The sequence below is a fragment of the Eptesicus fuscus genome, chromosome 6 (assembly GCF_027574615.1).
Source record: "Eptesicus fuscus isolate TK198812 chromosome 6, DD_ASM_mEF_20220401, whole genome shotgun sequence".
Classification (NCBI taxonomy): domain Eukaryota; kingdom Metazoa; phylum Chordata; class Mammalia; order Chiroptera; family Vespertilionidae; genus Eptesicus; species Eptesicus fuscus.
The window spans coordinates 42472154-42741106 of record NC_072478.1 but is presented as its reverse complement, the minus strand read 5'-3'; the positions used below and the strand labels follow the sequence as shown (position 1 = coordinate 42741106).

Genomic DNA, 268953 nt, shown 5'->3' with positions numbered 1-268953 from the left:
AGTGAATAAGAAAGAGAGTTTGAAAACAAAATACTAATTGATGGAGTCAAAGGCTATAGTCTGTCCTGTTCTATGAGTAAGATGGGGTTCATTGGAAAATGGGGTGTGGATGAGATAAAGGACCAAGAACAAGTATTGTTACCGGACAGAAGCTGGCCAGAAGCAGGTCTGCCTGGGACTGCCTGTGGTATGTGGGTCCCTGATTTTGTGTAGGAAACATTTCCCAACATGAGTCCTGATGGGTTGGAGAGTTTGTTTATTAAAGCTGGGGACAATGAAACAAAGGAAGAAATTAGAGTAGAAGAAACAACAGGAGGCAGCCTAGGCGGTGCTCTACTTTGGCTCTAGGAAAGTTAGGGCTGCTGTTAGCTCACTGGGAAGTGAAGGTCACAGTGGTAGCAGTGAGCCTAGGCTGGGCTGCTTTAAGCTCACTGGAAATTCAGAGAAAAAGGGGGCCTTGGAGACAGGGTCAGAGAGTGAGCCTGGGTTCAGCTGCTGCTGCCCATTGCTCCCCTGACTGCAAGTCTCCTGGGGACCCTTAGAAATAAAAAGTGTACCCAGGAAGGGGCCTGGGAGCCCTCTAGACTAGAGCAAGCTTCATTGAGTATTTGTCCTGTGGGCTTTTTATCTTTTTACTAGAGACCTGGTGCACAAAATTTGTGCACGGGAGGGGGGGTCCCCCTCAGCCCAGCCTGCACCCTCTCCAATCTGGGACCCCTTGGGGGATGTCTGACTGCCGGTTTAGGCCTGATCCTGGAGATCAGGCCTAAACCAGCAGTTGGGCATCCCTCTCACAATCCTGGACCACTGGCTCCTAATCACTCACCTGCCTGCCTGCCTGGTTGCCCCTAACTGACCCCCCTGCCAGCCTGATGCCCCCTCACTGCCTCTGCATGCCGGCCTGGTCACCCCTAATTGCCCCCACTGCTGGCCTGGTTGCCTACAACTGCCCTCTCTGCCAACCTGGTTGCTCTTCATGGCCCCTCCCTGCTGGCCTGGTTGCCCCACGCAGCCTACTTGTTCAGTCATTTGGTCATCCCTCACTAACTCTCCTGCTGGCCTGATCACCCCACACAGCCTGCTTGTTCAGTCGTTTGGTCGTCCCTCACTAACCCCCCTGCTGGCCTGGTCATAGGCAGCCATCTTGTGAGGGCGTGACAGTAATTTGCATATTGCCTCTTTATTATATAAGATTTTCCTGCAGGCAAGAATCTTAAGGGAAGGTTTCATTAGAATATTCACCAGCTTTGCAGGTGCATTTTAAATATGCTGATGCATTAAAATGAGTATTCAGGGGAGTTTTGGATTATAAACTCCCCTATATACTGGCACCTTGATCTTAGATTTCTAGCTTCCAGAAGTATGAGATAAAATATGACCAGATGTACAGTTAAGAAGTGTGATTAGCAAAAGACCATGTTGATTTTGAATTGTTCCACATACTAAAAATGTCATTAAAACAGATTAAGCAAACAACGCAGTGAATTTGTCTTGAAAATAGGTTGCTTTCAAACTAACTTATTGTGATTCCCAAATAACACACCATTGTTATTTCAATTTTGTGCTATATTGATTTCATTTTGGTGTTTTTTATTCAATATAATTGATTTAAATGGTCATTTATAATCTGTTAGAATTTTAAATTGCCCCATTAATGAATTCTGTATAAAACGTTAGTGCCAATCAATCTAAATAATTTTATACCTAAAACTTAAAAATGGTACTGGCAAGAATGGCTGCTCTAACACAAATCAATGTTTTTCAAGCAACTTCCTCTACTGCTGTGGCAGTAACCTCGGATTGCTAAGCCACAGGAAGTTTGATACAAGAACAGTATCAAAGGCAAGTGTACAAAAGGAAGGAGTTTACATATTTGCATGCAGCAGGCAGGCTTGTCCTGAGAATATTTAAAAGGAGGAAGAGAGTCATTTATACCTGAGGCTGGAGATTTGAAGCATCCTTAGGGAATCTTTTCCACTGAATTTATGAATTCAAGATTTCATCTACCTAAATTTTGATGAAATCTATAACAAAATAAGGTCAGAATTACTAACTATCTTACCTTATAATAGACAAATATGCAAATTGACCGCACCTTCGCTACGCCAAGCCACACCCACCGACCAAGCCATGCCCACCAACCACGCCCACCAGGAAACCATTGCAGGGACGTTGGGGTGTGGCGGAGCCCAAGGCCAGGAAAGCTTCGGGTACCAGTGGGGAGCCTGCACGGATTGCAGGAAACCACTGGGGGTCGGCTCCTGCGATCCTTAGCAGGGATGCTGGGTGCGGACGAGCCCAAGGCCACCGCCCTGGGCCAAGCCTCGACCCTGATAGAAGGCAGAAGGCGGTGGCCACAGCCAAGGCCTGGGTCCCCGGTGCAGGCAGCCAGGTGAATGAAGGTCTATTGCACGAATCTTCCTGCAAACGGGCTACTAGTTTAATATAAATCTCTGTCCATGGATTCTGGAAAATTTCCAGATGAATCCCATATTTGAATTTTTTAAGGATAAAAAAAATATTATTTACTTTTTTTTTCTAATATAGAATAGAATGATATATATTTAGGAAGATAAACATACAAAGAGAAGTAAATATGATCCATGAGTCTATGCCTCTTAGAAAATTATGGGTTTTTCTTTGTGTTTTAGTGTGTTGTCAAAATAAATATATAAATTTCCAGAAATAATCCTTTATTGCCATCCTACTTTGGTTAGTGTAATTCCTAGGGAAACTATGCACAATTGATTGAGTTAATTGTTTCCATTTGAAAACCAAGACACTAGATGTCTCAACCAGATGCCAAATTGGTTAGGGTTATTGATGGACTAGCTAAAAGCAACAGTGGTTTTATTAGGCTAGTGAAAGAATGTATTTTAAAATTTACAATATATGGCACTTAGTGCAGTTTCACTGAATTCATTATGAACACTTAAATTCTGCTTTTAACAAATTTATAGATCCAAATGGGAATTGATCTGGAAGAAGATGAAAAAAGCCAAGAAGGATGAAGCATGCCAAAATTTAAGAAAGTCAAAAGAAACTGGAATGTTAACATGTGAATAAAGCCTAGTAAATTTAATATTATTTCCATTGTTCTTGAGGCAATGTGTTTTATTATCTCCACATTGACAAGTAGACAAAAAATACACTTCAGGAAATAGGCCTCTCCATTTCCACAATTTATCAGGATAAATTATTTTGTGGAAAATAGGGCATTATTGATTTGAGTGCTTTAGCTTGGGCAGACACAAAATAGTAATTGAATAGTTTTTCTAACACACACATATACATGTATTTCTTTAGCTAATTCAAATGTTAGGATCTCTTTTACTTATAAAAGACAAAACATTAAAATTTTTCGACCTTCTTTAGGCATGTTGTTGTTGTTGTTAATTCTCACCCAAGGATAATTTTCCATTTATTTTTAGAAAGAGTGGAAGGGAGGGGGAGAGACACAGAGAGAAAAAAACATTGATGTGAGAGAGACACATTGATTGGTTGCTCCCACACGCACCCTGACCACGGTTAGAGCCTGCAACCCAGGTATGTACCCTTGACCGGAGTCAAATCTGGGACCCTTCGGTCCTCGGGCTGATGCTATATCCACTGAGCCAAACTGGCTAGGGCTAATTTTTGTTATTTGAAAATATGGAAAAAGTTAATAACCAACAGGAGATTTTATAAAGATGGCTTCCTATGTTACTAATGAATCCTCTTTTTTAAAAATTACCTTTTTGGTAGTGTGTGTGCATGTGTGCGTGTGTGCATGTGTGGTGTGGTGTGTGTGTGTGTGTGTGTGTGTGTGTGTGTGTGTGTGTGTGTGTGTGTGTTGAGCACTTAGGCTGAGGGGTTGGGGCCAAGAGATACAGCTTAGGGAGAAGTAGGAAACTGAACAATCTTGTAAAAGGGACTCTCTTACAAGGGCTCTGCAGGGAGCAGCTTTTCTCTTGCAAGACAATGCACTGTGAAAGGGGAAATTGAAGTGATAACACCCTATTCCATGGCTTTCCTGGTGGAACTGTCCCTAAGGGCTTTGTGATTATAATATGGGAAAAGGCATACTGTAACTTACCTCTGTGTCCCATAAGGAGAAGAGGAAAGACAGAAGAAGAATACAAGTTGTACTAGCTCCATAAGAGCTTACTAGCCTGGAGGCTTCCAAACAAAGCCACTCAATCTATGGGTCACAGCTTGCCAGCCTTTTGTCATTTGGCCAACCAACCTCTCATTACCTGGATAAGGCATTCCCCAGATAGGAATAAGGAAATAAAAATGAATTCTTAAGATGATACAAGGAGCTATTTCAAAGAAATTAACAAAAAAAAGGTTTAAATTTTATAAAAAAGCTAATAAAGGAAATTAAAAAATAAACTATTAAACCAATCAACAAATAGGAAAATCAAAGGTCAGAATCCTTACTAACTTGCATGCATCACATGTTGGAGCTAAGACATCTATAGCAACATTTTTATTAATGAAAAGAGAGGTACACACTTCTGTAATCTTGGTAGGAGATTTTTAACATGCCTTTTTCAAAAATTGTCAGATCAAGTGGGGAAAAAAGATAAAGAATTAGTTTGTTTGTTTATTTTTCTTTCATTAACAAGACACATGATTCTCTTTGCTCCTAGGGGGAGTTTATGGTGACTGAAATATAGAGTAACTAAAACTATCTCAATTTTATCTCCCTGCTGTCTCTCTCCCATCCCCGTTCCCATCTCTGTCTGGTTTGGGAACTAATCACGCTGAGGATAGAATTTAAATGACACAATTAACATGACTGATAATTTTATAATTAATGAAAGAAAGAAACATTAAAATCCAGAGGTGATCTTATTCAAAACTCCAATTCTTTTTTTCCTGCAGTAGTAGATAATGGCTATTTATAAGGCTGCAATGAATAATTTAATTAATTCTAGGAAAATGAATCTATAGAGGCTTCATTTTTAAGCTACAATTAAATAAACTAAAAATTAGCTAAAATGACTGGAAACATACATATACATAAAGCCCTCCATTTCCAAAATTAAGAACACATTCCTAAATAATACTTGGGTTAAAAAGGAAATCACAACTAAAAATATGAGCTTTAGAAATTAATTATGAATCTCTATATTTTAAAAGTAATGGATTTAAACTAAGTCAGTATTGAGAAGAAAATTGATAACTATAAATGCATTTAAAGAACATAGAAATACTTTAAATAAATAGATTAAACATTAAGTCCAAGAAGTTACATAAAAACAAGAACATTATTGCATTTTAAATATAGAATGAAACAATAAAATCAAAGCAAAATTAAGTTATATAACAAATAAATTATACCAATTAAGCAAAATAACTTCTGGCAAAGTCTTATTTTGTTTCAAAACAAAATATATTAGAAACATTACATACTAGAGGCCTGATGCATGAAATTCATGCAAGGGGCTTGGCTGTTGCAGCCCCGGCTTTGTCCATAAGGTGGTCCAGAAGGGCGTCGAGAAGGTAGTTCAGCTGTCTGGTCTAATTAGCATATTACGCTTTTATTATTATTGATTATTAGTAAAGAGAAAAAAGACATAAATTATAAAAGGTAAGGAGTAAATTTAGATGCAATTGATGACATTCAAGGAAAATATATAAGTGACCACAATTAACTCGAGAAGACAGAAAACAGACCCAGCCAGTGGTTGAGTGTCAACCTATGAACCAGAAGGTCATGGTTTGAGTCGAGGTTCAATTCCAGGTCAGGGCACATGGCCAGGCTTCAGGCTTATTGTCCAGAAGGGGGCGTGCAGGAAGCAGTCTATGGATGATTCTCCTCATTGATGTTTTTGTCTCTCTCCCTTTCTCTCTGAAATTAATACAAACATATTTCTAAAAAACACCAAAAACAAACGAAGATAGAGAACAGAAGACCAATACTCACAGACTATACTGAAAACCATACTAAGTTTTCTAGTGCAGGGGTTGACAAACTTTTTCCTATAAAGGACCAGATAATGAATGTTGGAGACTTTGCCAACAATACAATCTCTGTTGCAAATACTCACTTCTGCCAATGCAGCATGAAAGCAGTTATAGGCAATTCCTGGGTGTGGCTACATTAGAAAACAAAACAAAACAGGTGACAGTATGAAATTGGCCCTACAGCCTCTGTTTAATATTGATTCAAATCATTGTCACTATTTTCTAAGTTCCCCCCCTGTATTTCAGAGGAGAAGCCTGGAATTGCATTTTCCAGAACTCACTTACTATAGTTCTGGGTTAGAGTCTACCACAAGAGAAACTCACTTGAGACGTACTATAGTGGAAGCCTAGGAGAAAGCCATTATTGTTCAGAGGAAATTGCTGGCAGTCTATCAGTACCCATGACTGGGTGGGTTGTTTGTCAAATTCTGGGATTTAGGTAGAATTTGGTTGTCTAGTTACATCCTTAAGTTTAGACATTTTCATTTTGGCCCCCATTTTTAATTCCTTTATTTTCTTTATTTGTTTAAAACTCAGGAAAAGAATGAAAGTGGCATTTCAGGGGAAAAACCTTAATATATCAACAAGTGGCCTGCTAAAAGGTGGCTGACTGTTATGTTACTGAGTACAAAAGTCATAGCAGTGTTCCCTAATGTGCCACTTGGTACCTCCATAACACAAACGGGCGTACCTACCTGGTATCATTGTCCTTCCTTCTTAGTGGTACAAATGTAATCATCTTTCCTTTAGTTTGAAGAGTAAAGGACCACTGGACCCCAATGTTGAGATCGATCCCTACATCTTTGTGGGTTTTATCTTTCACCCTCTGAAACATGTGGATCTTATCAAGGCCTCCAATCTACCAGCCACTTCTGGCTCATCCAGTCTAATTAAAGTAATGACATCAATCTAGTGGAGCAATGTGATGGTCTGTGGGACATCCAGAGGGTACAAATCTCTTTGGTCCATTTCATGGCATAGCACAAGAGAGTTACCTAGGCCTAGGACAAAACACTAAATGTCTATGAATGTCTTATTTATTCCAAGTAAATCTGAACTCCTTATGATCCTCATTTCTGATAAAAATAGGGGGAAAAAGCATTTATTAAATCAGTGGCCATACACTATGCACCTGTTATTCTAGTCTAGAAAAGATAATCACATGTGGCCCAGCAGCTGCAACTTGGACTACTTCTTGGTTGACTCTGCAGTCATCTGCTGTCATCCTCCCGTCAGGCAGATGATCCAACTCTGAAATTGCATATGAGCATCTGCTTTTTTGAACATTACTGGCACGAACTGCTGCAATTTGGCTTCCCTATGAAGCCGACTCTAAGTTAAAGACTAGCTTGTCAGACATTTGTGGAGTGCTCTTGGGAACCCACAACTGTGGAAGAGAGAGAAAGGAAACAGGATTGGACAGAGAGAGAAGTTGATCTGTAGTGCTGTCCCAACAAAAGCTTCTGTGGGTTCTATGGGAGGTCTGGGGCTGGGGTGGCCTTTCAGACTTGTCCTGAGTTAGGGAGAGAAGGCTGTGCCTTATTGTCCCTGTGCCAATCAAACTGGATACAGACTAAACCCAAAAATAAGTGCGGCCTTGAGTGAGCCACTGTTCCTCAGTCAAGGCCAATTCCCATAAAATGCTGAGAGTTGAGAATCAACCATTCCCAGCAGCTGAAAAAGTTTATTTCATTTATTAAGGTTAATAGGAGCTGCATATCAGCGCATCCACCACCATTAGATGACAGTATATGGAGACCATTTCTGGGCTGTCTAGTCTGTTCTGTTATTCAACTTCTCTATCCTTGCACAATATCACATGGTTTTAATTACTGTAGCTTTAATATAGGTCTAGATATTTGGTGTCTAGCATTGCTTTTGTCTTCACTATTGGTATTGTTGGTCCTTTCAGTATACATTTTAGAATAAGCCTATCGTTTTCATTTTTAAAAATCTGCTTAGAGTTTGGTTGTGATTGCATTAAGTCCATAACTTGAGGAATATTAATATCTTTACAATACTGTGCCTTCCAATACTGTACTTCCCAATGTATATAGTTATCATTTAATTCGCTTAGTCTTCTTTAATCTTAAAAAGAATTTTAATTTCTAGTGTAAGAACTTCGAACATTTTTTTGATAAATGCATTTCTAGATATTTGATATTTATTGAAGTTATTATAATGATACTATTATTTCTGTTTCATTGTTGTTTTGTTGCTGGAATGCATATACATTTTCTAAATTGGATGCATATCTAATAAGCTTGCCAAATTCACTTATTAATTCTAATTGTTTGTAAGCTTTTTATAATTTCTAGGCACATAATTATCTTGAATCTATGAATAATGATCATAATGATCATTTTTTCTTCTTTTCTAATTAGTATGTCTTTTTTTTTTTAATCCTCACCCACAGATATTTTTCCATTGATCTTTTAGAGAGAGTGGAAGAGAGAGGAAAAGACAGAGAAACACATCGATTGGTTGCCTCCTGCACGTGCCCTTACCAGGGCCCGGGCAGGGGAGAAGCCTGCAACCAAGGTCTGCGCCCTTGACCAGAATCAAACCCGGGACCCTTTGGTCTTTGGCCCACAGGCAAACACTCTATCCACTGAGCCAAGCTGGCTACGGCAGTGTGTCTTTTTTTTTTTTTTTCTTATCCTACTTACTGGATAAATTTTCATCACAATGTTGAATGAAATGTTGATAGTGAAATCTGTTTTATTCCTAATTTCAAAAAAAAAATTTTTTTTGAAAAGCTTTTAAGTATTTCACCATTGTGTAAGATATTTCTGTGAGGTTTTAAAAATATTCTTATAGATTACTTATAGATTAACATATTTCTCTTCTATTTCTAGTATCCTTTGAGTTTTTATCATGAGTTAAGTGTTGAATTTTGTCAAATGACTTTTCTAAATCTATAAAAATAATTATGTGTTTTTTTCCTCCCCTCCCTCCACTTTATTTTTTTAGTGTGCCAAATTGCACTGATGTGTTTTTTTTTTAATGTTAAACTAACTTTACATATGGAAAAACCCCACCTGATATTTGTGTATATGTCTATATCTACATATAAATATATATCAACATACTGAATTTTAATTGCTGGTATTTTATTAAGGATTTTTGCACCAGTGTTCATGATTGGTCTGTAATGTTTATTTCTTGTAATTTCATTGACAGTGTTTTGAATCAAGGATTGGATTTTATTCTTATAGACATAGGGATGATTCCCTTGTTTCTATTTTCTGGAATAATTTATATCTGACCTGTGTCATATCTTGTTTACATTTCTTCTTAAAATGTTTGGAAAGATACCAGCTTTCTGGGCCTGGGATTTTTACAAAAAGATTTTTATTGATTTCAGAGAGAGGGAGTGAGACAGAGAGAGAAACATCAATGATGAGAATTATTGATTGGCTGCCTCCTGCATGCCCCCCACTGGGGCTGAGCCTGCAACCTAGGCACATGACCTTGACCAGAATCGAACCCGGGACCCTTCAGTTCACGGGCCGACTCTCTATCCAGTAAGCCAAACCTGCTAGGGCTGGGCCTGGGATTTTTACTGTGAGGAGGGTTTTTGTAATAATGTATTCACTTTTTGCTTTTAGACTATTAAAGAATGATATTCAATCTTGATTTATGGAGTATATGTTATCTATCAGGTTATGTACTGAATCTATGCTATGTACCATTATGATGGAGGTTGATGATACAGTGGTGATCCTGTGAGGCTAAAGGTGAGATGGTGAGCCTGCTCTTGTAGAAGGAGATATAAAATTTTGGTAATAATATAGCAATAAATATAAAATTTCAATTTTGATTATTTCTAAGTAGTGGTTGATGGTGCATTAAGAGTTGGTTATGGGAAGATTTGATCTCATCTTAGCATATTGGGAACAACTTTCATGAGGAAATAATATTTGTAAATAAATGCTTTCAACTTACCTTTATACCTTTGCATTATTCCTTTCATCTTTAAAAATATAATGTTAATAATAGCTCCTCCTCTACATAGCTACTTCTCCAAGGTGGGCTGTATACACAGACTTCTCTATTACTTCCTGAAATACCCATATCAGAAGGAAAGCTCAATTCTCCTTAGTGGGGTTCCACCTACCCGAACTTTGGAGGGAAAGCTGGGTTTCACAGATTATTCTCCTCCTGCCATTGCTTCTCCCTGCCACATGGTGTCTCTGTTGATAACTGGTGGAGTCCATGAATTCGCAAGGAAGGATTCTACTATGAGAATTACATGGAGCAAGGATCTTCCCTGCTTTGATTGGCATAACCCAGCCTCTGTGCTCACCTCTCTCAACCATATTCAACCATTACCTCTGGGAGTACTGTTTCAAAATGTTTGCAGTACCTATCTGTGCAGTTCTGAACATGCCCAGAACCTTCCCTTAATTACTTTTCAAAACTCGAAGGGCCCCTTTCTTTCTAGTTCACCCAATTACCCTCATAAGGATGGTCAGACTATACATCTTGGGCCAACATTATCCAAAACACAGAAGATGCCTATGTATAGCCCCCTTCCTAGACCAACGAAGCTACTCTGTTTTCTCAGAAAGGGAGCTCTATTTTCAGATCTCAAAGGAAATTGATCTCGCTAAGGATTACTGAGGTAGCTTTCCAGCTCCTCTCTCACTACATCAAAGGAATGGAAAAATAAACACAAGTTTAATTGGGGGATTATATATACAATAAAATGCTCTTTAATTACACACCTTTCTTTTGTTCTAGCTAACAGTCGTATGGAGAAAAAATAATAATCAGTTATAATCTTGTGGAAATACCTCACGTATCTAATTACAACAATCAGAGTGCCCTGTGGGCTTTCCTCTTCTATTACTAGTATAAGCAGCACAATTGTTCAAGCATTTCCTCAGTTACTATTTTCTATCCCTTTATACATTTTCCTCATTCTTTCCTGATCTTTCCCAGTTTGTCCACATCTTTTAAAAAGTGTAGTGACCGAAAGTAGCCACAATATCCTAATAAGGAGCTCATGAATGCATAATATAACAGAAAGATTACTTCCAAATGTCCCATGAATTATTCCTTTTAATAAATTCCAGAACCATAATGGCTTGGGTTCAGCATCAAGACTCCAGGTTTTTCTTTTATATTTTTGTCTAGTTGGCTCAATTATTACTAGTAAATGTTATCTTACTTTAGAAACCAATATTTGTGTTAATGTCACTTTATTCTTCTTTTAACATTTCAGGAAAATGGCAAGATTTCCAAATGCTAAGTTATTCTACATCTCAATCCCTTTATATACCCTAAATTGATTATTTAGTAGTTTCTGTTTATTGACTTTACAAATTACTAAGGGGTATTCCTCGCAATATCATAATACCAAGAAAGCACAACTTATTTTACTTTAGATTTTTATGTATTATTTACTTATTTTATCAATTTTATGAGTGTATTGGGGTTACAATGGTTAATAAAATTATATAGGTTTCAGGTGTACATCATCTGTATATTGTATTATGTGTTCACCACCCCAAGTCAAATCTCCTTCCATCATCATTTATCCTCCCTATACCTTCTATCCACCCCCACCCCCTTCCTCTCTGGTAGTAAACTTCATGCTGTTGTCTGTATCTCTGAGGTTTTGTTTGTTTGTTTGTTTGTTTGTTGCTTAATCCCTTCAATTTGTTCACTCAGAACCGAAACTACCCTCCTCTCTGATGGTTGACAGTCTGTTCTCTATCTTTGAGTCTGTTTCTATTTGTTTGTCAGTTTATTTTGTTCATTAAATTCCACATCTAAGTGAAATCTTGTGGTATTTGTCTTTCTCTGACTGGCTTATTTTATTTAGCATAATGCTCTCCAGGTTCATTTATGCTGTCACAAAGGGTAAGATTTCCTTCTTTTTTACCACCAAGTAGTAGTCCGTTGTTTAAATGCACCACAGCCTTTTTATCCACTCATCTATGGATGGACACTTGGGCTGCTTCCAAAACTTGGCTATTGTAAATAACACTGCAATGAACATAGGGGTGCATTATTCTTTCAAATTAGCGTTTCAGATTTCTTTGGATATATTCCCAGAATTGGAATTGCTGGGTCATAAGGAAGTTTCATTTTTAATTTTTGAGACCACACAAGTCAGTCTGTCCCAGATTCTGCCAGGAGGAGCCTGAGCTCAGCAGGGAGGGCTCCAAGAGTTGGGAGGATGGGGCTAGTGGATCTCTAGTGAGGGGCAGATAGTGTGACCACTGCCCCAGAGCCACACAACTGGGTCTTCGATTTTGCCCAGCCCTTAGCAGGGTGAAGCACCAGCATTTGGAAGGGTAGGGCCACTGGGAGACTGGAGGGAGAGGCTAATTGTTCTACCATGAGGCACAGTCAGACATCCCTCTTGCAGTCTGGGACCCCTCACGCTCCTTACCACTCAGCTCACTGCTCCTTAGAGCTGCCATGGAGGTGGGAGAGGCTCCCACCACCACCACTGCACTCGCCAGCCATGAGCCCGGCTTCTGGATGAGCAGTGCTCCACCTGTGGGAGCTCACTAACCACCAGGGGGCAGCTCCTGCATTGAGTGTCTGTCCCCTGGTGGTCACTGCACATCATAGCGAGCGGCTGGTCATTCCGCTGGTGTTCCCCTGTTCAGTCGATTTGCATATTAGGCTTTTATTATATAGGATATAAATGGCTAAGTGTCCATCTGCCCAACTGTAAGAAGTAATGTCGAAATTTCTACTTTCCTTGGAATACATTTTGCTATAAATAACTAATCATGAGAGAAAACATATTTTATGTCAGAATTATATTCTAAAGTAGTGTGCAAAGCAGATAAGGGCCAATCAAATTATCCTTGAAAAGCTCTTGATAGTTCATTATTATATAACATGAAGTTTTGTGTAATGTATCTAAAATATGTATACAAAATGTGTATAAAATGCACATTATATTTTAATAGGACCCATGCAAAATATAATTTAAATGATTTTTTTTTTGTTTTCTAACATTAAAGTATTTATACAATTTTGAGAATATATAAAGATTAAACTATCTTTATGTTCCCTAGGAAATAGTTTTTAAATATATTTTATTGATTTCAGAGAGGAAGGGAGAGGGAGAGATAGAAACATCAATAATGAGAGATAATCATTGATTGGCTGCCTCCTGCACACCCCCTACTGGGGATCAAGCCTGCAATCCGGGCATGTGTCCTGACAGAATCAAATCCTGACCTATTGGTTCTTAGGTCGATGCTCAACCAGAAAGCCACACTGGCTGGGCCCAAGTAAATAGTTTTAGAATCCAAGAAATATAATGCTAACTTGCCAAGTTTTAGTTATCTATATACATGACACTTTTAAAATGCTTATATAAGCTATATAAGTTTTTGTGCTAACTAGAAATGACCAATGTAGTTTCTACAGCATATGTATTTTGTAAGAATTCCCAGGAGAGTTTAATAACTACAGTGAATATAATAAATGCTTATAATTTTCTATGAATTTACAAAGAGTATGCAATAATACTCTGGTACTACTTATAAAAACAGTTCTATTTTCAAAGCTGTGGTTAATAACTTTTTGCAGAAAGTAGTTATCATATTGACACATATGTCATAAACATACAGAAAGAGAGTTGGGATTTTTAAGTGCAAGGTCTTATAGACAAGAATCTCTCTAGCCTTAAATATACTGATATAGCCCTAGCTGGTTTGGTTCAGTGGATAGAGTGTCAACCTGCAGAATGAAGGGTCCCGGGTTCGATTCCCATCAAGGGCACATGCCCAGGTTGTGGGCTTGATTCCCAGTAGGGGGTGTGCAGGAGGCAACTGATCAATGATTCTCTCTCATCATTGATGTTTCTATCTCTCTCTCCCTCTCCCTTCCTCTCTGAAAATCAATAAAAATAAAAAATAACAAATATATATATATACACACACTGATATATGCAATAGTTAGGTAGATAGATAGAATTATATATTATGCAGGTGAAGTTTTGTGATTCCTATAAATGTAATTTTATTAATCATTTTATAGATGTTTTTCTCTTAGAATTTATATCACTATCAGTTCTGCTTTCCATATGTTTATTCAATCATGTTATTCTTTGTGCATTAATTTTTGCATGGTATTCTCTAGGATTTTTGAAAAACTATTTTTCTAAACTAATAAGATAAGCAATTATGGCAAATGGTTGTTCATTTACATAAAACAACTTGGAAAATTATTAGCATATCAGAACAGCATAAGTTTATAATTTTCAGTTACTAAAATATATTCCTTGCCTTGATTTACTTTTTTGAATTAAAGTGGCTTACTGTGATATTTTCACTAGTGAAACTGCAATGATTATACTATTATGTCCCAGAGGTATGTGAATTATATATAACCCAACTACTACTGTGGGCCATGGGTTGGTTAGAGTGAACTGGATATTTGAGAGAATTAGCAGATAATTCACACCAAAAAAATTCTTTTCTCACAAATATCAAAAGTAGAAAAATAAATAGTGATTATTTGAATTATTTGTATTGGAATATAAAAAGTCTCTGTTGCTTTGTGTACTTCACTTGGCACAACTTTTGAATTAAAAGGCCATGTGCTTAATTAATAAGCTTAGCATGGAAAGGAGTGTGGAATCTCGGAGGGAAGATGGGGGTGGGTGGGTGGATGGGAAGTAAAAAAAAAAAAACACACACACACAAAAAAAACTCACTAAGCTTCAGACTTTAAATACAGGGTCCTTGATTGAATTGGAAAGCTCTAGCACAACTAAAAGTCTCCCAGTATCATAGTACTGGGCAAAATGAGACAGATAAAATTTGAGCCCATTCCCTCGCCTTCTCTCTATATTACTTTGCTCTCCATCAGGGCATCCGAGCACCAGGAAGCTCAGGCTATTTTCTTAGTTCATAACCACACCTGTCATCCATAGGTAGTGCTTGAGGCTCTAGCATTATCCTTCTGCCCCATTTATTCCAAGTCACATTCTTTAAAACTCAAGCAGCCCATCATAGCTGGAGGTAAGTAATCTGATAAAAGAATTTATACAGTAGAATGCAAATGAAAACTACCCCAGGACTTTGCAACATAAAAACTGATATTTGGAGATGATGTGATTTGGGATAGAGTAATAAATTCCTAATAGTGAATTTTTAGTTAATGCAGTATGCCAGTTGGGAATCAATTGGCAAGGGGAAAGGGGCACATTGAGTTTTTATCATATATACATATGCTTTTTAATATCCTGCCTTTCAGCTTTGAAAAATATTATCAGATATAGCACGAGGGGAAAGTCTTGTGAGAGAGGAAAGATTAGTGAGGGTCTATGAGCTTAGAGTTTGAAATTTTTTTATTTCACTTTGAACAATTTCTTCAATAATTCAGGTATACAAAATGCCATCTTTTAACTGAGGGAGCTGAGCCAGAAAAAAAAAAATTAATCTCACTTCAAAGGAAGACATGGATGATAGTCTTTACCATAAAATAATGTGATTATTTTTTGTTTGGCCACCACAAACTACGTATATTGTATTTTTAACCAGTTAAAGATGGAATTTTGGCATGATTTTATAAAACTTGAGCCAGATTAGCTTATTTTATTTGGATCCCTGGTTATCTCAAGAGTTGGAATTCAGGGCCAGCCCATTTGTGAAACTTTCTAATTATCTTCAGAGCCTGAAGTAAGCCCTATATATCTTTACGAGAATTACTTATCTTAGGATCTTGGCTTTTTGTAAAGAAATGGATATTCCTCTTCAAGAACAAATATGTAGAACATAATTATATTCAATAATCTACCTAAGAAGACTCACAGTAATAATTCTGACATTGGACATGTTAAGAATTTTTATTGTCATAAAACAATGTACTATTAATGTAAAAAGGGATGAGATATACAATACACATGAAGCAAGGTTTTCTCATTTTAAAGGAGGCCACAGTGAGTGGTTCTGCAGCTTTGAAAACCAAATTGTGTTTTTAGGATTTCATAAACATATTAAATATCTTTGGGTTTGCATATGTAATGGTGGATACAGGATAATGCTTTATCTTTGTTTTTAAAATTGGGTTAATCCCAATTTTACTGATACAGGTGTGGATATCTGGTTCCTCTCCCAGGCAGCTGCCTTTGTTAGGTGTTGACCAAAGTATTTTTATGATTCAAAAAATCGATCCATCACAATAAGGAGCACTTTGCCTGTGTTTTCCTTTTGCTGCATTCCTTTTCTTTTCTGAGGGTCCCAATAAAATAATCATAGTTTCCATGTTTATTTTTTTTAAATATATTTTAAATTTATTTCAGAGAGAAAGGAAGAGAGAGAGAGAGAGAGAGAGAGAGAGAGAGAGAGAGAGAGAGAGAGAGAGAAATGGAAACATCAATGATGAAGGAGAATCATTGATTGGCTGCCTCTTGCATGTACCCCACTGGGGAGTAAGCCTGCAACCCAGGCATAGGCCCTGACCAGGAATCGAACCCATGACCTCCTGGTTCACAGATCGATGCTCAGCCACTGAGCCATGCTGGTGGGGCCATAGTTTCCATGTTTAAAAGACACGTGTGTTCAAACAATTACAGCAAATAATTAAGTTGTTTAATTAAACAAGGCAACTCAGAAAATCATAAACATATTATCATTGTCCCGCCTTTAAAATTGTTCTGCCATTGAATAAAAAGTAAAAGCTAGAGTGATTACCTCTGCATCTCAAAGTTAGGCATATTGCAACCAATGTCTCCGTGGTACATTTAATAATTTTTTAAAAAGTTAGGCACACTTTAATACGATGTATCTGCAAGGATGTTAATATTGAAAGGCAGACTCAAAAATTGCTTCTTTGCAGCCCTAATGTGTCTTCATGTGAAAGCCCAGCTACCTTGTGTAAAGGGCAAATCATGACTCAACTAGAGGCCTGGTGCACGGATTTATGCACATTGAAAGGAAATTAATTAGAAGGTGGTCAGTGGGGCGGGACTGGGTGAGACGGGCCGGACCCTCCCTGGTCTCTCCTTGGCTGGCCGCACCTGAGGCAGCACCAAGGCTCACAGGGTGTCTGCGGCAATATCTAAAAAAGATTGAGAATGAAATCTAAAGAAAGAATTATGGTAAATCATACCTTTATTTGAATCAATTAATTCATTTCATACGTCTTCAAATCACTTACCAAGTAATCTCACTCTCTGTCGCTGAGAGGAAGCTAGTTATTCTAAGTGGGATATGATTTCTTTAATAAAACTTCCAGAGAGTTTCTCACTTTCCCTTTAAAGAAACAGAAGATAAGGGGACAGGAAGAATATTCAATTAGTATATAGACTTATGGAAAATGTCATAAAAGACATTAATAATAATATGAAAAGTCAGTTGCAATTTTTTGACACTTAAATATACTTGAGAATCAATAAGGTCAGTACTATGATACTCACCTCCTTGTTGAAACTTGACTTTGTGTAATTGTTAGGAGACCCACATGCTCTGCCTGTGCAAGCAAAAGCACACATTAAGATTCTCATGTGGAAGAAACCTAAAGCTGAAATATCAATGAACTAGAATTTGAAGTCGGTGCAGTGCTGTGACAAGGAGTGTAAGCTCTCATGCATCATGAAAAGGAATATGGAAATATCCATCCCCTCACTGTAGTTGGATAACCTATTGAATGGTATTTTCCTAACGATGGCCCTAAGGAAAAATAATTTCTGGAGTAGGTGAGGATGTGACTTCTTCTACAAAGATCATTGTCATCATGTTCTTATGGACATCTGATAAAAATGCTGGCCGAGTTAATGGTGTGCTAGTAAATATTTAACAACCAGCTTTCTAAGGGGAAATGTGCCTGATTTACACCATTTACTGGTTTACATAAAATAGCGCCACTATCTGTCTGACATTACACTTTGATTATGGAATTGGGAAGAGAGGTATGATATCACCAAATTCTATTTTATTTCCACCAGGCAGATACAATGACATAGATTTCCTCAAAAGAATAAGTAATGGTGCCATGCAGTGATGCGTTATAATTATTTGTTGCATTTGATTTTAATACAATTTATTTAATTGCAAGTTTACATAAGTTAGATTTTTCTAATGGCTCTGTTTATCAATGGGCTCATAAAGTATCTCACAATGTTGAGTAATGGGCTCTCACAAGTATGGGTTTCAGGACACCACTTCCTGTGACAATAATGAGAGGCAATGAGTGGGGATAGATGGACCCTGAGATGTCTGTAGGATTGATGCATCTCTATGACCTTGTTCTCCTCATGGAAAAGGCCACCTCTGAGATTCACAGATCAGTGGCTTTCCCAACTAATACATTTATTAGGTTGGCTTTATGACCATGACCCAGTTCCCTTAGTATATTATTTATTCCAGCCGAAGAAAAATGTGCTGTTACATTTGTTTATCATATACCTTATTTATATTCTATATTTCTTTTGTTCTCAAAAATTTTTTATGAAAAGTGACTCCAATTGTTCTCTATATCATCAAATCTATTTTTTTAAAATATAGTTTATTGCTTTTTTACAGAGAGGAAGGGAGAGGGAGAGAGAGTTAGAAACATCAATCACCTGCCTCCTGCACACCCCCTACTGGGGATGTGCCCGCAACCAAGGTACATGCCCTTGACCGGAATCGAACCTGGGACCCTTCAGTCTACAGGCTGATGCTCTATCCACTGAGCCAAACCGGTCAGGGCCAAATCTATTATTAGAAAGAGTTATATCCAAAGTCAAAGATTTTGTTTGCATAACATAAAATATGCATAAATCAAAATAATAAATGGGTTTTACATTACATTTTATGATTTACAAAGTGTATAATTCACTGGTATACTATAGATGTTCATTCAGGTAAATTTTAATTTAAACAGAAATCTCATATCCAGTTTTAGTATTTCTGTCTCATAGTGTGAAATTAATTCCAGGGCATATTTATTCAACAGTTATCATGTATCATATAAAATTAAAAAGCAGGAACACCAATTATTTTGTAATTTCATACCAGTAGGAAAACAAGGAGCATATTTCAATTTGGTGTATGTGTAAGAGTTTTGAGAGCTAGAAATCTTAGGCCAGGAAATTTTTACTTATATATTAAGATAAAAAATAAAGTGCAATCTGTCTTTCTGCTCCCTCCACACCAACCACCACTACTATTTTCATCCCGTAACAATGATTTTTTACTTGTACCTTCTGATTGCTAGGAGTAATGGTGGTAATCTAAAGGGAAAAGTCTTGGGAAGATGATCTTGATTCACATAATAAAGAAATTACTAGAGTTGAGAGGTGAAAAATGTATAGAAAAAAATAAAACAACAGAAAGGTTTAGAAGATTAGAAGGGAGTGTTGTGGGTCTCTGGAGAGAGAAAAAAAAAGAAAGATGAAGATTTGAATAAACTTAGGAAATTTCTCTAAGTCTTGGTATTTTTCAATAAAACTTCTTATTACTCTGCATTTTTATTTTTACAATTAGATATGGTGTTGTGTTTTTTTGGGGGGTGGGGGTTTGCATGTCTTACCTCCCATTCATGTTTTGGTAGGAAAGCCAGGAAAGACAGATAGCTACAATATGAGCATGTTCCTTCTATCCTATCTAATTCTTTATCATTCATATCCATCAAAATCTAGAATTGAGTCTCTATTTGGATATTTTTAATCTGTGAACATTTTGATTAAAGTATCATGAAAAAAGATAAGCACTTTATTGCACTGAATTATAAAATAAAATACTTTAAGATCTATTCTTATGAATCTTGCATTCTTAATACTTTTTAAGCCCTCAAATAGCCCAATCTTCTGACCTCCGTCCTTTTATTCTCCAAATAGCAAAGGGCTCAATGTCAGCCGGGAAAATAGTAGCTAAGCTGCTGACTGGATCACACTGCACTTTAAAGCACACTTCAGCAGTTTTACTTTGTCTTTTGACCTAGAAATTTCTTTATAACTTTCCTATTCTGATAATCTACTCCAAACTTCCTGCCTACCTGCGAAAGATTTCTGCAACATATTTTGCAGCCCTTTCCATTCATGTGTGAACTCACAAAATCCTTGCTTAAAATATGACATTGGTGAAAGCTATGAAGAAAACAGCTATTGTTCAGACTGGAAATGTCTGTGGCCAAGAATAGCAATGATTTCTCAGGTGCCATTTCCATCATCGGTATTCTTATTCTGGGCAATTCAACATCAGAATTTGGGGATTTTATTGAACAAAGGAACATTGAATTAATGAGCCAACAAAAACGATCACCCTCAAAGACTATATGTAGTTTGGGAAAAATACGCAAAAGAATGAATGTGTTCAATGCTGTTAGTGCATTACAGGACTATTCTAAAGGATGTCACCCATCAACCTTTTGAATACACAAAACATAGGTTAAGAGTTGGTAGGACAAACCCTCTTCTGAAGAGTGATTTGGACCTGATCCCAGCGAATATATTACCAAGCCGGAATGGAGGATTTCCTTTAATCTCTAACACTTTAAACTCAAAACCATTCCGTGGACTCTTCATAGCCTTTTGATACCTATTTAACTCATTTAAACTAGTTGTGATTCTGCATACATGATAGTTCTAAGTAACATTAGCCAAAAGGAAAATGTTGTCACCTGGTTTATCTGATTGGATTGTAATTCTAATGCTGGTTAATACTGATTATGCTCTGTAGGTGGTTAAGGAGAGAAATACATAGGTATTTCTCAGAAAGATAAAGTAGAAGTTAACACTAGGAAACAGGGATTCTCAACCAGGACAAACAGCAAAGCAAAAATCAGACCTGTGAGAAAGTTCTAACTGATTTACATACTTGCATAACCTACCCAAAACGGGTATAATAAAGTATACTTTTGATTATTTCGTTTCATGTTACAATTGAGTTGAGATACTCCACAATGTGGTTCTGGGTGACTATTCACATTTTGTTGACATTTTACAGCTGGGTTAGTTGTGACAGTCATATTAAATAGAGCACTGAGACACTTTGCGGTGGAATACATTGGTCTCATAAATACTTGCCCCAATTCTGTGCCTCATTGTGGAAGCTTGACATAATGGTGTTGTGAAAAAAAGAAGCTTAAGCAAACTAAATAGGAATTATATGGTCAGACAACTAAAATTTTAGGAGCATTGTATTCTAATCTTAATCTTAGGGCTCCTCCTATTTGAAACAATTTCCATTTGCCATGGTTTCTTCTCTGTTGATTGAGGAGAATGCTGTCATCCTAAATGTAGCATATGAGATGATGCATTAAAATGTAACAATTGCAGCTGGACCAGTGTGACTCAGGGGTTAAGTATCGACCTATGAACCAGAAAGTCACAGTTCGACTACTGGTCAAGGCACTTGTCTGGGTTGTGGGCTTGATCCCCAGTAGGGGGACATGCAGGAGGCAACTGATCAATGATTCTCTCTCATCATTGATGTCTCTCTCTCTCTCTCTCTCCTCTCTCTCTCTCTCTCTCTCTCTCTCTCCTCTCCCTTCCTCTCTGAAATCAATAAAAACATATTGGTAAAAAGTGTAGCAATTGCAACCTGCAATTTGAATGTGCAAAATGCTTTGCATCATATTTAACTCTTTTCATTTTAAGAGTTAAGTTTTTTGCGAAAAGAAATTTACATTTTACCCTCACATTTTGACTAGTGAGCTTTAGCACCCTCCAGAGAGTGAATATTAACAATAAAAATCTCTGAGCTTCATGCCTTAACTATTTTGACTTAGTAGGTCTGAGATATGCAGTCTGAGTGATTCAGTTGTTAATGGTGCATAGACCACTCTGCAAATACTGCACATTAGCCAGCTCTGTTGCAGAATTCATGTAACTCATTTTCGACGCAGCTGTTGCTCTCCATAATGTCAAAAATTACTCTGTAATGAGTGTATGTGCTAAAGGAACCACATCAGGATTTAACTAATCTGGTTTGATATTTGATAAGTATATGAAGCATTATGAGAAAAAAAATTTGCATATTGTTCTCACCATTGAAATAATTCTTTTTATCCCCATTATCAAGTTCCACTGTCTAGCACATGAAGCAAAAATGAGTTAAGTTTGATGAATGGTGAAATATTATTTTTCATTTATAACAGTTTTCCACTTGAGACACTTTTCTTATGTCTTTTTAAAAATGTTAGAAAAATATAGAACCATTATGTACTTAAATCAATTAACATCTGCTAACATGTTTCCCTTATTGTCAGATGTGTGAGTGTGTGTGTGTTAGAGAGTTAGAGACAGAGAAGAAAAAGAGTATCCTTGGTTGCACCTACTGAATACACAGAGAATCATGCTTGAAGACAACGTAGCTAGGAACAGTTTCACATTTTAACATGGGTCTACATCACAAAATTTAGGAAGACCATCAGCAAATGATGGGTGCCACAAAATGTGGCAAATGTGCACTACACAAGTCTCTATAAATCAGTAATAGTAGTTAGTCTGCCTCTTGAAGTCCTCTCAAGAGTAAGTTTTTCCAGAAGGGCACTGATATCTCAATACATATGATATTACAAGAGTCAGTGCCTAAAAAATGCAGTACCATGGATATGAAAAAGGAAGTAACATAGAGGGAGAAGAGCCTCATAATTATTTAAAATTTTTTCTGGCTTTGCCTGGCCTGTGTGGCTTAGTGGTTGAGTGTCTCCCTAAAAACCAAGAGGTCACCAGTTCGATTCCCCATCAGGGCACATGCCTGGGTTGTGGGCTCCATCCCCAGTAGGGGACATGCAGGAAGCAGCCGATCCATGATTCTCTCTCATCATTGATGCTTCTCTCTCTCTCTCTCTCTCCCTCTCCCTTCCTCTATGAAATAAATAAATCTTTGGCCTTTTTGGTTCACCTTTTGGCTAGGTAGTATTGTCCCATTCTATTTATTATTTAACTTTAGCTAACTGTATTCAGACTCCAGATTTATTTTTCTGAAATTAAAAAATAGGAACGAGCAAGACAATATCCTAATCAGTGGCCAATTTCTAAATCTTGTTTTCGAAATCTAGTTGTACAATATTAACTTTATAAAACTTTTAAGAAGATATACCTAAGAATGTACAATACTTTATAAATTTACTATTTACTATTGTGGAAATTATGTAATTGTCTGGATTTATTCATTTAACTGTATACTGCTTTCCTTTTAAAATTTTAGAAACCAAGGGACATTATGGTATCCTTTCCTATCACTACAAAGTTCATATTAGATATATACAAGAATGTCATCTGCAATAAACACTTTAATAATATAAATGCATTAGACACCAGAAGCTGCCTACAGGCTTTGGGGGAAAACCATAGAATTATTCCTATATATCTCCCTCGCACCATTATTATTCTTACACGTACAGATGTCCATACACCACAGGGCCTTCTACAGTCTTACATAATTTCCCTTCCTGTGCCTTCTTTCCATTGCTCTTTCTTGGCATGGTGATACAAGTCAGTCATTATTTTCATTAAATATTTATTAATTGTTACATGTGATTTACTCTTTCCCAAATTAAAAACACTTGAAGGCAGTTATCAACTTTACACTCAGACCTTTTAAGACACATTTAAATATAATATATTTACAGTTTTAGAAATTGGTATTTTATAAAGTTAGATGTGATTTTCTATTTTTTTTTTATTTTCTAATCTGATAGCTTCCAGCGAAAAAATACTTTAATTCATTAATTACTTAAACTTACTGGCAGAAAATCTTATTTTTACTAGAAATTCTCCCCATCCTCTCTCTGCTCTCTCTTTGTTAAAATAGAAATTTCAATTAAGATTGTATTTTAATTTTGAAAGTATTTTTACTGAGTCATTCAAAAAGAATATTGAACTCCTTTGAATTCTAACAAATCTAAATATCTCAAATATTACATAAGTAAATAGTTAATTTCCTTGTAAATTAGGAAGATTTGACCTATATATTTTAAATATAAATGGAATTATATAAGTAAGTACACAAAATGGGATAAGTTCTTTAATAATAAATTACAATCAGAAAAATAGTAGAAAAAATAGTTAATTTTTCACATAGGCTCAGGGGAAAATATCATTTAAAAATAGTAAAACAAAATGATACATGTAAAGCCAAGGAATTTTATAATAAAATCCATGAATAACAATGAAAGGAATATTGAGCTGTGTTGAAAAGACATTTTTAGTCTTATAACAAGTATTTTTAAAATTTTTCATTTTAAATTTAAAACAATGTTTTTATCTCTATATATATTTTTTATATGCTCATTTCTAACAGACTTTCTCTTCTGGATAGAATTCTTTCTTTAAAAATATACTTTTTTAATTTTCACCCAAGGACATGCATTTATTTGTTTTAGAGAAAGAGGAAGGGAGAGGAGAAGGAAGCATCAATGGGATCAGAATCAAATCTGGTCTTTTAGTATATGGGATGACACTCTAAACCAACTGAGCCATCCTAGCCAGGGCACTTCTGGATAGAATTCTAAATACTACTTTGGATTTTAACATCTTCAGACTCTTGCATGAGACTACATTTAGAATGTAGCATCAAAGTAAAATATGCAATTAATACCAAGGGAAGGAATTTCTAAAATGACTGGAATTTAGTGTAGAAGCTGAAGTTCTTTCTGCTCATTCTATAGCTGCTTCTATCATGGTGACAGGAGCCGCAGGGGGAGAGACAAGTTCAGTTTCCTTTAGTTCTGTTACACATTACCAGACTCAAGCTCCATTTGATTTTCATGAATATGTAGACACAATATTGGCAATTCTATTTCACATCCCCTGAGTTTTAAACTGATACAAACTCAGAAGAATAAGTTTTAAACTGATACAAACTCAGAAGAATAAGTAAACTTGGGGGGGGGGTAGAATTCCTAAACTCTTAATAACTATAATCGTAATAACTTTTCTCAAGAATTTTCTTAAGAGATCTCCTCCTGTACTTCGGGCTGCACAACAAAAAAAATTTTTAGTAGACCAACTTTGTTTTAAGGCATTTTTCCGAAGTGTTGAAATGTTTGGTACTTTCTCCCCTTTGACAGAAACACTACTGACTCAAGTCAATATCTCTTTTGGCCAAAAGAGTGTATGAAAACTGAGAGATAAGCCTGGAGCTTCCAACTATTTTCTTCACTGAGTTGTAATTGAAAGTCTTTTACCCACATGACAAAAAGTACTTATGCATTTACATTTTACATTAATTGGGTAAACTTTTAAGTATGATTTTTATATAGGATATATATGTCTCTTTAATTTGTTCAAAATTAAATTTATTGAACATCTAAAATCTAGGCACTGAAGAGGACCTTGGTAAATATCCGAAGATGTATACATGTTATTCATCAATTTATTCAGCAGTTACTACTGACAATACACAATAGGCCAAATCTCAGAGACACTGGCACAGATACCCAATTATGATAAGGCAGAGCTGCTGCTTGCAAGAAGTTTAATATGTAAGTAAATTTTAATGTGGTGTTAATTGATGTGGGTTAGTGAAAGTCTGTGTTATAAAGGGGAGAGGGTGTATGATGGGTTAAAGATGGCTGCAAATAAAAATTATTTTCCAATCTTTTGTTTGAGAAATAGTCTCTACCATTGACTACATATCCGTTTAGACTTATACCATTAGTAATACAACTCTTTCAGAAAGTTTTTTGATTAATGTTTTATTCTAGGGCTGTAGCCATGTCAAAATCCCTTTTGAGCCATCTTTCTCCCTAGACTTGGTTGCAAATACTTTATGCTTATCAGCTCTCCCTGGGACAAAGTCCTTTGTCACTGTTCCTTGACCATTTTAGCCAACAGAAAGGTACAGGAGGCCAATCAGAAATCTTTAGAAAATCTGTAATTTGTGTTTGCCTTGAGCTGTGTCATGAGCACTAATCAGCATTTGTGGCTCAGGGATTTCTCAATTTTTTCTTTGACTAACTAGAAATGAGAAACCATTTCATTTTCCAATCTTCCCAGTGTCCTTAGACTCTCTATGTATAGATCTTTTCTGAGCTTGTTTTTTCTTACAGTATCTTCATATGTATATATCAAATGACAACCAATCTCAAACACCAAATACATTATGTATATTCTCAGTCTCTCAAGTATTTTCATTCAAAAGTTCAGCCATCCCAGCCAGCGTGGCCCAGTGGTTGAGTATCGACCTATGAACCAGGAGGTCATTGTTCAATTCCTGGTCAAAGCAAATGCCCGGGTTGTGGGCTTGATCCCCAATGTTGGGTGTACAGGAGGCAGCTGATCAATGATTCTCTGTCATCATTGATATTTCTATCTCTCTCTCCCACTCCCTTACTCTCTGAAATCAATAAAAATATATCTTAAAAAAAAGTTCAGCCAAATATTTCCTTATTGCATAACATGGGCTGCCATTTTTTCTGACTCTTACAAGTTTCTTTGCCACACACCAACCAGCCCCAAGCCATTGCCAGAACTATCCATTTCTTTGTTGTTGTGAAAAACATTGCACTTCTATGCATCAGTATTTGTCAGCATGAAGTACATTATGCTTCATTACAAAAAAAAAAATAATAATAACTTCAAAATCTTAATGACTTTCATTACAGATACTTACATCTTATTCACAGGGCTCAATGTTGGCAGTAATTGTGCTGCAGCTGAGCTTCAGGCTGTGAATTAGATGTGTCCCCCACAAGTTGGCAGAAAACTGCAGTGTCTCTTAAAGTTCAGAGTTGTCAAAATGTTGCTTCTGCCACATCTCATTAGCTAAAGCAAGTTACATGATCAAGCCCAACATTGATGCAACATGGAAAAATGCACTTATCTTGGTGGCAAGAGAGAAGAACATTAAATATTTGTCTAAAAATAGTACAATTGCCCTGGCCAGTTGTTCAGTGGTTAGAGCATCAACCCTCTGATCAAAGGGTCCTGGGTTCAATTCCCGGTCAAGGGCATGTGCCTTGGTTGCAGGTTCCCCAGTCCTGGAAGGGGCAATAGTGAGAGGCAGCCAATAGGTGCGTCTCTCTCATGTACACGTGTGTCTCTCCCCTGCCCCCGCCACCTCCCTCCTCTCCACTCTCTCTAGAAATCAACAGAAAAAAATATCCTCAGGTGAGGATTTAAAAAAAAAAAAAGTAGTACAATTTATCATAGTTACTGAACTTTATTGTCTTTACTAAGATGTGAATCAATGAAAGGGAAGGGTGATAATGTATAAGCATCCATACTACGTAACTAATAGTTAGATGCTAAAATATCTTGTTTCTGTTTTTTGCAGAATAGTTTAAATAGACTCGTTATTATTCTGAAATCAAGCTGAAACATTTCTAGTCTCCTTAAGTGTCTTTATTAAAACAGTGTACTAACGTTTCTACTGTACAGATCCTGAAATAAATGAGCACGCAATCATGACATTTATATCTGGTACAGCACGTGTTACTCATGATTAAGATATCAGTGAGAAGAGACAGTACTTTCTTGCTGTAAAATGTCAAAACATATAAAAGTGAATTTATCACCCTTTTGAACAAATTTCAATATCATTAAATCACCAGAGTGCTGCACTGAAATATATTTAGCAAATAAGTTGGCTTTTACCCACCATAATATTATCAGGCTGCCTGTCAACCAGGTTTACCCTGGCGTTCCACTTGAAAACTAAGAAAAACAAGTTTTTCTGTAACATGACCACTACCCACCCTCCATCTTCTCCTCCCAGCATCAGTAGTGGGGAGTTTGGAATTCTTTTGAGTTATACAAATTTTTAGCTTCTATCTTTCAAATAATATTTATATACAAGGGTCAAACTTAGAACAGTCATCCTGAAGCTCACTGCCAAAAGGGAAGTGTGAATCACGGCAGAATGTGCTTCTCTGACGAGAGGAATTTAGCTTATCCATTCTCGGCACCTTTAAAAGTCTCACTCAGCACCTGATAGTCATTTCAGAATGTTAACAGATCTCTGGCGCGCAGCAGTAAGCAACTGTATCTGTGCCATTAGCCTTGTACTTGTGTCCTAGTATTCAGCCATCGTATGACCATTATGTTATCCATCTGTCAGATCTCATAACGGCAGGGGTGAAGGGAAAAGATTCAGTGCTTCTAAAGGAATTCTATACCAGCTGCTGATGTCAGTTTTCCACCTGCTCACTTTATAACAAGCTCAAATGTACAAGGAGAGGTATGTGTAACTACTTTCAAAGCAAACAGTGGGGCCATTAGTTCCAGAGTTAGGATTGTCCCCTCGGTTCTTTGGGGATACAGTGCCATTTCATTCACTCATCACAGCGGTTTGACCAGCCTTTGGATGGGAGCCAGAAAATACTGGAGTGAAGAGAAATAAACTGCACAGAATTTTAATTATTGGAGGCATGTCCTTCACCTGAAGTCTTCTCTTGTTCATAAATCAAAGTTGAGTCTGAGACCCAAAGGTGATGTAAGACCCCGATAAATTAAGCCTGGATTGTCAGAAGTAAAACCCAATTCTCTACTATTTTCTTCCACTTTTCATTGTAAGAAGGAGAGGTTTTGTCTAAAGACAAATGACAGAAGTAAGTACCATGAAATAAATAAAAAACATTTAAGAACAACTGCATACCTATTAGAATAGCTAAAGTCCAAAACACTGGACAGTACCAAATGTCAACAAAGATGTGGAACAGTGGTCGGCAAACTCATTAGTCAACAGAGCCAAATATCAACAGTATGACGATTGAAATTTCTTTTGAGAGCCAAAATTTTTAAACTTAAACTTCTTCTAATGCCACTTCTTCAAAATAGACTCACCCAGGCCGTGGTATTTTGTGGAAGAGCTACATTCAAGGGGCCAAAGAGCCGCATGTGGCTTGCGAGCCACCATTTGCCGACCACTGATGTAGAACAACAGGAACCCTCATTCATTCTGATGGGCATGCAAAACGATACAGCCACTTTGAAAGACAGTTTGGCAGGATCTTACAAAACTAAACCCATACACATGATCCTGCAATCTTGTGCCTTATATTTACCTAAAGGAGTTGATAACTTATGTACACACAAAAATCTGCATATGAGTATTTAAAGCAGCTTTATTTGTAATTGACAGCGTGGGGAAGCAACCAAGATCTTTTAATAAGTGAATGGATAAACTGTGGTACATTCATTCAATGGAATATTATTCAATAATAATAAGAATTTAGTTATTAAGCCATTAGAAAACATGGAAGAACCTAAAATACATATTGCTAAGTGAAAAAAATCAATCTGGAAGGCTACATTCTGTATGATTCCAACTATATGACAAAGAGCAAAGGCAAAACTATGGAGTCAGTGAAAGGATCAGTGGCTGTCAGGGTTTCGGATGGAAGCAGAGAGGGAGGGATAAATATGCAGAGCAGGTAGAATTTTTAGGGCAGTGAAATTATTTTATATAATACTGTAATAGTGGACATATTTACAATGCAACAAAAGGAGTGAACCCTACTGTATAACACAGTGAACTCTAATGTAATCTATGAAGCTTAGCTAGTGATAATGTATCAATATTGGCTCATCAATTATAAGAAACAGTTATACACTTGCACACGATAACATTTTGCACAATAATGTTGTTATTAAAATAGGGGAAACAGTGGGAAAAGAAGAGGAATATGAAAACTATATATTCATTTTTTTCTGTAAACTTCAAATTGCTAAAAATTAATGTTCATTCATTTAAGAAAAACTAATTTAAGAAGATACAGCTGTGCAGAAAATTAATTAGGTTACAACATATGGCATTACAAGTTAAAATTAATTGAACTGATCCCCATTATAAATGATAATAAATTTCATTACATATTACTTTTTATTTCATATCAATCCCAGATATATTCAGAAAAAAACATTTAAAAGTATGAATACTGATACAATATTTGCAATGTATATAAAAGCTGTATATTTATAAAATAGTATGTTCTCTAAAGAACCATACATTTTAAAAAGTAAATGTGCTTTTTAAAAATAATTTATATTGAAGATATTTTTAGTCACTCATACTGTGTTTTGCCATTGCCTTAGTTAAAGGTACCTATTATCTCTTGCCTATACATACTCACTTATTTGTTCAACATATAGTGAGTACTTACTCTATGCTAGTCTTTGCCCCAGAAATTTTAGTAGAACAAGAGATGGAGATAAATGAAGCAAGACCTCTGAGCTCAGGGAGCGAACACAGTCTAATGAGACAAAGTGAGTTTAATTCTATAATAAACAATGTCAAAATCTCAGCAGCTGAACACAGCAAAAGTTAATTGCCAGTTTATATCATAGCTAATGTGGATTTATGTGTGTGTGGTAGGGAGAAGTTCTTAAGGGGAATAATTTTCCATGCAGTGACTCAGAAATTCAGGCTTTTACCATCTAGTGGCTCCATCAACTTCAACAGGTGGTCTTAAGAATTCCTATAAATGACCTTAGCTGGTTTGGCTCATTGGCTGCAGACTGAAGGGTCCTGGGTTCGATTCCAGAAGGTCAGGGGCACCTATATGGGTTGTAGAGTCAATCCCCATCCCTGGTCAGGACTCGTGTAAGAGGCAACCAATTGATGTGTCTCTCACACATCACTGTTTCTCTCTCTCTGTCTCTCCCTCTCCCTTGCACTTTTTCTAAAAATCAATGGAAAAATATCCTAAGGTGAGGATTAACAACAACAAAAATTGCCATAAATGGGAAAAATAGAGACAGAATATAGAAGATTGCGTAAGGGTTTTATAGCCAGGCCTACTACTGATGTACATCATATGGTCCTAATCTAACTGTAAATATTTGGCCAGGAAGAGATTATATGGGTTGATAAAGAACACAGTGTTTTCTCTGTCATATGGACCTATAAGAAAACATATAATACAGTGTGGTAAGTGATGTGGCAGAGATATGTGTGAGCAATTATATTTTATTCAATAGGGGAGTTTTCAAGGACTTTAAATTAAAGCTGGCATAATTCAACTAATTTTTCCATACAAATCCATGTAAATTAGAGGAAGTATGTTCTGGATATTGTAACTCTCCCAACTATCCTAGCACTTCTTGCTTGAAACTTCCCTTTCATTTTCTCAACCTAGGTCCAATATTTTAAAGCCTCCCCTTTTAAATGAATTAGCAAGATATTTCATATTGTGTTTAACCTTCTTGGTTTTCTTCACATTTAACTTTCATTCCAAAGTTGGGGGGATGTGTTATTCAGCAAATGCAACAATGTCACCATGCCACATGACCTCTAGAAGACACAATTAAAAAACATGAAAATGTCCTACTTAATAATAGAATTAAGTGATAAAATAAAATGTGATAAAAAGAAAGCCTCATGTCTCCAAATCACCTGTAGGCCATAAAAAACTCCTACTGTTATGCCCAGATTTCGTGATCCCCAAAGACCACCAGGGAGCCGAGTCTGATGCAAAAGCAAAGAGCCTTTAATCAAGCTAGCTTGAGCTCAGTCCCACAAGCACACACACCAGTGCAGCGGCGAGGTGGGGAGAGAGAGCAAGCTTTAACAAGACAAAGGTCTTAAGGGGGTCTGGGGCAGGGGGAAGGAGTGGGGTCCTTAGTGGGCTGACCTCGATTGGTCAGCTCCAGGTCAGGGTTTTATTTCAGGGTTTTTCAGCAGGGACTTATAGCAGGTCCTGCACGCGCAAAGGATAGGGAATGATTAACCCATTCCTGGGTCTGAGCTATGCCTTGCTACTTCCTGATGGGGAAAATTAGGGGATAGCCTAATTTGGGCCCAACTGCTTTCCCGAGGTCTTTCCCGGAAGGGAGGTTATTCTGGGGACAGGATGAAAGGCCTTGCACAAATATGGAGTCTCTGCCCTTTCCCTATGATCCTGACTAAATGTGGATGGAAGGCATGTCTATTTACCAGCCAAACTGGTACTGCCATGTTGCAATAATGGTAACACAGTTTACAATTTCTACTGCCGGATGGCTTTAGAAGTATGTGATCTTGATAGCTATATTTAATGTTTTTCAGATTCTCAATATCTCAAAGTGTGACTTTATTAACATTTGAACTATTTAAAATCACATAATAGGCTTTGCACAAAATGTGAACAATTTTATGAACCAGTGTTCAATAGCCTCATAAACTACAGACTGATCAGTGACAACTTTTCTAGGCTTAGCCACTGCCAACTCCTTCCCTACCTTATCCTTAGAGAATTATCTCATCATTTTATTCCTTTAAGCAAAAGTCTTCAATACCACTAGCTTCACTACCTATAAGACAAAGACCACACTCTAAAGATATTAAATATAAATTCACACAACCAACATTTAAAGAAAATCTACTAGATGGACAAATATTTGGGAAAAACAAAACTTAAAATCTCTTCACAATCTTTGTAAAACTTACTTTTACACCTGTATTTTCTATCACTGTCATCTTTGGCTCCAACCAAGCTAGCTATTCCTTGACCATGAAAATTTTTCCCCCTATCTCTTTGCCTTTTGAACAGGCTTTATCAGCTAGAGTTTAGTGTAGTACACAGATATTTTAAGCAGAAAGGGATTTAACACATGGAATGAAAAGCTTACAAAATGATGGAAAGGCTGGAGGAGGAGAAGGAGACAATGGAATTGCTACTGAGCTGTTGAGTGCAAAGACACACTGGATGCTGATAACTAGACCCAAGTATGCCGACCTGGGTCTTAAAGTCACTCTGACTGCCTTTTGATCCATGAGGCACTGGAATATTAAGTCTAGCTGCTCCAACTATCTTTACACTCTCACATCTCTGTGGCTTTCAAGAAAGTTAACATAGCAGCAAGAACATGGCTTCTATCACAGAGCCACATCCCAAATTTCACATGAATGTATCCCCAAGGGGGGGGGGGGGGCAGCTGGAGGCCATCAGCACCCTGTTGAACTTGCAGTGGGGAGGTCTGAGTGGTGCACCATCGTGGACGCCACAGGCATCTTAATTCTTTTTATCTAGGAGGCAAGATGATGAGAGTGGAGCTAGAATTGTTTTTCTAAAGAAACGGCCATCTCCCATGTTAGTGAGGAGAGGGGATGTGGAGTCCCTTTTATGGCTGCAGAGTCAACTTTTCTTGTCTGAGCATTGTTTATGTGAGTCTGGAACATCACGGACTGGCTTCCAGCAGAGCCATGCTTCACTTGCTCATAATCTGAACAGTGCATTATATTATCTTATGCTGTCTTTGTGCTCTACTAACAGGTCTTTAATTACTTAACTTCCAGGCAATGCAGTCTGTTCGTAATGACTTACCAGCACTTGGTACTATGTTCTACCTTCTTACTTGGCTCCAACACATTTTTCTAATCAAATCCCTTAATGATGCTAGTCTATACTTAATGATGCCAGTCTGACTGGGTGCCTTACTATTGCCAGACCAATACCTTTGTTTGCACACTTCCCTTGACCTGAAATGAGCTTACCCATGTCATAACTAATCAGAATCTTATTATTTTGCCCGTTGAACATGAAACACTAACAACAATAAAATATATACACATACACAATTCACAGAATGCCACTACAATGAGGGCATTGGCACTGTCAGAAATGACATTGACATTCTGGATAAGATTAGGTATGGTACCAGAAAACTTGAAATGTCCTAAAAATCAAATAGCTCACATTTGAAATAAACTGGATGGAGGTTTTCTGAAATACGACTACGATCCTAAAACTTTGCATTATTTCCAAAAACAAGAGGAAAATCTATAATGAACATTTCTACAATGTTATTTTCTTAAAAATATAAGGAATAAATTTTGACCCACCAGGATACAGGAAAAAATAAACAATTTTTCTATTCTCTCTATACAGGTGTAATTAAAAAATCACAATCATGTCCAAATGGTCCCAAATGGCCACTGGAGCCCTAGTTATCACACTTGCATTTCACATAGCAGGATGGAGGAAAATCCAGGAAGGGTATATCCAGATCCTTTAAAGTAGATTTTATATACATATATAAAGCCCAACTCTTTTGCTACAGCTCAATGGCCAAAATATAATCACTTGGCTATAACTAGTTGCAAGGAAGGATGGAGAATGGCCAGACTTTCCTGGGCTGCACTGTGTCATTAAACATCAAGGTTGTTATTACTAAGAAAGGGAGGGAGAATAGATACTAGATACTGCTAGCAATCTCTGCAACAGCACGTCCGCCTTATCTTCTAAGAAGTTATTGCTATTTTACCCTTCATTTCCAAGAATTGTTTGGTTCCTGGCCCTCCGTGTTCTTCTTGCTTTCTACTTCATTGCCTAAACCTGATTTTTTTTTTTTTTAATGTTTGTTTGTTTCAATAAAGCACTCTGGTGATTCTTTTGGACATCTGCCTTACTTCTGATCTGGCTTCTTCATAAGACTGCCACTCAAATTGTTGCCTCATCTTGGCTCAGCCCCTGAAGCCTACAGTCACGTGATCCTAACTCAGTCAGTTCCTCCTCAAGCCTGAATCTAACACTTTGGCTCCCTTCTTTTTTCTAAGAGGAGAGATTATCCACTGATAGCCTAAGCTTTACAATGTAAACTGGAACCTTAATTTTTCAAGCCTTTTAAAATTTTTATACAAAGTAAGTTTTCATTTTTAAAAACAATTACTCAGCCTGGCTGGTGTGCTCAGTGGTTAATGTTGACCTATGAACCAAGAGGTCACAGTTTCAATTCCCGGTCAGTGCACATGCCCAGGTTTTGGGCTCGATCCCCTGTGTGGGATGTGCAGGAGGCAGCTGATCAATGATTCTCTCTCATCATTCATGTTTCTATCTCTCCCTCTTCCTTCCTCTCTGAAATCAATAAAAATATATTATTAAAAAAATTGCCCAGTGGCTAAATTAATTTATTCTTCAGTCACTTTACTACCAAAAATGTATTGAGTACCTACCATGTGCCAGGCATTGAATAGCACAGAGAATGTTTTCTTATATGGCCATAAATTTATAAAACGTACTCTCAGGATGGAGCAGCAGAAGTGGGTTAATACTAGGTAACGTTTTTCCCACCAGAACACTTTGCCACATAAAACAAGGGATCACTGTGTACTTTCACAATGCTTCCCAGTCTAATATTTCAATATTTCAAGACAGTTATAGCACATTTCCTTATTTATCTCCCTAACTCTTTCAACTCCTGGGTTTCAGTTGTTGGCAGGTATATTTTGGCACTTTCCAGTGGATAGTCTTCTACACCTTCCAGCAGGAATAGCTTCAAAGAATTAGCCTATTTACTATTGCTGATTACGCAACACATCATTTTTGACAGCCATAGCACTACTTCCTGGAATTATGAGAACACATTGTACTCAACTGGCAATTGGTGGAAGAAGCATAAAAACAATCTCCCAAGAAAATAGTGTATGATAAATATGAAATAATATAAAGCATTTTTATATCAAATGCCATCTAAATATATTTCAGTAATCTAAAGGATACAGTGGCAGAGAATATTTTTGGAGAAAATAAAGTCACTTGATGTAGGCTTTTGTTTCAATGAAGTTAAATTCTTGACACACCACCAAAATATGTGAATTCTGACAGGCTTTTCCAAACAAATCAGAAGTAAAAAGTGACATTACCTGCTAAAAGGGTGTTAATTTTATGACTTAAAAAATCTAAAAAGTTAATTTGGAATTTTTTAAGCCTGCTCTATTATCCAAATCTTAGAAAATGAAATATAACATCACAAATGTACTTTTTCTTTTAGGACCTTGAAAACTCCCCTCTTTCTCTCCATTTCTTCATCATCAAAGTTACTCAAACAATAATCTATACTTTTTTCACTCATGTTATTAAGACATTAATGTTTGTCATTTACAAGTTGGCATAGATTATCACCACAAGTATTATCTAGAGTAGGGTAAGCTTCCTTTCAGGAATAAATCAATTCCTACACTGTAGTGGATTTTCTGTGTGTGTGTGTGTGTGTGTGTGTGTGTGTGTGTGTGTGTGTGTGTGTCTGTCTCTGTGTGTTTGCATCTCTCTGTCTCTCTCTGTCTCTGTCTCTCTCTGTCACACACACATACACACACACACACACACACACACACACACATGCATATACACAAACATATAAACAGTCACACATACACTGTATTGTTTTGCCTGCTGAAGGTCTGCTGTATGTCTAGAGGCTCTCTAGAGTAACTCCATTCAGGTGAGTCAGGGACCTAACCAGGTTCCATATAGAATCTCTGTACACAGCCACCACTATCACAATGGTTGGGAAGGAGCAAGCTGGAAGACCGTTCCTCAGCCCAGAAGCGACACATGGAAGTCATTTCTGCTCAGAGTTCATTGGTCATAACTAATTACATGCCTTTGCCTCTCTGCGAGAGATTTGGTAAGTATAGTGTTCCACAAATTCAGAGAGAAAAGAATCAGATATTGGAAGGCTTTGGTAATGTTTACCATACCACTTCATTGAAACCAATCTGATTGTTTTTCAATATGACACTACTTTGCTAATGCCTTATATTTATTAATTTTATTACCATTTTCTTCCTGCATTATTTCTGTTTCAAAATTTGGATACACTCAGGCCTAGCTGGTTTGGCTCAGTAGATAGAGTGCAGGCCTGCAGATCGAAGGGTCCCAGGCTCAATTCTAGTCAAGGGCACGTACTTCGGTTGCAGGCTCCTCCTCGGCCTGGGCTCATCCAGGAAGCAACTAATTGATGTATTTCTCTCTGGCTTTCCCTCTCTCCCCCACTCTCTGTAAAACTCAATGGAAAAATATCCGTGGATAAGGATTTTTAAAAAAATAAAAATTTGGATGCACCCAGAACTCCTTTGTAACCCTTGGCCAAGGTTGCAGGCATCTTAAAAAACAACAGCAAAAACAAACAAACAAACAAAAAAGAACTAAAACAGAAAGTTGTCATGGCGTCTATGGTTCCCATCTCATAGAATTCATCTAGTTTCATTTTCTGACTCCTTAGTTCTAAAACTACTGGCTATGATTTGGTTGCTGTGAAGAATTGAAACTATCTACCCGCATATTCAGAAAGGACACAGAAAATATAAAGCACACTCTACATTAACAGCAATTTGCTAGTTTAATGTCTTTATTAGCTTTACTTTATTTTCCCTTGAAACTCTGACCCAGGCATATAATCTGCTGTTCATTACAAGAACTTTCTGAAAGACCCATCATCAGCTTTTCAATGGAAATTATCAATAGTTTGAGCTCAAAAATCTGCACTCTGGGACTGTAGCATGTGATTCTTACCCAATTCTCATCAAGACCCTGAATTGAAAGCTACACCTTAAACAAACTTCTCATCTATAGTAATAAAAGCGTAATATGCTAATTAGACCAGATGTCCTTCCAGACGACCTTCTGGACAAAGTCGGGTTGTGAGGGAAGCCTGGGTCCTGGGTGCCAGAGGGAAGCCAGTGCTGGCAGCTGGGGAAGGAAGGCCTACTCTTGCATGAATTTCATGCATCTGGCCTCTCGTTGTCAATAAACTCTGATATTACCTTCTCCTGCTTCTAGACTCCCAAAGCTCTGTGAAGGTGTGACTCTTCCTTACACAGTAAGCAAAGAGCAGAGTCTTGCCTCACCAATAGATCATGTTGATAATATTTGGGCAGCCAGGAAACTGTTAGTTCTTATCTGACTTCTGTTTCTTTGGCTAACTAATTTAAAATGAATCTTTGTTTTAAAATGTTTTCCTTTTTTCTTAATTTTAATTTCACTGCTGTTTCCACCTATTTTATTTTTATCATCATCATCTTTGGGTCTACAGTTTGTAGTCAAGAGTCAGTCTACTCCAGCCTCTGCCATTTACAAAGCTGGCTCTCAGAACTTTAACTTGAATCCATTTTCCCAGATAATTGCTTTTCCAAGAGGGTAGGGCAGAACATTTATTTGCATTTATGATTCCATACTTCTCCAAGTTACCTGAAGTGGGTTGAATCGTGCCCCTCCCCCAAATTCTTATCCACTTGGAACCTCAGAATGTTACCTTATTTAACAATTAGATTTTTGCAGATACTCAAAGATCAAGAGGAGATCAAACTAGATAAATATGGGTTCTAAAATCCAACATCCAAAGAAGGTAATGTGAAGACAGAGGCACATATTGGAGTGATGCATCTATAAGCCATGGCACACCAAGGATTGTCAAGAGCGACTTGAAGTTAAGAAGAAACTCATACTGTTCCCTACAGCCTTCAGAGGGAGCACGGACCTGCTGACAGCTTGATATGGGACTTCTGATCTCTAGAACAGTGGCAGAATAAATTTCTGTTGTTTTAGTCCAACAACTTTGTGGTCATTTGTTAGAGTAACACTGGAAAAATCATACAGATTTTGACATAAACTAGAAAACTTAGAATCATCTTTCTTTTCCTCCCTTGTCCATTCCCATCCCCATTTTCTTCCATGGCAAAAAAAAAAAAAAAAAAATCACTACCAAATTGCATACATTTTACATCTTAGTGGTACCCTTTTCTCAGTCTCTGCCTTTTGCAACATTTTTCATAGCTTTGTTAGATTTAATCATAACATGACTCTTATGGTGTAAGTAAAAATTTCAAAACTTCTCATGGTTCTTTGCTTGTGAATTATATAAAAATTCTTCATCTTGATATTCAAGATCTTTGAATGACCCAGCAATATTCCTAACTATTCTAATCTAAGATTTATTCTTTTTGTTTTCTTTTCCATGAGTATTCTATACTATGTTACAGATTGTGGAAATGTAATGTTCCTATTAATTTACATCTGATTCTTCTAATCTAAAATATTAGCTAATTTAAAAAATCCAATATCTTACTTACCTTTAAATTATTTATGTTTTATCTTATACTAGAGGCCCGGTGCACGAGATTCATGCACTGGACGGGGATCCCCTCAACCCGGCTTGCACCCTATCACAGTCCGGGAGCCCTCAGGGGATGTCCAACTGATGGCTTAGGAGGAGCGGGCCTAAGCAGGCAGTCAGACATCCTTAGCCCTGCTGTGCCACTGCTGCTGTGCTCGCCAGATGCCTGGCTTCTGGGCTTCTGGCTGAGTGGCACCCCCCCTGTGGGAGCTCACTGACCACCAGGGGGCAGCTCCTGCATTGAGCGTCTGCCCCTAGTGGTCAGTGTCTGTCATAGCAACCGGTTGTTCCACTATTTGGTCAATTTGCTTATTACCCTTTTATTATATAGCATCTATACATGTGTTCCCCCTGCTCTTTTCAATGAGACTATAATTTCTCTGTAAACAAGTCTATACCTTTACTTCCTTTTTTTCATGCATTTATCAGGTTTGTGAATTAAGTTGGCTTTTGTTGAATTAACTTGAATTTATTATTTTATCCAAATTAACTGATTTGGAACTAATGATTCAAACACTATGTAAGGTTGAAAATGTGGCAGTGGTAGGGGTGAGGGCGGTGGAAAGGTTAGCAAACCACTGATGTCAATCTCATTTAAGTTACACCCACAGAAGGTCAAACATACTTTCAATGCTTACGTTTTCTTTCTCTTAAGTAAGTTAAGGTAACCTCAGTGTTTCCTGAGATAGCCTATTAATCCTTGCAAATATGAAGAAACTTTTTAAAATGTTAAATGGCAGTTTTATGACTGGACCAGGGTTTGGTTCAGTATTTATCATTATTTTGCTGAATCCAAAGAAAAATAGTAGGTAGAGCAACAGAAGTGTAAGAAAAATATCTGTGCTTCCATGAAAAATTGTGAAGACTTGAGGACACCCTCTAGATTATATGATACAGATTCAACGAAAATTATGAAAGTTATTTTACAACTCCAAATATTGTAGATGCAAATTCTGTCCTGTCCAGTAGAGGTTCAATTGACAATCCCCCACATTGTGGAAAAACAAAAACAAGTTTGCCTCCATTTGCACAATCATTTCAGTTTTCCTGATCTAATAAATGTGTCCATTCTTTGAATTTTCTTTTGAACCAGTTACAATATCTGCCTGCTTCCCTCATTGTTTATGAGGTTAATGAAATCTTTAACATATATTCATTTTTATTTGTCTTTGAGAGTCATGATTTTATCCTTGTTTGAAAATTAACTCTACTAGAAATGTATGCCTGTTTTTATTCTTCCTGGTTTTATTATAAATTCTGGTTATAATACTGTTAGTAGACATTAGAAAAAGTGACAAATAATAAGAGCAGAGGCACCTAAATAGTAAGAAAACAGTAAAACCTGCCATACAATGATTAGGTAAAAAATTAGGAAAATTTGAGAGAAGAATAATCTTATAAGAGAAGAATAATCTAAAAATGAAATGATCGCCCAGCCAGTTTGGCTCAGTGTTTGAGCATCAACCTATGGACCAGAAGGTCATGGTTCAATTCCCGGTCAGAGCACATGCCCAGATGGGGGCTTGATCCCCAATGTGGGGTGTGCAGGAGGCAGCCGATCAATGATTATCTCTCATCATTGATGTTTCTATCTCTCTCTCCCTCTTCCTTCCTCTCTGATATCAATAAAAATATATATTAAAAAATAAAAAGAAAAGAAATGATCATTGTTCTTACAAAACCTAAAAGGCTACTGTGTAGGAAAGGGACTGGTCAAATTTTGTGAGTTTTCAGCAGGTAAATTTTAAAAAAATGGGTAAAATTTACAGAGAGGTTAATTTGGACTCATTGTAAATTCAAACTTGCCAACAATTAGAACAATATAGAAATGTTTTTGTCAGCTTTGAGATTTAGGGATTTCTTTGTCTTCAGGGATATTCAAGTAGAGTTTGGACAAAATTTCATAAGGACCTTCTACTGTTGATTAAATGATTGGCTGTGCAATTGGACTAGATGCCTGTGGAAGAATTCAATGCAGAGTTACTAATTTCATAATTCAATTCAATTCTGGATGTGTATGTGGATAGGAGCTCCTGAAACACTAGCACCATCACAAATGTGCTCTTCTCAAGTTACTGTAAGTCTTCTTTTTGTAGCCAGATGTTAAGATGAGGCTTTTTTGTATTGTCTGGGAGTTTTGGCTCAGGCCCCAAAGCTAAGGACAAAGTATAAGAAGCCTTGATATGGGGGATTTAAGATAGTCACTTGTAGAGAATGGAGTGCTTGTCAGCTTGCCAGAAACATAGAAATACATCACTGTACCCGACTGAATGCTCACAAAGCTACAGAAACTCAGGTCCTCTCTCCAAACACAGTGGCAAAGCACTTGGGAGTTTGTGATCCCTGGGGCTTTGGGGATGAGTGGTTGGTTGTGATAGTGGTGTTTGATTCTTCCCTGGGAGAGTCAAAGTCCACAGTTGGAGTTACTTGAAAATCAGAGCAAAGATTGTGGCAGCCAGGGGAGTGGCCAATCCTTGAGAATTTGGTGGGTAAAAGAAGTGTAATATTTCCCAATGCCAGAGGCAACGGCCTGGAAGGTAGCCAGGTATGAGTCATGGGGAAAGAACATTACAACAGCGACTGCTCCTCTGGGGCAACCTACTCACCCCCATGCTAAATTGCAGAATTCATGGGCGGGGTCTAAACTGGGACAGGGAGAAGCTTTGAGAGATTAACATTATGACATTAAACCTGGAGCAACATTATAACAACTAAAAATGAGGTTGTAGTAATATCTAAAAGGCCTGGGAAGCTGGGGCATCTGCCCAATATGTTGTGCAGAAGCAGGAGAGAGAAGTCCAAAAGGCAAGTCTCTAGAGCTGAGGTGAGAAGAAAAAAAATTAAATATATATTTCAAAGAGGCAGAGAGAGATAGAAACATCAATGATCATAGAGAATCATTGATTGGCTTCCTTCTGCATGCTCCCTACTGGAGATGGAGCCCACAACCTGGGCATGTACCTTGATAGGGAATCGTGACCTCCTGGTTCATAGGTAGATGCTCAACCACTGAGCCATACTCAGCCAAGCTGGGAGGGAAAAAAATTGCTTTCAGCTTGCATCACACCAAATGCAGCTCATTTTATGAACCTTTTTCAGTTGTCACAGTCAACTTTTCTTCCAAACATAAGCTACTTATTTCTGGTCACTCTGCATAGTTTGTATAGATCGGGTAATAAAATGGCCTGTTCTGTGATTTGAATTTTGTATCATTCACTTAATACAGAACTCATAGTTTTTTAAACTGTCAAAGAAATTTTTTTTTTTCATGGCCTAGTAATATATGCAAGTTTTCTCTCTTTTCTGTCTTTGTCTTTTGAAATAGAAAGTATAATAAATGTTGGACATTAGTTATTCAAGAACATTACTTCATGTAATGTGTTGATACATGGCTAGAGAATATTTGTTTTCTCCTCAACCACATCTTTCACCAATGATACCCACTCTCTCTACTTTCAGTCTGGGACACAAATAAGGAATTAGGAAGAAAAACATAAAATATTACCCTAGTAGGTTTGGCTCAGTGGATAGAGCATCGGCCTGCAGACCCAGGGTCAATTCAGGTCAAGGGCATGTACCTTGGTTGCAGGCTCCTCCCTGGTCCTGACCCTGTCAGGGCTCGTGCAGGAAGCAACCAATTTATTTGTTTCTCTCACATCGACGTTTCTCTCTGTCTTTCCCTCTCTCTTCCACTTTCCCTAAAAATCAATGGAAAAATATCTTTGGGTGAGGATTAACAAAAAGAAAAAGAAAAGAAAAGAAAAGAAAAGAAAAGAAAAGAAAAGAAAAGAAAAGAAAAGAAAAGAAAAGAAAAGAAACAAAAAGAAAAGGAAAGACAAAGAAGAAAGAAAATATCATTAAAAGGATATTTTTTAAAATAAATTGAAGGTGGAAGAATACACACACTTGTTTAGCATGACACTGGAACCACACATTGTAGAAGGTGTTCTCACCAGAGGTTAAATTTTACTTCTAAATCTCATTTTCTTTGAAATAGTCCACATAGAGGCTAGATGATTTTGAAATTCTCAGTTTTAACTCCTCCTCTCCCTCCTTCCCCTCCTCCTTCACCAAGCTGGGAGGTTGGGGGTAGGAAGAGGGTAAGACGTAGCTGAAGGCCAGGAGTGCTGCTCCTGAAGGAATTGGGAGACTTGGGGAATGGGTGGGAAAAGAGATTAAAAGGGAGATTTAGAGAAGTACTTGCTATAAGTTGCACCCTAGAACCAGGGCTCCAAGTCTGGACACTGAACTAGGATCCATGGGGACAGAAACTGGAGCACTCAAGCAACCTCTGCCTCTTTTGGACGTTGTATGGATGGAAATAGCTATCTGTCCTAGCTGACCCTTCTCTAATTCAGTCTTCACACTGCACCTGGCATATTTTCCTAAATACCATTCAAATCAAGTCATTCTTTCTACTCCTTCCCAATGCTAAATTAGGCATTACCTTCTCACGTTTAGTGTTGACCCCATCGCTTCTTCAAGAAGCAATAAAACTGCATATAAGGACACATATGTAATACCTTAATCAATAAAGAAAAAAAGAAAAATAAATAAAAAACAAAGAACTTCATATCTTTGTCTCAGTACCCTCAATAAGCCATGCTGTCTCTTGCCTCCAGGTCCTAACACATCATTTGTTTTTCTAATGAGAATTTTTTTTTATCACCCATATTTATTTAATTATCTCCTATTAATTCTCTACTTAGAGGTACCTCCCTCTAGGAAAGCCATCCCTGTCCCCCCCTCTCCCCCTTACCTCCATCCCCATCTAGGTTAAGTTTCCGTTCTATGTTCTACAGAAACACACTTCTCTAACAGAAGTTGGTATATTATGATAAAGTGTCCAAGTCTTCCACCTGCCCCCAGGCTCTGTAAAAATAAGAAATTAGGAAAAATCTTTGGCAAGTGGAATGGGGAAACTGAGACAGGTAGCTGAACAAACTGGCCAACCAACTTAACAGACAGATACAGAAAGTCACCAGGGCAAAAAGCCCTGGGTGTCTAGCAACAAGCAAAACCGGTTTTGGACCTCACCCTCAGGGTAGCCTTTTCTCCTCTGGTATATCACTGGTCATGGGGTTTAGACCTTTCCTTGATCTTCTCTTCCTTGATATAACATCTAGGCCTCAGTTGTATTTCAGCTGTAGACCCAGAAAACCAGCAAAACCAGGTGGGGGTGGCAGGACCAGTTGCAATGACTAATGATCCCTGGCGCTGACCGATCAGTGGAGACCATGACCCTGATAGGGCACACCTGCAAAATTGATGATTATTCTATTGAGATCCTCCCTAAAACCTCTCCTAAACTCCCAGCCTTTAAAATCCTCAAGCTGAAGGACCCAGAGCAGCTCTCCCTCCCAGGAGTATGCCCATACCCTTCCCTTCTCCCTCATCTTCCCCCACAGGCACGCATCTCCTAAACGCTAAGGCACCCCACAAGACTTGCAACCAGGGGAACAATGGGCAGAGGCAGCTCATCTTGGCTAATCCCTGAACCTGTCTCCAAGGCCCCCTTTTTTTCTGACTTTCCGGTGAGCCAAAACAATCCCACCTAGGCTAATTTCTTTCCTATAACATTTCTAGAGAACAAAATCAACCCCACCTAAGCTATCCTATTGCTTCTTCTATGCTAAGCCCTTTTTTGTTTCACTTGTCAGCTATACTAAATGTACACTCAAATCACCTGGACCCGTGATCTGAAATCTTTCCTGCAATAAATCAATAAGCCATACATACAGGCTGGCACTGAGGCAGATCCACTCCAGCCCATTCCCTTTTCCAGTAACAAGAGCAGAAAGCTTCATGTCACTGGTTGTTCTGTAGGGAAGGAACAAACTTTCTTCCACTTTCAAGGTTCTTCTGGCTGGTCTAATAATCAAATAGATATGAAACAAATTAGCAAGAGAAAATAACTAACTATAATACATGCATATGTATGGGAACCCCAAATACATGAGAGTCAGAGACCCCACATGCAGGAGAGGTCAGAGCTAGAAAGGGAACATGGGTATATATGATATTCTGAGCTAGAGATGAGGTAAGATGCCTTAGGCTTCATTATAGGATGATAAGAAGAGCAAATGCTTAGTACACAGAAGCTTGTCCTGCCCTATGGGTAGGTCAAAAGAGATTATCTCTGATAATTGCTTACTATGAGCAAGACAACTAATTCAAGTTCTTATAGGTAGTTAAGGGAGAGGCAGGGTTTCTCTTCAGCCTGGAGCTAAGGTTGCCTTTAGCTCAAAACAATCTGCATACCACAGAGGCACATGTTGGGGTGATGTATTCTAAACTACCACAGTACACAGCACAAGCCTGGCACTTACTAGATACTCCAAATACTACCAGTGAATGATTGGATTTTAAGGTTTACTAAAAGGCACAATATTTGTCAGTTGGGTTTCTGGACCCCAATTTCAACTGGGGGAGGGCTTCTCCCCCAAACCAACAATGAATTCTCAGACACAAATGGTGCCAGAAAATTAAAACTCAATTCTGACACTATTTGCCTGGAGAGAAAGTCAAATTCCACAGGCTAAGGGTTCAATCCTTCAAGACTGCACCCCACTTTCCCCCCCCCCCTCCCCACACCCTTTAGATGACAATCTCAATCCCAGTCTATTAACTGTGCTTCTGACTAAACAGATACAGATTTGCGGTTCTAAGGACCCTGCCCTTGGACTTCAGACTGCAGTTGAAAATCCAGATTCTGACTGAGAGGCTATAAACCAGAGGTTCTCCCAACCCCCTCCGTGGGTTCAATTAATTTGCTAGAGTGGCTCACAGAACTCAGAGAAACATATTACTTACTAGATTACTGATTTGTTGCAAAAGGGTAGAACTCAGATGAAAGAGAAGCATAGGGCAAAGTATGTGGGCAGTGCCCAATGCAGGTGTGCCACTCTCCCTGCATCTCCATGTGTTAACTAACCAGGAAGCTCTTCAAACCCTGTCTTTTTTTTTTTTTTTTTTTTGGTCTTTTTTCTTTTTTTAATGGAGTCTGCACTACATAGGCACAATTGATAAAAAATATTGGCCATTGGTCACTGACTCAAACCTCCAACTCCTCTCCCTTCCCAGGAGGCCAAGGAGTGGGACTGTTCAATCTCCTAATTACTGGTTGGCTGTTATGGAAACTACCCTCCTGTCCTTAGGTGCTTCCCAAAAGTCATCTCATTAAAAATAACAGAAGACACATTTATTTCTCTCAACACTTAAGAAATTCCAAGGGTGTTGTTTTTTTTGTTGTTTATTTGTTTTGTTGTTGTTGTTTGTTTTGTTTTTTATCACTGTGAGCCAATAACTGTGGAATGAGACCGGACATCATAAATCACAATATTGCTATTAGATTGTTGAAACTAAAGTCAACATTTGTGGCTATTGTCTTCTGAAAAGAATAAGTGTCAGATTTCCAACAATTTTTCTACAATTCTAGAATTTGACCTCAGTATTCATTTGATCAGACACAAGGACCTGTATCTGTATTCCTGCAGCTGCAGACTTCCAAATTTTATCATGAAAACTTAGTTATAAATGTGTTCCATTACAAGACTGTCAACATATAAGACTCCACATATTTTCTTTATCTTGCTTTTGGGTTATTCACATAGTAGGTATTTAGTGAGTGCTTGCTAAGGTTTAGGAAACCTTTAACATGAAATAATCCTCTCAGAAAAGTGATCCCTCTAGTGGTTAATTGATATCAGTACATGTTTTTATTTTGAGAAAACCTGAAGTTATGGACCACCAGCTCAGCAAAATATATAAAGTGAGAATTAAATTTTGGTCTATCAATCTTATTATATGACTAAAGGCCCGATGCACAAAATTTGTGCAAGGGCTTGGCCCTCGCAGCCCCAGCTTTGTCTGGAAGGTCGTTCGGCTGTCCAGTCTAATTAGCATATTACACTTTTATTATTATAGATAATAATGATATTTCTTGTACATTTTATTAATGAGAAAGAAAGATGTGGAAAATAATTTATTAATATACTTTAAAATGTTTTTGATCTACTATGTGAGCAAAAATAATTTTTGATTAGTATTTTAAATGAGCGAAATAATTCTTTAATTAGTATTTTAAAAGAAAATCATTTAAAAATATTGTGGGCAGATTAATGTACATTTTAAAATAAAATAAGCTTACCATAAAATTTTTAAATAATTTTATTGTTTTTCCTACAATACCATGCATCTGGTAACAGGGAGCATGATGGCTCAATGACATACACTTCCTCTTTGGAATCTATTAGATTTTGGATGTATTTATAGGATTTGGCCTGTTAACATTTGACTTGATGCCATGAGTTAAAAAAAAAATTAAATCCTTTCCTGTTCATGTGAGTGGAGCTACCAGTTGTTGAAAAATTGTTATTTGATCAAAAACATTTGTGGCAATTTTTGCACTATTTACATGGGGATGAAGGAGGTAATAAAACTTGAGAAATTCCTATTTGCATACTTGTTATTAATGTACTTTCAAGGAATGCTATTCTAGTAGTTTCATAATATAATAGTAGTTTACTCTTTAATTTATACTTCTAATACATAAATTAATATGGCTAATTTTGTTTTTAATGAACATCTATCCAAAAGTACTTTTTATACTCAGAAGAGTTTTTTGGGTGTTAGTCAAGTATGCCAATAGGGCTGACAATTGCTCAAAGTATATTATGTAAAGCATATTATATTTATATTCAAACATGTCATATTTGTATATTAGTTCACATCTATATGCATTTATTCATTTAGCAAAAATTCAATGAACATTTGCAATGTGCGCCTGACTTTGTGAGGCAACTTCTGTTTCAAAAATCTGGGGATGAGGGTGGGTGGAAAAGACATATAAATAGATAAACTACACTAATAAAAGAGAAATATGCAAATTGACTGTCTTCCATGACTCCCACCAGCCAATCAGGAGTGAGTATGCAAAGTAACCCAACAAAGATGGTGGGTTAATTTGCATACACAGGCACAGAGTGGCCTGGTGGGGCGGGGCACCTGCTATGAGGCAGGCAGGCAGGGGTGGAGGAGGGAGCTACAGGAGTGGCACTCTGGCCCGAGCGAACACTGAAGGCTCAGGCCCGAGCAAAGACTCTGGCCAGAACAAAGATGGAAGGAGGCAGCCAGAGCGAAGGCCTGCGTCCCGGGTGCCAGAGGAAAACCGGTGCCGGCAGCCAGGGGAAGGAAGGCCTATTGCACGAATCTTCATGCAACGGGCCTCTAGTAATAACATAATGTGGCAACTGAAGTGATGGAAATATTCACAAAATCTTATGGGATCACAAAGGAAAATCATCTAACTCAACATGAGGGTTTATAGACATGAGCCAAGGAGAGAAAAAGAGAAAATTATAAGTACAAAAATGAAGACAAGAAAGAACCTTATGTGTGGGAGAAAAATACTTGCAGATTGAATTACTGAAACCTATTGCCAAAGCAGCAGTGTTGAGAGATGAAGGAAAAGAGGTAGACAATCAGGCCTGGCCTGTGTGGCTCAGTGGACTGAACATTGTCCCATGCACCCAAGAAGTCACTGGTTAGATTCCCCATCAGGGCACTGGGCACAATCCGAAGTAGGGGGCCTTCAGGTAGCTGATGGATGTTTCTCTTTCATATCCATATTTCCCTCTCTCTCTCCCTCTCCATTCCTCTCTCTCTCAAATTAATAAAAACATTAAGAAAAAAGATAGACAACCTGATCATGAAGATGATGCCACATTATTTTGTAGTGATGGGGAACAATTGAAGAATTTTAAGAAGTAAGGACATGGTCATATTTGGAAAGAAGTGTGAATTTGAGCAAGATAAGACCAGAAACAGTAAGACCAATCAAGTGGCAACTAAAGTAGCTGAGACAAAGATAATGAAGACCTTAAATAGAACAACAATAATAATAGGACTAGAAGGGAGAGGATGGATTGAAGAAATATTTAAAAAATCAAATCAACAGTACCTCAGCTATGAAAGAGAAAGGAGAAATTGAGGATCATTACTTAGACTCCAGCTTGGGTGATAAACCAGTTACAATAAATTACTTTACAAAAGACAGAAAACCTATTTTAAACTGGCTTAAAAAGAAATGATATCACTAAGAAATTAGAATTAGCAAGTTAATTTAACAAGATCAATAACAAAAATTATATTATTTAATTTACTAGGAACACACAGTTGGAAAAATAAATAAAAATATATAATTCCATTTATAATAGTATTTAAAAACAAGAAATATTTAGTAGCAAATTTTATAAAATACGTGTAAAACCTGTAGGTGGAAAACTATCAAACTTTGCTGAGAGTAGCTGAAGACCTAGATAGACATAATATGTTCATGGAGTGGAAAAGTTAATATTATTAAGGTGTCAATTTCTCCAAATTTATGTCATTAAGATAAAATGTAAAAAAAAAAAATCCCACAAACCCTGTCTGATTGGTTGCGCATCAACCTATGAACCAGAAGGTCACGGTTCAATTCCTGATCAGGACACATGCCTAGATTGCAGGCTAGACCCCTGTCCTGCAGGAGGCAGCTAATCAATGATTCTCATCATTGATGTTTCTCTCTCTCTCTTCCTCTTCCTCTCTGAAATCTATAACAAATACCCCACAAACCCTGAAAAAAATTATAAATCAGACTTTATCAAAATTCAAATCATTTTCTTTTTGAAAGACATCACTGAGCAACTAAAAAGGCAAAACACACAGTGAAAGAAACTGTTTCTGATATTTCTAACAGAAATATAAATTATAATTCAATGAATTTTTTAAATTAAAAAGCAATCTGCAATTAATCCTTTGACTCATTCTATTCTAGCCTCTGCCATTACCTAAGACTGCTAAATTACTGCTAAAACTGTTTTTGTTAATGTCACCCAGTTTCCATTGTACTCTGTCCTTTAACTACATTCCATATCTCTGGTCACTGAAAATATCTTTTTTTTTTCTCAGCTGTCACGACAACATCTGCTATTTTTATTTTACCTCATAAGGCTGCTCTTAGTCTCCAAATCTTCTTTTCTATCCAAAGTCTACATATTAGAGATTCTTAGGGCTTCATCTCGGCTTCTTTTCTTTTCTGGACCTATTATTGTTTCCCAAGTCGTAGCACAGTGCCTGATTCTCATAGTTATTATTTGTTAGGGAAAAAAAGGTGTAAATAAAGGATTGAAAATCTTAGAACACATCTGTATTGATACAGTATTATGATTCATGACCTGGAAAGGAATAGCTTTCTAATATACTAATAATGACACTTTAAATCAAATAAATACTACAGAATACATTTACTTTTCTATCCCCTCATTCTAAAAGTGATTTTGGTCAGCATGCTCAAATCACATATATTCATTACCTATTGCAATTCCTCTTTATGATTCTTTTTATGCTGAGATGAAAACAAATATCAAATAAGTGGCAGAGCTATATTTGAGCCAGATCAGGCTGTCTTGGAGCCTATGAACTTAATAATGACTTCATAATAATGCCTTCAGTATTTTGAGAAAATCAACAATTATGGTTTATTATCCATAGAAACTCAAGCTTATTTGTCTGTATTGTTGAAACTAGCTATATTTTCCTTGAGAAGAAAAATAGGAGGCATATGACTTTAAATTTAATATCTAATTCTCAACAACAATTATAAAAAAGGTATACAGTTATATTTTAAATTTATGCAATATGGTGGGTGCTGTCCTTTTAAGATGTCTAATAGTTACCATAGTAACAGATTCAGGGTCTCCTCTATGTGCCTACTGGTATTATCAATGTGAATAACAACACATTAGAGTCAGAAAGGCAAACAACAAATCCACAGCAGAACATCATAAGTTTTAATTGTAGTGTTTTTAATTTATATTTAAACCTAGAAATATTAATATTCATTATCATATTCATGTAATGATAAAGGAAATATTTCCTTTTGTGTCTGGAAAATTATTATTAATATTTGCATATGAAGAGAAGAATAGACAGCACCATCAATCACTATCCTTTTACAGTGTTCGGTGGAGTTTTAACTGCTTAGTCTTGCTATTATAGAGTGACCAGCACGGGCCAAAACCAAAATTGGCCATTGTCATTTTGTAACTCATATTTACCAAAAAAGGTAATGACTAAAGGCAACATAAATAGCCTAAATTGTTAAACATTTGAAAAATAATTTGGATAACAGATTTTTTCTAAACAAATTGAAATTTTGATTATAAGATCATTGTCTTCCTCCCTAGGGAGCTTCCTTCTTTTCTCTTAGATTCCACATTTTTTTCCTCCCTCCTAAGTTTGTTTATCATCTCTTCTTGGTTTCTTAAGAAATAATGACTGCTTTGAGGGTATATGCAGCTAAATGGAAGCTCTCTGGACTAAAATTATTTTCCTCTAAAGCAAAAAGATTATTTAAGAAATTATTTTGTCCCCTCAAGAAAAAATAGAAAAAAATATATAAACTTTCTATTAGAAAATAAAATAATTGGATATTGAACCAGAAAATGTTCAAATTGGAAAAATCTTGAAATAAACCAGACAAACTTTGATTTATTTTGTTATGAAAACTGAGGATGAGAAAAGTTCACGGTTAAAGTCACATATCTAATTGTGGCAGAACTTAGAATATCTGCTTGTGAGCTCTTATCATTTGTACTAGGATGTCCTTCAATAAATTTAATCCTGGAGCAACAATTGGTATATTTGAAAACATTTTTAAAACCTTCAAAATATATTAGTAATGGAGACTTACTTCTAGTTTCAGAACTATGTGCTACCTTTCTTCTATGTAACTTTGTGCTTGATCAGTTTGATGAGGGTCATTTAAATGGAGCAGTGGTTGAAAACTTCATACCATGTGAGCAGCAAATGCATTTCAGTATATATGTATCTGATGAAACCTACTAAGGGATAAAGAAAAATATCATCATAAACAGCATTTTCATATTAGAATACCTAAAAGCAATTTTTATGAACTTGAAGTTATTAAAGTAGTGATACTTTATTTGAGATCATTAAAGAAGTTTATTATTGCTATGCTACTAGTCAATTAATTTATTTCTTAGAATAAAGTCTCAGTATATATCCTGTTTTTAAAGTAATGAATTGGTGCTAGATAGGAGAAAAAAAAATAATGTGGCATGTTTGGTTCACTCCATGGTAGTCTTCATTTTTAAGATAGTAACTGAAAGCTAACATCTAAGATTTCGTAGTAAAATTAATTGCACAAAGCACATGAGTTGCAAAATGAATTGTCATTTCACTAATTTACTTTACATATAAATATTCATAAAACAGCAGCATTTCATATCCCATTTTTGCTGGTGGTTCTTAAAGGCTCTTCTACCCAGGCAGCAGCAGTAGGCAATTATTGTTTCAAAACCATATGCTTTCACACACATACATATTTTAAACTGTAACATAAAAACATTAGAATTAAAAAAAAGATTTGTATTTGACATCATATTTTCAAAATATGAAGAAGATATTTTTGTAGAAATTATTTTCCAAGATGATGACAGCTTGGGTATAACAGCCTGACTATTAAATGGACAAAGACTTGTGAACCATCTGCTATGTAAGATTTCTCTATCAAAAAAATTAACTCTATTTAATCCAGTGAGGCAATATGAGTATGGGCTGTTTGCCAGGCCTTAGCAATATCCTTGTGATATTGGAGTAAATGTTGTCTCGGTATTTTTGAAAAGACAGATTCTGCATTTCTGCCATTTTGGAAAGTGCCTATCTGGCCTTTTTTTCAGCTCATCTAATAAAAAAAATTGTATGAATAATTGTCGCTTAGGTGTGAGCTTAGAGATTAGTATAGCTTGACTGATGTTTTTCATAATTTAGTGCTTCCTTTTACAAGATCCCAACTTTGAGTGAGAGCCAAGCAAGCAAATGAACTCCACATGGCTCCAGTCATCCTAATTATGTCAGAAGTAGCTGTTCTTCCTTCTATTTTTCTTCCATGAAGCATTATCATGGATGTATCTGCATTTAGCTACTTCACCTTTTATTAATTTCATTGAGAATCTATTAAAAGATGTGTTAAACATGGAACTCTACACATACATTGTTGGCTACTGTCATGGGGAAGCAGGACAGGGATGGTTAGCAGATTATAAAAATAAGAAAGCAAAATTTCTGCCATAACTCAATTGCATGGAGGATATATCAACAAAACTAGAAACCGTAACCATTGATGTTGTCAGTGAGATTTAGGATTTGTCCTAGAAAGTTTTTAGAAGGGTGACAGCCTTATTCTGGTATTGTAGTTAGTGATGGTGAAAAAAGGAGAAAAGTTAGGGGAAGTCTTCTATATTTAATCAAAAAGTTATTTAGTGTTATCTTCATTTTCAGACACCATTAATTATAAAATTCCTCCCATTGAAATAATAACAATGGGCCGAAACCGGTTTGGCTCAGTGGATAGAGCGTTGGTCTGCGGACTGGAGGGTCCCGGGTTCGATTCCGGTCAAGGGCATGTACATTGGTTGCAGGCACATCCCCGGTAGGGGGTGTGCAGGAGGCAGCTGGTCGATGTTTCTCTCTCATCGATGTTTCTGGCTCTCTACCCCTCTCCCTTCCTCTCTGTAAAAAATCAATAAAATATATTTTAAAAAAAAAGAAATAATAACAATGTTTTGGAGAGAAAAGTAATAATTGCTAGGTTACTTTTGAGATTGAATGTAAGACATGTTGGAAATGTTCAATATAAAAGCAAAGTTTATTTCATAATTCAGAAAATGCAGCTACACATATTGATTACATATACTGCATATTAATATCATGCAGGGCATTATGCCAAAGGCTGTACCACTTTGTCTCACTTAATTACCACAGATTTCTGCAATAGATTCAATTATTATCTGTTTGTAGTGATGGGGAATCTAATTCTATGACTATCAGGTAGTTGTCATACAGAGTAAGGCAAAAGTTGTTCATATGAAAATAATAACAATAATTAATAAGTAATAATACAAGAATAAACTCTATGTTTTGTGTACTCACAACTGTAAGCCAATTTTCACCTCACCCAGTAAGTTTCTTCAACTGGTAAGTGACTGAGATGTTAGCTTATATTCTGACTTCAGTGCTTAAGTCATGACTGAGAGCCTACGCTGTCTTAAAATATTGGTAGAACACCCTCTATCAGAGGCAGAGTGATGGTCAAGGGACTGGACTCCAGAGATAGACTACTTGAGTTTAAAATCCAGCTCTGTCACTTACCATCTGTATGGCCTTAAGCAAATTGCTTAGCCTCTCCGTATCTTACTTTGATCCTCTGCAAAATCTACTCAATATAGTTACTATCGCATATGTTTTTTTCAATAATGAAGGAATGAATATGCATAAATTCTTTAAAATAGTTACCTATTATTATTTGTTAAGTACAATATGTTAAGTGCTATGCAAAAGATGAAAAGTAGAGTTGAATAGAATAAATTCTATATTGAATTATGTGTCATAGAAGTAGCATAGAGAAAGAAAGAAAGGCACTAAGTATGCATACAGAAATTGTGGTGTGTCAGGAAACTCAGAGCATGAGACCTGGGCATGTAAGAAAGAACAGATCATGCCTACAGCCATTTAGGTTGTATCCTGCAGGCAGGGGTGGGTGAGTTGAAACTTTTAGAATAGGCCATGGGATCATGATCAGATTTGTGTCTTAAATAGATCAAGTTGACAATCTGAGGACTGTTTGGAGGAACATAAGAGTAGAGTAGGCAGAGGGCAGTCAGAAGGCCTTCGTGTAAAGAGTAGATAATGTAACAAGACAGGGTTATATTTGAAGTGGAAACAAATGTGAATGAAGATTGATTGGATGTGCAAAAGAAGGGGGAACACCTTGAGGGCAGCAATCATGTATTTTTACTTACCTCATAACTTCTTGGGCCCAACGCAACGCATTAATGTTCCCAACAGATTGCTACTTTGGTAAAATCCATGATCATCTCAAAGTTAGTGGTAACAGAAACTCTGTCTCTTACTTCAAACTTTCTCCTTAATCAAAAGGATAATAAATCATCTCACTGACTTTGTTGTTTTCTACTATTGTCTTTCAGAAACTTATTTGAATACACATTACAATTTGTGTTAAACATGGAACTCTACACATACATTATGTAGGTTGTCAGAACCAGCAACATGATAATGGTGATTTTTATGGCAAGGTTTTGTTGCTAAAAATAAGAGCAACAGATCCTTTTTCCTTTATATGGTTTCAGAAGATTCAATTCTCATTTCTGTAGCCACTGAATAGGGTATTCAATGTAAGACACAGTGACGTTTTCATTGACTAAACGCCCAATTCCTGTATGCTTGGGGCACCGTCCTTTTGATGTCAGACAAAATCAGAATGATTTACTGTTAGTTGTTGGCAGTAGAATTTTAGGTTACATATTTATGACTAGAATTCCATGGAGTTATAAAATAAACACCAAATGCTTAATATAAATGTATGTTTTAAAAGGTTGAAATGTTATTTCTTGAGTCACTACATACTTAACCCTGTGCTAGATGATGTGGGGAAAAGAAAACATAATGGTTAAAAGTGCCAGCTCTGGAACCAACTACCTGCATTCAAATTCTGGCTTTAATACTTATACCAGTAAATGGTGTGACCTTGAGCAAGTTACAAAACTTTCCTGGGGTTCAGTGTCTCATCTTTAAAACGAGGCTTCTGCTAATATTTACTAAAAGAGTTGCAGTTAATTAATTTAACGATGGCTTAATAGCAGTAGAGGAACTGCTGTTGTAGAATACTTCATTGTAAATATTTCAGTTAAGAATTTAGTAATGACACCAGCTCCATAGATATAAAATGAAAGCAGGAAGACTACTAGAGTTCTCAGACTAGGTGACAGTTGACCATATACCCGACTAAATAGATTCTGAGGAATGAGAATTTTCTCTCCCTAAGGAGGGCTTGCAATGCTGACTATGGGTGTATACAGTGAAAATAATCTTCAGAAAAATCTATATATGCATACATCAAAACGGCCTTTGTCCAATCCCTTCCCCCATCAATTAGCAGGGAACAGACTTGGAGAGTGTTCAATTAGTAAAGCAGTATAAATGGCATGCCTTCAGTATTTAGTCTTTGCTTTACTTCTTTGCTGTTAAATAATAACGAGGTTATTAAAAGGTATCATTCCCACCTGCAACATGAAGGCAAAGGTGTTTGATTGCTCACTACCGCCACCCAGGAATGTCCTACAGTGGTCAAACTTTGATCAACTGCTCATGCGGAACAGTGGTTTTGACATCTGCAAGGAGGTTAGCCATTGGGAGGGAGATAAGAATAACTACTTTTACATTTTTTTATAGGGAGTGGAGTGGTGGTCAGCTCACGTGGTGTTCTTCTGGCCATCTGGCATTCCTTCGCCACAGGACCAAATCCCTATGCTGTCTCATAATTGTTTGCCTCAATAAATATGAATGATAGTAGCTATAATGATTAGTTGCTTCATATTTTTCTATTTAGTTGTATGTGTGTTTAAAAAGTCATGCATGAAAAAAAAAAAAAAGAAAGTAAAGAATTTTTTCCACTTACTGTCCAGTGGGACAAAAATGATACCACCAGAGTCTTTTCATTTGGTAGATCTCCTTCAGACACAAATGAAATTTATTTAAGGAATTAGAATTTCAGATGAAGGCTTTTGCTTGCCTGAGGGTTTAACAAGTCACTAGTTCGTTCGTGTAGAAGTCTGTGTTTTGAATAACTCCAACCATTCTAAAAATACCTTTGTAAAATTATCAATGAAGATGCAAATTTAAACCCATAGGCCAGAAATGTTAAATGAAAAACATGTGGAATTGATACGTTCTGGAATCAGATAAATAACAGAAGCCTAGACTCTGACATCTATAGGTAATCATACATTGATTCTTCAAATGGAGCAACTGGGAAAACAGTCTATTTATTCCCATCCCTGATGCTTTAATTCAGTAGCAATCATGAAGAGGAAAGGAGGAATGCTAATTCATTCCCTTTGTCCTCAGAGAAAAGAAGACAGAATCTCTGAAATAACTGCCTACAGATGGTCTAGTGACTAGACTCTAGTCCAAGGCATCAGCTGGATGACTAAGTTTGGCCGGCATAAACAGAAGAGTCATGATAGCCCACGCTTTGGGTGGGCTGTAACCTCATGGCCAGCTTTCCAATGCCTTAGTCACTACCACTGTCTCAAGTAACCCATATCACCATGGCTTAAATATTTTATTTAAGGTGTTCCAGGAAGATTGCTGTCTAGTGTTGTGTTCTAGAACATATGGAAAAGTCATCTGCATATCCCATAGCACACCTCAAATAAAGCATAGGGGAAGGCAGTCATTGTGAAGAAAACTTAGAGGAGAAACATAAGAAAGCTTCAAGTAAGAATGTTTTTGTCCAAAATCTAGGGGCCTAAAAGTGTCAAATTAAAAGCACAGGAGTAGAAGGGGAAGTCGTGGAGTCCAACATTAACTGTGCCTGTCATTAATAGTGTCACTCTTGGGAAAACCCTTTCTCCTCTTTGAGCTTCAGTTTCTTCGATAAAAATGGGGGGAATTCTGACCTTTCTCAAAGGGCTGGTGGGGAGATTAATTAAGAAAATATATCTCAAGGTATCTAACACTTCCTGCAACATGACAGGTGCTTCAAAAAGTAAATTTGAACATGAATAATTCTCCCTTCATTTTAACTTTCCTTGGTTACCTTTTGTTTAACTATAAACCCTTTTGAGCTGCCTGCAAGAGGAAAACAAGGGTTTTTAATCTTCCTAGTTTCATGGAGGACCATGAAAGAAGATTCAGATGATCAGAAAGGAGAGACTATAGCTCAGGGAAATGAGGAAAACATCAGAACAAATTGAGGTGATAAAATTTGGCAAAACAAAACAATGCCTAAAAATGTTGCAAGGCTGTTTTAGGATAAAAGAGAGCAAGCGCCTTTCTTACTATAAAAACGATAAAGACAGCAAATAGTAATATTAATAATTATAGAAAGGGGTATGAAAATGTGTTGAACTATCTGGAACTTTAAAAGAAATTGGGGGTGCTTTTAATGTTAGATTAGTTAAGCCATATTTTTTCTTTTGCTAACCAACAATGCTTTTTAAATGTTTGTTAAATAGTGTACTGAGGCTATCTACCTCTTCTACAAAGGCTAGTGCCAAGGGAAGGACTGCATTTGAAACAATGATCACAAAGTGAAAGGGTCCTTCTCCCATGACCTTCGAAATAAGAGGGTCACTATCTGAGAAAGGCAGGTCTGTAGCTGTGTCTTGACCCCTTTGCTGTGATTTGTCACAATGCAGACCACAGCTTTCATATCCTAGACATGATTTCAAGGGAGAGGAAAAATGACATCTTATTGACCAGGATATGACCAAGCATAGGGTCTGATTGCTGTCTACAATCTTAGGGATGCCCCTTGCTCTTAAAATTGTTTCACATTCCTCCTGTGTGATTCTATAGAACAGTAGGAGATTGGCCATCTGTTCTTGGCTAATAACAATATTATGTGCTTATTCATTACAGCTCACTTAGAGCTATTCTTCCTTACATAGGGGCCATATTTTGCCTCTTTTGATGTTGTTATCACGATACCAAACAAATATTAAAAATTAAAATGTGGAGCCTGGCTGGTGTGGCTCAGTGGATTGAGCGTTGTCCCATGGACCAAGAGGTTCTGGGTTCAATTCCTGGTCAGGGCACATGCCCGGGTGTCGGCTCAATCCCCAGTGGGGGGCATGCAGGAGGCAACTGATTGATGTATCTCTCTCATTGATGTTTCTATCTCTCTCTCCCTTTCCTTTCCTCTCTACCTAAAAATCAAAACAAAATATTTTAAAAAATTAAAATGTGGATACCCACACATAATGTATTTAGTTTTCTTGAATTCAATAAAGTTCTTGATAGTTGCCCTAATCAGCGATGTTTGAACTTGTTTTTCTCCCCTTCTTTTTTGGCTATCAGTAGAACTTGTCTTTCCAAGCCATAATAATAACAGATAAAAGACTACCTGATTGGACAAGTTTAGGTAGAAGCACCTGTTCATCATTTTTTGACAGCCTTTGTACTGAGGCTGGAAATCATCGTTCTAGTCATGTATTATCATAGAAACATCATCACCTTGAAACAACTATTGCCATCACTATCTGTAATAGCTCAGAGAATCAAAGGATTCCATAATAGTAAGAGGATTGAGACCGAATCCAGTGTACATTTCTCATGTAAAGAAAAAGGAGCAGAGAGGATTTCTAGATCAAGGTTGTACTCTTTGTTAGTGGTAAAGCCAGACCAAATCCCTGGCCTCCCGTCTCCCAGTGAAATGAGCTTTTGTTGTGGTGATAGTTCAAAGGTTACTAGGGCTTCCCTTTCTTTGAGGCTCTTTCTGATTACTTACTCCCTGTGAATTCTGAGTCAGACAAGCACTTTTGAAAAACAAATTGCATACTCAACCATGATTTCAAAACAGAAGCGGCAGCTTTGCTTCAACGAGAAAATCCTAAGGGCCACACCAAGGCCAGTCCTTGTCACCCATTTCTCCTGGCCCCACACCTCTAGCTTCCCACCTCTCGACTCCCCCAAAAGTCAAAAATTAAAAAGCATGTCTGCTCCTTCGAGAGCAGGGGCTTAGCAGAGCCCTCTGTCTTTTGCCACAGCAATGAGCCTTTTTTTCAGATTAGGAGCTGTTCCTCTGGGAGATAGTGATGACTGATCAACAAGCATAAAACATAAGAAAAAGAGTGTTAATTATTTTAGCTAGGAAAAACAGAGTATTCATATGGCCCAGACATAGAGATAGCAAGGTCATATGTTTCTCCGGATGGGGCAACTGGAAAAGTGGGGAGAGAAAGGGGTAACTCTAAGAGAGACTACTTACTTCACTTTTTTTTTTTTTTTTCCTAGAACCGTCTTTATTCCTGCTGGGACCCTCGGGCACTTAATTTGTTTACTAATGACATCTCCAGCCCCAGCCTCATGTAAATGTATGCATAAGTGTTGCTTATTGGCCATTCTGGAACTATAGTGGACACTTAATAGATCAGAGCTGCCTGAACTTCAGAAACTCATGCTTAATTATCTGCCACAAAAAGACTGAAAGGTCTTAAAATAATTTTGCAGGTATACTTGTGTGTGTGTGCGCGTTGGGATTGAATCCAGAAAAAGAGAGAGCCAGGAAACTTGTACTATCTGATTTTCTGCAGCAAAATATATCTTGGTGGTTCCTGTCCTCCTGGATGTTAAATGACTGGCTAAATGGATAGTTTGCTTTAAATTTTATTCCACTTAAAAAATTTTAGCAGTGACGCCTCCCCAAGCTTATATTGTTAAGAACTAAGCACATTCTACCATGTTCTTCAACAGAAATTTGTAGCAACACTCTTCAGGCATTCAGCCCAAGCGGGCACTCCTTGCTAAGGTTTAAGAAAACATGAAAACCACAAAGAATGTTCGCAATTATTTTCTCTAGGTTGGCAAAACAGATGCCTTTCTTTAAGGAAAGTGCTTTAGGCCAACGCAAAGCTATATTCTTAAAAAATATATATTATTTAGCAATTGTGCAGACTCCAGATTATATAAAATTTATTTTCACTTCAAGGATCTTACTTTCCTAGGAAACGTTTATAATTAAAATAGAGCAGGAAGACAGGCAGAGGATAAAGTGTTAAAAGAAATCCACTATGCCAAAGGCAAGAGCAGTTTAAGAAACAACAATGCAAGTCCATTGAAAGGAAACCAGGCAATGTGGACGTGACTTTGTCTGGGGGTCGTGGCTGGCTATATTTGTAAGGGGGCTGTCAAATCCATCTGTAGAATGTGGATGAGGTAAAATGCAGAGATAGAGTATTATTCTAGATCATCTGTAGCTTTTCAAATGCAACCTTCCTGCTGAAATTCCAGGGAGCATGTAAGGGACTCCAATAAAAAAACCCAGTCAAGAGTGTTTACTTATTATCCACCCTGGGCCAGGCACTGTTCTAGCCAATACGAAATGATAGAAAATAAAGAGTAGAGATCATTCTTATAATCTTGTGAGAGCAAATGGATTTAACCTGCAAACTCTCTCTCTCTCTCTCTCTCTCTCTCTCTCTCTCTCTCTCTCTGTGGGTGGCCAAGAAACTCAAGTATATGGGCATTCAACAGACTCAATTTAGGAAATCCTGATTAAAAAAAAAAATTAAACTTACAAAATTAGAAAATCTGGGAAGTAAATAGTTATATTATAAATAGACTCATGCATTCCATGAAGATATTTGGGTCAACAATGAACTGAATATACACCAGTGGTTCCATACGATTATAATGGAGCTAAAATATTCCCCTCACCTATTGACATGGTTGCTATTGTAACGTCGTAACATGTTTGTAGTGATGTTGGAGTAAACAAACCTACTGCACTGCCAGTAGTATAAAACCATAGCATATACAATTATGTTCAGCATGTAATACTTGATGTTGATAATAAATAACTATGTTACTGGTTTATGTATTTAGCATACTGCACTTTAATCAGTCTTTTTGAGCGGACTGTTTTTACTTATAAAAACAAAGTTTGCTGTAACATAGTATGCTGTGCTATGAGGGCAGCAGCCTCAGAAGTCTCCTGTTTTACTGCATCTCTTGATTGCATCATTTCTCCTTGTGTTTGGCTTAATCTTGGCTTTGTACAGTAACACGCCACCCATGCTTGCAGGCCCTACCAATAGGTTATACCATATAGCCTAGGTGTGCAGTAGGCTCTACTGTCTAGGTGTGCCTCTGTTCACTCCATGATGTTCACACAATGATGAAGTCACCTAGTGACTCATTTCTCAGAATGTATCCCGGTTGTTAAGCTGCACAAGACTGTAGATGAAAATGCATTCATGAAGCATGTCTTTTATATAACAAGTCGAATTATGCTGTTAAAATTGGAAACATTTCCGCTCTCGCTCACAAATCTACAAAACGTTTTTGGAACATATTTCTTGTGCAAATATGGATTCACAATTCGTATCGTGGAGCTGCAAAAGTGGATAAAATAGTTGTGTCCTCTAAACTGAAGTTCTTTTTAAAGTCAACGACTGGGCCTTACTTATTTGCCTTGGTATCCTGTGCTCTGTCAAGACAGACGTGGTAAAAAAAAAAAAAAAATCAGAATGAGTGAATGCAATAGTTGAATAAAGGTTTCACACTGGAGCTGTGCTGAGCAGAGTTTTAAGAAGAGAACGAGAGAAGAGGTCTAGGCTATTACAAGCAGAGAGGTCAGGTTGGTTGGTCTCAGTGGGTGTCCACATACAGGGAGCAGGTTTGGCATTTTCAGCAAGACCCTAGGAAGCTCCTGGTTTGGTGCAGTAGGAGTAGGTCCTTGCCCAAGCATCCCTGGATCCTTGTTCAGGTTAACTCTCCGCAATACTTAGTACATGACCTTGCAAGGTCAGGAAGGGCAACTCCTTAAAAAAGAGTCATTGAAGACTCCACTCCTACTGTGCATCAGCATATACCTTAAGGCTACATGCTCCTTCTGATCCCTTCTGGAGCTTGGTTCCTGGTAGAATTGTTTGCTTTGACTTAACCAGAGATTGGGTGATATTTCTGATTTGCTAGATGTCAATTTAATGCAGCCCAACTAGAATGCAAGCTTTAGAGGACAGAGACTTTCTGTTTTCCTCACCACAGTCCCAGCTCCTAGAAGAGTGATACAGTAGGCATTCAATAAATACAGTATCTGTTAAATGGATGAATGTTGTTGTTATTTTGGCTGTCTGTCTTTACTTTTTTTGCTTTATCCACCTTACTTCAGAGAGCTGGACACTAGAGGGAAATCTTTGAATTCCAATTACCGTTCTTCCTTTGGCCCAGAAACTCTGGCCAAGCCCTTTGGGAATGGGGATCCCCTTGGAATTTAATGACGAATCCTGGCCACAGGGGGCGGGGGCGGGGAGAGAGCGCTGCAGAAAGTTCTTCCTCAGTTCTGTTTGCTTTTGGAGCACCCTTCGCCACCCATCTTGCTCTTTATTTGGGGTTCAGGGCGCCCCGGGGAAAGGAAGCCAGGAGACTGCCCGCATTCCTTTCCCGGCCCTTCGGGTCCCGTCTGGGGGAGCCCTGCAGTACCCCCTGACTGTGCCAGCACCTGTTGGACGGCCACTTGGCGGCCCTAGCCAGTGCGAGAGGACGCGTCCCGGGGGTGCCCCTCCGGTAGGCGGCGACCCCCGTCCTTCCTCTCGGGCAGCCAGCCGGTGAGCGACTCAGCCTCCCCGCGCCGGCTGCGCACTCCGCCCGGGCTTGGCCCACGGCCCCCTCCTCCCGTCTCCGCCGGCAGGGGGAAGGTAGAGAAGGGGAGGGGACAAACTGGAGCCTCGGCCCGCCCGGCCTTCTCTCTCTACCCCGTGCTGAGACGCCGCTCCGAGCCCCGAGGTTTGCAGGGAGCCCGAAGCGTGGGGGGAAGCGCACCAGGAACGACCGGAGCCCCGCGGTGACCCCGAGCTGCCGACTTTTCCTCGGGCTTGGAGGAGCGGGGGACGCACCCCAAACAAGGTGAACTTTGATCGCGGAAAACTCCAGCCAGGTGCCGGGATCCGTGCTGCGGCGGTCGGGACCCGGCGCAGGCTGCGCGCCGGGCTGGGGAGCGGGCGCCCCGCGGCCTCCCTCCGCCCGCTCCCAGGGCGGCCTCGGCCCCGAGCCCCTCTGTGGCTGCCCGGCCCCGGGGACCCGCCGCGGCGCCCTCGCCTAGTTTCTTCCCCCTCCCCCTTCGGGGGTGGGGGTGGGGCGGGGGAGAGGGGCGCCCGGAGAGCCGCATCTATTGGCAGCTTTGTGATTGATCAGAAAGTGCTCGCCGCCAACTTGGCTTCGAGGCCGGCTCCGCGCGACCCTTGAGTGTTCGCCACTGCCCTGTCCCCCCGCACTGACAGGTGCTCCCAGCCACTCGCTGGTGACTTCTCGGCGCTCCCCCGGCTCCCCCGCGTCCCCACCCCCCTCTTTCCTCCCTCGCCTTCACCCCCGCCCCCACCACTTCGGCACAGCTCAGGATTTGTTTAAACCTTGGGAAACTGGTTCAGGTCCAGGTTTTGCTTTGATCCTTTTCAAAAAAAAAAAAAAAAAAAAAACTGGAGACACAGAAGAGGGCTCTAGGAAAAAGTTTTGGATGGGATTATGTGGAAACTACCCTGCGATTCTCTGCTGCCAGAGCAGGCTCGGAGCGTCCACCCCAGCGCAGCCTTCCCCTGGCGGCGGTGAGAGAGACTCTGGAGTCGCTGCTTCCCAAGTGCCCGCCGGGAGTGAGCTCTCGCCCCAGTCAGCCAAATGCTCCTCTTCGGGCTTCTCCTGCTGACATCTGCCCTGGCCGGCCAGCTCGGGACGCAGGCTGAGTCCAACCTGAGTAGTAAATTCCAGTTGTCCAGCAACAAGGAACAGAACGGTGAGTCTCGCCCCCCCACGCTCCCCCTCCTCGCGTCTCGCTGTGTGTGTGTGTGTGTGTGTGTGTGTGTGTGTGTGTGTGTGTGTTACGTTGGCATTGCGCGTCGGTGTGTGATGCACACCGGACTCGGAGGGTGTCTGCGGGCTGCACCCGGGCGGATGCGCGCCGCGTTCCGGGGCGCGGGCTTTTGGAGGGGACGTGCAGTTTGCAACTTCGGGAGCTGCCACCAGGCTCGCACAGGGCAGCCGGAGTGCCACTGTCGCCCCAGCGAGAGAGAGAGGACCTGCGAGCGAACTTGAACGTCAGTGCAAACGCACATTGCAGGACCTCTCATTGCCAGTTCTAAGTTCAAGAACTGCCTCTAACAACGCATGTAAAATGAATGAGTCTTGGCATGTTTGACTTTATTCCGATTTTTTTTTTTAAATTCGGGAGGGGCTGTTTCAGGAAATGTATCAGCTGCATTAATTGAAGCACTTTTAAGTGGAAAGGCATCCATTAATCAGTAAGTGGACAGGAAATACAGAGGTCAAGAGGCCGAGTGGACACTTTTAGGGTGAATTAAAGAAGTGCATTTCTCTTGTGCTCTATTTTTTTTTTTATAATGTGCCTTTGTGTATACATTTTCTAGCGGTGTGTATTTATATGTGTTGGTGAATGACTGCTATTTTGTGTGTGCGGGAAACGACTTAATCCTGCATAGGAAATGAGAATTACTTTCAGCTTTCAAGTGTACCTGAAATGTTTAGAAAACTCTCAGATGCAAGTTCCCTTGGGCTGGGATTGCACAGAGCTGGAGAAAGGCTCCTTTCATAAAGCCAAGGGCAGCTTCAGGGTGTGTAATTTGCTTAGCCTCTGAACCCCATATGATTTACATCATTCAATTTCTAAACTCCTTTTCTCTTGATCTGCCATTATGAAGTCATTTTTGAGAACGCTTTGTAAATAGAAATTCTATACCTCACATGAAACCGCAATGTTAATGTAGGCTGTCTAAAATTAGAATATTAAACACCCTTGTTTACAAGCGGTGGCTCTTCATGCTATTTGAACAGAAATGTACATGTGTTGAAGGCTTTGTATGTCATTCATTCCGAATGCAAGAAGGCTGTCACTTCATTAACCCGGCGAAATGAACACCAACAGCCTACCTAGAAAACCAGAGTGGTGTGTACTGTCTGTTTAAGTCACAGCAACTTTTTCTTCATGTGTTGGGGTGTTTCCAAGTTTCAAGTCTGCATTTAAACTCTGTAAAGTGTTCATCTTTGAGAAGTCACGGGAAGTCCTGGAGTACACAGGTAAATCCAGTAAGGATTCCTGGGACCTGTGTACACATTATTGGTGTTGGTTGTACGCGCGGCAATCTGTGGTATCACATTTGTCAGCCGTTGTTCATGTGGTTGCTTCTTACAACTTGCTCATATGATGGCACATGGCACCTGCAGGCTGCTTGAGTTGCTGATCAAAGGGCAGCCAAGGGATCTATCTCTAATCACGGGAGCTGCAGAGGACTGGGAGAAAGTGATCAAAGGAGCCCCCGCACCAGCTGTACCCTGGCAGGAAACAGATCAGACCAACCTTTGTTCTTTCTCATGCAAAATGAATGTCCAGTTCAACATGCTGCTTCTTACTAGACAAGCGTCTCCAGAATGACAATGCCCAACATTCCTGTCTTCTGACTTCTATTTTTTATTGTTCCTTTCCCATATCATTTCTCCTACGGCTCGGCCTTATCAAGCCTGGCTGGCATCTGGCATCTTCCTGAGTCCCTTGGCGACTTGTGCCTCTCATTGTCCTTTCCATGTCATCATTTCTTGTGATCCGCATTCCACGATCACTTTGTAATAGGCCCCAGAGTTCTCAAGGGGTCATTGGCCACTTTATGGAGTAGGCTCACACCCTTGGGAGAGGTGAGTTCATTAAGCCAGGCCACACACATTCTGTTGCCATCAGAGGCTGGGCCATTGCCATTCCTAAGATGCATGGCGCTAAAAATAGCCTGGTTGTTTCCTAATCTGTGGGCACAGGATTGGGCTATGTTTAGCTCTTAGGAGGCTGGCAGCAGGAAGTAACTAGAAGTAGAGGAACTACTCACCTTGTAGTTTTTAAGCCTAAAGAGAAGTGGGACAGCCAAGCACTAGGGGGCAATATAGAGCTATTTTCCTGCACATGCTCAGGTTGATTTTTATCCCTCAAGGTTCCAAGATTTGAAGATAACAGGTTGGTGCTAAAGAAGATCCCCCTTGGAATGTGAACACATTGGCTAGAACCTCTTCTTTGTGTGTGTGTGGCTTTCAAATTTTTCATTCCCTCATGTGTGTATTATTTTTTACCCTCAGATTGAATTACGATTGATTTTTTAATTGAAGTATTATTGCTCTTCTCAATTCAGATTGTTGTCTAAATCTAAATACAAACCCACCTGAGGGTGTCACATAGAAAAATGATATTAGCCCTGTCTGTGCATGGCACCATTTTGTGAAAGGTCTTCTAATGCTAAATAAGAAATGTCCATATTGACCTGTTGTGATTGTAGTTCATTTCTGCTTTCAAGGACTCCGCCCCAATGATATTCTCTTCTCTGGAGCATTCCAAAGTCTTAAATGATGTTGACTCAATCAAATCCCCAAGCCTGCTCTGTTTCAATATTAACTTGGTATCTCAAGAGGTGTTATACAATATAAACGAACACAGAAAACAGAAAGAAACTCATAGATACAGAGAACAGACTGATGGTTGTCAGAAGGGAGGAAGGGTTGGGGCACTGGGTGACAAAGGTGAAGAGACTGAGAAGTACAGGCTGGTAGTTACAAAATGGTCATGGGGCTGTAAAGTACAACATAGGAAATGTAATCAGTAATATTGTAATAACTATGCATGGTGCCAGGTGGGTACTGGAAATATCAGGAGGAACACTGTGTGAAGTTTATGATTGTCTAACCACTGCGCTGTACACCTGGAACTAATAATAAAAAAAAAGGAGAACAAAAGACGTGTTATAAATGTAAATTGATTGCTATAGCCAGTGTTAGGTATTTGGAATTAGACAGGAACATGTGGAGGGGCTTCCAAATTAGTTTTGAGGGATCAGTGTTGTTTACTGTTATTACTTTCCTGGGTTTTAATGTAATACTGTATTTCGGTTCCTGCCACTTTATCCTCTAATATTATGCATTGTCTTTGTGTCATTCATTCTTAACCTGACTTCCAATCCTGAAGTCTCACATATAAGCCAACGGTCTCCAGATTTAGCTTAAAGAAGGAGATAAAAGATAAAAACATTGACTTATGTAGGGTTTCTGATCTATACATTCTGTATGACCATGGGAGAAATTACTATTATCTGCGTGCACTTATTTTAGAGGAGAATGCTTACCATGGAATGAGTAAGTTCTGGGATGGCATTCTGAGTGGTAGCTGACAGAAAGAACCACATACATCAAAAACCGAAATGAAACAAGGCTTACTCTATCGATTGCTTATAGTCCAAATAGCCTCCATCACAAAGTTCTTGATGGAGTAAGTAAGGCCTCATGTGCCTTGCACTATTGGTGAGTGATTTTAGTTCCATTGACCTGAAACATGCTTCTTGGTGCTCCCATTTTCTATAACCATTTTGAGTGACGATTTGGCATGTCCCTGTGTTAGTTAGGGTTGTCCTTATCTGCCTTACTTATTCTGTGTGCTCTTTTCCTTGAGGCCTTTGCGGCCTGCCTACAGGCCATTTACTTCAATGACAAATGTTCCCCTGGTAATGCATCCTAATGCCTTTCTGAGAACCTGTATGTTGTGTTTATGGCTTTTCTGTGTTCCCCCCCCCCCCATGCCAGCTCTCTCCTTCTCCTGCTACCTATGTCTCTGTATCTAACAAAATTGTGCCCACTCCCACCCCTTTTTTAGGTGGCAGCTCCAAAGCTCTATTTTACTGAAAAACAGATGATCATGATTCCTAGAATAGCATCTAAGAGCAAATAGGCTCTGACGAAGGCCTAAAGGGACTTTCCTGCCAGTTAGTCTATAAGTTGCAATGTGTGACCTTTGTGACATTTTATTTTGGTTGTTAGAGGTTTTTATTTTTGTTTTTCAAAAAAAAAAAGCAACTTCCTCCTGGTTCTCTGTTCGGTTTGAGATAGTTGAGGAAGTTGAAGAAATGAAGTGGCATTATGTAATGATGAACATTTCTTTTCACAACAGGTGACAAAAAAGTCCCGTTCTATTTTATGGTAACTTTTCTCCCCTAGCAACCGTTATCTTTTACATTGAACTTGATATACTCTGTATTTACCTCTAAAAGGTAATCAGAGAGTACCAGGGTCTGGAAGAAGCTTCAGGGACTAGAATGTGACTTGTTAAATAGTTGTAAACAGACTCTAGGGTTCCATACTAAACTTTCCCCAAAGGTGCTATTTTGTAGAGCTTTGTCTCAGGCACCCAAGTCTTAGCTTTGTCTGTTCTTTTCTTTTTTTTTTTTTTCAAATATATCTTTATTGATTTCAGAGAGGAGGGAGGGAAAGAGAGATAGAAACATCAATGATGAAAGAGAATCATTGATTGGTTGCCTCCTGCACGTCCCCTAACGGGGATCAAGCCCGCAACCCAGGCACATGCCCTTGACTGGAATCGAACCTGGGACCCTTCAGTCCGCAGGCTGACGCTCTATCCACTGAGCCAAACCAGCCAGGGCGTGCTTTGTCTGTTCTTATGTCATCCTTCATGAAACTTATTTCTTACACGTCTTCTTTATCTTCTCTTCGCTTCATGTTTTTTCTCCCTTTGTACTGCTCAAATTGTGCTTTATCTACAAACATGCACAGTTTTTGTAGAAACAGGATTCTAATGAGAATGTGCTATGTGTAAAAGAAATTATAATTGAACCAATTTATATATATATAAAAACCTAATATGCTAATTGTCCCTCTGACCGTTCAACCAGTCGCTATGATGTGCATTGACCACCAGGGGGCGGATGCTCCAACCGGTAGGTTAGCTTGCTGCTGGGGTCCGGCTGATCTGAACTGAGTGAGATGGGCTGGATCTGCCCTCGAGCCCCCCTACAGTCCCTCCCCAGCCCTGATCGTGCACAGGTAGGGTCCCTCAGCCTGGCCTGTGCCCTCTCCCAATCTGGACCCCTCAGGGGATGTTGGAGAGCTGGTTTCGGCCTGATCCCCTCAGGCCAGGCCAAGAGACCCCACCTGTGCAAGAATCTATGCACCAGGCCTCTAGTGGATTCATAAGACCCACATTCTCACACCCCGGCTCCCACAAATGTTTTTAAGACTGGTAAAAATTTCATCATAGGTTTCTATTTGTATCAACCCAAATGGTGACAGTCATAATAAAAGTCACTTCCTTTACTTAGTCTAATTTTGGTATTTCTGATTATTTTATTTGGAAGCAATATATGTAGCTAGAATATCTCTATAGAATGATATAATTTCTATGGAACTCATTTATTAAGCAATTTCTTTGTACCATTTTTTCACCACTGTCTCCAACTGTGATTTTTTTTCAAATTCCTCTTTCTTATTGCCAAAGGACACCTCTACCGGTTGATTTTCAGTTGGTATGCACCACTACTACTGTTAGGGTAGCTGAAGGAGTAATGCACGAGGCCAAAAGTGGTGAGGGATTATACATTTATTAGTCATCTGGAAACCCAGATGGGCTGAGCCCCAAAATGGCGCCAACCCCAGGGACAGGGAGTCAGATTTTAAAGGACTCTAGGCGGGCTTTTTTGGCGGGGAAGTATCTGGGCGGGTCTGGATTCTGGGAAAGTCCAGAGGGGAGAGATAATGGTCTTAGCAAGTGGAATGTGGTCTAAGCTAAAGGGAATGTCCGATGTGAAGTGGCCTAAAGGTCAGTTCCCAGGGGAGGGGTATCGATTGAATTATTTGATCAAACCTAACAACTACCCTACAGATTGTTAAAATAGTGAAATATTCCCAGTGGGCTAGGCAGGAGCCCCGGCTACTCTTTCAGGACACATGGACCATCTATGAATCAGAAACTACAGAGTCAATGCCTGGCACAGTTCAGAACCTCTAGGACACTACTCCAACCCTGCTGGCTTTCTTCCTGATCAATCAATATGCCTGCCATACTGATTGTTAAGCATTTTGACACTTTTAGCTCCAGATAATAGTTCAAACTCCTGTCTCTTCTCCCTGCTTGGCAGCTCAGGCCCAGCCCATGGCTGGAAGGGCATGGAGTAAGGAAGGGTATGGCCTGTTTCAAGTCTCTTTCTTGTAGCTGCTTTGGTTCTAGGTCCTCAAGGTTTGGGGCCTGGTATGTGAGATGGGGATGGGGGATATGGCACACATAGGATTGCAACCCTTAGTTGGTTGCTCCTGCTTCCCCGGGCAACTCAGATCAGCTGTGTTTGCGTGGGTAGCGCCTTCCTATCATCTAGATTCAATGAATCACCTTTCCAGAGAGGTGTTTTTTTTTTATTTTTTATTTTTCTGACCATTTGGTCTAAATTAGCCAGCCCTCACTATCACATCAAGGTTACTGAACTACATAGCACTTATCATTCCTTGATATTCTTCTTGTTAGTTAGTTAATTAATTATGAACCTACCTCAACCACCAACCTCACAGAATGTAAGTTCCCTGAGAGCGTGCACCTAGTTCAACTTTTGCTCTGAGAGCTCCAGAACCCAGAACAGGTGTGGATATAGTATGCACCCAATAAATATTTAATGAATGGTTCTGGATGTAGTTCCATATTAGAGCAAGACTATGATGTTGACTAGAATGGCAGGCCATCTTTGAAGATTTCTTTTTGGTCTTGGAACTTCTACATTGTTCTACTTTTTTCATAGGAAGATAAAATTGTTTATTTATTTCTTGTGTTAGATATGAAAATCAGAGTACTACTCTATCCCCTTATTAAATACAGCTGACTTTTAAACAACATGGGTTTAAGCTGCATGGGTCACTTTACAGGGGCTTTAAAAATAAGTACAATAGGTCCTTCATATCCCAGGTTTTGGCATCTGCAGATTCAACCAACCACGGATAGAAACTGTATTTTCACATTCTCAATATCAGATTGCCAACCATGGATTGAAAATACTGTTTTTTGAATTTGCAGATGCAAAGGGTCAACTGTAGTTAAGTTTTGGGGGAGTCAAAATTATGCTTGGATTTTTTACTGTGAGGGATCGGTACCCCTAACTACTCAGCATTGTTCAAGGGTCCACTATATACCATGTTTGTAGGTGAGTATATACCAAGTAAGTGGGTAGGTTTCCTACAACTGGGGCTAGTTATTCTCTTAAAAGTGCCATTGCTGAGTGTATCTCTATATTTTCTGAAAATAGGGTTATGATATGGGCCATTGACTATTAAGAATGGTGAATTTTGAATGACTCACATGCCTCCTAAATCAGTGTGTTTCCTTCCATCTTTTGCTTATGGCTCACTGAGAACTTGCATAGGCCAGAAATGTGCAGTGAACATGGTGAGTGGAATGTTAGGACTGGAAGGTCCTAAGGAACCTATCCTCACTGATGTGTAAAGTGAAGCTTAGAGGGCTGAAGTGACATTGTCAAGGTCACTGTTGAATACAACAGTGTTAAACTGCTAAAGTGGTGGTATAGTCTTCCTTATGTGAGAACCAGTTAGGCAAATAGAATTCTAGTTTTAAAATTCCAATGCTTCCTATGAAAGCATTTCTTGATTATTTTAGGGGGTTGCATGCTTTGCAGGTTGTGAAAGGAGGTAAGACTCCCTTGATTTGGAAACATTCTTTACAAGATCACTAAAGAATACAATCTCAAAATAATCATATTTATTAAATGGAACAGATAATCTAATGTATAGTATAATACTTCTTTTAGGGTGGGAATATGACAAATTTGGCAAATACTACCTTTGGAATTGTTACTATTACATGATAAGACATTATTTTAAGTAGGTATACCAGGTTCATGGATGAATGATGTTTATTTGAATATTTTGGTTTGTTAATTGGTGATGATACAGGAGGTGGTTGACATTGGAACACACGGCTCCATAAGGGAGGGTTTTTAAAAAGATAATTTTGAACATTTGATTTAGCAGGATGTCTCAGTGGTGAAAGTACCATAGGGATGAATAAGAAGCATCGCCTGGAAAGCACAGCCTGTTATTCTTTGGAATGGATTTCATGAGCGACCTTAATTTTTATTTACACTATATTGTATAGGATAATCGATACAGAGGTTCAGATTTCACTTTGAAGTCAAAAGCATCAGGAAAGAAATTCATAGCTGTGGCCTTGAATAGATTGCCTGAAACAGGATTCATTTACCTTTTTGAAATTTTTGTTTGTAAAGTTCCTAAAATTGAGGGCCAAGGAGCTAAACTGCTAAAGTGGTGGTATAGTGTTCCTTATGTGAGAACCAGTTAGGCAAATAGAATTCTAGTTTTAAAATTCCAATGCTTCCTATGAAAGCATTTCATAGGAAGAGGAGTTAAATTAATTACATCTTTCCTTATCGCCAATTTGTTAAGAGTGATATATTTTAGTCTCATTACCTCATTTTGTTTTTTTATTTCCTGAGCATACATTTTAAATTGAGTTTAGCCAATTTGATCAATGATCTGACTTCACATGAGATCTCATATGCCATCTTCAAGTGGTGATTTCCAGTGCCCTGGTGACCGAGCAGCTTCCTCCCTGGACATTTGCCTGGTTTCTAAACCGAACCATCTTTGCCGGGATGGCTTTGGTAATTCAGCTTTCTTGGTGCTAGACTTAGCTCCACTTTTATTTTCAAAGTATGATTTTTTTTAATGCTTTTCTTTCCCCCCATTGAATAGTGCCTGAGCCATTCCTCAATCAAATAAGGTGTATTGGGTTGATGCTGGGTTTTGGCGGGGGAAGGGGAGGCCCAGAGGCAAAGTGGACCTCTGTTTTCTTGCGGGGGCAACCAACACCCCCAAGCAGCACAAGGGCAATTAATGGTAAGTACAAGGATATAGATTTGCATTACTGTTATGTACACTGTGTACTGATAAGAAATCAGTAAGAACTCCCAGGAAGGACACGAAAGAGGCAGGCTTTGGATGCATTCTTTGGGGGGTGTTGAATGGGTCTAAAGAGTTCTTAATGAGCCTCTGTGTTGTGTGTGTGTGTGTGTGTGTGTGTGTGTGTGTGTGTGTGTTTGCCTCTGGTTTTATAATGCTTAAAATAGTGACTCCCCAGGAGTGACTGTCAGGTGCTCAGTGTTTGCAGACAGAATACAGTTTATCTTTATAACCTCACCATGAGGTATGAGGAGAAACAGCAAGGCTTTGCCGGCTCAGTAGCTTAGCCAAGGTCCCGCAGCTGGTAAACGTTTGGACTTAGGTCTGACTCCAAGCCAGGACTCGGAGCCACGTGCCTCTTCCTTCGTGAGTTAAATGGTCTAATGTTTTATTAGAACATTGTTTTTTTTTATTCAGCAAATATTTACGAGCATCTGCTCTTGGCTGAGCTCTGCCCCAGGTACTGGGGCCATGAAGAACGCAATTCTGTCCCTGCCCTTGAGAAGTTCTGTCCAAGAGGGATGGCAGAGCCTGTGTTTTTCATCTCATGGTCTGTTAGTTCTGTGCTCCAAGTGCTGTGGGAACACAGTTGCTTTAGCTCAATTCTAAAATCCTCTACTGATAGACTAAACCAGTGGTCGGCAAACTGCGGCTCGCGAGCCACGTGCGGCTCTTTGGCCCCTGGAGTTTTTAGCAAAGGCCAGCTTAGGAGTACCCTAATTAAGTTAATAACAATGTACCTACCTATATAGTTTAAGTTTAAAAAACTTGGCTCTCAAAAGAAATTTCAATCGTTGTACTGTTGATATTTGGTTGTTGACTAATGACTAACTTTGCCGACCACTGGACTAAACGGTTGATTCTACCTGGAAAAGAAGTGCAAGGAGTAAAGTTCCCACAGAGGAAGTGACTTATTTTGAAGTGGATCGGAGAGGGAAAAAGAGGGAAGCATTCTAGACAGAAGGAACAGCCTGCTAAAGGGCAGAGGCCGGCAAAGGTGTATCATGAGTGAGAGACCAGAAGAGCCTAGTGTTAAGCCTGAGTAGAGGCGGGAAAGAGTTAAAAGGTGTCCTGTGTGTCTATTCAAAGGCCCCAATGCTGTTTGCAGGGCATGCTTCCTGCAAAACTCGCTGTTCACTCACAGGATAAAAGGAGATGTTGCCTTCATGTTTCAGGTTTAGTAAAAATCCTTGATTTCTGGTGAGTTTCTAATCGGGCATGTAGCAGCAGACCTCTGCTTTGGTGTGTGTAGTGAACTGCTTATTGTTGGAATTTTCTCCCAGTCGTTAGGCATGTTTGGATGTTCTGAACTGGTGAGAAGGGCAGGCTGCAGAGCCTCAGTTACACTCAAATCAGCTCAGCCTGTGTCCACACTACTCTCTATTGCCTTCTTTATGTAAACAAAGAGCTATTTTCACACTTCATTCACAAAATGGATGGCATGCAGAATGAGCCTGGTGGAGGGATCAGGAGATTGTGATAAAAGGGAGGCAGTTTCCAGCGCACTGAATTAGTGTAATGAAGCTATTACATTGCAAGCAGCAAAGAGAAGAGCCTTAACACTTTTAAGGGAAAGAATTTAAAGTTTAGTGGAAAATTAATTCCTCTACATGGAGTAACTGCATCATTTTTCTAGTGAAGTTCATTCTGGTCCCTTGTATACAAAGGCTAGAAATATTTTGTGTTATTTGAGGATTGGAAAGAAATGGATTATCTTGGTGGCTGTGTTATCTAGCTGTCCTGCCTTTTTTTGTTGTTTTGTTTTTTTGGGTGTTTTTTTTTTTTTTTTTTTTGTTTTTTTAATCTATATGCTTTGCATTCTAGGAAAGCCCTCTTCATGAGAGGATACTATTTTAAGGTTTTCATTACTTGCAAGATGGAGATAGGCTTCTGTACTTAACCATGCCCAGCTGGCCCATGCACCTGCCTTTTGTGTCTCCACAGTGATCAGAAACCCTGAACAACAGAAGTTAGACTTCTGAGGTACTTATCTCACGTTGTTGCTGGCAGTTATTTTTGTTGGGTATTTATAAGGACATCTGTTTTTTAAAGAGTCATATTATTTATCTTTATTTTTTTTTCCACTGAGGAATACATCACAGTCTGTTTCCCATAGTGCTGCAGGCATTCATAGTTTGAGGTGATTAGAAGTGCAAATTGCAAGTCATTAAAGCATTATAATTTCTTTCCATGGCAGCAGGCAATGTTTAAAATCAATGTGCTAAGGAGGAACATTTGTTTAAAATGTGATTGAATTGTGAACGAACAGGAAGAAAGATTCAGTTGCCTACTAGAAACTTCTAACTGGGCTTGGCAAAAGGGGAACCTGCAGGGTTCGTTTCTGATTTATCATTCTTTCAACCCGAGGCATGGTGACAGGTAGGGTGCCCGTTGTTTAAGAACACAGGAAATAACTTCTAGAGTTTTCAGCGTGTTCTGTGGGAATGTACTAAAGACTTTTTGTTACTAGAGTGTGATTTGCTATCATACTGATACCGTTGTAATTAGCTAGTTATTAATAACAGGAAAGGAGCAAAGGGGAGGCCAGGCATGACAGGGATGTCATTTGGGCAGCTTCACCAGGAAGCTGCAGTTTCACACTCCCCAAGGAACCATGGGCCCATTCTCTGCAGACACTGGGGCAGAGCTCTAACCAAAGGTAAATAGATGCATGCACATGAAGTTGGGGTGACCAGGACAGGTGCCTGTTAGTCACAGCTGGGAACAGAGATCATTGGCCACGTACAATTCCCTGATGGACTGCAGCGGGGGACACAAGCTAAGCTAGCCCGATGCTGCATTGTATTGTCTCAACAAAGAACAAACACTCTGGACACTGACTCTGACTCTAGTCCTATGGAAGCTACAGCTACACTTCTTCCTTGGCAGGGCCACGGGGCAATGAGACCTTGGACACTCAAGGATTTAATTTCCCTCAAGTAAAAAATCACTCATTCTCCTGTGCGAGTCTCAGAAAATTATTTTTCTCGGGATATCGCATAAATCCACTCCCACTAGCAACAGGTGGCGACAAGGGCCTCTCCCCACCAGTAACAATTCCATCCATTCAAAGGACAAATACGTGAACCCTATAAAAACAACAAGAAGAGTTGAATGGTGCTAGTCTGGAAAGCATAGTTCTGCACCTCCAGAGCCAGAGATGGGTTGTACAAGAAACCGATCTCTTCCACTGGAGATATGTTTGTGGGGCAGATAATAAAAGTATTGGGGGAATGCGTCTTATTAAGTATGTATGTATGTTGTTATTGGCTTTGTTTTTATTTATAAACAAAAATACATTCCAGTTTTGGAGGCCTGTATGAAAATGAATTGTCTCAGGAATACAAGAGACTAGCTAGACCTCATGGCACACTGGTGTTTCTGTAGTTTCACATGCAGTGTTATATGTTATAGATATGTAGCATGCATGGGCAAAAGCATATCTTTACTTTGTATCACAAATTGTTCCTAGAAAAATCAATAATCTAAAAATAGCAGGTGGTTCTCAGGTCAAAATCTGGCGAAGATATGGGATGTTGAGAGAGTTGAGCTGTTTCATTGATAAATGCTAACCCTTAAAGAAGTGGTTGTAACCTTTGTTTTCTTGAGAATATTAGCAGGCTTGAGGTTTAAAGGCATGGTTAAGAATGTAAAATTAGAAATTAAATATTCCGTATGCTTATTTTTTTTTCAATGTAGAAAATTTATCTTTAATCTGTACCGATAACATTTAATAGGCATCAGTTGGGCACTCCATTAAACTAACTGCTTTCAAATGGTTTCCTCTTAGAACTAACATTTACGTCCTAGGAAATCAATTAGGATGTCTGGATTTCACATTTCCTTGCAATCTTTGTTTGCAGTCATTTCTGAATGGTCAACCTACCATAACAAAACACTCAGAGGTGCAAATCTTCTGGAAGAAGTGCAAAGGCCACACTTTCACTTGGAAAAAATGGAAAAAAAAAATAGAACTTATTTAACATATCTCCCCCAAATTTAAAACTGCATAAAGCACAGGAAATACTTTCGGTGTGTGGGAATGTGTGGTGGTTCCAAACTACAAACATTGTTTTGAAAATTTCCCCGGCAGTGGTGAATTATATGAGACCATGTCCATCTGAGGAGAGCTTGTTTAATGGGCTTGTGGTTCTGGGGTTCATTCAAACACTCTTAAACAAAATAAAGGGAATGGATGTAATAACTTCTTTATAGAAAGGCCATAAAAAGGTACAGAGCCATGTAAACAAATTGGGTCATTTACTAGATGTGTAAGTGATAGATCTGCAGTCCAAACTCAGGGGTGTGCATGAAGTTTTAAAGGACTGTGATCATGTTCTATCTTGACCATGAAGCTACTAGCCTGTTTTTTTGTTTGTTTGTTTGTGTTTGTTTAGTGCATGAAAGCCCATTATTGCTGTTTTATACTGCAGTTTGAAAACATAATTAAATGTTTGAGCATTTGCACTTAGGTTTGTTCAACTTTGGACCGTGGTCAGAAATGCACATGTGAAGAGTTGAATTGACCTGGTTTGGGGTAGCACTGGTTTCTGTTCAAGGGAAATGTAATGATTGAAATAGAAATATTCCTTCTGGGCTCAGACATGTCTAAACTAATTGTAAAATAATTGTTCTGGCTCACAAGGGTAGAATCATAACTACAACCATGTAAAGTAGAAATCCAACAACAGTTATAATTTGTAGTCACTGTAATTCTGCCAGTCTTGGAATAAAACTGCTATTTTAACCAATCTATTGTGACCTTCATTTGTCTTACTTGAGATGTGGTAAGAATTCTTGTTCTAGGTTGTCTTGCTTTAGAAAGCTATTTTATTGCATTAGGATATTAGTTTGCCTCCTCTGAAATTGGTATGATGGTGTATCAGAATGTTCCAAGGAAGGGGAGGAAGGTGAGTGGGACTATAAGAATGTGTGGCACTGAGTATTGGGGGTGATGACTGGTGGCAATGGAAGCCAAAAATAAATTTGGAAATTGAAGTGAGGAAAGGAAACGAAATAATTTCTATGTTGATACCATAACATTTATTCATTCTGTAATTTCTCTCAATCAGGGTTGGCTCACTTGGTCTTAAAGGAAGTGGATTGTGTAAGAAACCAGTAAAAATCAATGAGCCTTTCTAAGTTTTAAAAACTGATGGCATCATACCATACTGGCAACTTTTAAGTGTTACTGCTGGAAGTTTGGCAGCGGAAATAACTGCTCCAGCTCCACAGGCCTACAAAACAACGGACAATGGTGGATATTATAGTTTCTGTGTAATGTGTGACTTGCTATTTCCTTTTCTTTAATGAGCAACTTCAGGCTAGATGGCCTTATGTCTATGGAAAGCATAAGATTTGCCTTTAAATTGGATTCTATGTGATACTGAAAACAATTCACATCTTTTTGCTTAGTTGCCCACTCACCTCTTTCATAGAGCACAGAGCTCTGCATAGTTGTGTGCTATCTAATAAAAATATACACTGAAGGTTTATACCACTAAATGATACTAGACCTGCCTGAAACTATGATGCATGTAGAAGGCGCAAAGTTGATTTAGACTTAGTGGCTGCTTTCCAGTATGTAGTTTATAGCGAAAGGGGGACATAAGACATGAATCTAGCTATAATATGGAATAAAATACATTGTTTGGTGAGAATTCAAAGAAAGGCAAGATTAGTTGCAGCAGAGCCATTAGAAAAGTTGTTAGAAAAGAGGGCCCTGGAAAGATGACCAACATGTGTGCTTTCAGAATCCAGGGCAGGGTAGAGTAGATTTTAGGAGATGGGGAATAGCCACTTTAACGTCCCTTTATCTTTCTTGTGCTGATGCCCTTAAAAGTCATAAGAGGTGGGGGAAAACCACTGCAAGGCTCTGAGTTCTCTGTTGTGGAGCTCTAGCATCTGTTGCAAGCATGACACAGTGTTTGTTTTGTTTTTGTTTTGTTGTTTTTTTCCCTTAGCATCCATTAAAGCCACATAGAAATGTGTTGGGGATGGGTTCAGGTTATAGCAATTGTTTGTTCAAGAAGAGAATACATCTTGTTATGCATTTTACACATTCTCCAAAGAGGGCTGTGTCCCGCGTAGGTTTGCAGAGTAGGTGTTATGTGTACTCCCATCATGGGAAATCCTTCCTATCATTATTGGCAACCTGTACATGGAACTGGTATGTTGAAAAACCATGACTATTGGGCCTTCATCAAAATACTACTTATACTTTTGTTGCTCCTGAATTTTACAGAGCAGTGGGAAGTGCAAAGGCCACACTTTTACTTGGAAAAATGGAAAAAAAATAGAACTTATTTAACATATCTCCCCCAAATTTAAAACTGCATAAAGCACAGGAAATACTTTTGGTGTGTGGAAATGTGTGGGGGGCAATGAGACCTTGGACACTCAAGGATTTAATTTCCCTCAAGTAAAAAAATCACTCATTCAAAAATATTCCAGGATGAATATTTTTGCCAGAACATGGTTTTTCAACTCAGTAAAGAGATACAGAGTTTGGTGTTGGGGGTGGGGGTGAGGAGGGTAAGAGATCAACCAAAGGACTTGTAGGCATGCACATAAGCATAACCGATGGACACTGACAGTAGGGGGGTGAGGACATGTGCTGGAGGGTGGGAGTGGCTGGGGAGAGGTCAATGGGGGGAAAAATTAGACATATGTAATACTTTAAACAACAAAGAATTAAAAAATAAAGAATTGACATCATTAAAATGTCCATACTACCCAAAGCAATCTATAGATTCAACACAATCCCTATTAAAATATCAATGGCATATTCCACAGATCTAGAACAAATAATCCAAAAAAAATTTATATGGAACCAAAAGATCCCTAGTAGCTTCAGCAATTTGAGAAAGAAGGACAAAGTTAGAGGTATCACAATACCGGATATCAAATTATACTACAAGGTGATAGTAATCTAAATGACATGATACTTTCATAAGAACAGGCATATAGATCAATGGAACAGAACAGAGAACCCAGAAATCAACCTAAGCCATTACACTCAATCAATATTTGACAAAGGAGGCAAGAGCATAATGGAGTAAAGACAGTCTCCTCAAAAAAAGGTGCTGGCAAAATTGGACACATACAGGCAAAAAAATGAAACTAGATCATCAACTTATACTATACACAAGAAAAAACTCAAAATGGATAAAAGACTTAATTGTAAGTTGTGAAACTGTAAAAACATTAGAAGAAAATATAGGCAGAAAAACCTTAGACATCTCACATAGCAGAATTTTCACAGATACATCTTCTAGAGCAAGATAAAAAAAAAAATGGGACTACATCAAACAACAAAAGAAACCATTCTCAAAATGCACTGTATGGGCCCTGGCCAGTTTGGCTCAGTGGATAGAGTGTTGGCCTGTGGACCGAAGGGTCCCGGGTTTGATTCTGGTCAAGGGCACATGCCTGGGTTGTGGGCTCAGTCCTCGGTGGGGAGTGTGCGGGAGGCAGCCGATCAATGATTCTATCTCATCATTGATGTTTCTATCTCTCTCCCTCTTCCTTTCTCTCTGAAATCAATAAAAATATATTTAAAAAATGCACTGTATAGGAGAACATATTTGCCAATGATATATCAGCTACAGAGTTAATTTCCAAAATATGTAAAGAGCTCAGACAACTCAACAAAAGGAAGACAAATTATCCAATTTAAAAAAATGGGCAAAGGATCTAAATAGACACTTCTCTAAAGAGGACATACAGATGGCCAAGAGACATATGAAAAAGATGTCAAAGTCACTAATCAGAGAAATGCAAATTTAAACAATAATGAGGTATCACCTCACACCTGCCAGAATGGCTACCATCAATAAATCAACAAATGAGTGCTAGCAAAGATGTGGAGAAAAGGGATTCCTAGTACAGTGCAGGTGGGAATGCAATCTGATGCAGCCACTATAGAAAACAATATAGAGTTTCCTAAAAAAATTTATAATTGAATTGCTATTGGACCCAGTGATCCTACTTCTAGGAATATATCCTAAGAAGTCTGAAACACCAGTCAGAAAGAATATCTGCACCCCTATGTTCATGGCAGTGCTATTTGCAATAGCCAAGATTTGGAAACAGCCTAAGTGCCCAGCAGTAGATGAATGAATAAAAAAGAGGTGGTACATTTACACAATGGAATATGCAGCTGTAAAAAAGAAGGATCTATTACCTTTTGAGACAGCATAGAGGGACCTAGAAAGTATTATGCTAAGTGAAATAAGCCAGTCAGAGAAAGACAAGTATCATATGATCTCACTTATATATGGAATCTAATGAACAAGATAAACTGACTAACAAAATAGGTCCAGAGGCATGGAAGCATGGCACAGACTGGTGGATCTCAGAGGGAAGGAATGATGGGGTGCAGGAAGAGATTAACCAAAGAATTTCACAGACAATGGTGTGGGGGAAACCTGGGGTGTGGTAGGGTAGGCACAGGGTGGAGGGGGTAATGGAGAACATCTGTAATACTCTCAGCAATAAGGATAAATTAAACAAACAAACAAACTAAAAAACACCCTTGTGATTTAGAAGTAATTGCACAGCATTTTGGAATAACTAAAACTACAACTGTGACAGCCGGGGATATCTTCCCTCTCTCCCCAAACCTGCTTCTGGGTGGGAGCCTGTTTGGGAAAGGAGGTGGGGTATAGGGGGCAGGATGTATCTGAGAGATTCAGCATTCATGGAGCAGCCTTTTACTCCCTGCTTTGCTGTCCTGGTACCTGTCTTTTATTTATTTTTTAATCCTCACCGATAATATGTTTCTTTTTAATCGATTTTTAGAGAGAGAGAGAGAGAGAGAGAGAGAGAGAGAGAGAGAGAGAGAGAGAGAGAGAAACATCAGTGTGAGAAACATTGATAGGCTGCCTCCCTATGTGCCCCTACTGGGGATTGAACCTGCAACCTAGATATGTACCCTTACCTGGAATTGAACCTTTTGGTGTATAAGACAGTGCTCCAACAACTGAGCCATGCTGCCAGGGCCCGGTACCTATCTTGTTTGTACCTCAGCCCCATTCTAGCATCCAACTACATCTATGTTTAGAGGACTAGGACTCCCTATTTCTCAGAGTCAGGCTTAGTTTCAGACCTCCAAGTCTGAGTACGCAACTTAAAACTAATAGTTTTTGTCCTGTTTAAATATCATTCCCTACCAAAAAATTTAGGATGTGTAATAAAATGATTAAAGAAGCACATAATTATGGGCAAACTAATGAATGAATATCACATTTCTATTTTTAAGTAAGTATAATTATATTTGTAATTACTGCAGGCTCACTGTCATTACCCTAACCCAGGTACGGTTACCTACACTGAGGCAAAAGTGTTCTTACTCTTTTTTCTACATTAGACTTTTGTCATGTCCTCCCACCACCACAATCTATCATACTAGTATATAGGAGATGAATGCCAGATAATCTTCCTGGAATAGAGTTTTGGTCCTGTTGACGTCCTTCAAGCTTGGATGACTGTTTCTCAAGCTTCAATATGCATACAGGCCACTTGGGGATCTTATTAAAATGCAGATTCAGATTTTGTAGGTCCTTGGTGGTACCAGAGAATTTGCATTATAGCAGTTTCTCAGGTGCTGCTGCTGCTGCTGCTGGATTGAGGACCACACTTTCCGTAAAAAGGGGCTGCCCTCGTGTCCTCCAGGTCTGCTGTGATCTCACCTTAGTCTTTCTAATAAAAAGATTGCACAAAGCTGATCTCTGTTCACCACAGCGATGACTTCATACTTTTGCTCTTGCAACTCTTTTAACCAAGAAGTCACTTTAAGCCAATAAACACCCAGCACCTTCTGTTTTAAATGCCATGTCACATCCTGAAATGAGATCATCAAAATGCAATTCTTCGAGTACTTGATGTTGACAATGGCTTGTGATACACTAGAGATCTACTTAGAAAACCAACGGAACACAAAGATGTTCCATTTCCAGGTCATGGCGGGCTTCTCATCTGGCCAGTATTTAAGTTATATCTTGAAGGATAAGGAGAATTCACTAAAAAGGAAGAGTGTTCTAAGCAGAAGGCATAGACTTGTGAGAGAGCACAAAGTCTTTGAAAAAAAATCAGCTCTGTTTGGTGAGAAATAAGATTGAAAAAATATGCATTCATTAGGAAGGACACTGACATACTAAGGAGTGTGTTTAGACATTATCACATAGGTCTGAGGGAGAAGGCTGTATGTCTTCTATAATGGTAATGACCACTGGTTAGGGGATTTTCCTCCATTTTCATATTTTTGTGCCTGTAATAGATCAGTAACTATCCATTGAATGATCCAATTTGGATTTTTTTTATTGTTTTGGGTTTTTGTTTTTTTTGCATTCCAAAAACTAAGGTACATGAGGATGATTATAAAGGATGGAGAAGCCAAACCAAGGCAGGGGTGCCAGTTTGAAGGCATTTGCAACAGTTCAGGTACCAGATGATGAATACATGGACCAGTTACTGCCTGTAGAGAAAAAGGAAGGGTAACCATTATCTCTCCTTCACTCTGCATTTTCAAAGCTATGTATTTAAGGCCCAATCCGATTGGTGCCCCCTCCATAAAGCCTTCCTGTTCCTCTCAGTCTGGGATGTCTACCTTGTGTAAACTCCCCAAATAGTGTGGTATTTAGTCCTTTCTACCTTAAATTTTAATTATACATGTGTCTTACTTCTCATAATTTTCAAGTGTCAGAGAGTAAAATGTTGAATAGGCTTTAGCTTAGTGTCCCAAGGGATGGTAGATTTTTTTAAGTGAAGTGAAAACAGCCCACTTAGACCTACCACAGCCAGTTCTGTTGTGGTGTCGGCATTTGTCCTCATAGGTCATCATAGATGGGCTGTAAAGAAGTCATATGCCTTATTTCACAACTGAGGGGTGCAACTAGTGTCTGGCTTCATTTTGAGGAACTAAAAGGGGATACACGGGAGGGCCTCTTAATCTTTCTGCTTAGACTGAGTAAAATGAAATGTACAAAGAACCTTATTGGCAAAATTATAATGATGACTGCTTAGAATGCTATTTCCTCACCAAGAAAAGAAAGCTATCATTTCCAGGAAAATTATTCTTAAGCAGGGAACTTTGTGATAACATTTATTGAAATCAATGTATTATAAGAAGAACATGGCTATCAAAAGGCCATTTTCAATTGTTTTTCATTATTTCCAACCCTTCTCTTCTTTCTGGTTAACATAAGACATGTTCTTATTTTAGGTTGCTTTTTCTCTTTCTTTTTTGCTTTGAGATTTTAAGACTGACAACTGTGATTTATCCACTAGAAGACAAAAACCCTGAAAAAGTTATTGTTTCAAAAATCACTCAAATAATTTTTTTTTTCCTCTTGGAAATAAAGTTGATTTGCTCAGCCCTGATCATATGAAATTATGGGCAAGTAGTCCTCAGCTCTGGCATGTGGACAACACAGAAGCAGACCCTGGAGACAGAGAGTTCAACATTCATGGCAGTAAGTGCATGTTCAATATGCCAGTATTTATGGTGTCACAACCAAATTAAAACCATACCCTCTGCTATTTACATAAGTACAATGCCCAGACTACACACGTTTATGCCCAAGTTTCTCAGTAGTTTTAAGACAATACAAATGTTGCATTTGTTTTATTCCTCTCTATGAGGGAGAGTGAATTGTCTTCACTTATATTCATTTTGAAGTTAGAATTAGAAGGCATGGTGTTTAGCAGGGGTGAAGAATGCCTGTGCAATGTATTCAGGCAGTTGCATCTTAGTACTCTTAGTGCCTATGCTGGGGAGAGTTAAACGTATTGGCTGATGAGAGTGAACATGAACTGCTTCTTAGATAGGTGGGTACTTCTCAATCTCTCATATCTAGTGTTTTACTCATGCTATGAGAGAACCTGTTTAGAAAAAAAAACAAAAAACTTACTTTGGGTGAGAAAACATATTTTATGTCTTTTTGTGGCAACTTTTAAAGTATTTCCACCTGGTAAATTTTTAAGAACCAAAAAAATTTCAGAAGGTTTGTTGGAAGTACACCTTATTTTCTTACTTTTACAAGACAAAGAAATCTAGTGACTTAAACTATAATAAATAACATTACTGTGCATTTGTATAGCCATGTAAGTGGCAAAGATAATATAAAAACAACACAGGTATTATTAGAAATATGTTTTGGCGAAAATAGCATATCATGTTTGCTTGTGGATATGGCATCTGAGTGTGAATGCATTTTTAGTGATCCTTTTGAGAGTACTAGATTCTCCCTAGATTCCTTCTGATTCTGCATTACCTGAGACTGTCATCTAGAAAACAACCTGGACAGGAGGAAGATTGCTCTACATCTTTAGTAGGTGGACAATTTGGATCTTTGAGAGAGAGCCTTATAACTTAGTATCAGCTGCAAGGTTTTCACAGTTGGTGATGCAATCTTTTGTGCAAGGGGGGTGGGCGGAGATTTTCTCATTTACAGGATAAAAGAAACATTTGAGGAGTAACCCCCATGTGAGCAAATGAAGCTTGACAATGTAAATCTTTCCTTTATGATGGGATAGAATCCAAGGTACTTAAGAAGTTATTTTATTTCTTTAGTTCAGTAATTTAAACATTGTGCTTAGGCTCATTTTGGGTACTGCAAACATTTATTTTTAAGATTTCCTTTGGTGTCTCCTTAAAAAGACAAAATTCAGTATGTTTTCTTTATAAATACTTTTCTTAAACATAGCTGAAATAGAAAACTAACTTTTCTTTACCTTTTTTTTTTCAGACTAATTATTCGATTGTTTTATGCCCCAGAATTTAAAAATGATCACAGATTCTACTGGTATTCTTATGTCTTATTTTGGTGCTAAAAAAGAAAAATTATGCTAATGACTCCAGGTGTTTAAATCTTGTACAGAATAATAAAAAAATGCCAAGGAAATTTTCTTGGTCATACAGAGGTGGGAACCTTTTTTCTGTCAAGGGCTATTTGGATATTTATAACATCATTCATGGGCCATACAAAATTATCAACTTAAAAATTAGCCTGCTATATTTGGTCAAACACTTAATTAACTCACCCTAATGCCTTGGCAGGGCCAGAGCAAATGATTTTGAGGGCCTTACCTGGCCAGTGGGCCAGAAGTTCTCCTCCCCTGCAGGCTGAGGAAGATGACTGGCTCTTGAGTTCATTAGCAGGTTAATTTACTGAATGCTTCGTGTTAGAATATCTCATCAGCAATGTCTGAGGAATTGGAGAGAATTGGCCCATACTATTTACATTCTAGTCTAGCTGCCAAAATTGATTTTCCCATTTGTATGTGACTTAGGTCTTTGTACTGGAATAAATGCCAGATTAAAGAATAGTTTATATTTTCAAACATTAATAGAGGAAGTTCTAGTACTGTCAGTAATTTTAATGAGTAACCAAAAATACACTTATTTAAATGTCCTTGAATATTTCTATTTCATTTTCTACATAGTAATAAATAAATATTGATATCTACCTCAGTGATATTTGACAAATAAATGTTATGTTTCTTAAGAAACTAGGCAGTATGCTATACATCTGTTTGTAACAACTAGTTTATAGTTTAGCTTAGCTTTATCATTATTTTGTGACTTGAAATTATTTATTTCTGACTTTCATGACACCTCTTATATTTTATAGACAATGCCATATTTATTTAAGTGTATAGATGTTGATAAAATCTGGTATATTTCAAAAAAACTCTAGAAAAAAACGTTTTGCTTATTTGAAATACCCAGTATTTAAAAAGTCTAGCAGAATTATCCTTTGCCTAAATATATTGTGTCTTATGTTATAAGTGGGGTGTATTTTGTTTTGTTTTTTAATTTCAATGTACATATTAAAAGAGGTTATGCTGTAATTAAAATGATGTGATCAATGCTTGTCATTTCAATAATTTGTGGGGAGGAAGTCTAAAGCAGAATAATAACTTCTGGGAAGGATTTGGGTTTTTCTCTTCCAGTTCGACATTTCACTGGCAGTCTTTTTGCTCCTCAAACTTACGCTAGAAATGGCCCAAAATATTTAAATGTGGAGCATTTTAGGGGCCTGAGTACATTTGAGGATTTAGGAATGACTTACTTTGACTCCCTGTGCAATGAGTTTGCAGTAAAAACGTTTTTTTTTACTGCAAGGATTTTGTATCTTTACAACTAGATGGAGTGTGGATATCCAGGCTAAGATTTTGTCTAAATTGTGAAAGACCTGTCTCTGGCTAGATTAATATCATAAAACTAAGACAGGCTCAGGAATAGAGGCAGGAGTTGCCTTCTTTTCATTGTCATGTACCATTTGAATTGTATTTGATAGATTAGAATCATGACTTTGAATATGAAACCACTCAGCAATCCTGATTAACTTCTGCCCTATGAGGCAATCTCAGAAGAAAACTGCCTTTTCAAAAGATTGTTCAGTGAAATAAGCCAGTCAGAGAGACAAGTGTCACATGATCTCACTCATATGTGGAACTAATGAACAAAATAAACTCAGGAACAAAATAGATCCAGAGACATAGAAGCATGGAACAGACTGCAGAATCTCAGAGGGAAGGTGGGGCGGGGGGTGGGGGGTGGAGGGAGGGAAGAGGTGGAGGGGTGTGGAAAGAGATCAACCAAATAACTTGTACGCATATGTATGCATATATGCATGACTCATGGACACAGACAATAGTGTGGTGAAGGCCTGGGGTAGGCTACAAGGGGTCAATGGGGAAAAAAGAGGACATATGTAATATTTTCAACAATAAAGACTTAAAAATACACACACACACAAAACCAAAAGATTGTTCAGTAAGAAACGAAAACATTAAGAACCCCACATCCGCTAATCACAACTTGCATGGTTAATAGTGACTTCAAAATTAAAATAATAATAATAAGATGTTGGCATATTCACAAGCAACCATATATAAATACAGAAACATGTATATTGCACATTTCTTTTAAACTATTTGCCTATATTGATTGTGGCAGGCACTCAAAATTTGAGAGAGCTAATAAATGACTTTTTAAAATTACAAACATGTGAACTGCTGATTTTATTTGTTATAATGACATTAATTGGCATTTTCACTTTGACGTTTTTGCCAGTTTTTGTCAATTTTACATTTTATTTTTAGTTACTTAGCAATTATAAACATTTTAGAGATATATGATTTTTGAGTGTGAATAGGATTTTCCAACTCAACACTGGTTTGCAAACTTGCTATCGAACTGTAGGGGAGGAGAAACAAAACCCTTTTCTCTAACTTTTTAGGTTCATTTACTATTGTGTGTGAATTAAACTGACAAAAATGGATAAACAGGATAAAAGAAATGCACATTTTGTTAATATTTTAAATTTTATGTGCACAGGGGCTTCACAGAAACTAATGAATAACCCAAAGGATCAATTAGACTCTGCAGCTTACCAGTATATACCATTTTAACAAAGGGCTATAAACTAGCAACTATAGGGGAAACTAATGGAAGGTAAGGGTTATTTCAGTAACGTCTGTTTATACATACTCATCTTGGTGTCTGCTGTTCATCTCCGGTGATAAGGGTAGCTCTCCTCATCCTGATACTGCAAAAGGGGAGATATTTATGCCACCTTCACAGATGAAAATTTATGCTCTGCTTTGAGGCAGACAAAGGGAAGGGCAGAGAACTTTTCCTGCATCTGTTGATTCTCAGTTGCCTCCAGCTCAAAATATTCCCTATGCCAAAGTGGCATATTCAGGACCCCTCCATAACATTGGTTACAAGGTTGGGCTTTTTCTAACAGTATATGTCGCCTATGAAAAGCGGTCACAGGTGATGTTTGTGGTGGTTGGGGATGCTGGTGCTTGTGTACCTCTAAGTAGTGCCACTCTTATTTTCTGGGCCACTCCTCCTGCTGTAGGTAAAGTTGAAAGTTACAAATAATGTGTCACCCAGTTTTTAATTGCTTTCAGCAGGACTGAATTTATGCCAACATATGTATTTCCTCAAACGTGGTCCTGGGGAAGGGCAGGGGGAGGAGCAGTTGCACACCTCATTTGTGTCCTTCTTAATTTCAGTAGAAAATCAGATGCCATTCTAGAAATCCACAGTTGGAAAATGTGAAGTATTCTGACTCGCATTTTGGCTTTGCACAATGTAGAACATTTCTAGGCTGGGAAGGAATTCCTTTTCAAACTGCCAGTCCTCCCCAGCACTCCTCCTCCCTTGAATAGGTAGTTTTCTCTTTGCACAGACATTCTTCTGGGCTTAGCTGCTGTGTAACCTCCTAACCCCTCATTAATAATTTCCTGAGGTTGGTTTGTTATAAAGAAACATTGCTGCACAGAGTGTGTGTGTGTGTGTGTGTGTGTGTGTGTGTGTGTGTGTGTGTGTGATTACTTCTTAATGACCAACTCAAATGTTATTAAATGCTCTGAAGGAAAAACACACACACACAAGTGAGCATTAGATCCCTTCCCCATTAATTTGCATGTTTAAGCAAGGAGATAACACCCTTAGGCAGAAGGTAATGAGTGTCTTTTAACTTCTCTCCATTATTCAAATGAAATAGTTCATTTTCTGTATTGTACACACATTTAAATGGCTTGAGTATGTAAAGGAATAATCGTGAATTTTTTAAAAGCTTCTTAATATTAGGATACGAGGGACTATATTTGTGTCTTTTAGGTTCGAAACAAAAAAGATTTTCTCTCTCTGGTCTTGAAGAAGTCACCAAGGGACTGAATGTGTTTGGAGATGGGCATTTGGGTTTCCACTCTTCCATACTGTAATTCGTTTCCATCTTTCTCATATTTCAGCTACACATGCCATCAGTGAGTTTAACACTGGTCCATGGTGGCCAGTAGAGCAATAAACCTCCTATGAGAAATGCTGTCAATTACAAAAAGTTGTCATTACTTGTGGGATATGGAATAGTGATCAAAATGCTGTACCCCCACGGGAAAATGCTCACACTGCCATGATAACTGAAAAGGTTCAGCAAAAAGAGGGTTGTAAATATTTTTATGTATGCCCGGACACATTTTACTTGTATGTAGAGGGATCAGGATGAAATATACTAAAATGTTATTAGTATTTTATCTACAAGGCCTAGAGGGAAGCAGTGAGGCTGTTGATATTTTACTTGCTAAAATACATTTTTGTATTTTCTATATGTTCTATTACTACTGTAGCAGACACAAAGCTTGCTAATTTTTTAAACATAATTTAAACAGGGGGAAAGGAGAGGAGGCAGACACAAACAATAGCATTTTCTTCTCTTCTCAAGGAAAGCACCTAAAATGCAAGACTTGTTTTCAGAATCCTAGGAGATGGCATTCCTAAAGGTGGCCCTTTGGGGTTAAGATTTAAAGTTGGCTCAGTTTTATCCCGGAGGGTAGATGTGGATACAGTCAAAGCAGTAAAGCTGTTGGGGCAGTCGGCAAGGGAGAGTCATCACAACAATTATCTCTGTTGTTTTTGGCACTTTCCAAGAAACGTTGTTTTCACAAGACCTACGAGTTTTGTCTGGGAAGAAAGAAGATAGCTGCCAACATTTGGCACCATATGGGGTTTTCTTCTTTTTCCTCTTTTTAAAAAACTTAGTGTGTAGTCTGCTCTTAAGCCTTAAAGATCAAGAAACGATTATGTTTTTTTGTACACTTGTTGGGAACATCTGGGCCATGCCATTAGGTTGCACACCATGGGCTCTGTTTACAGACAAGTGTGTGATATAAACCACGGGGGGAAAAACAACTGCCTTTCTTTGCAGCTGCATTTTATAGCACATGGTGAACCAAGGTCTTGTATTGACCATATAGACTCCTGCTTGTCACACCTATTGAGGTGATTAGATTGAGAAACCGTATATTACTAGCACAGGGAATACAGTCAATAATATTGTAATAGCTATGTATGGTGGTCCTGGAAATACCGGGGGAGGAACACCTTGTACAGTATATGATTGTCTTAACCACTACAATGTACACCTGAAACTAATACAAAATAATATTGAATGTAAAAAAAAATAGATAAGCTTTAGATAAAAAAACAAAACAAAACTGTACCTCACTGCCTAAGTACAGAACATCCTTCAGACGTCCCAGCTGCTGGCCATTATTGAGATCAGGCGGCCTCTGCGGGTGCTGCCTTGACCCAGAGGCTGGGTGCTTCCTCACTGCAGTACATAAGCTCATCTGTTCTTGAGCTGTCTTTTATTAAATCAAGAACAACAGTCATTTCAAACTCCAGGTGTAAAGCGTGCAGAAATTATTCCCCAAGGGATATTATTTTGTTTTTGAAAGAAACACTACAGTGTGTATTTATGACACTAAAGTTCCAATTCAGGGAACGGAGGAAGAAGACGAATAGTGATGACTGTCTTTATGCCTGTGATTGAGATTATCCCTCGAGTAGGCACCTATTTTGCGATATCACCCCTCATTTATCTAACACTTAAGTAATGAAATAAGTAACACATTGAAAAAAAAAACCACCCACACACCCACAAGTGTTTTGCTTCCTGCATCTCATTTTCTCGTGCTTTCTCTATCCCTCATTGTCATGCCATTATTTTGGTTAATTATTATGGTTCCACGTTTCAAACGTAAACTTTCTGCAGTCTTGTGCTGAAGCTACCCTGTATGCAAGCTGTGGAGGGTGACCGGGCCACAGCGGAGGGTTGGGGATCATAGCTGTGTATATACACAGATTCTTAAAAAGAGACCCCTCGTCAGTGGATTGTGTGCCACTCTGGTCTCCTATCCTGTTTACTGCCTAGTGGCAAGAATTAGAAGAGACCAGAGGGCGATTCTTCTTGTCCTTTCTGCTGACCTCCTTTCCTGATAAGGTTTAAGATCGGTAATGGTGACTCATTACCACAGTGCTTCTAGGGTGTCTGAGCAGCGGGATGATGCACATTCTGCTTCCACCCTTCTCAGCATTGAAGGCAAGATTATTCTGGTCCTAAAAATCTGGGAACATGCCTCGGAAGTGATGTGGGTATGATCCTGTCATTTTTTTTTTCTAGAGGTGAAGTCATTTTCTTAGTCATGGAAGTCTGGGTAGCAGGACTTGAACACAAGTCCAGCCCTGGTGTCTGGGCTCTGTCGGCCTCATGATGACATCCTTTTTGGTTCACGTTGTCTTGATAGATAGTGAGCTCTTGAGAAAAGGCAGAAGCTTCTCCATCAGTGACCTTAATAAATTTGAGCTCACTGCCGCCTTAGCAAAGAAGTACCACACTCATTAAGTGAAGAAATAATACCAAGGCCATTTTCAAAACAGGAAAAAGCCTTGCTTTGACATCCTTGTTTATAAATTTTATTGATAAATAACTGAAAATCACCTTTGGTGAAATGTATGGCAGACTTTAAAACGGGTTGGTATCTTTTTCTGGTTTATACATTTTGTATTTCTGGTTAGCTTTTCCCCATAGACTGTGAAACCAGAATAATTACGGTTACCTGAATTGGAACGCACATATTCCATGTTCTAGGTGATAGATAAGGAAACATTTCAGCATTTCACCTGAAATTTTTTGATGTTTAAAATTATTTTCTCTATACCTTCCCTGTCGGATGTGAATAATTAGTAATACTTTCCGCCAGAATCACAGTACTTCTTGTTGCATATTCTGTAGGCTGTTATAATAGGGAGGGCATGACCTACTTTTACCCATTTTTTTTTCATGAATATAATTAATGCTGTGTAGTTTGCAAGAAGAAATATCAAGGCTAAATCATTCTGTTGAGATGATAAATACTGCACAACTAAAGATGAGAAGAAGACAGAATATGAACTCTAATTTCTTAGACCTTTCCAGTTGATACAGACAAGATGTGATTAGCTCGTAGCGGCAGAGGGCTGGGATCCTCCTAATAATGGGCCTGGGATTCAGGAGCCCAATTGAACTCATGAGGGGATCTCATCAAAGAGAGTGGTGCAGAATTGGGTACTTTTCAGATTAGAATTGAAACTAAACTGCTGAGTCTGTGTTGTCATTAAAACTCCCAAGGTGCTTTTTGCAAGATTATGTGTTGTCAGCCAGTGTGTTGGCCACATGAGTAATTGCTCTGTCAATCGGGCCCTGCATGCTCATTTATACAAGGTCATCACATCCACTCCCTGAGCTAAACTGTCACTTAAAGTGAGAGTGGCCTCTTTAACGGAAAGGGGTGAGCACTTTAATTTACAAACTCATACATTGATCAGTATTTTCCTCCCGCTTTGCAGAAGGAGACAGTTGTTTAGCTTCTATAAGTCGGAAGGTATTGGTCCCGTTTTTCTTTTAAATCTTTGGCTAATACTTAAGATTTTTGTTCAGAAGAAAGCATATCACTGTCTTAAATTTTCCCTACTGAGATGTGCTGCTGATGCTGCAGGCCTGTGGTTCATACTTACTAGCAAGGACTTAACAGACTAGACCTAGGAAACACCATGAGATGTTACAGTTACTAACATTCAGGTCAGTGTCAGTGAAATATTTTATCTGAGCTTCTCAAAGGTAAAGTGAGCTGCTTCATAGGTATTTATTCCCCTTGGAATAGGCTGTATTTCAGTCACTGCTGATCTCTGTACTACCATATATATGGTCCTCTGGAGGTTGAGCCAGACTTGCATTTTATCTTACCCATTAGTACCAGTTAACCTTGATTAGAAGTGGTAGAGTACTTAAGCATTATTGGTTGTGTAGGCTCCTGGGGAAAATAGTTTGAGTCTCTCTGGATTGTGAGACCACTAAGCACAGATGTTTTATAGGCACTGGAAAGATAGTTCTATTAGATGACTGTTAATGTTCATGTTAGCATTAGGATGGGTCTTTAAGTCAAATGCTAACTCTAGCTGAGAGAAATAATTTGAGATCTCCATGATGTCTCTTGGACACATTACCAAGCTGAAATCTTAGAATTTCTTGAGTTTTAAATGAAACTATTCATTGTATTCATAGCCGTATCCACTTGTTTGCTTTCTGATCACAGCATTGTACTTATTCACACATGCATACACACGCAAGCCAAATATTATGTACCTATATTATGCTGTTCCTTTCATTTATTGCTACTTTGGGGAGGGATCTGTTCTGTTTTAGGTCCCAGTAATTTGTGCACTTATTACTTTTCAGAAGTTTTCAAACTTTAGTCTTCGAAGTTACTAAGAACTATAAATAGACAGGGCATTGTTATTGACCACAAATAACATTCTTCTTTATTCCTCAGTTTTCACCCAGCTGCAATGTTACTAGAAAAAAGTGCCTATTTATGGGAAATGTGCTTTCTCTCCTCCTACTGAATCTTAAAGGCTTATTTTCAGATACTTCTGGAGCTGCCACCTGTTAAATTATAGCGACCGGATGCTTTGTAGATATTTTTACCGTGAAAGAAGATAAGCTAGAAAAAGAAAGTACATTTGATGTTGGAAAAATGTCGCAGACTTTTTGAATCCAGTTTGCATGGAGCCTTTGGACCCTCCTCTTCTGGCCAGCCTTCAGGAGTGCCTGTGAGCACAAAGGAATGGCATGTATTTATACTTCTGTAAATAAGATCCTGTATACTTTCCACTGAGAACATGCAGGCAGCCCTTTTATGGTCAACAAGGGGTTTTCCCTCTGCCCTTTAGGCAGACCACAGGGCTAGGTGCTCAAGAGTGTATTTTTTGGTACTGTTCATAGGAATCGTTTCACAAGCTGTTCCCTTTTATGAAATCTTAGAAGTGGTTTTGTTCTACTTAGCTTTCTTTGTTCACTAATAGGTAATCTAGGAACTTTTGAAGGGTTTTATGTAAGAAGTCAAAGTTTATTTGTTCAAAGTTACCTTTTGTTCAGGTTAAGTTGTCAGTTTTGTAATCAGTTCTGCTCGCAAACTAGACAATGTCATCTTATTTTTTTACTCCCATCTTATTATGTTCAGAATTGCTAGTGTTCCTTCAAGAAATATATGGCATCTCATTTTATCACTTAAGTAACTTCAAAATGTGTCTTTGATGAAAAGTCCCATGCATTCATATACCCAAAGAACTTATTAACCAAACTGAAAGTTGAAAGAGGATAATGGGTGCATAATTGTAGAAAACATCATTGAGCAAGGACATATTTGATGTTTTCTTCTGATTTGACATTTAATCAGATAATGTTAATGTTGATCATAATAACATTATTTTAAACCTGTGGCACTCAAGAAAATTATAAACCTAATGATAAACCACACTTTTTTTCATAACCCAATATTCCTGTGAAAGATGGTTGGATATCTAGCTCTGAATCCAGGATTTTCTCTAGAACTACAGAGTAGAGTCTGTTGAGAGGCATTAATTTTCCGTGGCTGTTGGACCTTCATTCTCTTCAGTTTCTCATTTTGGAGGGAGTACTTCATTTTTAATCATTTTTGACAAGTTGCTCAACTACTTGGAAACTATTTTAAATAGCACTATTTATAAACTGTGTACATTGTTAAAGAAAAGTTCTTCTCTCTCCCAGCCCTCCATCTTACACTCATCAAACCCATCCCTTGAGATCTCAGGTCAATAATCACTGCTTTAATTTGGCCTTCCTTATTAATTCATGACTCAATACTTACTGAGCACCAACTATGTGCTAGGCTTTTGGTCCTCAGTCTTCTTGGTCTCAAGATCCTTCTGCTCTTATGAAGAGTATTGACAATTTCAAATAGCTTGTGTTTGTATGGATGATATCCATTGATATCATATTAGAAATGAAAACTGAAAAAGTTTGAACATATTCATTATTTTATGTAGAAATAGCAGTGATAAACATAACATTAACATTTTATGAAAATAATTTTATATTTTCCAAAGCAAAAACAATTAGTAAGACGAGCAACATTGTTTTACATTTTTTAAAAAATCTCTTTAGTGTTTGGTTTACTGGAAGATAGATGAATTCTCATATCTGCTTCGATACTCAGTCTACTGTGATATCACACATCAGCGAACCTCAAGAAAACTTGACTGCACACTTGGGAAAAAATAGCGTTAATCTCACAGACTCCCAAAAGGTTCCCCAAACACACTTTGAGAACCCCTGTGCCAGGCCATAGATATAGACCAGTACTCAAGAAGACACTAGCCCTGGCCTTTCTGGACGTGGCATTTACTTATAGTACTGAGTAATTTTCTTTCTTAATTAACACTTTCAACTCTTCCACTACAGTAAAGTCTCCAAAAAGGCAGAGTTTCCTTGTTTTTGATTCTCATTCACTGGTTTATTTTCCTGGTTTACATTATTAAACATTTATTCAGTGAATAAGTACAATAAACCATTTATAGTGTTGAATATATATTTTCTAATTCTATATGTAGGGCATTCACTCTACTAGTATAGACTTCAAAATCTTAGAGGCTTTAATATCTCTGGATTAAGTGTTACACTTTTTGAACTTTTTCAGGATACTTGGAAATATGTACTAAAGTACTTAGACAGGAAATGATATCTTCAAATAGGAATATAATTAATTTGCTGTAATAAGATGGTTTCCCTTATAGTTTCTTGCAACTCAGTAGTTTGATTCTTTAAATATGTATTTTTAGTAACCCACACTGTTCATCATTATGAAGGCCTTTCATATGTGAGAAATCTATCTGGATGATTGTTAATTGTTTCAGACAACTTAAGGTAATGAGAAAACCAGTTTCTTTCTTTTTTTTTTCATGGGATTTTGAGTAGGGAACAGTGGTTTCAGAAAGTAATGTTGTAGACAATTTGCAATTGTTTACCAATTTCCTTGACTTTCTTTCCAATAAGCCACTAACAGCTTTATATGTCGTAAACCCTAGTTCTATCTTTATTCTGCTTTCTGTCAACTTGAAACTGGTATCAGTGCTGACCATTCTGTATCATGTGGGTAATATCTAAGATACAAAGTTTGTAGAAGTAGGGGCAGTTAGGAATCAAGACTATTATACAAGTGCTTAGAATTAATATTTCTTACAAGGATATGTTAATTTGATTTTTTCTAAAGAAACATTGATGTGATAACATCTTTTATAAGTATTTTATTTAAACAAACTAAGATATAAATATACATTATCTTCATATATTTTATTTGGCTCATAGTACAATTCTGAAGTGAATTCTTTATTGCCATTTAAATGAAAAATGTATGTTTTCTTACATATAAGATAGGTATAAATTCATCTTTTCAAGCCCTCTTTTATGAGTCTCATTTTATTTTTTAGGTTTATGAGAGAAAATTCAGTAAGTGAGAAGGCCTTGCTGATTATAGGATTTTCTTTCATGTAGGGTTGAACTTGCTTGTTATTTCTTGTTTCTATATCTGACTCATTGAGTTATTTTTCTAGTGAATTCATGCTGTTCATGATGTCAGCATTACAAGTTTACACACATGTTATTGTATAATATAATTTGAGGTCATATTTGGAACAAGAATAAAACTATCACTTTAAAGTGGTGATATAGTAACTACAGTAGAGGCTGGAGTAGATTGTGTGGCTTGGCATACTTTTGAGTTTAAGAATAATGATATGTAAATTACATATTAAAGGATCCTTGACTAATTAATAATGTAGGCCTAGACTTTATTCATCCAATGGCCGAGATAGAAGCCATTATATGGTTTGGGTATGTTCCTGGCATGTACTGAGTCACAAATCCCAGATCCTAAGGAGATGCATTCTGTATTGGTTCTGACATCTATTTAATAGTTGGGGGTAGGGTGGAGGTTGTGGGGAAGAAAGAAACTGAGAAAAGATTAACCAAAGAATTTATATGCTTACTAGGGGCCCAGTGCATGAATTCATGCACCTTGAAAGGAACTGTGGGCCGTGAGGCTGTGGTGGGCACAGGGGCGGGTCTCAGCCCATCCTCCGTGCCCCCCTACCAGTCCCTCCCACCATGGACCCCGGTCCCCTGTCTGCCGGCAACCCTACTCCTGCCACTGTCACTCCCACATGCTGACGACGCTGGCCCCGCTTGCACCTGCTGATGGCTCCAAGTGATCAGGGCCAGTGTCGGGTATGAGTGGGGCCACTGGGTGGGACCTGCTGATGGCTCCAAGTGATCAGGGCCGGCAGCAGGTATGAGTGGGGCCACTGGGTGGGACCATGGCGTGTGGAACAAAAAATTTTCAGTAACCACCAGAGGCTCGCCCTGATGACAGCACCGGCGCTCTACCTTGGTCTGGTGCTTCCGCTCACCTGCTCCACCATCCCTCCGCGGCTGATGCCCGCCATGTTCTGTGCTCACACCCTGGTGGTCAGCACACATCATAGTGACTGGTTGTTTGGTTGTTCCACCGTTCGATCTATTTGCATATTAGCCTTTTATTATATAGGATATGGCTAACCCAGGACACAGACAATAGGGTGGTGAAGGCCTGTTTCCCAGCCCCCACTACCCCTCCTGGAGCAGGGTGGAGGTAGTGTCAGTGGGATGAAAAGGAGGGACATCTGCAATACTTTCAATAATAAAGGTAAATTAAAAAATAAAATAAATTAAATTTAAAAAAAACAAGTGAGACCAGAAGTGTGGTGGAAATTGTCTTCTAAGGTTCTACTTCTCCACATTCTGAATTATTCTTGAGATGCAGTGAAATCTCAAAGTTTACTCTCAAGGAAAACAGTTCATATCCTGCACAAATAAAAGACGGATACCTTTTAAAATTCAACCTATGGAGATGGTGGACATATACGGATTTATAACTAATAGATTGACAGAAAGTCATAGAGCTAGCAAGTAAGTCAGGCATTTTTTTAGTATTATCTGACTCCAAAAAAGTGGTAATTAATATTTTAATATTACCCTCCAATGGCTTGATGTTTATGTATTTTACATAATTGGGAAAGGAAAGACACAAATTATCTCTTCACATGTTCATGTTTTACAAAGTGTGTACTTGACATTTTAATTTCCTTGAGAGTAAGGACCTGTGTTTTTTTAAATTGTGTATCCTGTTGTTTAACAAAATATATAACATATGCAGTCACTTTTGGTTATCTGTGGTAGTTATGGTCTATGAAGTCAATGCAGACACTGAATTAGAGAATACTGAACTATTGCTCTTAGGGGAAATACAGGATCAGGTTCCTGCAAGCCCCTGGTCACAACATTGTTGTCATTGTTGTCAAAGGATCAATGCTTCACCTGCTTTTATGTGTTTTTCTGTTTAGGAATAACATATTTAATTTATATTGTTGCTTCATTAACTAGAGCTCATGGGCACTGTAATTCATGCCTGAAGGAAGCTTATCTAACACACATATTTTATCCATAAGACACATCACAGATCTCTTGTGCTTAGGACACTAGACAGCGCCGCCACACCTGACTTAGGGTTATTTAAAACGAAATCACCAGCAAAAAGCACAAAAATGTGGAACACGTGTCACTAAATACACAGCAAAAAGGACAGTCGTTTACAGGTTGAGAGCTGAAACCAGAAGGCAGAATGTCACTCTATTCCACATTAGCTGGATGACTCGAAGGTTTTGCCACTCTGCACATGTACATGTCCCTGAATGGCCATGAAAGTGCTGCATATTGATTTTGGAGTTGCAACTACATCTTAGCCAATAGGCAAATTAGCAAATATGGAGTGCATCAATAATGAGAATCTACGGTAGTTGGTATGAGTATTTTATTAAATATGTGAGCCATGTCCTGACTTATGTGACTAACTTGTTAGAGCATTGGCCCATGAATCAGGTTCAATCCTTGGCCGATTTGGCATGTGCAGGATGCAATGATAGATCTCTCTCTCTCTCTCTCTCTCTCTCTCTCTCTCTCTCTTTCTCTTCCCTTCCTCCCTTCCACTCTCTCTAAAAGAAATATCCTCGGGTGAGGATTGAATACGTGAGCCACATTCCATTTTATGAGACGGGTGTGTAGCTAATTTCTAGTGACGTCTTCTTCAGGCCAGCATTTTAATAACTTTCTTTCATTAAGGTTTTATGTAAACCTATGAGTTAGACGACTTTCTTGTATAGGTGAGGCAACTCAGACTCACAGAAGTTATGAAACTTGTCCACGGTCTTACGGTTAGGTGTGAAGTGGCAGAGTTCAGATTCTCAACAGGCCTGTCTGACTCACCAGGTGATGATTATGATTAAATATTAACTCATTCCACACTTTTTTTCTTCACTCTTGAGCACAGATATAGTGTGACGTATCTGTGTTTACTTCCTTTAAGGAGAAAAGGTAAATATTATACTTGCCTGGGTATCTGAAAGCTAAACCTAAGTGCATTCATTTGTAACATTTTAAAAAATGTTGCTCTTCGAAATATGAATTATAGAAAACGTGGGGGAGAATTGAACACAGTCAGACTCCTGATCAAAACAGACTCTTTGGCAAATTAAAAGTTTCTAATAATAGATTAAGTTACAATTACATTAGTTAAGTAAATGCCGTCCCCCCTTTTATTTATACATTTTCAGTGCTGTTTTTAAGTCAGATCATATCCTATAAATGCACATCATAACCAGGTATTATAGTTACTTTTAAACATGTTGCTGTAATGTAATTTTAATGAAGAATGGATGGAACAATGTTCAAGGGAAAGATGATTCAAAAATAAAATTAAAGCACACTCTACTGTCTGAGAATTTCTGTTCTAGCAGATGTTGCTTAAAAAAAAAAAAAAAAACCTCCTATAAAACGTAATGTTTAAAATTCATACAAAGATATGTCCCACAGTAAGTATAAACCATAATTCTGAATAAATATCTCCTCTTTAGTTTAAGAGGATAGTTATCATAGCGAATGTCTGGGTGGTCCAAGGTTTCAGGGGACGCGAGCTTTCGAGACGTAAGGGTCAGCAGCTCCCTTTCCAATACTAACAGCCTTGCATTTGTCCATTGTCATGGCCTTGTCCTGTGCCAGCTGCAATAAACAGGTCAGGTGTGATGTGCTTCAAGATTACCTTGGGCTGTTTTTCCTGGACAGTAATAAAAGAATCCCTGCTGAACCTCCGCCCGCAAAGCCAGCCAGCCCTGTGATTGTCATGTGTCCTGAAGCGTAGGCACTAACCAAAGAGGTTAATGTGATCCCGGGCAACTTAAGCCTGCATGGATCTTTGTCTATAATTTAAGTGTTTTTCTCAGTGGTAATAGAATACTCTTTGCCCTATCGCTTCGAGGCACACTTAACAATCTTTTTATTGTCACTGTGCAGTTATCTTTTCAGAAGCTCTGCATTACTCTTGGGAAGGTAATCCAAAAATGTTTTAATAACAGGAAATGTTTGCCATTTCGCCCATAATACAAAAGAATTCATGTGTACTGGGCAGCTGAGTCATACATCTGGTTTCAAGTTCAAAAGGTCAGGCTTCTGAGGCTGTCACATCCTTTGCTTTCACAATTCTTGTCAATTTTTTTTCTATTCAGAATGGCTTTGCCGCATTCCACACTTTGCTGCCCACCGCCCGTCCATAGGTAGCAGGGTAGGAAAGTTAAAATGCATTATGCGGTTACTAAACAGGGAAATTAGAACCGTAATAAAGAGATAAGAAAAAAGAAGTGAGGCTGGGTTGCATATATAATAAAAGTATAAACCTAGATTCGTCATTGTGGTTATTACTACAAAGAGTCTCAGCTTTATAATGGGATTTCATTTTTGTTTACAGTTATATGACTATTGTGGTGATGCCTTATTTAAGGAAAATGTCTTTTAAGGTAATGTAAACAATTCATTCTATACATTCCCTCTCTCCCCAGAAAAACTAATACTAATATATTCTAGCCTACAGGTCCTTCACTGATCAAGCTTAAATGTCATGTTGCCTTCATCCATCCACCACAGATATCTTAAGTCCCTGCTGTTCTGAAACCCTCTCGGGTCTCCAAATTTGATGTTTTGTACAATTTTGCACATACTCTTTTCATTGCCAGAAATGACTTTTCCATGTTTCTACCCCGAAAAGTTGTCCAGCAATAAGGGTGAACTATCTAGAATGTTTTCAGTTTAAGCTGCTTTTGACCAAGGTTATTTCTTGAAATGCAATTCTCAGAAATGCTTTCTTACAAATTATGTAAGTATCCCAGTATTCACACAATGATATACAGGTGAGGGAGAAATGAAAATGTATGTTTGGGGGATTAGAAATGTGAGGCTAAGGACAAATGAATTCCATTCATACCCCGTTCATTTTGTTTAAACCCCAAATCCAATGACAACCATTTGATGTTGTAACATCTGGTGTACTACCGTCGGTGCACCGAGGATTTTTCATCATTTCTACTTGTGTGGGCCTCCTGAGCAAGCCTCTGTACTTCTCAGGACACGACAGGTTCTGGCCTGTCAACACAGAAATCTTGAAAGGGCCGTTTGAAAGTAAGAGAGGTAACTTGATGTGAAATCAAGTATTTAAAAATGTTATCCACTATTCCTAATATCCATAAGTAGATGAAGAATAAGTAACCAGGGACTATTTTCCATTCTGCTGTGCTCTGCTTAAAAGTTGAGACTAGCTCCTTTTTTAAAAAAGCTGACCCGAGTTAACCCTTATTGAACAGTAAATCATTCATGGGAGGAGGAGAAGGGGGAAGAGGAAAGACTTTGTCTCTTTGGATAATTCTTTTGTGTTTTGATGCTTTCCGGAAGGCTGGAAGAAGAGAAATTACAGGTTCAGATGCCATGGGGCAAAAAAATCAGTGTTGTTTTTCCAGCTGGAGAGTAGTTCTATAATATTGCTTTTCCCCCCGCTTTTTTTGTTTGCTATGAAAAAATTGATTGTATGAGCCATAAACATTTCTTTATAAGATGTGATGCTTTTTATTCATTTTCTTTTCTTTTTCTTCCTTTTCCTCTCCCAGGAAAGGTATGTCACCTAGAGAACTAAGGATGTAGAATGGATTATATTTTCAAAATTTCTAAATTTTGAACAGTGTTCAATTTTCTTTGGAAATACACAGGTAATTAGGTATTAGATTAACTAATCATGTCTGTAGTATTTTTATTCTTCAGTCATTTTCCAAAGGGTTAACTGATGTTGTATTTTCTTGCTGCTTGTAATTTTGTGCATTTTTTTAAACTAAGGGTTTCCAAGTTGTTGAGGGTCTATAATGCTTCTTCTACGAAGCATGTCACTACTTCCTTGTCTATTGTTTCCAGCTGACCCTCCTAAATGGCCTGTCATGGATTCATGTATTGCAATTATTTATATATTTTTATTTCTTTACATTTATCATTTCTTTGCCTGTTGTGTTTTCTTTGTGTTATTTTGCATGGCTTTCTTGTGTGAGCAATCCTGTATTGTTAACATGACAGTGCTCTTGAGAACCACTCTAGAGATAAACATTGGGTCCTTCAGTAATTATAAACTTTATTCTTATGATAAGCAATATGAGCAAAAGGGGAATCTCTGTACACACTGTTTTTCAAATATGGGTAAATTCTGTAGTTGTTTTTTTTTTTTTTTGGAGCTGTGTACTAAAACGTCTTTAAAGACCACCATAAAGGGATATTTCTCATAGACACTTAAAGAATGTCACAAAAGAACTGAACTGATGGATTTAAAATGAAAACTATCTAAATAAATGAGTGTAGACTGTAGAATGGGGTGAAATGTTTCTTTGCCTACGCCTTACTTTGGTCATTGGGCCTCAGCATATCCCCTGGTACTTGACTCTTCTCATCCTGTGTTTCATCTTCTTACCCAGCCCAGGTTTCATCCTTTTCATTTATACTGACCAGTGACTAATTCCCACCTGACACTTCTAACTGTAATGAATGAGTTTTTAGTCTTTAAAGGAAAAACAGGATTGATAGATGGGAAAGGTGCTATAAAAATGATCTACAATGTGGCAAAATATAACCCAAATGGACAAGATAAGTGAGAAGTGAATTTCTAAGTGCATAATAATTGCTCTTGTCATACAATGGGAAATAATATTCTATAAAATGGAAGTGAAAGGCAATTATGGCTTTTAAAATGTTTTTGTCAACCCAACCAAATATATATTTGGCACCATAGAAGGTGAATTATTTTCTTATGTGGAATACTTTCAAGATGTATTTAATGAATCTGGTATTCTAGAAATACTCGCCACCTATCCCATTCATATATTTTATCATTTAGCAAGTTGATCTTTTTAAATGAACACCATACTCCTTCCAGTGTCTCGTCTCGGTGGTTTTCTTCTTTAAGTCTCTCAGTCTTTAAATGCATCCATTACCTAAGTCTTTACAGGGTAAGCTCTACAAATTTGAACAGGCTTTTGAGCCCCAGCTTAATCGCTCTTTCCATTCAAAACCTTTTGTGATTTTGCCAGGTGGAAATAATCTCTTTCTTCTGAGTTACATGGTCCTTTTTCTGTATCTCTCTTATTCAGGACAACCAGCACAGTCAACCTTTAATCTTTAAGGGTTTGTAGATCCTTCATTCTTAAAAATGAGGATTACTGTATGATATATCTTGAAACTCCTATAATTCTCAGCATAATGCTGCTAGTCTATTCAATATTAAATAAATATTGAAAGACTGAATGAAAGAATGAGTTGACCATGATTACTGAGGTACATTTTACTGTGATACAATAAAACATTATTCATATACATTTATTATTTGCAATATGAAAGTCTGTCCTTGGATCCATTTCTTCTTTATATCTGATGTTGCCCTTAAGTCATGTCATCTACTCTCTTGTCTTCAGATGCTTCATATGTAGATGGCACCCTTATATCTAACTCTCTGATGTTCCTCTGCTTCCGAACTTGTATATTTACCAGTATCTATCTACAGATATCTGATAGGCATCTTAACTTTAACATGACAAAAACAAACTTGATTTTTTCCCCACTAATATACTTCTCTCTTCTTCTTCCTTCTTAGTAAAAGGTACTACTGCCATTACCATATACAGAGTTGCTAGTGAAGATAATATGAAGGATTCTTGATGCCACCTCTTCTCCACCCCTTTTTGCCTATTCAGCTCATCATCAGGTCAGCTTTCTCCATATCCATCACCACCACCAGCACTCCTCTGCAGCAGTATACTAGATTTATTGTTTACAATCATGACCTCACTATTCACTTGTTTCCAACAGACTCATTTTTTAAAGTATGCAAATATGATTGTGTTAAGCTTGTACGCCCCACCTATGTCATCTTAATACCATTAGAATAAGTTCCAGGCATTTTATTCTGGCTTCCAGAGCCCTTTGGGATCTGATTTTATACTAGTCTTCCCCTTTGCTCCATAGAGTCTGGCTAGGGGACCTTCAATATGCACATCAAACTTGATCCTGTTCTAGCAATTTCTCCTGATTGGACATTTTTACCCCAGATTCTTTTTTGCCCCCCCCCCCCCCCACTTAGATTCCAGCATAAATGTCTCCTCCACAAGACGCCCTGCAGGCCCACGCATATACTCTGCCCTGAATTCTTTACTTACAACTACAACACCTATGTTTCATTCCCCTGACACTGTCTTCTCCATTAGTGAGCCTCCTCTTGCTGCCCAGAAAAATGGACCTTTGTATCTGCAGTCCCTCATCAGCAGATTCAACCAATGACAGATCAAAGATGTTTGAACAAAAATGTTACATAGTTACTAACAAATGCAATGTAGTTAGGCTTGTGATGGTTGCATCTGTATTGAACAAGTACAGATATTTTTCTTATTATTACTCTCTAAGAAATACAGTATAACAACTATTTACATAGCCTTTACACTGTATTAGGTATTATAAGTAATCTAGAGGTGATTTCAAAGATATGTGTAGGTTATATACAAGTACCATACTATTTTGTGTAACAGACTAGAGCGTCTATGGATTTTGGTATCTGCCAGGTCCTGGAACTTATTCCCCATGAATACCAAGGGACAACTGTACTTGGGAATTGATTCTTTCTCCCCCATCAACTCTCAACCAATGCCTGATAGGATTTGATATATATGTTACCCAGATCCTCACCCCTCAGATGGGAAACTCAGAGGCATGTATGTGTTCACCGAGTCCCAGGTTTACCCACAGGGGCTACTTGATTTCCTTGTCTCAGTTCCCCACCCTCCTGATGTTCCTTCCACCTACCAAATAATCTTTTTGCCCCAAAATTCTTGTCCAAAACTCTGCTTCTGGAGGAATCAAAACCAAGACACTTTCTGTGAGCACTGAAGGACCCACCATGTCTCTATCACGTCACATCATTTCAATTCTCTGGCTGGCACATACCACTGGCTGATATTTTTCTTTCTAGATAAAAATGAGTAAACATTTTTTTCCCACAGTAATTTAAGAGCTGGGAAAGCAAGAGTATTTTTCTCATGTCAGTTTACCAGCAACTAAATGAATGTCTTATGTATCACAGGTACTGAATAAATGCTTAATGAAGAAGTGAGGAATGATTTTACACAGAAAAAAAGGGCTCCAATTTCAAGAATGCAAATTGCAGTTTAAAACTGTTCATCTGCTCATGAATAGACACTTGACTGCACACTAATGAAGTTTTGAACTCTTATATGGACGAGCTTTTCTGAGAGGAAAAAAAAAAGGCTATTCATTTGGCCAACATTCATTGGGTGGCTCTTCTGTGCATTTTAGGCTAGGCTGCTTGGCTGGGGTGGCATATTAAGCATTTCCTTAAAAGTAATATTTCAACTGATGTAGGTAGGCATGGGGGGTGTACGGCATTTTTTTTTAACAAATTAAGTGTCAAAAATTCCCAACTGTGTATCTTTTCTTTAATTTCCCCTCCTCACCACAAAGCTGTCTATGTTCCAATTGGTTGTCTGACTCATGCCCACCTCCACGTGTGCTGCTTTTCTGTCCTGTATCTTTCTCCAGACCATGAGCTGCAGGCTCGCAGGAACTGATTTTTTTGAACTTCTTTGTTCCCTGCTTCTTGCATGCATTAGTAAGTGATGAATAAATATTTGCTGACTGATTAGATGTTGTCTGGTGGAGTGTGGGTTTGTGCATGGGTCCTTTTTCAAGAATCATGTAGGTTATTAAAAACACACACACAACCACCTAGTAGCAATTGTTGGTCATTATAATGACATTGAATGGTATTTGGAAAAAGAATCTTTGTCTTTATATTTCCTTTAAAAAGATGGCTTGAAGAAAATGGCTTTTGAGTTTTCTTTGAAGTTACTTCTTCGTTTATTTACAAATTAATTGCTTTCTGCAGCGTTTCCCTTTAGTGCTAGTAATGAAAAGTCTTTAAAAATAATTAGTAACCACATCCAGTCCTGATTTTCTAAGTCTATTCAACGAATAAAAGTGAATAGTGTGGTTATTTTATCTTTATTGTTTTTGAACTAGTTTTCTTAGCTTTTTGTTTTGTTTTGTTTTGTTTTTTAAGATTCAGAGCATGGAGCTTGATTCATAGACTTAAAATAATCTTTATTTAGGTTTAGCTGGTATATAACTAGGTGTAGCCTTTTTAATAGTATACTATAATTGAAAGAGAATGTGAGATGTAGACATAATTAATTAGTAATTATATCTGTTTATGAATATATGTTAATTTTCCCCCAAAATTTAATTTTTATATAGGGAAGAAATAAATTAATCTATTTTCCTTTTGGCCACATGAAGTACTTAGAAAATCAACAAACTAAACATATTTTGGGATATTTTAAATGAAGATTTTACAAAGTCAAAACAGACAACAATGGCTTGGAATTTCATGTCTGATGTACAATATTACCCTTAGGGGCTTTTGTATGTAAAAAGCTAGAAAATTCAAATATTTTGACATTTGTCATTAGAAAAGTCATTCTTCGAGACTATTTTAACTGAAGTCATTATTAAGAAAAGTAAAATAGTATTCGTTGCAATGGGAGACATACAATTACCCTCTTATACATTTATTGTGTACATTATTTGTTACTTTTCTGGACATTATTGCCATGGGTAAAAAGGGTATTTCTGTACTTTTTTATTATAAAAGCACCATCTTATTAAGTTAATGGAAATAAAACTAATTGATGGCATGCTGATAATTTGTTATGCCTCTATTGAATATTTTTAGGCCCTTGACTCTAACATGCACATTTTTTACATTTCCTCATTGCCAAAATTGTATACCTTAGGGCTGGAATACTGTCTTCTTTTTTTTTCCTTCAAAGCTGTTATTAAGTCTATGATGTATCTTAAAGTCAAGGATATCTTGGGCATATTAATTATATATACTAGTAAAGTATAATTCTTTTTAAGTATGTAGTATAATGATTTAAATGATATTGTTTGAAATAGAAAAGACCTTACAATATCAAATGTCTGACTAGTGCACAATTATTTATTTTACTGACAAGACAGCTGAGGTCCAGAGAAATTAAAAGAATTATTGAAACAGCAAATACATTTATGAATAGAATAAGGGGGCTTTAGTAATGTTGATTATCTAATCCTTTCCTCTTTATCTTCTTCTTTGAATGTTCCCTCCACCTTCTTGCATTCCCACTTTATTGCAGCTCCTTCTCCCACATCGCTGCATGTAAAATAGTAATCAGTGCCCAAGGACACTTCCTACCTTATTGAAAACCACTAGTCCTTTGAAGTTCATACTATTTTATCATACTAGCCTCTGCCCTACTTCTTGCCATCATAGTAACACATCATATCATGTGTTAATTATATACTTTTTAGTATTTCAAGTATATGGACCTGGGTCCATTTTGTTCAATGTTGTATTCTCAATGTCTGTTTTATTATTTGGATATGTGAGGCACTGAATTAATAAATGAATGAATTATCCAGAACAGAGATGGTGAAACAAAGGATTCTGTTCTACAAAATTCAGTGCCTATGAACAATATTTAACTGAAAATATACTTTGTATGGGAACTGAACCAGGAACCAGAAATATAGACATGCACAAAAAAGCACAACACCCGACCCTCAGAAGGATGAATCCTTGTGAAATCCTATGGGTTTCTCTTCTTGGGGCCCCTTACACAGCCAATGATCTTTAATATTTTATGTTTAAAATATATTTTTATTGATTTCTGCAAGGAAGAGACAGGGAGAGAAAGAAACTTCAATGATGAGAGAGAATCATTAATCAGCTGCCTCCTGCATGCCCCCTACTGGGGATGGAGCTTGCAACCCAGGCATGTGCCCTGATGGGGAATTGAACCTTGACCTTCTGGTTCATAGGCTAATGCTCAACCACTGAGCCACACCAGCTGGCTGGCTATGGGGTTCTTGATCACCACTCCTCTCCTTGCCTTCCTGCATTCTGTAATTTTGTGCCACATATGGGGCAATTCCTTTCTTGTCTACTGGCAGAATGTTGTTAGATATTTACAGTCTTGGGCATAAATAAGAGAGGTGGACTCACCATGGCATGGAAAGGAAACAACTTAAAATTTCTTGGGAATCTAGAATTTCATGACTGCTTATCTCATATGGACTATCGTTGGTTGTCTTATAACTTAGGCCCAGCTTCCGGTCATGTTCTTACTGTTTCAGGGATCCTTTCTCTATTGTAATCCATCTTCCATCTCAACTTCTGTCTCTTGAAAGTTACACATTTTTGTTATTTTGTTATGCAGAGAAATTTAACTTTCAGTCTACAACCACTAAGCTCCAACATACCTTGGCATATATAACAGGGTTCATTATATTTTCTCAAACAAAAGATGCACTTAAGCAACTACCAGACCATACACTTTTAGAACTGGAAAAAAATGAAAAGGTTTACAATTACAGTTTTCATTTAAATTGGGCCAGACAAATTCTTAGGCAGAACTGTTCCCCACCCATGGGACAAACTGCAGGGGTGTGTGTATGTGTGTGTGTTCCCTTCCTAGTAAGCTTTTTTAAAGCAGAGTTTATGTACTCTCAAAATACAAACACTTTCTGAAATCATTGGATTTTTCTTTTAACTGGGGAAGTCTGCTGCTTCAAGCTAATTTTAAAATTATCTTGACACCAAAGACATTTTTCTTGAGGTAGTGCAGAGATTTGGAGAAACTATAGAATTTGGAGTCAGACTCTTCTGTATTCAAACCCCTGCCTACTACTTTTTAGTTACTTGACCTATAGCCACATGGATGTCTATGTTCAGAAGTGGTATAATATCCACCTCACCGAATTGTTAAAGGGACTAAATGAGACAAGAAAGAAAGGAAAGGCATGTTTGTAAAATTGTCATGGTAAACAGAAGCCTAAGGTAATATAGTGACTAAATATAAATGTTATATCCTGAAACAGAAAAAGGACTTTAGGTAAACACTAATGAAATCTGAACAAAATATTGGCATTAGTTAATAATAATGTATCTATATTGGTTCATTAATTATGACAAATGCACCATAGGAATGTTAAGATGTTACTAATAGGAGAAAAAAAGTTTAGGTTTTATTGGTACTCTGTACTATCTTCACAATTTTTCTGTAAATCTAAAACTTTTCTAAAATAAAAGGTTACTTAAAATTATATGTAATTGAGGAAACAAAATCCCAGTTACCAAATATAATTGAGCTATGAGTGAAGCTATTGTGTACTCCCCTTTCCTCACCTTGAGACTCCCTCAGAACAGCGCAGAAGGAGAGCCAGAAACCTGTCTGCAAAGAGGAAATTATAAGAGCATTATGAATCAGAAGTCTATTTCCACTTTAATTATATCCCCAAACTTCAAAGATAAACCTTTGTCCATGCTGAAAATATTTTAAAAGTACATCATAAATCTTTTTGTTCAATTGTCCCCCTAAGCTACCTTCCAAGAATCCTTAATTACAACTCAGTGAAAAACCAGGAAGTCAACTCCCATTACTCATCTGTCTACTCTTAAGATTATAGTTTTACATTCCATTGTATCACATGTTTTACAAGTGATTATAAAAAATACATTAAGTCAAAGGGAGAAAGTGATTAGTCCTACTTTACATTACACAAAAGAATGGGCCAAACCACCCCTCACAATGACCCATAAACATCCTAGAACTTTAAGCAAGGAAATTGAAATTCAATTATGATCTTTAATATAAATGGATATACTTACAATGAAAAGAAGAACATAAAAAGCTTACATTTACTATTTTCAAAATCTGGAATATTAAGCGATCTAAATAAGCAATATTCTGAAGTTTTTGTATTGTTTGGGTACAATGAGCATATGAAATACTCTTTTGTTTGTTTTAAATTTCCAACCTTATAACTCCAGAAGTGCCAGCTTGTAAAATGTATTTTATGTGTATATTACATGTATACATATAGGCATACATACATGTGTAGATTACAAGTGTATATCTTTATATATACTTATACACAAACACAAACACCTCTCCAGAAGCAGACAAAAGAGGGACCATCTTTCTCCCGGTAATGCTGAGTTTTCTGTATTAACTTTGGTCACTGACACAGTTGTATCATGGATATGTAAGATGAGCAAAGATGTGTTTGAGGTGATAGACCTGTAATAAATTAAATGTGAGCCCACATAGGACAATTATGTTCCTTTATTTTATTTCAGAGATAAAATGCATGATTTGAATTCCCCTGGGTTATATGGAAAGACTCTTCTAATGTAATTAAAGTAAGATTGAGCTCCTTAAAATGCTAAATAGATTTACTTTGATGTTTGGGCAAATAGTATTTTTGCAGTAGTGAATCAGAAGTTGGATGCAGATATTTCTAAATAGTTAATGGGAGGGCAGAATTAATATATATTTCCTACTTCAAGTTGAGCCACTTGATAATTTAGAAGATCTGTCTTTCTGTTTTATACAGATTTGGAGTGGAAGTATAGTATTTTAGACAAAATAAGAAGTTTTCTATCTCTTCCAATTTTTAAAAATTTTTCCATAAATGTTGGCATTCAATATTATTTTATGCTAGAATTAGAAGCTTTTGATGTCTTAAGCTCAGGTATGAATCCTGGCTCTGGTACCCGAACCTCTGTGTTATGTGGGTAAATTTTGCTAATCTCTTTGAGTCACATTTCAGTTACTCATTAGCAAATTATGGGTGACTATCTTATCTATGTGAAACAAAATAAACAAACGACTGTGTGAAATACCTTAGCAAGGTGTTTGGCACATAGCCAGAATTCAAGAATGATACTGGAGCCACTCAGGGGTTTAGTGAGGATTCAATGAAATCATCACTATAAAATACCTAAAACAATATCCGGCATATGGCAAACACTCAAAATAAGGTCTTTATTATTCAGCAGGGACTCTCAGATTGCTATGCTCTTATTCTCTAAGAAATTATGATGAATTCATTCAATAAGGCTTGAAGGTTACATTTGAAATCAGTGTTTATATCGGGTTCTAAGCCTGTTCCTAGACTTTGCATCTCGATCCTTTTGTATTTCACTTTGTGTAAAGGAAGCAGAGGATCTGGTACTGCCAGCACCACAAGGCCCCCCAGAGGCTGCTGCTAAGATGTGGAATTTCAAACCAGGACGATTTTCCTCTTCCAATGTTCAATTTGCTTTAAAAGAGCATTTTCTTTTTAAGAGATGGTCTCTAGGTAATTTTCTTTTTAACTTGTGCTTTTATTCAGCAAATATTTATTGGGCATCTATTATGCCTGCCATTCTGCAGTGAAAAGCACAGATAAAGGCTCTCATTGAGCTCATTCCAGTGGGGATAAGCAATGAAAAAGCATATACCTGCAGCTAAGTCAGGCCGTGAGGAGTGCTAAGAAGGGAAATAAAGCAAGAGTAACAGATTAGGGAGAAATATAAATATGACGGTTGGCTCGTGCTCTTATAGCATCCAAGAAAGTCCTCTCCAGGAGGGACATTTGAGCTTCAGGTTAGAGTAGCTAGTTGGAATTACTGTAAACATGTACACATAGATGGGATTTCCTCAAAGCTTGTTCATATCTTCTAAAGTTTATGCCACACAAAAATCTTAAGAAAGAATTCTTATTTGGATATAATAAATGAGGGAGCTAGTGCACTGAGAGGTGGCTAAATAGTCGCTATTTTTATTAAGTAAACTAGAGGCCCAATGCACGGAATTTATGCAAGAGTAGGCCTTCCTTCCCCCGGCTGCTGGCACTGGCTTCCCTCTGGCACCCAGGACCTGGGCTTCCCTCACAGCTCCGGCTTCGTCTGGAAGGACAGAAGGACGTCTGGTCTAATTAGCATATTATGCTTTGATTATTATAGATGGTGAGTTTTTATGGGGAAGGGAACTAGTAAGTGAAGGACACTTTCTGTGTGTGATTTTATTTAATAGTCACAGTGGTTTAAAGATTTAATTAGTCCTGTTTTAGTGGCAATAGCGGCTCAGTAAAATTAAGTAATTTGCCTAAAGTCGCTATTAATGGCTGATGAAAGAGGACTTCAATCATGATCTCTTTCCTCTAGATGAGCTTTCATCTATGACTTCACATGATAAACTAGGAGCACCATAGAGATGGCAGTTGTTAAGGATAATAAGTAAATGATATATTGTAATCTCATTGTAACCGTATGACAGTTAAGTTCATTTTCATTTACAATATTGATTATTGCATTTTCAGCAGTTATTTTGAGTTTATTGGATTACCTGGTTTTTGATTACTAGCAAGACAGATTGATTCAGAGTTCTTAAAGGTAGTTCTCACTTTGAACATTAGGTCACACTAGAGAGATTAATACTGCCTTCAAAAAAACACAACTTTCATCATCTTTGAGTCTAGTCTTACTTTCCCTTCTCTTCCTGCCAAACCTATTGTAATTGTTTATTTTCTCTATCTACACTTGGCTATATTTCTCTCTCTCTCTCTCTCTCTCTCTCTCTCTCTCTCTCTCTATATATATATATATATATATATATATGTTTATATATATATATATATATGTTTATATATATATATATATTTATATGTATATATATATATATATATATATATATATATACCGATCGAGAGGAAGGGAGAGAGAGAAACATTAATGAAGAGAGAGAATCATTGATTGGCTGCCTGCTTCACACCCTCTACGGGGGATCAAGCCTACAACCCCGGCATGTGCCCTTGATCAAAATTGAAAACCTGGGACCCTTCAGTCTGCAAGCTGACGCTCTATCCACTGAGCAAAACCGGCTATGGTTCTTTGCTACATTTTAAAATTAATCTTGAAATTATGTCAAGAGATCCTACTGAGTTTTTCTTCCAACAATGAATTTTCTAGTCTGGATTCGGTAAGGCATACTATTTTGCACACTTGGATTTATTTCTATTTCTGATAATTTTACAAGTGTATTGTCTTAACTTGCCATGTCTATCCAATTAATTTTATCAGTCAAAATTAATTTTTTAATTTTTGAGTCATTTTCATTCTCAATATATGTTTCTGAACTTGCAATGTGTTATTTTTAATTTTATATTTGGATGTATTATTCTACTGTTCACAGGCAAAAACTTCCATCATACTTACTTGCTAGTGTGTGTGTGTAGTAGTATAGATGTAGAAGAAGTACTTAATTTTATTATCTGGACACATGGCAAGTTTTAATAATAAGCTCTTTTATCACTTTTGCTTAGTTTGGTCTCCTCCTTCTCCTCCTTCTTCTCTGTTGTGGTGTGGTCTTCTAATTGTTGTTTTCACTGTTGTTGTGTCCCTCCTTTAAGACTTAAATATATGCACACATAGGACAGTAAGGGAATAGTGTACTTGGTTTTGTTTTGTTTGTAATTATTATAGGTGTAACTTGAGCATATATAAATACCAAAGAGATGAAATTCTTGGAAAATTAAACATTCCTTCAGAATCAAGAAGGATTGGATATTGAGCTCAAGAGCAAAGGGAGGGTAGACTATCCAGAGCATAAGTAGAGGAACTTCAACTTGAGTAGGGAGACAAAGGCCTCTTCCTCTAGAGTGAAAAGGAAAGAGGAAACACAGGCTGTAGTTGGAGATATTCTGGTGAAGAAATGGAAGAGAGAGAGCAAGGAATATAGAATCCAGGTTTGTCCATACCAAACTCATTTATCTTATCTTCAATTATAGGTTTTGATAACTTTTAATAGTGAAAGTTATTTGTTAAGATAATATCTCATCCATCTCATGCAGAATAATAGCTCTTTGATGTGAAGCTTATAATTTTATTTAATCATAAAGCCACAAGGCAACATTAATTACTGGAAGTCTCTATCACCGTGAGGGGTCAAAATCTTCAAAATGTAATTTTCATGGGTCTTATGAATTAGATACTCTTCTTTGGTTTGGTGATTGACTTTGCTCATAGAAATCTCTAAAACTGGAAATAATTTCAATTGTAAGTAATGTGTATCTACAAAAGTACTACTGCTTATTAATCTAATTATTGATTGTGAGCTTTCTGGAAATCTATTGTAGATCATTAAGCTATTACTGACTCATATTTTCAACTTGCATTTAATGTAGAAAAAAGGCTGTATAATTTTGCATTCTTACTAGGCTCTCTTCTGATTGTTAAGGTGGAACTCATTCAGTCAGTGTAATATAGGCAAATGATTTTATAATTTTAGGGCTAGAAAGGGTATGTATGTGCAGGGGAAGAGAGGGAAGAATGAAAACCTAAGGTGTGTTGAGTTTGAAAGAATGATTTTGACAATACTATAGTTATTGCAAACAATTCCTTTGGGTAATTGTAGCTTTGAAGTAACTAAAAAAAAAAAAAAATGAGACTTATTCACTTTCTTTTGTAATCAAATGCCTTTCTGTTTACTACAATAAAATATTAAATATTAACCTCACTGCCCCAAATGTCCAAATAAGTTTCTCTTATGCTTCCTCTTTGATGTAGAGATCTGTGCACTTAAAGATTTTTTTTATTATTACTGCAGAGGGGTATTGACTGGTTTTCTTTATTGTGGATATTAAATTATTCTTATAAAGTGAGTGAGATCATCTCTGCCAAAAGTGATGCCATCATTTTAGCAGCTGGTCGGTAGACACATGGTTAGTGTTTTCTTGGTTCACTTTCAATTCTTAATAGATTATCTCTGTTTCCCCCAAAATCCATTTTCAGATATGGTACACTATTGGGTGGTACTTAATGCTGGCACAGTTTTCTCATGAAGGGTCTTTCTGTGGCTATTCTTGTTTTCATGAGCTTCATGGACCTTGATGGTTGAATTATTTTCTGCCTTCTAACTTCTTCAGCTGCTATAGTTACTTGCTATTCCACAGTGCATAGTTTTCTTGGTATTTTCACCTCTTAATGCACATTTAAAATGCTATGTGTATCACTTTTCTAAATATGTAACTGACATTTTGATTTCTACCTATTCAATGTTATGTCAATCTATTAATTACAATTGCATGATTTAAAATGGTACTAATAGTTTGCCTGGTTATGTGGAAGGGGTAGCTGTGATACAGGGCTCGAGGAGTTCATGTCAGATGGTATTTCTCTTTACAGTCCAACCAAGGACCTTTGTCACCAGGAGCATGTAAAACTCCTCGATTCTTAGGTTTCTAAGGTGTAAAATGAAGATATCACTTACTTTTCAGGCTGTTTGGGGGAATAAATTAGAATATATGAAATCATCTATCACTCTTTCAGTCATAAACTTTGGTCGAGAGTTGTTGATTCTCAAAAACTTCTTTGAGACAACTATGATTTTTATATCTAATCTTTAGATACTCTAAGGTTATTAAGTACATTTGAATTATGCTAATAAAAATTAAATTATCTCCATATTTCCAATTGTGTATTTGGTAAAAAGATACCAGATGTTTGCTGTATTAGTTGCTTTGGTTAATATTTAATTAACTAGAATTTCTTAATCCTGGTATCAAGTTTTCATTATTATTCAATTCCTCTTTAATCTGTAATTGAAATACTATAGTCATTTCTAATCTTACGTAGTTGTTGTGGAGATTTACCTAAATTACCTTCTTTTGATTCACTCATTGAAAGTGGATTAATTATTATTATAGCAACTTTAATGTTTAATGTATTAGTCATGTTTTATTTCCTAGTAAGTCAACATTTTCAGCTTTTCTATTTCAGCATTTCATTCTTCCTTGTTTACTTTCTTTTGCCTTTCTGTGTGACTTGTTTTAGTCTATGGTTTTATTTAAAACTACTTAGGCATTTTACATATACTGTATATAGTACTGTATATACATATACATAGATTGGATATTTCTTTGAGGGATAAAGGTAGATTTTATCACTTTTATAACACTCATGTTTTTGAGTTTTTTCCCTATTGATTTGTTACCCCTAATTAGATGTAAGAGCATTCCTATTTTTATATTTAAAAACTAGGTGGATCCTACATGCTGGTTGGGTCTGTTGACTCACCTTATGAATAGTAGGGCCCCCACTTACTAGCAAAAGATCTCTCTTTGGACAATAACTAAAGTGACAATCCTGGGGAGAGTCCCCTATAGGGTGCACATAGTAGGGGGTTCTATGAGGGATACAGAAAAATATGTTATCTGAACTCAAATAACTTTCCCTTTCCTTGCAGATGCAAGAGTAACAAATATAAAGTGGACAATTCATAATTGGATGTAATTTTATACTAGTTTGCATGCAGAATTAGTAAAACACTGTGAAAGTTCCTGAGTATAATAATACCAGAGAAGGTTAATTGAAAAAATACGGGAATGGGTCAAAATCTAGAAAAATGGGACTAAAATGAGTGAAGACCCTATTGTTTCATTTTTATTAATTTTTCTGTTAAATTTTCAGACAAGATCTCTGTTTTCTGGCTTGATAATGACAGAACTCTTTTAATTTCCTATCTGGTAAAATCCCAATTATTCTACAACGTCATGCTACCAGTTTCATCTTTTGTTCAGCAGGTTTTTTGTTTACAATGTTCCTCTGAACTAGAGAATTAATAAGTTTGGAATATGAGATTTTTATGTATATTTTCTCAAATTAATCGATTAGCTGATAATTTTTTTAATTTTAATTATGTATATTTTCTCAAATTAATTGATTAGCTGATAAATTTTTAAAGTGGATGTTTACTTAAAAATTCAATGCCTTTATTATTTTTTAAAATATATTTTTATTGACTTCAGAGAAAGGAAGGGAGAAGGAGAGAGATAGAAACACCAATGATGAGAGAGAATCATTGATCATTGATCGGCTGCCTCCTGCATGACCTTGACTGGGAACTGAGCCTGCAACCCAGGTATATACTCTTGACTGGAATGGAACCTGGGACCCTTCAGTCCACAGGCCAATTATCTATCTACTGAGCCAAACCGGCTGGGGCTAAATGTATGTTTAAATACGCACTGTGTGCATTACCGTAATAATTGGACCCGCCCCAGTGGAGCAGATTTTTTGTAAAGGGATGAACTATAACATACTGTTCAAATAGTCTATGACATCTTAATGAAGAATCTTAAATCCTAGGCTTTAGCATGAATTTTGGGGAGAACTAAATAATTAAAGTGCCCAGTTAAGAAGTTAGAGTAGTTATATAATTTTTGAGATTTTGCATTGTATATTTAGATTATTAGGCTACTTATTTCTCAAAAGATTTTAAAATAGTCTTCAAGTAAAAAAGTCAAGATTACTTATTAAAGTAAAATATAGTTTATCAAAACTGTAAAGGGGAAAAGAAAAGTCAAAGAACATATATGCATAGCCCATGGACACAGACAACAATGAGGTAAGGGCCAGAGGGAGGGGAGGGCAGGGTCTGGGTGATTGGAAACAAAAGAGGGTGGGGAGGTGGGGGACATCTGTAATAACATCAACTCTAAAATAAAATATAATTTAAACAAATTGTAAAGGGAAAGTTAATTGTTGCTAATATTTTTATAGCAATAAAGTAATAAATTTGGGCATTAATTTTTTTTAGCTATGGAATAACAAATGTGAAAAAGTAATTAATTAGTTCAACAATTTGTTCTTGAGCACCTTTTGCATATATAGCACCTTGGGAGATGTTAGGAATAAAAGGTGTGTAATGCATAGTTGTGAACTTCAGGAAACGCAAAATCTAAATGGAGACCTCAAAGTTTAATTGCATGAGAGCAAAAATTATTAGAGAAAAAATATGTAACATTTAGTATGATTTATATGAATGCCTTTAAAATGCAGTATTTATGTATTTTTATTTAATTTTTACCTAAGATGTTGAAACACTTGAGTTTCTAAATTATACTTGTTTTGCTTGCCCCTTGAATTTCTTAGTCTATCTCACTGCTGAATGACAAGTTTTGAATCCACCAGACCAGTGAGCACAGGAACAGTTCCCACTATTGTTTCACCAAGAATTTTTTTCATGGTGATAAATGCTTCCATAAACAGATCTAGTATATATATATATATATATATATATATATATATATATATATATATATATTATTTGTATCCGTAGGGACTGTCTCACCATAAATCACAGGACTGAAGTTTAAAACATGTATTGCTACTGCATTATGTAATGAACAGAATATCTCTTTTCACAAAATTATACTCTCTTCTTATCTTAACCTTCCCCCCATTACAATCTTTTGTTGACTTGCAAAATATTTTAAAAGAATTATGGCAGTTACTGTTATTCTATTTCCAAATGGACTGTATTGCAATACAAAATATTGAGAAAGCATGTTATAATGTCCTTTTAAGACTTTTCTGATGTTACCTAATAAATCTGTGTGGTAGAGTGGGTAGAAAGGACTTGGTCTGGTATGTGCCAGGTATCTATAGAATTTTTGTCCTAGGCCCTTAATTGGAAGGTCAAGTCTACTAAACACACCAGTGAGTATATAGCTGTGAGAGCCCACAGCTCTGCACTAGAGGATGACGCTGTAAGTAAATAGCTTGAGTGATAGCAGTGGAGTGCTCTGTTAGCAAACAATACTGTTGTCCAGTGTGTGTGTGTGTGTGTGTGTGTGTGTGTGTGTGTGTGTGTGTGCAGTTCAATTTATATCAGCATCTGCTGAGAAATTATAAATTCAGCTGAAGTCCTTTGGTTGAATAGTTCATTTATGGAGTTCCTTGGGATTTTATATCCTTTTTTAGGACCTCCAGTTTATCATTCATCAAAGATAAGGACAGCATTCTGTTATGTTTATGTTTCGTTTTTGAGACATGTGGTAAGAGAAAGGATGGTGCCATCAGAGCAAATTAAATACTAGTAAAAAAATCATAACAACAAAAATTAAATATAAACCCTGTGTAAGAACTACTTCTAGGAAGGAGACCATTAAATCTGCTTTAAATGTGTTGCATTTTAGTTGCTAGCTTGACTTCAAAGCTGAGTTGAGAAGCGTATATCACTTTTATTAATTGTGCCTCAACTAGAGCCTAATCTACTTAAAGAGAATCACTATCATTATTGTCGCAATATCTGCCACTGTTGGTGTCTCAGTGGTTTCTGGCATTTGCTGGTGCTTTATGTGTGTTTCCATTCACCTTCTGACGTAGGTATTATTCACAACCACCACCCCCACCCCTCTCTCCACCCCCCCATGTTATAGATGAACTCAGGGATTTTAATTGTTCCTGGTTGTATAGCTGGTAGAACTCATCTTTGAGCCTAGTCTTGACTGTGCTCAGAGCTTGTACAGGACTCTGAAGTCCCTGTAGTAAATGCTGGTTTGAAGACAACCAGGAAGTACTTTGCGTCTAGGTAAAACAGAACGCCCCATTCATCATGAGAGTGGCATTTAGAATAACAGTATTGGTTTCTGTTTGTTTTTAAATTATTAACATCTTTAATGTACATTGATGCTGATGGAAAATTCATTTATAGCAGGAAATTACGAACTTTTTAATTAAAGCTTTTCCTTTGGTATAAATGAATGGTGAATCATCCAGCCATAAAGTCAGCTACCTTTAGTCATCAGCATGTCTTAGGCCACATGCTCAAGAATAGAGAAAGGTTTATATTGTTTGTCTGAATTTACACTTAACTTATTTAACTGAACACTATACAATTCTCCTGAAAGGTTACCCCGAGGTCGTTCCACTGGCCAGGTGGAAACCACTATTCCTAATGGAATGGTGACTCAGGGATAAGGTCGTAAGGTTTTAAGGGTAATGTCCCCAGCTTTGCCAACTCTCAGGGAAAAATGCAATATATATTACCAAATGCATAGATGTAGAGATACAGAAAATTGAATATATATGAGATATAGAAAATGTAAATATTGAAATAATACATGTAAGGGATTTTAAGCTTATAAAAACATTCTTTAAATATAAATTTGCTCTTAGGTTGCCTTAGTAGTATTTACATGCAACATTGTTAAGGTTTTTCTTTTCTTACATTCACCTTCTGGTCAATACATTTAGGAGGCATGTATTTCCTTTGTGTCATAAACTCGGTAAAGAGGACTGAGAGATCTTGCTCCAGCTTTAAGGAGATCCCAGTTTGGTGATAACGGCAGACAAAAGGGGGTGCTTAAACCCTGTGTAAGAACTACTTCTAGGAAGGAGACCATTAAATCTGCTTTGTAAGCATGGGAAGGAAGTCTTAGCTCTCAGTAAGTTACCCATCCATCCTGTGGTGGGCCAGGGGACGGCTCAGGCAGGGCTTCACAGGAAAACTGAGACTAACTAGCTGTGGAAGGTGAAGGGGAATGAGTTAGGTGGAAAGGACATTCCAGAGGCAGCAGCATGTGTCAAACGCTGCGCAGTGTGGCCTGGGATGAGGAGGTCACTGTGAGCTGGCTCCATTGGAATGATGGGTGCAGGAGGCGGATGATGACTTTCAGACCCACAGAACCTCAAACCTCTGGTAAGAAGACACTGTTACTTGCGTTGGTCAACCCCCCTGACTGCCTGGTCTCTCCCGTGTCTGGATAAGTGAGCAGGCGCCTTTTCTTCCTTTGTGATCTGGTACCTGGCTGCTTGTCATGGTTCCCTCCATGGGTCACTACTTCTACGTGACACCCCCTTCCTCTGTGCTGCAGCCACCTCACGTGCACCTGCCAGAGCAGTGCCCAACCTCCTTGTTATCCCAGAAGCTAACAAAAGGTAGAGCACTCAGCATCTATGAACTTGGACTGCCTGCCTGGGTAAAAATCAGTCAATGAATCAATAAAAATAATCATCAGTGAATCAATCAAAATAACCAAAGAAAATCCGCATGCCCACTTCCAGGTACCATACACTTTTTCCTCTGATGAACCAGTACTTGGATCCTTCAACATTTAAAACATCGCTATTTGCATACAGCTTTATTAAACCTTTATAAATAAAGCTTGCAAGGCTACTATTTAAATGTAAAACTGAAATAGATTCCATTCCTAGAGAAAGCCAGTTGGCTGCTGTTGGAAATTGGGCATACTCCAAGATTAAAGAAAACAAGACAATATCTGTAAGCTTCAGAACTCCTTTCAGTGTGGAGTTTGGCATATTAAGCTGGTCCCTTCCATTCTGCGGAGTTGTGTGTACTGGATCTCTCTTTGTTGGCCCAAGTGATCATGGCAATGAACGAAAAACTCAAGTTTTACATGTAAACACCAAGTTACAATATTGGCATCACAGACTCTACGCAGGTGATGATGAATGTTATAGGCAGTATGGCAGTAAAAAGCATTGGCCTTGAAAGTTATACCAGTTGTAAACCCAGTTTTAATACTTGGGAAAATCACCTAACTGTGCTAAGCCTGAGTATTCGTGCATGTACAGTGGCAATAATATCAGTTCTTTCTCAATAATCCAGGGGCACCATGAGGATCAAATGATGTTGTATGTCTTGAAAAGTATAAAATACAATATACACTAGTTTGGGTGTATAATATAAAGTTAATGATCTTTGGGGAAACTGCTAGGCCTGTATGTAAGATTTTGTAGTCACAACTGGGAAGTTGCATAGACAAAAAGATGAGAAAAAAACAATAACTATGAATAGAGTTAAGTAATCATGGCTAAGGGGAGAATAGGCCTCTGTCTGGGCAGGAAAATGAAATTTCTGAAGATAATAGCTTTGAGTGAAAAATGAGAGGTTTGCAATCATCCATAAAAATGAGTGTCTGAATCCTTCATCACACAGTAGTGACACACATGTGTTTGTTCTCTCAGAGTTCTGAGGGAAGTACACAAAGAAATCATTGCACACCGTGTAGTTCAACATTAGACTACCACTAGCAGAGTAACCTGGCATTTTACAGATTGATTTTGAAAACACTTTAATTTTTTTGCAAGCATGTACCAGTAGTTCTTGGAAATATGGTTCCTTCTCTAATTATATTAGAGCTTTTTGTGCTCTTTTTCTTCCAACATACTGTGAATACTTAATGTAGGTAGCCACCAAAGATTCACACACCAGTTGGTAAAGTATGCAAAATTGACCAATAATAACTATACTATATTGTGTGTGGGGAGGTGGGAAAGGGTGTTGGAGGAAAGGAATGAAATACTAAGAAAGAATGATGTGAATTTAAAAAAAAAAGATGAAGCAAGATTGAATGTTGTGAGAAGAAATCAAAGCAACAGATAAAAGAAGTCATTAAAAAAGGCAGAATATGCAGGAATGGGACTTCTGAGGAAAGATTTCTGGGTGATGATGGACCAAGAAGAAAAAATCATCATGTGATGGGGTGGGGGTTGTATTTTGATCTCAAGTCTAATTTTAAGAAGGAATTTATAATCAGAAAGGAAATCAGAAAGGATCTTGTTTATTAAGGGAGTTCTCATACTAAATTAAATTATAAATATTTGTGTGGTATAAATATGTGCACAAAGCTGATTTCTAAAACAATGTGTGTGTGGCAGCCAATGAACTAATCACAGCCTTAAATGACACATCACAATATTGAGCTTTTAAAAATATTATTCTCTAAATACCAGGATCAATGCAATGTGTCTGATGAATCCATAATGAAGGGGACAATAAATAGGGTGGCACCAAAGTAGGTTTACAGTTGTTTGTGTGGAAAATGACACAATCATTAATAAATAAGAATAAACTCTGTGTTTTGTGTGCTCACAACAGTGAACGTACTTTGGCCCCTCCCTGTACTATTGGGGCTACAGGGGGCAGGGCTGCATTTTCGTTACTTACTTTCCAGTGGTGAAAATGCATACTACTGTTGACAAAGTCAGGGGCCTCTTCATGGGTCCCTCTGTGGCTTGACATGAATTTGAACTACTGTAACCTCATAGGACTTTTTAATCTACAGTACACATATACACAATAACCATGTTTGGATTTCCTGTTGATATTTATCAAGAAGAGATTTGTTTCAAAGGTATTATTTAGAAGGGAGATTCCTATTAGAAAGCTTTTGACCTATTAGAGGAATGGGTTGTCAGTTTCCCGCTTTCCCTCAACCAGTTTAATCTTGAACACACATTTGTCTATTCTTGTCCTGTCATTGACATGGACTCCTAATTTTTCTCTAACAGTTGATTGATTCTTTTTTTTTTTTTTTAAAGAATGTTATTACTTTTGTGACATTGTCAGTTAACCCATTACTGAGAAAGTGTTAAAATATATGACTTTTTTTTTTTTTTTTTTTTTTTAATTTGCCAGATTTTTTTTTTAATCAGGAAAAAGAGAAGAACAACCGTCCTTTTAAACACAGAAAAGTATAGATTTAAAAAACAAAGTACAAACAGCCAAAGGTATGCTTCAATGTAGAGAGTGCCTGGGAAGGCACACGGGCATTTCTTTAATTATTGTCAGCTGAATCCAGTGGTGTTGGCAAAGCCATGTCCTGGAAACATGCTTTGCCAAAAGGCAGGAGTGTTGTCAGCTTGACCTTCAGCTCAGGTGCCCGGGGGTGGGTTTTGTTATTTAAATCCAGCCAAGCACCAGGAATGAATACGACTCAGAATGCACATAATCTCCTTTATCCTGACTTTTAGTAAAACTTCCTGGTTTTTTTTTTTTTTTTTTTTTTTAATTACTTTATTGATTAAGGTATCACATATTTGTCCTCAACCCCCTCCCCCCCGTTCCCTTCCCAATCCCCCCCACACACAAGCCCCCCTCCCCCTGTTGTCCGTGATCATTGGTTAGGCTCATATGCAAGCACACAAGTCCTTTGGTTGATCTATCTCCCTTGTCCCCACCCTCCCCTACTTTCCCTCTGAGGTCTGACAGTCTGATGGATGCTGTTCTTGTTCTTCAGTCTATGTTGTTCATCTTTTCCCCTAGATGAGTGAGCTCATGTGATACTAGGAATACACTTATAGGAACTGAAAATGAGACAAGCAATAATGGTTATGCTGAGAGGCAAATGAATCAGTCTGTAGTGAGTTTCTTTCTGGGCCAACAGTTCTTTTGAGTCCCGGTTTCTATGTCCAACAGTTGTTAATGTGTTCATAACAGCAATGATACTTCAGTTCTGGATGGTGGACAAATGGTGGTATTGCAGGTCCGACCCTCTCCGGTTTGGTCCTGGGCAATCTGCAGTGACGCACATCTGCTGACTGCTAGTATGGCAAGGCATCGTCAGCGTCTTCCATCTCTGGACTGTCTCTCCCCTGACTTCATGGCTGGAGCACTCCTGTCAATTCCCCTCTATCGCAGGAATCCACATGTCTCGGAGCTGTTCTCTGAAAACATACAAACACACTCTCGACCAAAAGTTAATAAAGGAACATTTTCTATGAATTTGATTTGCGATCCTTTTTCATTTTTTTGCCCAAATGATTTTCCTTTGGCTTGTTTTGACACCATGTATGTTTTACCTGGGTGACTTGCTGTTAGCATTACAAATGAAAGTTAATTTTCTAAAGTAAAAATTTTCTAGATGTAATTTATTTGCAGGATATTTTTCCTTACATGATATTCTTCTACTATCCCCCCTTTTTTGGTTTAAATATTGGGAGGCTTTTGGAAATTTTATGCTGTAATCTTGATAGCTTTTAAATTTTACTTTTTTGCACTAAAATGTGACTGCTTTAGGTTCATTATATGTTATGCAATTTTACCATGAGATGAACTACCAATAAAAATTTTAGTTAACACTTTAGTAACAGCTTTTTTGTCCAGTACAATTGATTTTTCTAGAGTATTTGCTTATTTTGGTTGGCCAATTTAAATTAGTCTGAAAACTTGACTACTATTTTACTGTCAAATTTAATATTCTAACAACCATCTTGTTTTACCAAAATATATGACTTTACATGGAATATTAATCTCCTATTTAATGATTACCTACATAACCTGTTTTTATTCTTGAAAAAGAAATCAGATTTCAAACAGAGAGTGACACAGTAGGATTGAAATAAGTAGTTCAGTGTCTTCTCTGCCTTACTTGCCAATACGTAGAGGCGTTAACGGAAGTCTTTCTGTCAAATGAGCAGTTAGACTTTTAAATAAATAATTGGTGTATATGCACTCCTAAATCAGATTTTCATGTCTACATTAACTCTAATGCTACAAAAACTCATGGTGCTCTTCTTCCTCACAGATAAAGAATTTATGATCTAATGAATGTTTGAATAATTTTCTCAATAGTAAGTCATATGGCTTTGTTTTAGGATGTATATTATGTGTATATCATCACTTAGGATATTTCTAGCTGCAAATTAATAAAAGGCCCAACTCATGACTTAATATGTTTATTGTCTCATCTAACAGGAAGCTTAGAGTTAGGGCAGTTTCAGGTTTTCTTAACTCAAGAACCCAGTGACATCATCACCACATTCTTTAAACCTTTTTTGTCTTTCATCCTCAGCCTGTAGACTTTAGTTACACCTTAGACTTGGCCTGGCATCACATCCTCACAGAGCTGTGTCCAGACACAGAAAAGGGAAGTTTCTCCACAAAAGTGCAGTTTCCCTGTTGTTGTCCAGAATTGAGTCTCATGACTCTACCTTGAATAGTTACTAGCCACGAGGCAACAAGACCACCAGTCATTGTATTAGTCCTATATAATAAAAGCCTAATATGCTAAGTGTCCAGTCGTCCAGTCATCCGTTCAACCAATCAAAGCATAATATGCTAATTATATGCTAAGGCTGCTCAACTGCTCTCTATGACGTGCACTGACCACCAGGGGATAGACAGTCGACCAGTCGCTATGACGTACACTGACCACCAGGTGACAGATGCTCCGATTGGTAGGTTAGCTTGCTGCTGGGGTCCGGCCAATCGGGACTGAGTGAGATGGGCCAGATAAGCCCTGGAGCCCTCTTGCGGTCCCTCCCTGACTGGCCAACCTCCTGCATCCCTCCCCATCCCCAGTCATGCACTGGTGGGGTCCGTCAGCCTGGCCTGCACCCTCTCACAATCCAGGCTGAGGGACACCCCCCCCCCCCCCCCACACACACACACACTGAGTGCACGAATTTCGTGCACTGGACCTCTAGTTCATTTATTCACTGCAGGGCTGGAGAGGTGTTCAGCCTCCCCTGAAGAATCTGGCTACCTTGAGGAAGAAGAATAAATTCAAGATCCTGCTAACAAAGTAGAGTGATTCTAGAATGATAGTTGGGTTATTAACAAAATTGTGTCTGCCAAATATCAATTCACAATATTTTACATAACCTGATAAATTAAAAAAAAAAAACTACCTCTTTTTTTTTTTTTAGTATTAAAAAACCACAAGTCTCCACTAAACTATAAGTATGTGGGAAGTATCATTAAGGATGAAGCAGCAGTTAATCTTTTGGTCTTTTTTGAATGCTCAATGAAAGACAGTTTGGCTTTTTACTGACAGACAAGTGATATCTAAAAATGTGCCCCCCCCCCAAATATTCTTAGATTAATAGTTATGATTTTATGTAAGAAACTTTGCTGTAAGTTAGTCTTGCTTTTTCTTACATAACCTCCCTCACTTTTTATCCCCATCTAAGTTCCTATTTCATTTCTACTCATCCCCGGGTCTCATTTTCTATTCAACCTGCTGTAGCTTAGCTTTTGCAATGCAAACTTTTAATAATTTAACAAGCATTCTACATGATAACTATCAACCCAGGAGCTGTGAACTGTAATGTAAAATTAAATATTAGTCAAAGTGTGCTAGGCTACCTAAGAAGAATTTTCAAAATTATTTTGCTATATTGGAATCTGAAAATAAGGAATATAGAGGCCTAAATCTTATTACACAAAATGAAATGGCAGCAGTTTGAAAACAGAGGACAAAATTTTTATTTTTATATGGCATTCATATTTAAATTTTTAGAAATTTAAAGTCCTAAATACACATACTGCTTTTAAAGGGTTAACAAATATTCTAAGCTTCATTAAGTGCATTTTAAATGATTATTATAACCTAGAAATTGTTGAAACTACATTTTCATTGGTCTGTTTACTTAATGTAATTCCCAATATTCGCTTTAGGACACATATGGAATGCAAGATTTCATTGGATACTATTAAAATACAAGAGACAAGCTAAAATAAGCATACATATCATCTACTTATAGAGCAAAACTGATGATAAAACATTTAGAGATTAAGTTTTTATGTAAGCTATATATGTATATATATATATATATACATATACATGCCCACACATACACATGTGCATGCATGGGTCCATTTTTCTCATATTCTTGTGCTTAAATTCGGACATTCATTCTGAAATGTCTAACTCAAGGAATATTATCATTATGGTCTCTCCAAATATGCAACACCTGAAGCAACAGTGCTAATATATTATGATTTTTTTTTTCATCTAAAGGTTTATAATACACATATCTACATGGCAAAGATTCCTTTTATGAGAGGTTTGCCTAAGCCAAGCCTGAACTCCCAGCAAGTTGAGGCCTACAGGTCGTGTCATTCTTTTCTAAGAAAACATTGATAAGATTCTACTTTTGTAGAATCTATTAGGTGATTTAGTGTGTTTTATGACAGCAAGGTAATAATTTTGTACAAGTACATATGTAAAATCACTTTCACATAAAATATTTGCTGCAGAGAATTTAGGTTCCCTGTTTGCTAAGCCTTGGCATGCCCGCCCCTGAGGTTTGGGTCAGATAAGCATCTCTTTAGCCTCTACATGAAAGTGCTTGTCTAATTCAGCATGACATTTCAGAGTTAAATCAGTGGGTTCTTTCTCTCATTTTCTTTTTTTTTTAGAGAACTGGAACTTTTAAATTAACCTGAAGTAGACGTTATGTAGATAACACAGCTGTACAGACAAAACAAAGCCATCTACAATAGCCATTTTCTAAATGCAAACACAAACTTTCTTTCTGTAGATGACAGACTTCTGATATTAAAAGTTATATCCAGAAAGGTATATGTACATATTTAAATCAGCTACAGAAACAAATATTTGAGTCCAATTAAAATATATTATAGTCTATTTTTATATTCCTCAGTGTAGATGTGTTTTAAAGAATCACATCCTTTGGTTTCATGACCTATTTTTATTATAATGAAAAGGGGGGAAAAAGAGGATGAAGAATTCTTCAAACTTCACAAATGTCAAATGTACATTATTTCAGCTGTTTTTTTCTAATTAATATTAAATAAATGTGATATTATTGTGAAATCTAAATATATTTGAATGTAAAAAATACATGAGAACTAGGATGTACTCATTAAACTCTAAAATTCATTCATTTGCAGTTGTATGTAGATGAAGAATTTTGATCTGTATTCCTTCATGGATAACCAGACTGAATTTTGACTAGAGCCAAGAATTTCCAAGTTAAAAGAATGAGATTAAAAATGATAAAAACAAAATACCCACCACCACAACAAAAATCAGACAACTACCTGTGCAAGTAATAACTGTTATATTTATGATATAACTTATTTGATAAAAAAAAAGAAAAGGCAAAATGGGGAATTTACCATTTTAATGATTGCTTTTATTAATTTACTGGTTTTATGGAAATAGAAATGAAGTCTGTAATAGACTAGATGCCATGTTAAAATATATTTATCATTGTTGAAACCTTTTTGTAAAGAGGGTTGAAACTTGGTCCATTATGGTATGGAGTCACGTATTGATTAATCTGTTTGCATATTCAATAAAATGTTTTGAATTGAAATAGCTTTCTAATGAATATAGTGTATCCATATATTTGGATATTACAAATTGAATTCCAAAATGTGTTTTAAATTAAATATTAAAATTTCACTTTATTGCTATAAATAATTAACAAATCAGTACACAAATATTTAGATTAATACATTTAGAAGATACTTACATGGACAAATAAAAGTACAAAAACAGATACAATTTTTCATTATGTTTACCTTTGTATCTTTAAAGAAAGAATATGGGGGGGACAAAATCCAGTGGTTGTTTTACTTCTTTGAGTCCAGGTACTCCTTACACTGATTATAATTAGCCTCGTTATTGACTGTGTTAAGGTATTACATGTTGGAAAGATAAGTAGCTGGAAACTCACATCTGTGAGTCATATTTTCCTCTAATCTGGTAAAGTGTAACTGCCTCCCAGGCTAGATTCTGAGTGATCTGTTAGCAGTAGGACACTCCAGGAAAAGGGCACATTCTTCATTAGCAGCCCATGATGACTTGGAAATCAGAGAAAGCCTTTCCCACAAGCCTAGACTAGTGCCTGGGTATGGGATCTGTTTCTTGTCTCTTTTACCTTGGGATCAGCCCTGAGGTTGGCCTTATGAATTTTTATTACATTAGCTGAGAAAGAAGGAAGTTGAATGAGAACATCAAAAGTGCCCTTCCCTGATGAATAGAGAAGGCTCAAGCTGTCCTTGGTGTTTACCTTCCCATAGGTTTCCTCCTGATCTTGTTTAGTCTTCCTGCTTGGAGGTCATCTCCAGGCAGACATGACCTTAAGGAAGGAAAGGGATCCTTAGGGATCCATAATAGAATACATGCCTCTAATTCTTTAGCTAAAAGTCAGGGTGGACTAATTCTACATGGCCAATGGATATGGAAATCCTTAACTTACCCCTCAGGAGAGACTCGTGAGTGGTATTTGCCAAAAGAGACCCTTACCTTTTGGATGTGCTTGGATGCAAGTCAGATCCTCTTAGCCAATAAGAAGGCTAGTTGTGAAGTAGCACAGAATCCCTAAAGCGCCCGCCCCCAGATATAATGATATTGTTAATTAAATTTTCAATGAATTGAAATAACAGTTTAAAATAAATAGCATATATCGTTATCTACATGAGTTTTCTTTAATATACTTAGAGCAAAGAAGTCTCAGATCATCAAAGATATCCTTATCTTTATCAAGAAGAAAGTGAAGAAAACACATACCAACAGATAATATGAAAAATAATGGTTTTATATCAGTGATGGCGAACCTATGACACGCGTGTCAGCACTGACACGCGTAGCCATTTCTGATGACACGCGGCCGCTGAGGCGGCCGCATGCCGAGGATGAAACATTTGCTGCTCCTGAGGATGAAACATTTGCGAAATAATGTTTTTTCCTCAAAGTGACACACTACCCGAGTTATGCTCATTTTTTTTGGCGAAGTTTGACATACCAAGCTCAAAAGGTTGCCCATCACTGTTTTATATTTTAAGCACTTAATATTATAAAGTTCTCACCTATAATCCTATGTTGTGAAGAATTAACTGATGTTCTAATCTCATATTTAAAGAAGAGTCAAGCAGAGAAATAAGAAGGAATCATGGTAACCAAAACCCTTATCATGTGTGAACAGTGACTGAAGTTATTATGGGCTTTCTCAATCTTTTTTCTCTGTGGTTATGATTGAATTTTCTCATCTATGAAATGGGAGATTAAATGGTACTTATTTTGTGCAGGGGGCTCTCATCATTGATGTTTCTATCTCTCTCTCCCTCTCTCTTCTCTGAAATAAATAAAGATATATATATATATTTTAAAAGTATGTTGGGAAGAGTAAACAGAATAAGTAATCTGAATTTTATATCAGATTTTTCTAATATTTTTATAATTTATCATAATTTGAGGAAATGATTAGGAATAGATCTTCTTTCATTAGGTTTGTGAAGGACAAGGGGAAACTTTTTATCTGCTTATTCGTGTCATTGTTTTTTGTTATTTTTTTTCAGCACAGAAAAGTATTGTGTTTGATTCTGCTTCTGTTCCAACTTTTTATATTTTCTTCTTCAGAAGCACTTAACATTCTTAGGTTGACCAACTTCTCCCTCATCTTAGGGTTAATGATTCCTCAGCCCTTCATTGATAGTGTAAACAGTTTTAAATTTATTTTTTCAAAATTCTGTTATAAGTCACTCTGAGATACATTGTTCCTCTGATTTGCCGGAATAATATTACCTTTTGCTTGTACTGCAATACACACACACACACACACACACACATACACACACACACACACACACACACACACACATATATATATATATATATATATATATATATATATATATATATATTTCATAGTCTCCATATATTTATTTTATGACCTACCTTGTTTGAAGAGACATCTGGTGAGATCTGTTTTTTACTGGAAAATAGGGTATGTAGACTTTCCTTTAACGGATCATCACCTCCTTGAATGTTGGTCATATTCCCTCTTCGACACTGTAACTAGAGGGAAGGTTGATGTGCTCAGATCCAGCCCAATTCCCAGTGAGGTAGGGTATCTTTCATCTTTATTGCCTTTGATTTTGTTACTCTGATTCCAAGAAGAATGTGAGACATCTATAAATCCCACCATGTGCAGTTATAGGGCATATTCCTGAATGAACCCTGCTCATAGCAGTTTACCCATCTGGACTTCAATTTAACACCTGCCATCTCTCTTTCTTCTTGCACTCATCAATTAGATTGGCTTTGTTTTTTGATAATTGCATAATCTGAAGTGCCATACATATAAAATACTGTGAATATGCATAAAATAGCTCAGGTCATTTAAAAAGTAATATATAAATTAAAGGAATAATTTAATAGTCTGGCATAAAGCCAGTGGTTATTACTCAGAAGCAGCTGAAGGAAAGATACAGTATCTTCCTTTTTTTCTGATGGATTGGCTTTTTTGTTTGTTTCTTGAGGTAAATCATAGGTTAACCACTGACTTATTTTTCATTTTAGGTGCTTTGACTTTATCAGTTGTAGAAATTCTCCCAAGATTGTGCAATATCTGTTTTGCTAGTCATAGTTTTCAGTTATAGTTGGGTATTCATCATTTTCCAAGGTCTGTCTTAGAAACCATTTAAAACTAAATTTATTTTTATGTTTAAGTCTTTAAATTCAAATCTGGATATTTAATAAATATTTTAAAATTCAAATAAATGTTGAATTGAGCTTTCGACCCAAGCATGTGCCCTGACGAGGAATCATACCATGATCTCCTGGTTCATAGGTCAACACTCAACCATTGAGTCACACCTGCCGGACAATATTTTACTTTTTTAATGCCTTGAAAATGGTAATCTTTATGGTATATATATTAATTTTTTATTTGTTTATTATACTTTGTTATCACCTTTTGTGAATGTCTTGTAATTTAATGTTTCTATTCAGAGCTAATGTTCAAAGGATAGTTAGGCTGTTGATTTTGATTTTAACATGGAAGGCATTTTATATCTAGTACTAGAGGGCCAGTGCATGAAATTGGTGCACGGGGGGGTGTGTCCCTCAGCCCAGCCTGCACCCTCTCCATCTGGGACCCCTCGAGGGATATCCGACTGCCCATTTAGACCCGATCCTGGTAGGATCAGGCCTAAATGGGCAGCTGGACATCCTTCTCACAATTCAGGACTGCTGGTCCCCAACTGCTCGCCTGCCTGCCTTCCTGATTGCCCCTAATCACTTCTGCCTGCAAGCCTGATCACCCCCTAACCACTCCCCTGCCAGCCTCATTGATGCCTAACTAACTGCCCTCTCCTGCAGGCCTGGTCACCCCTAACTGCCCTCCCCTGCAGTCTTGATCACCCCCAACTGCCCTCCCTTGCAGGCCTCGTCCCTCCCAACTGCCCTCCCCTGCTGGCCTGATCGCCCACAACTGCCCTCTCTTGTAGGCCTGGTCCCTCCCAACTGCCCTACCCTGCTGGCCATCTTGTGGCGGCCATCTTGTGTCCACATGGGGGCAGCCATCTTTGACCACATGGGGGCAGCCATCTTGTGTGTTGGAGTGATGGTCAATTTGCATATTACTCTTTTATTAGATAGGATAGAGGCCTGGTGCATGGGTGGGGGCCAGCTGGTTTGCCCTGAAGGGTGTCCCGGATCAGGGTGGGGGTTCCCTTGGGGCATGGGGCAGCCTGGGCGAGGGGCCTGTGGTGGTTTTCAGGCCAGACACACACCCCCATCGACCCAAGTGGAGGCCCTGGTATCTGGGATTTATTTATCTTCTATAATTAAAACTTTGTAGCCTTGAGCGGAGGCCAGGGCTGGCCAGAGTGGGCGGGAAGCCTGTCTTTCTCCATTGCTGGGGAAACCCAAGCCTCCTGCTCGCTCCGTGGCCGCAGCCATCTTGGCCTCCTGCTCGCTCTGTGGCCGCAGCCATCTTGGTTGGGTTAATTTGCATACTCGCTCCTGATTGGCTGGTGGGCGTGGCTGGTGGGCGTAGCGGAGGTACAGTCAATTTGCATGTTTCTCTTTTATTATTGTAGATTAGGTCATGCCATAACTTCATCAGTTTTATACTTCTGTCTTGAGAACTATTACTGCAAATGATGATATGTGCATATGTAACAATAAGCACAATTTGTTAAATAGTTGTAATTCAACTAAGTGAATTACATATAATTCATATATATGACTGGGTCTTCAGTGTTTTGACCTTCGGTGAAATGGCTTGTGATAGTTTCAGACAATTTAGTGAGTAATAAGAGTTTTTTGCATCACTTGGGACTTTAGTATTCTTTGAATTACTTTGCATATAGGACTTTTTGCTTAAAGCTTATGTTTTTCATTTTTTTAAACCAAGTGGCAAGACCTAGCCATTATATGCTTTCTGCAAATATTTATTAAGAGCATAATAAATCCAAAGAATGTTCTAGGCTTTGGGGATAAAACAACAAATACACCAGCCATGGTTTCATCCTTCATACCTTGAGCCTTTATCCTAAACTTGATATTGCATTACATACCTTCACAGTTTTTCAAAAAATCACATTCTCTAATATTTACTAAATATTTTTCCTTCCACTGAGGAAATTTTTCTTAAATAGAGAGATTTTTAAAAATAACTTGTAGGAAATGCCCATGAAAACAGAATATAATTTATATATATTTAATATATATTAAAGTGAATTATAAATTGTTAAAATAAAATATCTTTTCATTTTCAAAATTGTATTAAGAAAACTAGTGGTAAAATTACTCCTCATTCAGAAATAGTGGTCCAGAACACAATTCTGAGCTAGATAGCTTGGAAGGAGGCTGGCTCTTAAAATCACATTGGCAGTTGTGGGTGAGGTGATGAGTGCAATGGTCAAACCATTCTTCTTCACCCTAACCCCAGTGAGCTACTATTGTTGATAAGTAAGAGATAGTTAGAAAAAACAAGTCTTGGAGGGGGATTGTAATAAATAGTAAGTGTTTTATGTGTTTGTAAATTTCATTATGCATTTAGCATTATATTTAGAGAGATACATATAGTATACTTTCTTTTAGTATAAGAGTTTTTTAAATAAAAGACTGGGTACAAATAAATTATTAATTCATAGCAATCATACAATGCATACGTATTAAATGCATATTGTGTGCAGAGCATTTCTTCACAAAGATCAAATCATTTGAAATTCTATATTCAGTAGCATTAACATGGACTGTTGAAAAGGAAAACATAATATTTTGTGTCCTTAAGTAATTTTCAGTGTAGTTCAGGAGATACAACTTAAACATATCCTTCAATTTAAAACAGTGAAGGCCTATAGGCTTAAATTGCAAAACATGTAAGTCTGACAGATGTGCCTGAGGCAGCCAGACAAGATGAGATCATTGTGTGCTATAGGCCCAGGGGCTTTGTGCAAGGAGTCAGACTCTGGCCTGTCCTTTGAAGCCTTGAGTCAACAGGGTATTCCAATTGGAGTGCATCAAAGCTATACTACCAGTAATGTTTGCTAATGTATGTGCTAGAAAAAACAGATCCTTAATCAGTTGTTTGGATTTAAAGATCGTCTTGTTTGCCTGGCCATCATTGCTCTGGTTACCCAGAAACTCACACCTGTACCATATTTTTCTACCTTTGAATTTAGTGATTTGTATGTGTATGTGTACATATACATTTAAGTATGCGTATATATGTACACATAAATTTCAGTATATTATCATACTATTAAATATAAAATGAGCACAGTAAATGGCAGTAGCTGTGACTTGTTGAAGTGTTCCAGTTAGAAAGAGAGTGGGCAAAACTATTATTTTTAATCTATAGTGGAAAATTAGAGTTTTAGTGACCTTCTGGGTGTTTTTTCTTAAGAGGTTTATTTTTGTAATCATAGGTTAGTTTTTTGTTGTCTGTTCTTTAATTTATCCATCTTTTCCTTTAAAATGTGACTTTGAATGTTTGGGAACCCAAAAAATATGTAGATTTATTAGAAAATTATTTGAGAAATAATGGTCTTTATAGTTTTATAGTAGGCAGCAACTGAGAATTATAGGAATGAAATCAATATATCTGAGTGTTATCTTTCTGTGTAAAACATATGATCATGATTCTAATATTTATAATAACACTAATATGTGATGTGACAGGCTAGCTTGTAATTTATAATAAAAATGCATAGAATCCATTAAATTTAGAATTATATTTTAAAATTAGTTTTTATTTAAGCTATGTCTAAGGTACTTAAGCAGTATATTCTAAACAGTTTATTTTACTTAGTAAATTTGCATTTGAGTTTAATATCTTAAACACACTTTATATTTACTTTATACACAAAAATAAAAGTTTCTACATATTGAGCAAAAATAATTGAAAGCTTTAAAACAGCTGAGAATAGTGAAAGATGAAGTCTCTTATGCATGGCTCATTAAAAGAGTAAATTTCTCCAGTTTAATTTTCTTATTAATACCTGTACCATTACTTATCTCCAGCCGAATTTATAAACCAAAAACTCAGAATGACACAGTAATGTTTTGGTTATACTCACTGGTGCTTGTGATTGCTTGTTTGTTTTGTTTTCTATATTTCTAATCTTTGCCAGGAAAATATTTTAGAATCGAATCCTTTTTGGGAACGTTCATCTATAAATCGCCTAGTTTTGTTCCTGTTCTTGCCATTTGTCTCTTGCTTTAGTGCTAATATTTGCAAGGAGTTCCTTTCGCAGTTGCCATCATAAGCTGATTAAAACTCCTATGTTGTCATCTACTTAAGAGAAGTTGCAGCTGCTACTACAAACCGAGCAGTTAGTAGGAAGGACTACTGAGGATTATGGCCTTTTTCTTCTCACATTGGTTTTCTTTGCACCATACACGCTACACAAATAAAAAGCTCCTGCTTGTGGATAAGCTTTCTGTTTACCCATAGGATTTCCCCTTCATGTTTACTTTTAGCATTTTAAATTACTCAGTATTCAAAGTTTTCTGATATCTTTTTACCTTTACCATTTCCTTTGTACTGCTTCTTTAATGAAACTTTTCAACAGTTTTTTTTTGTTTGTTTGTTTTTTTGTTTTTTTGTCATATAACTGGAGTAAGATATAAGATATAAATCAGTTGCATTAGAATTGGGTTAAACTTTGGGATACCATGTAAATATGTACTGGTGAGAAAGTGACTTAGCTACCCTTAGGAAATGGCTCTGTATTAAAAGCGTTCTTTATTTTTATGGAGTTCTCGTATCAACTGCATATGGATTGAGCATTCTTTTGAAGCACTCATTCCACATTTATTTTTTTTTAATAAGTTTGAATTAATAAGCCTTATGGGAATATCTTTGTAATATTGATTTATTTATAGGTGAAGAGACTAAAATCCATGTAAATACAATAGGGTAATCCCTTCTTCAGGAAGATTATGAAGCAGAGTTAATGTCACAGAGACGGAATACTGGAAAGGAAACTATCTTAGAGTAGAAGTCAATATGTCATGTGCTCATCTTTTCATTTTAGACTTAAGACAAAATAAATCCTTTAAATGCACTTCAGCCTTGTGGTTTTATGTGAAATGCTGTCTGCTCTGAAACATTTCAAACTATAGTTCTAATGAAATTCCTCTGGGTGAGATAAATAGGTAGGAGTTGGGAGGAGAGGAAAAATAGAATCCTGGTAAGGTAAAATAAGAAAGAAAAAAAAGACTTGTTAAACTGTAATTAATGTGTAGAAGAAAGTGAAGTCAAGGAGAAATAGGAAGAGGCCTGAAATGGGGAATTCAAACCATTTTTGTTCGTTAGATGATCCTAATTTATTACTGGCTTCTGGCAAGATCCAGTTCTTCTGGTATCTTCTTCATAGATAACAGGATTACAAAAGTCATAAAGCACTGAAGACAAACAGTCTATTATTTGAAGCATATTCTTAGATAAATATCAATTTATTAATTCAACAAGTACACATTGTATATCTCGTATGGGTAAAGAACTAATTATAGTTGTTGGGAATGCGGAATAAACAATACAGACAAAATCCCTGCTTTTAAGGAACTTACCTTTGTTAAGGGAGAGAAGGCAATAAAGCAGATGTGTCGTATATATAAGATGATTTCAGAGAGTTCTAAGTACAGTTAATCCTTGAACAATGCAGGAGTTTGGGTCACCAACACTCACGCACAATCAAACATCCGCATATAACTTCTGACTTCCCCAAATCTTAACTCTTGTCATTTCTTGGTATCCATGGGGATTGGTTCCAAGATACCCAAATCTGTGGATGCTCAAGTCCTTTATATAAAACGGGGTGAAACAATGCATACAATTGGTCTTCCCCATCTGTGGTTTCCCAACTGTGGATGAAAAATACTGTCTTTCTTTCATGGTTATTTGAATCTGTGGATGCAAAGCCCAGGATGGGGAGAGCCGGCTGTATTCTTCTTGGAAAAATTCCACATATAAGTGGACGTGCACAGATCAAACCCATGATGTTGAAGGATCACCTGTACTAAGGAAAAACTTAAAATGATGTGATGAAGAAACTGGTAAATAGAATGAAAACGATCCATCACAACTGCAAAATCAATACCTTTTAATTAATCTAAAAAAAAAAAAAGATGTGCAAAATCTTTGAGAAGGTAATTAAAATGTTACTGAAATAGTAGGTAGAGAACTGTTAAAAGCTATGAATGTTACCTCAAATAGATTAGTCCAAAGAGATATTCTTTTGGTGATGAGTGAGAAAACAAAATTTAGCAATGTTAAGATTTGACATTTTTTAAGGCTAGAGCAGTGGTTATTATTCCACTACGCAGCAGTTTTTATTTCTTACCCTTGAATTTGGGTTTGGGATGTTGTCATATATCAGATATTGTCATTTTCCAGTTGACAGGGCCCAATGGGATGGACATTGCTTATTGGTTGTCACGGGAAGTTTTATGCTGATTTCTTTATTTTCAGTAGCTATCCTTGGAGTTGTTCAAATAATCTTAAAAAGAAAAAAAAATACATCCTATATAATAAAGAGCTAATATGCTAATTAGATTGAATGGCAGAATGACCTTCTGAAACGACCTTCCGGAATGACCTTCAGGAACAACCAGTGGGTGGGGGTGGGTCCTCAAGGCAGCCGGGGCTGCCCCACAGTGATCACCCTGCAGAGGGTGGCGGCAGCTGGGACTGCCAGGGCCAAGCCCCTGGCACAAATTTCGTGCATCAGGCCTCTAGTAAAATATAAATAGCAACAGAAGAACATTATGTTTACTGATGGGGGTATTTAATGTTACAGTTATGTAAAGTTTCCTCAATTTTACAAATTAAACATAATGTCAATGACATTTTTATAGAATTTCATGGAACTTGGTAAACTAATCTGACAACTGATGAAGAGAGTAAAGGAAGGGCCATGATTTGTCAAGGCATTGAAGTTTATAATCATTTCAATAATTAAGCAATTAGTTGGTGTTTTTATACAAGAATAAGCAAATAGCACAACAAAAAAGAACAAAAATACCAGAAATTGATTCATATACATATAGCAATTTAATATATGAAACAGAATAGGAGCAGTCTGAACTGTATAAAAGTGATGTTTGGAATATTGGCCATCTATATGAAGTCATAGATAATATTAAACATGACTCATAAACAAAAAAAAATTAAATATTCAGGAGTGAAATATAAAAGAATATCCTTTCTCACATTATAAGAAATAGTTTCTTAAATAAGACACTAAAGACTCACAATTGGCCCATAAAATGTATACTTTTGCGTATGTGTGAGTGACAGAAATGATATCAAAGTATAAGAAATAAAATGTGAGAACTAGCCTTCTTATCAATTTTGTTCACTGAAAAATTTATCCTAATAAAAACATCCATGAATTGGCACATTTGGTAAAATTTGTAATTCAATTTAATACAAGTTAACTTGAACTACAAGGTTGTAACTCATTACTAGGTTGTGACAGTGTGTTAGGACAGCATCTGACTCCACCTTGCATGCCCTAACTCAGTAGGCAGTGGATGAATAAATGTATAAACTCCTAAAAGCTGATAGCTCAATTGATGTTTTTTTCTTTTCAGACTTAACCCATTGGAATTAATAACTATTCAAAGCATTTATACATTTTTTTGGGACACCTTATAATTTTTTTTTGGCTGCATTATTTAGTCAGAGTTCTGAAATCTAGTTCTATTTATAATATGTTCTGGACATGATTTACTAAAATTCTCAGCTTAATATGCATACTAAAATAGTTTATTCTTCACTAAAAGATGAACTTTGTGGGTAAAGAAATATTCTTTATACTTGTAGTTGAATTCCTTTACAGAACTTTTATTATATTACATTTTTTTACACTATACTGTTTTACTCTACTTTTTTATGGAGGGGGGGTGAATGTAAAGTAATAAGGAGATCACAGTTATTGACTGTCTTCTCCATTTTACTTATAGTCTTCAATAACAGGTGATGAGGATTCTAGAATTCCATAAGCCCTGATCCAAGAATGATAAAGTACTGATTCACTATAAGTTTTCTGTATTAAACTCACCAAAGGACTAAAGGAGAGAACCTACTTTGTGTACAATTTCCTTTCTTTTTAATATGTTTTTATTAATTATTAGAGAGATGGATAGAAAGATAGAAACATCAATGAAAGGGAAACTTCATGATTGGCTGCCTCCCACATGCCCCCTACTGGGGATCAAACCCACAACCTGGGCATGTGTCCTGAACCAGGAATCCAACTGGTGACCTCTTGGTTCCTGAGTTGATGCTCAACCACTGAGCAACACTGGCCAGGAAACTTTCAAGAAAAAATTTAATTAGTATTATTAAGAGAAAAATTCAATTACCTACATAGTGATATATCTATACCTATATCTATCTATATCTATATCTATATCTATATCTATATCTATATCTATATCTATATCTATATCTATATCATCTATATCTATATCTATCTATATCTATATCATATATCTATATCTATATCTATATCTATATCTATATCTATATCTATATCTATATCTATATCTATATCTATCTATATCTAAATAAAAGCATAATATCCAGATGACCTTCCAGATGACCTTCCGGATGAAGCTGCAGTGGCAGGGGCCAAGGCAGAGGCAGAGGCAGCCACCCCTTGCATGAATTTGTGCATCGGGCCTATAGTATATATATATGTGTGTGTATCCTATATAATAAAGAGGTAATATGCAAATTAATCATCATGCTCTCACAAAATGGCTGCCTACAACCAGGCTGGCAGGGGGGTTAGTGAGGGACTACAAATGACTGAAAAGCAGGTGTGGGGTGACCAGGCCAGCAGGGGGGGGGGCAGTTGGAGGCAACCAGGCCAGTAGTGGGGGACAGTTGGGGGCGACCAGGACAGCAGGGGGGGCAGTAAGAGATGACCAAGCCAGTGGGGGGGACAGTTGGAGGAGACCAGGCGGGCGGGGGGGGGCAGTTAGGGCAACCAGGCCGGCAGAGGGGGGCAGTTGGGGGTGACTAGGCTGGCAGGAGGGGCAGTAAGGGGTGACCAGGCAGGCAGGCAGGTGAGCAATTAGGAGTCAGTGGTCCAGGATTGTTTTTTTTTTTTAAATAGGGTGACAATTATGCTTTATTCATTTTTAATACAAAGCTGTTCCAACATATATAGTAGTGTCTTCTATACAGTAACACAAAGCTGTTACAACATATAGCAGTGTCTTCTATACAGTAGGCACTCAATAATTATTTTCTCAAATTAAAATAATTCCTGTCAGTGAGGGAAACAAATTATTGAGGCAAACAATGTACAGTCTAATGCAATAACTATGGAGATTATGGGCCAGGAAGAAATGACCAAATCCGGAGAGAAAAGAAGGATAGGAAAAAAAAAAAAACACCTTTTAATTTCAAATATTTAGCCATAGCCGGTTTGGCTCAGTGGATAGAGTGTCAGCCTGCAGACCAAAGAGCCCGGGGTTCGATTCTGGTCAAGGGCATTTACCTTGGTTGCAGGATCCTCCCCAGCACAGGACCTGATAAGGGCACGTGCTGGAAGCAACCAATTATTGTGTTTCTTTCACATCAATGTTTCTCTCTATCTTTCCCTCTCTCTTCCATTCTCTCTAAAAATCGATGGAAAAATACCCTTGGGTGAGGATTAAAAAAATTTTCATTTTAAGAATTTAAATAATAGCTTCTAAAATAAATAAAAGGCTGGTTAGATAGTCAAGTCATGTTAAAACAAAGTTATTTATTAAAGTACATGGTCTATGCATTTCTTATATCAGCTTCCATCAATGTGTTTTAATGAAATTGCAAATTAATCTAAGATTTTTTTTTGGCCACTATTATCTAAAATGCAAAATGAATTCACATAGTCAATACTAGATAAGTTTAAAAATTTAATTATGAAAATTATATATAAAGGATTTTATTTAATCATGAAAAAAGCTTATAAACAATGGCTTTGAAACACATAGAAATGCAGAGTTTTAAGTAACAAAGAGTTCCAGTGAAAGATGGAGAAAAATCAAGTGAGCTATCCACCAAGTAACAATACTTTTAATCAACATTTAAGGATAGCTAGATTCTAAAATTAAGTTTAACCAAGCTTTTTGAAATATACTGTTACTTTAAACACTGGTCTGGATGAAAAGTAACTTTGCTTATTGTCTTAGTTTATTAATGTTGTATTCATATGTGACTTGGATATCCAGACTCTAACTACAATTGTATTTACATTTTTAAGGTAACTTAAATCTTATATACATAGATCTTTACTTATCAGAACAAATAAACTATGATTTATCAGATAGGAAAGTAATATGAACTATCCCAAGTTACAATTAGTGGGGAAGAATATAACAAATGGGTCAAATTTTATTAACGAGGCAGTATAAGAAAAATTATTTTTAATTCCAGATATATACATCAAATATCACTTTAAATATAAATCTCAGCATTTTATATTTTCTTAGGTATTATTTAAAGCAGCTATATACTTTTTAATTTTTACTTATACTGCTCAGTTTTAAGAAAACAGAAAAAGCGCAATATCTGCAAAACATTATTTTAAGTAGTCACACATCTTATCTGAATTTTGGGTGGACTGAATAACTAATGGCACCTTCGTATTAACAATTAGCACAGCAGATAAAATACCTTATAAAAGTTTCAGTAGTTCCAGAAACTTCACACCCCATCTCTCCATTTTCTCCCCTTTCTTCAACCCCTCACCATTAGAACCCAGAGTTCAAAATGTCAGTTCCATGGCCTATCCTATGTATACAGAAGTCTAATTTTAATAACAAATATAACTAAAGGAAGAACCCAATCCCTGGGCCTAAACCGGCAGTTGGACATCCCCCAAGGGTCCCGAATTGGAGACGGTGCAGGCTGGGCTTAGGGGACCCTCCCCCCCGCATGAATTTCATGCACCAGGCATCTAATATATATATATCACTTCTGAAAATGAGTTACTATCATTTCAGTCACAAAAGAACTAGAATCAGAATTAAATTAGATGTATCGTCTGCTACCTGACCCACTTACATGGCTCCTGAGAATGCTGCCCATTTTAAAATGAATGCTCTGCTGCTACTAGACACCCTCAGGGCACTGCTTCCTGTTGCCACAGAAGGGAGCAGCCCTCTTATCCATCCTCGCCTGCAGTTTGTGGGACTCATGTTTGATACTACTTTTTTGTTCTCTTTGTTCATGATGTCTCAATCTAGTTAGAAGTCTTCTCCTTAGTGAAGTGGGGATGATTAAGCCACCTTCATTGTACTGTAAGATAGTTCTTGTGAGTGTCTAATAGTTTCTAGCCCACAATTGGTGCTCCATAGTTGATAACTGACTGCTTTTGTCATTTGCACTTAAAATACTATGATGGTAAATCTTTGTGGAAATATGGGAATGTAATCGAATTATCTGTTCTGTTGTATATACATTTCTTGATACCAAATCTTTAAAATTTCTCCAGTAAAGATAACAGTATTTTTAGCAAATGTAAAGAATTCTCAGTTGTTCTAAATTACTCATATTAGATGCATTTTTTTTCCAGAAAATATTTAAAGACTTTTATAGAATTGAACTTAAAGTATGTGAAATATTGTCATCCCTTTATGTAAAAATCATGCTATGTCTGTTAGATTACTTTATATATCTAATATATATATATATATGTATATATATATATATATATTCACTATATAAATGATTCACTATATAAATTATTATGTATATTTTATATACAGTATAATATATATTTCAACTTATTCTAAAATTCAAGATAGTCTTTCAGATGCAATTCTTGTTTAATCCCTTATTGCTAAATTGGTTAGTGTTTTATTTTTATGTTATTTTACCAAAATGGCCCTGTAGGTCATCTGGTCATGGAGTGATGAACTCCTTGTTTGTTTTACTTAAAATGGATGTTATTTTTGGAGAAATAATTCTTACCCATGGTTTCATATATAAAATGGTTCATAGATCATTTTTGTGGGCTGGACAAATACTCCACAATTGTATGCTATTGTGTGAAAACTATAAGAGTATATTTGAATATATAATTTTCTGGTTTGGGTTTCCATACCTTTCACCAGATTCTCAAAACTTTCTCAAGCCATTGGTTTAAAAGGATAAAAAAAATAGCTCTTGCTTTTAAATACTTGGTTCAGAAGTTTAACATATTTGAGGAATCCCGAAGCCTCATTTTATAATTGGAGCAATTATAAAGGGACAGAGGATTATAGACATTATTTAGCAAGTCATGTCAAAATTTGTTTTTGTCTCAAAACTTCCTACATTATTACATTCTTCTGTCCAGGTCATCCTACTGGCAATGCTCTTTATCATATGAGCTACTGTGTTATTCCACCATCCATAATACTTTTAAGTTCTAAACATTAACTTTTATTACTCTCATTTGGCACAGAAAAATTAAAGCATAATGCTAACTAAAATAAGTTTGCAAACTCCACCCAGGTTGTGCCCAGCTAGGAATTGATTTCTTTTTTCTTATTAGTGTAATAATAAAATTGTGTTATTTGAGGACCTGTTGTACTTGACTTTGCTTTCTAGAAGATCATGGTGCAGTAATTTCAAACATGAATTTAAATTCATAGAAACTTATTTGATGATATGGCAATAGGTGGCTGATATCATTGCATCTAGTGTGGGGGATTTTGGTCAATTCTTTTCAGAAAGCAACAATAGACCAGGAGACAACCCATATGGCATCCTTTTTATCTACTAAGTTTTCTTTGTGATATATTTGCTGGTGAAATATGTGCTTTATTATTGTCTACTATGGGTAATGTACTGTGTTATTATAACAGTAAAAAGCAAACAGTGAGAACAAAACAAAAACCTAGGCAGAATGCATGATCTTTTAGAGTTTGCTAATTAAATTACACACAGGTATTTTAAAGAGTAAACAATCAAGTAAATAAATGACTACATATGTGAGACTTGCATTCATTGTGGAAGATAAGCCATTTTTACAAGTTTTATTTTTCATATCAGTTAACCCTAATCATTGAGTGCATTTGAACATATCTCATTTTCTCTCAGTTATATGGAATTTATCATTTGCGAGGAGTACCATATTCTGGAAGAATATTTACAACTAGAAGTGGTATTAATGTCAACCCCATTGATCCAAGCAGTGAAATGGAGCCAGACTCCTGCAAATCAGTAGTATTTGGTAAAAATGTCTTCTGCTTCAATGGTAGTATTAGAAACAAATCACAAGTAGCCCATTAAAAAACAGTTAAACAGAAAAAAGTTATTAGGATTATTGTTGTTGTTTTAACCTATCTTGAAATAAAGTACTCTAAATGTAATAGATATTACCAAATTTAAGAAAATGTTCTACTCAGTGGACTAAATTGAATAAGGATGCTAACAGGAACATATCCACTTAATAATTAATCACATATATCCAACTGGGGTCATATTATGTAGTGGAAAGAGAATGGGATTTAGAAGCAAAATATCTGATTGAAGATAAACATTGACATTTGTTATTAGGGTAACCATATGTCCAAATTTTCTGAGGGCAGTCATGGTTTATATCTGTTTTCTTGACATAATAAAACCACCCTCTTTCATTCTTATAAGTTTACTAGAGGCCGGGTGCAGGAATTCGTGCATGGGTTCGGTCTGGCTGGCCTGCCCCGATGGGGGCTCATTGGCCTGGGTTGGTGGGGGGAGGGGTCGCAGGCGGTTGGCTGGCCAGCCCCGCCCCCAATCAGGGTGTTGGGGGCCAATCAGGGGTCAGGCTGGCGGGGGTTGGGGGAGGCTGATCAGGGCCTGGATTAGGCTGGTTTGCTGCTGCAGTGCATGTCATAGCCACCAGTTGTTCAGGTTGTTCTGGTCATTCTGTTGTTCTGGTTGCTGGGCTTTTATATATATAGAGAGAGATTGATTTGAACAAGACATTTTATGGTCAACTCACTATGATAGCCAACTCAATTATAAAGTTTGCATAATAATTTTGGTTTTGAATATTGTTTTGATGACATGAAAATTATTAGAAGAACCATAGAGAGGTATATAAATAGTAGTGTATTCATTTGGTCAGGGTTATTAATGTGACTAAATAAAAGAGGGTAGTTTATTTTAGCTAGTCCTTATTGAACAAATTACGATTACTCTTATTTAAGTAGTTATATGCCCTATTTGTTCTGTTGAAATCAAGTCATCGACCATGACTACCAGGAATATTGGAACCTAGACTTTATTAGTGATAAAAATAAGAGATAGGTTCCATTTAGTTAAAATTTCAATGCATTTCCTAAACTGAGTGAGATAAATGGAACCAATTTTTTCATGATTCATCAACATTCAATTCACTTTTGGATATTCTTAGCCTTTTCTTTTTTATAATTTTTAAGAGATACTTATATGTCCTGTTAGCTTTGAAAATCATAATAATTCTATTATTTTAATAAGCCATTGTTAGTAATCACACATTTTAATGTTTATTCCTATGAATTTGATCTTAAGTGTACAATTTCTCAAAGAAAAATAATTTCATGCAACACCACTCCTGAATCCTATTTTATCTCAGATGATCTACTTCGTCTCTGGATTGGCTTTCCCTCATTGAATCTCTTCTTGGATAGCCATTAGAGGACTTGTATTTGAAATAAATTTAAGCAAAACCAGTTTTTTTCAATAGCAAATGAATTCCCAACAAAGCCAAGGTCTCTTTATCAGTAAGAAAAAGAAATGAATTCTTCCTAAATTTGAGATGCCATTAACTGAACACCAGGAGGACTATAAAACCTTGGCAAGTAAACATCAGCTCACCATAAAAACTTTTAAAAATATAGATTGTGGGACAGATGTTTGGGGATAGTAATTACCACTTTATGGGGTTGTTAAAAACATTAACTAGATTATGTGTATGAAAGCATGTAGCCAGTAACCTACAATTTTTAGTAGATACTCAATATATCTTTGTTGAAATCTGGAAAGAATGAAGAGTCAAGGGAATATATCCTACAAAATAATGCTCTTTCTTTTATTTTTTTCTATGCCAGCCAAGACCCTATCCCTTAAAAATTGGTATCAATGACCATGAATTAAAGTTTATTTGATTCAGATAATCATTTTTAAAAGCTTTATGTGCCTTTTGAATCATTCAAATTTTTTTTTTACTTCCAAAATCTGAAATTGAAGATTCTGAACCACCTAGATTAGGATTTGAGGTCACCAAAAGACTCAATTTTACTATCTCCATCTACTGGCAGGGAGGAACTATACCCAAGCATCTGGACTGGCATAGAAAAGAGGAGAAAGAACATTTAAAAGGTAAGCAAAACATATATTTTTATTTACTCTGAATTTTTAAACTTTTCTTATCATACACTCTAATGTAATTGCACATAAGTAAGGTTGATATGAACCACATTGCAGATTAAAATTTGTTTAGGTGGCATAATAGTCTTATCTGATTCTTCAGTATGGACAAGTGCAGGCTCGAATGCCTTCCTTTGACAATGGGGTCTTTTCTATCCTTGTACCTTTAAATTTCTATTCAGTTGATCCAGTACTTCAATGCTATTTTCATTTTCTTAATAATCTTGAAACTGTAATGTACTGAAATATCTCTAGTCTTATTCCTGTATTCTCTGATATGTTAAGACAATTTCCCTTGGCATATTATTTTGACTACTATGGTGTAAAAAGAGTAGAATTATTTTTCTTAAAGTGTAATTTATTATTCTGGTATTTGTTAGCCTTTGTGTCCTTTCTTCATTCGTAAGTATTTTCTTTTGGCATATAGTAATGAATAAAAGTCCTTTGTTAATTAATGAGTAAAGTCTTAATACATATTTATATCAGGGTCTTTTTTATTTTATTTTTATATTTTGCTTCCCACCACAAATCTTTTATTTTGGTTGACTTTTTATCAAGGATATAACATTGCAAGCAAATTTTGAAGTATAACTGCTATAAAATAAATATGTGGAAGGTTTGTGGTGGTGTACAGAAATCACTATAAATTTTAATCACATAGTTTAAATTATTAGTATAGCTCTTTTAAGGCTTATGTAATGTGTATTTTTGTTTTAAAAGCCCTACTTCAACTTAATAGGAAGAGTATTAGCCATTTCTCAGGATAATTAGTATTATTACACTTAACCACAATTAAGTTTTCCCCTGCTCCTTCTCACCCCAGGGTCATTTGTTTCCTTATATCTTTGTTCCATTTTTGGGGACAGTATTCTATTTATTTCAGAAGATACATGGGTAGATTTATGGGAAACATAGGTGGAGAGTTTTCAACATCAAAAATGGATTTTATGAGCAAGAAGTTTCAAGGAAATGCTCTGCTCCAACAGGTCTGTTCGTTTGCGGGAGGGCACAAATGCAGTTGGTCCCTTTGCTGGCTGGGGGATTACAGTCACATAAGCAGTGCAAATACCTTGTGGCTCCTGACAGTGTCCAATCTGACAAACATATCCTCAAAGTCTTCACTGAGATCAGAGATAGAAAAGTAGGTATTTTTTAATAACGTTGAAGCAACTAGTGATAGTGAGGTATTAGACAATAATCTCTCCTCACAAATGAAACTTCTGGTGGGCTTTGTGAAGTTCAATTCTATATTTCAGCTTCTCTTTTTAGACCTCTCTTAAAGCTAGTTTTTGCTTAAGAATTCTGCTAATGGGTATATCCAAACCAACTCCAGAATAAAGTATACTTAACATCTTCATGTTGGTGCTTGTTCACTCTTTTGTAATAGACCAACTAGATGGCAAAATAATATAAGTTGAGATGAAATAGCTTGGCATGATTATTTTCATTATTAAAAATGTATTTCTTTTGAGAAATAAAATTTAAGCAATCATTTTTCCCACTAAAATTGTGTTTTATTAGTACTTTATGGCTGTCATTTCTATTAAAAGCCTCATATCTATATTTTATTCATATTTTAACATCATGTTAAGATTGACAGGAGTTACTGAGGGCAGAGTGTGGGGAGGGAAGGTGATGTTTGCCAGCAGGGTAGAATGGTTAGAACATTTCTGAGTATATTTATATTTAATCCAGTCTATAAGGGCAATCAAGTCCCAAGATAATTGCGCTTCATTTGGTTCTGATATCATTATGTGGATTTACTATTGAAACCAAAGATTTTACTACAAATAGAACTTATAAATCTCAGATATTGCTTATGGAAATGCAAATACTTTATCACTTATTTACAGCATTTAATAACATTTAAAACATAAGTAGGAGGATATAACGTGTATAGATGTGACCAAATGAATTATTTTTTCTATATTTGAGTATTATTCATAAGAAATTCATAGGCTTATTATACATAAATTCACCTTTGAACATAAAATGCTAAAAGTCATTTTTCAGCACTTCAACATATGATTACTGAATATATTAAGACTGAAATAAATATATTCCTATTGTATCTTAGGAATTATTTATTTTGCTTATTTCAGAGGTTAACCTAAAATACAATTTCAAACATAGTTTAAATATTCATTGAAGGCATAAACTAGTGGTCTTATTTGTACTTTTCTCCAAAATCATAGGTTTGTATTGATTACCTGAATTTTAAACATCTTCCCATTAGAATGTCAGTACTGTATCTAGACATTATGTGCTCACAAAGAAACAGGTAGCTACCTTCCATATTTGAAATTGCTGGTAAATTCCAACCTGAGTGCTGTAAGTTATATGTGCTGTGCAGATAAAAAATTGCCAGATGCTGAGTCTGAAACAGATGAGGTTCTTTACTGAACATACTTTCTATTAAACAAGCTTATTTGTTTCCTTAAAGTTAATATACTATGAATTTGTACTTAATGACATTAGCCAGTTTTTGTCATGATATTTCATACAAATGTATTTTTCTACTTATATTTTGTGTAAATTTTCTACATTGAATAACAGTTTAAATGTAACAAGAGAGCTGAATAAATTTTGAAAAATTGAATCAATAGTGTATCTTTGAAGTGATTTTTTTTTTTTTGGTAATGTGAATTACTCCTAATTTATTTTACATTCTGGTTTTTGTCTCTTTGTGGTACCTAAAGTAATTTAATACAGAATAAGGAATAATAGCATTGCCTGAACATGCTTCACTATAGTGGTGTGTGTAACTATGTGTATGTACAATTATATTCATTACTAATTAATGTGTAATAAAGGCTTTATGATTCTGTGTTTATAAAGTTGGCTGTTTATCCTGTGGCATAATCCATGAGAAGATTATTGCCAGTCAGTCTTCCATAATTGAGCCTCCACTTACAATGTGATATCCCATTTTGTAAAATGAATTTAGGTTATTTTTTTGCCATTGCCTTAAGGCTAAAATACCGTGCAGTCAAATCTTTACTATTTCTGTATCTCATGCATCAATACAAGAAGAATTTGATAATTTTATTTCTGTATTCTCTTATGATGCCAATTCTGATATTTTAGAGCCTGAAAAAGGAACACTAACAATAATCACACCAAGATAACAGGTCTAAATCAAGACCACCTCTGGCAAGCCCAATCATGTTCACTATATAAATGATTTTGGTGGAATGTACAAAAAGTCAACACTAATTGTCTTAAATATAGTAAAAGTGCTTTATTTAGTCATGTACCTGAAAAGCCCAGAGATGGGATGAATTTATTATGCCGTTGGATCTGGGATGTGGCTTCTTTTTCCTATATTACCATGTATCTGCCTACTTCAGTATCAGACTGGATTATATTATGATGGCTTAATGATTACAGTAGTTCTGGATCTTACTTCTGCATCCAAAATGTCCTAATTCCCAAGTATTAGGGGGGACGGGGAAGCCATTGGATTCACTCCATTTGGCTAATTAGAGTCATCCATGCAGTGAAAGAAATGGACTTATATTGAGCTTCCAGGCATACTTCTGTGGAGGGTCAATCTTGCCTTTTTTTTATTCAGAGGCTATTTCACATTGGTAATGAGGGATGCTGGAAAAATACTCCCTATGCTAACTTTCTTTCATTAGTAGATTTTCCTGGAACTTCCTGAACACAGGCCCCCTTTCTTCCCTTTGCTCATAGAGAGGAGGCTAATGGTTGATTTCTTATACCTCTCAGTAGATTAAAAAAAAAAAAAATCAAACCTTTTTTTTTTTTTTTAAACACGGGATCAGGGTAAAGGAAATGGCAAAATTTTTACTTTTACAAAATTGTCCTTTTTTTCTCCTTCATTAATCAACCTGTAGAAGGAAATCAGAAATGTAAAATCACTTCCTAAAAAACACTGCTTCTTGTTTAATCAATTTGACCTTGATGAAACTGGAATCCTTATACATATGACCAATATTGTATGAAGAAAACCTTCATACCTGATAATAAATTTTTTTCTCTCATTGTGTTTAAATTAGACAGAATGTGGTGGACAAAGTTTCTCCTTCATGTATAGACTGATTTATAGTTATTAAGATGGTTAATTTATTCAGTTATCATTTTATTGAACTTTAAAATAGGTTGTGATTATTTATAGTTTATAAAAAATGACATCAAATATCTTGCCTAAAGTAACTAATTTTATCATCAATTGATTTATTTTCATAGTTAAGACAAAATAATGATTATAATTGTAACTTTCTCAAATACATCAAAATTATAAAACATTTATTTTTTAAAAAGTAAGCAAGCATATAAAGAAAATGGCAAATCTCAACAGTGAGTACTCTACTATCTATAGCTTTCAGCTGAAAAATACATGTAGATTCTAATAGATGAATTTTGAGTAAAATATCAAATACAAATTTTGATACTTTAATTGGTGAGGTGTATAAATTATAAAATATCTTTAATTTTATATGAACAGTCTCTGGAAATTTAGGAATTAAAGATGAAATTTTAAAATAACACATAAAATTGTTTTTGGCTATGTTCTGGGATATCAAATTTGTTTCTATTTATATGTATGAAGTAGTGATGTGTGCTGGGCACAGTGCTAGATGCTGGTTGTGGACTTTAATAAAAATAGTTTTGTCATCTAGGAATTTATAGTGGGGTAGAAAAGAAAGATCAACCCATACATTATCATTAAAATATGCAGTCCTGAAAGAATTAATGCACACAAGAATCAGGATGGCAGTCTAAACTAGGTAATATCCAAAGTGGGTTTTGAATATTAATTATTAGTACCATTACTTAGTGGAGTAATGATACTCAATTAAAGTCCCAGAAGTTGTCATATTAAGAGGACAAGATTTTTGTTTGTTTGTTTCTAATGTCCCAAGTACCTGGAACAGTGCATGACACATAATAGAGTCTCAACATATGATTTTTGACTATTCATCCCCTGGAGGAATAAAATTATTATATTCTGGGATAAATTCAAGAACCTAAATTGAGCATATCTTAAATATATTGTTTTATGGCTTACTTAATATAGCAATCCCTTAATTTATTTTTCTTTAGTGAACATTTATTCATGTAATTTTTAAACAGTTTGGATAAAGAAAACTAACTTTGTTGATTATCTTTGTTTTATTTTGCTACTTCTTTAAAGGTATGGCAAACAATACATTGAGCTGATGGAGTCTGAGTTTTCTGTCTAGTATATTAGTCTTTTGTATTAATAGTCAGAATTATAAATATAAATCATGAAAATGGGATACCTATATTGTTTGGAATTTTTTTTTCTTTTTCTTTATTTTTAAAATTTTATTTTTATTGTTGAAAGTATTACATATGTCCTCCTTTCCCCCCGCATTAACCCCCTCTATCGCGCCCCCCCCCCCCCAAGGCTTTCTTTGCATTATCGTCTGTGTCCACGAGTTATGCATATATGCATATAAGGTCTTTGGTTAATCTCTCCAGACCCCTTCCCTCTTGAGATTCCTCAGTTTGTATGGAGTGATATCTCTTTGCTATGTGGAGCTCGTATATCTTCCCTCTACAGAATCAAAGAGGATTAGGATGAGATTACTCTACTTTTCCTAGGGAAAAGGTGCCAATCATGGAAGCAGTAAAACTAGCTTTTACATATACTGTATATGTCATGTGATTTTAACTATTGCTTAAAAGTTAAAAATTTGTTAATTGAGAGCTAATGAGAGTGGAACCAGAAATAGCTTATTATAAACACAGTAATAAAATTAGGATAAAGAAGGTTTATCACAGGGGAAAACAGTGTGCAGAGCAAAGCACACATAAGACTGGTGAATACGTAAGGGCTTGAAAATAGATGCAACCGACTATTACAGAAATGCCTTTATATGCACAATTTAAAATTAACACATATTTGCAAGTAAACACATCAAAAATTTCACAGGACATCAGTGAAGTTTACTAGTTTACGTGTGACATGTCACTGAAGTCTTGCCTGTGTGAAACAGGAACCAGAGTTCTTCAGAACTCTAAAGCTAAACCAAAAGTGGAGACTCCTTTCTTTTTGCCTAGTTCTTAGTATTACAGCTTTTTCTTTCGACAATCAACTTATAATATTAGAATAGAGAAGGAAATGGATGATTTATCTTCCTTTATGAATTATATATTATCCAGAAACACCTTTTTTTTAGTGTTATCTTTATTAAGCATTTTCAATTATTATAATTTTCTTTGCTTATTATCCTTTTATTTCTACTCTCTTTTAGCTTCAAAGGGACTAACAGCATGGCAAATATTAGGAAATTATTTTAATCATAATGCTAAGCTTATTGAATACATATGAATATACAGTGATTCTATGTAGTTGAATTATATGTGCGTATACGTAATCAACTGTTTTATTGTATTTGCATTATTAACTTTCCTTTATTCTTTTCTTTTCTATTTTTGTTTCATTTTAGTTTTTAATACTTGTACCTTAAGGGGTTGTACAGGATAATATGAAATGATGTATACTTATAATTTAAAAAAATTTAGTGTTTGTGAACATTTTTATTTTCTATGCTAAATTCACCTATGATGATTAATTTATTCTTGTTTAGAATACATTGAATGGAGTATCTTGGAAATACTGTAGTGACTTAACTACATGCAGTAGTTTTATTTCATTGGTATTTTTTTGTGCGGACTGTCATTGACTATAGGAAAGAAGCTATTCGATAAAATAGTTACAAAATATGTACCTATCTCATTCCTAAAATACCACTAAGTTATATATTTGGAAAAATGATATTTTTAAATAGTAGGGCTATAAATGTAGAGTCTTAATTTGGTAGAACTTACCGTTTGTTGCTTTTTTTCATTTTTATTATAGAGGTAGTAGTTGAGATTTATATAAATCATATGTGTTTAGTGGCAAACCTCACTGCACTTTGAGATGAATTTTTGGGAGCAGCAATTTAACTTAGGAAATTTACAATGCTTAGCACAAATAAGGCTTAGCTTTTTAGTCTATGAATTATGTTTAGTTATAGTTTAGCAGAATTGTGAATTATAAAGAAAAGAAAAAAATGATGTTAACATTTAAGTATACACTTTTTATCTACGAGCTTTTTTTGCTTGAAGATACAAAAATAGATTCAAATCTTTTAATAACCACTTAGTTTTCAAGATTATATGTGAAAGAGTAAACGTTGCTGTATTTGTAAATAGTGCCTTGAGATATAAGGCATTTGCTTTGAGACAAAATGGGGTAAATGTTAATAAATCTGATTGAAAAAAATTAACTTATTAGAAATATTAGTTATAAAAAATAAGAATCCTTGATATAAGCTACTGCTATGTGTAGATTATTGGAAGAAAATTTAAGGAGTGGGGAAATATCTCATTTTCATTTACATTTTTAAAATTTATTAATTTTAGAGAGATAGGAAGAGAGAGAGAGAGAGATTTGTTGTTTGACTTATTCATGCATTTATTGGTTGATTCTTGTATGTGCCCTAACCAGGGTTCAAACTCAACCTTGCCATTTCAGGACAACACTCTAAGTGACCTAGCTACCCGGCCAGGGCTCATTTTTAAAAGAAAGCTTCGAAAACAACTCATTAATTTAATTTTAATAGTAAATTATCATTATTTTCTATAGGGAAAATATCATCTAACTTGATAGATCTTTTGTCTTCTTAGGAGATATACTGGTGCTAAATTATGTGCATAGAGGAGTTATTGATCATTTTATATATGTTAATATAGCCAACAGCAGAATCAAAAATTAGTTTCTAATTTAAAAGAGAATGTATTTCTATTTAGGTTACTTACTGCTGAGGACAAGGTTAGGCACACATTTAGGTACTTAAAGCATATTTTACTAATATGATGATCTTCCCCTTAATGTGTACTGGGTATTGTCAAAGGACATTATATGTCTTTACCTTGTCTCCCTATTTCTAGGTTAGAAAATATAAAAAATACTTACCAAACTGATTGTTTAAACAGCTGTTTATTAGGATGAAAACGCTGCTTTAAGAATCATACATAAACTTGTTAAAATTATTTTGGGTGCTTTAACAATCAAAAAGGTTATTCTTTAACCTTAATAACATGACCCTTCTAACACATGACTCTTGACATCGTCTTTTAAATTCAAAGAGTTTCTTAGAGCAGTATTCTTAAATTGCATTTTACCAGAGTTCAGTCATGTATTTTGACTAACATAATGCTCAATGAAAAGTTGTTGCAGTTAGTGTACATGCCAGTACTCTGATTGCTGTTGAAGAATGGAGGCAAAAAGGAATAACTTGCCATCTGAACAGCTTTGTGCCCAATAGAAGATGTATTCATTTCTAATAATATGTAAGAAATTATCATAAATTTAGCCGTTTAAAACTCACTTTATTTCGTCTTAGCTCTATAGGTCAGCAGTCTGGGCATCCTATGACTAGGTTCTTGCTCAGAGTTGTACGAGGCTAAAATCAAGGTGTCAGCCAGACTTGATTCTTTCTGGGGGCTGTGGAGAATACTTCCAAGTTTCTTCAATTTCCTGAGGTTTTAGGACTGAGGTCCCATTTCCTTGCTAGCTGTCAGCCTTAGACTGTGTTCTGCTTTTGAAGGCTTCCCACAACCCGTGGCATGTCACCTCCTCCGTGTTCATTGCCAGCAATAAATAATAAACCTGCTGTTAAATTACTCTTACACTTTGAATTTCTCTGAATTCAGGGTGGGCCCAGCTTCTTTTAAGGGTTCACCCTATTACGTTAGGCTCAGGCAGATAATTTACATTTTGATGAACTCAAAGTTATCTAACCTAATCATGATTAGGGGGAGTTCAATCATAATTTGTATTTTTAAAAATAGTTATATCACGTTTATTTTTGTTGTTCTAATATGACTCGTATTTGATAAGTTATTGGAGATTAGGGTTTTAATTTTATTGCAATTTTAGGAATCCAAAAGTATTGCTTGTTTGAAATTTTGGTGATTTGATTAAAATGACTAATTTGCTTTGTTCTTTGAAGTATACCTATACACAGGTTTTTACTCAATACCGTTAAAATAATCTTTTCTTTTTTTTTTTTTTCTGGTTAAATTCTGAAGAGAGTAGTACTTAATTTATATTGTATGAAGCATATCCAACACTTGTTTGGGTAAAATGTGGATGATTAAGAAAAACGTTTATTTTGAAACCGGTAATTTTTTAAAGGTCTATTCTCAATGTAAATCTATACCTATGTTTTTGTTTTAGGAGTACAAGCTCCCCAACATGAGAGAATTATTACTGTGTCTACGAATGGAAGTATTCACAGCCCAAAGTTTCCTCATACTTATCCAAGAAATATGGTCTTGGTATGGAGATTAGTAGCAGCAGAGGAAAATGTATGGATACAACTTACATTTGATGAAAGATTTGGGCTTGAAGAACCAGAAGATGACATATGCAAGTAAGTTATCATACTTGAAATTCCAACAAATTCTTCATTTTGGTGATGTGATTTTAAATGGCGTCTTTTGTTCTGTTCTGTTTTCCTGGAGATCCAAGAAATTTACAACCTTATTTAAGCTATGTTTCATTTAAAATTAGAAGACACATACATACAAATACATGGTCAGTAGTTATGTTCTACCTCTGAGCATAATTTGAGAAAATTTCAGGTAAAAAATACATATAGAGTAAAACTGTCTAATAAGGAATTGAGAATAAAAAGTCAAGTGAAGGACTACAGTTGTGCCAGAAAAGTTGTTACCATTAGTGCTGAAAATTTTACATTGGAGCTTCTTGATAGTCAATCAAGAAAATAAAGAATAAGTTATTAAAAGTAAATGTAGTCCATGGGTACATATTACCCATCATACCTAGTATTCATAAGTACAGTACACATAAGGATACATTCCTACACATAGGACCAGGAAGTTTTAATATTTCATCATAAAAATTATGGATCTGAAAGCAGAATTAGAAATTTAGGCTAACTTTCTGGTTTGGCCCATAGAAACTTATCATAATTCTCCTAGAAGCATTCATGAACCAAAGTCAGCTGGAGTATTTCACCCACGCAAAAGACCACCTACTGTATGTCATACAAATATTACTCTTTAAATCCTATGTGAATACACTTGTCAAGGTTGGGTGGTCTTATTGAAGATTTTTCACTTCAGTGGCGTTTGTATATCATAAAAATATTTTACTTGAGCTTCCTTGCAGGGTTCTTTATTTTTTCTTTGATATACAAGTTAAAAGAGAATTTTCATTTTATGATGTATTACAGATAAAGATTTCAATGCAGATGAAATAAACTTTGTACTTGCTGTCATCACAATTTGTATCTTTAACATTTACATGGTTAGATTTTTTTCACATTTCTGCATTCTATGATATTGCATGTCATATTATTTTTTCTTAAATCTATAATCTTAGACTTTGAGAATAGAAGCTGTCCTGGCTATTTATAGAGATACGGAGAAGTGTCTTCCCTATATATCATTCATATTTTATACCTACACCATTGCTAAAACCCATTTTCCTACCACCCATCTTAGTTTTTCACCATGCTATAAACTGTACCACTTGTGTTCTTTTCATAGATAGGATTTCTTAATATTATCAAAAGTTGCAAAAGGTTTAAGATATTGTACCATTTCAAAGTAGCCAGTTAGCCTACCACAAGTTCATGAATGCCGATAGAAGACAGAAGCCTCTTGGGCCAGAGACAAAGGACTTTGTTACAATAGTAGCAGTAGCCAGAGTATTAGCACTTTCTTGTGCCTCTTCCCCTAATTCCAATTCCCACAGGTCAATGCCAAGAGAACTACATGATACATGCATGCTGAAGGATTTGTGTTATGGGAGAGGAATTGTTATATATGTGTGTATGTATATAATGTATGTTAATAATCCTATCTAATAAAAGAGTAATATGCAAATTGACCGTCACTCCAACACACAAGATGGCTGCCTCCATGTGGTCAAAGATGGCCACCCCCATGTGGACACAGATGGCTGCCACAAGATGGCCAGCAGAGGAGAGCATTTGGGAGGGACCAGGCCAGCAGGGGAGGGCAGTTGGGAGGGAGACCAGGCCTACATGGAAGGACAGTTGCGGGTGGGCAGGCCTGCAGGGGAGGGCATTTGGGGGTGACCAGCCAACAGGGGAGGGAAGTTAGGGGTGACCAGGCCAGCAGGGGAGAGCAGTTAGGGGCAACCAGGCTGGCAAGGGAGGGCAGTTAGGGGTAACCAGGCCAGCAAGGGAGGGCAGTTGGGGGCAACCAGGCCTGTAGGGGAGTTCAGTTAGGGGTGACCAAGCCAGAAGTGGAGGGCAGTTAGGGGTGACCAGGCTGGCAGGGGAGGGCAGTTAGGGGTGACCAGGCCAGCAGAGGGGAGCAGTTAGGCGTCGATCAGGCTGGGAGGCAGAATTGGTTAGGGGCAATCAGGCAGGCAGGCAGGTGAGTGGTTGGGAGCCATCAGTCTTGGATTGTGAGAGGGATCCCAGATTGGAGAGGGTGCAGGCTGGGCTGAGGGACACCCCCACACACACAAGAATTTCGTGCACCGGGCCTCTAGTTAAATAATAATAATTGAACTATCATTCAGCATGTCTAACCTATGTTGTGACTTAACTCAGACAGTATGAGACTCAACTTAAAAATGTGACTCTTTCAATAATAGTTCTGAAGTCCTTTCCTTATGTTTTTCCCTGATTACCCCTCTTATCCCTGCATTTCTAATCAATGTCTTTAGCTTTTTTTTTTCACTTCATGTCTTGATTTTCTCTATAATTTTATGCATATATTTCCATATGTACTGTCCTATAAAAAGTAAATTATTTTTTGCCTGTTTTGAAATATATATCAATGGGATAATTTTGAGTGTTTACTTTTGTGACTTGCTATGCATTTCAAAACAAGCAAAATGAAACAATATATTTTTAAAGTTAGCTCATGTCAACGCAGGTAGGTTAGATCATTTGCTTACCTTAATAAATAGTCTGTTTCTAATGGCTACCTTGGAATGCATATTAACTTAATATCTAAAACCAATCAATGTTTACTCCTTTCCCAAAATATAAAATTACCTGAGAATATTTTAACAATATTGTTTACTTAGCTAATAATGAACTTGGAAACTGTGAATGCTAACTCCCGAGATACCACCACACTATACTGATAAGACAGAACTGAGTTTATTGCTTACCTTGGTGACAGAGAAGCCCATGCTAACAGTGGTCTTCTTTAGTAAACTCTGGGAAGGAAAAGCCAAGCCAAAAATGGATCTTTCAATGTGGAGACTCGGTTCAGATGGGGATGGATCAGGATTAAATAGTTTACAATTGGTGGAAACAAGGAAGGGTATTTCGGGGAAGAGTTTCATCAATGATAATACTTTCAGTTGGAGAAGTTAACGGTTCTTTTGGGAAGTTCATGTAATGAAGAGTAAAATTAATTGCCTGGGCAATAATGATGACAATAAAATACTAATGTCATGTAATTGCAAAGAGAACACTGGTGGGTGTTTTTGTCCTATCGTCCAAGCTGGTTAACTACAGTTAACCCCACTTCTCATTAGTATGCATATAATAATTATTGTGGGTTTTAGTTTTATATTTTTTAACTTCAAAAACAAGACATTGTTTTTATTATTTCATGTAATCTATAGGTGATCAAAAATTATTAGTTTTCTTCAGAATTAAAAAATAGTTTGAACATTTTCATCTTTTCCTGCAGTTTATAATAGAATTCATGTGGCATGAATATTTGCTAATTTATTTACTCTTACATTCAACAAGCACTTCTTGAGCATGAACACTGTGGTAGGTAATGGATGACAGTAGTGAGTAGGAAATGGCTCAGACCCTTGTGTAGCTTAGTCTGGGTAAGGAGTCAGACAGACAAGTAAACAGTCAAATAAAACAAAATGCCACCAGTCCCAGGGTATGGTGAATACGGAGTACAGTTATTACTGTAACTGATTATAGTTAAGATAGATTTGTTGACCATTTTCTAGCTCATATCATAACTGTGTATCTTACTGGTAGCAGTGTCTAAATAATTGTTATTAATTTATCATGGAGAATTGTGTGAGGATGAATTTACCCTGCCAAGCAGACCTCAAAAATTCAAATATTCACTGTCTGTGGTTTGCTCTAGTAGATATAGCTTTCAAGGATAGCATAGGTTCCTTTACATTGCTAGTATAGGCTGTGGGTGATAAAATTATAAGGAAATAATTGTTTTTTGACAACAACATAAAGTATGCCGTAGTTGTATGACCATATAATTGAAATAAAGGAAAACAATATTGTTTATTTAGCTAATAATGAACTTGGAAATTGCCAGTTTCAATATTTTTGACATTAGAAATATTTCTAGCCCTAGCAGGTGTGGCTCAGTGGATAGAGCATTGACCTGAGGACCAAAGGGTCTTGGGTTTGATTCCATTCAAGGGCACTTATCTTGGTTTTAGGTTCCTCCCCAGCCTGGGCCCTGGTCAGGGATCCTGCAGGAGGCAACCAATTGATGTTTTTCTCTCACATTGATATTTCTCTCTGTCTTTCCCTCTCCCCATCTCTCTAAAAAATCAATGGAAAAATATCCTCAGGTGAAGATTAACGAAAAATAAATATTTCTATTAGACAACCCAAAGAATAACTTAGAATGTTAAATGGTCATTATATTATAGAGAAGAGGGTGAGTCTGGATTTCTATGAGTTCTGAGAAAAGCAGATGATACAGACCTATATTACATCATGTCTACATGTCTAGGAATATTACAATTCTGCTACAGCTGTGCCTTAACAAAATATTTTCCTAATAAATTGTGGCATAAATTTAAAAATAGTGAGATTTATACCAGAAAGTGTAACTGTAAGACTCTCAGTTTCAGGTGACCACAAATAATTAGCCAATGACTGTAACAATCTTGACAAAAAAATGTTTGGATTATGTTACTAAAAATTTCAGGATTAGTCTTTTCCAGATTCTGAGCAATGCCATTCTGTCGCTTTTGCTCCACCTCTATAGACTTGCTTCCCTGTGGTTGACTCCATTCTCAATCAGTCTGTCTTCACATACTGGAAGAGAAAGGCCCAGAAGTACCAAGATTTTAGCACTTACAATCTTTGAAGGAGACAGGCACTCTTCCTGTAAAAGTTCTTGGAAGAGTTATGATTGGTCTGTTGTTGTTTTTTTGAAGATATTTTTATTGATTTCAGAGAGGAAAGGAGAGGGAGAGAGAGATAGAAACATCAATGATGAGAGAGAATCATTGATTGGCTGTCTCCTGCATACGCCCGCTTCCGGGGATCAAGCCCGCAACCTGGGCTTGTGCCCTTGACTGGAATCGAACCTAAGACCCTTCAGTCCCCAGACTGATGCTCTATCCACTGAGCCAAACCAGCCAAGGCTGATTGGTCTGTTTTGAACTCAGTATCCATCCCTGGACCAGTTACCATAGTGGGGGATAGGGTCATGTGTTACTGTGTTTGTCAAGATTCAGGTCTTGTGCCCATCCCTAAGCCAAGTAATGAACTGTGATTGGTGGAGACGTTGTCTCTGAAAGCAGAAAACTATTTTTTTTACCCATCAGTAAGAGGAAGAGGTGGTGATGGTACAAAAATAACTATCTCCACTCTCAGTGATAAAGACCAAAAGGAGCTGAAGGTCAGCTTTCAAATTCACACTTCCTGTTTTTGCTACCTGCACTTTTGGCCACAGAATAAAGTTTTCTTTACAGTGAAGATTTTTGCCAGTGCCCCTTTCAGCAGCTCTTGACTGTAGTTTGCTCAACGGCATAATTTATAGTTTTGTTATCCTTTGACCTCTGTAGCAATTACTTTTGTAATGTAAAAAAAAAAAAACACAAAAAACACACACACACAAAAAAAACTTCCCAAGAGGGCTGAAAATGAAGGGTGGGGACCTGACCAAGTCTGAGATCAAGGGACTCTGCCCTTGGCTAATGAGATGTTTTGGTTTTATATTTTGAAATGTTCAAAATCAACATTCCAAGTAGAGAAAGAATGTATCCTGTAACTCCCAAAACTCACGTCTGGTTCACCCAGTGTCTGCCTCTCACGGAGACTTTACCTTTTTTCTTGCATTTTATTTTCATCTCTTCTACCCCCAATATTGCCATCTCTTCCCTGCCTTCCCTTCACCACCTTCCCTGTTTGTTTATTGCCTAGAGATCACTTTCCTACATTGATTCAAAAAGAGTTTTCTAGTTTTCACTCTTTGAGGACCTGGGGAATATTGTGATGCCATTCTTGAGCCATGCCTTTACTTTCAGTGGCTGCCTTGCTATCACTGGGGTAATGATGAGATCTCTTCTTTGAATTGTGCAATTGGCACAATGGCTGAAATACGGGCAAATTCCAGGACCAAAGAAATATCCATATTACTAGTTAGCTAGTTATCTATTTATACTATTTTATAAAAAAATGAAAAACCACACAAGAGTAATAGAGTACTAATCAATAATAAAGGACTTATATATAAAAGTGAATAATATATCCTAACTTATCCTAATATATAAAAACCCTGGGTCCGTCACATCCACAACAACCAGGAGGCTAGACCAACCGGAAGTCAGTCCTGCAGTCAGTGCTGGGTCGCCACAGCAACCCAGCGACCCAGCACTGACTGCTTCAGCTGCAGGCACAGTGACCCAGCACTGACTGCTGAGGGGGCTGCGAATCAGGCCCAGAGAGAGGCCTGAAGAGAGAAGAAGGGTCTGATCGGTAGCCTTTGTGGCAGCTGTTGATCAGCACTTGCCTCTCTCTTTAGCTCTGGGCCTGGTGAGCAGCCGTGCCTCCATTTCTCTCCAGGCCTCCACCTGGGCTGCTGATCAGCCCCGCCTTTCTGATCAGGCCCCATTAATAGGCCAAGAGACACTGACTGGCATAGAAACCGACCAATCAGAACCAAATCTGGGTAACTGTGAGAACCCAATGGCTGCCTAGGAGCCAGAGCTTTTGACACTGACTGGCAGAGAAACTGACCAATCAGAACCAAATTGGCCAGCAGAGGAGGGCTGTTGGGGGCAAGATCAGGCCAGCAGGGGAGGGCAGTTAGGGGTGATCAGGCAGGCAGAGGCAGTTAGGGGCTATCTGGCCGTCAGGGAAGGGCAGTTGGGGGCGATCGGGCCAGCAGGGGAGCAGTTAGGCATTGATCAGGCCAGCAGGGCAGCGGTTAGGGGGTGATCAGGCTGGCAGGCAGAAGCAGTTAAGGGCAATCAGGCCGGCAGGCAGGCGAGTGGTTAGGAGCCAGCAGTCCCAGATTGTGAGAGGGATGTCCGACCCCTGAGGGGTCCCAGATTGGAGAGGGTGCAGGCTGGGCTGAGGGACACCTCCACCCCTGTGCACAAAATTCATACACCAGGCCTCTAATTTTAGATATTGTGACATTTCTACAATAGTCTCTCTTTTCTCAGCTTCTTCAAGGATTTATGCTGTTATCTCCAACATTATGTTAATAATATTTTGCTCTATGAGCTTTCAAATAATATACTTTCTTTCATTCACCTGGCACTGAATCTTGAAGAGTTAGACTCTGTTCAAATCTCTTTTTATGGAACAGCTTACCTTAGAAAAAAGTAAATATTTATTATTACTATTTTTAATCCTCACCCGAGGAAATTTTTTCCATTGATTTTTAGAGATAGTGGAGGGGAGAGGGCAAGAAACACCAATGTGAGAGAGACATTTATTGTTTGCCTCCTGAGTGCCCCCAACCAGGGCTGAGTGCCTGCAACTGATGTACGTGCCTTTGTCTGGAATTGAACCTAGTATCCTTCAGTCCACAGGCTGATGCTCTAATCCACTGAGCCAAACTGGTTAGAGCAGAAATCGATCTAATTGATTGATGAAATTGTTTCTAATTATTATTTGATTTCTCCTCTAATGGTTTTCCCAGTGACTGAAAATATATAAATTTTACAAAAGGATTATTGTTTTGCTATGTAATTAACAAAGTTTAAATTAATATATTTAACAAAACCCTTCCAAATTAAGCTTAAACGATTTTATTGCATCTGATTCACATGTGAAGGAAGAGAATGGCAGTTAAGGACCACTTGCCTGCTTCCTTGGCAATGTTGTTCATATTTACCTCCGCTTTCAGCAGAAGGAATGATCTGAATATTATCTCCTATTCCATATTTACTGTAGGTAAAGTAGCAGAACTATGAGTCCCAATAGACTGACTCTGTGAAAGTAGAAGCAACTGTTATCATTCAGTAAAACTTTCAGAAAACAAGTGAATAATAAAGGATTTTTCTACTGGTATATACTAGTAGACAATCTCATAGAAATCAAGGAGAATGTTCTTTTATTGGATTAACATATTTAAAGAAAAACGCTACGAAAAGGACCTCACTTCAACTTAACATTTCATTAAGACAAATCAAGAGAACCTTACCTTAATTTATCACAGTGCTTATCTAAGGCAATGGTTTAGGGTGGCTATGACTTGCCTCAGGTAAGTTGAAACTGAATGTTGGTTATGATGGATGCTTGTATAAGCCAGTCCCTGGCTTAAGAACCATTGGAGAGATCTCTGTGTATTCATAGATATTCTCTCAGAGGTGGGCAATTAGTAACGAACTATAGGTGGGTACCTACAGGTATCCCTCTGCTTTTCATAAGTTTGCATTACTCCACTTTGCTTTCATGAAACTTAGTACCATTTTTTTTTTGCTAACTGAAAGAGATCTGAAGAGGATAGTGTTGAGCGTCTGTTTTGCAGCGAGTGTTATAGAGGCAGCAGGCAAACCAAGCCCTTGTGGCAAACTTCCAAGCTCTTTCCCTGGAAACTACATCATCAGCATCCCAGCATCAAGCCACCATCCCTTTGAACTGTGCCTGTCAGCATTTGGGCTCTATCTCGACTCATTTTGTGTGTGGCTTAGCAAGATGAGTCTTGAGGTATCCAAAAAGCCTAAGAGACCTCTGAAGGGTGTTTCGCTAATTAAGATTTTTCCATCGTGGTGAACAAGATAAAGACATTGTATGTATATTGAATTTTGGGTCTGGAAACACTCCTAATTCTTTCCATATCAATTAATGGTAATTGCTTCTTTACTTTATGCAGTTTCAGTATACATAAGAACACTCTCCTTTCAGATAGTGAGAGGAACCAGTGCTAATTTGGGAAATGAGAATTTCCTATTGTGCAGGTACCATACCGACCCTTTAGCTATTTTTGGTAGGATGAATTGGCAACTTACTTAAATGAGGGAGTTAATTTACTAGGAAGAACACTGGTTTGCTTGGAATGCCCAACATGTTTCAGATTCAATTCTGTCATTTATCTCTATCTCTATGGCTTTGGTATAATCACTTAGCCTGCTTTATCCTTCTATGCTTAAAATACAATTTAAAATATAATCTTGTGTTCCACATAAAGATTTAAGTCTCTTCCAACACTGAACTATTTTCCTAGAATATTCACAAATATGTGGAGACACTGACATTTGTCTTGCCTTCATTCAAAAAGGTAATCTATAGTAATAAAAGCGTAATGTGCTAATGAGACTGGACAGGCGAAGGACCTTCTGAATGTCATTCCAGACGTCCTTCCGGATGAAGCCTCGGTGGTGGAGGCTGACACAGAGGCAGTTAGGGGCAATCAGGCAGGCAGGCAGGCAGGCAATCAGGGGAGATCAGGCAGGCAGGCAGAGGTGGTTAGGGGTGATCAGGCAGGCTGGCAGAGGGGTTAGGGGCGATCAGGCAGACAGGCGAGTGGTTAGGGGCGATCAGGCAGGCAGGCAAGCAGTTAGGGGCATCAGTCAGGCAGGCAGAGTGGTTAGGGGCATCAGGCAGGCAGGCAGAGTGGTTAGGAGTGGTCAGGCAGGCAGGCGAGTGGTTAGGGGCAATGAGGCACACAGGCAGGCAAGCGATTAAGAGCCAGTGGTCCCGGATTGCGAGAGGGATGTCTGACTGCTAATTTAGGCCTGATCGTGAGGGGTCCTGGATTGTGAGAGGGTGCAGGCTGGGCTGAGGGAACCCCCCTCCCCGCCCCGTGCATGAATTTCATGCACTGAGCCCCTAGTAGTTTTATAAAAGTTATTTGTAAATATTACAGTTTAAGATACTATACCTTTTCTGTTTTTATGAAAAAAAAAATCACTTCATCTTTCTTAAACTATTGCTTTATACATGATACCTGGGATTAAAATCCATTTTTAATTTGACACTAGTTTTAAATGGTAAATTCTTAAAATTTTGATAAACATATTTTAATCAGTTCAGTAAAAGTAGCTTTCTGGAAATGCTATAATATAGTCCCGTTCATTCTCTCATCATCTCACACCTGTTCTGAGGAAGTAATGTAACATTACCTGTGTTTTACCTAGCTAGCCCCTTTCCTTTCCATTTTGAGCTTTAAGAATCTTCTTCCTTTAAATTAAGTTTAATATGACAAAAATGTTGCTGCTTGGACATCCATCAGGTGCTCAGCTGTTTCTTTTGCCATTTTCAAGCTCTTCACTGTATGACTCAAGACCATGAAGAATTCCTAAATTTAATGGAACCAAGAATTTTTTGATTCAGTATGCTTCCATAGTTATGAAGTAGTATTGGGCATACAATTCATTTTGAAATTTAATTGCCCAAATATTTTTTCCCACCAAAAAAAGTTATTCCTCATACCTGTTTCAGCACTTGAAAAATGTTTGAATACATTTTCAAATCTCAAGTACACTATGCTCCCATCTGCTGGGAGACAGACTGTTTCCCCATATGGCAGCTGATTTAACCCCCTACTCCTTTCTCCACAGAAACCCCATGCAGTAACTTAAAAACACCATCTCCTTCTTGACCTTTCTATCTGCAGCTTTCCGTCTTAGCCCCTCAGTTTGAACAAGCAAGCTAGTTCATGATATCAAAATATTTGTGTAAATGGAACCAGTCATAATTTATTGCTTCTAAAATTATTTCACGGGATTGTGGTAGGCACTGTTTTTGCTGAGGCATTGAGGTTAAACTTGCTGGAAATGAGGCCTGCACTATATATTATCCTAGGGTATTTTGAGGGGGGAAAAATCTCTCTGATCAGTTTACCTACTATTTATCTAGATTAAGAACTTCCAAATGACTGACTGTTAATAGTAAGACATCATGCTGCAAATTGTGACACTCCTCTTTTGAGCTCAGCAAAATTTAGTTACTTGTTAATATAGCTCAACAATTTTAATATGAATAATTTCTTAGAAGATAAAAAAGGAAGCTTTGAAATCAATTCAGAATTTTCCAGGTAGCATAAAAAGAAAGGGAAAAAAAGAAAAGATAAGGGAAGAAAGAAAAGGAAAGGGAGGGAGGGAGGAAGAAAGAAAGGAAGGGCCCAGCCGGTGTCGCTCAGTAGTCAGGGTTCAATTCTGGTCAGAGCATATGCCCTGGTTGCAGGCTCAATCCCCAGTAAGGGGCTTGTAGGAGGCAACCGGTCAATGATTCTCATCATTGATGTTTCTATCTCTCTCTCCCTCTCCCTTCCTCTCTGAAATCTATTTATCTATCTATCTATCTATTTATCGATCTATCATCTATCTATATTTTTTAAAGGAAGGGTGGGAGAAGAAGATGACTTCTGTAGGTTACAGGCTTACAGACTGCAGTACTTTTCTGATGCTCCCAGGCTGAGGGCCTGGTAGAGAACCCAAGCAGATAAATGCCATGTAATAAAGTCTACCATTTACTGAGCACCTCTTCTTTGCCAAACCCTGAGCTAATTAGTTACCCACATAAACTCTAATCTTCCAACAACCATTCACAGTAGGTATTATCCCTATTTCACAAAGGAGGATAAAGGCTAAAAGAGGATATAAATTTGTCCAAATATACAGAGTTGTAAATGGTAGGGGATGGTATCCACACCTTTGCTCTAAGGTTTAGTATTATACAAGAATAGAATTCTCACTATCTCTATTAGCTGTTAGATTATTTGCTGGGCAAGATAACACATCATTATTGGTCTTTTCTGTTCATCCTAAAACTAAATAAAAATAACACCTTGTAAAAGAGTTTAAATCATTAAGAAAGTCATGATCACTTGAACAATTGACTTTGTATTTGATGATTTTGGTAATAAAGTAGCCATAGCTTTACAATACATAATTCCATCCCCAAACTGTTTGCTAATAATAGGAATTTGTGGTCATCAAATCTTTTACAATTGGAACAGAGTTCAAGTTTAATTATGCTCTTGTTTACTGGGCTGTGGTTAGGGGATGTGAAGTGATGCTCCTGTAATGAGAGATTTAATATGTACTTATTGAACACCCACCCAGGTTAATGAGGCCTGAGCAATTGAGCAGAAACGTTAATATAACCCTAGCCCTCAGGGAACATCTAAACTAGATACTTTTGCTGGAATGAAACAAGTTAATTTGAAATTAAATGCTAAATTGTGAAGAATAGAATGTATTTGCAAAGTAGAGACATCGGAACAGACATGAACAGGCTGGTAGGAGGTCACCAGCACGATGGCTGCCAAGATACATCAACAGTTAATATTTACCTTCATGAGTTCACCACTGGAATGTAGCCTTTAGCTGAGATAACTCAAAATCTGATATGAATGGCACATTGAACAGTTATTGGTTTCTCAAAAACAGGCTTATATGAACCCAACTCTCAAAATACCAATCTATAACCCAGAATTATATGTATTAAATTTAAATGAAAAATAGAACGTCCAAGCTTCTGACTTGACAAAGAAGAAAATAAATTACTATTGATGGTTTTGTATATGACATATGTGTCCCTGTATGTTCTATGAAAATGGCATGACAAAATAGGCCTGTTTTTAAAGCAAAAAGTCTCACAGTGGTGTAGAGACATGATGTGTGGAGGGTGCAGGAGGGAAAATATGGGTTAGAGAGTCTTTAGGGGAGGCTATTGGAGTTATCTGGATGGATTTCTGTCCTAAGAGAAGAAATAAACAAAAATATTTTGAAATAAACAAAGATAGATGAACTAACAATTAATGAGATGGGCTGTGTGTGAGAAGGAAAGGGATGAACTACAGAACTCTTCATAATTCATTAATCTACTGTTTAAGAAAGCAGGTGGGAAGAATTAGAAAGAAAAACTCATCTTCAGTCCTGCTTGTTTCTTTCCTTGGAAAAGGTAAAATGTTTAGTCAAAGAGAATGATTGCTAATAAAAATAAGTGTTGAGTTTACTAGACAATATGTAATGAAAATTACTTTTCTAACCTTTATTCAGTTTAGTGACTACCACTGAGGATGAGGTATGTGTCCTCAGTTAGCTGAGCTTCCTAGTCAGAAGAGACAGATTTGGAAAAGAAACAGTAAGATAGCTAAGCTGTAGAATTAAAATACAGCAAGTTGCATAACAAGTATTAAGCAGTTTGCCAATTATACACAGCAAAATCAAAGTGCTCACCATATTAATGGCCAGTATGTGAAAATATGAAGGATGATAACATTATAAAGAATTTCAAAAAACAGTGTCTGATTTATTAATTTGAATAAAGTCTAGTGTCTTTTTTAAAAAGCTATTTGCATTTTTAAAGACAATTAGTCAAGCTTGTTTGTGAATAGCCAGAACTGGGGGAAAAAAGAAAAAATGATCAAGAGTATAAATATTACTTATCTAGGAATACTTCAATACCACATGTGTAGTCATGACTATTTGGTGGCGTGCTCTGTCTCTATATATTTGGATATATGTGTGCATGTTAGCATATGATGGATGTGTAAGCGCACTCAACCAACCTCCATCCATCACACAGTACTCATTTAGTCCCTACTATGTATGCACCAAATATCATGCTACATTTGGGGACTAAAAAGATTATTAAATGGGCCCCTGGCCTCCAGAAAGCATTGACTTGTAAGGGGACAGGCACTTAAAACATATAATTCGAAATCGTAATGGGTGTGGTGTGGACCATGCTGCGGAATGCTGCAGCCTTTGGCTGTGGGACTCACAGGCAGCTTCTCAGAGGAGGTCATATTTAGCTCAAATATGAAGAATAAGTGAACATGTGCCAAGAGGAGTGTTGGAAGTAATATGATTGATAGTGAGAAGCTTAAATCAATCAACATTTTAAATATTGAGCATGGGATCCTCTAAAACAAAGGATTCCATGCTCAATATTTAAAAAGTTGCCATTATGCAATTTCTAAGTATATCCAACAAAATGTACTGCCGTTATGTGCTTGGAACCCATTAGTCATAACTTGGTGATATAAAGTACGTTCTTGACCTATGACAGGGATATTACTGCTGGAGTTGCTGTACTAAAAAAATGTGATCATATTTGCCATCTGGTGAAATAGGCAGTCTCGCCCAGGTTGAGGTTCACAAATAACTAGAGCCCCAAGTAACCCACAATTACTCAGTTGCCCAAAGGCTCCCACGTAGAATGGAAAGTTGTCTGTGTTTCATCAGATCCCTGGACTGATGCTTGGGGTGGGGGTACAAGGAGAAGGCCCACTGCTTGATCTTTTATTTTCCTTCAGCGTTTGAAATACTTCAGTTCTTAGACCAACCAAAAAGAATGGGTCCTTGTGCCATAGTGTCCCATAGTAGATAAAGTCTAGGGACATGGAGATTACAAAAATAAAAAATAAAAATAAAAATTTCAGTTTCTGCCTTTATCAGTAAAGAGCTTATAGTTTAAATTTATATTTAGAATTGCCCTATGCTATACAATATTTTAAAGGCATATAAATGTATATTTTCATGTTTTAAACTCTAGTTTAAGTGAAAATATAAACAGCTTTGTAATTGAAACCAGAATCCATAAATGACTATAAGTGGCTACTTGTTGGACCTCAATTTTGCCTACATGTGTGTTAATTAACACAGCTTTTATGAACTAACGAGGTCTAGTTTCTGTTTGGTTCTATCAAATTACTGAAATAATATTAAACAGAGGTTCTCGGTTCTCACATTACCAAATGGTTTGGTACGCTTACCTTTATTTTTATTATATACTTGTTTACCTATAGGACTAATACAATTAAGAAGTGAAATGCATGATTGATTCCTGGCATTTTTCAGAGAGGGGAATTGAGGTAATAAGTAGGTAGGTAAAAATTTCTGGGTATATGAATAGAAGTCATGAGATAATATAAAAAAGGCTATCCTATTTCTGTCAGGGAGTGAGAAATCTAAGAGAAAACATCTGGAGCAAAAGAGGAAATGAAGTGAGTGATACGTTTGAAACTGTTAAAAACTGCTAAGTTTTCTGGTAGCACAGGAACCTATTAAAGGCTATGATAGGAATCCTGGCTATTAAAGCACCTTAAAGGGGTCATTTTAACAGGATAATGAAAGAAAGAAATACAGAGCAAGGGAAAATTTCAAAAGTGAGAAGAGGAAAATAAAACAAACCTAAGGCCAAAAAAACCCTGCCTAGGGATATTGCCCAGGAAGGCAGATTTAGCCAAGTGGGCATTAAGCCTAGTATTTCTTATTTCCCCTTTCTTGCTGCAAAATATGAAGTAATCGCCTTAGCAGGACTTATAACAGTGATCAAATCACCTAACAATCTGAAATGTTTCCTTTCATGTGAAGATTTTTGTTTTGTTTTGTTTCTTGAGAAATTAGTTCTCTCTCTCTCTCTCTCTCTCTCTCTCTTCTCTCTCTCTCTCTCTCTCTCTCTTTCTCATCAGGTTCTCTATATAATCAGGTTATGTGGGAAATATAATCTCATATATAATCTCATATATCTCATAAATCTCATATATCCCATAAATCTTTTGTCATAGTGAAAAGAGTGAACATGAGAGTCAAAAAAGTTGTTTTCATACTTTTAACATGTGGTATGAATAGGATGACTTGTTTCTCTAATTTCTGATATTCTAAATTTCCCACAAAAGGGGTTAAATTACTTTTCTTTTGTCAAGATTGGAAATCTCAGAGATAATATTCATGTCTATAGTTCACTAAATTTCCATTAAATGGTTTATTTTAGTCTCCACAGAATCTAGTTCTTTAGTGAAGATTGATTGTTTCAAATTTATTAAGTAAACCTCTTTTTTTATTGAATTTACTAGAGGCCTGATGCACAAAATTCATGCAAGGGGCTCGGCCCTCGCAGCCCCGGCTGCCTTGTGGCCCCTCCCCTTGCCCACTGGTCATTCTGGAAGGTCATTCCGCCCCGCCCTCTGGTCTAATTAGCATGTTAGCTCTTTATTCTATAGGATTGGGGTGACATTAGTTAATAAAATTATATAGGTTTCAGATGTACAATTCTACAATACCTCATCTGTATATTGTATTGTGTGTTTACCACCCAAGTCAAGTCTCCTTACACACCATTTATTCCCTCTTTACCCTCTTCTAACTCCCCCACTATCTTTTCCCTCAGGTTATCATCATATTGTTGTCTGTGTCTATGAAATTCTGTTGCTGTTTTGTGTGTTTTTGTTTTTTTCTTAAATCCTTTTTAAAATAAATTGATACCAGCTTTACCTAACTCTGTCTCTGGAGTGCATATTTTTTTATGTTTTTAAAGTATTCTAGGAGATTGCAATAATTGCATAGATTGATAATGAATATCCTTAAAGTAAATATATACTTACCTAATGGGTAATATAAAAATGAAAGTGATATAATTATAATCTCACCCATTATACCTATATTATACTCTTAATATTCATACCCTAAATACACACACATATGTGTGTATATATGTGCATGTATACATATCCCAAAGTTATATAAAAATATATATGCATATATTCTATATAATGATCACTGAAGAAAAGGTAGGAAAGCATCTGAAATATAAGTAAAATTCCTGTTAGTTGTTGGAAACAATCTTATAAGTTAAACACTATAGGTGAATGAAAAACTAGAAAGTTTAGAAAACTAAGAATTTTCATTAGATAATAAAAACTTCTTTCATTTATTAAGCATCTTCTTTTATACCAGATCTCATTCTATTATTGCTTTTTTGAACCAATCTAATTGGTATTATCTATAATAATAAAAGCTTAATATGCTAATTAGACCAGATGTCCTTCCAGACCTCCTTCCAGAAGATCTTCCGGACTAAGCTGGGGCTGCAAGGGAAACCTGGGTCCTGGTGCCAGAGGGAAGCTGGTGCTGGCAGCCGGGGGAAGGAAGGCCTACTTTTACACGAATTTCATGCATCGGGCCTCTAGTATCTGATAAGAGATAAGGGATATACTTCTTTTTCGAAGAGTCAGATAGAGGTTATGTCAAATACATTCCGAAATGTGCCTCTGTGTTCTAAAGGCTGACTTTTGAAGATGTGATTTGTGCTACATGGTGAACAAAAATGAATTTGTCCTGCAAGACAGCAAGTGAGTCTATAGTAGCTGTAGGTCTCCCCCATTTACCAGTTGGCACTTTGGAAGAGTTTTGTGAAAATGACTTAGTTAGGAGGAGGTGTTATGACATCTTCAGTAGAGGTGGAGGTGGAGTCACTTCCCTTGATGGGATTAAGGTCCTCCTAATCTTGGGCCTGTGTGGCCTTGCACAGTACAGCATTGCACTGTGTAGTGCATTTGCTTAGCCACTCAACACTTTTGTTAGTATATGTTTTTTTCTCATTTCATAATACATTGATATTTATAAGTTGGTTTTCATGCATTTTGCCTGTAGATAGTTATGATAATTTGGTGATAACAGTGCTGTACAGACCTTGGAAAAAAATAAAAGTTTCTAGAAAATACTATAGTGTGTAATATTCTAATAACATGTTCTGTGTATAAGGTGTGTATTTTTGACATAGCTAAACACACCAAAGGAAATGTTTTTGGTTCTCAAACCAGAAAAAGAAATAGCTAGGAGTTTAAAAAAAGACCTTCTATACTATCTAGTTTATTCCTTTATTTTGCCAAAGAGCAACCTGAAGCCTAGAGCCATTTCATATTGTACACCTATTTCCTTAAAAGAATCAGTTCATCAATCAGGTTGAAAATCTGTTCATCTATTTGTGTTAGTTAAAGCACAAGTGTTTCAATCTGTTTTTACTGATGTCAAAATGTTAAATAATGAATTATGCTGGAATGTCGAAAATATTTTTTTTAATTGAGGATTTTTTTTTTAGATTGCATTTAGGAGAACTTATTTTGTTATAAAATAAATATTCAGTAAGTATAAATGCTCAAATATATATGGAGGTTTTGTTTTTTTTAACACTTATATTCAAGAACTATACTTTAAATTCTCCGATATCCTGAAAGGATTAACATTTGCATTTCACTTTGGTATATTCTAAAGGAAACTCATTTCATCATTTTTACAGACATGATCACCAAAAGGTAAATTTGTATATCTAAACAGATGAGCTCTTTAAAATGCCTTATACTGGTGATCACCTATTTAAATATTTTATTTTAAAATCTTGCCTGAAGTTATGATAATGCTTTATAAGAATTACATGAATCCTGTCCAGATTTTATTATCACACTACTTAAATGTTTCCCTTAGCCTTAGATAAATCCATTTCTAGAATACCTTGGTATTTGCAAATGTAGCAAGGATGCAGTATAGATAAAAACAGAAAGACATTAACCTATAGCAAAATCCTTTAAAGATGTCTTAATGAATGATGTCATGGCCTTTGATAAATATGTTTAGGCAATGAAATTCAGCTATTCAAAGTTCTTAAGGAGGAGCAGCCTGGAGGGTGCCTTTTAGTAGTGGTTATATTGGGTTTCCTGTGCCTGGAAGAGTTTTGGGGCTGGGTAGGTGAGGAAGCATATTCACAACCCTTCCTTCTTAATCTTAAATTGATGCTCTTTAAGTAAACCTTGATATATACATTCCCATTTTAATATTCTTAGATATCCTAAGTTCAATGATTGGGATGCATTGGAGGAGGTCTTACCTTTTTGCTATACCCATCTACCTCTACTGGAACACTCTCAATTCTTATTGTGTGTGTTTAAAGTAGAAGGGACAGTAACAAGATGATGATTCATGAGAGAAAAATTTTGCTTTAGTCTGAGTAGAATGTTAATTTCGTTTTTAAAATTTGCTCCCTCAACTATTTTCTTTCAATATTATAGTGGGTTCCATTGTAATAGTAAAGGTATACAGGGGTGGGCAAAAGTTGGTTAATAATCCTATATAATAAAAGCCTAGGTGGCATCACGAGTGTTATCACAAGATGGCTGCCACTAGATGGCCGCCACAAGATGGCTGACAGGGGAGGGCAGTTTGGGCAATCAGGCCGGCAGGGGAGGGCAGTTTGGGGCAAGATCAGGCCAGCAGGGGAGGGCAGTTGGGATCAATCAGGCTGGCAGGGGAGGGTAGTTGGGGGTGACCAGGCCTGCAGGATAGGGCAGTTGGGTGCAAGCAGGCCAGCAGGGGATGGCAGTTAAGGGTGATTAGGCCAGCAGGGGAGAGCAGTTGGGGACGATTGGGCCAGCAGGGGAGGGCAGTTGGGGGTGATCAGGCTGGCAGGCGAGGGCAGTTGTGGGTGATCAGGCTGGCAGGGGAGGGCAGTTGAGGGTGATCAGGCTGGCAGGCAGAAGCAGTTAGGGGCAATCAGGCAGGCAGGCAGGCAGGCTAGTGATTAGGAGCCAGCAGTCCTAAATTATGAGAGTGATCCCAGTTTGGAGAGGGTGCAGGCTGGGCTGAGGGACAACCTCCTCTCCCATGCATGAATTTCATGCACCGGGCTTCTAGTAATAAATAATAGAGTAATAAAAAATAAATAATAATACATAAGAATAAACTGTTTCGTCTACTTACAACTATAAACCTACTTTTGCCCACCCTGTACTGTCATTCATATGAACTGATATTTAATTATTACTTATTTAATAGTGAGTATATAATTAATATGCAATTAATAAGCAGTCACATGCCACAGAGCATCACACTAGGCAGGCCTAAATGTTAATGAGAATTTTTTGTGAAACTAATGACAAGATAGTTATGAAGACAACTAAAATTTGTCCTTATAGTAGAAAAGAACATGAATACTATACCAGATCTCTTGGCATTATTTAATTAATAGTACAGTGATATGAGGTGGTATTTCTATAAAAATGCATAGCTACACACAAGTAGTAATAGACTTAGACTAGGTCAACATTTCAATGACTGATCAGTCTTGGAAAAAAATGCTGAGCAAAAAAATGCTTTTTTATATATTAACTCAATAATCTCTACAACAATCACTAAGTTGAAGTTGATACTATTATTGTGCTTTTTTATAGTATATAAAATAATGACACAAAAATTAAGTACTCATTATTTTCACATTCTATTGATGAATCTGTCTTCTACTACATGAAAGGAGAAACCATATATATCTATAGATAGATATAGATATAGATAGATATATATAGATATATACTTATATTGTTCTAGGCAGGTTAGATTCGAGACAGATACTCCCTCCTACAGGGAAAAATCACCAAGAAGGCTGGGGTATGCTGTGAGCCAAAAGTAGTGATCCACACAATGTTTCACTGTATTAGGGCCTCTGAGGTCCACTCTTACAGGGTGGAATCTTCCATGGGTTGCATATGTGGTTGAAATAATAGCAATTATTTAAAAACAAACAAAACCACTTATTGAGAAACTTATTTGTTAAAGACTATTAAACACTTTATATTTATTCTCTTGCTTAATCCTCACAATGATTTTGAGAGTTAATGAATAGTTCATTTTAAAGAAGAAAATATGGAGGGTTTAAATCAGAATTCTCAATGGTATATTATAAATAGTTACATATTGAGTTGGGTGAGTTTTTGTTTTGTCCTGTTTAACTAGGGACAGCATTGTGTAATGGTTAAGAATATGAGCTCTGAAGTTTAAATAAAGCAAGATTCCTGTCCCAGCTCTGTTTCTCTTAGCTGTAATGACTTTTGCCTTGTTCCGTTACTTCCCGGTACCTCAGTTTCCCCATCTATAATCTATAATAATAAAGCATAATATGCAAATTGACCAAATGACCAAACAGCAGAACGACCATCCAAAAACCTTTCAGAGGACCACACTATGACATGCACTGGCACCAGGCCAGCCAAGGCAGGTGCGATGTGATTGGTTGGGGGGCCCACCATTGCCCCACAATTGCCCTGCAGAGGGAGCCCCAGGCCACCCTCTGCGGGGCGATTGATGTGGGGTGCTCCGAGATCAATTGCACCAACGAGGGGACCCAGGCCACTGGCCAGCTGGGCAATCGATTGTGGGGGGGCTCTGTAATCATCCCAAAGAGGGAGGCCCAGGTCACCCTCTGCAGGGCTATCTATCTGGAGGCTCCGGGGAACTGGGGGGTGCGGCCACGGACACAGGCAGCTCCAGGCCAAGCAGGTGTAGGCAGGGGGCAGGGTCAGGGGCGGAGCTGCGAAGCCTGCAGCTGGGGGAAGGAAGTCCTACCCTTGCCAGAATTTCGTGCATCGGGCCTCTAATCTTACCTAATAATAGACAAACATGTAATTGACCGAACCTCCCCTATGCCACCAGCCAATCAGGAGTGATATGAAAATTAACTCAACAAAGATAACAGTTAATTTGCATACACAGGTGCTGAGAGATGGGGGCGGGACACTTGCATCATCGCCATGGCAACGACACAGGCGTTCTGCCCCACCCCAGGTCTCTCAGGGCCTCTGGGCAGCATGGGAAGGCGGGGCCAGAGCAGAAAGAGGCATCTCCCAGAGCAGAAAGAGGCGGCTCCGGGGCCTGAGCAGAAAGGGGCTGGGCCGGAGTGGAAAGGCGGTGCTGGCAGCCAGGGAAAGGAAAGCCCATTCTAGCACGAATCTTCATGCATCGGGCTTCTAGTATGTGTATAAAACAGTGGCTATAGAGAAGGTTGTGTTTGAAATTAAATCAGTTAATAGTTATAAAGTATCTGTTATATAGCGTGCACTACATAATATTTGCTCTATTAGTATGATTATTATTTTGTATACATATTTTAGCAGCTTTGTTGGGATTTTTATAAAAAATTTGATAAATCTTTGCTTTTTTGTCATTCAGTAATATTGTATGTTTTTCCACATATAGTGTTTATATTTTAATGGTTAAATTTACTACTATGCATTTTTATAATTCTACTATAAATGACATTTTTCTTTATTCAGTTTTTTGCTGCAATGAAAAACAATTGATATTTGTATATTGATTCTATATTTAGTCACTGTACTAAATTCTTTTCTGATTCCAGATGGTTTTTAAAGTAAAAAACTTTGGAGCCATTTTTTGTTCATAACCCACATTAGCTTGTATCAGGTTTACTTTCTAAATGTAAGCATGTAATCATTATCTTTACCTACCCTACCAAAGGTAAAGTAAAAAACTTTGGAGTCATGGCTAGCGAGTGCAGCGGCAGTAGCGGGAGCCTCTCCTGTCTGTGCAGCAGCACTAAGGATGTCCAATTGCTGGCTTAAGCCATCAGTCAGACATCCTCTGAGGGATCCCAGACTGTGAGAGGGCACAGGCCGGGCTGAGGGACCCCCCCGCCTCTGAGTGCATGATTTTCCTGCACCGGGCCTCTAGTCTAAAATAATAATATGCTAATTAGACCTGACAGCTGAATGACTTTCTGGATGTCCTTCCAAACAACCTTCCAGACGAAGCCAGGGCTGTGAGGTCTGAGGCAAGCCACCATGGCTGTGAGGGCCGAGCCCCTTCCACGAATTGGGCCTCTAGTATTTCATAAAATATAAAATGGGTGCAATAACATCATCAATTTTCTATGATTTTTGTGAGGATTAAATGAGTTAATGTATACAAAGGAAGTAGCAATATAGTTACTATTTTTAAAACTTATTTTCAATGTAAGTTAAAGCATGGATGAACACTCTGGTTCCAAACAGGGATCTAAAACTTATGTTCTGTATATGAGGGGTCTTCTGCTAAACTGAAGGCTAAACCAATAAGCCCTATAGAATAACTGTCATCTTATTAATGTCATTACTTTTCCCAACAAGCTCAGACTCCAGCTGACACTTGCAGAGCCAGGCCTTTTTAAGATCCACATCTATTTGTTGGCAGGATTTCCCACTCCCGTCAGATTCCATAATTCATAGGGCAGATTTAATTGACAGAGTTTTATTTCGTATGAACTAGAAACAGCCTGTTTTTCAGGGTTGGTTTATTTTTGTTGAAGGAAGCTGGGTGTCTGACAATTCTGTTTACCAGTGAATTTATTTCTTGGGTATACTCCTTACAATCCTTAGGAGTAAGAAAGCAGTCCTCCTGGCCTCACAGTCTTTAACTTCCCACATGAGGATGAAAATTTTGTCTACAATACCAGACTTGTTTGTTAAACATAAAAGAACATAAATCCTCCTGGGTCCCCAGGGGTATGTTCGAGAAAGGGAGTGATCATTATAAACCACTTAGCACTGTGTGCTGTGTATCATGTTGCCGTGAGAAAGTGATGTTTGATTGGCTCATAAAATAGGTTTAGTAAATCCTTTAAATACTGATGTGAGCAATTGTGCATGTTGGAAATTAATACTTAAGAGTGTCTTATAAGATTACCATGTCTCCAGTACAGTCATCTGGGCATGTGCAGATTTCTGCTTTTAAGGATGAGTATGTTTTGTGATTTAATTTTTGTATGTCAAGTGGTTTTATGATCTCCCTTTCATTTGATAAGGCCTATAGAATAATTTTATATCATTACTTTCTGTCTTCATTTTCTTCTTTATGTTTTGGACTATTTTATGGTATATCAACCAACCAACTTCTGCACTGAATCCCATATTTGTCAGTGGCATTCTATCAGAAAAATAAAAATAAGAACTTCAAATGGTGTCTTTTTCCAATCACAGTATATTCTCAAACAAGTTAAAAAGAAATATGTCAAGTGCCAATGGTTTTTGTTTTGTTCTTTTTTATTTTGAAGTTTCGATAGCAACAATGAGGCTTGCGAATACTTCACAGGTAGATCTTCACTTGGTCCATTTTACATGATTTTGAATAAGATTTAAGTTAAAAAAAGCTATTTTTGTGACTATATTCTTTAGCAAGACAATTTACTGTTTTGATTAAGAGGGAAAACTAAACCTTAGTAAATAATTATATTATTAATAATTTTCAATTCCATAGACATCTAAACAATTATTGGGTGTGATAATAAAAATTAATGGTAGAATAAGTGGATGATTGTTATACACCAGTTCTGAAAAAATCTTAAAATGCCTAATTTACTATAAAACAATTAGTAGTATATGTTAAGTTCTACTGTTTTATACACAAAGGATATAGTACTCTTTTAGATGTTCATTTCAGTTAACCTTCAGGGAATGAAAAACTGTAGATTTTTAAAGCACTATGATAAATGTTCGTGCCAAACTTGTACGAGCATGTAAGAATTAATTGCCAGCTGTCTACCTGCAAATGCAGAAATTGCTACAAAGATTAGCGTGTGAGGTTTTTTTAATGGCATCAAATTGAGTAAAAAATCTCCATGAAAATGTAACACTGTACGTGTCACTCTCTTATTTGCAGGACTTAATTTTTATATCAGGATATAAGTTAGATAAGGCAAGCCTTAAGACTTATTTGTTCCTTAATGAATTCTTAACATTTATAATTTAGATATTTCCGTGTATGGTTAAAAAAATGCCTTTTAAATATACTACACTAAAATGGTTATGTGAGTTAGTTTTAGGTTTGTTCCAGATGATATTCTTTTCTCTTTAAGTGCTTCTATTAAAAAGATTATAGTAGTTATTTTGAAAATGGTGTGAAGGTACATTTTGGCACGATGTGTCTTGCCCAACCAGTTTATTGCATATGACTTCACAATTGTCAGATCTTCTTTGTTTTTTCTTCATTGACCAACTCACCTATGGTGGATAGTGTCCCTTAGTTCTGTGCCATCGCTCACAGGGGCTTTTCACTTGTTTCCCTGCAGCTCCTTTTCAGGATGTTTTTGTTAAAGAATCTTTGCTTTCGACCCAGACTTGAAATGTTGTTTCCTGGCATTGCTCAAATATGTGATGATTCTATTTTTCTTCCTTATTGAAACCTCCTGGCTGTGCCTCGTATGCTGCAAGGGTGACAAATTCAGCAGCTGCCTATATGAGCAATTAATGGAAATTAATGCAGATTTGGGTGTTAGTTTGTTGTTGTTTTTTTTTTTTTAATAGCATCAAAAGTATATGGGGATTTTAAAAAATTATGCCAGGCCGGCATGGCTCAGTGGCTGAGCATCGAACTATGAACCAGGAGGTCATGGTTCGATTCCCAGTCAGGGCACAAGCCTGAATTGTGGGCTCTATCCCCAGTGTGGGGCATGCAAGAGGCGGAGGCAGCTGATCAATGATTCTCTCTCATCATTGATGTTTCTATCTCTCTCTCCTTTTCCCTTCCTCTCTCAAATCAATAAAAACGTATTTAAAGCAATAAAAATTAGAAAAAGCATGTCCCATCTAACGATATTTCCCCTTGGTCCCAGCCTGAGTTGGTATGAAGGAACGGAGGCTCAGTTGTCATTCCTTCATTATCCAAACACTGATACAGTGTTTCCTATGTGCCAGGCATGCAGGTGCTAGGGATAAGACAGTAAATTAAACAAAGATAGGTCCTCTCCTGGAACTGACACCAATTCTGGATATTTGTGCCCTCATGGTCACCCTAGGGTTAATGATATTTACTATTACCAGATTTTCAAATTTAACAAAGATCCAGATTTTTTTTTAGTGAAATTCTACTTTTTAAAATGTTAACTTTTTTTAAAAGCAACACTCCCTGTTGAAATTGTGTTTGCCTGTCAGCAACATTAGCCCACAAAATAATATTTGAATATCTGACTCTGAAATATCTCTTCACCTACACTTATTTTTCCAGCTTGATCTCCATCTACTTCTTTGTTTCCCATCTATTCACAACTGACCGTGTCTGGACCCTTCTTTCTTCTATTACATCTTATGTATTGTACTTCTTGCTGGAATGCATTTCCATTCCCCCCTGCCCCCGCTTTCCACCCCTAGTCAATCAGTACTCATTGACAGCCCAAATGTTTCTTTGTAAACTGACCCTAATCTCACTGTATAGAATTACTCATTCTCTGCCAGTATTCCACAGTATTTCCTACATTCTCTCATTAGAGCGCTCACCAAAATGGTTTATGGACCCTGAGCCCAAAGAAGCTATGATTTCATCTTTGTATCCTGAGAATCTAGCATAGCACTTTATACCCAGTCAGTGCTTCCTAAATCCTTGTAGAAGGATTAGCTGGGCCTGACATCTGGCTCTCTGCAAACCAGCAGTGGTGGTAACCTGCATCAGACAGGCACACAATGAACAGATACTCTATCAGTAGAAGCTTTGCTTCACAAGTAAACAATCTTGATGTAAAAATTATCCTTTGATTTAAAATGGTAGTTATCAACTTCTGTACGAGATATAGCTGAGATAACTACTTCGGTCTTTGTACCCAACTCTTCTTACCCCTGACCCCACCCTCCCTGGTCCCATCATCACACACATACATTAAAATTCCTGGAATGGCTATATTGGCTGCTAGTGCATGTGTAATTTATAATCCCAGACTTGTCACTTGACATAGCAGAAATAACCTTTTCCCTTTGTAATCTAGTTTTTTTTATTTAATGCTTTCAAACTATCAAGGTATATTAAAAGGTAGGTGTTGGGTGAGGGGCAGCAATGCAGGATAGAGATGAGGAGCAAACTTTATTGAGAGGCAGCTGAGTGGCAACAACGTTTGAGGCACTGCAAGTGTATTGTTTCATTCCTTTTTAAAAAATATTTCGGTGAGTTAGGTAGCATTATTCTCAATATAAGGATGAAGAAAATGACACTGAAACAGGTGACGTTACACACCATAAGATAATTCTGGATACTTATTTCGGACAAGATTTATAATTATTATTAATTCACTAGAGGCCCGGTGCATGGATTCGTGTACCGGTGGGGTCTCTCGGCCTGGCCTGTGCCCTTTCACAATCCGGGACCCCTCGGGGGATGTCGGACTGCCGGTTTCAGCCTGATCCCCGCAGGCCAGGCTAAGGGACCCCACTAGTGCACGAATTTGTGCACCGGGCCACTAGTATGCATATAAGATCTTTGGTTAATCTCTTCCCGTCTTCCCCCCTCCCCTCTTCCCTCTGAGATTCATCAGTCTGTTCCATGTTTCCATGCCTATGCATTGAGCGTCTGCCCCCTTGTGGTCAGTGTGCGTAATAGTTAACAATCAAACAGTCACTTAGGCTTTTATATATATACTAGTAGCCCATTTGCAGGAAGAATCCTGAAAGCGGCCTCTGCGGCCGCATGCGCTGCCACTGCCGCTGCCGATGCCGCCGTCGCTCCTGCACCTGTGCGCCGCTGCCGTCCGCCCCGCTCCGCCCCGCCCCGCCCCGCCCGGGCTTTCCCTCTGGCAGCCACCTTGCTTTCTGCTTTTCCTCCCTCTTCCTTCTAAGTTGTCTTCAGTCTTCACTGCTCTCTCCCTCAGCGTATGCAAATTAACCGCCATCTTGGTTGGGTAATTTGCATACTCACCCTGATTGGCTGGTGGGTGTGGCTTTGGTTGGTGGGCATAGCGAAGGTGCGGTCAATTTGCATATTACTATTTTATTAGGTAGGATAGATTATAAACAATGTCCTTTTTCAACAGTTTTCTTCTGTAAATTCAATACTGCACAAAATATATTATTTTTACTTGATATGGTAGCTACTGAATTTAGTCTTTTTAAACAAATTACCAATAGGTTTTCAACCATGTCAGACTTCCCTTTTAACAGAAGTTTTGTAATGTTCTGTTTAGTATTCTGAAGTGCAATTCATATAAGCAATTACCTATTTATCCTCTGTTGGGCCACTTACAGAAAGCAACCAGTAAATGTTTCTCTTTCATATCGATGTTTCTCTCATTCTCTCTCCCTTCCTTTCTCTCTCTAAAATCAATTTAAAAAATCCTCAGGTGAGAAAATATCGATCTAGATCTATCTATATATCTATCTCTATACTATATAGATATGGATATAGATGTAGATACATACAAATATGGATAAGTCTAATTGTTTTAATTGTGATGCAAATAGTTATATGCAATGTACCTGTTACTGATATGTTTTTCCAAAATAGTAAGTAACTATTGGAAAAGATCCAAAGTATTGAAACTTTCTTCTACTTATTTGATAGTTGAATTTCTGGAAACTTGGCTTAAACTAAAACTGGAAAACATATTTATGTTTATATGTAAGATAATATTAGATTCTATACTCAGATGAACAACAGCAGAAATCTAATGAATATCCAGTGAACTCCTTGAAAAGCATGGAGAATGTGGGGCAAATATTGATTTTCAGGACTTTTCACGGTGAACATCTATGGACCTTGCCCACTAAATTTCATATGTTCTCCTTACTCCCAATTATTGAAACAACCTAAAATGCCTTTAAAAAATTCTGAAACATTCACTAAAAGGGCAATACTGCTTTCAATGATAACTGCTGCTCCAAACCTTCCAAACCAAAGTTAGCATGTGTTTTATTAAAAAATTGATCATTTCTTATGTTTAAGACTCTGTGTGTAATGCATTATAAAATAAAAATATGTCAGTACTGATTCCTTTCTTCAAGGATTTAACAGTGTAAGAAAGAAGATGGATTACTAGCATATATGTATATACATATATTGAAAATATTTTATATCAAAAATAGAAAGATGACAGTAAGCTGAGAACACCCAGAAAGGTCTCACAAAGACAGTATAGTACAAAGTGAGGTTTGAAAGATGTTTCTATAACAGCGATTTTCAACTGGTGTGCCACAAGAATTTTTAGAACATGCACTACCTGACTATTCAATCATAGACACTGACCTCTTTTCCCTTAGATCGTCAAATAAAAAAATGACAACAACCAACACAATGATAGTTTTCTGGTGGGAATGAATCAAGATTATACCTTTTGTTTTTGTTAGATAGGAAAAATATATATTTCTGGTGTGCTACAGAATTTTAGTAATCAGGTTGTGTATGCCATGAGATGAAAAGGGTTGAACATCGCTGCTCTATAATGAAGGTCCCATCACATTGCATCACAGATGAGTAAAGGGAGCCAAGGAGCCTAACTAGCATGAATGAGTTACTGTCAGAAAGTAATGGGCAGTAACAGCAGGAATTAAGATTGGAATAAGGCTGTCAGGTCCAAATGGAAATTAAATTGAATAATTCATGAATTGAATGTCAGAGATGGTTTCTTCATACAAAATATTTAAGGTTTGAGATGGCTATTTAGTGAATTTGGAGTTCACTAATCGTAAAATGAGAGGGCTTAGAATAAGGGACTCATATTTCTTTAGTTTGGCATGCATTTTCAGCGTGTCTCCTTTTTTTGGAATATTTGATTCTATTTATCCAGTTAAATCTGGGACGAGCTCATAGCTGTGGTCTGTAGGTTTACTGCACCCCAGACATGAATTGCCAAAATGACAGATCATGATGTTGTGTCTCTTCTGTCTTTCTCTTTGCAGGTATGATTTTGTAGAAGTTGAGGACCCCAGTGATGGATCTATATTAGGGCGCTGGTGTGGTTCTGGGACTGTGCCAGGAAAACAGATTTCTAAAGGAAATCAAATCAGGATAAGATTTGTATCTGATGAATATTTTCCTTCTGAACCAGGGTTCTGCATCCACTATAACATTGTCATGCCCGTAAGTACCACTCAGAGATCTGCTTATTTAATTAGCTCAGTTACTTGTTTGCTTTCTCTTTCCTTTCAAACTGGAGAATCAGAGAAAACAAAAACTTTTCTCTGGCTTAATTTTTATTTTAATAAATGTCACTCTAGTTATCACAACTTGAATTTCATCACAGTAGATCATTAGCCATGTTAAATACTTTTTCAATAAATGAAATAAAATGTGCTTTGTACAACATTTAGACAATTGTAACAAACCCATTACTACTTAATTCACTGTCTGGTATTTCCGTGTTGATGAGAAATTAGTAGGATCAGTGGAATTTTCTCTTGAACAAAATAAGGAATTTAGTGCATTTATTATCCTTATCACTTAAGGATCACTATCACATTTTGGATTATAGAAATTCTTCCTGAATTAATTTTAAATATGGTCATCCTATCTAATAAAAAAGTAATATGCAAATGGGCCATCACTCCAACACCCAAGATGGCTGCCCCCACATGGTCAAAGATGACTGCCCCCATGTGGACACAAGATGGCTGCCACAAGATGGCCAGCAGAGGAGGACAGTTTGGAGGGACCAGGCCTGCAAGGGAGGGCAGTTTTGGGCGATCAGGTCAGCAGGGGAGGGCAGTTGGGAGGGACTAGGCCTGCAAGGAAGGGAAGTTGGGGGCGATCAAGCCTGCAGGGGAGGGCAGTTAGGGGTGACCAGGCCGGCAGAGGAGGGAAGTTGGGGATGACCGGGCTTGCAGGGAAGGGAAGTTGAGGGGGACCCAGGCCTGCAGGGGAGAGCAGTATGGGGTGACCAGGCCTTCAGGGGAGGGCAGTTAGGGGAGGGCAGTTAGGGGTGACCAGGCCTGCAGCAGAGGGTAGTTAGGGGTGACCAGGCCTGCAGGGGAGGGCAATTAGGGGCAAATAGGCTGGCAGGCGAGTGGTTAGGGGGTGATCAGACTGGCAGGCAGAAGCAGTTAGGAGCAATCAGGAAGGTAGGCAGGTGAGCAGTTGGGAGCCAGCAGTCCTGGATTGTGAGAGGAATGTCCGACTGCCCGTTTAGGCCTGATCCTACCATTATCGGGCCTAAACGGGCAGTCGGACATCCCTCGAGGGGTCCCAGATTGGAGAGGGTGCAGGCTGGGCTGAGGGACACACACCACATGCACGAATTTCATGCACCGGGCCTCTAGTATTAAATAATAAAATATAATTTTAGTTTTCTAGAATTTTTGTGACCCTTTATTATATGACTAGAGGCCCGATGCACGAAATTTGTGCAAGAGTAGGCCTTCCTTCTCCCAGCTGCCGGCACTGGCTTCCCTCTGGCACCCAAGACCCGGACTTCCCTCTGGCCTTCCGGAAGGTCATCCAGAAGGATGTATGGTCTAATTAGCATATTACTCTTTTATTATTATAGATAACCTTTTGCATTTTGCTAAATGATACTCTTACCTTAAAGATGTGAAGTATCTGATGGCTCTAATTTTAAATTCATATATATCTTTTGAAATGAATACATTGCAAAGTTAGAAAGTTGGTACTATCTGACATTAATGTCATTTTAATAAAATTATTTCTGAAATTACCTAAAAGTCCATCTCTTATGTGATATTTTACTATTTTTCTACCATTAAGGAGTCATCATGCTTTTCTGCACCCACCAAAATTTATTTTTTAGTTGTATTGTTTACAAATATGTACATGACATACTTTTTATCTTTTAATAAGGTAAGCATATTAAATATTTTTTAAAAATCATAGTAAAATAGATTTTTTAAAAGTATTTTTGAAAAGTATTTTTAAAAAATCATAGTAAAATAGATCTTTAAAAAGTATTTAGCTCAATTTTTCTAATTATCTTAATATTTATTCTGATTAAATAATATTTATGGCTTTTGTGCCAACACCCTACAAAAAAAGATTTTGAAATTTTCATTGTGATTTAAGAAATCTATTTTTTCTCATTATAATTAGTTTTAGTTGTATCATGATTGCTTTCACCCTTTATTTTATGTGTTATTTCAAACATTTTATCTGCTTATTGCACTGAAACAGAAATATTGAAAATCCTTTGGTATTTTTATCACATTCTTATAATAGTAAATCAGAAGTCCTTTTACAAATATGATGATGTCATCTAGTTTAATTTTTAAATATGACTAATTACAGGGTGGTGAATGCTAGGGTGGAGGCAGTGGGTAGAGGTGGAAGAGGGCATAGAGGGGATAAATATTGATGAAAAAAGTAAAATAAATAAATATAAATATAAAATTGATATCTTTAATGATTTTTAGCTATTTAGTAGGTATATTGGGAACACAACATGGTGTGGGCTACATGCATTAGCATGTAGACTCTTGAATATAAAACACTATGCATATAGTCAGGTAGCAATTCATGAGAATTCATGAGTCAAATCAGAAAATATGGAATAAATGCTTAACTTTATATATTATAGTCACATTGTAATGTTAGCAGAAATTTTCCTTTTTGATTGCCCAAACTCAGGTCTGTTGAATATTATTTAAGCAACATATTAAGAAATTTAAGTATTGTTTAAGTTACAGCCAAGAAAGCAACAATAAAATCCAAACTGAAGTTTGAAAATGATAATTTATTCATTTACTAACAGTAGAATCATTTATTGTGTACAATTGAACTTAAGGTAGATATCTCTAAAATATATGCTCTAAATTATATTGTGAATCTTGACCAATGTCATTATACAGATTATTTAAAGATAAAAAAAAAAAACAGCCATTTTATAGTGCCTAGATCAGTTCTAGGCACAATAGAGGTTCTGAATAAATGCTGGAATGCTAAATTGATGGTACAACTCACCCCAGCTTCACTAACAGAGACACTGTTTTTATCTGTAAGTGAATATCAGATTTATGAGCCTTGAGATGAGATAAAGAACCATAAGGGTCCATGGTAAGTACCACCCATCCTGGAGTAACAAGGGCCCTGCCACTTGGTATTGACCTATTACCAGAGATTTGCTGTGACTAACACCAGAAACGGCCTGCATTTGAGAGACTTTAGGTGAAACATGTAGCACTGATTATGTCATTAAAATTAAATTCAGTGCATATGTAAATAGTTATTGAAATAGCTTGATAAATTGTAAATATAGAGTTTGGTGGGATGAGAATTGACATTCTCTTGGTATCTATGGAAACATATTTGGTGTGGCAACTAAGTTGACCTGTGATGGGCTGCAGAAAATGGAATTTTTTGGAGAAATAGCATAGGGGACCTTATTTAAATGTGCCTTATGCATAGGAAAACAAGAGAACATGATGGTAGGGTCCTACATTGCCTAATAAGTGTGACTTGGTGATTTTAATTTTCCATATTGCTCTCTGGAGTGATTATTGACATGAATTTTACAATTTCACAAGCTTTCATTCTTTTGAATTGACTTTGACAATTTATTGGCCATTTCCTTGCCTATCCTTTGTCCTGGTTCCATATATCCATCCGTCATCCCACACAGCTGCAGTCATTCTACAGTCAATAAGTGCCCACAGAAAGAGCAAGATTTGATGAGCAAAATTTGAAAAGTAATGTTGCTATTAAGCCTTGCAGAGTGTTTTGAGTTATTATTGTGTATTGCTAAATGATGCTCCTCTGTCCATCTACTCCCTCCAATATTTTTACTAGCAGGGCAGCAATCCATCAGTCTTCTCTGTGTATCAATGAATGAAAGCCTAAGGGAAGAAAGAGACTTAAAAGTTCTTGTGTCATTGGAGAAGAGACTTAAAAGTTCTTGTGTCATTTGCTCAGGGGCAAGTGCCCCTTCACGCCCCCTCCTTCCACCCATCATCTTGGATACTTTTTTTATGTGCCAAGGATGAACTTCATACTTAGCACACCCAATTCCCCAGAGGCAATAGTCTCCATGCAAACCCACTACTAGGACCTTCGGAGCCATTGGCCAACAATGCTTTCTTACCTTGCTAATGATAAAAATGATATTAACTGCACATCCTTATTGGACTATTAACTTCCTACTTTTAGGTTTGTTATTAAATGCCTAGTACAATGCCAGACACATCGCAGCTGCTCATTAATGTCTCATAGACATTCAGCTGTTTCCTCTTAGAGCTGTCTGAACCCAAGTGGAGCTGCACTCACTTCCCATTCACCCTGTTACCTTTGTAGCTGTTGCACAGTAGTGATGATGCATAAACTAGAAAACTGAAGAATCACATGTTCTCCTGGTCCTGATATATTAGGCTCTATTACCAAGAACACAGTCTTGCCCTACTTAAAGAACTGAACTGTTTTTGTTTTATTTTGTTTTGATGAGGAGTGAAACATCCAGATATTAGGCTACTTAAAAAAAAAGTAATGCATACTTATGACATTATAACTATTAATGTATATAATCATCTTTACCTGCAGTTACAATTAATTTAATAAATATTTTGCGTCTATTTTTTATACACAGAAAAATGTTTGTGTTCGGTCACTTTTTTTTCTGGGATAAATTATGGAGAAAGTTGACTTTACTATTTCTTATATTTTACAAGTAAGGAAGATAACTCTGCAGCTTTCTTTGGAAGCATAAATGGATATTTGATACCAGTCAATCTTTAAGGCTCTGTGGTTCTAATTACCGTACATTAGTTAAAAATTCTCAGAAACAGTTATTGCCACACATGTTGCCATTAAAAATTATGTTCACCTTCATAAAAATGATTTACTAACTTTTTCCCCTCAACTAATGAATGAGAGAGAGCATATAGTTAAATATAGGATTATTTATTATTTTGAAAAAAGTGATGCCAATTTAATATTGGAAGATTGTTTACATATTTTATACATAGTATACTTTCCTCTGTAATGTTATTATTTCATTATCATTTCCTTGATTCCCATATACCTTAGAATTAGATATAAAAAAATGTATCCTTCAATTTTACTATTTTAGGTTGATATTACAGGCTAAGTTTGATTTTAGAAAAAACTTTAGCATACAGTGTTTACGTGAAATTATAGCTAGTTTTTGGTAGCTTAAAAATAGCTCTAGAATTACTACATAAATTTAAAATTTTAGCACTTAAGGCTATTTTCAATAATTATTTATGGAAATATATATATATGTATATATATACATATATATACATATACATATATATATATATATTCCACAGTCATGCCCCATTAATACATAATGAAAAATAAATCCATGTAAATTGATGTCAAATGATAAATATTCAGCTTTTATGATTGTGCATAAGGAGTTAATAATGTCTTTGATTTTTTTTTTCTTCATGCTAAAAGAGAAAAAAGAAAGGCCTGGTAGATTAGCAGTGAGAGATTGTTTGGGAAGAAATGAAGCAAAACTGAAATAAAACAGTGCAAGCTTGTTTCTGTTTGGAGGCCACACACATTGAGAGCCCAGCAGATCTCTTAGAAAGAAAAGAAAATTTCTTGTTTAATTTTGGAGTAATTTATAATAGGTTGTGTATGTTTTACTCTGTGTACTGTAGCATAAGCACCATTATTTAAGAATGTTAAGAAACCTGCAAAGGCTGAAAAAATAATATTTTTTTCTTCTAGTATCAAAACACCTTATTAAAAGTCTTATTTAAAAAAAATTCTCAGCCTTAATGTAAAAAATACTGCATATTTTTTTGTCAGACCAATACTTCAAAAACAATGCCTATTTTTGAAACAAAATGTACATATCTAATTCTGAATATTTTAGTAGTTTTATTATTTGTATATAGAACTATTCTTCTTGAGTACAATATTACTTATAATTATATATATTTTTAAATGGTTATATGATTTGAGGATTTTTTCTTTCTCCCTCCAATCTGGTTAACATTTTGAAGGATGATGATTAAACTACCACTGATTTCTTTTTAAATGGGTTTATTGAATATTATATTTTTAAAGAGTTTTAATCTAAGCTCTATGATCAGAAGTAATAACATAATATTTTTAACAATTTATTTACTATTACTTTCCATTTAGTGAATGGATCAGTTAAGATTAAGGACAACAGATGTTATAGCTACCATACCAACTGACTCCATATATTTCTATCTTTTCTCTATTGCCTGAAAAGGGGAGTGTAGGGTGATGAATGAACTGAAGACTAACTCACAACAATCCAGTGAAACTCATCTTCTTTTAAATTGCTGCCAAATTTGTTCTATTATTTTTATAATTTTCTTTTTAATATGTACAAAAAGTGACACTGGTTTGGGTATTGCATAATTTTAATTATTGTTAGTAAAAGTATTTATATATTTAATCTATAAAGAGATGAAATGATACTAGAGGATATTAAGTATTGTAGCTACTCTATAACCCCAAATATACATTTTCCTTAATAGTGACTTTGTAAATGACATGTCCAGAGTGAAGTCAGTGCCCAGGCAGTGAGCACTGCATAAGGGTGTATGGTTTCTGTGGGGGAGGCTTACAAGGACACTTGATGCCTGAGGTGCCATTAAGGAATGCATGACTGATTGCCAAAGTAGTTATTAATTATGCAGGATACAGAGAACAAAGCAGCTCAGTGAATATAGAAGTTGGGGGAAGAAAGGAGGAGGGAGGATATTTTTTCCATCCCTTCTAGTGTTTGCCAGGTTATTTTACTGCTAATATCATGTAAAAAAAAGTCTTAACTGAAGGCCAAATTTGCTTTTATGTTCAGGTTTAAAAAATTCCAACTAATGCTAACACAAGGCATCAAATTTATTAGTTTACTTTCTTAGGGGAAGAAAAAAGTGGCATGTCTGCAGTAAAAATACCAAGAGCAATATTAAAGCACTAATCCCATAGGGAAAAAAAAAAAAAGCAGTGTCAAAATGTCCTCAAGATTTTAAAAAATTATAAAGTTTCATAACCAATTGCACAGCATTGCTCTATTACTATACTAAACTGATTTTAGCAAGTGACAATTTAGGTCTAAACCTTTAAAAATAAATTTTTATTTATCTTGAAAGAATTAAGAGAAAAATTAGTTCTTGGGATTTTTTTTGTAGTATTATGGGATGGGAAAATATTTCAAGTACTGAATGTCTATAGTCTAAAACACTTTTCAAATCACTAGATTTTTTATTAAGACACACAATGTACTTATATATTTATGCTGGAAGTCTTGAGGTGACATTATTTTAATGCATCAAAGAAATTATATAATTGCTGCAGAGACTAAACTCTTAGTGGGGAAGAGATGTTTAATCTATTTTCCACCTAACTTCTAACCCATAGACATATTGCTCTCTTTCATGTGAAGCTCATCGTCTCTCTCCCATTTCTCATGAACCTTTTTGTTTCAGTTAATCCCTAGCTATCTAAGAAAGAATTTTAGATGGCATGATTTGTTGTTAGAAATAAAAAGGCAGTTGGTATTACCGCTGGAATGGTAAAAGGCAGACAGACCACTTTAAGTTGATATACACGGAGGTTGTAAATAAGAATTTAAAAGAATTGAAAGCTTGACATTTGATTAATTCATATTTTATATCTAGAGCCACAATGATTTAAAACCTTAGAGATAATACGGCAGCTAAAGCCAATTAAGAGAATTGTTCTTCAGGTATAAATTTGTTGCAATTTAAAATGATAAAATAATAATTTTCCTTCAATATCCCCATCCATATTTTTGTTAATTCTTTCAACATTTACTGAAGAATATTTGATGAGGGTCACAGGTTGTTGTGACCCTAAGCCTTTAAGAACTTACCTTGTTTTGGAGAAAAAAGAATATACATACATATATAAATACAGTCTGTGAATAAGTATCATATAAGTGGTTTGGAAAGATTTTGAAAAGGAAGCGAGGCAATTGTTAAGAGCAGAAGGAGGTCATAACTCTTAGATTAAAGAAAAAAACAAGCTATCAAACAAACAAAAGCCCTGGGAGTTACCTAGTATAAATTTGATATCAAATATGTTATAAAAATCTCTCAAGAGCTTATTAAAAATGCATATTATCAGATGGCAGAGATTATGATTCTCTTGGTCTGGAGTAGTGCCCAGTTATCTGCATTTCATCAAACGTTCCTGGAGATGTTGATACAGAACGTTCCTACACTGAATTAGAATTTGCTCTAAACTATAAACCGAGCAAGATGCAGAGAGTTTTACTACAAGATGTTGGAGAAATATTTTTCATATTCAAACAAACATGAATATTTTATGGAACAGATTGGAGTCTCTGCGTGCGTATTTAACAGCTAACATACCCATGTGTTCTCTATTTTTCAGGATTGCAAAAGAATGGGATTTTCTCATAGAATCAGATGGATAGATATCAAGTTTTAGTACTTGCATTTATTGTACCGACTTTTCTAAGCTATATATTAAAGCCGATCAATTTTGTCAACTGTCAGTATCCGTTACCCATGGAACTAGGATAAATGACAATCTGCCTTCTTGTCTAGTTCAAAGCCAAGATTGCCTGATAATCCCCAGATGGCATGGTTCCAGCACTGAGGCACAGTTCTAGACTAGCTGTTCATTCCTTCTTCAGCGTGATAAGACACTGTTACCCAAACAAGACAGTCCCAACCATCATTCTCCCCATACTCTTTTTTTACCTGTAATTTTAATTTTTGTCAGAGTTGTAATTGCACATAGTTTAAAAGGCCAGTATTTCGTAGGCTTACGAAAAATAGCATTTGCCCCTATTCCCCTGCCAAATGATTTTCCTGCTCCTTGGAGGCAAGCACTTCCAATTCTGTTGACTGATTTTTTCAGCCTTGACCTCTATACCTTCAGATAACATGTTTTTGCTGCTACTTCTTGATTCTTTGGTTTTAAAATTACCGATGAACTTCACTCGCCACTCACTCTGCAAGGTGAGACTTTCACTCTCTTTCATCCTCCATTTTTATCACACCGGTCGACACTGCCCGTCACCTCATCCTCTGTTAGATCCTAATTATAAGAAGACCCAAGTTGATGGTGGCCATGCAATGGGTCATTGCTCACTGCTGACCCATGAAGTATACTATGACTGCATTTCCTTTCCTGACCTTTGTTTTTTTGGTTTGTTTTCCCTAGTGATGTGTGTGTTTTGTTGTTGTTGGCTTTGCTTTATGTTTATACATTTATAAATATTTACCATTGATTCAGTCCCATTCCTCAGATTGTGTGAAACACCTCTCAAAACAGGTTTTCTAATAATTTCATCTTCCAGAAGAAATTTCTGGTGAAACAATCTGGTCAACTTTGATTTGGACTGATTGCCCTGGACCTGCTGCACAGCTGTCATCCTCGGGATCTCCCTTTGCCCTTATCCTGAGCATCTCCTTTGCAGTTTTCTTACATTCCATCTCTTGTTGGTAGGAATTTTGGACTTCCTCTCTCTTCATTTACTTTCTTATTTGGGAAGAAAGTAAAATCCCCAAAAACTCACTGAAATAAAGGAACATCAGAGATTAAAAAAAAAAAATTGTGACCTTGCATAACTAAAAATACTTTTATTTAACCCTGAAATGTCAATGAATACTGACCAAGTCCACTGGCCACTTAAAAGCTGACTGATCATTCTCTGCATATGGATGGGCCTTGCTGACCATGGTCTTTACTGTCGTGAGTAGACTGGGTCAATTCCTTTAAAAAACACACCCTGATTTCCTTAATCTCTTTTCTAAGAGTATAGTCCTGGCTGCCAGTTCTCTAAAATGAGATCTGAGTGGGTTAGGACTGAGAGTATCAGGATGTAAATTAATAAAAGGATAATATGCTAATTAGACCAGATAGACTGGACATCCTTCCAGACAAAGCCACGGAGGCAGGAGCCAAGGTAGGGTCGGTCAGGGGCAATCAGGCAGGCAGAGCAGTTAGGAGCAATCAGGCTGGCAGGGGAGAGCGGTTAAGGGCGATGAGGCTGGCAGGGGAAAACGGATAGGGGTGATCAGGCAGGCAGGCAGAGGCGGTTAGGGGTGATCAGGCAGGTTGGCAGGTGAGCAGTTAGGAGCCAGCAGTCCCATATTGCGAGAGGGATGTCTGACTGCCGGTTTAGGCCCGATCCCACAGGTTTAGGCTTGATCCCACAGGTTTAGGCCACAGGGATTGGGCCTAAACCGGCAGTCGGACATTCCCTGAGGAGTCCCGGATTCGAGAGGGTGCAGGCCGGGCTGAGGGACCCTCCCCTATGCATGAATTTCATGCACCGGGCCTCTAGTTAAATATGAAACTCCACCTCCTCCATACCCCCATATTCAGAATAATTATCACCACTCCCAACTCACTTGGCTGTCTTAGTCCTTAAATCTTCAATTTTATTCTGTTTGGGGGAGAAATCTGAATAATCCAAAATAAATCAATCTTTTGCCACAGTGGGAAATAGATTCAGGTGTCTGACCTCTTCGTAATTTTCAATTTGTCCCATTGTCAATCCCACTTGCATAGATGCCTGATGCCACCAGATCCCAGAGTTTCTTGGTTGTTCTTTCATGTAAATCAGGTTGCTTCTTGGCTTTGCCCCTGCTGAACTTTCAGGTCCACTGATGCAATGACTACATATCCACCTGCTTTTCATTTTCCAAAATTTTATCGCTGTTGTCTCCCTTCCAATTTTCTTTGGCCTTAAATGACTATGCATTTTTAAAAATATATTTTTAGAATCAATCATTTTGGGAGAGAACAGAGCTAAAATGACCACCTTTGTGTGTCCCCCCCCCCCCCCACACACACACACACTTTATTCATGTAGCAGTGTCCTTATTAAATGCTGGGTTTATATTTTATTTCAAAAGTATGCAGATACTTTGCATAACAATTGAGACATAATACAGTTTCCCCCTCATCCACCAGAGATAATTCCCCAGATCCCAGTGGATACCTGAAATTGCTAGTACTGAGCCCTATATACTATGTATTTTCTGATATGTACATACCTGTGATACATTTTAATTTTAGAAGTTAGGCACAGTAAGAGATTAGCAACAATCCTATATAATAAAAGGCTAATATGTAAATTGACTAAACGGCAGAACAACTGGTTGCTATGACGCACACTAACCACCAGGGGGAAGACGCTCAATGCAGGAGCTGCCTCATGGCTGGCGAGTGCAGTGGCAGTGGTGGGAGCCTCTCCTGCCTCCATTGCAGCGCTAAGGATGTCTGACTGCCAGCATAAGCCCGTTCCCCATGAGCCTAAGTCATCAGTCAGACATCCCCCGAGGATTCCTGGACTGTGAGAGGGCGCAGGCTGGGCTGAGGGACCCCCTGCCCAAGTGCATGAATTTCGTGCACCGGGCCTCTAGTAACTAATAATAAAACAGAACAATTGTAACAATTATTGTAATAAAAGTTATGTGGATATGGTCTCTCCTTTTCTCTCTCAAAATATTGTATTGTATGTACAGCATGGATACTGGACAAAGAGATAATTCACATCTCAGGCAGAATGGCAGGAGATTTCATCATGCAACTCAAAACAGCACACAATTTAAAACTTATGAATTGTTTGTTTCTGGAATTTTCCAATTAATGTTTTCTGGACCATGGTTGATGGCAAGTAACCAAGAGCACTATAAGATAAACTGTTGATAAGTGGAAACTACTGTCCATGCCAGGTGCTGTGCTCTGATTGGCATTCAGGAGTGATTCTCCATATCTTCCCATGCCAGATGAAATAGACCCCTAGAAAAGTTGCTTTGTGTGATTATGCTAATGCTATGTTTTCTTTACAAATGTTAGAGATAGAGGACTTAATATTGATTTGCTACTTAACATATCCTAAACTCTGTTTTAGTATCGTATCTAGTACTATCCATGGACATCAGCCATGATTCATTCATTATGCATGTAAGTTGTAATGAACAACTCATCACATCACCCCATACATTTGAGAAAATGGTATCCTCATACATGGTCTCCAAATATTCATTTACTGAGTAATGCTATTGGTTTATTTGAATGCTTTGAACATTAAAACTAGAGCTTTCAAAATTTTATCTCTCTTTAATTAAGATGACATTACTCAAACTATTATTTGTTTAAGATTACTTTGAAATCAGATGAATCTGATTATATCTCTAAGTGTCCATTTTTATATTTTTTGACAGTCTTAGAAGAAAAGTGAATGTTAGTGCAATTAGTGTTAGGTATTTCTGAAGAGGCTAATTTCTGAAAGTCAAGGATATTCTAGACATCTTTTAGAAAGGAAGTGCTTACTGATACAAACTTGGAAATAGGCGAGTCAGGCAGAATAGAAGGAACATAAATTAAAAGATGTGCTAAACTTGATGGGTGCCGCTATGTCATTTATTCCCCCATAATGAAATATTATCACCATTTTACATGGTAAAACTCAGGGAAGGTCACATTCTTAGAAGTGAGGATATTAATTAGTGTTTTCCTAATTCTATTTAATGCCAGGCTGCCTCTGAGCTAATGTGGGACACATACTATAATAGGAAGATCATTGAGGAAGGGAAGGCAAATATAAGACTTTCTCTCATCATCTGATTTCCCTTTTAAAACACTAAAGTGTTATTTCTGTTGATTGTGGTATCATAGATGAGAAACTTTGAGAAGCTGGTGAACTACATTAAGATTTACCCCCTTTTTTTTTGTAAGTAACAGTGGTAATAAATATTGAGGGCTCAATTGTACTTTCTCCACACAATTACCTTTAAAATGCAAACAAGAAATAAGCTCCTCCAAAAGTCACTTTCAAAATAAACACAATGTTAAAAAGGTAAGAATTCATATGGAGTCAATATTTCACTGATTACATTTTACTATCAGTCAAATGCCATCACGATTAAAACATTACCCTGTTACTTGTGAGGATCCTAGCCATCTTTTCAGCTTCAAAATTTTTTTCAGACTGTGTCATTAAGGAAACTTGGATAAAATTTATACAAAGAAATAGGAAAATAAAATGGAAAGGAGACTTAATTGGAAATCTATTAAGCACTTAATGTATCACTCTGCAATACCAAAAACCCATAGCATGTTTGGTTTGAAATTTTGCAGTTTGTGCACAGCTTTTGAAATACAATAGGCATTTGGTAATATTGAAAGTGAATGGAAGCCCAGCTGCAGTGGCTCAGTGGTTGAGCATCGACCTATGAACCAGGAGATTATAGTTTGACTCCTGGTCAGGGAATATGCTGGGTTGCAGGCTCAATCCCTAGTGGGGGTCATGCAGGAGGCAGTCAATCAATAATTCTCTCTCATCATTGATGTTTCTATCTCTCTCTCCCTCTTTAAAATTAGTAAAAATATATTTTGAAAAAGTAAAGTGAATGGAAGAAGAAACACAAATCTAAGGACGGATATACATGGAATGCCATCCCACAGGTGTTTGCAGGGTGACTGCCTGTAGGCTACCAAAGGCCTCCTGAACTCAGGGAGGAAATTCCTGCACCAGGTTGTCTTCTTGTCATGGCTCCAGGGCAAAGGTCCCCTCTGCCTAGGTGTTTCTACACTAGCTAGAAACTTTACTCTTTACTAGAGTAAAGCCAGCTTTTGTTTAAATGTGAATCAAAGCCATTATGGAAATACCTGCCTAGTACCTTTCCTTGCAAATAGTTATTCAGAAGAGGGATTAAAGCTGTCATTTTAGCCTTAAAAGACTATATGAATTATCTTAAGTACTTCCAAAGCAGGTTTGCTTAAGAAAGCCAGGGTTTATATTAAAACTTTTTCCCCCTTTGGAAGAATAATAGGAAAGCATTGAAGTGGCAATTATCTAAGACTCTAAAATAAAATCTGAGATAGGAAATGAAAATAAGTATGCATAGCTTCCAGTTAGCCTATGCAGTGTCTAATACCTCCTCTGAGATTCTGCTTTTCAACTTTTACAGCATTGCTAAAGAGGAAATGCCTCTTTCCAGAAGAATAACATTCTGATACGGTAGAAAAAGTAAAATAAATAAAGGCACTTTCCTTCTGGGTGTAAGTTGATGAAATAGCACTGAATGTAATTAGTTGTTTTAGGTTAAGACATGTGGAAGACAGTGACTTGGAGAAACGGAGAGACGCTGCATGTCAAAACTTGACTTCCAATACCTGAGGGGAAGCGGGTCTTAAAACATGACACATCCTTTGGATGAGACTCTTTAGATGTCATCTCACATAATCTGGCACAAATATTTGCCTTTCTTTTGGGGATTTGGTGAGTGATGCTTTCAGGGATTCTAATTCCATTACTGATAAAATAATAAAAAGAACGCCCGTGTCTACCAGCATACAGTGTTTGGTTTTAAAGTCAGCATGCCTTTCAGACTGGGTCTTTGGCAGGGCACTGACTTCTCTCTGAATTTCATGTTTACATGCTGCTTAGTCACCTTATAGAACTTCCCAAAAGTTTAGTGTTTGATGCCTACATGTCAAGAGGGGTACATGTGACTAAAGTGTGTCATTGTGGCCATACCGATTCGAAGGTGTGCATTCTTAACTGCATACTGAAATCCGTTATCCCAAATCTTGGGGTCATGCTTTTCATTTATCTGCAGGTTATGTTTTCTCTTCCAGTAGAATTCCTAATTACATAAAAGGCTGTTTCCTCTGGCTCACCATAGTGTTTATTTGGCATGAATGGCCTGGCATAATTCCATGTCACTGAGCAATTTGAGGATGCTAAATCATTAAAAGGACACTTGGTCTTTGGATAAGATCTTGGGCCTTCTGTTGTGGTCCCCTTTGCATTTGGTTTTCACTTTTTTATTTATATTGCAAGGCTGGGACAAGATGCAGTTTACTTTAAGTAAATATTCAGTTATTTGTCTTGGAGACATATGTAATTTTGTATTTTAACTGTAAGTTGACCCAAAAAAAATCAACCTACCTACATAAATAGTAATGTACACCATTCCTCGAACACCCACTACTGTATTGATTCCTTGATATATGTTATCTTATTTATTCTTTACAATTACTCTATGAGAAATTATCCCCATTTTACCTATGAGGAAGTATGCTCAGAGGGAAAAAATCAACTTGCCTAAGGTTCAGAGCAAATAGATATGAAAAATTACAGTCAAATCATGGATTTAAGCATAGTATATACTATCTCCTAATTAACTTTTGCTCAATGAGAACTTTTTAAACATTTTATTTTGAGATAATTATACTTTGACATGCATTTATAAGAAATATCCAGTATTCCCATCACCTAATTATTTCCAAAGGTAACATCTTTCATAACTATATGAAACACAATGTTATAATCTAGAAAGTGACATTGATACAAACTACCAACCTCAAAAATTTTTTTTTGAAAAAATAAAAATTCACAACATCATAGAAGGCATTAAATAAAAGTGTTATATGAAAATACTTTTTGGCTTCAGAATATCAATTTAGGTTAGGAGGGAAATTTTTATTCTGAATTAGGTAACCTCATAATCTTCTTCACCTGATATTTTATAGCTGGTGCAGAGCCATTTTTGTAGCTTAGAATAGAACATCTATTACCATAGATTAAAAATTACAAAATAAAAAAATAATACCACAAATTACTTTTCTTGATGTGAGATTCCTAGTGAATGTGTGAAACATAAATAGTCACTATAAATAAATCCATGAATAAGGCTTTGCAGCTTCTGAGACAGAGATTAATGAAGCTTTAGGATGCTAAGAGCTCAAGATGTAATCTATAGCTTTAAACCAATGTCAAGATTCAGAACTGATTGCTTAAAAAGCCCTTTGTTTCTCCAGAATAGATTGATGACTTTAGTGCTACTAAATCTCCTCATGCAAAATGTATATAATTTGGTTCCAACAGGTATGGTATGTGGGAGTACTTACATATTAAATGTAACTGGATAATATGTAAGTTTAACTATTTCCAAAGCAAAATATAGTAATATGCTATATATTTTTCAAGTTTTTTGTTTGTTTGTTTTTGTTTTTTACTTTTAGAATTTTATTGGAAGCCAGCTTGTAAACAAATTAGGAGCTGATAGCTGGTTCATTAGCTGACAGCTAGTTCATTAGCTGATAGCTGGTTCATTAGTTCATGTGGAAAAATCATAAAAATAACACACATAACCTGTTAAGCATTTAATTCATTTCAGTGTTCTGCAGTATGGGCCAAGGCCTTTGCTTTAAGTAGGGATATGCTGATTGTTGTATTGCTTTAAAACTCGTAGCCATAATACCTTAATTATGACTTTCAGTTTGGGTTTCTTTAAGTAAAAATGAGAACTCATAGATTATTTTTAAAGCAATCTAAGCACAGAATTCCTCTAGGATTTTATGAGTTCTCCCTCCTGTATTTTACTGTTGTCTCTGATACCTAATTGAACAGCAGCTTTCTGTTTGTTGTTGTGGTTTGTTTGTTTGTTTTTAGAGTAACTCATTTTGTATGGAGTCCTTCCAAAACCTTCATCTAAGTTTTCAAAGACACAACTCATATATTGATTGGGTTATGTAATATTTAAATAGGGAAAATTACAATAACAAGTACAACTGATAAAAATAGCTTGGGGAACAAATACAACTATCTTTTGATTAAGTGTTAAATTCAACTGGTAGAAGCAGAAAGAATAACATTCATTGAGTTGTGGGTATCATCAATCAGCATACTTTGCATCTATAGGAAAGTTACTATAGGAGGTAAGTCAATTGAAGGTCAAGTAAGATAATGACTGTTGTCTATTGATCAAGATTGATATTGATACTGCCTGACAGTGTGTCTTTGGAAAATTATAAATTAAAAGCCTGTGGCCAATAGAAAGGTAATTGGTAACTGCCTAGATGTGTGTATCAAAGTATCTAATAGTATTCCTGGTGCAGAGTAGACATTTGATACATTTTTATTCTCTTCCTATATAATTTTTTTCCAATGATTTACTTGCATTATTTAACAAGCTGCAGACTATAACATGGCTACCTGGAAGTTTCATGGATTTGGGAGAATGAGTTTTCTACTAGTGGGATATCCTTTATACAGAGCTCCAGATGAATATGTATGAAAAGATAGTTTTATCTTATTGAAAAAGCAAAATGGCTAATAAAAAATATTTAATATTCACCAAAGTAAAGGAGGAACAGGGTTTTCTTTGCTTTCCCTCCGTCCCTTTGTTCTTCCCTCATTCCTTCCTTCCTCCTTCTCTCTCTTTTTTCCCCCTTCTAAATGCTCCCTTATTCTAATCTACTTTTTTGACTTGTATTATTTTTAGAATTTTGTCTATACTTTACCACCCCATGCTTACTTAGGAAAATGCCTTGCTTTTTATTTTTTTAACTTTTCTTTAAGTTAAAATGGCCTTTTAGTGTTATGCTAATATATGGCACCCTATTCTAACACGGGGAATGCTCTAATTTGACCATCTTGCACTAAGGAAAAGGGGTGGCTGAGTTGGTAAGCACCAGTGAAACAGTTATAACCAGGTGTATCAGCCCCCTCCCTCAAGACCTTAAACAGATCAAGCTGAAGAAATAGTTTAAAGTGAGCTTTGGTTTATTTTCCATACAAGCCATCATAACCCACATATAACACACAGTCATGAAGGTAGGAATATAACAGGGTTTTATGATACAGATTATATCTTCTATGTTAGCAACAGTGTTTACCCCTCTAAGATCTTGGTCTCTACTGAGGTGTCCTGAGCTCTGACTATTGACCTTGAACAAGGTTCTTTACAGAGGCCTCATTTGTGTGCCTGTGGCCTTGAGTGCTACAGATCTGACTTGAATTCCCACATCGACCTGTACAAACCTGGGCACGTTTTCCTAACCACAGAATGTGAATGACAAAAGTTTCTGCCTTACAGCATTGTTGTGAGGATTAAATACCAATGCTTATCTCAGTGTTTGGCAGGCAGCAGTGAAAAAAATGTTACCTTTTTTTAAGGTCAGATTTACTGGCATGTTCTGATTCTAAGCACTCTCTCCCTAAATTGGTATTTTTAAAACTTTCTGACCAAGACCCCACCATAAGAAAAAAAGTGTACAGTGTGATTATTAATGCAAGTGCACACACACACATGCACGTACACATGATCACATTTTAAAATGATAAATATGCATATGTATGTATTATGAGGTAATAATATATTAAATCAGTGCTTTATTTTCTTTACATTTCTTTTCTTTAAAGAATGCTAGTCACAATGTAATAAATTGATTTCACAATCCACTAACTATAACATAACTTGAGTTTGTGAAAATATGACCTAGGTTGTGAAAGATGTATCATTTGTTCATAAATGAGTGCACCTTCTGGCCATTTCACTTGCTTTCCTGAAAAAAATATCATATTATACGAAAATATGTAAAAATTCATTCTTAAGCCTCTCCTAAAATTGATATTTAAACACACTTTCTATTATAACCTGCAAAACCTAACATGGATTTTAGAAAATCTGGATTGAAGGTCTTCTATCAACATTGGCCCATTCAAAGCTTTTTCCTTGGAGGACCTTGCCCTTGATCACTTTCCAGCATTGTACTGATACTGTAATGATCATAGGAACTATTTACTGAAGGCTTACCTACACTCTGTGATGTTAAAATGGACCACTTGTTTGCCATGAAACACTATTGGTTAAGTGTGCTTTCCCACTGAACTTTTGAAGAACTCATCAATATTTTAGTGCAGGAATTTAGGGTTCAATTAGTGGTATTTGAACCAACAGCCAGAGCCCACCTGCCCTCATAACTGTATGGTGCCAATGGCCATAAGCAAAGGTGAAGGGGATTGCTTCCTGTCTGCCCGCCAGCTATCTTTATGTTTTTGGTGAAACCAAAGAAAAGGCTAGACAGTTTATGGATAGCTGTCTCATGATAGTGCTTATCAAATTCAGGCGTGAGAAATTTGTTCTCTGCCCTCTCCATGGTATAAATGGAAACACAGATTAAAGGTTTTGGAAAGCACAGTTTTTCATTGTTTGGACAGGTCTCTGGGCTTCCTGAACTATGCATACTGCATGAAATGGGGCCTTCAGTTGTATTTACTCTCTGTGGATTAATGGCATTTCTGCCTGAAGATAAAAAATTTTTGGTAGAAATAACTTGTCACTCAATTGAGACATTTCATTTGGGAGATGCTGTGGTTGCAAAACATGTCTCTGCTCATGCATGCTCACCTGTTTCCCTGAGCTTCTTCTGTTTGCTGACCTTGACATGCTTGTTTTTGTTTTTAAAAATCTGCTGTGTGATTTTCACCTTTGTATTGCATCTGTGTACAGTTACTGCTACGAACATGTTTTATTACTTTCAGAACACTTAAATTGGGATATATGTGATGCTAAATCATTAAAGCTCAATATTTTTTCATGGAGTGTGAGTATCCCACAAATGCACTGCCATTTTTATTCCTATTATGAATAAATTGTATAATACAATTGCATTTTCCTTCATATATTTGGGTGTGGCTCCAATGAAATCTGTCATTTTATCTTTTATCCAAATTGCAAATCATTATTAACATTTATTAACTATAGATATTAACATTTATTTAATCATTTCCTCCCCACCAACCCATCCTACTTTTGAGAGCATTAAGAATTTCTGTCTGTTGTCACATTTGTTTTAAGTATAGACAAAGACGCTAAGCTTATTTCTTGACCCTTGGGATTGAGAGAAAATAGTTACAGATGTTAACCAAGGTGAAACTACTTTTGCTAGATCCCTTTTGATCTCTATGAATAATAAACAGGAGACATTCATTAGGTATATCAGAGTTTCCAGATCTTCCCAAAATACATTTGAAAAAGTTGATGGCCAAATGGAGATTAGGATATCAGGCCCATTTTAGGGTGTTCCATCGTTGCTACCACAGCCATATGTATTATGCAGCGAGTACGTGCTTTTAATGTTTAAAGACTTGCCTCTGTATTGCAGCTAACGTGAACACCTCTAACATATTTTACTACTTTTAGAATAAATTTGTTGGAGTATATATAATGTTAAATAATTGATATGCAGAACTTAGTTTTAAAGCCTTATATAGCTAGTCGAAAATTTTTGTTAGACCTGCTTTGTACTGAGCAGATTTTCCCAATTAACACGTGAATCAATTCTTCAGGACTCAAGCCTTCGTTTAAATAACTCTTATTTATGAACATGAACATACACAATAGTCATTGTACTATTTTTGCAGGAAAGGTCACAGTGCATCCACACGCCTTGCGATGCAAGACTGTCTTAAGATTGTATTCTCACTTCCTAGCAGAGTACCTGGCACATAGTAAACGCTCCACAATTTAAGGAAAGGAGGGAATGTTCAATAGCTTTCATGATGCTCTGTGGCAGATGCTCCCGTGATAGCCAATAGCACAGTCTTAAGTAGCACTGGCTGGAAAATCGCCAGCCTCTGTGTTCTATGTGGTTAACCCAAGTCCTGATGCTTGAAGCCAGGGAGCAGCAGCCCTGTGCCCGAGTGAATGTTGATCCTGGGAGAACCCTTGGTGGTTTGCCTGAGAAATCATCGCCACCTTCATGATGTGAAATTGGTGCTTGCTTAGAAACTACAGTTTAAAAGTGGGGGGAAAAAAGAATTCAGGCCATATGAATTTTTTAAAAAAGTGCAAGTTCCCACCCTGTTAATTAATTTAATTGCCCATTTCTTAGTATCTTGCCATAGTATCTATACCTACGTTTATATCGTGCCTTTCCAATTACACATACTTTCACATGCATTAACCTGTTTGTTTTAATAGGTATTTGTGGCACAAAAACTCAATAAATAATTGGCACACATTCCTCTGTTTACTTCTTGAAGATACTATTTTTATTAAGAAAATTTGGGGTGGGTAAAATTTGCAACACACAAAGCAGTGGGCCCTGGTGACCCTAGGGCAGAGATTCACTTTGCACTATCAATACGTGAATAGTTTTACTCTATTCGTATTCATAGAGTTTCAAAATTGGAAGAAACTTTTAAATTAGTTTTGCATATCTTCCATCTGATTCACAGTCTCTTTGCTTTTCAGACAAAATGACTGTGACTTTGGCACAAAACTTATGAATTCATTGTCTTTTAGCTATTGAGGCCACTCCATACTCAACCAGTATTGTTTTTAGAAATTTATTTCTGGTATTAAGCAAAAGCCTTTCTTCTCTTAACTCCCCCTGACGGGTCTTAATCTTTCCTTTGAAACTGCATGCAATCGTTTTATGACTTTCTTTTAAAATTGCATGCACTAATTTTACGACTTTTTCCATTACTAATCACTCAGTATCATATAAAATGTATTTATACACATAATATTATTTGAACTTCAAAACAATTAGGTAGCTTATGTATTATTATCTTTGTCTTATAGATAAATACTCCAAAACACAGAGACAAATAAGTAATTTGCCAGTGATCACACAGGCAAATAATGATAGGTGAATCCAGGGTCCATGCCCAGATCTTCTGATTTAAAATTCCATGTTCTTTCCATGTTGCCTCAAAATATCCTTTTCAGTTTTAAATTCTTTACTACTTTAGGCAGTATGCCCTCTGTTTCTTCATTTTCTCAGTTTTGTCAGCCATTCCTCAAGTGACCTAATTTTCAGTAAGAGAAACTTTTGTGGTACTGGATGGTGTGAGTGTGTGTGTGTGTGTGTGTGTGTGTGTGTGTGTGTGTGTGTGTGTGAGTGTACATGTCCATATATGCCCATGCAGAGCTTAGAATTTGCTCATAGCCTCTGGGGGCTACATTCATAACGCATTTTGCAATGATAGCCAGTCTTTGCACCCCTTCCAATAAATACTTTTGGTTTATCTTCATCTTCCCTTCTGTAAAAATTTACATAATTTGAAAGACAAATGTGTAGTTCATTAACCATTTCAGAGTACATGCTTTCCAAGTGAAGGATTGTGGGACTCATCCTTATTTTGTACATGACTGTTTAGTGAAATCAAAATAACTTATTTTGGGGCAGCTGTTTAAGATTCAAATGTTTTTCTGTGTGCACTCCATATTTGGTTAAAGGGAAAACCAATAAATGCTTTCAGGTTGTAGCAGTGGACTCAATAAAACCGAAGTATTTTCACAGTTCACTGAGAAACTGCTTTACCCAGTTGACACAGGATTATACCATGTGCTGAATATCAAAGAAAGAGGTTAGCCCAGTATCAACTGTTATATAAGTCTGTACTTTAAACCCCAAAACAACACTAACCACTTCCTAGACTGTATAAAGCAGTAATACAAGCTGAAACCACAGTTGATCAGAGCATATAAAAACCACAGTTGTGCTGCTAGTATATAATTATTTCCATATATTCTGCACAAAATCATCAGAAGCCAGAAAGTATGCCCATAGAAGTGAATAGCAAAGACATTTAGAAAGACAAATTAATTTAAAGTAATCATTTCTGCAAAACAGGTTTTTAAAAGTAGCATCATATTTATTGCATGAATATTTATATCACAGACTTAATCTTTAAAACTATGACTTGTCTAAAACTATGCTGCTTAAGCTGAAAATTTCAAGGTCCTCATGGAGTTAATACCTTTCACCAAATATTCTTTGAGGCTTATTAATGATAAACCTGATTAAAGTTTGAATTTTAATTTTAGCATCTTTTTACAATAAATAACAAGATATTAAATTCATTGTGAAGACTAAATTAGTCAAATTGAATTTAAGTAAAAATTTTGGCCTGGCTTAGATTCTGATATTGAAATTTAACTCTTTATAACAAACTTTTTGTATCAGTAGGCCTTTGAAAATCTTTTTAAAAAAATATATTTTTTATTGTTGATAGATGTCTCCCATTTCCCTCCTCTTTATCCTCCTCCTCCCAGCCCCTACCCCCACCCCAGGTCTTCACTATCCTATTGTCCATGTCCATGGGCTATGCATACCCTATATAATAAAAGCCTAATATGCTAAGTGTCTGGTCTACTGGTAGGGCGTTCAATCAATCAAAGCGTAATATGCTAATGCTATGCTAAGGCTGCTCAACAGCTCGCTATTATGTGCACTGACCACCAGGGGGCAGACAGTCGACCTGTTGACCAGTCACTATGACTTGCACTGACCACCAGGGGGCAGACACTCCGACCAGCAGGTTAGCTTGCTGCTGGGGTCCAGCCGGGACTGAGTGAGACAGGCAGAACACGCCCTGGAGTCCTCCCGTGGTCCCCTCTGGCTGGCCAACCTCCCGCTTCCCTCCCTGTCCCTGATTGTGCACCAGTGGGGTCCCTCGGCCTGGCCTGCTCACTCTCACAATCTGGGACCCCTCGGGGGATGTCAGAGAGCCAGTTTCTGCCCAATCCCGCAGGCCAGGCAGAGGGACCCCACTGGTGCACGAATTCATGCACTGGGCCTCTAATAAGTATAGAGGCCCCTTGTCCCCTCAACCCCACATCAAGGTATGTCAGTCTGTTCCATGCCTACATGCTTTGGGTTTTATTTTGTTGGTCAATTCATTTTGTTCATTAGACTCCACAAATAAGTGAGATTATGGGATCTTTGTCTTTCTCAGATTGGCTTATTTCACTTAGCATAATATTCTGCAGGTCCATCCATGCTGTCCCAAAGGGTAAGAGATCCCTGAAAATCTCTTAAATAGATGAGTATAGAACCTCTCATATTGAACCTTTCATAGCTGGTTTTTTTGTTGTTATTGTTGTTGTTTTCATAGTCAGTTTTTAAGAGGCCTCAGCAATAACATTCTGAAAATCCCACTGACCTCAGAACACTTTGAAGGTCTAGTGACTCTCCACAGACCCCACGATATTCTTCCCTGAGCTTACCATTTGGTCATCCTCTGTGCTCAGTATTTGCTCTGGGCTTTTCTTCACCCTTATCACCACAGTGTTTGCCTACTTTGAACCCTTATTTTGGAGACTCTTCACTGAGATTACTGGTAAGGGCACCAGAATTAAGAAAGCTCTGAAAATGCTCAACCACAAAATCACATCCCCGCACTATGAATGGTGTCCATGAATGAAATCTTGTTGCCATTCTAACTGGAATTGCACTTATTTTAGATTCCAATGTTCTGTGGTGCTGCTGGACACTCATTCTATAATTTCTTTGTCCATCCTCTCTCCCACTCACGGAGACTACCCTTTTACAATTTCTTCTCTCTCCGCAAACCTCTAGCATCATTTCTCCCATCCTCACTCTCAGATGATAATTTTGCTTCCTGTCTCAGAAGAATATAAACCATCAGAAAAGGACATCTACAGATTCTCACTGTGCGATCTATCCAGCTATCTCATCTGGACCTGAACACTTGGTCTTCCTTTCTGAGACTTTGAGTGAACTTTAGGGAATCTGAGTTTCTGCCTAATTTCATCTCTTCCATCTCCTCTTATCTACTTCTACTCAAGCAGTGCTCCCACACTCTTCTTGCTCTCCTGCACCATCATAACCTTTTTTTTTTCCTTTTTTACTATCTATTGGTCTGTTCCCCTCAGCATACAAATATGCTGTTATTTCTCCCACCTTACGAAAAATGTGTCCTTCTCTTGATCCCACATCCCCATCCAACCACCAGTCCTGTTCTCCTTGTCAGCAACTCCTCAGAAGAGTTTTTGTGTTCCCTCTGTCAAGTTGGCCTCTTTGTATTTTCTCCTGAAGTTATACTCATCCAGCTTTTAGCGCCTATCACTCCACTAAAATTGCACTTGGTAAGGTGTCCAATGAATGTTTATTGCTAAATCCAGTAAAGACTTCTCAGTCCTCCTCTCAGACCTAGTGTTTGACACAGCTGATTCTTTATTTCCTCCCACTGAACACTTTTTCTCCTGATTTTCAGATCATTATGCTCTTTCTCTTTTCCTCCAACTCACTGACTACTCCATCTCAGTCCCCTTTACTGAGTTCCTCTTTCTTTTTCTGACCTGGATTCATAGCAGTGCCCTGGGGTCATTCCCTTTTTTAAGCAAGACCACTTTATCTAGACTTGGGAACCATGATACTGACCTCTTCCTAATTAACACTCACTCGTTGGTGATCTCATCCAATCTCATGTTGTTGTTTTTTTGTAATACCCATAAGTCATTGGCTCCCAAATTTATATATCTAGCCACTACATCTAACCTGAAATCCTCACTTGTATATCCAACTGCCTCCTCAACCTTTCCATTTGTATTATTGCAACCCCTTAAGTGCCTTCAGTTTCCTACAGTCAACTTCCAGCATGGCAGTTAGTATGACCCTTTTCAAAATAAGTGAGATAATGTCACTCCTTTGCTTAAAAATCTCCAGTGGTTCACCACTAGGGTTTTTGCCAAAATTAGCAAATAAAAAGACAGGTTGCCCAGTTAAATTTTAATTTCAGATTAAGAGTTAATGATTTTGTATCTGTTGGGCCATACTTATACTAGAAAATCACTTGTTTATTCAAAATTCAAATGTAGCTTGGCATCCTGTATTTTATCTGCCAATTCTACTCACAGCACATGCAGAATAAGTTATCAGTTCTTACAATGTCCCTAAAAGGTCCCACATTATCTGGCCTCCTGCTATCACTGACCTCCAATCCTGCCACAGTCTTTCTTCCTTGCTGTTCCCTGAATATATCAGGCACACATTCTGCCTCCAATTACTTGTCCTGCTGTCCCACATACCTACAATGATCTTCCTAAGGTAGTCCCATGACTTACTGGATCACATTCTTTACATTTTACTTGAATATCCCCTCTTACTGAAGTCATCTCTGTCTCTCTTATGCCCTCTGGCTTTACTTTTCCTATAACACATTCTATGTGTTTTATTTTGTTTATGGTATTTTTCTCTCCTGTAGAATGTATTCTTCATAAAGGCAGAGATATGTATTTCTGCTCACTGCTGTGCCTGGCTCATGTTAGATTCTCAGCACATTGAATAATTGGATGAATATATATATAATGTAAATGAACCTTAGATAATTAAGAGCCTATTAGTATGGATATACCTACTAATCTACTAGTATAAGGTAACAGTTTCACATTTTTCTCTCCTCAGTAACCTCTCTGAAATCAGATGAAGCAATGAGGAGTTTTAGAGAACAAGGTAGGAGTGAGGAATAAATATGATTCCAGAGCATTGGACACTTAGAACAAAGAATGACAGAGTAGATCAAGGAAAAGAAGAAAATGTGGGAAGACACCTATAATAGTAAATTGACCTTGAACTTTATTAAATTTAATTGTGACTTTGAATCTTCTGAATAGTTTACTAGTAGCCCTCTCTGATCCATGCTCTAGAATCTACATGCAGAAAATACTGGTTATTTTAATAATCCAAGTAGTTGATTCTCGTTGGGAGAATTTTACCTTCTGTTAATATGCAAATGTTACATTTTATAAATCACTCACAGCTCCTCTCACTTATTTTGAGAAAGCTGTCCAATAATACCTTTATTTAATGCTAACTGCTCCCTTTCAAGACTGTTATGAATTTTCCCAGCCAGTGTGGATCTGTGGTTGGGCACCAGTCCATGAACCAGGTCAAGGTTTGAGTGCCCAGGTTTCAGACTCCATCCCCAATCGGGGGCGGGGGTGTGTGTGTGTGTGCAGTGGGCGACCAATTGATGTTTCTTTTCTTCTTTATTTTTAATATATTTGTATTGATTTCAAAAAGGAAGGGAGAGGGAGGGAGTAATAGAAACATCAGTGATGAGAGAAAATCATTGATCAGCTGCCTTCTGCATGCCCCTACTGGGGATTGAGCTGCAACCTGGGCATGTACCCTGACTGGTTCCTCCTGGTTCCTAGGTCGACGTCCCACCACTGAGCCACTCTGGCCAGGCTCTCATCAATGTTTCTATTTCTCTATAACAATGAATCCAGTGGGCACCCTGAATATCAGAGAGAAGACTGTGGGGTCTATTTTTAGATGTTTATTAACCTTAAATTAGGGAACAAACAAGACCTTAGGCTTGTTGTTTTTCAGTTTTTTTTCCTTATGCACAATGTAAATGTCTTGTTCGCTTTATCACTTAGCTCTCGGCATTAATACCTCTAAGCTGTTAGAGCTCATTTTTACATTCTTTCCATCTACACTGAAAATTGAGAGTATAATGAACCATTGTCCATACATATAGTGTAATAGTTTATGTAACCATCTTCCTTTTATGAACATTTACGTTTTTATTTTAATTTTACTCTTCTCTATTAATATTGCTACAATGAATATTTTTGGATTGTACCTCTGATTATTTTCTTAAGATAAAGTGATGAATATGAAATTATAAGAGCTTTGAAAATGGGGAGTTTTTGTTGTTGTTGTTGTTAATCCTCACCCTGAGGATATTTTTCCATTGGTTTTTAGAGAGAGTGGAAGAGAGAGGGAAAGACAGAGCGAAATATTGATGTGAGAGAAACACACCAATGGGTTGCCTTCCACACATGCCCTGATCATGGCCCTGGCCAGGGAGAACCTGCAATCGAGGTACATGCCCTTGACCGGAATTGAACCCTGGGCTCTTCGGTCCGCAGGCTGGCGCTCCATCCACTGAGCCAAACTGCTAGGGCAAAAATGGGGAGTTTCAATGTTTGTGAGAAACATTGTCGAGTCATCCTTCAGAAATGCTGCGACAGTTTTCTCTCCCATGCAGCTTGTGAGCAGGATAGTCTTGCTCTCTCTGCTGCAGTGCTAGTAACTCCCCTCTGTCATCAAATTCCTCTTCTTCATTAGGCTTCTTTTCTGATCGAAAATATACATGGATTTATCCCCTTATTATATTAAGCTTTCTTCTAATCTTCCATCTCATTAACCCATTCTTCTTCTTTCTTCTTTTTTTTCTCTCTGTCAAACTTAATGAAATAAATTCTAGTCATTGCTCATTTACGCTCCTTTTTCTTAAAGGCCCTCTGTCTTCCTTCTCTACTTCAATGGCACTTCATTATATCTAAGGACACAGAAGACCACCTCTTTAGTAACTACAGTGGCCTATGCTCTTCCTCCCTGCCCTTTTCATCACTTTGATATTGCTATCCACCTCCATGTCTCTAAACTTTCTTCTCCTTCGACTGCGAAATCACTAATGCCTTGGGGCCTGCAGGTTCTCCTCTCGCCACTCTGATCTGTTTCAGGCACCAGTGCCGGCTCCTTTGCCTCAGTCACTTATCTAAATATTGGGAAACCTGAATTTCCTCTGCTTGGTCATCTTCTCATGTTATTTGTACTCTTAGTCCATGGCACTCAGTAACATATATATTAATGATGATCAACCTCACTAGTCAGTCCTCAATACCTAATGCAGTTGTCCATTGGACACATCCATGTAAGTGCTCCACAACTCTCCTACCTAAATAATCCAACCTGAACTTTTTCTTCTTCCATGCTTGCCTGGTTTGTCTATGTTGGGTAACTACGTCACTTGTGGACGCATTCTCTCATTTAATGTCCTGCTGGATTCTTCTCTTCCTTCCTCTATTCCATCAGCCAGCAGTTCCTGTTGATTCTACCCCACAGTCAATGACGTTGACACCCTTCTCATCATTTCCTCAATCATGGTGGTCATAAAGAATAGCTTTAAATTTTTTTTTCATTAATATTTTTCTGCTAGGTCCTAAAAGGCATTAGGAATCAAAATAATCCAGAAGACATAAGATTTGTACTCTGTCCTGAAAGAGCCTACAGGCAAGTGGGCGAGTCAGATGCAATGATTTCAACTCAGGGCAGCCCTGGTGATATTGAACAGAATGATATAGCATCAGACAGGATCAGTTGGCTTAGTGACGGTAGTATGGAGAGAGAGCAGTCTGGTGAGTGGAAGCCTCCTGGGGGAGCCGAGCCGTTGTGGAAGAGCAGTGATGAGCTAAGTGCCCCAGTTCATCTCACAGTCTCACCTCCAATTGTCTGCTCTCCCAGCCAATGGCGAAGCGTTAACCACATTCTTCCTCACTCCTAACTCAACAGCATTCTTTTTCCCAGTTAAGGTTCTTTGTAAATATCTGAAGTGCTTCTCCCTTCTAATTTGCATAAGTATTTCTGTATTCTCTGAATTCTAGATTACCTTTCACCTCTTCTTTGTAAAGTCCCCTAATTCTTCCAGTAGAATTAATTGCTGTCACAGCACAGCACTGTTGTCCTTACCCAGCAATACAGGTTTGCCCAGCAGGAGATAAGAACCCCACAGTGGCTATGTTACTCATCTTCACCATCTCAGTGGGAACACATATAACTGAAAGAACATATAACTGTTTACACTTTTAGTTTATGGAGGTGTTTACATTTATGGTTGAGCACTGAAGACTGTATGGCATAAAAGGAAAACCACAGAGTAATTAAAAATATAAAAGAAAATGACCTAGCATTTGATAAAATAATGGTCATTCATATTTTCCTCCATCATTAAAATGAGCGCTTCATGCTGTCTAGTTACTTTATAGAAGTTTATTTTAACACAATTCCAGACACTGTAATTAAATTAACAGTTGCACCTGAGCCTGACTCCTGCATTCCTGCAATGTTGGTGGGGTTTCTGTTTGTTTCATTGCATAGAAAGACTTTATAGGCAAGGAATAAGAATTTAGAAAATTGAAATTAGAGATGTGAGTTAAGGATACTATTATACTTTTTTTAAAAAGTTCCTCAGCATGGAGCTATTCACGGCATAAACATACCTAGACTTGCAGTTACTGAACTTCTTGTTGTGAAATGCTAATTTCTCCCCCCAGAAGAACTCCTGAATATAAATCTGTTTTAGCAGAGAAAGAAGTTTGAACAAGGATTTTCCCTGTGGGGCAGGACAAGCTCTGATTTGCCATATCAGGGTTATAAGAATGTTGGGTGGGGATATCAACGAACATTGACTAAGTAGGTAATGTCACCCTATCCAGCACAAACCAATGGCAACCATGAACTAAACTTTAAAATATAATTGTTTACCTTGACTAAAATCAATATAATGGGGATACTGAAATACGTATATAACTCCTAAGTATGTATAATGCTGAATTGTTTTATTAAAATAATCAATTATACTATTTTACTAAATCTTTAAACAATTTCCTAAGGGAGGAGATATCATTCCTCCAAAACATATATTCATACAGACACACACATAAATGAGGTGTGTTTCATGTAATTACAGAAATGCTTAATTTAATTTGGCTGGTGGCCATGGCTCTCCTACTCTGAGGAAGGAACTTTGTGTCCTCTGCCCTCTGTAGGAGGATGAGTGAAAGTCTTCTGAGCAGCTAGAATGGGCCGCAGGGCAGGGTGAATGGCAGTTTCAGGAGGCACGTGGGTTAACAGAGGTTTATGAAATCTATACAAAGTTGGGATCCTCTGTGAGTAATCTATAGAATGTTAAAAGGTCCTTTTTAACAAGTGCAATATTTAAAGCCAGATACATATTTTGCAAAGGCAAAAACAAGGAGGCCAGTTAGAAGACGATTGCAGAGTATGGCTTGGATTATAATATGGTATTAGTGGAGGAGGTGAAAAGTTGTCAGATTCTCTTTTCAGTGTTCTTAGACCAATTTCAAGGTGGGGTCAAGGTTTCCATACCAACAAGTAATTCTCTGAACACCAGCTGGGCGTCCTATAATTCAACTCAGCTCTGATGCTTTCTACCTAGAGACAGTCAGATTCCACAGGCTAAGGGTTCAGTCCTACGAGACTGCCCCTTCCAGCCACACTACAGGCACCAGTGTCAAGCCCAGACTTTTACCTGGGCTTCTGACTAACTGGTTACAAATTAGGGGTTCTGATGGCCCCCTACAATTCAGGATGCCACTCGAAAGTCTAGCTTGTCACCCATACTTTTGGCTGATTGGCTGTAAATCAGAGGTTCCCATAACCTCCCCGGGTTTGATTAATTTGCTAGAGCCACTCACAGAACTCAGGGAAACATTTTACTTAGTAGGTTAGTCATTATTATAAGAGGATAAAACTCAGGAAGAGCCAGATGAAAGAGATGCATAGGGCAAGGTATAGGGAAAGGGCACAGAGCTTCCATACCCTCCTCAGGCACATCTCTCTCCCCAGATCTCTTGTTTAGCAAACCAGAAGCTCTCTGCACCCAGTACTTTTGGGGTTTTAGGGAGTCTTCATTACAGAGGCATGATTGACTTAAGCATTTAGCCTTTGCCAGTTGATTCGTCCTCCTGCTCCTCTCTCCTCCCTGGAGGTTGAGGGACCTTGAGAGTACAAACCTTTAATTACATGTTTGGTTCTCTGGCAACCACCATGTTTAGGTGGGGTCCAAAAGCCACTCCATAAACAAAAGACAGCCTTGTTGCTCTCATCACTTAGGAAATTCCCGGAGACAAGACCCAATGCATATTTCTTACAATAAATCACAAAAATCACAGATTCTAACCCTCATCTGAAGGTTCTAACCCTCATCTGAAGGTAGAATCAAGATAATGTCATGTGGGATGTGGGGTGTGTGCAAAGGAAATGAACAAAGGATGACTCCAACTAAGGGTGTTGCCATTTACTGAGGTAGCAAAAGATGTAGGTTACAAACAGGAACTTGATGGTAGTCAGCATGTAAATCACATGCAATGCTTTGATACTATATGAGATCACCATGTCAATCGTATGCAATGCTTTGATACTGCATGAGATCACCAAAAGAAAGAATATAGACAGAAAATAAAAGAGGTCCAAGGAATGAGCCTTGGATCATTTCAGCATATAGCAGTAATGATCAAGAGGATCCAGCAAACAGAGCTAACCAAGGAGAAGCATCTATGGAGTTCAGGAGAAAACATGCAAAAACACTTATTAGTTAGAATACAGACTGAGAAAATGGACCATCAGATGCAGCCATAGGGGTGTGGAGTCATTGGTGACCTTTATACCTCACATGCCTGCTGATTACTTCCATTAGACTGTCTCATTTTCCTCCTCAAATCAATCTCCTGAGGGGTTTACTATCCTCAGTTTCAGCTACTTGCTCACACTCTTTTTATATTGTCAAGCCATTTCAAAATAATTAACTCTAAACCATTGTTTCTTAACCTTAAAAATAAGGTCTTTCATGCATACAAAATTGGAATACGTTGAGGGTGTTAATCTCACTATTAAACTTATTAAACACTTTATTAAAAATATCTACCAATGTAGGCACCGTTATTGGCTAAAGCCCCACAAAACATGTCACAAATTTCCCTTAATGGTTGTTGAAGGATATGTTGAGTAAATATTGAACTATGAGATAAATTTTTGTAAGAAAGCGTCTTTAGGGATCCTGGTTTGAGGGGCACTTTAATTCATGTGTTTCCTGAAGGTGTTTTTTCTTCTAACAGTTTTCGCTCACTTTCACTGGAAGTTCCTTACTATTGATCATTTCTTGAGCATTGTAACAAAGCAAATCCACAAGCAGTCAATATAATAAAATCACGGGGGAAAAAGTCATGTAATGCTTCTGTGTCATACACTTGCAGCTGCTAGATGTTGTTTCAGTTGTTTAATGCCCTGTCACATTTTTTTGATTCAGAGGAATCCTTTTTAAAATCTTGGTAGGAAAAAAAAACCTTAATTGTGGCTTCCCACAGATGCCATTGTGGAAACTGTGCTTGTGACTATGCTGTTTAGTCGTCTCATGGAATTTCAGTTTTCAATATCGGTTATTTCTTCTATTCCACAATTTTATGTAGGGTGGAAAGTCTGTGATCACTGATTTCACCAGCCCACAGTCAGCGTGTACCCTGGTAAGGGGTTGTCTTCTTCTGAGCCCTTCCGACCTTAGGTGTTGGCATTAGGGTGAAATTCTTTAACTGGGGTGACTGCAGACCATTAACGCTTTAGGTGCAGAGGATCTGAGGGTAGCAATATCGTAATTTACAAATGCAGTCAGATTATAGTAGTTCTCAGGTTTCAAGCTGATAGGAAAATTAAGTCAGTAGCAGTTGCTTCATCCACTAATTTAGGAAGAAGCTGTGCTCACTTTTTCTTCAGACAACATTTTTGGCAAAGCTGGTCATCTCTGGTTCCAGGTATGGGCCCAACCAGAATGCTGCTGTGATTCAGGGTTTGCCTGGCACCATGAAACTTATGCCATTTGAAGTTCAGTGTCAGGTTTGAGCCTTGGAAGTGCTGCTTTTAAGTGCTTCATGATAAACACTGTTCCCTTTTTATACTAGGTTGTCATGGGGATTGCTTGTCTAGAGGCCTCAAGTTTTATTCAATTATTATGCTCTTTCAGCAAGAACCTCTCAATATTAAAACCCAATATGAATACAATTGGCCACCTTCCCTAAGATTTCTCACTTAAATATATAATCCGCATTACCCACACAGTATTAAAACATCTGTTCTTGAGTAGGAATGCAAGCATTTGCATTTCTTTGCTGGCTTAAAAATAATTTAAAAACATAACCCAGATAACTTTCTGGATGAATTCAGATAAGAACAGGGAGAAGGACAGAGAAGCATGTTTCAATGAATTGTTCCAGGGCATTCTTGTGTCTTTACAGAACCTCCATCAGTTGTTCCTGGCAGGCATTTTTGTCTGCATGCCCTGTCTGCTTCCTCAGCTCGTTAGAAGTCAGAACTATGGACAGTATATCAGCTTGGCGTGCTGTAAACGAGACGGGTGACACCTTTAAAGAGGGGATGTAATCAAAACTGGACGTTTTGTTTCTCCTTTTCTTACAAAACCTGAATTATTCTTGTGGTGTTCTTTTGTTTTTAATAACTACAGCAATAAAGCCTAGTCTGCATTCCTAAACCTTCTGTTAGGTATGAATGGAGTGAAAGGCTCCGTATCAGGTTGAAATGTACTGTATGCTCTTGGCCGGGAAAGCGCCAACAGAAATCTTCAACATAAATCTTCGTAGGCCCTAGACGTTTTGCAACAGTTGCTATGCTACTCAAGGTAAACATTTGTGTGTGTGTATTTGTCCAAGGAAGATTCATGGTAAATGTTGTATTTTTTAAATTGCACTCACCACAAAAATTCTAATAAAAAGACAAGCTACGGGTTTTTTAGAGATAACTCTTTATTGTTGAATTTTAAGTAGGTCAGAGAGTACTATCCCATACAGGGAGTCTGCCTCTCTTTTTCTAAAAAAGGAAAAGATGATCATAAGTGCATAAAATGTTTAAGGTAGCCATAAGAAAATACAAAAAAAAAAACACTAGAACGTTGATTTTTCAAAAGTAACACTGGAAGTCAGTAAGGGAACTTGCTCTTGCAGCCACACTGGCTGCCTTGAGCTTGTAACAGACTCATAGGCTTATTGTTATGTGGGAACACATGGCTTCTTTTTCCATAATAAAAGAGGTATATTTGTTTTTCAGTTATCCTTTCATGTTAAGTTCACTTTTTTTATAGTCCACACTCATCAGGATTTGGGGGATACTTATTGGGTTACCTATGTGACTCATCATAGCCAATTGTCCATCTGGCTTTGTTCTGGCAAAGGAAAAAAAAAAATCTCTCCTTTGTCAACAGAATGCTTGGCTTATTAAGGCTAAGTTTCACAGGGGCGATCATTTTGGTCTGTTTTGTTCACAGTGCCCACGTCATAGGCTTCTTAATAAATGTTTGTTAAATGATTTAACGGACATAGTCTAATATTAACCTTTCTTTGCGGCTATCATAGATTTTAAGTTGAGAAGTCCATGACAGCGTGCATGAGTTCGCCAGGGTTGCTGTTACAAACTACATACCCCAGACTGAGTCGCTGAAGCAACAGAAATTTATTTTCTCACAGATCTGGAGGCTAGAAGTTCGGGATCAAGGTGTCAGCAGCATTGGTTAATCTGAGGCCCTTCTCTGTGGCTGGTAGATGGCTGTCTTCTCCGTGTCTTTACCTGCCCGTTCCTTTGTGTGTGTCTGGGTCCAAAGTTCCACTTCTTACAAGGACCGGTTGTAGTGGATTGGGGCTCATCCTAATGACCTCATTTAAACAGAATTACCCCTTTAAAGGTCCTTCAAATATGTCTTATTCAGTAGTACTGGGGGATGGGACTTCAACATAAGAAGTTTAATGTGACACAATTCAGCCCATAACACAGCACATATCTATTTGAAACATGCCGATATCAATTTTCTAAGCATGGACCTGTTTTCTTCTGATTTTAGAGCCACACAGCTTTCATTCATAAGCTAGAAATGGCTTGCGAGAAAGAATATATTCTGAGAAGGAGGGTACACTTACATGCACGCCTAGGACAGAAGAAAAATATCAGTCTTGGATTATGTTAGTTTTACCAGAGGGCAGTGTTTCCCCTAATTTACTGATAATCTGAAGCAGCAAGGAAGATTTAAGGGGGAAAAAGAGAGACCTCAGCCACACCAGTTTACTAAGTAGTATGTTTGTTTTTAAGGCTTTCCAGATAATTTTGCCAAAGCACTGTTGGACCTTTTTTTTATTAATTAAGATACAATTGACATATAACATGTACATTTAAGATGTAGACATGTTGATGTGATGCATGTATGTATTGCACTATGATTACCACCGTAGTTAACACTTCTATCAAATCACAGGTTGTAACAAAATTATCAATTCTATTTTGTGGTGAGAACATTTACGAACTAGTCTCCTGTTGCAACTTTGAAGTATATAATACAGTATTGTGCACTATAATCACAATGCTGTGGGTTAGATCTCCAGAGCTTACTAGCTTTTCACTGAAAGTTTGCACCATTTGGCCAACATCCCCCCAGTTCTCCCACCCCCAGGCCTTGGTACCACCATTCTACGCTTTGTTTCCTGAGTTTGGTCTTTTTTAGATTCTACATATAAGGGAGATCATATATAATACATGTCTCCTCAGTCTGACTTACATCACTCAGCATAATGCTCTCACGGTCTAGCCATGTTCTCATGGCTGAATAATATACAGTATACCTTATCTCCTTTACTCATTCAGATGGTGATAGACTTACATTAATATACAGTATACCTTATCTCCTTTATTCATATCAGATGGTGATAGACACTTAGGTTGTTTTCATATTTTTACTATTGTTAATAATGTTGCAATAAACATGGAAGTGAAGACATCTTTTCAATATCATATTTTCATTTCCTTTGGATATACATTGAGTGGCCAGATTATTATGCATTCAGAGATAATAATAATCTGGTCACTCAGTGTATATATATATACAGCCACTCAATGTATATATATATATATACACTGAGTGGCCAAATTATTATTGTGCATTCAGAGATCATTTGAGAGGATCCCTAATTAAGATCTGCAGTAATTTGATGCACTGTTGCCCTTCTGTTGTCTTGTACCAGTCTTGCCACTCTCCGTTCTGCCCTAACATTGACTAATCCCTGATGGCCACAATTCACATGTTCAGACCCAGATTTTCGGCTGACAGTCCAGTCTTTAAACACTTTAACAACAGCTGCTCTTGAACATTTAACGAATTCAGCTGTTTTGCTGATACTCGCTCCATGGCTCCGAGCGCCAACAATCATCCCATGTTCAAAGGCTGTTAAATCGTGTTGGTTACCCATATCTTCAGAAAAAAATCACTTCTACTGTCGTGGTAAACAACCTGCTTCCCTATTTATAATGGTCTGGCCCTCCAGCCACTTCAGCACGAAATTATAGCTAATTTGCCTACAAACGTCAGGTGGTCATAATAATCTGGCCACTCAGTGTGTATCCAGAAGTGGGATTGCTGGGTAATATGGTAGTTTTAATTTACAATTTTTGCAGAACTTCCATACTGTTTTCTAAAGTGGCTGAGCACATTTCCGTTTCCACCAGCAGTGCATAAGATTTTTTTTTGAAATGACATTAAAAACACAGCAAAAAAGCCACCTCAAAATCAAACTACACAGCTTCTGTACATCAAAATAAGCAATCAACAAAATAAAAGGGAAACTTGTAGAATGGACAAAAATATGTGAAAACCATATATTAGATAAGGCGTTAGTAGCCCAAATATGTAAAGAACTCATACAACTGAATAACAACAAAATATGATAAAAAATGGGCAGGGGAACTGAATAGAACTTTTTTCCAAAGGAGACACCCACATGCCCAACAATACATGAAAGAATGCTCAAGGAAATGCAAGTCAGAACCACAGTGAGATCTCACCGCACACCTGTCAGAATGGCTGTCATAGAGAATATGAGATAGCAAATGTTGGGAAGAATGTGGGGAAGATGGACCATCTGGCATTTACATAAAATTACGTAGAATTACATAAAATTATGAAATTTAAAAGCTAGAAAGCAAATTAACAGTCACTGAAATTAGCAGCCAAGATTGATAGGAGGAACCGAGGCTAAGAAGAGTGGTTACAGTGTTTGCCCAAATTCTCTTTCCGAAATGCGAGCAGCTCCAAGATTACAGTCCAGGCTCCTTGACTCCTGATCAGAGTTCTTCTCTCATATCATGCTGTCATTCATAATGCATTTTCACCAAGGAATTTAAAAAAAACTCGTTTTGTGTAATATCTTTAGCACATGGCACTGACATGTTAGAATTGCATGGTTTGACAGGGCACTTCATTGCACTGAGATTTTAGATTTTTTTTCTGAACTTTCACAATCTATCCTTCCAAAATAATGCGCCTTAAGGAGTCTAAGTGGCCTAGAACTAGATGGTCCACCCAGGTCATCATTGCTACCTTGAAGGTAACAGCAGAAAGTCTTTTTTTTCTGGCTTACTAAAGTAGGGGTGTTGATTTCGTTGTTTGCATTATGGAACATCAAGAAACTCTGCTTTTCATCACTGCCCAGTGTCACCCACTAAATAGTCTTAGAACAAATCATAACTAGTATTGTCCGAATTTTCTAGACACTAATTATGGGAGAAAATTCTATGAGCCTGTGCTGAAAAGAGGAGTTTCTGCTTATAGGAAAAATTAAAACTTAAAAAAAAAAGAGAAATTTTTTGCCTCTCACTTCTTTTTTCCATTGCTCCCCTTTTCTCTGAAAATCCCTTTAGACAAGTTAGAAAAGCAGAACTTGGAAAGTGAAGGACTTTGGTTGTTCCTTGAAATAGTGGGTGGGGTGCAGTCATGAGAAAGCCCGTAAGTAAAAGCACTGCTTCCTCTGTTCTGCCCTGGAGTTGATTCTTTGAATCTAGGGGAAGTGAGTTGATTTTCCCCTCCTGTTTTTTGGGTGGGTGCAAACTGCTGTGTGTGTGTTTATTTTTGAAATTGATCTTATTTTAATTGAAATATTTCAACCCATATGTGAAGGTAGTATCATATACCAAGTCGTTTCCTCCCTACTTTTATCATGTGAAGGGATTGCTATTCTGATATTTCATTGAACCCCACGTGTGTAAATTTTGCTCATCCAACATTGCAGGCTTATATTGTTTTGGTTTCTTTTGTATAAAAACTTTAACCTTTATCTCAGCAATATATATATTTTTTTTAATGAATATTGTTCAGATTACAATTGTTTCTCCTTTTTCCCCACATATCTCCCCACCACCCAGTTCCTACCCCCCTCCTCCCTTACCTCCCCCCGCACTGTCCTTCTCCATAGGTGTATGATTTTTGTCCAGTCTCTTCCCATACTCCCCACACAGACACCCCTTTCCCCCTGAGAATTATCAATCCACTCCCATTCTATGCCTCTGATTCTATTAAGTTCACCAGTTTATTCTGTTCCTCAGATTTTTAATTCACTTGACTTTTAGATTCACTTGTTGATAGATATGTATTTGTTGTTCATAATTTTTATCTTTCTTCTTCTTTTTCCTCTTTTTAAAGAATACCTTTCAGCATTTCATATAATGCTGGTTTGGTGGTGATGAACTCCTTTAGCTTTTTCTTATCTGTGAAGCTCTTTATCTGCCCTTCAATTCTGAATGATAACTTTGCTGGGTAGAGTAGTCTTGGTTGTAGGTTCTTGCTATTCATCACTTTGAATATTTCTTGCCACTCCCGTCTGGCCTGCATGGTTTCTGTTGAGAAATTAGCTGATAATCGTATGGGAGCTCCCTTGTAGGTAACTAACTGTTTTTCTCTTGCTGCTCGTAAGATTCTCTCTTTGTCTTTTGCTCTTGGCATTTTAATTATGATGTGTCTTGGTGTGGTCCTCTTTGGATCCCTTTTGTTTGGGGTTCTGTGCGCTTCCTGGACTCGTAAGTCTATTTCTTTCATCAGGTGGGGGAAGTTTTCGTTCATTATTTCTTCAAATAGGTTTTCAGCATCTTGCTCTCTCTCTTCTTCTGGTACCCCCATAATTCTGATGTTGGTTCGCTTGAAGTTGTCCCAGAGACTTCTTACACTATCTTCAACTTTCTGAATTCTCTTCTCTTCATGCTTCTCTGGAGGAGTGTCCTTGGCCTCTTTGTATTCCAAATCTTTGAGTTGATTCTTGCAATCCTCTAGTCTGCTTTTGGGTCTCTGTATAATATTTTTTATCTCAGTCAGTGTATGTTTAATTTCTAGTTGGTCCTTTTTCATATCCTCAAGGGTCTCATTGAATTTATCGGCCTTTTCCATGAAATTCTTGAAAAACCTTATAACCGTGGTTTTGAACTCTATGTCCAGTCGCTTATTCTCCTCCATTTCTTTGGTTTGTGATCTGTTTCCTTGCCTTCTCATATTCTCTGCTTCCCTGAGTTGGTAGGGTAGTTTTGTCTACTAGGTGTCCTATTGGTTCAACGGGTCAGCCTCCCAGTTACTTGAGGTGGACACTCTTGGTGTATCCTTGTGTACTGTGTGTCCCCCAGCAGGAGCTACAACAAGGGCTAGTTTTCTCCTCCTTTGCTTGGGCGGTTTTGGAGCAGCCTGGAGCTGTAGTTGGTTAAGCTGCCACAGAACAGGCCATTTATATGCAAAAGCCGCTGTGTGGAGCCTGGGCAGGTTTGTAGAATGTGCGGGGCGGGGCCTCAGGGCAGGGCGGGGTCTCAGGGCATCACTAGGCTGGGGCGTGGCCAACGGCAATGGCTGCCGTCAGCCCTCTCTGCCTTTCCCGTTTCCAAGTCCCTGCGCCCCGCGCTCCAGCGCAGTAAACAATGATTGCTGGGCGCACCTCTGCAAAAAAGTCACTCTCACTTTCCGACCCGATGGCCGAGAGTCCAGCTTCTCCCCGTAGGCATCTGGGTCCCCCGAGTGTCCCCAGAAACTGGATTTCAGAGTGATCGGGAGCTTGTCTCCCTGCGGGTTGAAGAAAAGCCGCGCACCCAGCCGCCCGCCACCGGCCCGATTCGCGTGCCTCCCTACCTCAGCTTTTCAGCGATTGTGCTCCTTTCTCTTCTCAGCTGTAAATCTTCCACTGAGCCAGCTTTCCCGTGGTTCTGGGTGGTAGACGTTTTTGTCTTTTAGTTGTGTTTTTGAAATTGTTGTGTGAGGCAGCAGATTAGTTGTTTAACTATGCCGCCATCTTGGTTCCTCCAGCAATATTGATTTCAGTGGGAACTTTTTATTGCTTCAAAAGGAATGCTCTATGCGGAGTGTTCAACAGATATAGGAAGCAAAATGAACCAACTCATTCTTGGATCATGGTCTAACTGAAAATAGCTTAAGTAATCATTTTTATATAATGTCTAACTGTGCACTCTGACATTTTAATGAATAATATATACTTTTTGCATTAGTTTTCCATACATTTACTCCCCCTACAGATTATGACACATTTAATTTGTTTTATATTGTCATAGACATGAGTAATACTCAGTTATTCTTTAAGTATTACTGAACTTGAATTTACACATCACATAAACATATACATCTTGACTTATTTTTTAAAATTTGCAAAACTTTTGCATTAACCTTTTTATGCTAGAAGTTTAATCAATATTAATCAAATTGGTTAAATTAACAATGGAACTTTTTATTAAATAGTTGTTTATGCCTATAATTTAGTTACCAGTCATAATCGTACTCTCTGTTAAAGAAATTTTGAATTTTTTGGACAATTTTAAAAATACCTGGAGTAAATAGGTAATATATTAAATTTGGCTTCCACTCTCAAAAGTTAGGTAGAATAGTTGGGACTATCTTAGTACTTATATTTTAGCCATTCTTGACATTATTGAAATTAGATCTTTAAAATAAGAATAAAATCATTGCTGATCCAAGGCTGCCACATTCATTTCAGCTGATTATTCTTATAAAAATCCACCCTCCCACCCTCTGTGTGCAAATGGGACTCTATACCCACAAACCCCCACAGGAGCTGGGCCTGCCCCAGAGAGCAATAGTCCTTTTTCTTTTTTTAATATATTTTATTGATTTTTTACAGAGAGGAAGGGAGAGGGATAGAGAGATAGAAACATCGATGAGAGAGAAACATCGATCAGCTCCCTACTGGGTATGTGCCCGCAACCAAGGTACATGCCTTTGACCGAAATCGAACCTTGGACCCTTGAGTCCACAGGCCGACGCTCTATCCACTGAGCCAAACCAGCCAGGGCTGATCATCCTTTTTCTAAGTTACAGAGCAGCTTCTGCTTTTCAAGCCATGTGCCCACAGCACAGCCCGGAGAGGGAATCTTTTCAAACTGATACAATTGAGATATATGGGACAATGATGGCCCTGTTATTGAAGAAGTTTTCATGGATGAATTGGGTTTCAAGGAAGGCCATTATAAATGGTAAAGATTTATTATGTGGATCACAGGGAGAAGGGTTTTGCATATGGGGGAAGGGGAGCAGCATTTAGCATGGGTGGAAGTACAAGGTCTGAGATGAATAAGACATCTGCAGTAGTTAGTGAAGAGACGAGATTGATTGGAACAAAATGTGCATGTCTTTGATGAGTAGAGGATTAGATGGGAAAGGTCAGCAAAGGTCTGATTGTAAGGATCCTGAGTACAGTGTAAGGAATTTGGATTTCATCCTCCAGATGAGAAATCGCCCTAGGCATTTGTCCAAATGCATCACATGATCAGTGATAACTTACTTTAGGTAGATTAACCCAGGGTTATACAGCATTAAATAGAAGGAATAAGGAAAGATTAAAGGAAAGGAGGCAAGTTAGAGGATGCTATATACAGTACATGGTTTTCCTTATCTAGCCAAGGATCTAATGAGGATGAAAGGAAAAGCTGATTTCATAGTTGTTTTTTATTATAGCCTGATCTCTGAAAGGAATTCGTATTTATTATAGAAAATATTGAAAATATGGACATGTATACAGAAGAAAATTAAAATCACCATTCTCTTTTAAATCATAGATGAACACAGCATTTTAGACACTGTTGACTTTTATTTTGTTTCAATTTATGTATGTTGACATTATGGTCTATGAACACTATTTTTATATAGCTTGTCATTTTTGTCATTACTACATAGTAGGCATTTCTTTTGTTAATAAAAATTCCCAGAGGACCTCATTTTAAATGTCTATACACTATTTCATTTCATGAGTAGTGTAATTAACTATTCCAACGAATATAAATTTAGAACATTTCCAACTTTTTGTTATTATTATTAATACTACTTTAATGAACATCAATCCACATAAATGTTTTATTCCATACTCCTCTCCCCTTCTCCACAAAAAATTAAATTATAAAATAATACAAAAACTAAGTTAAGCATTTTGTTCATTTATTTATTTTGCCTATTTTGATTTCAGTTCCGATATAACATGTCCTACCCTTAGTACATGTTAAGAATTTGTGGGGGGGGGGAGGATCCTTACTGAAGATTTATTGAAACTATTGTCTTATTTTGTTGCTTGCAATTTAAAATGATGTATTTTGATCCATTGTTCTATATATTGGCATTTAGGTTCTTTTCAGTTTTTCTCTATTTTAAACAATGTGTGTGTGATGAATATCATTGCACATATTTTTATGTGCACAAATAAAAGGGTATAAACCTTAAAAGTGAATTACAGGGGTTGAGGACATATAAATCTTCAATTCTAGTAACTTATGTAAACTAAAGCAATTTACGCTCACTTCTGCGGGCAGCACAGAGAAATTCCAACTTACCCACATCCTTGGCAGCCCTTCCTTTTAAATGCCTGCAAATCTGATGGATGTGAAATAGTATCTTATTTTGTTTTGCATTTTTCTGATAACTGATGAAGTTTAGCATGTTTTTATGTCTGTTGGCCATTCAAACTTCTTGTCTGGAATTTGCCCATTTTGTATTTAGTTTACCCTGGATACTAATCCTGTGAAAGTTATATCACTTGCCAAGATATTCTTCCAGTATCTGTCTTTTAAACCTGTTTGTTAAAAATTAAAAACAATTTTAAGCAGATTTATCAAAGTTCTAAAGTGTGGGTATTTTCTATCTTGAGTAACACGTTCTCCAAAGTCAAAAGCCTTTCACCTACATTTTGTTGTCATTCTTTATAAGTTAATTGCTTTACATTACATTTTTAATTCATCTGACACTCATTTGCATAACTACGGAGACATTTTCCAGATTAAGGAAAGTGAAAGATATAAAACAAACAAAAATTGGGTGAACTGTATTATAGTTTCCATTTTAAGTCTGTAATTGAACCCTGGAGAACTGTTTGTTTTTATTTAAGCAACAGGTAGCCACATCCACCGAGGCTTGCGGTAATAAAATTAATGTCTTTCTCATTGACTACACAGCACATCTATGGGAGTTCATCTACATGGATTCTTGCAAAATCATGACTTCTCACTGGAGTTGAATATGATTTGATGTCCGGCGTGTTTACAGACTTAGTGTTCCTAACATCTTGCGTAAATCCAGAAGGAATGCATTGTCATCTTTAAATGGTTAACAGACGATTCCTTTTACTTTCAGCAAGTCACAGAAGCTGTGAGCCCTTCAGTGCTGCCCCCTTCAGCTTTGCCGCTGGACCAGCTTAATAACGCGGTCGCTGCCTTTAGCACCTTGGAGGACCTGATTCGCTATCTTGAACCAGACAGATGGCAGTTGGACTTAGAAGATCTATATAGGCCAGGTTGGCAACTTCTTGGCAAGGCTTTTGTTTTTGGAAGAAAATCCAGAGGTAAGCTCTCTCTTCAGATTAGAATCTCATTTCATTTCCTTAGCAGCTCATGTTTCAGATTCTTCTGTCACAGCTTCTAATGAGTAGAGTTTAAAACTCTTCAGTGATATATTTAAATAATCCATTTTTTGTAACATTTGAATATATTTGCATATTAAATAAGAACACATACAAAAGAGGGTACTTCATTATCACTCAGTGAATTTGGAAGATTAAAATGGATACTTTTGCTGAATATTCTGGTCATTTTTTTAATTCAAAAATATCATTTTGATGGTTTTCTGTTATATTTTACAAGAATCAGTGCTTATTCATACCTAATATATGGGGCATATTGATTTAGAGATTCAAGAGAGATTATCATAGCTGCTCAGGAATCAGGTTTGGAGCTGGAAAAGGGGAAACTCTATCGAATTCATTATCTAACCTGTCCGGGAGGGTCAGGATTGTATCAATTTCTATTTCCAAAGCCTAGAAACTTTTCTAAATAATATGAAAGGTAACAATGGCTCACCATAAAATAGAACTAGCCGTTTCCAAGATAGAATGCATACTAGGAAGGAACCCACACTATGGTAACTTCTCTGTAAATTTACTTCTGAAATGATCACTTTTGACCATAAGAGCATATCTCCCTTCAAGAGTGAAGGTATTGATCACTGCACTTGATTCCACATGGTCAAGAAATTGAAACTAGCCGAAACCAGTTTGGCTCAGTGGATAGAGCGTCGGTCTGCGGACTGGAAGGTCCCAGGTTCGATTCCGGTCAAGGGCATGTACAGTGGTTGCAGGCACATCCCCTGGTGGGGGTGTGCAGGAGGCAGCTGGTCGATGTCTCTCTCTCATCGATGTTTCTAGCTCTCTATCCCTCTCCCTTCCTCTCTGTGAAAAATCAATAAAATATATTTAAAAAAAAAGAAATTGAAACTAATGTTAACTGAGTTTGCTCTAAGGTTAGCCAATTTCCTAGTACCTTTAGAATCGGAAAGCATTCATATCAGGCACAAATGAATATGTAATATAAATAACTGAATAATTGTAATACACTCAAAAACATCTGTTGAAGTCTGTCAGAAACATTGAAATCTGCCCGGTGTCACTTTGGAGAATGGGGTGACACTGTAAAATGTATGTCGAGGGAGCAGTGTTTAGTTAATGTGAGTGATTCACAGGGGCAGATTGCACCAGACTTGTTCTAAATCTTGTCAGAGAGAAGCCCGCTTCCTGCCCTTTCCTGCTAAGGGTTGCAGCCCTTCTGGGTGAGGAGCTTTCATCTCAGCAGGTCACGTTCAGACTTGCCCAGCCATGGTCGTTTGCTATGCCAACAGACGTGGTTTCCTTTCAGTGATATTTGAAAGTGGCGTTCAAGTCCATGGGCAGCCGAATCTTGTCCAGATGCTGAAAGTTGTTACATATTTATAAGATTTGATCTTGATGAATAACTTGATGAATAACTTACGAACAATACTTCCCTTCCCTCCCACTTCGGAACAGGAAAATGAAGATCTGTGAGGCTGGCTGAAGCAGCCATGAATAGAGCCTTTGTTAGCAAATTGGAAGTAGATGATCATGCTGATCTGCAAAGAGCAGAGGGAGTAAACCAGGTTCGAAGCTCAGATGTAGTTTTTGATGGCTGATCTCGGGATTCGAGCCTAAAAAATCTTCCTTCTAGTCATATGTTTTTATTTATGCCTGTACCTCTGCACGTGGTGATCCATGATTTGGCCAGCAGCTAGCAGATATTTTTAAAAGCATCCAGTACTGAACCAGATCTTTCAAATATTCATTTAGCACTTTCCAAATTGAAGCCCTTTGCTGTTTGCCAAAACTATTAACTTTTTAAGCATACAGTAAGTGCGAGAAAAGCAGTGTATATTTTTGGAACTTTACATAAACTAAAATGCAGGTGTGGGATAACATCTATATAGACAAACCCAACTTCCCTCCCAAGAGTCTTTCTACAAAGGAATGAGGAGTCAAACATTTAAAAGCTTCTAATTAGACATCGAAATAGATTTTCCACAGAATAAACATATCACAGTGTTATCACATTCATCTTAGAAAGACCACCCTCAGATTGCATTACAGTAATAGAATATGCTTGGGCTGAATATCTCAAAAGAATGAACAACAAACAAAATAAAATGTGAGCATGGTTGTTTTTTTTCAGTCAAGCATTACCTTTTTCAGTAAAACTTGCAATAAGAATGAATCTAAACAAGAAAATTTGCATTAGAAATAACTTTCATTGGTGTCATGCTCAAAATCTTCATTCTTCAGAAAGACAAATTAATGAATGTATTGTCTTAGGTGGTAATTTTGAAAAGGAAATAAGGAATTTGAATGCTTAGTTTTACTTTACAAATATTTTGCAGAGGGAGGGAAAGTTCCATAATATTATAGTTAAGTGTTTTTTGTGTGTGTTTTTTTAAAGTATGTGTTGGGGCTTGATCTTTCTCTCCCTAGTTCTTTTTCCCATAATAATAATAATAATAATAATAATTATTATTATTATTTTGCCTAGAAAATCTGCACAATGTTTAGAGAATTTGTGATCCCAATTTATACTCACAGGACTTATTTTAATGAAGCTTAGGTAGGTTTGAAGCCCTAGAAATTGCAAGTATAATTTTCAGATATGATTACCAAATTTCAAATCCTTATTGTATTTTTATCCCAGAGTGGACAGCACTAATGTTTTTCTCTTTCATTATTTCCCCTTTCTTCTTCTGGTTTAGGGTTCTCATTCATACCATGCTACTACAGAAGAAGAAAAAAAAGCATATTTTCTAAGTCAGGCTTAACTAGTACTTAAAAAGGGCTTTTGACTTTTGTGTCAAACATGATAAATGAGTGGAAGCTAAGTTGAAAGTGTGTTTAAATTTTCACATTGTAGCAGGTATCATAACTTAGTTCACTTGGGAAATCTATCTAACCTTTTATTGTGGTTAAGTAAACATTTTAAAGTGAACATATACAGTCTCATTTTCTAGTTTCATGAAATAGTATGTTTAAAAGTATTTGAGGTAGATGAATATCCTTTCAAAGCTAAGAGCTTCATTCACATTCTAAAGACGCATAAATCTTAAATAAGCGTCACAAATTTTGGCAACTGGCTTCTGTATGTGCATGCATGTTTTAGGTTTTCTCCCTTTCTTAATCAGATGGTAACATCTAGAGGAAATATTCAAATAAGCTCATATGTAGCTTTAACAATAAAGAGCAGTATGTGCCTGTGCTATTATTGCATCAAAACGAAATCAGGTAAAATCAGGTGACATCACTTAACCTGGTTATCTCATTAATTTTATTAGAGATAAATTGGTCTTTTATAGCACTCAAAAGAATGAACTCATTTCCCCTTAAATATTCAAAAGCTTTATTTTCACAGGATCATTTTTCAGATGAAAAGAAAAGGAAATCTTTAAATGCTCAAATAAAACAGTGATTTTTCTATTGAAATGGAAAAGATAATTTTTAACTGAATAAGATGTTGAAAGTAACCTATTGAATTAGCATTCCTCGGTGTTCTCCTGACCGTGACTAAGTTTTTAATCAACCAAATAGTTTATATATGTTTACATTTATGATTGCATATGCATAATTTATAAAACATTTCTGGAAAATACATGAACTCCCTTGACATTATAGAAAAATTTGATCACATATACAATATAACATAGCCAAGAAAATAAGCATTTGGTTCATGGTTACCTTGTTATTTTAAAATTATTTAAAAATATTGGACTTAATTTTTAAAATGGGATTACATAGTCATGATTATTATTTCAAGCACTCTTTAACCTGAGAATATTTTTTATTTTTCCTCGATTCTTATTTATAATGTTTCCAATATTAGCAAAAGGTATTTAACTAGATTTATTATATTTTAGATAATTTTCCTAAAGTTTAATAAACCATTAATTTTATTGGTGGAAAAAAGCTCTGATCAATTATATGTTATCCAAAACTCTTCAATTTTATTGGAATTTTTTATTTGCATATCTCTAAAGGGAAAAAAGGCGAAGCTATAAAGCAGAAATTAAAATTATATTACAGATGCTTATCATAATTGACTATTATTTATATCTTAGATATAAATTCATATTAAACATTACATCTTATTTTGATATAATTTCACTAAGGCAGTATAATTTTGTGGTTAAAAACAATGGTTCTTTGAGAATTTACTATTGATCAAAGGATATTTTGTTTGGTCTTGACAAATAGATACTGTTTTAAAGAATAAAGCACAGCATAGCTAACCAACTTGTTAAAAGAATAGAGACAATGGTTATACATTAGACATTTCTTCCATCCTTGAAAAGAAGAATAGAAATCTGAGTTAAATTAAATTTCAAAGGCCAGAAATTCTCAATGTACCAGAAGCAGTGCTTTCCAACAACCTCTGCTCTTTTAAAATGTATCTTTCTTTTTTCCACTTCATGCTCCACTCAGCTGTCTTCAAATTTTCATTTTCTTCATTTCCTTTTTATATTTTATTATTCTTATTGCCAGAAAGATTATAGGAAGTTTTGTCGACAAGTTTCTGTATGTTGTTCTTCATTAATGGCATGAGCTTGTAATCTTTTTAAAACTTGCATTTATTTTTTAATCAAAGTCTTCATTATTTGACAGTCTATTCTTCCCTCCAATGGTCTCCTTGTTTACTTTGTTACTAAGGTTAAAAGGTGTAGCCCTCTTTTTCCTCTGTAGTTTCCTATTTATAGCTCTCAACTGTTTTGTTGGCTCTGTTCTTAACATTGCACAATGGCATCTCTTTATTGGTCACTAAATCATAATGAAGCTTTGTTTACTATAAAATAGAAAGTCCGACTTGCAAGCTGCATAGCTCCCAAACCTAGCTACAATAAGGAGGGATATTGCCAGGATTATTGTTCATGGCATAGTTTGATTTCTTTATGAAAAGAGTTTAGTGGAATACACTCAAGCCCAGAGCATGAACATCTATTTTTTTTCTTTCTTTTATGCCATGCAGTGATGGATCTGAACCTTCTAAAAGAGGAGGTAAGGTTGTACAGCTGCACACCTCGTAACTTCTCAGTGTCCATAAGGGAAGAACTAAAGAGAACCGATACTATTTTCTGGCCAGGTTGTCTCCTGGTTAAGCGCTGTGGTGGAAACTGTGCCTGTTGTGTCCACAATTGCAATGAGTGTCAATGTGTCCCAAGCAAAGTTACTAAAAAATACCATGAGGTAGGTATATCATTTTATTTTCGGGTTCCTTTGGGTATTTTGTTGCTTTAAAAATAACAAAACAGTGTATCTGAAATGAATTTTTGTTTGGAAGGCTGTAGCATTCATTTAAAAAAAAAAACCGCAAATACACTTTATGTTCTCATTTTTAAAATTAAGACTTTTAACTAAAAAAAAACACCAGACATTAAATATTTTGAAAGCTTATCTTCTGATAGTATACCATGGGTGGTCAGTAAAGTTTTTTTTAATTTCATACAAAAAACAAAATGTGTTCTTTTATATGGTAAAATATGGGTGAAACTTTGCAACTTTTCAAAATCCGAAGGGAAATATTTTAAAGAGAAACTTGGAGCTGAATCACTGTCTAATTTGGAGAAAGAAGATCTTTGATATTTATTTTTCCATTTGCGGCAGTGTAGGCACCTATATCCCAAAAAGACATATTCATAATTATACCCATCTTCCTAGTATTCATATTGCCCCAAATAGCCTGTTATGGTTGCTTCACCCTTTTATCTTTTTACAGAATCAAGAAAACTCCGATATTGAAACTTAGCAATTGTTGTTTTTCAGAGCCTTGGGAACCTTAGAACTGATGCACTCTAAATTATCCCTGATGCTGGAATCCCAAACTCTGTCCCTCTCTCTCTCCAAGAGCATCGTGTAGCATTCATACATTAGGAAGCAATTCCTTCTTGATGAGTCAACTTTGATTTTTACAAAACCTATACTTATACCAAGCCAAAATCGGCCTTTTTGACTTAATTTCAATATAGCTTCATTTCAATAGTTTTTATATTTTCTACTAAATAAAAGAATCTTAAAAAGTAAATATCTGCTTAATAAGTAAAATGGATTTTTTGACTTGCATAAAGATATCAATGAAACCCTTATCTGTTAGGTAATCTAAACATGGACAGTGTCATAAGCTATACTGCATATGACATGGCTGTCCTACCCTTCAACAACATTGTGGTGGCAGCTGGTAAAGTGAGGGGGGAGGAAGCACTGTATTCCAGAAGACAATGGACCCTTTTTCCAACCTAGGTCTGTCTTTAACTTGTAACCATCAGCAGGGTACTGAGCCTCAATAAATAGTGTAAGATATGAGAATTATCTGTTTTTTTCCTAGCTATGTCATTCCAAAGCAATTACTAATTGCAATTTTTAAAAGGTAACATCCCAAACTAGAAGCCTGTGATTAAAAATAGGACAATTTACTGCCATTACTCATGTCCTACTTTCATTTCTACACTGCATTCTTCTAATGCGCCTTGTTCTGGGAACAGTCTCCACTCCAGTTACAGGAAGTAGACAGTTATGAACATGGTGGCTCAAGAAGCTCCAGCCAGGCTATGCCCAGAGGCCAGCCTGATTGCTGCTCCATGAACTGGGGTATCTAGTCAAGAAGAAACTCTCAATCTGTTTTAAGTTTAAACAGATTAAACTTAAAATACCTTATAGGCCAGGCTGATATTAGAGTTGAATGGCCTAACATAAAAGGATGGAATGAGAATAGGAATTAAACTTGAGTGATCTTTTCCCACCTAAAGTCATTCGATTTTGAACTATCTAAAGCAAGTTTTTACTAAACAAAGTGCATTAGGGGACCTGATTTAGCCAACAAATCTTGGGTATATGACACCATTCTAAGAACTATAAAATCCAGACCAGCTTTGTCAGCCTTCTTAAACCAGCCTCTCAGAAGCTGATGCCATGCAATGCTTTTGGTCAGATAAATCAGTTCTCAGGTGAAGCATATCCTCTTCCATGTTATATCTTTAAATTTATTTCCAAATAACATTAGTTGTAGGGTTATGCAAGAAGTTGCTCAAGAATTTGTAATACTGTTTTAAAGTCTCAGGTAAAACTTGTGTGAGGAAAGGCTGCGGACACTGCTTATAGCATCATTGGCCTTCTTCCAGAATGACATTGATCCATTACACACTAGTCTTTGGGTGGGGTTGATTACATATGCATTATACATATGCATACATATATACCTTTATGTGTGTAATTACATGACCATCAAGTGTAAGTTTCCCACATCCCTCAAGTGTGTATGTATAGAAATATCATTGCCTAGTTACCTGCTTCAAATTTCTCATAAATAGCTCCAGTGATAACCTTGTGTTAATTTTTTATCAATAATTTTTCTGTGATCATTTTCTTTGTAAAGGATCAAATTACTCTATATAAAAAAAGGGGAGGTTTAATTTGATGTAATTCATTGTTCCTGAGCCCTGAATTTTTCTTAGTTTTATATTTTGGAAATAAGTTCTTAGTCTAATACTACCCCTGAATAAATGAAATTATTTTTAAATATAACTTAAAATATTATTAATATTTTATATTACTTGGGCTTTCATTCTCTTTGATGAGCATTGTTCTCATTTACACTTTGAAGATTTTTCCACCTCATGGAGAAGGCAGAAGCAAAGACAGAGCTTAAAAGTTCTAAGTTTTCTTTCCTTCATCTCTACTATACCAGCTTTACCATCTCTATACCATCTCTACTATACCATTATTATCTTGTTTACCTTGCTTATATCTTCATATATTTAATTTCATTTTTCATAACTTAAAGCATAGTCTTTTTTATGCATAGTTCTATTTATTTGGGAGGGAAATATACCATTCAATTGACTTATTCTAGCAATGAGTCCCATCCTCCAAGGTTCTTTGACACCCCCAAATTTAAGGGCACTTTGCATACTTTGGGCAATGGTACCTGTGCCTGTATTCCTTGATGGTACCTTCTGTACGTAATCGATTCCTTTCCACTGGTTTTAGCTTTTCTCTGGATTATTTTTTCATGTGCTTGTATTTAGAGTTTGGAATGCTCCCTCAAAATTTTGTGAGATATTCTTCTGCCTGTTTTTTTTTTTTTCTGGTGTCCTAAACTGTGTCCTGAAAATCCAATGATCATCTTTCATATTATCTGGGACGTGCTGGTCATGTTTCAAGTCTTACTTTCTCTTCTCAAGTTAGAACTGTCAAACAGAACAGAGAAAGAAAACAATAAGTATGGTCCCACCACCTTGTGTTAGAATTTCTTATCCAAGACTTCAACATCACTAGGAAATAAAGAGATTAGTCTTCTATCTGATCTCCACAAACATCGGTGGATGAAGACTGGGTGTGTGTGTGTGAGAAGTGGCTTTTGTTGGGTGAATGCATCTTGACATAAGCATTGCTAGAGGGTGGAAGGGTTGTAGGGTTGCAGCTTAGCATCACTGCCTGTTAGGATGGCATATGGTAGCCGACCTTACCTTTCCCTGTCATAGTAATTTTCCCCCTGCTAAGTGGGAAAATGTATACAGGTGAAGATAGGAATTAAAGAATTGCCAATATCGCAATTTATCTGTCTTTCTAACCACATTAAAATAGTACATTTTTAGTCATTTTTATTCTAGCATTATGAAATGTAATAAAAATCTAATTTAGAAGTTGACTATTTCCCATAGCTATTATAAGACTTGCAGTTTATCTTTCTGCAAAGAAAGTTACTAAATAAATAGTATGCATGACTAGGTATATTCTGAGTCTTCATAAAATTATTATCTATTGCTCTAATAATTCATATTTGGCCGAAGTACAAATACGGGCTATGCCACTTATTCTCTCTAAGCTTCTGTTCACTCATGTGTAAAATAGGGGGAATAGTTATAAATTACTTCATAGAATTCTTGTGAGTTAAAGTCTGTAAAATCCTTATTATAGTGGCTAGCACTCATAAGCATTCAAAAAATGTTAGCTAATTAACCTTCGGTATGACCACATTCTCCAAATGAGTTATACATTCTTTTTTCCCCCTTATTTTAATCTTCAAGAAGAACAGTCATAAGACTTGACTTGTGCCTTTTTGGATTAATGAAAATGTCCAGGAACTTTTAGAAGTTGCTCTATGAAGTTATCTGTGTCATACCCAGAGAGCAGAGAAACTAGACAACTTCATGTTATTATGTGAATAGGGTTTGTTTGTAATCCAAACATAAATTCTAAAAATGTGTCATTTTTATTATAAGGAATAAAATGTAAATGCACATTAAATAGGTCATTCTTTTCAAGTACATCAGGTAGTCTTTTATAGAATACACTAGAGGCCTGATGCATGAAATTCAGCAGCTCGCCTCAGCCCTCGCAGCCCCAGCTTCGTCTGGAAGGTTGTCTGGAAGGACATCCGGAAGGACATCTGGTCTAATTAGCATATCATGCTTTTATTATTATAGATAGCTATGTCCTTTTGTTGTGTTGAAAGGAATTATGTTTAGCATCATTGTCTATGCAAGTAACTGCATTAAATAGAGCCATTATTGTCATTGCCAAATCTCCGTATACTGCACAGTAGGACCCAGCTGCAGAAAGTTAGCTGTGACGAAGGCTGATGTCTATGAAGTACATCTAATCCATCTCATCAAGTTTATAGAGGACTTGAGGTATAGCCAAGAAAATTAATGAGTGGCATAATTGAGCTAACTCAGCTGCAGAGCGATCATGTTTCTTTTCACAGTATCGCAGTACTTGCGTGTATTGCTTCGAGCATAAATATTTGTTAAATGTGTGAATAAATGAATGGCTGAAAGAAACTAACAAACAGAAAAACTAATTGTTCCGTAGTGGCTCCAAAATACTTCACCAAGGTGAAACTTCTCCGTATGCTTAAATGAGTAAAATAAAGAGTGCATAGTGACTCTTTCAATTTAAGGACTGTTCTTTATTCTGAGGCAGCATCCTTCCAAATTGTGGGTATTGAAATATCCTTGCTTTCATGAAAAATTGGTCATGTATGATTTTTTTTTGAGGAGTGGGGGGTTATATTCATACTGCTTTTACTAGGACAAAACACTAAATCTATAGATCTTTGTTGGGCCCCAGACTTTTTTTCTGAAATTTTACTTGTCTGTGAACCCATACATGATAGACATTGATTGATTTTAACGGTGGTTTACATTGTTTCCTTCAGGTCCTTCAGTTGAGACCAAAGATTGGTGTCAGGGGATTGCATAAATCTCTCACCGACGTGGCCCTGGAGCACCATGAGGAGTGTGACTGTGTGTGCAGGGGGAACACCGGAGGATAACGCATCGCCACATGCCGTCTTCGCCAGGCAGTGCAGCGCAGCGGCTGGCTCTGTTAAAGAACTGATGCGTTACCGCCATCCATAATCTCAGTTGTTTGCTTCAGGGACCTTTCATCCTTCAGGATTTACAGTGTGTTCTGAAAGAGGAGACACCAACCGGAATTAGGAGTTGTGCAACAGCTCTCTTGAGAGGAGGCCCCAATGACAGGGAAAAGGTCTCCGGGTGTGGAAAAAATATTAAATGTTGTAGATCACTAGCTAGTTACAGAGTTACCATGCACTTACTCAGCTGGCTGTGTTCTATATTTCAGTTGTCTTGATATGACTTAGTTAATGTCAGTACAGGAAGGAAATGAGTGCAGATGGGCACCTGATTCTATTGCCTTGCTTATTAACTCTCAAGCTCCATATTCTGGGCCTAAAAATCACAGAAATCTGGAATTTTCCCCTTATAGTCACATGTATAAACCAGAGTGTTCTATGGCCTACAAACTTGGTTTTGAAAAAAAAAAAAAGAACTATGTTGCTATAAATCAAACTTACGTCCTGTTGATAAGAAAGACTGGATTTTCCATATTTCTTATAAAATATTTCTATCATTTAGAAGACACGAACTACATTTCATGGTTTGGAAGAGACAAACCTGAAAAGAAGAGTGGCCTTTCCTTCACTTTATCTATAAGTTGGTTTCTTTGTTTTATTGTGTACATTTTTTATATTCTCCTTTTGACATTATAACGGTTTGCTTTTCTAATCTTGTTAAATATATCTATTTTTACCAAAGGTATTTAATATTCCTTTTTTTTTTATGACAACCTAGATCAACTATTTTTAGCTTGGTAAATTTTTCTAAACAGAATTGTTATAGCCAGAGGAACAAAGATGATATGAAATATTGTTGCTCTGACAAAAATACATGTATTTCACTCTTATACGGTGCTAGAGCTTAGATTAATTTGCATTTTAAAGTACTGAAATGGGAAATAAATAGAATTTGGTACGTTGTGGACACTTTTTGAAAATAAGTAAGTTATCATATCCTCTGCTCCTGTTATTGAGATGCAAATAAAAAGTGACATAGGGACATAGGGAAATAGACATCCGGATCCATCATTACTAACCCCGAACCCTTATTGTGAGAAGCGCGAGCCTAGCTCAGAAGAACACAAAGCACCTTGAAAAAAGAGACTCAACGGCTTCCTGAAAAGCGTGCTCTGCTGTCCTGTAGGAACACATCCTATTTATTGCTATGCTCTGGTTTTATTCTCTTGAAACTCTGTTCCACACACTTGTATAAATACATGGATATTTTAATGTACAGAAGTATGTCCTTTAACCAATTCACATATTGTACTCTTTGGCGATTGAAAAGGAAATCAGTAAAATACTTGGCTTGTAAATGCTTAATATTGTGCCTAGGTTATGTGGTGGCTATTTGAATTAAAAAAAATGTATTGAATCACCAAATAAAAGAATGTGGCTATTTTGGGGAGAAACTCGAGTATGTGTGAGTGTGTGTGTGTGTGTATGTGTGTGTGTGTGTAAGATTTGTCTCTGAAACTCCCAGAAAGTGAAAAGTGATAAAATTTCTTGTTACCATAAATTTTCATTATGCAAAAGTGGATGTCAGTTTAAAAGACAAGTAATGAAGTGGGTATTTCTATTGAGGCTTCTCTGTCTCTTGTCTCCAATGCTTTTTAAAAAAATAATATATTTTTATTGATTTCCGAGAGGAAGGGAGAGGGAGAGAGAGAGATAGAAACATTAATGATGAGAAAGCATCATTGATTGGCTGCCTTCTGCACGTCCCACACTGGGGATGGAGCCTGCAACCTGGGCATATGGCTCCACCAGAACCGAACTGCGACCTCCTAGTTCACAGGTTAATGCTCAATTGACTGAGCCACGCCTGCCAGGTCTCCAATGCTTTTCAGCAGTAGTTTTCTTTTTCTCACTGGTCTGGATACTTATTTCTGGTCAATTAAATTGCAAATGACTTGAAAGTTGTTATGTGACTTGTGAAATGCTTAATGATAGATTATATAGTAATATAAAGCAGGAGAAAACAACAACAATCCTGTAACTTTCCACTCATGTTTTTAATTTTCAGTGGCAAATCCTAATTGGTGTAAGCCTGAATCCATTTGGCAAATGGATTGATGTATTTTACAAAGGACACTTCAAGGTGTGAATCCCCAATTTCAATTGTAGATTTCTTTTTGAGCTGATGTCTTATCTCTGCCTTTCAACTTGCCTGAGACAGGAGGAACCAGGGCCATGCTGTCCTCAGACACTTCTTCTAAGTAGCACTCTTTTTTGGGTACTTTTCCATCTGGCAATCCTACCCTGCACACAAACACATGAAAAATAAATGGATAAAATGAACATTCATGTTTTGTTTCATTGCTTCACCTTCTCATAGTTTTGCCCCCGTCTTATGAAGCTTACTATATACAGCTTAACTGTGCTCCACTGAAAATACAATGCCCTGTATCTCTCTCTTGGCAATTCATAACTCATTGAAGTAGGAAAAACTCCTTTAAATCTTACAATAAATGACCCAAGTAATGGTTTAAATCAGCATTTCCAACCTTTGAATGGAACATCTTTCCCTTTTTTTTTATTAATATTTATTTTATTTACATATAAAATGTTGATTGGAACATATTTCCCTTTTGCTTTTTTTAATGTTTATTTTATCTTATATAATAAAAGGCTAATATGCAAATAGACCGAACGGTGGAACAACTGAACAACCAGTCACTATGACGTGCGCTGATCACCAGGGAGCACACGTGGAACATACTAGTAGTGGGCATCAGCAGTAGGCAGCAGAGCGTGTAACATGGCGGGCATTGGTCACGGCAGGATGGAGGGGCAGGTGAGGTGATGGTGGAGCAGGTGAGCCGAGCGCCAGACAAAGGCAGGGAGCCAGTTGCTGTCATTGGGTGGAGCCTCTGGTGGTTACTGAAAATTCTTTGCTCCCACATGCTGTGGTCCTGCCCCATGCTCATACCCGCTGCCAGCGCCCAGCGCTGGTCCCGATCACTTGGCGCCATCAGCAGGTGTGAGCAGCGGCTGCCAGCCCTGATCACCCCTGAGGGCTTCTCCACCTCCCTCTGCTCATGAGGGGCAATCGGGGCAGCAGCCACCACTCTCACCCACTGACCGTGCTGGCCCCGCTCCTGCCCACTGCTGGTGCTGGCCCCAATCACTCCACACCGTCAGCAGGTGCAAGCAGGGCCGGCACCGTCAGGGCATGGGAACAGCAGTGGTGGTAGCGAGGCTGCTGGCAGACAGGAAACTGGAGGCCGCAGCAGGAGGGGCTGAGCACATGGCACAGAGGATGGGCCAAGACCTGCCCCTATGTCCACAGCAGCCTCATGGCCCACAGTTCCTTTCAAGGTGCATGAATTCATGCACTGGGCCCCTAGTTTACATAGAAAATTTTGAAAGGCAAAAGAAATTATAAAGGTAGCAGTGCCGTACACTCTTGCCAGTCAGTGAGTGAGAAAGGTGTGAGGTATAATAAATGCTTAATACTTATAATTCTTACTGTGCATTTTATTTCCCATCAGTGGCACATGTGACTATAATTTCCCAGCAAGTATTGACTATATTTACCTCAAACTGTTTTGTATGTGTGACATATGCCTTCATCCCTGAGGGATGGACTGTTTTGCCTAGTGATTTTATAAGATAAAAAAGGCAGCTTAATTGGCATACAGCAGGCTTTCATGCTATATTTTTCATTTCCACATCTCATCCCCTTCCTCATCTAATAACCATGTTCACGATGAAAGGCTATAAATAGCAGTAATGAGAATCCACACTGTGAAAGCATGACTCCATTTCTTTATACTTGTGGCTGAGTTTAAGGAACGGCAGAAAATACAAATCTTAATATCACTTAATATCAGACACTTAATATAGGTAATACCCTTTTCTCCAAACGCATTGTGATATTTAAAACTATTTTAATTACTTATGATAAATTCCGCTAAAACTCATAAATACCATAACCCTTTACATTCATAGGAAGGAGTAGAAACATGAAAATAAAATAGCTCATTTGTTTTACATTCTGTTTTCCCTTCATGCTTCATATGTAATTAATCAGCAAGTCTACCCATCAACTTTGCCTTTCCCATTTCTCTTGCATTGCTGCCTGTCTCTCCATTTCTGTAGCTGCTCTCCTGGTTTAGACCCTCATGTCTCAGCCCCATTTTACTGCAATAACCTTTTCCAGATTCCCTGCCTCTATTCTCACTCCCCTCTGATCCACCCTCTGCAGCCCTGACAGGAAGGTCATTCAAACAAATGCAATTGTGTCAGTTGGTTGGAAATGTTACGATGGAACTCCACAAGATTGAATTTTAATTCTCTGCATGGCACTCAACATCCATGATCTCATTTCTGCTCATTTTGCACCATCAAGCCTAATCTATAGCTCTGGTGACCCTTACGTTTTCCTGAAAATGCCTTCATTCCTTCACATCTCTGCGGGCACATACTGCGTGCTCATTGGATCCCTGTTCCTACACTTGGCTACTCAGTAATTTCTCCCAAGTCTCAGCTGAAGGGTCACTCTTCAGTGAAGTTTTTCTTCCTTAATTTCCACCAGCAGCCTGAGGCTGCATTTCTCCTGTGCTCCCAGAAGAATGTTTCACTTATAAATACTGTCTTACTGCAGTATAATTGCCAGCCCTCATGTTGATTTCTCATTAGGCTTTTAGTCTAATGAAATAAATGATTTTCCAAAAAACATATAGCACTTAGCCCTAATTGGTGCTCAGTGGAGAGAGCATTGGTCCGTTAACTGAAGGATCCGGAGGTCAATTCCAGTCAAAGGCACGTATCTCGGTTGCAGGCTCAATCCTGGGCCTGGGTTGGGGTGTGTGCAGGAGGCAACCAGTTGATGTGTATCTCTCACATGGATGTTTCTCTCTCTCTGTCTCTCCTCCTCCCATCCACGCTCTCTAAAACTAAATGGAAAAACATCCTTGGATAAGGATTAACAACAATGACAACAACTATATATATATAGATATTTTGGAACTCCAGGGTTCCTGATGTCATATTCACTCTCTCTCTCTCTCTCTCTCTCTCTCTCTCTCTCTCTCTATATATATATATATATATATATATATATATATATATATATACATATATATATATATTTATACATATATATACATATATATATGTATATATGTATATATATGTATATATATATATATATATATATATATATATATATATATATATATATATAACAACAATGACAACAACTATATATATAGTCAAAATATCTCTGAGTTTCAGCTACCTAAGCTGTAAAATGAAGGAGGTAATCCATGGGAGCTGGTACTTTTTAGATCTAATTAGTTCAGTCTACTGGTTATCTTGGGGCACCTACCAACATCTATTCCTTGTGATGTGACACCATTTTCCCCCTCTTTCACAATGCTTTGAAACTAGATGTTTGGGTTTCCAGTTAACGATTTTCTTACCAACCATATCTCATATATCACTTCTTTGCAGAGTTAAAGAGATTTACTAATTCATTTTGGTATTATTCAGATTTTGGGTACTTATTTACTAGTATGATTACATTTTCTGAGGTAGAATTTAGAAGTCTTTAAAATGTGAACATATAGACATATGAGTAATGGTGATTCATAATCTCCTCATCATTTATTTCTTGACTCATTTTGTGTCATCAAACCTAACATAGAGTTCTAGTGAGTACTCACAGCTTCCTGAAAACATGATGCAGAATTCACGCACGTCCCTGTGCCAGCACGTGTGATGTTCTTTTTTTGAGCACTGTTCCTACACTTACCTAGTTCAACCATTTCCTTTCTATTCCATTGTTATTTACATGCTCTTGTGCTCTGCCTGCGCATTTGCCCAGCGACCTACACCAAATCCAATTTCTTTCATAACTGCTAAGCTATTAGGGTAAATCTATTCAGTGTAAATCTATGTAAAATTTAAGGAAGAGATTTAGTATTGGGGTGGGAAGTGTATGTTATACAATTAATAACTTTAATGATTTTTAAATTATATATACAATTCCAGTTGACTTTTTAAGTGAAGAAATTACAAAGCTTTTCTTAAAATTCATATGGAAATTCAGGGGGCCAAAGGTAGCCAAAAAATCTTGAAAAGTAATGACAAAATTGGATGATTTACTATAACGTTATAAAAATAGCATGATAAGGTTAATAAGGTTAATAAGTTTAAACATACAAAGCAATGGAATAGAATTGAGAGTCCAGAAGTAAACCCTCCATTTATGTTCTTGGTGAAAGAGTATTCTTTTCAACAAATGTTGCTAGAACAACTGGATATTCAAAATGTATCTAGGACAACTGTATATGCAAAAGAATAACTTTGGACTGTTTCCTCATACCATATACAAAAATTAACGCAAAATAAATCAAAGATCTAAATGTAAAAGATAAAACTACGACCTCTTAAAAAGACATGTAGGAGAAAATTCTGATGACCTTAATTTAGACAATATTTCTCAGATATGACACCAAAAGAAAGAAAATAAACTTTGCCCTTCTATGACAGTATCAAAATTAAAAAAAAAAACTTTTGTGTTTCAAGGACACTATCAAGAAAATTAAATAGATAATGGGGAAAATATTTGCTGTTCATATATCTAATTACAGTCTTGTATCTACATTATATGAAGAACTCTTATAACTCAACAATAAAAAGGTAATTAACTCAACTGAAAAGTGCGCTAAAACTTCTGATGTGCTTGCATAGCTGGGTTTGCTCTCTTTGACTCCTGCCATCACTAGGTGAAGAATATGCTGCAGAATGCTCACTGGTCACAGAAGACACTGCTGCAAATTTGAACCCAATAATGCCATGGAGTCAAATCCCGCTGAGTCCAGGCAACCCACAGATGCTTGGGTGAGAAATGAATGATTTTCTGAGTCCAGGCAACCCACAGAAGGTTAGGTGAGCAATGAATGATGCATGTTGTAAGATCTTGTGATTTTGTGAGTGTTTGTTATGCAGAGTTATTTGGCAATGGTTGACTAATAGTTATTATTTCATTTAAAATGAGATTCTATCATACCTCTTTAGTGAAACTCTTCACTTTACTTGGAACTTGTATATTATTGATTTACTTTTAAGAAAAAAAGAGAGAATTGGCTTTCTGAAAATTTAGCCCATCTTTTAAAAAATCAACCTCAATGTTGTTTATTATATTATTTACTAGAGGCCCGGTGCACGAATTCGTGCACCAGTGGGGTCCCTCATCCTGGCATGTGGGATCGGGCCAAAACCAGCTCTCCGACATCCCCTGAGGGGTCCCAGGTTGCAAGAGGGTGCAGGCCAGGCCAAGGGACCCCACCAGTGCATTATCAGGGCTGGGAAGGGACATATCATTAGCATATTACGCTTTGATTGGTTGAACGGCCGACTGGTGGATCAGACACTTAGCATATTAGGCTTTTATTATATAGGATTTTATGTTTTAATAAACATTAAATTAATACAAAACATTAAAGCATTTAATGACAAATGTTTTATGTTTGTGTTTTAGTAAACTCTTTTTTAACATAAAGTACATTGGGTAATTTTCTTTAGGTTATTTTTCTTTCCAAACTTTGTTCTCTCTCTCTCTCTCTCTCTCTCTCTCTCTCTCTCTCTCTCTCTCTCTCTCTCTCCTTCCTTTTTCTTTTTTAACATAGATTATTTGCACAATTCCCATGCCTACATTTTTTTTTTCTGCTCATTTCCATAATGCATGGTTTGTGTCCAGGCTACTGTTTACTCTGCTACTGCTTACTCTGATGTGGGAAAGGTAAATTCTTGATTCACCTTTTCACTTCTCTAAAACTTGTTTGCCAAAGGGAACTACAGTGTAAGGATTAGATATTACATTCTGTTTATTTTTCTGTTTCTTTGGAGAAAGGGGATTGAGAGCACTTGTAGGAATGTTCAACCTTTGATGAAAGAATTCTGCTCAGCTCTCCTGTAAGATGTCTTTTGCTGAGATTCACTCTGGTAGAAGCATGCATCTATTCTTCATGAAGTGGGGAAAGGGGACAGATGAAATAGGTTTCAGACCTGACTCATAACTCAGTGTAAAGACCTTGAGGCTATGCTTTCATTTGAGGGCATCAGTCCCCACTTTTTAGTTTCCATGTTTCATCAGAATCTGCCCAGGAACCATTTCTTTTGCCCTTCTATGCACAGCAGAGAAAAACTAATGGCATCTCCTCTGACTGCCTCTCTTCAAAGTTAGCCATGTTAACTTGGCTAAATATAGTGAGCCCAATATAGTGAGGGGACTTAGGATCTTATGTCAGTATTATATCAGGAATGGGAATTATCCTGGGCTTCATGCTGAGCTACTCTTTCATTCCTAAACTCTCATCCTCCAAAATTATAGCATAAGATGTGCCCTTTCCATTAGATGCTGTTAGCCAATGAACTGTATGTTGGAATTTTGCTTCTGTGACCTAGCTCTCCTTCACTGTTTTATCCTGAAAACAGAAACCATTTTAATATTACCAATCTTTATGATTCTAACAATAATTTAAATTTTGCATACATTTTAATATTTTGCTACTGAAATAAACTATATCTATTTTTACACTTACAAACTAAATATTATATGGTGCTATACAAGCTTCTGTTCCATCTTCCAACAGATTTCATGTAAAATGTTATTAACACTATTCAATACTGGGTCGGTTGCAGATAGCCTGCCCATTTGTAGAGAAAGTTTAGATCTCACCCTGTTCTCATTTGTTGTGAGATAAAGTCTTCCACAAACTCAGGTAGAAAGTTCAATAATTTTTAAGCTAAATTTAAAACAATTCTGTTTTTTAATCTCTTGCTTTGGGAAAATAAAATTATTATAAGTCTTGTAATGGTCTTAAATTCATTTAATAAGGAAATAATTTACTAAGAATCACAAAATTTAACTCTGTTTAAAGACCTTAGTATTAGTGCCTTAAGTGATACCTCCAATATAACTCAAATTTATGACAGCCCACCCAGCAGTATTTGTGTTACTGTTAACCAAAAGACATCACAGGAAAAAAATAATTAGTTTAATACAGTTATTCAAAGAAATTCTCGATGGACTTACTGATAGACAACTAGCTTCAATGACATCCTCAGATAGACAGATGTATACAAAATATTTTTGTATGAAATAACTTAGTTTCTGATGTAACTAAATGTCTATCCTATATTATAAGAGAGGAATATGCTATGACCGACCACGTATCGACCAGATCACATATCTGCAGGAGGGTGGGGCAGCAAACTACAAGAGGGTGGCGAAGAGCTACAGGACTGGGCAGGGCAGCAAGCTATGGGGGGGGGGGAGGGCAGGGGGAGCTACAGGAGGGCAGGGCAGTGGGCAGAGAGCTACAGGAGGGCGGCAGCGACCTACTGGTGCACGGATTCATGTGCAGGGCTACTAGTATTTAATAAGAGGCAATACAAAGCTTTTGAGAAGCAATCCCCTTCAAAATCTAAAAAATAAGAGGTATTCCTATTATTTCATATTTAATTTGAACAAGGAATAAAAGCAGTATCTCCTCATCCAGATGCTTTTTTGCTTTTTTTGAATATATTTTTATTGGTTTCAGACAGAAAGGGAGAGGGAGAGACATCAACGATCAGAAAGAATCGTGCATCGGCTGCCTCCTGCACACCCTACTGGGGCGACTGATCCTTCAACCCAGGCATGTGTCCTGACGGGGAATTGAACAGGGACCTCCTGGTTCACAGGTCGGCACTCAATCACTGAGCCATGCCAGCCAGGCCAGCTGCTTTTTTTTTTTTTTTTAAAGATAGTACCTATGGTACTGGTTATCTTCCAAATTTCCAGACCAGCAGTCTTAATTTTTCAAATGATTATTCACAGATCAGCAACTACATGTATATGTATCTATTACAAGGAAAGCAGGAATTACATGAATAATTTATTGACTAGAGTTTGATGTGCTTTGTTTTCTGTCCTGAAGCTGTGATCTAAAAACTTGATTTGTCAGAAATTGAACAGAAACATAAGGGAGAGGGCTGAGTGTACTTCCTTCAGCTTAGCTCATCAGAATCCTGGAGGCTGAGCGGCTACTGGGCTTTACCACTGTGAGAAGAAACTAATGTTAAGCAAAAAGTATAAAATGGAACGGTTTAAATTGACCAGTTTTGATGTTGAATATCTTTTGAAGTCTTCTGGAAGACATGATAATTCAACCAGTGAATTTTGATTACCATTATCTATTTTGATGGCTTTATGTAAATGCTTTGCTAAATCAAAATCTTACTGTGTTGCATAAGGCGTATCTGTTTATTGTGTCATCATTGTGGAATAAAGGCATATAAACTGTTTTTAACAAGACTTAAGTCTCGTTGCAGTCTTAACTGGTATGGTAATAAATCATAGTGATTTGTTTTTAAACTGTTGTTTTCCTAAAGATATTTAAATCCTTTGTAATGATTACTTTTGTGGGACTTTTTAATCTCGATTTTTGCAGCTGGAGATTGAGTCAGGAAGTGGGAATGTGACATGACTGAATAATTGTTCAAACATTACACACGTGAAGAAAATCATGAGGTTCATATTTGGTTTCTTTTCAAGGGATGAAGGCAAAGTATTTTGCATGCTCATGCATCTGCTTTTAAGATTAGCCTATGGATAAACAAAGCCTATGTTCTTTCTATGAAGCAAGCTTTATTTTTTGTCTTGGAGTGTATCAAAGGTGTTTCCCAATATATATTTTGGAAAACCTAGATCATGGGTACCCAGCCAAATCCTGGAATCGAAACAGGTCATGGGATCCTCTACCCTCCATCCCCAAATGAACTTTTTCCATCAGTCACGAGGGAAATGGGTCAACTTGTCACCTTGCTGTTACAACTGATCAACTTTAGGTTCAAAGATAGTTAAATACTCTGACAAGGGATGGCTTGAACCTTTCAGCCCAGCTCCTCCCCTCCTCAAGTTTCCCAGGTAGTCCTCAGTTCCACAGTTGTGCCATAGGAATAAATTAATTAATAACTAGCCTAAGATCTCACATCCAGTAATTGCTCAAAGAATTTTGCATAAATAAATGTTAAGCCAGTATCCAAATTCCTTCTCTATATAATAATTTGCAGCTATTTAATCATGTGAAACCTATGGTTAAGTACCTGGATGGTGTCCTAATATTATTATAGATGCAAATCCCTAATATGTCTCAAAAACCCTGGGGAAGCGGGGGAGACACTAAATTTCTCTTTTGTTTGCTTAACAAGTTGACCATAAAATTGACCCCCGGAATTAAAATTTGTATATAATGACTCCAGTTTTTGAATGTAAAGGTTAATTGGATTTAAAAATGACAGTCGTCAAGTCTTTAATGCCAAAACCAGATTTACAGTATAACCTGAGTGTTACCTATGAACTTCTACCTCTTTTCTTCATGTGTTACATCAGTGAGTAGTTCAAACTACGTGATCTCTGAGATTTCTCCCAGCACTTGCTTCTAAAGCTTAGTTTGGAAACATTCACAGAGAGGGAAGACACTGTTCCTTGAGTTGGGATTCTGTTGAACAGTTCAAAAAACACATCTTCCTTCCCAGAACTTCCCTTCAGTAGTCCAGGCTCTGACCTGTGCAACAGTTAAGATTATCTCCTTCAAATATTAAAAGACAACTGAACATGTCAGCCATGACATTCCAGTTCTGGATGGGGGACAAATGGTGGTATTGCTGGTCTGACCCTCTCTGGTTTGGTCATGGGCAACCTGTAGTGACGCACAGCTGTTAACTGCTAGTATGGCAAGGCGACATCAGCGTCTTCCATCTCTGGACTGCTTCTCTTCTGTCTTGATGGCTGGAGTAGTCCTGTCGATTCCTCTCTGTTACTGGAATCCACATGGTCTCAGAGTTGTTTTCTGAAAATATACAAACATATTCTCGACCAAAAGTTAATAAAGGAATATTTTCTATAAATTTGACTTGGGATCCTATTTCATTTTTTGCCCAAATGATTTTCCTCTGGCTTGTTTTGACACCTTGTGTGTTTTTCATGGGTGTCTTGCTTTTAGCCTTACAATTAATTTTCTAAAGTATTAATTTTCTATATGTAATTACTTACAGGATATTTTTCCTTACATGATATTCTTCTCCTACCCCCCCTTTTTGATTTAAATATTAGGATGCTTTTGAAAATTTGTCCACCATCCAGAACTGAAATGTCATGGCTGACATGTACACATAAGGAACTGTGTGACATTGAAATTGGGTCTCAAAAGAACTGTTGGCCCAGAAAGAAACTCACTACAGACTGATTCATTTGCCTGTCAGCATAACCATTATTGCTTGTCTCATTTTTGGTTCTTATAAGTGTATTTCTAATAGCACATGATCTCACTCATCTAGGGGAAATAATGAACAACACAGACTGATAAACAAGAACAGACCCAGAAACAAGGAGGCATGGATCAGACTGTCGGGCCTCAGAGGGAGGGTGGGGGAGGGTGGGGGTAAAGGGGAGAGATCAACCAAAGGACTTGTGTGCATGCATATGAGCCTAACCAGCGGTTAAGGACAACAGGGGGGTGGGGGCATGTGTGGGGAGGAGTGTGGGCTGGGAATGGGGGGATGAGGACAAATATGTGATACCTTAATCAATAAAGAAATTAAAAAAAGAAAAAAAAACTGAAGGACACTCAATCAAAAAAAAAAAAAAAAAGACAACTGAACACTCCTCCTATATGTTGCCTTCTGCAAGCAAAGCTTACCAGTGTTCATCCCATACCTCTTATGCCAGGGCTTGATTGTTGTGTTCTGTGTGCTGACCACTTCACCTGAAATTGCATCACAAATCACAAAGGGTGCTGAGACTAGAGACTCCTTTGACCTGGATGAACTGTTCCTATTCAAGTCGCCTGTGTTTGCATTAGCTGGTCTAGCACCTTATAATCAAAGTGAGGTTGACACACTAGTATCAGCATTACCTGGAGTTTGTTAGACGTGCAGAACTTTGGGCTCCAGCACAGACTACCCGAATTGGAATCCGTATTTATCAAGCCTCCTAATGGTTCACGTCCACATTAAAGTTTGGAAAACACTGATATAGTTATCCAAGTGCTGGTGTACAAGGAGCTTACAGTCAATGACAACCACTAGCTATTTTACAAGCCAGAACTTCTGAAGTCCTTTGATGACAAAACTGAGTCTGAAAAAGGAATGTATAGTAAATAGTACATCTCACAGCTGTCTGTAAATACATGTGCTTCTGCTAGGCACCCTTTCTTGAAGCTCTTTCGTTTTTTGTTACCAAGATTGCCTTGACTCTTGATTCTCTCCTATGATCTGAACATTGCATGTCAGTCTCCTGTGCTGACCTCTGTCTACCTACCCTTGATTCTTCCCTGACTCAACCCCTGTACTTCCATGACTTCAATTACCACTCATAGGCTGGTCATTTCACACTCCGTAACTCCAAGCCAGCTCAGTTCAACTGATTATCTACCTGAATGTTCTATAAGTAATAAATCAAATAGAATTCACCGTACCTACTGTCTCTTCTCACACCTTCTGTTAGTTAACCGTATCTATCAAGTTAGTAACTTGGGGATGATCCTGAAACTCCATCTCCCACCCCATTGTACATCTTATCAACCATCTCACACTGCCAATTTTATGGTTGAATCCACCCTTTCTGTACCCACTATCACTGTCTCAGATTAGACCAGCATTGTCTCTCAAGCTTAATGATCAATTTCTTAACCCATCTGATCTTTCCTCTTGCTCATTATTACTCTCCGTACTATCTCTGCCCCTTTTGTAGCCCCTTCTTGCACCAAACACACAAAAGACTTTTTATTTCTACAAAGATGCATCGAAAACACATATCTCTCCCTTCCTCAAAACTCTCCTATGTCACATCATGCAATGAAGTTCACACAGCTTTTTGGTGATCCTGGTCCTGACACTCTACTGAGCGTAGTCTTTCAGTTGCTTTTTTTCCCACCGTGGATTGCCTCATCTTAGTACTGAGTGTCCTCTTTGCTTTTCTTGCAAAACCCGACTATTCATCCTTCCAGACCTGGCTAAACTGTCACTTCTGCAATGCCTTCACAGATTTGTAATGCTTCTATTGAGTGTATGCTCCTCCCGTGGCCTTATACGACAGTTGTGCTGTTTTTGCAGGACCTTGGAGTCAACTCTCAGTTCTGGCACTAATTGCATGACTTTGGCCACGTATCATTCATTGTGATCATTGTGATGCCCCCTTTCTCAAGTGGAATGCAGAGATCAGAGGACCACGGCTCTAAGCCATACATCTACTTCATGAGTAAAGTCTGAAGCAAAGGGGTTGGTACAAAATAGGTGTTACTAATCATTTGTGTCTCATAGGCACCTGCAACTATTATGTTAGACTTATTCACCCCTCAGTGGCTTGTGGCCAACTTCAAGGAGGCACTGGTCTAACTTTAGGTATAACGCTTGCAGTTAGTAATGACCATACCATAGGCACTTGGTAAATGTGTGTGTAAATTCAGATCCTACCCAAATATGATGCTTTGCCTCAGTGCCCATTTAGAATCTACATAGGAAAACATTTCCAGCCCTAGCTGATTTGGCTCAGTGGATAGGGTGTCGGCACTAGTACTGAAGAGTCCCAGATTCTATTTTGGTCAAGAGCATGTACCTCAGATGCAAGCTCAATCCCCGATCCCCAATCCAACAGGGCCACATGCAGGAAGCAACCAATCAATATATCTCTCTCACATCGATGTTTCTCTCTCTGTGTGTCTCTCCTCCTCCCTTCTACTCTCTCTAAAAATCTATGGAAAAATGTCCTTGGGTGAGGATTAACAATAACAACACAAAAAAAGGAAGACATTTTCAGACCCCTTAGATAGCACAGCCATCTACAGCATGCAGCCTGTTCCTTCTGACCTTCTTCTCCAGAGCCAAATATTCACCTTCTCTTTTGCTTCTTTAATCAAAATTTACCTTGCACTTCCATGCTCTCTCATCAGTATCATTGTACTCATTTTTGTCATGGACATAAAATTGTTTCTCAGTCCTTCACTATTTCAATCCTCATTTTGTTTATTGGCTACATTCTGTGTATTCATGTATAGATGTTTCCATCATTAAGATACTGTGTTCTCAGGCACTTGCTCCACTGAAGTTTTTTCTAAGCCATACCTATACTTTCAAAGTATTCTATTAAATCTCCTGTTCTGTCCCATTGCCGCTATTCAGCAGTGTTGCCAAATCACCTGCCAGAGATCCCTTCCAATACTTGTAAAAGGTATCTCTATTCAGATGTATTTTGAGATAGATTTCCTAAGGGCTACAAAGGTGAAAAATGAACAGACTCATTTAAAAAAAATCCATGGATAATTCCTCCATTGATATAAATTTCCCATCCTGAATCTCAACAGGTCTTTTTATTTCGGGGTTTATTGTTTATTGATAATGTGATATTGGAAAGTTACTGTTTCAGGGATGCTATGTCTAAGTATCATTGTATTTTATCATTCCATAAAAACAAGTGAGATAGGCATCTCTGAAATTGCATTGTAAATTAATGGAAAAACAGGGTTCAATTATAAAATTTTCTCAGAAAATCAGCATAGCTCTCAATTAGAATGTGTCTCCATTCTAACATCCCTGCTACAGAAATCTGCTTATGTATGTTAGTACTTAGAACAAGAGCTCTTAGACTGAGGCCTATATATGTGCTTGAAATTACCTGTGAACTTTATGATGTTGTATGTGGACATTTTGTAAACACAAATGTTGGCACTTTCCTGACACTGTCAAAGGACTTCATCCCAAAAGTTTAAGAATCAGTGACACCATATATAGAAGGAACTAGAAGGCAAACCATGTGGTAATGATTTTTAAAATTCTAAATTTCTGAATAGTGATAGGAATCAGCCTGAACCTGTGCTTAAAGCACACAGTCAACTTGGTATGTCAGAAAAGGCCACACAGCGGGAAGTGGGATGTTTTACTTAGAGATCATCTCTTTTATCAGCACTGCAGTTGTTAGCTTGTATTTTTAGTTCCAGTGAAAGCAGTCCCTACAAATCAGAGCCCGTGGGAATCAGGCTAGCAGCCTAACTACATCTAAGATGTAAAGTTCAAGAATGCTTCAATGGAAGGTGAATTTGACTTACAGAACTACAGGAAGATTCTCATGGATTAAGTTGCCAGATGTATGTCAGTGATAATTACTGAGAAAGAAAACAGAACCTTCTTTGATGAAATTATGGGAGAGATGACAGAGAGTGCAACAAAAGCTTAAACACATTAACCTCTGGTCAATTTTGGACTCACCTCCAACATTGGGACCACCTAATTTTTACATGTTGATTCTCTTTCCTTCCAGCCTCCCCAAATCCTAAGAAAGCAACCCTCACCATGTGCTCAGAGAAAAACCATATGGCTCTGGCAACATAGTCCAGATTCAAAATAGAATAAAATAGGAAAATAATTCTTGCCTGGAACATGACCCCCACAGTTTTCTAAATTCGTAGAAAGTTACATCCCTGATGTTACGTTTTTTAACTTAGAATTTGGTGCACACACTTCCTTCAAACCATTCAAATACAAAATTCACATGTGATATTTCATTGTCCAGCATAAGAAGCCTTTGTGACACCAGCAAGAAGAGTCTCTATTGATAAAGTCTATCACGAAGTGAAAATTTCAGAGGAGTTTTGATTAGCTTTAATTTAATAACATATTTACCTAATTTTAATTCTTAACAGAATTCTTTCACATACCTCTTACAAATTTGGTCTCATTATATGAAAGCTTTCTTCTTACTTTTTGCTACTAATGTTGCATGATGATCATTTTCCCCATGTCATTAAATTTTCATATTTTAATTGGTTTCATCATATTCCAATGCATGGATATACCATAATTTAGTTATGGCTTCTGTCAAATTTTTAATTATAAACATAATTTAATTATGTTTTGTTATTAGGTGAACATCTTAGATTCTATTGATGAATTGGTTCCTATTATAAGTATAGTGGTGGTTGGCTAATATTTTAAACCCATTTTACCAGTATATTATAGCAAAACATGTGTGTTATTTATTGGTAATAATAAGAATACAAACAATGCAGGTAATTTTTTGTTTGTTTTGTTTTGTTTTAAGGGAAAGGTGTTTCTTATTTTACTGAGTGTTTTATCAGTGCTGATTATGTTCATTATGGGCTGCTTGAATTACACACAATGTCAGGACAATTGTCAGGGAGGCAATAAAAGTCATTTGATCTCTTTAAGGGTCTTTATTGCAGAAAGATTCCATCTATACCAGAAGTCAATTTTTAAAAATACATTTTAAATAAGTGCATAATCCACATGTTTCCTGTATGCAGATTGTTAGCTCAGATAAATTATTGCCTATTTTTGTCTCATGCTGATGCTTTAGTTCACGTATGGAGCCTATGAAGCTTAAGGTTTATTTTGCTGATTTTTAACTTGATAATTTTTATTAGTATTTTAATAAAATTGGGTTAATACAATTGTCTGATATGTAACACTTTTGTCATATACAGTTGTCTACCCTTATCCACAGGTGATACATTCCAAGACCCTCAGTGGATGCCTAAAACCATGCATAGTACCAGACACTATATGCACATTTTTTCTTACACATACATTCTATCTAATAAAAGAGTAATATGCAAATTGACTGTCACTCCAACACACAAGATGGCTGCCCCCATGTGGTCAAAAATGGCTGCCCCCATGTGGACAAAAGATGGCTGCCACAAGATGGCCAGCAGGGGAGGGCAGTTTGGGAGGGACCAGGCCTGCAAGGGAAGGCAGTTGTAGGTGATCAGGCCAGCAGGGGAGGGCAGTTGGGAGGGACCAGGCCTGCAAGGGAGGGCAGTTGGGAGCAATCAAACCTGCAGGGGAGGGAAGTTAGGGGTGACCAGGCTGGCAGAGGAGGGAAGTTGGGGGTGACCAGGCCTGCAGGGGAGGGCAGTTAGGGGCAATTAGGCTGGCAGGGGAGCAGTTAGGCATCAATCAGGCTAGCAGGGGAGTGGTTAGGGGGTGATCAGGCTGGCAGGCAGAAGCAGTTAGGGGCAATCAGGAAGGCAGGCAGGCAAGCAGTTGGGAGCCAGCAGTCCTGGATTGTGAGAGGGGTGTCCGACTGACTGTTTAGGCCCGGACTTCCCTCGAGGGGTCCCAGATTGGAGAGGGTGCAGGCTGGGCTGAGGGACACCCCCCCATGCATGAATTTCTGTGCACCAGGCCTCTAGTACAATGATAAAATTTAATCTAGTCAATTATGTACAGTAAGAGATTAACAATAACTAATAGCAGAATAGAACAATTATAACAATTTTACTGATATGGGATTAGTAAAATAAAGGTTCCTGGCCCACAGGCACTGTGATACTGCCACAGTGAATCTGATAATTGAGGTGGCTACTAAGTAACTAATGGATGGAAAGCAGATACGGTGTGAAGACCCTGAACAAAGGGGTTATTCACGTGCCAGGCAGGATGAAAAGGAACAGCACAAGATTTTTCACATGCTACCCAAAATCATGCACAATTTAAAACTTATTAATTATTTATTTCTGGAATGTTCTACTTAATATTTTTGGACCGTAGTTGACCGTGGGTAACTGAAACTGTAGAAAGCAAAACCATGGATAAGGAAGACTACTGTAGTTGTAATTAGATCATTATCATTAATACTAGTGACCTGGTGCTCAAAATTCATGCACATTAAAAGCGAATTAATTAGAGGAAATATTTTAATATTGCTATTTGCTCTTTCTCTAAAATAAAAGTGTCAGAGATGAAAGAAAATTAGTAAAATGTATATGAAAATCTTCCTCCTGTCAGAGTCTGAGGCACGCCATGGGAACCAGAGTCAGGACCCCGCCCACCCATGTGCGCCTTGAAATCATAGGAGACCAAGACCCTGCCAGCCCCACTCCATTGGGCTAGATCCATACTCAGCTAGCCCCACCCCTGTTAAGCCCTGCTGAGTGGGGGGCATGGCCTGAGGTCCTCCAGCCCAGGCCAGGGGGGTGTGCCTTGAGGTACCTTGGCCTGGGCCAGGGGGAGTGGCATGAGGTCTCCCATCAAGCCCCGCCAGGCGGGGGGCACAGCCTCAGGTCTCCCGGCCTGGTACCGGGGCAGGGTGCACGTCCTGAGGTCCCCCGGCCTGGGTCAGGGAAGGAGGAACACCTTGAGGTCCCCATCAAGCCCTGCTGGGTAGGGGGTGTGGCTTGAGGTCCCTCATCAAGCCCCACCAGGCAGGGGGTGCAGCCTCAGGTCCCCTGCCCCGGCCCAGCACCAAGCAGTCTCAGGTCCCTGCTAATTGCTGTTAAGGCTCATTACAGGAACTTGGCCTCCGCTGTGGGTGCAGCCATCTTGTGTTACGGAATTCCTGCCTCCGCTGTGGGCACAGCCATTTTTGTTATGGTGTGATGGTCAATTTGCATATTCCCTCTTTATTAGTTAGGATAGAAGCAAAACGACTTGTATTTTCCCTAAAGTTCATTGAAGATGCTTTCTTCTTCTTATATGTCACGTAAGGAATTAAATCTGTGATTATGTAGCTTTTGTAGCAATGGATAGACCTAATGTAACCAGAAATACTGAAGACTCACAACATAAATTTAAAGGGGCTATCATAACTGAAACAGAGAAGAATTGTAAAACCTCAAAGAGAATGAGGAAAATGATGGTTTAAACCACAATGGGAAACAGACGCTAGCTGTGAAAAATTCTCTTCTAAATCTTGGCAACTTTGGATTCATAAGTTGTTGTTTTTAATGCCAAGGAAATCTCAGTATTGTGCACAGGCAGCAGTGAGGAATAAAAACTATTTAATGACCTCGTGGAGTTACTAACATTCCATTCATAGAAACTGACCAGGCACACACATACATGTGCATGCATGCACAAACATACACACTTTTACACAGCACAGCATGCACTTACACGCACCATATCAAAATGTGCGCAGTGCAAAGTACAGAGGGAAGGGATTTAATATAGAATATTGTTTCTAAAAGTGCTAAATACATTTTGGAACTGAGTCTGACACATGAACACTCAGTGAATATATGTTGCTGACGGATTGAATACATATTTGAATAAATAAAATATTAACATAAAACCAAAAGTAGTATGAGAGTGTAAAATTTTAAATACCCAAGTAAATAAATGAAATGCTCTGAAGCATTCACATTTTTAAAATGTTGAAAGGCAAGAGGAAACTTCTCCAGCTGATGGATATGCTCATTAGTTTAATTGTGATGATGGTGTTACTATATATGCATATGCCCAATCCATCAAATGGTATATATTAAGTAGGTGCAGTTTTGCATATCAATTACAAAAAGACACTTTACCAAATTAAATTTTAAAGACCTACAGTAAATAAATGTAATGCTCTAAAAAGATTCAAATGTAATGCTTAATGTTTTCTTGACAAAATCCTCTAGAATCTGGTTTAATCTTAAGCAACTCAATTTTGCCTTGGATCAAACACACAGATTAGATCAAGTATTAGTCTACACTTTGCATCCAAGATTTTTCTACTTGGCATTTTTCATGTTGCTGTCACCCATAATACCTAACATTCTTTCCTGTAAAATGTTTATATCCTATATTAAATCTTGCAAGCACATTCTATTTCTAAGACCTAAAAAAGCAATTTATAAAGTTTTGTATCCATGTTGTCTTATTCTTGTTTCTCAGTGCTATAGTATGGGCAGAGACATTTTCTAATTAGGAAAACCTGACGTTTCTTTTCCATTATAGCAGTCCATTATTATACATTACCGTAGGGAGTGAAATTACTAATACTGTATTTCTAAAAGAATTTCTTTTTCTTCTTTGTACCTAAACAAGAAGTGGGATTGCTTCATTTCCCTTGACAAAAGTTTGGGATCCAGAAAGAGCCTCTGTTAAATAGTTTTCAACCCTGAAATTTACATTTCATATATTAAGCCACCTTCTCAATGTATTTCATGAATAAATTAAGCTCACTACCTTGCTTACTTCTATCTAATGGCTAATGATTTCCATAATATTGATTTCTAGCATCTGTCTATACTAATATCTCATTATTGCATTTCTGAGAATGTGTTTATTGTAGTAATTTCTGCACCCAAGAAGGTATTTCTGGTGACAGTATTTAGAGGCATTGTGAAAGGCAATAAAGCATAGTGGTTTATAGTTAATGGTCTTAGGATAAAAAATAAAAAAAAGTTTAAATCTCAGTGATACCAGTGATCAGTCATGTGACCTTGGGAAAGTCTCTTAACCTAAGTGTCTCAGAGTCATCAACTAAAAAGAGAAGAGATTGAGTAATGATACCTCCTTTTTCAATTGTTTTAAGGATTAAATGAGAAAATCCATGAGAAACACTTAGCCTAGTGCCTAGAACACTGAATACATAGAGTAACATCAATTTATTATTTTTATTATTAATTGGAATCAGATTGCTGCCTTTATGCTGATACCTAACTCTGTGTCTCCTTAGTGAATTATCCTTAGAATTGTAGATTCCCATGACTGATTGCTTAATTGCCTGCGCTCCTCACTGCAAACTGCAGAATATTCTCATTGAGCCTTAGGGTTCTGGTGTATGTAATGTTGGTGCCTCTTATCTCTGCATTCTTAGAAGGGATTTCTTCTGATCACAAATGGTAAGTTACCAGCACAGACTATCTACCCATCCCTGCAGCATCTGAGAGGATGTCGTAATTTCAACATAATTGAACTTTCATTTCAGGATTTTTAGAGGCTTTGTGTTCCAAGCAGCCACAGAGCTATTTGGTCATGTCATGTCAGAGGAAGACAAGCCAAGGCAGTGATTGGAAGGGGGAAATAAGGGCTGATAGATTATGAGTTATGGGTATACGCATATTTGTTGAGAGGGAAGAAGGTAGAGGGTAGATGAACCCTGGAAAACTCTAGGGAGTTGTTTCAAGACAACAGAATGGGGAGAGGATGCCTGGCTGTGGGCTCGAAGAGGAGGAGGGGGAAATGTGAGAGGCTACAAAACGCAGGGATGGGGAATATTACCAGGCATGCAATGGTTGGCTTCCCGGAGAGCATTTGTATTCTCAGAACCCATTTGAAATATCACTGTTTTTACCATCACCTCTTATTACTTTTCTAGTATTGAAACATAGATGGTTTCTGGAACAGAAAATTTCTTTAACTAGGATACATAAAAGAAAATGTCAAAAAGGCTTATTTCCAAAAATAAGGAGGATTCAAATTGGAAAATGCAGTCTAATTTTTTTTAGATGAGAATCATGTGTTTTAACTTACCTGATCTTTCACTCTTCAAACAACATATGATCTACATGATCCCATTTTCTCCTTTAGAACATTCTATGGCGCCCATTTGTTCTCATGATGCATCCCTTATTATATTAAGAGTTTGGTGTGTTTTTTTGGTAACATTTTTACTGATTTCAGAGTGAGAACAAGAGTGAGAGAGAGAGAGAGAGAGAGAGAGAGAGAGAGAGAGAGATTTATAGTTCCACTTATTTATGCAATCATTGGTTGATCCTTGAATTGAACCTGAAACCTTAGTGTATTGGAACGATGCTCTAACCAACTGAGCTACCTGGCTAGGGCCTATATTTAGAGTTTCTTGAAATAAACTTCTAGGTCTGATTGCCAAAGCCTAGTCCCCAGGGCCTGGCACATAATAGACAGTTGGTAGATATTGAGAGAAAATACCGAAATCACACTTGGAGGTTTACTCATTAAATTATGGAAAATGTCTCTTGTGTGTTTATGATCTTCACATATCCGACAATTTAACTAGACCTATTATTATATCTTTTGAAAATGTTCCATTTCCATAAACAGCTGAGTAGCTATGCCCAATATATTAGATACTCTAAATATTCTCTGACAAAAATCATAGAGTTAGAATTAAGTTCAGAATCACTTCTTCTTAATAAACCTACATAAAAGTCTGGGGCTCCAATAGCAGCACCTTAGCAACTTATAATGGTGTAAGTCTATGATCTCTTTTCTAAAATACAAGGAGCTTAATATGTTTTGGAATTCAGAACATTTCAGATTTTTGGAAGGCAAAGGAGAAGGACATATTCTGGGTAATGCATCCCATCCCCAATAGTATCTGGAGCAGCACCCCAGACTCAAGCATTTTAAAATTTCTGTAGCAAAAATGTGTGGATAAGTATATAATAAATAAATTATATAAGTACCATCATGTAGGCTCATGTTATGTGTTTCTACCCACTAAGCTAAGTTTAAGTCAGGGTTTATGGACAAATGAACTTTTGGGGTTTCAGATTATTTTTAAAACTTAGAAATTGAGAAGGAGTTGGTATTTATAAAAATCTGTAAGAATAGGCTGAATCCTAAAAAATGCAAATAACTCCAGCTCTTCCAGTAGCTGATGGTCAAGCCCCAACTCCTCCTCCACCTAAAAAATCCGGAATAGGTTCTATCAGGAATCTAGAATTTTCAGGAAGAAGATAGAAAGTACAAGGCAACAAAGTTCCTTCACTTGCATGTGAAAATGAGAAGGAACAAGTAACATAAATTCTGAAGTGGGGGCCTCTGTGGTGAAAAAATATCGGGACTAGAAGTTAAAATGTCTGTGTTAGGTAGAGTCCCGCATTACCACTCATTAAAATAGTATTTTGGAAATAATTGCCTCGCCACCTGAAAGAAAGGCAGGCCAACCAACAAGAGACCCAGTTGTTATATGAGTTATATATTCCTACATAACAAATTATCCTCAAAACTTAGCACCTTCAAACAATGAACATTTGTTATTTCCAAATCTGTCTGGGGGTCAGGAATGCAGGCGTGGCTTAGCGAGATGGCTTAGGGTCCAGCTATAGGCTGAGCGGCATCACCTGGAGGCGTGAGTGGGCCTGGAGGATTCACTTCCAAGCTCATTCCCATCGCTGCTGGCAGGAGCCTGCAGCTCCTCACCAGGTGGGCCTCTCCTGTTTCAGTAGAAAAATAGCACCATTCTTTGAGGCCCCACTCAGATCTCTTTCTCTGGTCGCGTGCACCCTTCTCCAGGTTCCTTTGTGCTGCCAACCGTCAGTACTGGCCACATGGAGAGGTTTGCTCTTGGCCCCTGAAGTGCCTCACACCTCTGAAAGCCAGAACACTGGGCGGGGGATGTGGACTGGACTACTGGTCTCTTAAAAGTTAAGTCTCAGTGAGATCTCTCTGAATGAAGAGGGAAACGGTGGCCAATACAGTGAGGTCTGATGGAAATTCACAAAAAATAGTTTAGGAAATACAATTTTTATAAAATACTTCAGGAGTCATTATATGCATATAGCAGAGTGAGCCTTAACTGAGGATCGGCAAATTTAGCGGATGAGGGTAATAGTCAGGAATGGTGTGCAAAGTCAGCTTATACACTAATCATATGATCGCAGCACACTTGAGTTTAAACCCACATAAGTCAAAGCATGCTTTACGGATCCAAGATGAAAAGGATCTGTAATTTAAAATATTCCTTTGCCGCTCGTCCCTTTAAAGCACACTAATGCATATGCTTGCCCCTATGAAAATGTTAAGCAAAATGTTTGTTTAAAGTACATTTTAATTCCCTTTACCATCATTTTAAGATGGCACTTAAAGAGGTAAGTGCAGCATTCCTTCTAGTACGAAAGCCATGAACAAGACTCATTGTATAAATATTTTGCTCTATGGCTCTAGCATTAACATATCACGGCTATAAAAACAACACTCAATCATGGTGTCGGAGTTTGGGTCCTGTCTTAAATGTGGTAGCTGAGGTTTAACTGATTGTAAACACAAAAGGATTCCCTTGAATGATGTCTGGGAAGGTATACGTTCGATGTAGTTAGCTTCTTCGTTCTCCTGACCCAGGAGGAAAGGAAGAGAAACAAGTATATGAAACACCTCCACATGCATATCCACCGTGAGTGGTCAGGCTTCCATCTATTCTCAGATCTCACAGAGGAGCTGTGTCAGTCAAGGTTCTTCCTTACAAATCACAGAATCCTTTCTGACTTGCTAAAGTAGAAAAGAATAGAATGAAAGGATATTATGTTGTTCACCGATCCTCTGTTCTAATCTTCTCTGCTTGCTCTTATTCTCTACAGTTAGCCTTCAGTGGGGGTTACTAAAAAAATTTTTTTAAGTGTATTTGAGTTCTTAACTATGATACTTATTTTAATTGAATTTGTGATATTAGAGCAACTGTTTTATGCAAAATCCAAGGGCAATAGTATTGAAGTATTCCCCTGTGCAAAGAGGATGCTTCCTTTTATTTATTTTGTCCATGCATTTTTTTTCAAATAAGTAGTATCCTGATCATTGCAACCATAAACAGATTATGTAAATTTAAAAATATTTATACGTGTTAGTGGATTAATTTCAGATGAATATTTTCAACATATTGTATTTCTTGTTACATATTCAGTTTTTTACTAACATTGTTTTAAAGTTTCTTTTATTTTATAAAATTAGACATAAACATTTTAAAAAGTGAAAACATCAAATTGGAAGCCTATGACTAGTAAATTCAATCATGAGTCATTGTCATTTTTTCCTTCCTTGTATCTTTTTTTTCCCCTGGCATCGACGTAATGTGTGTATGCAGTTTAAAGTCATTTTAACTACAAGTGGAGACTCATGCGACCACTGTTAGAGTCAAGATAGAGAACTGTTCCATCACTTCCGGCTCTGCCTCATGCCATCTTTTTATAGTAAACCCATCACCTCCCCTCCCTCATCACTCTAACCCCTGGCAACAACTAATAATTTCTTCTCCATCTCTATAATTTTGACATTTTGTGGTATATTGTGTTTTTATAGTGCATTTATTTGTATAGCTTTTTCAGTGGTTGCTCTGTAGTTGTTTTGCTCTATGTTGTTCTAAATTACTATATATACATAACTTTTCATAGTCTATTGGTATCAATATTTTACTAGTTCAGGTAAAGTATAGAAACTTACTTGTCTTTATAGCCCTTCACTTCCATCATGTATATTTGAATTAAGTATTGCTTCTACATACATTGAGAACCACACTAGACAATGTTACACTTTTTGTTACATCAAATATAATTTAGAAAACTCAAAAGAATAAAAATCTATGGCATCTACCCATATTTTCACTCTTTTTAGTGTTCTTTCTTTTTGGTGTTTCAAGATTTCTTCTTTTATTATTTTATTTCTTGCTAGAGAATTTCTTTCCTTTTTAGAAAAAAATGATTCTAGTGTGAGAGGGAGGGAAGAAGGGAGGGAGAGGGAGGGAGGGACAGAGAGAGAGAAAGAGAGAAGAGAGAAACATTGATCAATTGCCTTCCACAAGAGCCCAGACCTGGGATCTAACAGGCAACCTGTTCCAATTGCAAGGGACGATGCTCCAACCAGTTGAGCCACAGCAGCCAGGGAACGCTTAGAGAATTTCTTTTAGATATTCTTTTAGAGTAGATGAGCTGGTGATACAGTTTTAGTTTTAGTTCTTATTTTTCCTTCACCTGAGAATGTCTTTATTTCCCGTTTATTTCTGAAGGATATAAGCACCGGATGTTGAATTGTCTATGGACAGTTCTATCAGCACTGGAAAAATGCTGTACCACTTCCTGGTTTCATGTTTTCATATGTCAAATCTATCATTCAAATTGTTTTTACCCTACTGTTAGTGTATCATTTCTCTCTAACTAATTTTAAGATCTTTTTCTTTGACTTTAGCTTTCAGACCATGCCAGTATCTTGGCATGGATTTCTTTGAGTTTATCTTGTTTGCTCACCTTCTTGATTCTGTAGCCTTATGTCTAATTTGGGAAGCTCTCAGCTATTATTCAGTTAAATATTTTTCATCCCCATATTCCTTCTTTTGTTTCCAGAATATAAAAGTTAGACTTTTTGCTTTAGTCTCACATGTCCCTGTGTGTGTGTTTGTTTTCTTTTTCTCTCCCCTGTCTATTTGCTCTGTTTCAGTTGCTCAGACTGGATAATTTATATTATTCTGTTGAAGGTGTTTTATTTTCATTTATTTATTTTTCAATTCTAACATTTCAATTGGGTTGATTCTTCCTAATATCTTCTATTTCTTTGCTAAAACTTTCTATTTTTTAAATTTTTCTCAAGCACTTTTAGAATCACTTGTGGAAGTGTTTTGATAATGGCGGATTGTAATCCAGTCAGTTAATTCTCACATCTATGTCATTTGGTGTTGGTGCCAAGTGATTGTCTTCTCTCCTTCAGGTAGAAATCTCTGTGCTTCTTGGGATGCCGAGTGATTTTTTTTAAATGGAAATATGGGATTTGGGGCATTATAAGACTCTGGATTGTATTTAAATCATATATTTTAGCAGGTTTCTATCCACCCCTCTTTGACAAGGTACGAGAGCCCTGCTCATTGACCTGGTGGGAGTGAAAGTCTAGGTTCTCCGTTCAGCTTCCATCGACAGCTGAAAGCAGGGGCTCCTTGTTCTTCTGGATGGAAGTGGGAATTCAAACTTTCCCATATGCCTCCATTATAACATCCTGACTGGGAGAGGGAGGATGCTCATGACTCTCTTCAGAGTCTCTCCTGACACTGGGAAGGGTGTTTCCATTACTGCTGAGCTATGGTCCAAGTCCTGACTCTCTCTTAGGCCTCCTGTATACCACCCTAGTGATGAGGAGGAGTATGCTGCATGACTCTGCTGGGTAGGTGGGAGTCCAGGCTCCCCCTCAACTTTGTCTGACACCACTCAAGAAGGGAAGAACGTCTTGTAATAGCTTGGTGTGGGTGGAAGTCTAAATTCCCCCTTTGGACTTTGCTTCCCGGAATGGGAATGGAACAGTATTTTCTGCGGTGATTGGCTGGAGCAGAGAGGTTCTGTTCTAAACGTCCTCTGTCTTTCTAGGATTTCTCATTCCTAGTCCTTTGGTGAGAGAGCAGGCTTTTTTAAGGCTTATTTGATCTGACCCTATTGGCATTTTCACATTATCTGCTTCTCCAGGACCTCATATGTACAGTGCAGGCATAATAGGCAAACAAACAAATAAACAAATCCCCCAAAACACACAATCAAAAACCTCAGGATACTCACCACTATGTCATTTTTCAGATCCTAAGGTCCCTATATACTTTGCCTTCTTCTCTCCACCCTTCAGAATATTGTTATGTTTGTTTTATATATAATATTCAGGATTATTACCTGTACTTACTGGGAGGAATAGATACATTATATGTATTCCATTTTTCCAGAAGCAGAAGTCCAGAAAAAAAATTTAAATAACAATTACAGTAATTTATCTTAACTATTTAATCATGATTACTTTAATACTTTTCTTATTTTATATCAATTACTATTGT

The 268953-nt window shown here is 37.2% G+C and overlaps 1 protein-coding gene across 4 annotated transcripts; it reads left to right on the top strand.

Annotated features, from left to right (window-relative positions):
• The first annotated feature begins 62640 nt into the window (after window positions 1-62640).
• On the top strand, window positions 62641-242977 carry PDGFC (platelet derived growth factor C). 4 transcript variants are annotated; one of them, XM_054717657.1, is made up of 7 exons: window positions 62641-63178; window positions 63833-64058; window positions 157290-157485; window positions 186455-186635; window positions 230086-230293; window positions 235293-235510; window positions 240480-242771. In XM_054717657.1, the coding sequence occupies exons 2-7, from the start codon at window positions 63944-63946 to the stop codon at window positions 240594-240596; spliced, it is 1035 nt and encodes a 344-aa protein (XP_054573632.1). In that variant the 5' UTR covers window positions 62641-63178; window positions 63833-63943; the 3' UTR covers window positions 240597-242771. The 4 variants fall into 4 exon arrangements, with proteins under 4 accessions (XP_054573632.1, XP_054573633.1, XP_054573634.1 ...); XM_054717658.1 differs by having other exon boundaries at window positions 62641-64058; window positions 242707-242977; XM_054717659.1 differs by having other exon boundaries at window positions 62641-64058; window positions 235293-235321.
• The last annotated feature ends 25976 nt before the right edge of the window (window positions 242978-268953 follow it).

What these genes read in the sequence shown, in the direction of transcription:
- PDGFC (XM_054717657.1), top strand. Translation starts at nt 63,944, where the DNA reads ATGCTCCTCTTCGGGCTTCTCCTGCTGACATCTGCCCTGGCCGGCCAG. An exon ending in CAGCAACAAGGAACAGAACG is followed by an intron (nt 64,059 to 157,289) that starts GTGAGTCTCGCC and finishes TTTTTGTTTTAG; the next exon opens with GAGTACAAGCTCCCCAACAT. An exon ending in ACTATAACATTGTCATGCCC is followed by an intron (nt 186,636 to 230,085) that starts GTAAGTACCACT and finishes TTTTACTTTCAG; the next exon opens with CAAGTCACAGAAGCTGTGAG.